The sequence below is a fragment of the Tauraco erythrolophus genome, chromosome 4 (assembly GCF_009769465.1).
Source record: "Tauraco erythrolophus isolate bTauEry1 chromosome 4, bTauEry1.pri, whole genome shotgun sequence".
Lineage (NCBI taxonomy): Eukaryota > Metazoa > Chordata > Aves > Musophagiformes > Musophagidae > Tauraco > Tauraco erythrolophus.
The window spans coordinates 7466626-7735492 of record NC_141468.1 but is presented as its reverse complement, the minus strand read 5'-3'; the positions used below and the strand labels follow the sequence as shown (position 1 = coordinate 7735492).

The 268867-nt window shown below is 44.1% G+C and overlaps 1 protein-coding gene across 1 annotated transcript; it reads right to left on the bottom strand.

Moving 5' to 3' along the window:
* Nucleotides 1–29560: 29560 nt before the first annotated feature.
* CAMK1D (calcium/calmodulin dependent protein kinase ID) lies at nt 29561–261057 on the bottom strand. Its single transcript, XM_086610012.1, has 11 exons — nt 260966–261057; nt 159598–159729; nt 117539–117613; nt 72008–72146; nt 67058–67184; nt 58146–58221; nt 46442–46554; nt 44625–44703; nt 34206–34293; nt 33496–33634; nt 29561–29682 (listed from the first exon to the last, which is right to left on the bottom strand). Exons 1-11 carry the CDS (start codon nt 261055–261057, stop codon nt 29561–29563), a joined length of 1182 nt encoding a protein of 393 aa, XP_086466138.1.
* Between the last annotated feature and the right edge of the window lie 7810 nt (nt 261058–268867).

The following is a 268867-nucleotide window of genomic DNA, read 5'->3' as shown; positions in this document are numbered from 1 at the left end:
TCCATCATCACCCCCAAGCCCTAATCCTCGCTTAAGCTTTACTAAAGTCTACATCCAGTGTCTGAGCAAAGGCTATGCCTGGGAAATAGAGTCAATTTGGATCCTTCTTCGAAATGAAGTATAGGTGTGCCCAGATTGTCTTAAGACTGTTTCTAAATATCCCTAAATATTCTAAATCAAGCATATAATATTTTTTATTTTACCAGGAAGTGCCTCAAGCGTCACAGTAACTCCCTCAGGTGCCTTCAGCATTGCTCATCCAACAGGGTTGGAAACCATGTCATTTTTGTACTGTGTCTAAGACCTAATCCAGCTCGCGCAGCCAGGAGTGGACTTAGCCTGACTGTTAGTGGGTGCTGGATCAGGCCTGGAAGACAATTGCAGATCCTGTTTTCACGCAGGTTTAATTTACAGTGTGGACAACGCTTCAAGATTTGTAATCACTGTTTGAGGTATAATGGAGGTTGCTGGGCAGCCTCACTAAATTACACTTAGATGCTGTAGAGACCACATCAATATAAACAGGGCATTAAAAATTAAGGTAGTTTATATATGTATATATTTTAAAATCTTATAGAAAATATTTTTATTACACATTTGATATAGTCTAATTTCTTAAAATATGAAGTAAATCCCGTTTCTTGGTTATCTCATTCAAAAAAAGTCCCTCATGTCCTTTATTAGACATTTACAAACTGAATTCTGATCAAGCAGCATAGGCATCAGTATCCATGATGTAATGGATGGTGTAATGGATAATGTAATCTGGTCGATAATGTACCAGAGCATGTCTTAGGTCTAGGTACTCAACCAACTCTCCTTCATAAAAGCAGAAAAAGGTAGAAGAAGAGTTTTTGAGTTTTTCTTACTCCAAGCATGAGACCCGAGTGCAGATATGCTTCATGCATTTCGACAGGGCAGCTGGTCCTTGCCCAGCCCCAGGCAACGCCGACAATCTGCCAGGGCTAAGCCTGATGTGTACAAGGTGGACTGATCCAGATGATCTGTAACACAGAGGTGAGGCCCTCAGAAATGACTGTGCAAACCACTGCTCTGCTCCTTACTCTCCACAATTTACCAAATCACTGCATGGTCTCCATGATGTGTCTCAGCACTTGAAAATAGCGGATATCCAGGCTGCAGCCTTGCTGGACCACATTTTACCTACCCCCATGCTAGGAAAAGCCCGTGTCACTTTTCAACCATGAGTTTCAGTCCAAGCTGAACTCAGAAGTTAAGCCTTGTGTTGGCTTCTAGGATGCTGCTGAGTTTAACTACCTTTCAGGTTTACTCCTTTTGAAAATAGAGCTTTTTTCTTTTCTATCTCTCCTCCCCCTTGAAATAATACTGGCATTTCTTAAGATTCTGACTCCTCCACAAGCTCCAGTGGTTTCAAAGACTTTGCCTACGGAATCAGCAAAATGTGAGTTGTTCTGTGCTGTAGTCAGCAGTGCTGTTTTCTGAGAATTACTACAGACCTAAGGCTTCCCTAGAAGCCATCAAGAGATTTTAGCTCCAAAACTTAAATCCATAGCGAAGTAGCTAATTCTGTTTTCTGGTTTGTTTCTGGTTTCTAAACTGCTGTTTAAATAAATTAACTGGTTTTCCTGGTATAGGTATTAAAAGTTTGTGTTTTAATTTTTTCCTAATAAAAATATCCCCTCTGGTATTCACTCACATTTTATAAATGTTTGTATAAAGCTGAAAAAGTAGTTAATATAGCTACACCTTTGCTATTCTTGCAAATTTTCCAAAACAGTGTTGAAAATCTTTTTCTTTTGGCTCTCCTGATGAAAAGATTGGAATTTTCTTCCTATTTCCTCTTTTTTTTTGCTTAAAAAAAAAAAGTAAACCATTTTGTTCTCCATGTCAGTTTTATGAGAATTTTGTTACTCTGCAAAGAAAACAAAACCAACCCCCGCAAATGCAAAATCCAAATGCAACTCAAAATGTCTCCTCTGGGTACAAAACCCAAAAAGATTGTTTCCTTGTGAGTTTTTTTCTTTTCATTCCTGCTTGGTTTTGGATTATTTCCAGAGATAAGGACCAGCAGTCAGATCAGATCACAAGTTAATCCTCTCAACAAGTAACAGGGGATGCCAAGCCCATATAAAAATGCTATTAAATTGTCACCATTGATGGCCTGTCCCTGTTGGTGACAGTATCCAGTGACCAGGGAGGCTGTACGGGCAGGAAACACCAGTGGGAAGAAGAATTTGAGTTACGACCATACAGGTTGGTACATGCCACATAGGGTCTGACACAAGCTCTAATTTTTAGACCCACTCTGGAGTAACTTCAGGGACCAGCTAGCCTGGAAACCCACAAAAGGCCAAAATTTCATGCCATTTTCCAAGTTAGTGCAAAGGGCATGATTAAGTATGTTCCTCCTGAAGAGTTATGTTGGAGAGACTGGAGTGAAGAAATGCAGACAAAGTTGACATAGCTAGATGTGTTGGCAAGGAATGGTATAGAAATCCAAAAAACATCCTGGAAAAAAAAAAAGAAAAAAAAGAGAAAACAGAAGTATTCAAATGAGGAAAGCAATTGGTTAGAAACACCACCAAATACAGCAGCCCTCATGAGAAGTTCAAAGATGCTTTACAAATTAATAACATCTGCTTTTGCAAACATATCAGGAGCTTGAAGGCTGCCAGAATGTCTGCATGGCCAGTGCTAGGGGTTCCCAGAGTGGGCAAAGCCAGAACTGGAGGCAAGGAGGGGCTTTTCGACGTTTGTGCTCACCGTGGAGGAATTTAGGGATGTTCTCGTGGCTGAATCAATTTTCCCTGATGGATCCAGAGAATGACAAGAAGAAATGAAGGAGCAAAATGAATAGTTAACAAATTGCAAGGACAGAGGGCAAAGGGGTATGAACAGTAACAAAGAGTACACTTAGCTGAGTGATGTTGAGTGAGTGGCTGACAACAAAAATAAATTAAATGCAACATAGATAATGTAGATAAAAAGATATTAATGGGGGAAAAGAAAAATAGTCCTATCTTTTCGCATGAAATGAGGTGCTCACTGTATACAACCAGTGGTCAGTTAGTCAATCAATTGGATCAATCTAGTATCATGGTAATAGAGAGGTTACACCATATCATTCTATGAAAACATTGACTCGACACTTAGGTGCAATCAAGAAGGTAGGTGACATGGTAGAAATTGTTAGCAAAGGTCTAGAGACCCTCTTTACATGGCTCAGTATGAGGTATGCCCACCTCTGGGATGTGCTGTGCAGTTATTCCCTGTCTCAAAAATGAGTGTCTAATGTGTAGTGAGAGGCAACAAGGAAAATCCAGAAACTAGGGTAGCCTCATATGACAAGCATCGTATTTTCCAGGACTTTGGGCTAGAGGAGAGGAGAGGAGAGAGGGGAGAATGACAGAGGGAAACAGGAGAGGGAAAGTCTTGGGATTGTACTCTTTTCACCATCACCACCACATGTCTCTGTTGTGCTATTTCAGTCACTGGTTAAACTTTTGCAAGGTTTGTGTGTGTCACTAGAGCTGAAGTGGATACTTCAGATGCTGATCTGCACCCAAAAAGCACCTTTTGTCCTTAGATTTTGCAATAGTATTTTCTGGGTTTTTTGAAAGTGGATGCTTATAGAGCAAAATGCATCCAATAAGCTATATTATTTTCTTTTAAATCTCAACTACTCCTCTGATTTAAACAGCCCTACCTGGGTAGCTCAGGAAGAACCATGTAGTAAAGGAGAATTTATGGAAAGCAGACAACATTAACAGCTTTGTTTGCTCCTTAACACCAAAACCATTGAGAAGAGAATGACTTCCATATGTTTGAACGATAATTTAGGGAAAGAGCCGTATTATTCTGTTTGGGTTTTAGCAGAAGGGTTTTTTGGAACAGAAGAGCACATCAGCATTTCAGAGCTGTATCAGTAAAGCCCATTTCTAATATACAAAACTTCTTGCCAAGCTAGGTAATCTCTCATTAATGAGGCAAAGGAGCCCAAATTCATTTCTAAAAGTAGGAGAAAAAACATAAAGGGAAAACTGTGGAAAGCAGATAAAACTGACAAGGTATGTCATTCTTTCTTATAATAAATCCAAGTAATTGCAAGGAAATTTTATTTTCCTCCCCATTTAACCCCAATTATTTTCATTTAATCACAGAAACGTTGCTATTTTCCTCCAAACCAGACTGCTTTGTGTGTGAAACATCGTTTCCAACATGCATTTGGGTTTAGACATGTTCCTAATCCCCTAAAACAAACACAGTGAGCAGGACAGCATGTCCCAGCATACGTGGCACTGCTGGGAAAGCGTGTTGGCTGCGGTTGCATTGGCTGTGCAGGAAACCAGGCCAAGTCACCCCAACAGGGATTTCCCAAGTGGCATCAGAGCTAATGCCTGGGGAGGCAGACACAACATAGCATCATAGAATCATAGAACGCTTAGGGTTGGAAGAGACCTCAAAGATCATCTAGTTCCAACCCCCCTGCCATGGGCAGGGAAACCCTCCACTACACCAGGTTGCTCAAAGCCTCATCCAACCTGGCCTTGAACACTTCCAGGGATGGGGCATCTACAACTTCTCTGCGCAACCTGTTCCACTGCCTCACCACCCTCAGAGTGAAAAATTGTTTTCTTATATAGAATCTAAATCTACCCTCTTTCAGTTTAAAGCCATTGCCCCTTGTTCTATCACTACATGTCCTTGTAAAAAGTCCCTCTCCAGCTTTCCTGTAGGTCTCCTTTAAGTACTAGAAAGCTGCTATAAGATCACCCCGGAGTCTTCTCTTCTCCAGGCTGAACAGCCTCAACTCTCTCAGCCTGTCTTCATAGCAGAGGTCCTCCAGCCCTCGGATCATCTTCGTGGCCCTCCTCTGGACTCGTTCCAGTAGCTCCATGTCCTTCTTGTGCTGCGGACTCCAGAGCTGAATGCAGTATTCCAGGTGGGGTGTCACAAGAGCTGAGTAGAGGGGCAGAATCCCCTCCCTCGACCTGCTGGCCACACTTCTTTGGATGCAGCCCAGGATATAGTTGACTTTCTGGGCTGCCAGCGCACATTGCCGGCTCATGTTGAGCTTCTCATCCACCAGCACTCCCAAGTCCTTTTCCTCAGGGCTGCTCTCAATCCATTCACTGCTCAGCCTGTACTTGTTCTTGGGATTGCCCTGACCCACATGCAGGACCTTGCACTTGGCCTTGTTGAGCTTCATGAGGTTCTCAGAGGCCCACCTCTCCAGCCTGTCAATGTCCCTCTGGATGGCATCCCTTCCCTCCAGCGTGTTCACAACACCACACAACTTGGTGTCCTCTGCAAACTTGCTGAGGGTACACTCGATCCCACTGTCCATGTCACCAATAAAGATTTAAACAGCACCGGCCCCAGTACCGACCTCTGAGGGACACCACTCGTCACTGGCCTCCAGTTGGACATTGAACCGACAATATCGACATGCCCTTGATACCAGGGTCCGGAGAGGATTTTATCTTGCTTCATTTTGTTGGGAAATAAAATGTGTAGGAGCTCCAGTTCTGCTTGTAATTACCTAGATCTAAGACTAGATGGCAACTGAGTGGAAAGTTTCTTACAAACATGAATCCTTCTGAGTGTCATACAGGTGATTGTCGACTGTATGCTCTGAAAGTCAGATTTATTATCATCCTGTCTGCCTAACACACAGTAGGACAAGTTACCCAGAAATTGGTCACCTCAATGAACACAATGACGTCAAAAGTACCCTATCTCACACGCTAGGGTAGACAAGCCCTGCAAGCAGGAAGAGGAAAGTGGCCAGGGCCAGTGTTTGGAGAACGGGGTCTGCTTCAAATGAACTCACTCCTCTTTTCTGCCAAAGAAGTTCTCCAAGGGTTTTGCAGCCAGCAGCCAGCAGGGTTTCCCTGCCCATGGCAGGGGGGTTGGAACTAGATGATCTTTAAGGTCCCTTCCAACCCTAACCATTCTATGATTCTATGATTCTATGATTCTATGATCTGGACTTCTGTAAGGCCTTTGACATGGTCCCCCCCAACATCCTTCTCTGTAAATTGGAGAAATATGAATCTGGTGGGTGGATTGCTTGGTGGACAAGGAATTGGTTGGACGGTCACATCCAGAGGGTAGTGGTCAACAACTCAATGTCCAGATGGAGACTGGTGACAAGTGGTGTCCCTCAGAGCACCGTACTGGGACCAGTACTGTTTAATATGCTTGTCAATGACATAGGCAGTGGAATCAAGTACACCCTTAGCAAGTTTGCAGACAACACCAAGCTGAGTGGTGCAGTTGACACACCTGAGGGATGGGATGTCATCCAGAGGGACCTGGACAAGCTCAAGAAGTGAACCCATGTGAACCGCATGAGGTTCAACAAGGTCAAGTGCAAGGTCCTGCACATGGGTCAGGGCAACCTCTAGTATCAATACAGGCTGGGAGATGAAGTAACTGAGAGCAGCCCTGCGGAGAAGGACTTGAAGATACTGATGGATGAAAAGCTGGACATGAGCTGGCAATGTGCACTCACAGCCTAGAAAGCCAACAATATCCTGGGCTGCATCATAAGAAGCACGGCCTGCAGGTCAAGAGAAGTGATTCTCCCCCTCTACTCTGCTCTGGTGAGATCCCACCTGGAGTACTGCATCCAGCTCTGCAAGGAAACACTAAGAAAAAGCAATGAGTTTCCAGCCTCTGCTTGTAAGGAGAGCACTGGGAGTGCTGGTGGGGGAGACGATGCAGGTGGCGGCTTACCTGCCCAAGTGCTCGCCATCCATGGCCACAGCAAAGAGATGACATCCCCATGGTTCCTATCACGAAGGATTCCCCAGTTTACCTCCAGCTAGGCAGCCTTGTTATATCAGAAGTGCCAAATCATGGCAGTCCCTGGGAAGGACCTGGGTTCTGTGTGGGAACTGTGTAAAAACTTCCAATAAATAGTCAGAGGCTGTCCAAAGAGCACTTGATGTTGAGCGGAAGAGACCTCCCTGGGCTTTGTTCCAGCCACGAGTACGTTGGTCTCATTCCTTTTGTTCAGCTAGGTGTGTTTCTGTGTGAATAAGCGATCCAAATTTTGACACCTAATGCAGATGACTCTGATCCACCCTCTGCAAGGAGCTACATCCTTCACTGATATTGTGGCATCTCCTCTCGCTGCCCTATTTGGGTAGTTGGTAATTTTAGAAACTGGTGCAGGGGTCTAAAGTTGAGGATCCCTGAATTTTCTTATGCAGACCTGCCATAGGACTGCTGGTTGAATTAAGTGATTTACATGTGTCTTCATGGCTTTGCTTGACTTTGAGTGGAAGGGGATCATACAGAGCCTTGTTTAAAGCATTTTAAGGACTCAACGTAATCAATGGAAAGGTGAAGGGTTTATTGCAGTTGTTCCCGGACTGTGATCTATGGGCTGCACTTTGGCAGCTGGTGGCCCTCCAAAATCATGTAGTTTTGGATTTCCTTTTGACTGCATTCCTTGCAGAAAAGATCCTAAGAGTCTATAAGAGCAACTAGAAATGGAGAAAAGAAGCCAGGCCACTTTGTGTGCTCTGGATGCTGACAGTGATGGATTGAGCTCACCTCTGATCTTCACTATGTTGCCAAGTTGCCACCCAAAAGTGGTGTCTCCAGGTCAGCAGCAAGCTTGCCTAGGTCTCTCCCACCACAGAACTGATCACTTAGAATCATAGAATAATAGTCTGAGGTGGAAGAGACCTTTAAAGGTCATCTAGTCCAACCCCCCTGCAATGAACAGGGACATCTCCAACTAGATCAGGTTGCTCAGAACCCTGTCCAACCTGACCTTGAATGTTTCCAGGGATGAGGCATCTACCACCTCTCTGGACAACTTGTCCCAGTGTTTCACCACCCTCATTAAAAAAAATTTCTTCCTTATATCTAGTCTAAATCTACCCTCTCTTAGTTTAAAACCATTGCCTCTTGTCCTTCTGAAAGGCCCTACTGAAAAGTCTGTCTCCATCTTTCTTACAAGTCCCCTGTAAGTATGGAAAGGCCACAGCAAGGTGTCTTGGAACCTTCTCGTGTCCAGGCTGAACAATCCAAACTCTCTCAGCCTGTCTTCAGAGGAGAGGTGCTCCAGCCCTTGGATCATCTTTGTGACCCTCCTCTGGACCCGCTTCAACAGTTCCATGTCCTTCTTATGTTGGGGGCCCCAGAGCTGAACACAGTGTTGCAGATGGGCTCTTAGGAGAAGAGGGGGGCTCTTAGGAACACAGGGGCAGAGTCGCCTCCCTCGACCTGCTGGCCACGCTTCTCTTAACCTTCACAGCCCAATTTCTTCATCTCTTTCTCACCATCTCTCAGGATAAGAGAGAGTCTGATGAGCAGAGATGTTCCTGGGGGGTTGCTGGTGGTGTAGGAAGGGGACAGAGCGACTCTTGCACCAAACTCCCAGGGCACACAAGGGAAGGGCTGGACCAGCCAAGAAGGAGGAGGAAAGTGCAGAGCAGCAGGTTGTCCCAATCACTTATTTATGTCTCAGATGACATTTCTGTTCTGCTTCCCCTACCCAGAGAAAAGCAGAGAGCCTCCAAGGCAAAAGGGATTTATTTGATCTGTCACGGCAGTAAAATCCAGGCAGACAATGGAGAGGACGAGATGCCTGATCTCCGCTTGCCGTCCGAGGACAAACATGACCACATCACGAAGGGGTGCTGGCTTGAACTGTTCCCATGCATTTCCATGGGAACGGGGCAACTGTTTTGGTTTCTTCTTTTTAATATTTCTTTTATGATTATTTCTGAAATACCCTGCTAGCTGGAGACTTGGCCTCAAGAGATAAGGAAGAGGAAATGTCACAGACTGTTGTCAATAAATTATTTTTCCCGTTTCTTGATGCCAGGAAAAGCAGCTCTTGCTGCAGGAAAACAGATCATGGCTTATGCCCTCTTCAAATCATTTGTTTCAAAGAAGTTAGAAATTGCATTTCGCACCAATAGGTATAGCGAGTTAGTTGGAAGTTGGCAGCAAAGAAAACCGTTTCTGTAGTAAAAGAAAACATCTTTAAACCTGATCTCTCTTCTCTGGTGCATATATAGGTGATTCGGGCTAGTTTTAGGATTACACTCTGTCCTTCTTCACATACACAAAATGAAGGCTTCATTTTGTGCCCCACGAACACAAGATGAAAAGCTAATTCCTGCCTCAAAAAATGGATCTTATAATTGCAGCTGAATCCAGCACTGCTTGCCAGGAGAGCAGGACAGCTGTGATCTTACAGCACTTCCAGTAGCTGTATTTACACCGCTCAGGTCGAAAGTTTCCATGCTGGTGCCGGTCTCTGCCTCAGTGCATGGAAAAATTAGCTTCCAAACTGTCAACCGTCTCTGGGGCTGTCTGCAACTGAAAAATATTTTATTTTTCTCTAAATATTTTTGCTGATTTTTTTACTATCACCATTTTCAGAGCAAAGAGATGGAGTCTGACAAGGACATTTTTATACCAAGTCTGTTATTTCTGTGGAAAATCCACCCCAATTCAGGCAGGTTATAATGAACGGTTAAGAGCTCTTCAGCTGCAGACACTTGTCCAAGTCTTCCTCTTCACCAGCTTCACTGTCCCAGTCTCATGGACCACACTAGTACTGGCCATTGGTGGGATACCCACTATTGTACCACAGCTGGGTAATACAGTGCAATATGATGGTCCAAGTGGTGCCACTTGCTAAAAGTCTCTTCCAGAGAACACTGTCTGTAGTAGCATCCTCATGTCACCAGGGAAGTCCATCCCATGGACACATCCTTGGTTCCTCACCCTATGGGAGAGAAAAAGTAGCACCGATCTGGAATTGCTCCAAGACAGAGAGTCTGGTCAAAAAAACCCAATAGTTTTGGCATCGTTTCCACTAAGATCTAGGGAAACAAGCCTGTTTTCCAAGCCTGGGAGCCTGCAACACCAGGAAAGTCCACCTGGCTAAAAAAATACCTCTTGCTTTCTCGTGTCCCCATGGCACAGGAAAGCATGGCAGTGCCAGTTGCTTTTGCTCATAGCTCTGTTGTTTGAGATGTGCACCTGATAATCCATGTCCCTCCCACAAGTAGGTAACAGTGGCACCAAACATGAGCCATCACACACCAAGTGCTGCAGCCACACTGCACCTACCCTTAAATAGCCCATCACAAAACAGGGCTGTGAGCTGGAGAGTGGCTGAGATGAAATAAATTAATCCATCCCCTCCAGTGAGGAGGGAGCTGCTGGGTGGGGTGGTGGGAGGGTACTTAAAGGTGATGTCAGTGAGGTGGACAAATTGGTAAGAGCAGTTTGGGAGAATCGTCTTTAAATCCCCCATGACAAATGTCTCCAATAAAGCCCTTGAGTCAGATTTGTCAGGACAAGGTCCTGAGCATCGGTCAGACATCACAAGCATACCAAATCCATCTGAGATATAGAATTACATACATCCCTTCCAGCACCTCACCTTCACAAGGCAACAATGATAACGCCTCTCTGTGCTCCGTTGCAATAGCATTTGCCACGTTGATCACTGGGAACGGCACACGCTGAGCTGCTGAGCATACTGAGGGATATGTAGCATATGATTTAATTTATGTGTTTAAGAAAAGGGTGGATGAACTGCTTAAGGATATGGTTTAATGGAGGATTAGGGACGGTTGGACTGGATGATCTCTAAGGTCTTTTCCAACCTAGAAATCTATGAAATCTATGAAATCTATGATATAGTAATCTGAAGTTTCCACTGTTCCTTCAGTCCTCCATTACATTTGATAACTCTCACCCAAGCCCTGCTGTGCAGGCACATCTGGAACAGGAGAGCTGTTTAACAACCCCTGCAGCAGCAACAAGGCTATTTAAGACAAGAAACATGAAATGGTTTCACATTGATTAGAGACTAGGGTCTGGCTATGCGAGCAGACTGTAAACCCTATGCAAAAGGCATAGGGACTTTGATGAAGAGTCTTAGGGGATCAACAGGGACAGGGCAACATTGAATGGTCAATGATGGCACCAGATTGCAGTACAGGGCCTCCCAAAATGGAGAGTCACCTCAGGGGAAGACAAGACCCTGCAGAGACAGTCTGAGATGCTGGGTTAAATCCTGCTGTGTTGCTGCCTCCCAGCACAGCCTTGGTGGGATGATTTCCCAGGCATCACTGCGTGCTTTCATTGAGACCATGTAGAGGGCACAGTTGGCATGGGCAGGCACATGCAGAGGCAGCTGACCTATAGCATGTGGCACCTATAGATACATGCGTGGCAGCTGTTCGTCTGGCATTTGGGCCAAAGGGACATCCCAGATGACTAGGCAGTTCTTTTATTTCAGTGGGTACTCAGGGAAATAAAATGGTAAATAACGAATATTAAATAAAAGTACAATAAATAATAACAATAAAAAGTAAAAGGAATAATAATAAAACACTAGTATAATAATTAGTAAAAAAATTGTTAACAATACCGGTATTAAAAAACAACCATAAGTGTAGAGCCCCCAACACTGCCAACTTGGTGACAGCGTCTGGTTTTAATATATGACCTAAACCACAATTTAGCACACTATTATGCACACATGGATCATGGGAACTTAGAAACCATGGTTCAATACCTTCCTCAGCACTCATCCTTGTCACCAAGCTGTAAACTGCGGCCAAAGCCCCGGCCTGGGAAGGGACCCTCCACCCAGACTTGGACCAAAACACATCCAGGAGTACAAAACCCCCAGGACCAGCTGCGAGGAATGGGGCTTTGAAGCCCAGTGGCACCAACACTGACCAAAGCAGGGAGAAACCTCCACACCAAAGCCTGATTCAGATGCTCATCTTGTGTTTTTATCCAAGAGTAATTTAATGTTAACAAGCAGTGCCTAGGCCCAAGACAGGCAGCATGTACTGAGATGAAAATCCTGAAGCTGCTGGACCTGGAGGATAACATACGCTGATGTGGTTCAACACACATGAACACTTCAGCAGGTCTCTGTACTCAGACTATGCTGGACAAGCATAGACAACAAATATCCAGCCTGTTGAGATACAGCCTGAGGCAGAAGACGTCAGCACCACTAATGAGATGTTTGACATCTGCCTGGAGTCTTCACAGCCTCTGCACAAAGCACGTGAGTGTAAGGAGGAGATAATACACTGATAGTGGCTTGACATGGTCATACTGAACCTCAGGTGTCGGGTGCAGGGGTTGCTCTCCTTGCAGCCATGTGGGCTGTCTGAGGGTATTTGGAGACAGAAACAATTTTCACATATCCCCTTACACTGAATGCGCCTGCCTCACACTTATGCAGGCAGTGGTCCTCCACATCACCAGCAAAGCCTTGCCAGTGTCAAAGTGAACGCTGCCCAGGAAACATCCATGGAACTGACCTTCCTGCCCTGCCAAGTGGCACGGCAGCAGGACCCATGTCTGAGGCTGGAGGGGTCACTCAGCAGGGCTCCCTGGTGTGCAGGTGAAACCCCAGCTGCAGATCATCTTTGCTGCATGACCGACCCCAGGATGCCAGGTGATAGGCAACTGCCCAAGACCTCAGACATCTCTTTCCCAGCTCCATCCTTGCCAGTGTGATCACACAAGTCCTTGCAGCTACATACGACTCACACAACTCTCAGTTTCCTCCCAAACGCAGCTGGTGTGGATGCTGTTTGCTACAAGAGGCCAGCACGTTGTCTCAGCTACAAACTGAGTCATGGAGCAAAACCAAATCCACCCTCTCCTCATTTGTTTCATAGCTCCCAAACCACACTCAGTAAGGCACAAAATCCATCAGACAAAGGCAGCAAATATGAAGCCGTCCTGCAGTGGACAAAAACCTTGCCCGCTTCGTCTTCTGGGCAAAACTAAAACATTACATGTTGTGTTGACTTTGCAAATATAACGTATCTCCTCCTCATCTGGTGGGTATGACCTCGTAGAAGGCTTTTTTGTATCACCTGCAACTGTCCTAACAGGCATATTGTGAATTCAGACAGTCAGTTTGGGACAGCTGATGTCTACTGCGGCATCTAAGGCTGCTTGGCACTGTGTTTAGAGTGGTGGGCAGCACAGGCACAGGCTATTGGGGTGCCAGGTCTGGCCCTGGTCAATGGAGAGAGGTTAGGGCTCTGAGCATCCATGACAGATACTTAGTCCTGTGCACTGACCCAGGGGCTGAACAAACTGGAGAAAGGAAAATGTAATCACACTGTTTTAATTAAAGACAATGGAAACTTTCCAGCCACATTGTTACAGCCCATGTGGAGACAAAAATCCCTGTTCTGCTAAAGGGATGAAATAAAATACATTGTCACGCTGGGGATCAAGCTGATCTGAACTCTCTATTCCTCATCTGTTGTGTGCTTAATCCTCATTTGTTTTTTAATTGACTGCAGATTTTCTCTGGTTTTGCAACTTTATCTTCGAAGTAGATTCTTTGTGTGCTTTATAGAAATAGGCTTCAGGGTGTATGAGCAGGGCTGGTGGGGAGCTTTGTGCTGCTGATAAGTAATGGTATTTTCTCTGCAGCAGGAGCCAGGGTCAAGTGAGACACCATGTATGGTGTTCACTGATGAGTAAGGAGTGGGAGGAAGCAGCATATTTCCAGCTATAAAACAGGGGGCCATTAAACTGTATGAAGTTACAGGCAGCTTTGGCAACAGAGAGCTCATTAGCCCAGTGGGTAGGAAATGCACTGCAGATGCAGCAGCCTTGCTGGAAATCCAGCGAGGAAGAGGTGGTAAAGACCTGTGCAGGCAACGGGCAGTATCCAGTGATGATGGACGGCAGCCATGACAGCCAAAGCTGCTTCTCACAGATGTCATGATGGACAGTAGGGAGAAAAAGATCCTTCTCACAGGTACTGCTGAGTTCTCTGCCTAAGATGTTTGTCTGGGCACCAAGCTGCCAGGAAAGAGAAGGAGAACAAGACAACATTTTTGGGACATGATGAAAGACCTCAAAAAACAGAGATTTGGGCTCCCACAACAGAGGGGATTCTCAGGGTGTGCTCTAGCCACTGGGCTGAAGTTCACTTTTGGTATCTAAGTAGATTTTTAGTTCTCTTAAACGACTTGCGTGCAAAGTCAAAGGAAGTCTGAAAAGTGGGAACTGGAACTCAGGTTTTAGCTTCACATGTTACCATTTTCTTCCACCCATTCCTCTTCTGTGGGGATGTTTGCTGATGTGCTATGTTTTCTCTTTCTGAGGACATGCATTTGGAGGAAGAGCCAAGGGCACTGCAGATTGATTTTCTGAGTTTCACTCAGAGACCATGATACAAGTGGCAATTCAGTAGGATAAGCTCATTCCCTTTTTCACTTTTTATGGATTTCATTAAGAAGCACGAACAGACAAAGATCCCTCTGAGCAATCATATTATCAGCCTAATTTGCTAGACTTTCATTAAAGCAATTAAAGATAGAATGATGCAATGACCCAGTTCAGGACCCAATTAAGACCGAATCAATAAATCAGTAAGTTTAAATCACCACCAGAAGGTCATAGATAATCAAAACAAGCTATGAGGCTGATGCTAAACAGTATTACTGTATTAACATTGCCACAGGAGAGCTTAAAGAATGAAATACTTTCCAGTCGAGGTCCCCAGCTCATCTTACAACAAACTTAGTGGTACAAGTCCCCCAGCCTGCTGAGGAGCATTGCCTGGGTGCACAGCCCAACAGCTCTCCCCAGCCATGCAGTGACTGTATGTAGCCCTGGGCATGGTGTCTTTCAGGCAGGATTGTCCAGATGTCTGCAACCTGTCCATCTGTTCAGCCACATTTGGACATAAATCATCTCCTTGATCTCTCACCAGCTCCTTTGCTCAGATAAGTAAAGCCCCCAGGTGTCCTGCTAACAAATCCTTCTTAATCACAGCTATTGGCTCTTTCTTGAAGGTCTTTGTCTCTCTTCCAGTGGAATTGCTGAACAGTTGGTTCTATCCATAGATTTAATGTGAACCATTGGTAAACTCAAGCATATGGCACCTGCTGCATAATGTCACTTTTCTACCCCAAATGATTCTCTGGCCAGCATGATGGCCGGTTGTCCTTCAGGAAAACATTTAGACTGCTGACCTTATCAACACATATTTGCACAGACACTCATCTTCTCTGTGGGATAGAATCATGGAATCATAGAATCATTTAAAAAATGATTGTTTGGAAAAGATTTTTATGATCATTGAGTCCAACAGTAAAATAAAGTGAGGGAAAAAAGGAGGAATAAAAGAAGGAAAACAGAGGGCGGAAGTTGAAAGGTAAATCTGAGTTCTTCCTTTGTTCCTTGGGATCTTTAACTAACTTGTACATTATCTGGAGTTGTTGGTGAAGGCTTGGTCAATGCTGCAGTCTGTTGCCGTGGGCTAGTGAAACCCATGACCAGAGAGGTTGTGGAGTCTCTATCCTTGGAGATACTCAAAAACCATCTGGACATGGTCCTGGAAACCTGCTCTAGGTGACTCTGCTTGAGTAAGCAGACTGGACTAGATGAAATCCTTACCAACCTCAACCATTCTGTGATTCTGTCTTGAGATCCCTGCAAAGCACATGAGGAATGAGCATGTAAATACTACAAATACTTAGGGACAAAAGAGGAGTTGGAAGACCCTCAACATGGGTCTCCACAGCAATTTACAGTTGACTCAGCAGTGGACTCCGATGTTGATGTATTTGGTGGCAGTGAAGTTAAACATTGTCTTAAGAATTCAGCCCTAGCCTGATCATAGCTGAATTCCCTCTCTAGACATTATGACCAAAAAGTACTTGAAAGCTTGCTCTCTTCCTTCTTTGCACGCTTGAAATACATGATAAAATCCTATCGTTTACGGAAAAGGCATAGTAGCCTAGTCCCAAACCTTCAGTTTATGTCATGTTGTCCCTCTGCTTTGGTCTGGCAGAGACATTATAATAATATAGTGTAATTTAATAATACATTGCATTGTATTGCATTGTATTACATAAATTACAACTCCGATATGTGTCCATCAGGTACTTGTGTTCTATCTGTTGACAACAGGAATCAACTCCCACCGAAGATCAGTATGGCTTCACCACAATTGCAACTTTGGTGGCACAGATTTTCCCTGTCGTAGGTCAAGGATCTGATCCACTTAGATGCTATGCGGAGCTGCGGTGGATCAGAGACCGGGAGGGAAGGTTACATTTCGGGTGCTACTTTGAGCAAATGCAAACTTGAAGTAGCTCTGTTATAAATGCGATATGTGACTCTTCAGTATGGAGGGTACCTGCCCAGCTGGCCTCCAACAAAGTAAGTATTGGTTTGAGATTTATTATGCATTTCTGGTCACTGCAAGACTGCAAGCTGAGGTGGAGATGTGAACACAGCTCTTGCTTCTGCCCTAAAGGAAGAAAATGAAAACCATACAAGAGCCTATATGGAGCCAAAGAAAGCACAAACCTCACGAGTTCAATGGGAACAACAAATTGCTTTTCAGCTCTATTATTATTATTATTAAATTCCCTAAGCAAAACACTTTTATGAAGAAGGTAAATGAACCATTAATTGATCATAACTTTATCAGAATATTGCAAGTATAAAAAGAAAAAAACCAAAGATGAAAAAGAAAAGAAACTTTTGAATTCAGGATAAGTAAACAGTTTGGAAGTCAGGAATTTATCCCGATGTAATCCAGAGAGTCCAAATGCCAAACAATCTGGAAATACTCAGCTCAATACTCGCAGTGCTGATTCAGATGGTCCTTCTTCCCCACCCCCACACTTATAAAAAGTGGTTATCAGGACAGTAATTCAGCATTGTTGAGAGGCCCCACCAAAACAAGGACTCAGATGTGCTGTGCAGGACACATACCCATAGTGATTAAAGTGGACTTTCTCCCTGAGGGACGTCCAGAACTGGAAGGAAGCATAATATGATGGGAACAGCATGTCCGCTTGTCCCTACGGTAGCTTAAAGTGTCCTGGGATTGCTCTGGGTCCATGTTCTCTCCTTGTGGAGTCCCTAAAGGGATCCTCACAAGCCTGATACCTGAAAAGAAAACTGAGTTATCCAAGACTCATTTTGGAGTTTTAGAAACCAGGCATTCTTTATTGCAGCGCTGGGTGCACTGGGGATATCTCCTCCTAGCGTGCACACCCGGCTTCTGGACAGAAAATTAGTTATACTCTGCAATCATGGACATTCATAACATATTTACTTACTCTGAAACAATTGGTTAATTTTCTCTCGCTTCACATGTAAATTACTTCACATGCTCAGTTCTCTTCCTCCACACCTTTCTTTTGGATCTGGGGTGTATTTAGGGTAGGTGGTCCGTGAGTTGGTGGTCGCGATCTCCCCCTGCTGGAATTACCTTTTCCCCCAAGTCACTGCGTGTTCACAGTTCAGAAAAACATGATAACAAAGTTTATGCAGTTTCTGGGATGTTCCCTCCAAGGGCAGACAGTTCTTGAATCTCCTTTTTAATCACTCCTGACAGCTTCAAGGATGATCATCTTCTTAATCATAGAATCATAGAATGGTTTGAGTCGGAAAGGACCTCAAAGATCATCTAGTTCCAACCCCCCTGCGATGAGCAGGGAAACCCTCCACTACACCAGGTTGCCCAAAGCCTCATCCAACCTGGCCGTGAACAATTCCAGGGATGGGGCAGCCACAACTTCTCTGGGCAACCTGTTCCACTGCCTCACCACCCTCAGAGTGAAGAGTTGCTTCCTTATGTCCAATTGAAATCTCTCCTCTTTCAATTTAAATCCATTGCCCCTTGTCCTGTCACTACACGCCCCTGTAAAAAGTCCCTCTCCAGCTTTCCTGTAGGCCCCCTTTAAGTACTGGAAGGCTGCTATAAGATCACCCCGGAGCCTTCTCTTCTCCAGGCTGAACAGACCCAACTCTCTCAGCCTGTCTTCATAGCAGAGGTGCTCCAGCCTTCGGATCATCTTCGTGGCCCTCCTCTGGACTCGTTCCAGCAGCTCCATGTCCTTCTTGTGCTGTGGACTCCAGAGCTGAACACAGTATTCCAGGTGGGGTGTCACAAGAGCTGAGTAGAGGGGCAGAATCCCCTCCCTCGACCTGCTGGACACACTTCTTTTGATGCAGCCCAGGATACAGTTGGCTTTCTGGGCTGCCAGTGCACATTGCCGGCTCACGTTGAGCTTCTCATCCACCAGCACTCCCAAGTCCTTTTCCTCAGGGCTGCTCTCAATCCATTCTCTGTCGAGCCTCTACTTGTGCTTGGGATTGCCCTGACCCACGTGCAGGACCTTGCACTTGGCCTTGTTGAATTTCATGAGGTTCTCACAGGCCCACCTCTCCAGCCTGTCAAGGTCTCTCTGGATGGCATCCCTTCCCTCCAGCGTGTCCACAACACCACACAACTTGGTGTCCTCTGCAAACTTGCTGAGGGTGCACTCGATCCCACTGTCCATGTCTCCAACAAAGATGTTAAATAGCACTGGTCCCAGTACCGACCCCTGAGGAACACCACTTGTCACTGGCCTCGACTTGGGCATTGAACCATTGACCACAACTCTTTGAGTTTGACCATCCAGCCAGTTCCTTATCCACCGAGTGGTCCATCCATCAAAACCATGTCTTTCCAGTTTAGAGACAAGGATGTTGTGTGGAACAGTATCAAATGCTTTGGATAAGTCCAGGTAGATGATGTCAGTTGCTCCTCCCCTATCCATCAATGCCGTAACCTCATCATAGAAGGCCACCAAATTAGTCAGGCAGGATTTGCCCTTAGTGAAGCCATGTTGGCTGTCACCAATCACCTCCTTATTTTCTATGTGCCTTAGCATAGTCACCAGGAGGATCTGCTCCATGATCTTGCCAGGCACAGAGGTGAGACTGACTGGCCTGTAGTTCCCTGCATCTTCTTTTTTTTCCCTTTTTAAAGATAGGTGCTATGTTTCCCCTTTTCCAGTCAGTGGGAACCTCACCAGATTGCCATGACTTCTGAAATATGATGGATAGTGGCTTTGCAACTTCATCTGCCAGCTCCCTCAGGACCTGCAGATGCATCTCGTCTGGTCCCATGGGCTTGTCCACCTTCAGGTTCTTTATATGGTCTTTACCTGTTAGTTTCTTTAGGTATGTGTAAATCACCTACTGCCTACTAAACCCTTCATGAAACTCTTACACAAAACTTTAACCCCTTTATTGCTGATATTTCAGCCTATATCTGAAAATATGGTTTTGTGGATGCAAAGACATTCTAGGAGGTAGGTTTGGTCTTAAGGATGAAATTCAGTGTAGACATGACCAGAGAAAGGATAGGACTGTCTACACTGCGAAACAAGTGCTGTGGCTCAAAGCGCTGTGCAGAACATCTTCTCGTCAGCATCACCTGGCTGTGATGGCCTTGAACCACAGGGGAACTATCCCTGCTCAGTCTGGATGGTCTTCAAAGTTGGGCATCTGCACATGCTCTGCTTCAACAGATAACACTCATGCAAAACTTCTCTTGACTGTGAAAGATGAGCTGTCCATAGCCTAGTGATGCCCACTGGAACTCTGGTTCTGCTGAGGGACAGTGCTGAAGACCAAAGGAGCCAAGAAAAGGACTTGGTACAGCATGAAGAAAAGACTGATGTATGGCAGAAGCTTGACCCTCAGTGCATACCAACATTCAAAAAGCCTTCCAAGTAAGGACTATCCCCTTCCTTCCAGTGCAAACATGGCTGTGGATCTTGGGAAGGTTGCAAGCATAATATTTTCTATAGCCCCCTTCTCGATTTTGTTCTTTTGGCTTCTCTGTACTGACATTTTATCTCATTTGTTTCAAACAGCCAAGAATTTGTTGTTGAACTCACAACAGTGAAGAAAATGTACAAAGATCAAGAAAACAGTGACGTGACATCAAGAACCCATCTTATAGCATCAGGAGTTCAATGGTCCTGTGGTGATCTTCTGTCCTGACTCACTGGGAGCTAGGAAAAGCTTAGTGCACACTGGGTGAACACTAAGCCTACAGAGGAACCTGTGATTTTAAAACCAAGACATGAGAAGAAGGTTTTCCTGGCTAAGGATTTCATTTCATGGTAAAATGTAGGATAGGCCTTCAACTACTGTTAAGTCTGCAGAATTTGAGCCAAACCAGGAGAGCTAACTTACACAGGTGGGAGTGTGGTCCTGAATATGAAGGGATAGTCAGAGTTCAGGCTTGCATCATATGGGAAGACTTTGGAATGTTTCTACAGCATCTGCTGCTACTTCTGACACTGCAAATCCTGTGTCTGTGCCTCAGTGTCACATCCCCCCCTCCAACCCACACCCTGATAGCATTTTGGTACTTGTATGCACTTTTCCAAAGATGTACCTTCCCAAAGATGTACCTTCCCATAGATGTGCTTTTCCAGAGCACAAATGGGAGGTCATCTCATCTCCCTCGGTACAGTCCAGCATCTAACCCTAGTTCTGTGGCCACAGTTTCATACCACAGCTTTGAAATAGTAATCAGATTGGTTCTGGTGGTTGTTTCTTCATTCACAATTATAAAAACTATTTAAATTATTTGCCTTTCTCTTTATAGTACTCTGAGCTGGCCATTGTCACTGCTGCTCATTTCAGCTCTGCTACTCAATCAGATGTCTAAAACCAAGTGGTTTTGACCCCAAGCAGGGGCCCACCTCCCTGTTGGGTGTCCAACAACACTTGTGTGGGTGTAGTGATTTTGCCAGCTATATTTAAAGGGGAAGGAATTCTTGTGTGCCAGTGAGTGAAAGCCAGAAAAGCAGAAATAAAAGTGGGAACAATTAAGAATAAAAAGGGAAAATAAAAAAAAGCAAGTCAACACACACTGGGAACACAGTCTGGAGGAAAACAAAGGCAATGATGGAGCACACACAACAGCCTTTGAAGCCCATTGCTGACTGCAAAAGGACTCAGAAACACTAGTGAGAATCCCATCTCCTGTCATTATTCGCACCAGGACCAGCTGTGTAAGCCACCAGGACCAGCTCAAAGGTGCAACAGTCTCCAACAGCAGCATGTCCCTTACCCAGCCTCACACAGATATTCTCAACCCCCAGGAGACAGCCATGTATGTTGACACTCAGCATCGTTTCCAATACCAGCTTTAGGAAACACTTGAAGGACAAATTATTCTTTTTATCCATTTCCCTATGGAGTAAATTGTGGAGGAAAAAAATCTCACTGTCCTTTGGGACATAAAAGGCTGTTGTTGCATAAAACACAATAGAGCAGTGGAGCAGCCATAGAAATGATTCACTCCCTTTCTTGCACATGGGTGGAGACTGATAAGAACAACATAGGAAGGACATGGAGCTGTTGGAGCAAGTCCAGAGGAGGGCCACGAAGGTGATCCAAAGGCTGGAGCACTTCTCCTATGAAGACAGGCTGAAAGAGTTGGGGTTGCTCAGCCTGGAGAAGAGAAGGCTCCAGGAAGACCTTCTAGCAGCCTTTCAGTACGTAAAGGGGGCCTACAAGAAAGCTGGAGAGGGACTTTTTACAAGGGCGTGTAGTGACAGGACAAGGGGCAATGGCTTTAAACTGAAAGAGGGGAGATTTCAATTGGACATAAGGAAGCAATTCTTCACTCTGAGGGTGGTGAGGCAGTGGAGCAGGTTATCCAGAGAAGTTGTGGCTGCCCCATCCCTGGAATTGTTCAAGGCTGTGTTGGATGAGGCTTTGAGCAACTTGATGTAGGGGTAGGTGTCCCTGCCCATGGCAGGGGGGTTGGAGCTAGATGATCTTTCAGGTCCCTTCCAACCCAAACCATTCTATGATTCTATGATTCAAGCACCCAAAAACATCAGACTTCACATCAGGGTGATTTAATTGGATTTATTGGAGGAAAACAACTAGTCATCCCTTTAAATTGTCATTATGATAGAAATCTCGATATGTATACATGATTGTCAAGGCAGAGAACCACTTGCGATGTAGCCCCATTAACAATTTGCAATATTGCAAACTCATAATGCAGATAAAACTTTTGCAATGCCTTAATACATGCATGGAGTAAATACACATTCTCCCTTCTGTTTGGACATGGATGCTGTTATGAACTTGTATCAATCACAAGACCTGCAATATTAGGCACATTGACATTCCTGGATTAAGATTTAAGCCTTTGTAGAAAACATGCTTGCATTTTCATTAAAAGTCAACCAAGAGATGTTTTGCAGTTGGGGATATTTGGGGAGTCACTAGTCTGGGCAGACTGGGCTTTTTTTCATTGTTTGCTGACCCAAATCAAGTATCTATCTAAAAGGCCCAAACTGACCAAAATGCTGTTTCTCAACTAGAGGCCAATGTACAACAGGATGCTGACATCACATTGACCAGAAACATGAGTCAAACTCTACCTCCCACTGAGCTACAACCTTCCACACTCTTCGCTTTGAGGGTCATGCTACAGCTTCATCTAGTAAGACATAGCATGTGTAATGCCATGCTGGGCTCAGGGGATGCAGATGAGAGATGGAAAAGCTCGGAGCTACCCTGAGCGCTCCTCTAGGAGCTACCACCCGCCAGGAACTCCAGTGTACATCCACCTTCTCATGGAGCCTTGTACCACATGCTGCCTCAGCAGCAATTTGAACGCAGGCTGATTTACAATCATTAAAAATGATGATTTTTATGCTGTCATGTACCACTTTGGCAATGGCACAGCATCCTGGCTGAGCACCAGCCTTGAAGGTGGGCTCAAGACTTCTTGGTGCTTTCAGCCACCATGGACCCACCCCTTGCATAATTTCCAAGGTTGATACTTCCTCCCTATGCCATTGGCATGGTGCTTTCTCTCCAGCCCCACTGCTTGGCATGCTCTTGCCAGGAGCCCAGAGCAACTTCCCAGCCCTTTCAGATAGCCTTGCTTGGAGTATTGGGAACTGGAGCATCTTCCACACTAATGCAGCAACTGTTCAGGAGCTGGGACCATTGCTCTGCTGATACCCACAAGAGGATTGGGCTGGAGGTACCAAAAGTACTGTGTGGCCATCCTGTACCCTGTCCTGCCTTAGAAAGACCAGCACAAATGAAAATGGGTCAATGATTCAGGGAAGAAAAGGCAACGGCATGACTTCCATGTGGAAGAAGTAAAAGCACCACACCAAACTGTTCTGCAGATAAACGGTGGTACTACATGGCAGTTCAAGGATTAAATGCCAGCATGTAGGTGGTGATGCTTTGGAAAGGATGAGATAATTAGCTCAGCTCTCTGCCCTATTTTGTGCAGGCAAATAATCACAGCATCTTGGTCCCCAAAATGCAGTTCATTCTGCAACAGGTGAGAAAGAAAGAAATATCTTGCAGGAAGAGAAGAATACTAAGTATTGAGTGAACCCGTCTTAAGTTTTGACTAAGAAAAAGGAACCAAAGGGAAAAAAAGAAAAAACAAATAGACATACCAACATGCTTCTTGGTAATCCTGAGCATTAGCAACCCAGGGAAGGAATTTTTGATGCAGATCAAATTTTTAAGTATTGTATTAAAAAAGGGACCCTCCCTGACTCCCTGTTTCTAGACGTGTGTACGTGACTGCTGCATAGTTTTAAGCTGCTCTGGATGGTGACTCTTCCTGTACGTGCTGCAGAGCATTCAACAGAAAGACAAAATACATTACCAGGCTTTGCAGTGTGTTATTTACAAAGCATCAGCTTTTGCATTTACTCAAACTTAATGATGGATTTTGAGTTACAGATACATTGAGTCATTTAAAAGCAAAACGTAGAAGTAAACCCCTTGAAGAAAAGGTTGGGTTGAATGTACATAAAGAAAAGGGTTGGGAAATACAGAAAACAGTGAACAGCAGTTTAATACATGCAGTGCAGTATCATGCATTTATTGGACATTTGATGTCATCATTAGTTCAGCAGTGTTGTTTCACAACGCTTGCGAGCATACATGCCCCGATTCCACTCCGGAGTATGGAGAAAATGTAAGAGCTGCTCTTCTGACCTTATCATTTATGAAGGGGAGGAAAAAAATAGCTACCTGGACAGATCAGTGGTATGGCTTGTGGTGGAGAAAGGGTCTTGGAAACCAGAGTCTGGGATAAAGAGCCTTTATCCTCTGTTACAAACACTATTTACACAGCTTTGACCCAACTGCGCAAAGTTGGACCAAAAGATCTGAACCAAATCCTAGTCTCCCACTGGTGGGATCTGTGGTCCCTGGGGCCACCAACACACGCACACACACGCACGTACCTGCACACACATGTGTATAATGGAGACAGGACCACCCTAGCAGACATGATGGGAAGGCAGGTCCCAGCTGCAGGGATGCAGGGAAAAACACAAGGGATTGTGTAAAACTTGCTGCTGGGCAAGAAATCTGGAATTTACCAGGGGAAACTCTCTTCCTGCAATGTTTGTGAGCAGGTTGCCGTTTCCTCACTTAACCATTGCTCACAGTGATCTGCCAACTAATCCACGTTTGGTTTTGTTGCTGTTTTCCTTGGATAATGTGGTCTCCGGGTGCATTTCCGCTTTTTGCTTGGATGAGTGGAATTCTTAACATCAAGTTTCTGGTGCAAATAAGCATGATCATGAGGGCAAAACTCCCTTCCCATGAATAACTTCTGGGATACATTCAAGCCCCAATTCAGATGGATAAATATGCATGGGAGCAAGAACGCAAGTAGTCCCATTAGATGGGAATTTCCATACTCTGAAAGTACGATACTTCTGTACCTCAGCGCTCAGTCTTGAAACTTATTTTGCCAGTAGATGAATCTCCTCACTCTTTGGAAAAAGCAAAAACAAGAGGCATGAACTTGTTGGCAAAATCAAACTGGCGTTTCACAGAATCATGGAATCATAGAATAGTTTGGGTTGGAAGAGACCTTAAAGATCATTTAGCTCCAACCCTTCTGCCATGGGCAGGGACACTTTCCACTAGCCTAGGTTGCTCAAAGACTCATTCAACCTGGCCTTGAACACTTCCAGGGATGGGGTAGCCACGGTTTTTATGCAGTGCTCACCCAGTGCTGCTAGGGGCTGGAGCTGATATCACAAGGAAAAATAATAGCACAGATGCCTATATCTGATCTAGTTAATGCCAATTTCACATCAAAGGACAATATTCTCCCTGCTTACCAATGGCTGAAAGCGATCTGGCTTTCCCTGGGGGCTTGCTTCCCTCAAAATAGGGTCACATTTAAGGAAGGAGCAGCCTCAGGGTCAGCTGCCACTGCATTTCTTGGGCACCCTGGAGGTTCCTGTTATGGTAAACAAAGGGTATGGGGAGAAAAGCCAGAGATCAGGGCCTGTGTTGGCTCTCAGGGCTGGGAAAAGCTTTGGACAAGCCCTGAAGTCCCTCAAGGGTTATAAAAAAAATACTGTCAGTAGTCATGGAAGTATGCAGGACACATGCACAGCAGAAATCCCTATCTAATGCCTACTGCAGAAATACATGGAGATGTCTACCAGTGGACTGACACCCGTTTTTGTGGTTTGATTCACATCAGGAACGAATCTCTGTCATTGCTTGGCTTTATTTCAGCACCACCACCACAACAGACACACAAGGCATACGTAAAATCCGACTGTTTTTTCTGCACCCACTGCTCTAATGGCACCTGTACAAGAGCAACCAGGAAAGAAGAGACATCACCAGCAGAGTAACACAGTCTCAGGAAAGCTTCACTGCCAGGTTTTCCCCGTACTCCTACACCCCCACTAGCTGTGCCGTGGGGCCGATATCCATTTCATGCTGCAGAGGGAGTGATCCAGCAGAAAGTTAGGATGCACTGGGAATGAAGTCACATGCAAAATCAGCAGCGGAAGCCCCTGCCACTGCAATACTGACTTTCAGCTCGCAGAGTTCACGGGCAGCCTGTCCTCACAACTTCTTCTGCGGGCTAAGGGGCCAGTTGGAGGTTTTCTGGATTTGGGGTTTTTTTTTTGGTTTTCCCAGCAAGCTGCTGTTGGCATCAGAGATGGCCTCTGTGACTCTGGAGGTAAAAATCAACAATCAAAGCTGCAAGCAAAGAAAAAGAAGGGGAAGGAGCTGAGGAAAACAAGGTACAAAGCAAAAACACATCGGCACCAGTAAAGTAACGCAGAAAAGGGTAACACACGGGTGAGTCCAGGCTGAAGTCCTCGTGTGAGGAGCAAATCACACACTGTTTAATAGGACAGTCCATTGGGAAAGATCCCAGAGGGATTTTTCTACCTGCTCCCTCATGGCAAGGCCAGTTGGGGATTTGTTTTGAATCTTCTACTTTGGGGCTATTAGCCTTTTCCCCCCATGCACTTTGCATTCACATGTGAGAGTGGCTGAGGAGAGATGGATGGGGCAGGCGAAGGACACACAACATCCTCAGCAAGCGATGTCGGAGTGTTTGCCATACCAGGCTGTGCTGCCAAGGGGCAAATGGCTCCATCCCCCTCCATAAATCTGTCCTGGGTGCCACTATGTCATCCCAGTTAACAGATTTACCCAGATTTAAAGTGAGAAATTTTAATCAAGAGATACTTCAGGACTCAATGACAAGAGGGATCTCTAAGCATGTGGTCAGCACTCAGTCAGGTCTCCAGCTGTGTTTCACTAATATGAAAGAAGAGCTTCCCACCACCCAAAATTGTAGCAGAAAGAAACTATTTTGCTTCTAAGTGCTTCTGTTTCTTGTCTTAAGATCCCAGCAGTTGATAGCAAGCCAAAGAGAATGACGATAAATTACACAACTATGGCAGAATATTACTTGGAGGAAGGAAACCACATCACCCTAATTCCAAGTGTGGAAGGAAAGAACACTTCTCCCAACAAAAAATACAGAAAGCATCCAGCAAAGAGGGGCAGCCAGTGTATGGGACCCTCCCCCAGCTATGGGACAGCATGTCTGCCTTTGCTCCTGTCACTGCTCTTTGTTTTGCAGTTGGAGACTCATTTGTTTTTCTTTTTTTTTTTTCTTTTTCTTCTGCAAGATATGTTTGGATGCTGTATTTTGATTAGTGGCCTCAGCAACTACATCGAGTTCAAGCCAGACCTCAGCTTTCAGAAGAGAAGGCAAAGAGGGAACACTTGAGCCCTAATCTTTGAAACAAATGTACAAAGATAAAAATATTCGTTAACCAAATCCAGCTTTTGTTTACACGTGTGTAAACGTGGGGAACTCCACTGGCTCCAGACTGGAGGACTGCCTGTTTACATCCATGCAACTGGAGCAGAATAGGCTGGTTGAGCTCATGTGGGTTCAAAATACCTTGAATTTCTTAGGATAGGAGTCTCTTCTAAGCTAAAGCTTCCTTACTCAGGCTGCAAAAATGTAGCGGCCTTAGAATAAGTTTAAATTGTATTATACTCATCTTCTGATATCTTTGCAGCAAGACATAAAGAGCTCTGAGGGTAAATGCCAATAAAGCTCTTCCTACTCTTTGCCAATGGGGTGGGAGTACACTGTGGCAGTGGCCTGGGGACAGGGACAGGAGCGTGACTTGCAGCGAGGAGATCCCCTGCCCCTCAGACTGCCCAAATCTCAGTCAGAATTCCTCACCAGGGAAATTATATGGAATTTAGCTACCAAGCCCCAAAAGACTAATATCTGGCATCTTTCCTAAAATGAGAAGTTGAAGTTGAAGCCTTTCTGCGTGAGCATCCATGCCGGCTACAACACAATCGGAGTAACCAGGGGCTCCCAGGGGCTCACTCAGATGTGCCACAGACCTCTGAAAACGGAGAGCAGCTTAGTACAGTGGAGTCTAGACATCTATCAGGTGAAACAGGTTGAAATGAAACCAAAGGAGCAGCCTCTTCAGAGTCAGCACTCACAGCCACCTGCTTTTCCAGCTTTTAGCACTCAAAATATGATAGATGAAATCCTGGCTTTGCTAGTTGAAGCCAACCAACTGAAGCTGAAGCAGAGTTTTGAAGTTTCAATGAAAAATACGTATCTTATGGCTTTTCCCAGCACAGTTACTACTGCCTGATAAAATCAGCCGTGTCTGTGACTGGCTTTCACAATTTCTTGTGTGGGATAAACAGGGCGAGCATGGCAACAGAGCATGCTGTGGGGAATGGCTTGTGCCTCTGGCTCAGGATGGACCAGTCTGGGGTGCAAGAGGCTCACAGCAGCTGGGGAAGGGTGTCTGCCTCTACCACCCACCTTCCTTCTCTCCTCCTCGAAGGAAAATCACAGCTGGGAATGGCATAGAAGTAACCTGGAGCTCTCTGGCAAATCCGGGCAGATTTGCTCTCCTTGTTATTTCAAGCTGCTTGGATGCACGGCTGCACGACGGTTATGGCAGCTGCTCCTAAACAATGCACCAGCACATGGAACCTGGGAAGTGCATGTAGTTAGTAATTAAAAAAAAATGGGAAAATTGAATTTGTTTTTGTGTATGAGCTTCTGAGGAGGTGGGGGGAGGCAGTGCCACCACTGTCCCTGCACGTGCCCGTGCCTTTTGGCAAGGTCTTTCTTCCCCAGCTCAGTGCTCCTCGCCAGCCCTCGGCAAAAACTGAGCATGATGGAGCAATGCTACCCCAGATCCTCCACTTTGCATCCAAGAGCCTGCCAGTGCTTCACAGAGGAACTCAAGCATCACCTCTTTCCACGGGAGGAGAAAACCAGGCACGCAGAGATTAAGGTCCAAACTTTTCTTTTGGTTTCTGACAGTCAGTTTTGGGCACTCTGGGAGGTGCTGAGCATCCGCAACACCAGGCAAAGCCCCAAGGAGCTGCGGGTGCTCAGCACTTCTGGCGCAGTGCCCTTGGGCTGGATGCACCCTTGGCAGAGGCCAGGCTAGGAGGAGGAGGGTGAATTAAATGTCTTGCTCGAGGGCAGCACAGTGAGTCAGTGGCAGAGGATGACTCTTGGCCCAAGGTCTTCCTTTTCTTTCACTTTGCCCGTAACACACAGCAACTTGAAGGAGATTAGAGCTGCAGGATGAGACCATGCTCTGTCATTTTGTTTGCTCAGTTCTGGTGTGGTCGACTCCTGACCTCCACCAGGTACCTGCCTCTCCTCTGAAAGAAGGATGCTGCAGATCCCCAGTGCTACAGGAATGAGGCCAAGGTGAGCTGACTCCCAGTTGGTGGCCATTTAACTCCTGCCATGGCTTTCAAGGAGGAGGAGAGGAGGAAAAGCAGCAGTTTCTTAATCTGAGCACTAACAGCTCTGCTAAAGCCAGGCAGACTTGCAGTCCAATTTGAGGAGTGAGAAATGGCATGCTATCGAAATCCTCCCCTGTTGCAAATTTAACACCAATTCCTACCTACAGAAATAGCCTATCCCCCAGAAAACCAGAAGGAGGGACATTACTGGAAGTACTTTTAAAAAGAAAAAAAAATGCTCAGAAAAGTATCTCTATTTAAATAATCCAGTTGAGATGTTTGTAGTTAATGGAAAAAAATACAACATATACTGTTACCTACACTGAGAAAAGAGTAAATCACTGGGGAGAAGAATGAGTGTTCATTAGTTAGAACATTGCTAGACTCACATATATATATACTTATATATATATATGTATACGTATGTACAGCACCAGAGACTGTTAGATCCGTTCCCCCTGGAGTCACTGCAGTTTGTGATAAATGAAACATTTCAGAATTGCAGTATAAAATATGGCCATAAAAAAATCTTCTTTCTTCTAGTCCTTCGCTGAGCGTGCACTGCCGGGTGGGATTGCGCAGCGGAACCCCGCCAGCCCGGCCGCCTGCCCGCTCCTCGCCGCCCCGGCTCTCACTTGCTCCCTGTGTGCACTGTGGTCACTGTGGTGGGTCTGGGTCTCCGGTCCCCTCCTACCGCAGAAACGCCTGAAGAAGCAGATGAAACAAAACTACAGAGAGTGGATGGAGACATACCTAAAAGGAAAGCCAGAAACACAGTTAGAAATGTTATTTTTGGAGGCGGGAATGTGGGCAAAGCTGAGTTTCTTTCGTAGCATGCTACAGAGCAGAGGGGATTGCAGCTGGAGACGGCACTCCTGCTCTTCCTGCAGGGGTGGTTTGCCTGGGTACCTCCACTGGGCATCTTCTGCCCTCCTGGCCCACGGCCGGCTGCCTACTGCCACCGCCGCCAGTTGTGTATACATGTCGCAATAAATAAATGTCCAGCTTTGGTACATGTTCAGTCAGACTGATTCCATATTTTTAGGGCTGAAGATGAAGAGTTCTGGGATTCAAAAGTCCCTCCAGCGCTGTACTTGCTCAGAATAATTTTCCTCATTGGCATGTTAAAGATGATTAAACTTCTCATCATGGCCATCTAGCTAAAAGAACAGACTGTGCACCTGGACTAAAAAAATTTCCTCAGGCATCCTGCAAAGCTGCTGATAAAAAAGTACAGTCGGTCAGATTCGTTGGTCAGTTCCAGTAAACCTAGAGGGAATGTAAATTTGTGTGACTTGGACATCATTCTAGCAACAGCTTATGTCGCTCCAGGTTTTGCTGGTATGTCTCCAGCACTTCCAACTAATAGACGTAGGTCGACGTAGGTTGACTCAAAATTTACCCTGGCAGTTCCTTTTTAACTAATCAAGAACTTCTGACATATTTTTTTATGAAAAAAAAGGGGGTTTAGCTATATTAAAATGTTTATAGAAAGTGTCCGCTCCCAGTGAACCTCCACCACAGTTTAAAATACCAAACCCTCCAAAGCATAACCCCTGAAAACCCCAAGCAGGCTGGGTTTTGAACGACAGATTCAAGATTTTGCTATTCCAGCACAACGTCAGCAGTTTCTATGGAAAACATTAATGAAGAGAAATAAAATACATCCTTGCCAGAGCTTTCCATGGATGAACTACCCCTCTCCCAGCAGCTGCTGAGACCCCACAGGGGAGATCCTTAGCCTTTGCTGGCACGTGCAGCTCTCCATGAGGTTTGGCAGTCGTGTAGGCACTGATGTGCAAAGGCAGCTCTGGTGCAAGAAAAGCTGCCAAACGGGCACCCGGCACGATCACTTTATTCTGACAAGATGCAAACTCAGAGTGATTAGAAGCACAGTTCACTTTTTCAGCCTGGTGAATAAAGGATGGATGAAACCTATATTAATATATTCTGGGACTGGAGTTTGATACGGGCCCTTGATTACTCAGGATCTTTTTGATGCTTGTTATGATTTTTACCTACTTTTCTGTGCTTCAAGGTGGCATTTCAACCTCAGGGATAACTACGCTGTACCTACGCTCAGTGACATCCCGTTTCCCAGCAGTATCGACATTTGACATCTTGGCTTCATGCTGCAATTTATCTATTACCTTAAAGATACAGAGATCTAGGTGCTGTGATTAATCTAGACAGTCCAATCATGTCTAAACAGACTAAACCAGGCATGGGCTGAGAATCAGGCCAATACACATGAGAAATCCTGACTGGTTCACTTGGACTTTCCTGAATCTAGCCTAACACATCTTTTCTGCTCCGCCCTAATACAGAGAACAGAATTAGGATGCAGCCTGACATAACTTACTCTCAGGCGAAGGCTGTATTTAATTGTCTTCAATGTTGTGAAATTGCTGCATTTGAAACTATTTGGAGAGCTCATTAAATGTCTGTTAATAGCATTAGGTGGTATTATGTTTTGCAATGGTGGCACAGCTGTTTCATGTCACTTGCTGCATGGGATCTTTCTCGTGCAAGACATCTGTCCCCAGAGAGCATCGCTGAGAAAGAAAGAGGCAGGACAGAGACCTCAGAGTTTTTTTTTTTCCCAACAGGAGTGAGAGAGTGTGTCTGATATGTCAGCTCCCTCTTCATGTCACTCCTTGTATTTGGTGCTGGCTCTCGTCACTGGTTCTCTGGGGCTCCGGCATCTCCTAACTCTTTAATTAACTTCTTTGAGGAAGGGAAGCTCTTCTGTATTGTCTGCCAAGCTGGATTTAACCTGGGATGCTTGGAAATCTTAGATACTTTTCTGCCTCATATTTCTGACATGAACAAAAATTCACCTATCTTAACACATCTGGTTTTATCCTTCATATCCTGGCTGACTTCTCCATCACTGCAAATCACGGCCGGATTCTGTGCGGGGACCTGCTGGACTATGTAGCGATTAAACAGACTTTGTTCTCTTCCCACCCTTCTTGTTCACAGATGTTTTTCATCACTATTCAGACTATTCAATGCTATTAATTAACACTATTTGAGATTAATCAAATGGCTGGATGGAGATTAGTCCCCCACTAGTTTAACAGCAAAATATGTCATCAGATGCTCTAAACCTAACTGGGGTCCAGCTTAGCCACACTGCGGCAGGAGCCAAAATAAAGACATGTTTCTTCCCTGAAAAGGGTTTTCTACATCACTGCATTGCCAGTGTAGGGTTGGAATGGCTTTGCTGCTGGTCAGCATCTGGCTTCTTTGCAGGTGCCAGATGTGTGCCAGGAGCACAGTGATGCTTTTTTCGGCAGCAGCAGTAGAATTTGGCTCTGGGCATTGCAAACCGGGCACTGGACCTGAATCCTCATCAGGCCCACGATGCAAAGAGGAGGGGCTCTGCTCTGGCTCAGCCATGGCATAGGCTCAGAAAAACATCTCACGCAGCTCACAGAAGGCAAATCCCACCCCAGCCATGGGGGAAACTGTGCCCACGACAGCAAGAGAAACCACAGTTTTTGTCCAGAGCTGTGAGCACTGCGGCTGGTGGCATGTCCTCATCAAGGAGCAGGGGGTGGCAGGCAGGTAGCACCACCATCCAAAATCCATCTTGAACAGTAGGTGCTTTTGGTTCCAGCATAGTGTGGGGTATCGTCTAGAAACGACTGTTTCAGCCCCCAGTGAAGTAAGCACCAATTTGCAATACCATAAGCTACTCGCATTCTCGTTTGGTGCCGCACCTTAAAATAACCTTCTCTATTTGTAAAGTTCATGTCCCTCCATTTCGTGATACAAAAATCTCTACAGATGGACAGAAGGGAATAAAGGAAATGCTCAGAAGCCAGAGATTAAATAGGCTTCATTGCAAAGGGAGTGTTCCTGTCTTCCAAATGATCCCTTTGCTGCCATGTCTCCTTCCCTGGCATTCAGGGAAAATATATATCCCAAGCATGTGACTCCATCGAGCAGCTTGCAAATCTCAGTTACAGCATATAACAAACAAGGCAGCGGGCCAAGTCCCACCGTGGTGTACAGAGCCTGAGTTCTGCTCAGACAAATGAGGCTCTTCATATAGGATCTTAATTTGGCCCAGGAAGAGGGAAGCTGGGTCAGACTGGCAGGATCAGTCTCCTCCATGGAAAATGGAATGGAAAGCAAGCCAATTTTTACAGAAAAATGTCTTATCATAATACTGGAAACTCAAACACAAACAGTTTGAGTAAACTTTTTCAGCTTTCAACCAACTGCAAAGCTTTTTTTACTGTGGGGATCTGGGTGTTTTTCCCAAGCGAAAGCCCTTTTTCTCCACAAGAAACAGTGTTTTTCTCTCAAAAATGCACTGAGCTAAAAACTCATATTTTTTTAGCACATAAACTTTTCAACTTGAATTGTTACATTTTTGGCCAGCTAAAAACGAAGGCCTTGGTCCCTTTTCGGTCTGTATTTCAACACCTGCTTGCACAAAGCTGAACCTACTGGCAGCGAGGACTGCAGCCTGGGGGTCAAGGAGAAAATGGGAATCCCACGAATTTGCTCGGCCACCATGGCAGGAGCTTTCCCGGGATGTCGGCTACTCACAATCTTTCCGGGTGGCTGCGTCGGGAAGCGGCGCGGCGAGGCTGAGGGTGCTGGACATGCTGGCACTGGCACTGTCCAGGCTGCTGCCCAGGTGTAACCGTCTCATGTGTCGCACGACTGCTGTGGCGTTGAACGCTTGCTGGAGGAAAAAAAAAAAAAACGAGAATGAAAGGAAGAACAAAAAAATTGGAGGTGGAAGAGTTACTTCTGCTCCTCTCCTGGCTGCTCAGGGTTGTCAAAAGTGAATGAGTCCATCATCTTTTAATTTTTTCCTAATTCCTAGTTTCTAAGCTAGAAACAGCAAATCAAACCACAGCATTTCTGCCCTGGTCCTGCCTCCCATCGTTCCTTCTAGCACTCAGCTGGCAGCCCACAAAGAAAGTCATATTTGACACATCCTTCCCTGCACCAACACACAGGGTGTCCTCATTGTTTCATAGCCCGTCGAGATGCTGACCACAACTCCACATATATCCATGGGTGCTTTAGCTATGAGCAGCCCCATCTCTCACACTCATTGTGTTTATATACTTGGTTAGTAGCATCCTCTATAAAAGGCCCTGCAGGCTCATGTAACCTAAGTCTGGACCCACTATTTTGACCAAAATTTTGGGCCACAAAAGCACTAACACACAGAAAGGGTGGTCATATGGCTGCCATGTTAGCAGAGTTACGTGCCGAAGCATCGTCCCTGAGGACGGGTCACTTACTCTCCATTTGCTTTTTGCAAAGTTCTTCCGGATTTGAGCGCTGACCGACTCATGGATGTTTTTGTTGAGTGCTGTATCACCGGCGATCCTGAAATGGATAGACAAGACAAGTTCTAAGAGATCTTTTGCTCTCTTTGAATACTCTTTCTTCTTTTCCTGGCTGGTCCAAGGCGTGATTGCTCCTGCAGTGATGATGATTTCATTCACACGAGGGCTCAAACTTCCCACTGCTGTCTCTGTTGGCAGCAGTGGTGGAAAATCTGGGGCAATAAAAGCAAGCGTAGATAAGGCTTGTAGGTCTGGCAGCTACAAAGAGGTACGACCGTATTTTGTCAGTGCGTGGCTGCTTTCTATCACCATTACAGTCCTAGATGAAAACATTCTACCTTTTTTTTTTTTCCTTTACATCTAAAGATTTAACATCAACAGACTGAGACTACTTTAGCCTCAGCCATGCAGCAGCTTCCAGAGCCACTCCAACCTGTCTGATTTCTGTTTGCACTGGAGATTTTCCTGCCACCCTGCAACGTACATAGTCATTCATCATGATTAATGTGGATTTACAGTAAAGCAGATACACGGATGCTCACTAAAGCAGCATAGGCTGCACAAATAACTTAAGCTGAATAACAATCTAAAAACTTAACTGATCTTGCACAGTTTCTTGAACAAATAAAGACACATTCAAATCCCGAGTAAACACAATTGTTTCAAGGGAATTTTATTGATTCTTCTAACTCCTCAAGCCATGAGATCTGTTGGAAGAGCAGGCACCACACTGAACCAATGTCAGGCCATGTGCTGGGGTGATTAGTGCTATCTGATGTAGGTGAAGCCAGGAAGCAAAGATTGCCTCCTATGTTGCACGTGACATTTTCAGAAATCAGATTTTAGCCACGGTGTAGACACCCAATGCCCATTAGCAACAAAAAATTATAAGAACTTGAAGAATCCATCAGGATCAGAGCCTTCCAGTCTGAGGACCTCCAATAAAATAATCAGAGGGTCTGGTGGACTCAGCGGTCATCTAGTCCTTCCCCCCCCGCCCCCAGCTCTGTCAAAATAATTTTGACAGATATTTGGCTAACCAGTCCTTAAAGATCTCCAAAAGATGGAGACTTCTCAGGCAATCTATTCCAATGCCCCACTATCTCCCAGAAGACATGGAAAATAGTTTATTCCCTTTGTCTTTAAAGTATCCTTTCACATATTTGAAGACTGTTATCATGTCTTCTCTCTGTCTTCTCTTCTCTAGACTAAACAAAATGATTCTTTCAGTATTTCTTCATAACTCATATTTTCTAATCCTCTGATCTAGTGAGCTTCTCTGGACTTTCTCCAGCGAGCCCACATCTTCCTTAGAGGGCGGTACCCAAAGAGTTCACTGTTTTCCAACTAAGGCAGCAGAATGGCAGTATTGCTTTGTGTTTCTTAAAAGACGAAACTCTGCTTACATACCCCAGCCTACTGTTTCCATTTATGTGTCCCATGAATGGGAGACATTCCTTTCATTTTGCACAGGTCGTTCCAAACTGTAACCCTGTTTTTTGAAGGACATGCAACTTTTTCTACCTCTGTGTCCACAGCACATCTAAGAAGTACTCTGTGGCGCCAATCTCCTCCAAATTGCTCATTGCCTTTCTGCTGGCAACATTCACCCAAGATGTGAGAGAAATGAGATGAACTACTTGTTCTGGGGAGGAAAGTGAGAGACTAACTCCCATCTCCCAAGAGTGGAGAGCCACCAATCCCATCCTGTTGCAACTGAGCTAATCTATATTGAGTTATTCAAGAGTATTGGAACCAGCAGGACTGTGGGCAGGAAGGAGCAGGTTCCCACTCAGCGTAGCCTACCTCCAGCTGGGAAGGGCACTTGGCTGACTGTCACTGCCACATAAGCTGTAACTCAAGTAGACAGAAGAACTGGCACCATGAGCAAAGCATGGCTCCCAAATGGCACCTGACAACCTCTCTTGAGTCCCTGTGTCATTGATGGAGAAGGGGAGGTGTTTGACTGAGAAGTGGAAAATCTTCAGATCTTCCTCTGAAGAGGATTCCTTCTGATTACCTCTCTCACTGACAGTGAGGCAAGTTGATCTGGATTTCTGTATTTCCCTAGCACGAAATCATTGTGTGAAGTACCTCCTCCAGCTTTACTACAGCCACACCTACATGGCCCAAACGCCATGACATAGAGTGTCCCTGACTGCCTCCAGGTCACTTCTATGAAGAGATGACCCAGCATCCTGAGAAGACTCTAGTTGCGTTGCCTGCCCACACAGCTCTCTAGCTTAGGTGTACAAGTGCTTGCAGATTTGCACACACTTTCCTTGCACTCATTCAGCCTTTTGGTGCAGGCAGGTCCTACGGTCATTCCAAAATGTCATGAGCACTCTGCTCTGTCCAAGGACACCTCTCGGTGAAGGTTCTCCTTGACATGAGCCAGCTGGGAGCACAGACCTTCGTACTACAAATCTGCAGAAGAAAACTAAAAGCTGAACACTTAATACATGGACAGCTATAAGCCAAAGTATCTGTTCAGTAACTGATCAAAAAGACCAAGCTGTAAAGAGAAAATTTACTTACATGTGCAAAGAACATTTTTCCTCCGAAGTTAATGAAGCATTTTGCTTTATGAACAAGTTTGTTAACAAGCTTTATAAGCACAGATTATGTTTCCCTCTTGTCAATTTTTATTTTGGAAACATGGGCAGACCAAGTTCTTGGGGTATGATACCCTTGCCAACTCTTCCAGAAGGTCTTTCCTGCCAGCCTCCACAAGGACTTGCAAATGCATTTTTGCTATATGAAACTTTTCATTGGGTGTGTAGCTCAAATACAGGCTATATTTTTTGAGTTTAGGGATCATTTTCTGAAATGCCGGTGGTTTCAGTAAGAAACTGCTGGCTCAAATAGTTCACAAACTGTGTTCTACCACCACTAACTCTATGTTCACTCTGCAATTCTGGTAATTGCGGAAAAATAGTCTCTGTATTTGGGTGTTTCCCAATAGGGAGAATAGTAGTTGTTTACTTTACAAGGGGATGGATCCTGTGAAGCCCTCAAATGCTACAGTGATGGGGACCATCCTACATCTAAGGTCTCTTCAGCAGCATTAGCACCTTGCAGATGCTAAAGCAAAACAGCAGTGCTGGGGCTAATTTAGCGCAGCAGGCTCAGTTCAAACACATGCTGGTACGCTGAACGATGTGGTCCAAAACGTAGCCCTGGCTGCCAAAGCCAGGTGTGGGATTGCTCTCCAAGATGCCTCTGAAGACCTATCCTGTTAACGGTGCAATGTTGTAACATGAGGACTCTGCTTTATACTGTTTTTTGCCTTGGAGGATCTTCAAAATTTATACTTATGGCATTATAGTGTTTACTGTATAGGTTTACTTCTAGGAAAACAAAAGAAAAGTTAACATCCATTTGCTGTTGGTGTTTTACTGGAGATGTGGTGGTTTAAGGACACACGCAAGGCAGGTGGAGGTTTAAGGACACACGCAAGACAGGTGCAGGTGAGCAGGTAGATGTTACATCTTTTATATAATCAGCTGTTAGAGTTTGAAAAACGAGATAAGATACCTGAGATGGGTATCATGAGCATCATCACATCTATACTGAATGTATTTAATCACAAACTTTAGTTCCCATGCTGAGAAGATAATGCATGAAATTTAATATAAATACTGTTTTTACAGCATGTTATAATCACCTTTCCCTTACTTTCCAGGCTATAAACCATCTTGCTTTTCCTTTTAGAACAAAAATACCTTAGCACCTTTCTTTCTTCCTCCCTCCCCTGCAAAACATATCCTTCTCCTACAAGAATCAGCTCCATTCTCCCTGAGAAACAGCCATCTTGTGTTTCAGAGATGATCAAACTGATGCATATCTAGTCAAACCCTGAGCAATAGCTCTTGGGTTTGCAGTTAACTTTGAAGTTAACTGTGTCAGCGCTGACGCTTGTTTTTACCAGTTATACCAGTTCGCCCAGTAAAAGATATTACTTCTACCTACCACACACATCTACAAAAAGAAAATTAAACAAATCAGAATAATACATGATCTGTTATCATGCTGAGCATCACCTAGAACCGAGCAAGGGCTGATTAGCCTAACTGGAATGTGGCTTTTCTCTCAGGGTCCCCGTTTTGCAGCATCTGAAAACAGCTACATACTGACAGGGTTTTGGGGAACTTTGTGTTGAAGCTGGTCTGACATCCAGTTGTAAATATGTGTGTCTCAACACACAGAATTGGATACCAAGGGCCACAATCTGACGACTCTCCATCACAAATACTTCCACTGAAGCTAAAAAGGATATTTCTCATGAATAATCATAGCAAATCCGGCCCTGCACGAGAGGAATCTAATCTAATGATCAAATATTGTTTCATAGTATCTAATTTATTGTAGCTCTCTATCCGGGTTCAAAGCTATCACAGCAATTTATCTGGCCATACCACTTCGAAGCTTTGAGAGAAACCTCCAACAAAGACAAAAAAAGTAAATTTCCTTTTGGACAATTCTTCGTTAGCATACTGCAAGCATATGTCTCTCTCATCCTCCCTGCCCACGATGGCAGACAGTCTTTATTCTACTATTATTTTCTGAACCTTCGTACTGAAGGCAGCCGACTCAAACGCTGCGCTGGCCAAACAGTGCTTGGAAATACTCTTGAGTATGATGACAGGAAACACGGAGTTAGCTGTAATGGATAATGCTGAAGGATCATAACTCTTCTATACATACACAAACATATACACATGCATGCATATAAATATACACACACACATACTGTATCAGTGATGATCCAAAATAAATAGAGTGCAGGGACGAACTCGATAAGAGTTTGATTTAATGTTGTAAACATCAGCAGTTCCCTTCAGGGAGCCCTTTTCACACTTCAAACAACGTTGTCTGAGAACTGAGCTCTTTGTAAACCATGTCCTTTCCCTGGGTGGAAAGTATTATCTGGCTCGCGCTCTCTGGCACATAATAAACACTCAGGGTCATGGTCACAATTTGCAGAGGCTCGATCCTTGCCAAAGCTTTGGGACTCGTTGGCGTAGGCGGGGATGGACGCCAGCACGCCCTAAGTGTCCACTCTCCCTCTGCACGAGCACTGGGGGAAGGCGAGGGCCACACTCCTATCCCCAGACACAGGTGTCTAATTTAGGTGCCACAAACTCCTTCTCCCCTATACATTATATACAGGGAGGCAATACATACATTTAATTTAGATGTCCCAAGTTGCCTTCAATGCCATAACTGGCTTCAGCACACAGCTCTAAATCCCTTTTAAGGTCACTTGGGAAACGTGTGACAGAGCCTATAAATTCACGGCATGCTTTCCAGTTCCTGTACTTGCTTCCTAACTGTTGGACCTTCTCTTCATCCTCTGAGGACTGTTTTCCTTCCCTCTGACCCAAGTCTGGAGGCTGAATTCGGGGCTGCAGGACCCAGCTCGACCTGCTGGGGAGCGCAGTGTGATCCTGTGGCTGGAAAAAAACAGGTCCTCGGGTTTCCACCGCTTGCCCTCAATCCCTGCAGCCTGAGCGACTGCCCTAGACAGGATGTGGGTTCTGACATGGCAATATATGTAATAAACTTAATTGCTGTCATTAATATGAGCTAGGGAAACATTAAAGTGTACCAAGCTGCAGCAAAATTACCCCACTCTTATGTTACCTTCATTTTCCATGTCATTTTCAAAAAGTCACAGTGGAACAACTAAGCAGAACATTGCGCCTTTGCAACACACCATAAACAGTGCAAACCTCAGTGAAAGATACACTATAAAATAAATAACTTTTCCAATGGAAAGCATAAGTCACCTGTGTATTAAACTGGAGAAATCTGTATAAATGGACAGATTGTACAGGCTGGGGTGTAATCATTACACCAACAAGTCTTACACATTGTACTGTTTCAGCTACCATACTTCCCTGCAATTATTAGCCTCCTTTTCTGCCAACTCCGAGCTTAACATACCGTCCCCCTGCCAAGGCCATTTGATTATAAATAGCAAAACATCACGTAAATGCAGGCATGTGGGGAGCAGATACAGCACAGAAAAGTGGGCCATTGGGAAGAAGTATTTACTTTTTTTAGGGTCTGATCCTGTACAAACATTTAGTCATGTGAATAGCTGGCTATTCTTGAGCAGCTTCCCGAAATTCAAAGAGATTATTAACCTTAAAGGCACAAATGTAATATCTTGCAAGATCCAGTTCTTGCAAGTCTTGTTTGAAAGCTTTTAATACAACCATGGTAATCAAAACAAGAGGTATATTTTGGAATCAGTTGGTTCTTCACAAATGTTATATATTGAAACAACAAAATCTCATGGCCAAGTAGCCATCTCATACACAGTTAACTATTTTTATCACAATCAGATTATAATGTACGTGTTAAGTATTCATGATTTGATAGATTTCTTCCTAATTTGTGGCTGATCCCAATGATCTGATACTGCAGGAAAAGATTTCACAGAAGGGAGAAAAAGGGAAAGCTGTAATGTCACTACATGGAGTCACCTCTTCGTATGTACTAATTCTTTACCGTTTGCACAGCACGAGTGACTTGGATAGATGTCCTGTGTTCACGTGTGGAGACCTGACTCTCATTGAAGTCAGTGGCAAAACTCCCATTAACCTCAATGGAATCAATATTTCATTTCATGTGAACTATAGGGTTCGAAGATGCTTCTCCAGTTATGTTGCTCTACAGAACCATTCCTGCAGACAAAATAATACCTTTTATGGGATGCCATTAAGGCCTACTTGAAATGTAAACACTCTGCCAGAGCATATCATTTATTGGATGACTTGATGTCTGCTCAGATCATCTCTTCCCACTAAGCCTATAGTCTTACGTGCCTCATTACTTTTGATGGCACACAGCAAAGACAACACTATGTAGACACCATGGATGGTGATGTTGCTAATGTGGATGTGTGCTGCAAAATACATGCTCATGTGAAAAGGTGGTATGGGATGTTCTCATTATAAAAGGCGTGGTACCCTCTCTCCCTTGGCTGAACACTTGCATCCTTATCTCCAACTGCTGCAACACCAAATGCAATCATGAGAGAGAGGAACTCAAGCCTGGACTTGCTGGAAACTTAAATATGTTTAGGCTGAGAGAAGAACACAGCCAAGCATTGAGAGGAAGCACAGATCTCTCCTCCTCCTCCTTCACTGAAAAGACTTTCCTCTACTTCAAAGGGGAGGATGCCATTGCAACAGATATAATGGTTAGAATGAGAAAAGAAGCAGTAAAAACGTCATTATTTCCTGGCATAAGCAATCTGGTTGGAAAATGCTTCTTGAGCAATGGCTTGGCAAAAGTTGATCCTAGCACTAACTCTGAAATAACAGATAATATCCAAGTGAGTAGCCTTGATTATCCAAAAAGCCATTCTAGCAGCATTTATCACAACAGGATCCAAATCCTCCAAAAAAATCACTGCACCACTCTCCAGAGAGGTCCATTACTGCAACGTTTATGTTGTAGGAAGCTTTTCAGAGCAAGGAGGAATGAGAGATCGAGTTTTGCTCAAGAGCTCACTGGGGAGGACAGAGATAGACCTGAAGCCATATCTTTGGAAGCCTCCATGCTCTTCTTTCACTGTACAGCTGTCCTTCTGTAACCCACTGGCATATGTTGTCTCTGTGTCGAAGGGAGGTGGATTTGGGATATGGGTGGAAACATGGTGAGTATTTTAACCCTCCCTACTGTGGTGTCATTTTCATGTCTGACACCTCAAAGGCTGATCCCAAGCCATGCTTTGTATGGCTGGGAGGTAGCCCTGAAAATGAACCACTGCCTTGCAAAGTCAGCCTGGCAGAGGAAGACCCCCTGCCACAGAAATGGGGGAAACCGCTTTTCGGGGGGTTGTTTTTAAATGGAAGATTGGATTCCATAGAAAATATAAAAAATTATGGAGCAGCCTGTGAGTTTCCATTGGCCTCTGGCCATGACACGCAAAAGAAAAAAAAAAGGGGAAAAAAAGGAATGAAAACACTTTTTATCATTTTGTTCCTTTAGGAGGGCCCAGAAGCTCAGAAGCTGTGTGTATTACAAGTGCCACGTTTCTTTGTTGCGCTCCAGCAACCAACACAGATGTAGCGGGGCCAAGAGCTGGATGCTTATGTTTTGTGTATCTTGGATGTAAGGCTTTGGAAAATCTGCCTCTGAGTTATACAAATGGTCACCTCATTCTCTGCTGGGAGTTGCACTCCCATTGTTTATTCTGTATTTCTAACATTGACTTTTGTAACTTGTTTAATTTCCTGAGGATCAGGTCAGTATGATTTAGAATTTTTTACTTTTTTTTCATCTCATGAAAGGTGGATTTAATTTCCCAAATTTCCTTTTTGTCACACAGACAACGCAGTTATTGATGGGACATTGGAAAAAGGGCAGGCTCAGGTCTTGACTTCTCCTCTTCTCTCTTTTGCATTGATGCCAGACACTGATGCAGCTAATAACCATGTGTAAAATGTATCTCATGGTCATTGTCATGGAGGATGAAAAGCATGAACCTTGCTTTTCTCGATGATTTACATTGCCTTCTGCATCCCAAACCTTTCCAAAAGTTTTTAATCGTAAAGGCTGAGCTTCAATCTGATTTTCAGCCTAATTTGTAATCACAGCAAACAACAATCCACAGTCAGATGACAGTACATCATTCTCACTAGGAAGAAATCAGTGCCATTTCAATGTATTTCTATCACTTTTGTAGTCATAACTTACTGAATGCCTTCATGAGTGCCAAATCTTTAATTAACGATAGGGGCAATTAATCAGCCTGTGTATTGGTAAAACTTTATCAGCGAGTAAGCCAGAATGGTAAAAACCTTTGAAAGGATTTACCTTCCATCTAGTCCCAGGACTGAAAGCAGCAATGAGATGAGTCAAACCAGTGAGTACCGGAGAGGAGCACAAATCCCTTGAAGCCAAACTGAAGTATTTGTTCTAGAGCTACAGCTGCGAAGTTTTACTCCGCTTTGAAATTTAACATGATTTTAAGCCAGGTACCAATTTCTGTCCCTTCAGAGTTAGAAAGGTCAAGGAGTGTGTCCAAAACCCATGGCTGCTGAGGAAGCAGAGGTGACCCAAGCCCTGCAGATGAAGCTCCCCAGCCTCAGAGGGATGCAGACTCCATCCTCCCAACAAATGTCTCCAATTCCCAGCAGAAAGCAGCACTACCTTAAAACTCACTGACAACTTCTATGCCCATGTTTTTTTTACCAGGGCTTTTATACTCAACTATACTACTTGAGGCTGATACCTGGGCTCAGATTGCACCACCAGGACGGTTTTGAGGTCCATCGAGCTGCTCAGCTAGTTATGACACCCTGTTGCTTTCCTGAGGGGGCTATGGATGCTCAGGAAAAACTTCTGTTCCCTTGCAAATGCACAGCCTAATGCTCTTATCCAGGCAGTGCTGCAGAAACTGCAAAAGGGAATGGTATTTGTTGTAATTGTGATAGCACAAAAACACAGCCTAATGCACACCTGAGGTAAAAATGTCACGTCATTGACTCCTTTCTGTTGCAGCTATTATAACAACCAAAAGAATATCTCACTTCATATATAACGATCCCTGCCCTAAAAGACTTACATCCAAAGCCTGGTTTTGGGTGCAGCTGGTAGTGTGGGGTGATGCTCAGTCACTCGGGGTTGGTCAAAAGTACCTGAGCCACTCTTGTTTCAGTGACATAGTCCTTGGGTAACGTTGGTGAAGTCATTCACGTGCAAAGGCATTATCTAATTTAAAGCACTTAACAGAGGTGTCAATAACAAATACAGTCGGACCAGGTACTTTTTTACAGTCACTGCGAAGCAATAGCATTGCTATAGGCAATTCAGGCTCAGTTGATCTCTCTCTAGGGTTTCCTGTCTCTTCCAGTCAAGAAGAGAGGGTAAACAATGTGAAACCAGCTCCTTACAGCAGGCAGGAGGTGGGCTATCATCTGTGAAACATGGGTGAGGACCTCCTACTTCATGGAATACTCTTAAGCGCTCTGATACTACTTTGGCAAAGACCTCATGAGCAGGTTGATACCCAGCTTTCTTCACACCTACAGAATTTGACCTTTTGCCCCAAAGTATGGTTTCTGGGTTCAATCATATTGGCATATCCCACTGCTGCACTACACTCAATGTACATAATTCAGCATTTCACTGAATCCTTATACAGATACTCAACAGGTTGGTGCATGAGATTAAAGTCCATCATGGTTTTCCAGGAAAATCTGGAGGACAAAGGTGGGGGTTGTAAGAAAAAGAGCACAGAGTCATTTAGTAGAGGTTAGTATACTACGCGACAGAAAAAACACTTCCACCCATAAGTGTAAAATGATGCGCTCTGTCCTGAGGTTTCACACAGCAGTGACTGTTGCTTACCAAGGGTGCCGTGCTGCTTGCTCACAGGTGTATCTTTTGTTAGGGTCCTTCTCCATCAAATTCCGAATGAAGTCTTTAGCTGTAGAAAAAAGAAAGAATAATTTAGAGCAATAGAGTTGATGCCCAGTCCTGCTGCAGGATGATCAGCCAACAGCATTGAACAGGCTACCAAGTGCCATCTGGCCACAGGACCAGAAAATGGCCCTGGGTCATTTGTCATTTATTAGTATAGACATAAACAAAGTGACTTAGGACTAAATCCAAGCTATTTAGCCTGGCAGATAAAAGCTGAAGGCATCTTCTCCTGCAGGTATATTTAGGAGTGGGGTGGATAATTCAGAGTCAGCAGAGTTCAAGCCTGCCAGCTCCCAGCTCCCTGCCAAGTGTCTCTAATCATCTTAGTGGTCTGAATACGGCCACATCTGTTGGAGATGCTGGTAAACTGAGTGGGAAAGGCAAGGAGGAGGTCAGATGCCACAGCAAGAGAAGCTTCTCATTGCTCGCTCCAAGCAATCACACACACGGGCAGCTGTGAGGACATGTGTATGTACAAAGAAGTTATAGAGGAAAATGGACTCCCTTGGGCATGAGGAAGTGTGTTTTTAATCAACACTATAGTGGAGGGAAGGGAGATTGCCATGTGGCGTGCATCCAGTAGTTTCAGGATAGAGTAGCTGAAGGAGCCACCGCAAAGCCAAATATGGCAGGAAAATCTCTGTGCTGATTTAGGTGATGTACTTTCCCTTCAAAATGCAAAGAGGTCTGCCAGTAGACCTTCATATTTTCTCAGAAATCCCTTATGAGCTTAAAAAATCTTCTCATCACATATAGTTTTAAGCAATCCATCACAATGATATCTGGACCACAGATGTAAGCAGCATGAAATGTTGTTCTATGCAGAGATAACAGGATATATAATCATCTTTAAAATAAAACACTTCTTTTTATATCTCCCTTGCCTTAATCAGTAGCACTCATGAATCAGAAAACTGCATTTCTGTCTAAAAAATTGTTCCTAGAATTGATTTTTTCTCGTGTAAGAAACAGCAGACTTTCCCTCAGGTTGGGCAGAGCAAGGACACCGAGCTAGCGGGACCTCTTGGAGACCACACAGCACATCGGTGGCACACGCAAGGTGTAATTGCGGTCACCTATAGACACTGACACTGGCAGACCACGAGCTGTGCAGGAGCCAGAAGGCTTTAGGCACATTTGCCTGTAAAAGGGTAATATATCTGCCACACTGACTAGAGCTATGGATTAAACGGCTTCTGCACTGGGTGGGGAACTGGGAGAGCACACAGACAGCTATCTGGACCCAACCATGCGGACAGTACTCCCAGTTTCTGTATCTGCTTACCCACCTCATTTGGAAGCCACTAATTTCTTGCGTTTGTCTTTGCTGTATACACTGCAGACTCGCTTCGGATCTGCAGTACAGTTTTAGTAACAGAGCTGAACTTATTATTATTGCCTTCTTATTATTAGTGACACATAAACCACCTGCATTTATTTAGATATGATGAAGTCAAACTGCTTTGTCTTCCTGGGACAGTCTTCTGCTATCTACATCTTCTGTCCCAGCTATGTTTTAGTGCTTTGTGTGCGACTGGATAAATTCGTACTGCATTTGTTCTCCAGCAGAAATAACTTCCTGTAACTATGCGAGCTAATACAAATGCACATTCCCAAGGGTTTTCAGTTAAAAGGAGCTCCACACATGACAAAGGGTGCATTCTCGCCCCCAGAGAAGGTATTCTGCAACAGGTAGGCATGCATGCATGGTTGTTGCAATTAAATGAGCAGTAGCTTCTTACCAGACTCAGAGATGTCATCCCAATATGGAGAGTCAAACTCATACTCTGCCTTAAGGATCTGCTCGAAGAGTTTGGAGTCATTTTCATCATAGAAAGGGGGATACCCACAGAGCCTAATGGAGAAAAAGAAAAGAGATACATGACTGTAGGACCTGTCTCTGCTGAGAAGGTGAGAAAGAGGGAGGGAGAAGGAGAAGCTTTTGTTTAAGACTAAGACTTGCCCCAGTAAGTTTTCATGCAGGTGAGCACTACCATGACAGAACTTTGTTCAGGTACATGTAAACCCACTTCTGGCGATTTGCACCATCCTGGACAAAAAGGAATTCTTCATGGAAACCTGGTGCTGTTGAACCTGCACTGACTTTAGGCAGATATTCTGGCCTCCCTCTGCATGCTTTTGGGTGTTTAGCCAGAGGACTAGTTTTATCACACAGCCACGAGCCTCTCTGTCCTCTCCTGCATATGTTGTAAGAGGAGCTTTCATGGACTACACCACACATCCACACAGCACCAGTTCCTCTCATCCCTCAGCACAACTGTTCCCCATCCAAGAGTGTTCTCCAGACTGGTTTCACTGCTCTGGTTGTCCTTCTGGACTGTTCTCATCCAACACCTTACACAAGTCACTTACACCAGCTTTACTCTCTCACAGATGGCAGAGAGGCACTGCAGCAGCTCTGCAGACAAGTGGGCACAGCAAAGCTCCCTGAGGAAAAGGACTTGGGAGTGTTGGTGGATGAGAAGCTCAACATGAGCCGGCAATGTGCGCTGGCAGCCCAGAAAGCCAACCGTATCCTGGGCTGCATCCAAAGCATCATGGCCAGCAGGTTGAGGGAGGGGATTCTGCTCCTCTGCTCTGCTCTCGTGAGACCCCACCTGGAATACTGTGTTCAGCTCTGGAGTCCCCAACACAAGAAGGACATGGAGCTGCTGGAATGAGTCCAGAGGAGGGCCACGAAGATGATCCGAGGGCTGGAGCACCTCTGCTATGAAGACAGGCTGAGAGAGTTGGGTCTGTTCAGCCTGGAGAAGAGAAGGCTCCGGGGTGATCTTATAGCAGCCTTCCAGTACCTAAAGGGGGCCTACAGGAAAGATGGAGAGGGACTTTTTACAAGGGCACATAGTGATAGGACAAGGGGCAATGTCTTTAAATTGAAAGAGGGTAGATTTTGATTAGATATAAGGAAGAAATTTTTTACAACGAGGGTGGTGAGGCAGTGGAACAGGTCGCCCAGAGAAGTTGTGGCTGCCCCATCCCTGTTAGTGTTCAAGGCCACGTTGGATGAGGCTTTGAGCAACCTGGTGTAGTGGAAGGTGTCCCTGCCCATGGCAGGGGGGTTGGATCTGGATGATCTTTGAGGTCCCTTCCAACCCAAACCATTCTATGATTCTATGATTCTATGAACTGAGGGCACACAAGAGGTGATGACATCTACCCACCCACCTGCACGGCATCAGAACAGGCTTTGAGCACAACTCGTGGTCTCTATATTGTGTAAGAGACCATAGCTCTATAGGAAGGTTTGCTGAACATCTTTAGAGCCACTGGCCACCCACACAGACCTCTTCTTCAGCACAACAGGGAGGAAGAGCTGGTGCAAAACAGGACAAGAAGCCTCACAGAGCTATTAGGTGGAGGGCAGGATGCATCTGCAGGTTGTGCTGGGCTCTGTATCCCTGGGCACAACCAGGGGGACGTCTGGGAGCCACTCCACCTCTGCAGCAGAGCCTGCACAGGCTGCACATGGACCTGCTGTTGTTGTGGAGACACAGGGAGAGCCTCTCCCTTTCTCACTTCTGCAAGTGATTTTGCTGCCCACATCAAATTGTCTACCTTGCCTAAGGCTAACAACAATCCTGTCCTGGTTTTCAGCATTTATAATCAGACTTCTCAGAAAACCTAGCCCCAGGACAAGCAGGACATGGAACATTATTTGCCTAGTTTGAGCTAAGACACTCAGGGCTCACCCTCCCAGTGTTGCAGACAGCAGGACAGCCACTGAGCCAAGGCAGGAATCCTCCAGCCCTGCAGATGCTGGGCATGGGAAAAAAAACACATCTGACATTGTTTTAAGGAAATGCAGCAACAAAACTTGCGTGCCAGAGATCCCTGACATCCAGCCAATGCCGCATGCAGTAGCCTGTCCCTCTCTCTGCAGACACGCTGGCAAAGACACCCCTTCTTCAGGTTTTAATGCCAATGTTGCAGTGTCAGATTTGCCTCTGAGGCTGGTCCGAGGTTTTAGCACATCCATCCTGCTCACAGTTAGACAGGCCTCTCTGCCTCTATTGTCTCTGTAGAAAGATGTCCAATTTTTTTCCTCTTATCTCTAGTCTACGGTGTAAATTTTTGCTTCACATACTTCACCAATATTGAAACGATCTTTTTCCTATGTTTTTCTTAAACTCTGAGTCAATCAACCTCAATAAAGCATTTAATTGGAGGGATACAGCCATTTCAAACAGGCTGAAGATCTAGCTGAAACACTACACTGTAGCAACAGCAGAGCAAGGGGATGGGGGAACTGTAAGAAATGAAATACTCGAGTTATTTATAACCCAAAGCCAGCCAGCTGCCCTGGAGGTTATTTGAACCAACTCAACACTTGAGGGTGAAAGGAGCGATGTTTTGTTAGCTCTGAAGAGCCAGTGTGCTCAATAAATAATTTAAATGCTGAGTGAGATGCTGATCTGCGTCAGATCCATATTGACCTGGAAGAACTCTACTGAAATTTGCGTTGTTATAATGAGTCCACTGTGGTTCAGCTGAATCACAAATATCTCTCTTTATCTTGCAAAGCAGATGAGTCAGGTCTCATCTGTGTCCCGCTGGATGACTGCCGTTATCAAAAGCAAGTAAGATAACCTCATGCCAGATGAGCATTTATGTTCAGAACAGGACCACATATCTACTTAATGGGCACATGTTTGTGTATGGGGCTCGATGCAGCAACTACGTGAAACCCAGTGGCGGAAGTGGTGTATGAGAAGGGCCATGAAAAATGGTGCATTTAAGCAAACGCCAAAAATCTACTATGCACCTGAATAATGAAGGAAAAACATCTGGTAACCTACTGCAGAAACTGGATCCACAACCAGGACCCAGCTCTACAGGTATCTCTGAAGAACATTTATAACTGGCTTTAATGTAATAAACATTGGCGCTCAGGTCCCACAGTCTTGAGGAGGATGCACACAAACTGATTTTCACCTCCCTCCTCTTTTATCACAACCCTCAAGATTTTGGGTGCTTTACCGAGGGGTTTGGAAAGGCTGGAGTTGACTGCACCAGCACTGCAACCATGAGGATGGCCACTGGGATGGAGATGCCCAGGCTGGAGGAAAACGGCTCTTCCAAAGGCGCTTGGAGCCCATCGCTTTGTCCCTCTTCCCTGGGTGACTCAGGAGGCTCCATGTAAGAAGCCCGACAACCCTTCATTAATTTCTTGCCTTCCTCAGCACTTTCCTTAAACAAAACCAAACTGCTCCGATACAGCGTTTTAAGGCGAGCAGACAGTGCTGAGCATGCCGAGGCGCTGGCAGGCTGCTCCGGAGAGAGAAATAACTCTCTTAAAATGTGCACTCTACTAATTACCTTGGCAAAGGTACAAGAGCACAAGTTAGGGCTGATGTGATTTATACACGCTCGAGGCAGCAAAAGGTAGAAGCAAACTGCTGAGCAGCACAGAGTTGGAGGGCTGGGGGAAGCAGAGAGACATGAACCCCAGCAGGAGCCCCAGCCTCTCCAGAGCCTTTCAATCCCTTTCCTACACACATCCAGCTCTTTCCCTGCTCCTCTGCATGACTTGAGCATCTACACGTCTGGGAGGTCACTGCAGCCCATCACAGGGGTGGGTGCTGGGAGAGCTGATGCAAAAGGAGAGAGAGCATCGTGCAGGAGGATACCAGAACTGCTGGGAGCTGGGCACAGGGCAGAAAACAGCCTCTTTTGGCATTGCTTTTCCCTTGCTAGTGAGATCTTGAGAAGTGTTAGTCACTATTACAGGTCATGGGCAGGGACATCCCTCTAAACCAGCTTCCCTGCCTGAGAGGGGGCTGAGTGCAGGGCAAGGGCTGGTCCTGGCTCAGCCAGGGATGAGGATGAACCGCTTGCAAAAGTGGACCCAAGGATGTTCCTCCAGGAGGCAAATCATTGAGGACCCATAAAAGAAAGCATGTGAGAAGAAAGCATGCTCCTAATGTCAGGGGAAGTGGCATGTGGGAGGGCAACACCAGGGCATCCTGGCACAGAGAGCGTGTGGGAGCCAAAATACAGGCTGTCTTACTGTCCTTTCCCTTAAAATTGGAGTTCAGGAAGACACAGAAGTTTTAATGTTACTTACTTTAATGTTTTAACATTACTGGCTTTGCAGTAAGGGATGGGAAAGCCCCAGTAAATTAGGCCAAGATGCAATTTATGGCTGGAGGAAATCTTGCTGGACTTCCAGCAACTGGGCCACCATCCAAAGTCCATAATAAGTTTTTATTTCATTCTTACAGAATCAAAATCCCACCGACTTCGTTTCCATCTGCTGGGACATTTCTATGTGAAAAAAATGACCTCACTATCAGAGGTTCTGCTGCTTTTCTTTAGATATGCAGAAATACAAAAATAACCCCTCTGTCTTCAATGTGAAAAAATCCTGCATTGTCCTGAGGGAGCTTCAGGCAGCTCTTAGTCGTCATAATTTTCTTGCAGTTTCTCCAAATAAAAGCTTCTAAGAATTATTTAGCAACCTTATCACATCAGCAACAGATTTTCCTTTAACCTCCTATTCCCAGTTTTGCCTTAAAAAGAATGGGATGCAGATAAGAAAAACACAGGTGGATGTACGAAAGAAAGATGTCACCAGAAGTAATTTCTAGAAGCCATCAGGAGAGCACAAGAGGAATATCAGGAACATCTTCTCCTCTCCAGACAGAGAAAGAAAACCCTTGCAAGCTCTCATTACATATTGAGGGTGATATCAAAAGCCAAATGGCCCATTTGCATGGTCAGTGTACAACCTGCAACATGAGAGGCAGCAGGGTTAGTTTTATGAACGATTTTATAGCGAGATTAGAGCAAAGAATTCAGTAAGTGCTCAAAGACCTGAGATATATGGTGTGGGAAGTAATCCAAGTGCTATTTATAGGAATAAATACATGTATTTCTTCTTATCTTGGGAACAGACCCTCATACTGGCTGACACTGGTGCCCTCATGAAACTGTGGACAAAGACATGTTGGCGTGGGGAATAAAAAATAAACTAAGAAGCAAGCAACAAGGAGCAATCATTTGCCGTTGTTTTCCCAGTGTTTAACTGTTACTCTGAGCAATCCAACGTGTCCGTGTACATTTTGCCTCCACTAGTTCTCTTTCTAGTACCAAACAAGAAAATTGTTCCCCACTTTCTTGCTTAGGCTTGTCTGTGATGCTCAGCAGGTGAGCAGTCTGACCAGCTTTTCCCAATGCACGGCTCCAGGACAATGGTGGAAACATTCTGGAATAATATACTTTGTACTGTCCCTGGTTAATCATTCCATGCAAACATCATTGACGATTTCATGCACATCTAATTGAAAATCAAAAGCAACTCAGCAGCAAAATAGTACAGGAAAGAGTATGATCCAAGATCTATCTCCAGATAATTGTTATTTATAAATAACGGTAAAAAAACAGTGATTCTCTTGTCCTACCAATGAACAGAATCAGAAGAAAACTCAGAGCAAAATGTGTTCAGCCTAGTGCAGAAGAGACAGGAGGTGTTGAGTATGAATAACCAGGGGCTGAGGCAGCATTCTGTAGCCCTGGGTGCTTTTCCGGCTTTGGAACATGATTTTCTATTTTTTGCATAAATTAACTTAATCTTCACTATGCCAGGTATGCACGCCATCAGTGTTTTAGCTCCTCAAGCTTTTGGAATCCCTCATATGACCCAGACAGGTCCAAAATCCAGCTGCTGGGAATCCAGTGAAGTCTCTCACTCTTCTTATGCTTTAAGTTTTTAAGGTGAGCACATATCAAAACTACCTTGTGAGAAGTAGTAAAGCTGAGCTCAACAGCGAGGCTGTTTCAAATTGAGAAACGTTGCAACTGGAATAACAGGAAATTTCAGGCTGCTAAAATTAGTTTATGTGAATAATGACTTCTCATGCAAAACAGGTTTTGTTAAAATCTCCGCTGGTGCAGCCTCTGCAATCTGGCTGTAATTAACGAGAAACATTAGAGACTGGCACTGCAACAAAGGTATTCTTTCCTAAGGCATTCTTCACCTTGCACATCACAGAAACAAATATTTGTCTAGAGGGTCAGTGCCACAGAAACAGTTTGTTCTTCCAGTGTCATAAACTGAAGGCTCTCCCATGTGAGACTGGGCTTGCATCTGGAGGCACTCAAACCACTCACGGTAATAATAGCTCAAAGCATCTTTAATTCATGCCTGGCTTCTGCATTGGAATCCCCTGAGTTTCCATCTTCTTAAACGACAACAGTCTGTTTGGAGGGGCTGTGAGGATTCGTGGGAGAGGTGGGGAGGTGATGCAGGACGATGTGGTTGGGTTGCCCTATGCATAACCGTGTCTCTGGCTGAGTTGGACATGTGCAAGTAGCTCCAGCTGTGCTGACTGTGGAGCTGGAAATGGCACATCTGGATGGGTGTGGTGATTTATTGGAATTCATAACTCTTGCTCAGGTCAGGATTAACTATCGGCATTGCACCAGGGTGGCTGCGCTGCTGGTGTTTGTGGCATCGTAGCACCACGCTGCACTGTGAACACGTTGGCTCTGCTACCTCTGGTGCTGTGGCACCACTGAGACAGCAAACCCAGATGTTAAACCCATGCCCATCACCAGTGGTATCAGGCACCTCAGTAGGGCTACTTCCTTCCAGCTTAGGGAAGGACTCCTCTTCCTCTCTCTTTACTGTACCCCTGACATCCACTTTCTTACAAGGCCACATCTGCAGTTCCTGGCTGTTTCTGGAAGCAAGGATGAGATCCAGTTCAAGATTAGGATACGTAAGATGTGGGCTGGGTTTCTAAACTCCTATTGTAGTCAACGGAGATGGAGTCAACGGTGACTGGAGAGTGATGCAAATGTACCACAAAGCAAATGAAACCATACTGTGAAGGCAGGGGGCTGAGCATGGAGCAGGATGCAAGCCAGTAGCCTCACCATGGGAATCTGGTGCTATTCAGCACAGTCCATGGTGTCCTGCTTGGCCTCCATCTGCCACTCCAGAAGGAAGGTCTCTGCAGTACGTTACACTTGCCAAATCCATGTGGCTGTCCCCGACACCCCAGCGTGGCACTAAATGTGTATGTTTAGCCAACTGAATGGCACATCCTGGTGAAGTGACTGCCTGCATCAACCAAGGCTGTGTTGAGGTGTCAACACATAGAGCCCAGTGCCACTGGGGAAGCTGTCATAGAATCATAGAATATCTCAAGTTGGAAGTGTCCCAAAAGGATCTTCGAGGCCAACTCCCTGCTCCTCGCAGGACTTCCTTAAACTAAACGATATGACTAAGAGCATTGTCCAGATGCTCCTTGAACTCTGTCAGGCTTGATGCTGTGACCACTTCCCTGGGGAGCCTCTTGCAGTGACTGACCACCCTCTCCATGAAGAACCTTTTCTTAATGTCCAATCTGAACTTCCCCTGGTATAGCTTCATTTAATATCATCATGTCCTATTGCTGGTCACTAAAGAAAGATCAACACCTTCCTCTCCACCACCACCCTTGAGGAAGTTGTAGACTGTGATGAGGTCACCTCTCAGCCTTCTCCAAGCTGAACAAGCCAAGAGACCTCAGCTGCTACTCCTAAGTCTTGCCCTGGAGATCTTTCACCATCTTGATCACCTTTCTCTGGACACATTCTTAATAGTTTGCTATCCTTCTTATATCGAGGCTCCCAAAACTGCACACAGTGCTTGAGGTGGGGCCGCACCAGTATGGTGTAGAGTGGGACAATCACTTCCCTTGACCGGCTAGCAATGCTCTGCTTGATGCAGCCCAGGACACGGTTGGTCCTTTTGTCTGCCAGGATATATTGTTGATTCATGTTCAACTTGCCATCAACCTAAAACCCCAGATCTCTTTCTGCAGCACTGCTTTCCAGCCTCTTGTCCCTCAATTTGCATGTATAACCAGGGTTACACCATCCCAGGTGGAGAATGTGGCACTTGCTCTTGTTAAATTCCATATGGTTGGTGATTGCCCAGCTCTCTAGTCTATCCAGATCTCTCTGTAAGGCCTCTATACCCTCAAGGGAGTCCACAGCTCCTCCTAGTTTAGTATTATCAGCAAACTTAATGTATATTCGATTCCTGCACCCTGTTGAGCGCACAGGACCCCTGTCCCTGGTTGGCAGGTACGCCATGGAGTTATGAGGGGCTGGACCATCCTGCAGCCACAGCTTGAGACCAGGCAGGACACCATAGGTGACTAAAACAGCACTAAGCACCTACATGAGGGTAACCAAAGTGAGCCCTGGACTGCCACTGACTGTAACAGGAGCTGAAGGATGTGGCTCACATGCAGAAATATTCAAGGAGGTGGTTTGATCTCAGACCCAATCCCACCCAAGCAGTAGCAGTCTGGCAAACACATTACCATGCTCCATCTACAACAACGCGTTATTGCCATTCATTTTGACTGTACACAGTACAAATCAAGTCCTTATGACATAAAGCACAGAAACCCTGTAAAGGTTTCCTTGTCCTGCAAACAGGAACTCACAGGGACTCATTTCTACTAAACTGATTTAAGCCTTCAGGGTTGGGGATTCCCCAAACAGCAAATGGGGAATTTAGATTTAAGGAGTGTGTACACCTTGCTTGACAAGCCCAGCACATGCTGACTTGGAAAACAGAGCTGGAAACAACTGAGATGAACCTTGCAGAAATAGCAATATCACTTAGGAAGGGAGAAGGGTTATGGATGGGATCAAAACTTTCCACCTATCGAAGATGTGTTCATAAAATGGGTGTGGAGGACACATTACTTAGCACTGTCTCACCCATCCTCAGGAAGACACATAAAAGCAACAAGTGAAATAACCACAGGTTTGCCAGCAGAAAAGACCTTTGGTGCTGAGACATGGTTGAATGGGACTGAAAACCTGGAGGAAAGCAGAGTAAAGTTTATCTCCAGGCAACCAGGATGCAACAGTTCGCCGCTCCTGTGGGCTTCCAGATGGACACATATTTTCATGGTGGATATTTGACAATATAAACTGAACTTAGGAAGTGGTCAAGCCTGGAAGTGAGGCAGTGTACTGCTGTCTTCTACCTGCATCCTCCTTCCTCCTGGTCTCTGAAGCTAGTACTCAGTAAAGTACTATGCAAGCAACAGAAAAGAGTCTAGCTGATTGCCTGCCATGGCTAGCAAGGACCAAAAATGTCAAAAAAAATAACCCCTAGGCCTTCTCTGCTCAGGTGTGCTTGAGGAAGATGGCAAGTTTGGGTCAGCACCCACCATCCTCATCTAAAACAGCACTAGGGAATGATGAGGGAAGAAGCCTCTGAGGTATTTTGGCATGTCTGCTGTCTTCCTCATTGCTGTAGCACGTCCAGCTGGGCTTTGCCACAAAGTCAGAATCAGCACTGTTGATTTTTGCTTTGTTATACAAAAGTATTTTGCATCCTGCTATTGATGGTTGCTCCAAGATAAATCCATCCCCCTGCAAAGTTTTGTACTCAACAAGTTTTAAAATATTGATGTAGATTGGAAAACCAGTCACAAAGTTGATGTTTTTAGGCAGGACTTTGTTTTAAATAAATAAACATACATGCAAATAAATAAAGCCTTCCCATACTAGCTTAATATAAAAAAGCTATTTTGGGTAGCATATAACATGCTCAAAACTAAATGGAAACGTAAAGAATGCACATCGCACAGAGTGGATAATACAGCAATGAGGTGCGTCCTGGCAAAAATAGTCCTACTACACCATGAAAAAGTTATTCACGTTGACAAGCCATGAAGTGTTTGCATAAGGAGAAAGGGAACAAAGTAGGAATGCTTTAATGCTCTGCCTTGTTGGAGCTGCTTTTCCCTTCAGTCTTGTATAACTGTGACAGTTGTGTAAAGGCAAAAAACAAAAGAAAGGAAAAGCACTGGTAACGCTGGCATGAGAAGACATTTATTTCTGCTGCAGTCAACAGCTCCACAGCAGCTCTGTGCTCTCTTGCACAAAAGGAACAGGCTTGTTGTGCTCTGCGTGGTCACCCTGAGTCAGGCCATGGCAAAAGCCTGACCTCCTCTTGAAGACCCACACGAATAGCTCTTTCTTCAAAGTCTGCTAGGCTGTGCCAATGCAACCTATGCAACTGTTATTTGAATGCCATACATTGACTCACAGACCGGAGCCCTGACCACAGACCACCCCATCAAGACAGGCCCTTAAGCTAGAGGGAAACCTCCTACGGGTTCACACAAGTTCTGCATTTCCTTCTCAATCCAAATATTAGCAGTGATTTCGTATACTGATAAACATAGAGCTGGATTCAGATGATAGTGCTCAAAAATGTTATACATGCCCTTCTCTGGACAGTACTAATGACCCCTGGTACCAGGTTATCCCTGTGACCACAGTGGCCAGGACACCTCTCTGACCCTTCCGAGCGTTGTTTGCTGGTGCAGGAGGTGGCTTACCTACTTCCATGGCTCAAGCCCTGGAGGTGCACCCACATCTAGAGTACTGGCTGCCCGTTTCATGGAGGCATGTCTGGATATAAGGAAAAGCCTTTTCCCCGTAAGGACAATGAAGCAGTGGAACAGGTTGCCTGCAGACCTCATGCAGTCTCCATCTTTGGAGGATTTCAAGACCCAACTGGATAAAGCCCTAGGCAATCTAGTCCGACCTCAAGAGGCTCCCTCCAATCTAAATTATCCTATTAACCCTCTGCAAAGAAGTGCGTCAGGTATTGAATTAGGACAGGCACTAAATCTCCATAAATGTATGAGTTCTGAAATCTATCTACCATGTTGGAGAACACACATGGTTCTGTAGCTTTCTCAAGCAAGCAATCCCCACTCCTTTGAGCAGCACTTAGCCCCATTAGAGGAGCAAACCTCAGCCAAGAGTGCAGAGGCTTAATGGCTCGATAGAAGAGTGACAGAACTGACAAGGCACAGATCAGCTCATCCTCTCCTACGGGACCTGACGGTTGGATGTATTAAGGAAAACTATCCCTCATTTTCATTAAAAATCTTACTACTTTGTATTATGTTTTGAGGAGAATAATTCACTGCAGTACATGAAAAGCTCTTCTCTCCTTATCTCCCTCTGTGTCTTCCCTAGGGAACAAAAAGCTATTACAGTGACACCTTGAGAGAGGTTGCCCTTCAGGATACACTTGTGGGCATGATGCTGTGCTCTGTGGATATGGCCAAATTTGTTTCTTGTCAAAGCTTATCTGAGCAGGGGACATAGTAACTTCACTAACGTCACAATCTGGACAAGTCCATACTATTACACACGGTGTAGTTCGGGTGGGAGCAAGGATTTTGACTTTTGAAGGGTTCTGGTTCATTTCCTACCACCTCTGCCCAAATTTCAGCCTTTATGTAACTGGGAGGTGTCCAGGATCATGTTATCTGGGGTCACAAATGTCAGAGATTAACTTTTTTGGCCCTGACTAAGTGGGTGACTACATAGTGGGAGAGCACGTTGCAGGTCTCAAAGCTGCTTGTGATCAAAAACCCAACAGATACTCACAGGATGTATGCGATGACCCCAATGGACCAGCAATCCACGGCTTTGCTGTAGGGTTTCTGGGCCAGCACTTCAGGAGCTGAAAACAAAAAGCCAAACAAGCATGTGTTACAAGATCAAACATTTGAATGTGGTCAAGAGGTGGGACCCTGAAGCTTGAAGTTCCTGGAGACCTCGTGTTGCCCTTCACATACAGCCCTTGCATTTGCAAATATCCTGACGTTTTCAAAGCTCATATTCTCACAAAGAGGGACAACTCCTAATGTGGAGCAAATTCCCCATTTTCTGACTCCAAGGACAGAAAACAAAACCAAGCACAGAAAAACGCATGAGGCAGAGGGCCATCACCTCCCTGTTTGAGGAACTTTAGGAGTCTTGGAGGAAAACAAGGCCAAGCTTTGCGCCACTGCTGAGATGCTCGTTCATCCTGACAGCTTTGCATGTCCACCGCATCGCATTGCCAAACTGGGGACTTCAAGAGGCAGCTCAGAAAGTGCAGCGTGTCAGGGACGTGATAGGCCGCATCTGCAGGGGAGGAAGGAGACCTGCTGCCAGCACACCTGGCAACAGCTGCCTTCCAAAGCCTGCTGGATGTCACTCAGAGGGAGGCGTTTGTCCTTCTGCCTCTGGGAGCACAGACAGCTCCGATGGAGAAACAAAAAGTAGCAGGAATTGGACACATGCACAAAGGAACTGAGCCTTCTGCCTCTACAGCTTTCAGCCACTGTAGTCTGGATTTTGCTAGAAGTGACAGCCTGGGCATTTATTGAAACTTTTTGTGAGTCTGCTTTCCTGTCTTACACCAGTGAGAGTTAAAAAGGTGCATTTTTTTGTTTGGGAGCCTGGTGTATTATGTTTTCCCTGTGGGGACCTTTCAGTGCAGATGCTTAAACCTAAATTTTAAAAGCCTGTGACTCTAATCTTTTTCATGTAAAGAAGCTTTGGGATTTTTCAAAGCGAAATGTCCACGATAATGCAAGAACTCACTGATTGTGGCATTCCTGAAGCAGACTTGCCACACTGGGTTTTAAAAAACACAGTATTTCCTCTGAACACATTGGAGTTCAAATGCTGCAAAAAAATCATGAAGGGCAAGTCTCAGCAAAAATATTTCTTTGGGGTTACACCTTCCTCTACTAGGAGTCTTACCAACATCAAAGCAGTTAGTTACTTGAAGAATAGTGAAAACAAATTGTGAAGAACATAACTGTATTAAGACTTGAGCCTCACACTTAGTTGCTACATATGCTTTGGTGTACTGGTAAGGGCTCTTCAAAGAGTTATCTTCTTAAGCTAGACAAGTCAACAAAACTAAGGTCAAAAACGCCATCAAGGAAGGGAACAGGAAGCAATAACGAGAAACAAAAAAGGCTTTCTGGTGCTTGGGCATGAGAGCTTATAGAAGGGATTGAAGAGAAGACCATGCACAAGGCAGATGATGGCATCCAGGTTGCGTTTCCACAAGCAGCAGAATTACGGAAAGGGTCAAGTCATGCTGTGGAGACATTGTAAAATGGAAGAAAATCCAACAGAATGTAGGTAAAAATATAGCTGGCAATCAGATTATGAGGACTCTTGAATATTGAGATATGCCCCAATCTGCAGCACAGGGTAAATATAAAAACTGGAACCACTGCACGTATGAAAAATTAAAATGATGGTTCTGTTCATATATTGTTAATCCTAATACACTATTGTAATGTGTGAATATTCCAACACCTACCAGCTATGTGTCAAAGGAGGTTTCTTTCCACTGTACCTAGCATGAACGTGCAGGTAGAAACCTGCACCCCAATTCCTGAGAAGCCCTTGACTCCTTCCAGGACATGGGTACACTCCTGAAGTCTATCAAGATAAAGGTTAAAAAGTTCTTACTACAATAGGGCACAGAGCTGTGGAAATATAAAAGGCATCTACAGTTGGTGCCCAAAATGTAACCCCTTTTCCAGCGCCAGGTTAGGGCTTGTGTTTCTGTGTTTCAGCTTGGTGCTAGTCAGGCGGGGGCAGGGGTGGGGGGGAGCGTGAATTTGAAGACAAACTTGGGATAAAAGAATAAAGCACTGGAGAGCCACCCTATTTGGCCTCCCACTGCCTCCCAGATAACCTGGCAAGTTGGGACAGTCTGGCAAATTTATGTTTCTCTTGCATAAAACAGTTGCTCCTCAAGGTTGCTCAAGACAACCTTCCCAGACAGCCCTTAATCTGTCTCTTTCCTTCCTGATTCAACAAAATTTGACTCCAAGTTTTCCTCTAAAAAGAATCTTTTTTCAAAATGTGCATCAAACAGGGTTTGTGAGACTCAGTTTCCTTTTTTGTTCCATTCCTCACGACTGAACTCTGTGACAAAATATGAGGAAGAAGGGAGTTAATTTTCCCGTGTCATTAGGTGATTAGATGTCTTCCAACTCTCCAGTCTTTCCAATTTCCTAATATTTTATTCGCAAATCTCTTCTACCTTTAACTGTCTGCTCCTGTTTGTATAATTTTCAAGACTAGTAAACATTATACATCTTATATCCCCCAAAGAGATTATTATGCAAACGGCTCCCGAGCACCACGGATCCTAGTGAGCTCCTGACATTGTACAGATATGCCACATTAACATAACAGAAAACAAATCTGAGACAAAGAGATGCGAACTATATAAAGATTCTCCCTCTTAAAACATCAAAGCTGTGCTGGGGCATTTCTCTCTGTTTTAGGGGAGTGAAGAGCACTGACAACAGACAGTTGCTGCTGCAGATGGTGGCTGTGAAGCAGGTAAGAACACCACAGGATCAAGCCCAAAGCAAATGTGATGCTATTACCACCTCTTTGGTAAATTTAATGAAGAAAGGCAGGAGGTTTAAATAAATATTTTAAGGTCAGTGGTTGCTTTAGATTTTTGTTCCAAAGAGCAGACATGCAACAGGAACAGGAGAACATAGCTAAGCATCATCTGTCTCTGATATATGGAAAAGATGGAAATATTTAATGAGCTGAAAAACAAGTCAGAGTTGCTCTCAGAAATGATGGCAGATCAGTGCCAAGAGGCAAAAGCAGGAGATGCAATGAAAAAAATCCAAGAGCTGACAGCATTAAAGGATCAACACAGACGACTGACAAAACAGCAGTTAGGAGAAGAGGAAAGTCAAAGCTCCCATTTCTGGCACTGGGGAAATGCCAGCTGAGCCAGGGCTTCCAGTATCGCACCTCCCCAGGGAATCACTGCAGGCTCAGATGCTACACAACAGTCATCCAGAGACAGGAAAGTCAATGACGTAAACCTGGACTCTTCCTCCACATGTAGGAACTGTGTTTCAGGCCAAATCAGTATTGCTACCAGTAACATGTGGCAGGTAAAATGTTGATTAATGGTCTCAGCACCTCATCCCACCTGCAGGTACATGAAGATGTGCTTCCCAGGCCAGATGATCTGCTCTTTTACAGTTAGGGCTTAGATGATCTGCTCTTTTACAGTTAGGGCTTTCTTTGTTTAGCTACGTTTTGCTTTTAATGAGAAAAAAATTAAAAGGTTTGTTTCAAATGAAGGTTTTAAGAAAAAGTACAGAACAGGATCATTTGGAAATCTATGGCGATGGCACTATGCCATCGCCCTCAGCAAGCACAGCTATGCTAATAAGCTCCCTAAAAATGCAGCTGCTGGATGCCAAAACCAGCAATCCATGTCCTTGCAAAGAGCTCAAGTGATGGGGATTGCTTTGATACTTTAAGCCTGTTGAACAGACTGTGCAAGTCATGAGGGTGCATGTTCTTCATACCAGCCTCATACTTAAAAGCAATTCTCCTTCACTCCCATGACATGGTGCTACTCCCAGCAGATTTTGCTGTCTCACGAGAAATCAGTCCAATGGTATTTTCTGTGGTTTATATGGCTTCCCACAAGCTGCATGCCAGAAGGAATGAGGCATTTGAACAAAGGGTGGCGATTTCAAAGATCCCCATAGGAGTGACAAATCAGCAGGCTGCCGTAAACGTGGGAGGAATAAAAAGATCTAAATAGGGTTAAAACAACCAGGGACCTGCTTACATTGGGCAGGGACACAGCTCAACTGGCCCAGCAAATTGGCCTGGTGCAAGCCAGGACTAGCAGTTCCAGCTGGTAATTATTTTAGTGCCAGTTTCCATCATGAAGGCAGGTACTGCTAGTAAAGAAGAGGAAACATGAACGGGCTGCTCAGGTACAAGATGGCCATGAAATCCGAAAGGGAAGGTAACAGTCAGAGTTCGTAAGGGATACCAAAGGGAGATGGTGCCAGCTCTGTTGCTTAGGTCTTGAAGGTACCACCTCAAGAAGATGGAAAAAGAGGAGCAACTGTGCACTATCGAGAAGATGATTGGATGCACGAAGGGCCAACTCAGCCCCTCACATGAAGCCAAAGAGAGTGCAAGAGCAGTGTGAGCTCCCCTGCTGCCATACAAAGCGTCTTCCTCATGGTGCAAATAGGCTAAGAGGCATATGAAGCAGCTTCACCACAAGGCCAGGGTCCCTCTTCCACTAACCCCTGGGATGAAAACAACTTCTTTCCCTCTTTCACACAGTCCTCCAGTGTTCATCTTGTTCTGGTTGGCCAAGATTTTGCAGTTTGGTAATGTTTCCAAAGAACAGCAGGGTTTCGGTGTGGCTCTTCTTGTCCCCCTGTTGTCCCTATGTCACGTCGCTGAGTCAGATTTAGATAGCCGTCATGGAACATAATGCAGCTACAACCACACACGAGCAAACCCCATTTCAGGATACGGCAATGGAGCTGTGCGATCGCACTGTCACAAGCTTGTGCCTGAGCAAACCCTGGTGAGAGCAGTTCCCATGCTTTATTTTTATTTTATTACTCATGTTACTGCCTAAACAACTCCTGTGGCTGCTTTTTGCTAATAAGGATATTTCAAAGGTTTATCGAATGTTTCCAAACATTTGACTCAAAGGATACGGAATGTCAAAATTCAACATGGAAATCTATTGCTTACTTAAATGCTTTGATCTTGCGCAGGGCTAAGAGAAACACGCGGCTTTGATATGATCTGAAATTGCTACTGGATCTCTAGCAGAGCTGAAAGTTGTGAAATGACCCGTCATAAAAGCACTAAAGAGAATAAAAACAGTGAATGAGGTGGAGTGTACAAGGACCAACCACACATCCAAGGCCCAGTCTATCCCTACAACAGGGAAACACAAGAAAATCTTACTTGAAGTTGGGTTGAACTCAGAGAAAGAGTTTTAAATCTCAGTAGGATTAATATATTAGCCAGCCACAAATATGGTTCATAATTCAGCATTTCTGCAAAAGGAGATCAGATTGCCCGAGACAGGCTTTCCAACATTTTTTCCAAACTTTTCAATGCTCATAAGCATCTTGTGAGTCTAAGTCCCATCTGCAGAAGTAACCAAAGCTTTTGAGAGACCAGCTCTCAAAGAAAGTCAGTCAGTGAGCCTAATTCCCAAACAGCCAAAAAAATCTCTTTAGAGGAATTTGCTGAGTGACTAGAGTAATTTCCTGGTGAGTATACAACACACCTCAAGGACGACTCATTTTCAGGCAGTTTTGAACACCTCTTTCATCAAAATCAAGTTCTTATAAATGGTGTCAAGTTGAACAGCCCAAATCTATGATGCTGAAAATGACAGATCACTAATGGCTTATATAGATCTGGCCCATAATCACACAGATCACTCAGTTTTGAAAACACCACTTCTTCTGCAGTTTAGACGATAGAGGGAGATCCATAGAAGCCAACCCACACACCTAATTCACAATGAAATAAGCTACACAAGCTGCCTTGTCTTATCCAATTTAGGTTTTATCTAAAAGTTGGGCATCTAGTTCCAGACTCCTTCCATCAGAAATAGAGAGAGATAAGGGTGGTAAGCAGCTAAGAAAATGGAAGACCTTTTCATTAGAAGAGGTTATATTATCAGATCTCCTCTTCGGTAAGCAAACATTTAGATTTGCATATCAAAAAAAAAGTGCCTCAACTAAGTCTAATTGGGTTAAATTATTCTAACCATCATCTTTTCACCATAGGACCAAAATATCTGACAAAACTCAGATCTCTGAACTGTAGACAGCAATTTAATCTGTAAGGTAGAGTCTTAAAAAGTAATGCTGTAATGTTCTGCCTGTTACACACATTTCAGATATATTCTAATTGGATAAGTAATACTTCTATTTTCAGAAAGAAAACTGGTATTTATTAAGAAGATTAATTATAATTGCACCCTTACTTATTTGATGAATTGCTGAACCACATAAACAGGAATTTAGTGTCTCCAGTACCACTGTTCTTTGGACCCAAAACTAAGAAAAGTTGAGTTAAAAACAGAAACCCAGAGTTGAAAGTATATCCTGATTAGGGAAATTAGATAGAAATGATGAGGGTCTTGCATAATTGCAAATGCTTGCAAAGGGCAGCAGACCTGAGCTAAGATCAGGTCTGCTACCATGTCAGAAGCTTGTCCAGCACTTTGCAGAGCAAAAAGCATTTCTGGAGGTAAAGAAGTACAAACAGTAGCAGATGTTAATGACTTCTTAAGCGAGCTCTGGTCTGTTTAGCATGTGATAGGTGCCTAAATTTTTTCCAGGAATTAAAACCCAAAGTGGTTAAACTAGCAAAAATAATTAATTCCTGATCATATCTTAGAAAATTAGATGCTCTACAGATCTTTAAAGAAAAGTCCCAGGATTGATGGATCTCTGAGTGTTACTTCAACACTAGGTAAAATGGATGGAAAAAAAACCTCAAAAACATTTGGCAAAGAGGACACTTCATGGGTCAACACTGTGACCCGTGTCTGCCCCAATCCAAATGAGGACACGTATTCATGTCGTGCCGTTAGAAGGAAGGGCTCTTACATTTATTTGAGAGCATCAGGCAGGTGCTGGAGGTTGGAGAGAGACGCTGGAAGGCACGGAAGCTTTTGGGTGTGGACAAATTGCAGACCATGTATGCAGAAGCCATGTCATCGAGTATAACACTCACAGAAGTCCATTTGTGGGCATTGCCACAAAAAAAAATTTTCTGTGCTTGGAAAATGTTGTCTGGGCAACCAATTATTATTTTTTTTTTAAAAGGAAGCACTAAAGAGGAGCCGTCTCCTTTGCAAAGAAAAAATAAAATAAATGTTTAAGGAGATTTTTCTTTGTGAGAGAGGGGAAAAACTCCTGTCAGCACTTCAGCAATAAGCAGCCGTGACCTCTTGAACCATATGAGTAAATCCTGCATTCAGTAAGGTAACAACGGGTCTGGAGGCACTTGTGTGGCTATCAGCACCCAGACCATGAGTAATGAGAGCTCTCAAACATCTCTCAAAGCACTAAAATTCGTGTCACATGCTCTGAGAGCTTCCTCTCCAAAATAGCAAGTTTTCTTATGTAAATGGCTACGCAGAGAGGCCATATGAGATCACTCTGTGCCCAGGCAGAGCTGCACTCCCTCATCTTCATCAGCACTTCAGCAAACGTCATCTGAGCTTCCCTGTGTCTAGCAGATTCACTGTAGTCAGTGCCCATTTCAGAACAAAATAAAACATGTTCATTAAGGACAGAAGAGCTGACAGCAGAAATTATGAAAATTGCTGTCTCAGCTCAATTCCTGCTAGTGCTTTGGAAGCAGATTTGCAGTCTGGTGTGATTACAGGAGACAGCTATTTAGGCTGTACGGAGTGCATCCTGACTCATATGTCTTAAAATAAAAAAAAATGTTAGGCTGAAAGCTTCACAATGGGAAATCAGAGAAATCTGTTCCTTTATCTGATGTTATTAGGATAGAGTGTGCCCGTGCGATGTGAAGATAATCACTGGAAAAAAGGTATTCCTGGGACAAATCTGGATCACTGTGTCATAATTGTACCATCTGTCTGAGTTCTGGTATCATGGTATCATCAGAGCTATGAAAACACACATGAGGTGGCAGCTGCAAAGCAAAAGGTGCCTCTCTCTGATGGCTGGAACACGTCAAGTCTTTCCTACTGGAAAGCTGTGAGGCAAATCTATCCCAGGGGAAGCCACTGTCATATTAGTTTCATGGATTTCAAGGATACTTCAGAGAGAAATTTTACCATCTCAGCTGACTAGCTTGGAATCACAGAATAATAGAATCATAGAATGGTTTGGGTTGGAAGGGACCTTAAGGATCATCGTAGGAAATCACTGTATCGTAGGAGGTGCAGGCTTGCTGGATCTGTCTCATGCATGAAGTGAGACTTTTAAACAGTGTTTGCTTAAGTAGACTCTATCATCACCTGCCACATAATTCTCATAATTCAGTTTCTTTAACTTTTTTTAAAGGATGCTGGTAAACGCACTGCTAATCATAGCCTGGTACAATCACTATTGAATGGACAAAATACCAAAGAATAAATGAGGAGAAACAATTTGATACTGTCCAGGAAGGCTTGGGGATCTAAAGAGGTTTTGCATACTGACGTCTAGGAGTGAGTAACTTCACATGGTTTTAACAGAGGATTACTGAACATGTCTGAATAAACGTAGCTCTTTTTTTACTGTCTTCTATCAGGAGAATCTGGCAAATACTATTCTTTATGATTAAAATAAGATGTTACAGTAGGTAAAGCTTCTTGATTTTATAGGTGCTTATAGAATCGATGCATTGGAGGATGTTTTTCACAGACTCTTAATTTACCTACAGGCAGTGTGTTTGAGAAGACATATTTTGCAAAGAATTAAAATAATTAAAATTAAATCCACACTCCCCAAGCTCATTGCAGTATCAGAATCCAAAGCAGAAGAGCACCCAAGACAGCGCACCAGTAACTTCTGAAATTTCTATTTTTAATGAATATCTTAAAAATCTTGTGTGCACCATGTAGAGGCACTGGAAAATAAGTATTATTTCCTTTTCAGTATGTGTCTGTATTTCAGCTGGGAAGAGTGGACACCGAGGATAATCAAACCTCTTACCAACATAGCCAGGAGTCCCGCAGGCTGTGGACATCACATCTCCTTTACCCTCCATCTTTGACAATCCAAAGTCACTGATCATGATTTTTGACTCTTCATCCTGGCTGTAGTAAAGTAGGTTCTCAGGCTAGAAAGAAGAAAAAGGGCTTTGAATATGTAAGTCCAGTAACAGCATCTGTTGGCTGATGCTTTGCATTTATTACAATCCTTAGTTACATCATATGCTAATATACTTTGGTTCCCCTAAATCCTAAAGAGTTGCTCCTACAATCTATATGGAGATCATCTCCAGACTCCTATATGGAGTCTAATAGAAGGAGATGACACCTTGAATTTTGAGTAACTTTCCTGGGATAACAAACTTCTCCTTTGGCACCCCAGATAAGAACTAAGGCTCATCCCTTACTTGTGAGATGTGTCTGACATACTATCACTTCAAAGTGATAAAACAGAAGGATTCATTTGAAGGCAGGTAAACATAGTAAATCTGGGTAGTGTAACAAAAAAAGAAATTATACAGCATTTTAAAAAAAAGAAAAAGGAAAACAATAGACATTAGAGAATTTTTGTATCTTCTCCACTGGAAATAAACTGTTATGAGAGAGGAAATACCTCTACAGTTAACAGAGTTGCAGCAAGGATGTTTTAGCTAGAGTCGATTAGGGAAAAATGCTACAGCACTAAGCACAGTGACTTGTTCCTGCTGAGAGAAAACAAGTCACTCCACAAAGCCTTGTGACTTTATACTGACATATATATAGGCAGATTGGAGAACCCAACCAAACTCCATCTGCCACAGCACAGTCCTCCATCCATATGCTTTGAATGTGCTACTGCTACACAGCAAAGCTCTCCCCAGGTGCTGTGAGAGCACACTTCTTCCCCTACTTAATGTCTGGGCTTGCCAGCATCTGCTGGCACTCCGACAGCCCGGTGGGAATGGGATGCCCTTGCACCCCCCGGACCTTAGGGTCTTCATCTATAAAAGTGATGGACACTCAATGTTTCAGCATAACCCTGGTGTAGACTTTTTGCCCAGAAGCTGGTGTGAACGCTTGCCCACATGTAACACCTTTTGCCTATCAGCCCACTGTGCGGTCCAGGAAATGGTGAGAAGCAGCCACACAATGTCATCGAACTCCTTGGGAAGCATCCCAGCTTGGATTTGTAAGGAGGAGTGATTGCCCTGCAGCAGCATCAGCCTTCCTTCCTTCATCTTGCAACCTCCCATTCTGGGGAAAGTGGGGATGAAGAAACGCTGAGGGGTGGAATCGTCTCCACCCTACTCTGAGGTTCCCGTTCAGCCGCAAGTTGAGGTTCAAGCTCTTTCTGGCTCCCTGGCCTCAGTGTAAAACCACATAGTGATGACTTTATCCACAGGACATGGTGGCCACGAGAGGATCTACAAACTGTATCCACAGCTGTGAGCCAGCTGGGACTGAGACAAAAGGGAAACAATTCTGTTTGTAAAAACAATCATGAAGTTGTGCCGTTTATGTTTCTTTCTCATGATACCTTGCAAGTCCATTGCTTTAATTGGCCATTAGAATGCTAACACTGTTTTCAGGCACCACATGAGTCAGTTTTATGCCCTTGATGGGAGTTACTCCTAATTTTTACTAGTGCACTTCTGATCTGCTGAGAGGTTGGTAAAGTTGGTATTAAAGGAAAGACAATTATTTCCCAACAATTTCTGCTAACTCACTTCAGGCCCCCACTTATTCGTATTTAGTAAGGCCAAAAATTCCACCCATTTAAAACTTAAACTTGTTTTAAAGCCTTTTAAAAGAACTCTGGTTCTTCAAGGTGGTTAATTCAAAGAGTGTTAACGAGGTGGCTCTGTACCAAGTGGAGCTGCTCAAGCCTTCCAGTCCTTTTGTACATCCTGGACTTCCCTGGACTTCAGCTGCTGCCATCTCCAGTTTTCTGCTGCTGTGTTATTTAGATTAGAGACTTGGAGCACAGATCTGCTTCTCCCAACTACAGCAAGTACTATTTTGGTATCTGAATAACACATAATTACAATAAATAATTGTTATAGATGTTTCAAGGGTTGCATTTTTGTAGAGTGGATTCTTTCCCAGAGTTTCATTTTGAGGATCACAATTCGAAACTTGCACTTATCTTGATATTTTGAGATCATAAAAAGCCTTATTATATCCCTATTTTTGCCATCATGGTATGTTTCTGCTAACAGAAATTCACAGCAGGTGTTCCTCACATACCGTATTTTATGAGTCATTTTAACAACTGATACGGTGCTGACAAAGATTTCCAAACAAAAAGAAAAAGATCTAGTCTTTGCCCCAAAATACCACTGGAGAAGGTTGGTTTGATCTAAATTCAGGATGTCCTTAAGTAAACTCTGAAAGTAATTTGTAGATGAATCCACTTCCCAGTTACCAGGTCTCATGTTTTATTATAGGAACTTTTAAATAAGAGACATCTGTTTTAAAGTGAGAGCTACAGTCTTCCTTTAAATTATAAAGACAGGAATATTAAAAGCCTGTACAATTGAGTATATGAACTAATAGGACTCAGACTTCCTTCCAAAACCTCTGGTTGCAGAAAGAAGCCTGAAGTTATTTCCTACAAATGGAACTGGGGAGAAAGCTGGTCATGTTAGAACACTAAACAACTTTTCTATACTGAAATGCTGTGGAACTCTAATAAATACGAGAATATTTCTATGTACTTCAGCATAAACGCAGGAACTAACAAGAACTGAGGACAACATGTGAAGACTGTAGGGGATGGAAGACTAATCAGTGCCTCCTTACAGAAAACCCATTATCAGGACTAAACTGCAGAACACTGAGGAGGAAATATTATTTGTGAACATCAGTGTATATTTTCTGTCCGTGGATTCAAGGTTTTGCCTTAAAAATGTACCAAATCAATACTTTAAAAAATATATTTCTACTTTCTATTATTCTACTCTGTCTTTTGAAGTGAAGATGGTAGGATGCCCACTTCTGGCAGAGGTGTCCAGGACTGAGGCAAGTCCTTTGTAGCAGTAAGGTGTGGAAAAGCTTGCAATCCTGTGGGAACAGCCCCTGCACAGCAAAACAATTCATGTCTTGAGTCAAAGAGTGGCAGAAGGAAATGACTGTGTTGAGGTTTTCGCAGAACGAGGCCGTGTCTGCCCGTCTTGGGCACTGCTCTGCCTTGGAGAACTGTGGTGCTGGTGGTTACACTAGTAACAGGCTCTGTTTTGGTTTCACTGCGTCACGTCTTGGAATAATTATTTTACCCTGAATAATTATTTTACCCTATGCAGCATTTCACATCAGCACTAATTTTGGAGGAGATAAAAAGCAAATAAATAGTATGTCTCATCACCACAATTTTTCATCCATCTTGAGGCAAAACAGTGAAGTCACATTCTCAGCACTGCAACCTTCACTAAGAGGACTTGCCAAAAAGTGTAAACATGCAGTTTAATATTAGACTGTATTAAAAATACAATTTATTTAAAAATACATTTAATAAAAAATGGTATTTAAGAAGACATTTAAGAGCTTTTGACTCTATTAATGTTCACTAAACCTTTACATAATTTGACCAGCTTTGTTAAATTCTACGATCTTTACATGGGGACAATTCATGGCCATAGCATCAACATCCAAGGCAACCGCTGTTTGGAGCATCCCTCCAAAACACAATGAGAGCTGTTATTTCATTCACTGAATTCTTAATTTCTGGCAGTAAACTTTGGAAGAATTAACTAGCTCAGGAACTGAACCCACAGTTTTCTTTTGTCATTTGTATATTTTTCTAATACCTTCTGTTAATTTAATATTTAAGATACTAAAAATGGGGAGGTTTAGCTGTGTGTTATGAAATTCAAGCCTTTCTGCTAATCTTAACGGTAGTTTAAGATATAGGAATGAAAGAACACAGAAATAATGATTTGTTATGTTTTGTTTTGTTTTGTTTTGTTATGTTTTGTTTTGCTTCTTGTTCCAGAAAAGCTGAGAGTTTTTGATGTAATAACACAGTAGAGCTGAAAGTAAAATTATCTAAAAATCACATTGATACACAATGTTCCTTGGAAGAATCTTTGCTGTGAAAAGTATCTCCAAAAACACTGGTCCAAATAGCAGAATAGGAAACCATTCAAAGTTCCGACACTATTTAGTATTTATTGTTGGAGCAGGTCCAGAGGAGGCCACAAAGACAACCTGAGGGCTGGAGCACCTCTCTTATGAAGACAGGATGAGAGAGTTGGGGTTGTCCAGCCTGGAGAAGAGAAGGCTCCGGAGAGACCTTCTAGCAGCCTTCCAGTACTTGAAGGGGGCCTACAGGAAAGCTGGAGAGGGACTTTTTGCAAGGGCATGTAGTGACAGGACAAGGGGCAATGGCTTTAAACTGAAAGAGGGGAGAGTTAGATTGCATACAAGGAAGAAATTCTTCACTTTGAGGACGGTGAGGCACTGGAATAGGTTGTCCAGAGAAATTGTGACTGCCCCATCCCTGGAAGCATTCAAGGTCAGATTGGATGGGGCTTTGAGCAACTCGGTCTAGGAGGTGTCCTTGCCCATGGCAGGGGGGTTGGAACTACATAGTCTTTATGGTTCCTTCCAACCCAAACTGTTCTATGAGTCTATGGTTACTAATTATTATCAAGTGAAATTAAATATAGCACAGCAAATCTGCAAAATAATTTACAGCAGTAAACACATCCTAGCTGAAATGAATTTCCTGCCTTAATGTAACATTTCAGGCCTTAATGAATGACTTTTCCAAATTGCCATTGTAACAGCATTGATTGCAAAGTCCTCATTAAAACTGATGGCGATGGAAGAATATAGAGCCTTCAGAGCATCCTTCTTATGTAAAAACTTACTGAAACAACCAGGGGAGGCTGGACTTACACGTGTTAGACTCACATAATTGTGCAACCTTCGTTAACACTGCCCGGAGAACTGAATCATATTATGGTCATACCTTGAGGTCCCTGTGCACGATGCCCATTCGGTGCAGGTAGTAGACAGCGTCCAGGACCTGCCGGATCAGAGTGCTGGCATCCTTCTCGGTGTAGAACCCTTTCTCAACAATGCGGTCAAAAAGCTCTCCCCCAGACACTCTGGAAAACACAACGGGACACAGAGGTGTGAGGATATGCTTTGTAACATGCTTTTTACCTTGCTAAAGGATGGCCAAGGCCATGCACTAGCCACAGGCAGTCCAAGAACACGTCCGTCTGGAGCTCTGGAGGCTCTCCCACTGTCCCAACGAGCATTTAGGTTTGGTTTTCTCATAGTCCAAAGACTAGTCATGCTGTAATGGAAAATAAAATCCATCATACATCAGAGAGCAGTCAAAGACTCACTCGAACTTGCAGAGGGAAATTACTACTCCATCTCAGCAAGAGCCAGAGGACCAGGCACTGGTTTCCACAGTCCCATCTTAATGAACTTTATATAGGTGAACTCAGTGTGCCCTTCCCGTTGGTGCTGGCCCACTGAGCCTGTAAGGCTCCCTACTAGTATGATCCCTTGGAGTTGATTTTTTACTGCACCGACTCAGGTTTGGGTTTTATCCTGAAAGAATGGTCCCATTCTCCTTTCCCCATCAGCGAGTGAAACGCATAAGGTAGTGCCATTACCTATAGAGCGTTAGTTTATTAAAGGACTCTGGGTCTCTGGTAGTTTTAAATGCTCTCGGAGGTCCCCCTGTTTACCCACACATGTATATTCATTTATCAGCAGCCACAAACTCTTCAGGCAGAGCACAGCCTCGGCCCGGCGCTGGTAGCAGACAGTTATTGATGAGGGAGAGAAGATTATCGGCGCAATTAATCACCAGATGACACAGATGGGGAAAAGACTCCACAGCTCAAAGAGGAAAGAAAATAAAACCTTGACATTCCAATATTTAATGTCTGCTATATTACACTTTTCCTCTGCCCTGCTAGAAATAACACATTCTGAACCCAATCTTAAATAAAGAATGGACACATTAAAACTCCCTGGAGGAGTATCTGGGGAAACAAAAGAGGAAAGAAATGTCAGAGTAATTGAAATAATAAAACTCTCAGCAAAAAAACGCCTGCAAAAAACTGCCCTACTACGGTAAATAAAAGATTTCCATTTTAACAAGCAAAACCTATTAAAAAAAAATGTATGCGATATGTTTTTTCAGCAAGTTGCACCACTTAGCATATCATAAATAGCACAGTAAAACTTTCTTTAAAAACAAGCCTAATAAAGGGAAAATAATAAATGATTACAGTCATTAAATACATATGGACTGGGAGCTTGCCATTATATGTACACTAGGTAATTCAGCCACAGTCACTCCAAGCAATAATCTCCTTGAATAATGCCATGAAGTCACTTCCTAGGCAAGTTTGGAGCCTGAATGGAAGAGAAGGCTACTGCTAAAAATGAACACATTCAACTCCGAAAATGAAAAGCAACCTTGGAAGGAAAAAAAGTCAACCAGATAATCCTCCTATTAAGTGCTAGGCAAACAAACCAAAAAGCTTGCTAAAATATCATCATTAAACTGAAACTCTGCAGCAAAGGTGAAGTTCACCCAGGGTCTGAAGTCCACCCAGGAGACCCCTGGCTTGCTGTCAGCGTGAGAGGGGCTGGAGCAGCAATGCTGGGATGACAGTAGGGTGAGGAAAATGCCCTGGTACGTGCCAAATTAGAGAGCCCGTGACTCACAGCACAGCCCAGAAGGAGACACGGCAGGTAGAGGCTGCACCAGAAGTGCCATCACACAACAACCTGCTCTGAGACGACATCTCGAACATCGCATAGAAAAACTTGAATTGAAACTGTTTCTTTCCTAGTTTCTCACAATAGGAGTTGTATTTCTCATGTATATACACACACACACACACACACACACACACACATATGTATACATATACACGGTGTTGCTCCAAGCCTCTCTCAGCCCTACACCCTTCGCCCGATCCATCACGTGCCTTGCCAACGGAGAAGGGACACAATCCTACCTTACCGATCACTGAAGGCAGACACAGTTATATTGAATCTGGATCCTATTAGCTGACTGTCTTTTTATGTTTCCCCTGCAGCCCTTTATTTTCCCATGGATTAATTGCGCTGAAAATTGAGCCCACGTAGTAATTAATATGACTGAATACAGCACATGAAAAAACTGTGCGTGCTGTTTTGCGATTCCATGCAGTTACTTTTGTTATATCCAGGAGCTGGACTGCTTTAGTAAATACTGATTTACATCACGTGCTTTCCTGTACAAGGACTCTTCTTCGACATTTGCACAGAATACACTTCCAGAACTTTTTTTTCATTAAAATGACAACATTTGCCTCCACGCCAGATCACCCTCCATCCCCCTTAAGCCTCATTCTTTAATCCGAAGCTTTTCTTAGTCAAATTCAGTCCAGTGGATCTACTGTACCCAGGCTCAATCTGCTTATAATTTTATTTCAACACATGGAAAATATTTGCAACCTCTTAAATGATGCGTTGCAAACCAGAGCTTAATCCTAGGACTCAGAAGGAACACAGCCCCTTGCTTATTCAGAGTGTCAGCAGCAGTCCAGGTACATGCAGAGCTGAGGGACCATGCTCCTATTTATTTGTGTGGTGACTCTGTGTTACAGTACATGGGATTGGCACTATATGTTTGCACTCACCTATAGAGTCTCCCTGCTCTGGGCAAGTGTCATGGCTGGGGTTCACCTCCCAGGGATGCTCTGCAGCTCAGCACCCAATTCTACGGCTACTTTCCATATGGAGCTTATGTCCGCACGGTTTGTCTCCTCCAAAACAGGGTTAACTCAACTGTAATGTCATTGGGAATGCTGCTCCCTGTGAGACGCCCAAGGACTGACAGAAGTCAATGCTGTTCCAGGAGCAAACCAGCAAGGGCAGCTGTGGGAGAGCACTTGAGCTCTAAGCTCATAGTGGAGATGTGGCCTGTTTGTCTAAAGCTGGCCTTGAATCCAACCTCCTCTGACCCACTGAGACGGGACTTGGCATTCTGCTCTGAACGGACCTGAGCACTCACAAAGCGCTGCTGCAATTTGTTTGTTCCAGTCTTTATTACTTTGGGATAATTTATTGGTTTTTAATGGCAGCACCAGCTTTGCCCTCTCTATTACAATTCTGAGCAGTGCACGGGAGGCAGAGTTGAAACTGCAGGTAGTAAGAGTAGAATTAGGTCTTTGTCTTAAAGAAATTTAAGACAAAATTTTCTGACCAGAAAGAGAGGGTAGGAGGAATTTCTTATTAGTGGAAGAGGAGTGCTCCTGTCTTGCAGCTGGCACAGGCTCATGGAGCTGGACACACTGTCCCAAACATCAGCACAAGGAACCTTTTTCCCCTGCTGATTTCAATCTTGGTTCTCTGCGAAGAAAAAGTCAAAGGAGGAGTAGCCAAGTGCAGTTACTTGAAAAGCGTTTAACCCCAGGAACAGCTCAAGTGTCATGCTGTGATCCAGAGTAGCGTTAGCCCTGCCCTGGGACTCAAACCTGGGCAAAAATCAGCAAAGCAGCTGTAGCTGCATCTTTTGCATGGATGCGTGCTGAGACCTCCTGCTAGGTGTGTGTGGCTCCATCCCTTGGTCCTTGCTCAGCCGCTGAACAGCGGCTCTCCTCTGGTTCATCAAGGGATGTGGGAAAAGCCCAGCGCTTGGAGAAGGAGCTAAGCTGGGTGTCCACATCACACATGGACACTGCCAACACGTGCCCTGCCTGGCTCCAGGAATACGGGAATGACTTTCAAAACAATGCCCAGAAGATACATTTAGTTTAAAATGAAAAAAAGTCAAACCCAATCCAACCACAAATATGAATACTTTTCACTTCTACTACATCTTTTCCCTGAAGGTAGGTGCCTTTAGCTCATGTCGCTGACTATCAACACGAGGAAGGCCAGAATAAACAGTTTCAATTTCTCATTGAAGGAAAGAGAGAATCAGCCTTGTCCCAATGAAATAACGAGGACATACAGTAACGTCCTATTCCACAAGCCCCACCCCACTAAGAAAGATACATTGCCATCAAACCCCATTTTGAAGAGGGCTAGTAGGACACATTGACCATATGAAAAAGAGACAATATCTGCATTTCTGATGGGGAGATACAGATTGGACTCTGGTTCCAGGGTTTCCTGAGATAAAACCTCATGGACCTAGAGTTTCATTAAGGAGACTTCATGTGTCGATCGTGCAGATGATGAAAATCTTTCAGAGGATATAGCCTGGTGCTGGATTTTGCAATGAACTCCTATAGTCCTCTGGTCTGGGGTCAACTATAACAAGTTTGTCCAGCTCTAATGAAGATGAAAAAGGAAACAGAGATAGATGTTAAAAACAGAATCGGTGTCTGTTGTTATATTTTAAGTCTTTTTTTTTTCCCTGGCTGGATTTGGGGATTTTGCCTCTTCTTTCTTCCCAGTTTGGTGTTTAAATGTAGATCCAAACCTCCAGCACAGGCTGCCACACTGAATGTCTCTGTTTAGGACAGGTTTCAAAAAACTTTGAAAATGCCAATGGTTTTGTGTACACGGATGAGCTACCTCGTTATTTGGGCTGTGTGTGTACACCGTTGGCTGAACACGCTGCCCAGGCACTAGAAAAGGACCCTGAAAGACCTGGCAATCCTCATTAGAGGCAAAGGAGAGGTCACTCTAAAAGTGTCCTAATGATTATTAAGGCTCTATTCAAGGGTTGGTGTCAGTCCTTGTCACTACACCATTTCTATATTTTTGCAATTTCTAATTTACAGAGGTAACTTGGGAGCCATAAGGAAAAATTTCAGCATTAGTATTACACCTTTACTTCACATTAACCGATTTCGCTGTCAAGTTCATCAGGAAACTGCCCAACTGACAAACAAAAAGCAAACAGCCCCTACTGCAGGGGAGAAGAAAGGATGTGATCGACCTTTTCGGAAATAATCAATTTCCTTGCAGTACCATCAGGAAAGCAGAACGTGCAAAGTTTCAAAGAAGTGCTTTGATGAAAGATGAGCACTGAACAAAAACTCCCTCGTAATTTAAGACCCTAAGCTCATGAACAAAGAGCCAATCTCTCTGGATTCCTGGTGGTTTTGCCAGCAGTGTGAAACCTGCTCCCATGCGTTGCAGGTTGCTCTACCAGCTACCTACCAGACCACCACCACAGCAGGGCTGCCTGGTGGGGGACACCCCTGCATATGTCAGCCTGCAGGCAAAAAAATACATGAATAAAAGAACAAATAAATGCTGCAATTAAAAAGATGTTAAAAAGATGTTAGTCACTGATATTAATGTATTTATGTTACCCTTTCTTTCTCTTGCTGGTACCATCTGTGTGTACAGATAAATCCTCTCATTTATTCACCCCGGCATCCCCCACTGTCATCAAGCGTCGGAACCTTTCTGCTTGTTTTAGGTGCTTAAAAAATAACACCCTTTGAAATATCGCTTTGACTGCATTGCCATTTGGCAAAAAATTGTTGTTTTTCTCTTTTGGAGTACAGGCTGGAATTACTCTGGGTTGTTTACTGCTTGACAGTTTAACTGCTTTTTATCAAAAGTCTTATTGATGAACTCATCAGCGGCGGATTTACACAGAGAATCTCATCAAAGCTATGCAGAGCTTGTAGGCTTTTCCCTCCAGAAGCGTGTGAAGTTCACTTGATGCTTCACTTGAAAGAGGGTAGATTTAGATCAGCTATAAGGAAGAAATTCTTCACTCTGAGGGTGGCGAGGCACTGGAACAGGTTGCCTAGAGAAATTGTGGATGCCCCATCCCTGGAAGTGTTCAAGGCCAGGTTGGATGAGGCTTTGGGCAACCTGGTGTAGTGGAGGGTGTCCCTGCCCATGACAGGGGGGTTGGAACTAGATGATCTTTAAAGTCTCTTCCAGCCCAAACCACTCTATGATTCTATGATTCTATGATTCTATGATTCTATGATTCTATGACTTGCTAACTGTTTAAAACTGCACATTAGGGATGCCTAACGAAAAGAGGGCTGATTTCAGAAATTTGGAGCAGGAGACATCCCAGGCCAATATGAAAAATGTGTAAAATATGAGCATTACTCTATAGCTATGAACAGCTCACTGATCTGAAGTTACGTGTCCACAATTTCCTACAATATAAATCAGAAAAAGCCCATAACTCAGTCCCCAGGGCACGAAGCTGGAAGTGTGAGGTGAGATAAAAAGACCGAAGGGACCGTTCCTGGGAAGTTTTGGCTTTGAGTACTAGTTTTCTCTAATGAAGGAATTCTTATTAATACAAATATTTCCATTAAAAAATTTATTTTGTTTTTAATGGAGGAATTTTCTGTTTGGCTTCAAACTTCCTCTGCATTGTGAAAATGCATGAGAACCAGAGAGCTCACTGTTCGAAAGGAAAGAGAAATTGGCTGCCCTCGTCTCATTGTTCAAACGACGTAACACATAAAAAGAAAGCAAGTAAACAGATTAATAGATTTTAGACCCCGAAAGGAACATTATGATTATCCAGCCTGACCTTTTCCAAATATGAACATGTGATTAAAATTTTCCTTGTGCTAATAATCTGAGGTGTTAATGAGGCAGGGACAGATATTGCTATAGAAATAGTGTACGTCCTACAGAGACTTGCCTTATTCAGTATACATCGCAGAAAAGCACACCGGCTCTCTCATTTGCAGCACATCATAAAACATTCAGCCTGAACGAGGCAAGGACTTTCCTTGTTATTGTAGCTTTAAATCACTCACCTTAAAACCTGATGGTAACATAAATACCTGCTCCAAGGCCACCAAAGAAAGGATGCAGGATCAATTTTTGCTCATTTTTCCAGAATACAGGTGGTAGAGAGGGATGGATGGGTGTTAGCAACCTCTCCTTTGATAGTGCTTTTCAATGCAACGTTGCTGTGGGATTTATTCCGGGAGGCTGATGGTTTCTCAGCTCTTCATCACCACTGCGATGGTGGCTGCACCAGAGAGCTGCCCCTCACCCTGAAGGGTTGTTTTGGAAAAGTTTGGGCAAAAAAGTTATGGTCATGTCTCAGAACCAAACTGAGCAAACTAAACCAGTTTTTTCTCTGCATTAAAAGTTTCAAATGACATTTGTTGAGAAGCTGTAGTGAGGTTGTGCTTTGGAGAACAGACTTCTGTTTCCACTGGGACAAGACCATTAAGTCTCTGGAAAGCTCAGCTCAGGGATGTGATGCAGTTTGGCAGTTTAAATCTTTGGAGAAAACATTTGCCTTCACAGAAACCCTACTGTGGAGCTCTTTTGAGGTCCATGATTTTTTGAGGTTGATGATGTTTTGTTTTATTCAAAATTTCATTCCATATTCAAATATTCACATTGTATGCAAAATTTTCCCTGATTCCATCAGTAGTAAAAAGTGTGACAGCACTAGCAGCAACGAGATGACAAAGGACCTGAGGTTTTTAACTCTCTTGTGACTAAACCTTACTGACTGACAGCTTATCGCAGCCTTTCAAATGCCAGCAGCCCACTTGCCCCCATCTATGCTTGTACCCCCAGGCAGTGGTGCATGGAGAAGACCTAGGACCTGCCAGCTACAGCAACACTCCCCCAGTGCTGCTATCACTATTTATGAGGCACGTATCTCTAGTAAAGCAACCTGCACTGATAACTCCACCATGCAATCAAATCCTAAGGAATATTGTAGCAAACTTTCACATCTCTAGCACTCTGCTGAGATCTACAAACACCAGGATGGGCAGAAGATGGGCACATCCTTTTTCCACTCTTCTGAGCTCTTATAGTTTGATTGGCACCTCCACAGGAGCCAAGAATCACCTAATATTAGCGGCTTGATCACACTCAAGCATGCTCCTTGTAATTTCAAAAAAGACCTATGGACATATATGTTGGCTATTCAGCCAGTTTTTCTTCATGGCTTTTTTATTAAATGAAAAGCCAAAGCATGAAACTCAGCAATGGTGACTTTCACCTGTGCCCATTGTGTCACTCAACAGTTTGATGTCACCACATGTTAATCCATCCATACATTCATTCATTCAATCCATACATACTTTCACTACAGGTTTCACTGTGAAAAAACCCAGCATTTTTAAAAGTGTCACTAAAAATGCATAGTATGCATTAAATAACTCAGAAGTTTAGTTTTAAAGAAGCAATTACTCCATGATTTATTCATTTCCTATGTGAGATGTCAATAAATCAACTCAAGCATAATCACTCCTGCTCATTGTGTGTGTATATATATATATGATTTTGTTGCCTCAACCTTTCTTACTTTGCTTCTAGAAAACAGAAAAGCAGAGCTCTGTACACAAACTGTCCAGTGTCTGAGGGTTGGAACAGTGTATTTCCTGACTGCTGTCATATTCCTCAGGCTCTCCATAAAATAAGCGGTAGTTAAAATCTGGAGGAGATTCCTCACCTGACAGCAATTTAAAAGTAGGTCATGTTTCAGCACTAATAGGTTGGGTTTGTTTTCCTTTTGACTTGTTTTCCAATGGAAACCAACCTCAACGTCCTGCCAGCATGAACTAGGAAGAACAGACCTAAAAATTATGAGAACTGATGTAGCTGAAAACAGATACCTTGAATTACGCAATGTATAGTAAACAATTATGAAATGTAATGTAAGATGAATGCAATACTAAGAATTGTCCTAAATATCAAAAAGGATCACAGAGAAGTATAGTAAAGTCACTTTCAGATGGAGCTTAAATAGCCTAGTTATTCACAGTTTTCTGTAAATAACATTTAATAGAAATTTGCTTTTGTGTGTATATTCCTTTTCAGAGTTTGATTTTCACGCACTTTCTTACAAGAAAGTTTGCAGGCAGACATCGTTGATATTAAGATAACAATGGGTGATACTTGTGTCAGTGCAGAAAGAGCTCTGAAGCTCCTTGTATCACCTGTATCTTACAAAAAGTCTACTTTTTTTTTTTTTTTTTTTCTATAGGATGTACAATATCTACGGACTTTGAATCGTCCCTCTGTCCTGGACAAACACAACCAAGGAAAAATTATTTTGAATCAAAAAAGGAAATGCAGTCAACTGGTCAAGACATCGGAAAAATCACTTGTCTAAGCAGTGGGTAGAAATAATACATCAGGAGCTAAATATTAAAACCAAACAAACCAACCTAACTGTAAATGACATGTATCTTGTTTTATCAAACTGTTATGAACATATATATATATATTTTAGAAGTCATTAATGTACTCTTCAAAATTCAAGAAAGTGTCAAGAAACTTGCAGAAAATTGATAAAGAAAACCACAAAATTCTAGTTGCTTATAAAGAAGCATTCCTTAAGAAATCTGCAAGTAACTAAAGCAAATATAAGGAAAAACCTATTCTATGGTACATGCACAATTTTAGGATATACAATATCTCTAAAAATCACAAAATAAATGTTGGAACTATCAAGGACAGTTTGCTGAAATGTTCTGTGGCCATGTAAAAACAAGCAGAAGGTTTGGGACAAAACTGAGTGTAAAGGGGAAAATTATTTATTCCCATAAACATCCATGGTACACTCACGCCTTCAACATTTTGACAAAGTTCCTCTCACCCCATCTCGCAAATCTACAAATAAGCAGCTGTGTGTGAGCTACCACTCTCATCTCCTTCAGCCAACACAAGGAAGGAGGCATCTCCAGCGTGTGATGCTGCTAAGGGCACGCTTCAGGGTGTGAGGAACAGAAATGTCCATTTCTGTGTTCGTTCAGACAAATCTCACGTTGAGAGCCTTTATGGAAGAGTCCTGAAGATGCTTTGGCCAAAAGCATAGTCAAATTTGGGAAAGTGCGGAGAAGAAAACCCAGCAGACCAGAGAGCTTCTCTATGAAAAGAGAGATCGTATTCACAAAGAAAAGAGACAACAGAGGAGATGCAATAGCACTGTACAAAATCATGAAAGGGATGGACCATGGAAAAGGGAAATATAAGGAATTATTTCACACCACAGATGAGAAATAGAGGACCTGATGGAATTAGCAGGTGGTGGATTTAAGACAAAAGCCTTTGTCATCTGAAGAGCAATCCTGGGACAGATGAATCTTTGGTATGATCCAATAAAACGGCGCTCGTTCTTATGTTTGTGCTCATTAAATTAATTATTGAATTGTTCACTCAACTCTGGTCTGAATGTGCATACCTACATTAATGGAGTCTTTTGATTCACTCACTTAAAATCAAATATGACAGATTCATAGATTTTAAAGCCATTATGATAATCTAATCTGACCCCAGACAAAACAAGGACTGTAAAATTTTTTTCTCGGATCCATAGCTCCTGGCCGGACAAAAGGTTATCATTTAGCAGTGTAGCCAGGCTTGACTTAGAAGATACCAGTAATCCCTTGTCTGCTTTGTCCAGTGGTTAATTACACGCACTGACTAATTACATTGAGGATTTTTCCGATGATAATTTCTAATGTGCTGTGATTGGATCTCTTTCAACAATGACTGCAGACTCTTTAGCTATATTAAAGCAACCTTACTCTTTTCAGGTTTCGCTAATATCATTTTTTCTGCTTCTATCTGATGTTTCTCTCTCTCAAAAAAAGATATTTATTAGCTACTTTCACAGCCTCTGTGAAGAGCTAACTAGAAGCTGAGTGCATATACAGTGATGCTCATTTCCAGTTCTCCATTTGGAAACTTAAATTACCATGTTAAGTGTCTTCACTTACATCTGCATCAATAAGATCTGGCCATTCCTGGACAGCATATGGACCAGTACTAAGTATCTGTATTTCAGTATTGAACCAAATATAATCTAAATAGAATATAGAGTTTCCAATTATTACTCTCTTCTGAACATCTTTCCTTCACTCTATGACATCTCACGATGTTTTTCTCATTGCTGTTCAATCAAGCCATCCCTGTTTTCCACAGAGAAGAGTGAATTTCTCCAATTTTGATCAGTGTAGAGACATCAAACTGAATTCTTACAGTTCGGATGCAGTCTCAGCTAAATAAAACTTATGTGACTGTTTAGAGCAATATTATATCTTTAGCCAGTAAATTCAGTTTCAACTGGAGTTGCAAGAGCACTTGTAATGCCATTGAAAGAACCAGGAGGAAGAGGAATTGAATTTGGAAACCTCAGAATTGTACACAAGTTGATGAATCTCTTGCCCAGTGGTCTCTAAAGAGGGTACAGTGGGCACAGGCCACGATGGGTGAGGACAAGCAGCATACACAGCCAGATCAAAGCTGTTTATGGCAAGCACACTGCTCTAAATCCCACTGCTCCAACCTCACTGCAACCCATGATGCTGAGCACACCTTTCTGTGTCCCACCTGAGACCTTCCTCTCACCTACCCTATTAATTGCAATTTTTCACATTACTCATTCTTTTCCAGCTCCGTGCAGGAAGCCTGAAAGTGGACATGATTCATGATGCTGCTTGCGCTTCGCTGACGGGCCAGGAACAACACTCGTGACCAAAGCTTCATGTTTATTTGCAGATCACCAGCTGCCTTCTCCCATTAGCAGCAGCTAATTTCCAAGCTGCGCCCTTTGCACAGATAAGGCATGGCAGGGACTGGGAGGACCCACTGATTTATTGTGCTTTGGCTGGAGGGTGGGCAGCACAGATATTCTCTCACGGCCTTGAGGGATGATTTATGATGTACAAAAGAGGCATTTTCTTTATATTTTTTTTTTCAAAAAAAGGCATCTGGTCCTAATTCCTGATGTGCTCCAAAAAAAACCCAGAAGTCAGGCATGTGAACCACCAAAGCTCATGTGATTTCTGCTCTTCAGCTACCGTGGGATGAGCTCCTCAAGGAGATGCTGTCCACAGTGTCCCCAAGAGAGATGGGAAGAATGAGGTGCCACATGCAGTCAGTGAAGAAACCAAGCAAAACTGGCCAGCAGAGAGGACAGCCTCCAAAAATGCTGGAAAACCACCAGTGAAACCAGCTGGGCACGGAGAGGGCAGAAAGGATAAATCCTCCCAACACTGTGCTTGCTCAGTCCATGTTGGCTGCCCCACACTAAAACCATGTGCCACAGCCACAGATTTACCAGTTTTATTCTGTGCAATAGCCAAATTTACTGCATTTTGAAAGAAAAAAAACAACCTTCCTGGAGGGAAAGTGTGTGTTGAAAGATATAGTAGGAGCATAGTACACAAAAGAGAAAGTTTCCAGAATGTCCTACATAAAACAAATGTGCTCCAGGGCTTATTTCATTAATTCTTCAATTATTGCCTTAGTAGCTGCTGATTTAGTCCAGGCCATTGAGATATTTCTAATGGAAATCATCAATTCATCACAGAGACAACTTCCAAGAACATACTCACACAGATGAAAATAGACACATGTTCATGCTAATAACGAGGACTCCAGCAAAAGAGGGAAGATTTTATGTATCTGTTATTTTAAAGGTTTATGTGCTTCTGAGTCTTAACAAACCAGTCTGGCCAACTGCCAGGCATTCCGTTTTTTACTGGAACTGTCCCATGGCCTTGGGAAAGATTTTAAATATCCACTTATACATTATTGCTCCAAGGCTGCCATCTATTCTAACACTTTACACAGTTTCCTTGACACAGAAAATGAAAGTCTCCAGCTAATTATTCGTTAATGAACACAAATAGCTCCACAGTAATTTTATTTTCAAGACAGAAGAGCAAATCAATGCCAACAAGCAAACCTCTACGGTTCATGCTCAATATTTGAAGAGTTTGTGTTACCATTGCTGTGTCTATTTCTGTAATTTTTCAGCAGTTGAATTGATGACAAACTGTAAAAGCTGATATTGGAAAAAAGCAAAGCCATAACTGATATAACAAATAATCAAAGTTAGCTGGAAAAATGGAGAAAAGCTCAACCTGATTCTCTCAGATGCAATAATCTATGGGAGCTATGTCCAGCACCCAAAGCCCCACATAGAACAGTTCAAAGACTCTTTTTTATCTCACAGCAAACACCTGGGTCACCTTCCCAAGGCCAGACCATGGGGGCGAGGATGGCAGCGGTGCTGGGGCAGGGCACAGTGACACTCCTGTCCATCCCGCACCACAGCACCATAAAAATCCCCCTCCCTGGAGTGGCACCCCAAAGGCAGCTCCTGGGAAGCACCACCTCAAAGCAGAGTGGGCAAAGAGTAAGGACTTGGTCCTCATATCCCCCAAGCCCCCCAGCCTCCAAAGCTTCCAACAGGACTATCCTGAAGCCTCAAAGAAAACTTGCTGCCTCCCACTAGTTGCCATGCCCTGCACACCGTTCTTCCTTGAGCTCTACCTCCTGGGGACCATAAAGAATATAATTGCCCCATGTTTCACATTTCATACTTAAACTGCCCTATAAAATCCCATTCATGAGCAAGCCTCGAGCAACAGTAAAATACAAGCTGTAAAACTGTGTCAGCTTCAGATTACAGCCACCGAACTGCTCCTCCCAGCTCAGCCTTGCTGCTCCCAGGGAGGCCCCCGGCAGGAGATGACCCCAAGAGCGTGTTTTCTGTCAGACACGCTGGCCACGGATGAGATATCAGCCAGCACACATGGTTTGGGACCTTATCCCACTTTTGGAGGGTGCAAAGGGTCGTGCTCATGGGCGTGATGCTGAGCTGGTCTGAGCTGCCTCTGTAACAGCTCATCACCCCACAGGGAATCCTTGGCACTACCATTTGATTGCTAACTACTTAATTTGGCGTATTACATCTGATAAAATCCTGGGCATTCCTGCTGACAAAATAACATCACCTCATCATTTCATGGATTCAGCTGTGACTTAAAAAAATAAGTTTTTAATCTTCCTTTGACATTTTATAGGGATACTCCTAAGTGCCAACCCTGGCTCCTTAGCATCTGTTGCATATGTTGTAAACACAGTTATGTGAAAATTAAAATCAAAATCTCCTCCTCCATCCCAAACCAAAACTAACGATTAGATCAAATCCAAACAATAATCTAGCAAAAATAGCCCTCTCTGTATTCCTGGGCTGTGTGATTTATACACTGACTAAGAACACCAGGATGTTTAGAAAACAGCTGGATACATTTTTGCTAAGGTGGTAGTCAAAGCACATTGCAAAATCTCATGGGCAAAAACGAAATACAGACTTTGGCTGCAGGGCTCACAAGCCCTGCACGGTGATCCTGAGTGTCCTGAATTTGGTGATAGCATCCGACAAGCAATGGGCGAATACCGAGTGGGACAGACCCAGATGTGCCAGAGGTGTTGCACTGATTATAGCAGTGGAGGATTTCAAGCAAATGGAGTTAACGTGCAGCTTGACAAGGTACAAGCCCACGGCCAGTGCGACCAGCAATCACCCTAAGGTATAGCAGAGCAATTAGCCTGGAGTAGAGACTTGTATTCTGGCATAGACCACACCTATAGGAAACTTATCTATAGTAGCTACTCCAGTCACTGTCCAGTACAGATGAGACCTGAAGATCACGGAGCCTTCCCAACGCACTTAGCTGAGAAGTGCTGCTATTTTAGCTTTTAAAGAGCCTGTGTCTTGCATGCGCATACAACACACGAGCGAGCTTTTGTAGGATCCCTGCTTTTGTTGGTTGCCTCCCAGCATCTTGGAGCCTGCACATTGAATCACAAGTATTAGGGCAAATTCATGCAACTGGTTGTCTGCATGAGAGCAGTTCTGAGATCAAAAACATTGGAAACGGTAGGAAAAATCGGTGTCCTCAGTCCAGGCACTGCCAGGGAGGCACTGGGTCTCCCCAAGCCAATGTGTTCAAATCAGTAAACTGCTATTATGCTGGTCCAACGGAAGAGATGAAAGAAAAGTGCTAAGAGGGTAAATGCCCACAGCTAGATGGTCTGACCATGCTGCTGACCAGGCATTTTTTTGTTGCCTGCATGCCAAACAAGTTCTCACTAACACCAGATATGGCAAAGAAACGAGTATTACTTAAGTAATTACATCTGATACTCACAATATAAATGCTACCACACCACCCCAAAACTCTCCCCAGAACCTCATGCCAGTGGGCAGGGAGGCATGAGACATACGAGATCATCGAACTTCCCTGCAAACATGAAAGCATGGCCATGGCAAGAGCTTCAGGGCAGAGGAGCAATGTTTAACCTTTGCTCTGCCACCGATTTCCTCTGCAACCTTGGTCAAGTCACCAAAGGATGAATCTAAAAAGGGACTTAGGTGTCTTGAGGGGGAATTAGGCATCTATGATCAATGGTTCGGATAATCCAGGTACTGTCACTGCCAACAAGTCAAGATGTGCCACGCAGCCAACTGTGAGCAGCAAAGCTCCCAGGACATGGGATACAAACTCTGCTCCCCAGTCAAACTGAAAGAGAGGAGAGGAGGATTCAAGCCAATAGCTCCAACTCTTGGAAGGTGCCCTAAACCACAAGGTGTTTCCCATACATCCTTCTGAAAGCGTTCCACCTCTCAGAAAATAATTCAAGATTCTCTCAGCGCCGTACCACTTACAGAGCACTGTCACTGCCTTATTGATGCTAATGTCACAGAGCAGTAACGGGATCCGTTAAAACGAATATCAATTGTTCCCTTAGCCTCATCTCTTTAAGAAACATGCTCATCCTCTCCTGCTTTTAGAAGATGGTAATCTTAGCCCATGCCTTCCGTAACTAAGTGAAAAGTCACCAAGCCAAGTTTGGTCTTGCAGAGAGAGAGAGCCCATCCGCCTCTCCGGCAGGAGAACCAGGTGTATGTACGCAGTGGAAGAAGCCATTCACTTTAGTCGTTTGTTACAGACCAGTATGGAAAACAGATTTCATGCTGATGATTTATAAAGTGCTTTTGGACAACCCTTAAATAATGAGTTACGACCAGGTACGAACATCCAAAGCCACTGCTGAAAACGTTCTCCTGCTCTTGCCGTGTTATTTATGCTGCTCCAGTTGCAAGAACGCAGCTCCCTGGTCCAGCTCCTCAGCCCAGCGCCAGGGTTGACCCGTCTCAGCGCCACAGATGTCTGTTTTCTATTTGGTTGTGGTATTCCCTGTGCAATATTAAAATGTCATCAATTCAGTTTAACAGTCCAAGTAAAGGTCTTAGTCAACCATTTAACAGCTAAGGAAAACATATGGCAAATGCATATCAGTCCAGGGACTGCATTAAAAGTTTAAGGGTTCAATTAAGAGGAATCTTGCTGGTGTGTTCTCAGGAGGTTAGGAAAACAGAAATGCCAAATGTTTCCCCCCCTTGCAGCTGTTAAGCACCAGGCTGAAACCCCCTTGTTAAAGTGCTTTTTGTTAAAGTGCTATTCCAGTATGTTAAAAGCACCTCTGTATAGTACCGTTAAAATAAAAAAAAATATTGGGAAAAGGAAGTCGATATTTTTATGGATTTTTTTTTTATATATATAATTGTTGTTGTTGTGCTGCAATGTCCTACCTTAAGCACCCATGTTCAGTGTCATCACCTGAACTCTGAGACTGGTAGTGTCCAGTCCAACCCTCCTGTAAGGCAATGCCTGATACCCCGGTGCTCCCGAGGCTGAAAGCTTAGTCACGAAACCAGCTGAACTTGAATTTCAAAGCTGACCAAAGCCCTGTTTGAGGATGCGAAACCAAGCTGCAGCATTACAATTTTTTCCATGGTTCGGCTTCCTTAAGGACATGGTCACTCAGCAGAAAGAACATGTTAATTAAGTAACACATCCTGCACACAGCAGTGCCTCTGGATTCAAGCAGGTATTAACAATATAATGGACTGACAATACTTTTGTAGAATAATAAACATATCTTAAAATACCTCTGCTTGCAAGAACAGACCTCCCAGGTCCTAAGACTCTAGTACAAGAGACTCTAGGTGTTGGGCCACCAGCTGCGTGATGCTCTGATGTGTCCATCACACGACCACAGTGTGCGTGTCCCATATAGACGATGCAGAAGCCACCACCAACCTGACCTAGCGGTGTGGAAGGGGCAATGGCATCGCAGCTACAATTGGGTTGTCTCTACAATGCAGGACCCCCCTGGCACCCACAGCTGTCTGCAGCACCCCTGGACACCAGGACCTCCCAGCAGCACAAGATCAAGGGGATCAAGTTGAAATGCAATATACAGAGAACGTGCAAAAACGCAACAGCTCCTTGGTGGAACAGTTAGATCACAAGACTGGGCTTGCTCCAGAGACAGACGGCACAACAATAGTCACGATTTTTGCTGCTGTCGTTATTTATAGGCACAAAAATGTAGATCATTTAGAAACTCAGAGCGAGCTGCCAAACTAGATAGGGCAGCTGAACCCATTGCCTAACAGCCAGCCTTGTTTTAGGGTATTCCCTCCTGCAGCAGCAGATGCAAACCCTGCGGGCAGCGGCTCTGGGGCAGGAGGATGCAGCTCTGCTGGCACCTGGTCCACACTGGCACACAAGCCATCAACCTGAGGCAAGATGGCAAATTTTGATATTCAGACTGAACAGAACAGTGAGATCCTGAGGTCTGAATCACTGAAGTCAACAAGCATTTTCTCTTCTTACTACAAATGGGCTTTGAGTTTGGCTCTAAGGTCCTCAAGTAACAGATGAGACATGGGATAAAGACGTGATCCCACAGATACTCGGCAAAGGATCCTGGCTGCAGGGAAAGACAGCTGCAGTCACCTAGAAAAAATACGCACGAGTGATTTCAGCAGGTCCCGATACAGTGAGTTGGGCACCAGAGACTTCCCAGGTGTCCTCTCTGCCGCGCTGCCATCCCCTGTCACTCTGATGGAGGTTTCCTCCTGGCCTCTCCTGGTTTAGGGTACTGATGATGCTCAGTTTACCTCACAACCCTGTTTCTCTACCGTGCTCCACCTCCGCTCACAGCTCACTATTTTAGGAGGTCACCTTGTCCCTCTGCCCTCATCGTCCCACCTGGTAAATACCCACCCCACCTCCACCAGCGCTGGGGGGGTTTGGACCACAAACTGCCCTGCCACTGCTCTCGTAAGGGACACAATACTGAAACTGAGAACTGGGGAGAATCCTTTTTTTTTTTTTCTTATTTTCTGCAATTTGGTGCTACTAAACCCAAACATTAAAAATATTTTTAAACAAAAGTCATACTGAGAACAGATCACAGAGCACAGTGCAAAAACAACCAGTGATTCAGACATTAATGCTTTTTATTAAACAAATAAAGCACTCCAATGAATGCCTCAGAGTCTACAAATTATTCTCACAACTATGCAAAACTACTTTTTGTTTCAGCTTGGAGGCATTGTTTAAATTTTACTCTAGCACTGTTTTCAAGAAAAGTCAATTTATTTCACCCAAGTGGAGATTTAAGACATCAGGGAGCCATCTGGTGGTTTGATTGCCTTCTAATTAAAATTTGTCTCTTGGGCTCTTGACTTCCTCTGGTGCTGAGCTAAATTGGCTGGCCCAGAGCATAAACGCAGAGAAATTAAGCATGGTAAGATGTGTGAAAGTAAAATTTAAGTATAAGAAATTTCAGAGAAGATTTTGCCATTGCTTTGTAAATGTGAGCTGTCCATAAAGCACGAATGACGCCTTTAATCTCTGATTTTTTGTATCTTTTTTACAAGTCTATAAGTAGAACAAAGTTTCACAGAAATCTCCCATGTGACAGAGAAAGAAAAGTAAAGTATTAATTAAGTTTATGTTGCATTTCTATGGAATCAGTGTTTCGTTTCTTAGAAAGCTTCACCGTTTTCCCCCATGACTTGATATATTTTGAAAGAGAAATATACCAGTGGCTTTGGAAATACAGAAAACAAGAATAAAAAAGAAAAGAAAAAAGCAGATACTGAAGTTAAGCATTACTACTGGTTCAGGCACTATTTTCCAGGAGAGAATCAAAGACCCATCATGAGATTCTGGAAGGGTGCCCACTCTCGAAGTGGCTGCAGAAAGGGTGGAGGCCACAGTCTGGCAGCACCTCCTGGAGCAGAAGTCTGAAACGAGCAGAAGCTGCAGCTCCATCTGCTATTGGACCTCACCTTGCTGGTGAGTGTTAAGTGTGCTGGAGTCCAGCTGCCAAACTGAGCTCCTCCAGGGCTCAGCTGAGGAAGAACTTGATAATTTGGCTGCTTCAGTTAGTGCCGAGCTGCTCATTACTGTTCAGAGACTGGAGCAAATAACAACAGGCAATTTAGGAAGCTCTTCCCATCCTTAAGCATAGCAGCAGTTGAGTGAAAGTCTCCACAATGACAGCTTTGGATGTCAACATTTATATTCCAGCTAACTGTCATTCTGAATGCCCAAATCCCTCTTAGTGTAAAATCATAGAATCACAGAATGGTTTGGGTTGGAAGGGACCTCAAAAATCATCTAGTTCCAACCCCCCTGCCATGAGCAGGGACACCTCCCACTACGCCAGGTTGCTCAAAGCCTCATCCAACCTGGCCTTGAACACTTCCAGGGATGGGGCAGCCACAGCTTCTCTGGGCAACCTGTTCCACTGCCTCACCATCACCCTCTGAGTGAAAAATTTCTTCCTCATATCGAAACTGAATCTCCCCTCTTTCAGTTTAAAGCCATTGCCCCTTGCCCTGTCACTACATGCCCTTGTAAAAAGTCCCTCTCCAGCTTTCCCATAGGCCCCCTTTAAGTACTGGAAGGCTGCTAGAAGATCTCCCTGGAGCCTTCTCTTCTCCAGGCTGAACAGCCTCAACTCTCTCAGCCTGTCTTCACAGCAGAGGTGCTCCAGCCCTTGGATCATCTTCGTGGCCCTCCTCTAGACCCGCTCCACCAGCTCCATGTCTTTCTTGTGTTGGGGACTCCAGAGCTGAACACAGTATTCTAGGTGGGGCCTCACAAGAGCAGAGTAGAGGGGCAGAATCACCTCCCTTGACCTGCTGGCCACGCTTCTTGTGATGCAGCCCAGGACATGGCTGGCTTTCTGGGCTGTCAGTGCACATCGCCGGCTCATGTTGAGCTTCTCATCAACCAACACCCCCGAGTCCTTCTCGTCACGGCTGCTCTCAATCCATTCTCTGCCCGGCTTGTATTTGTGCTTGGCATTTGGTCCTTATGTCTCCATCTCTGCATAGATGTGCCTCTGCACGTTTTATTCCTGGCTCTGAACCTCCCAAGCAGAAGTTCAGGCAGGGTCAGATTGGATGCACTTGCTCAGTCCCACCACCGGCATATCGTATCACCGTCACTGCCTGGTCCCCAGTGAGGCTGACATTGGCTGTGGGAGTGCATGAAGATGAACAGCCCCCTAAACATTTTGTTGGGCTATAGTGGACATTTAATTCCACTCTCATGATAAATCCTGATCTGGAACAGGATCATCACTGTTATTACTGGGTTTATCTGATAGAAAAATCCTAGTGTTGGGGTTTTTCAACTGTACCAAGAAAAGTCAATTTTGCAGAGCTTCATTGCACAGGTCTCATCAGTAACTGATGAGTAACTCATCAGTAACTTCTCCTTCTGGACTATGGAGAAGTGTTAACTAAGAGCGGGACAAGGCAATATGACCTCTCCAGGAAGACAAAGTAGCTGTCATTCCCAGAAAAGGTGACAGGAGTTACATCTGAGTCTCAGCAAAGTGATGCTGTGCTGCTCTCTGGAAAGCAGTGAAGCCTGAACCTTGAAATGTCGGGGCTTTCCTAGAGCTCAAAAACTATCATTCACCTGCCTGGGTTTCCCTGAAAAAATATCCAAACCCGTAGGGCCCTGATTTCAGCCTGAATTGGTGCCACCCCTTCCAACAAAAAACGCAGAGGAGGAAAATTACTCAGAAACAAACCAGCAGTTTCTGAAGCTTTGTAACAAGACGCGAACAGATACTGGTTTTGTTTTATCCTTTCGGTTTGATTGCTAAGACTTTCATCCTTCACCCGTTGGTCGGTGCTCCTCCTCCTGCTCCTCAGTCGCTTTTTCTACTTGCTTCCAGTGTTTTCATCATCTGTACTTCTCTGCGATCCCCACAGGAGGAGCCTCAGCACCGCTCTAGCAGGCAGAACTTCAAATCGCCAAAGAGCATTTGCAGTTTCACCCTCTATACACAGCTGTCCTTTCAGTTATTAGCCAGGAAATACTTTTTTTTTTTTTTTTTTTAAAAAAAAACAAAAAAAAAACCCAAAAAAACCCCAAAAAAACTCTGAAAGATCATATTGATCAACCTGGAAAGAGTTTCTAGGGATATTTTCCATAGACTGAGATCTCTTCAGTCAGAGGCACTTGGTGCATCGGGAGCTATAATTTGAGAATGTGATTCTCAATTCCCTGTGTAGGGGACTGTTTATGGGGGGAAAGTTACATCCAAAAGCATTTGCAGGGTCACGAGATGAAACATACCTTTAACAACTTCTCCACCAGCAAACCATAGGAGATTTCTAAAGTGTTGGAGAGTGGCTGGTAAGACAGTTTCATCCTGGAAACAGGTAAAACTAAGTTTTGAAAATTGTGCATTTCTTTTTTGACACCACCACAGGCTGCTTCTATGCCCTAAAGCACACACCCCCTCTGAAATGCTTTCATGTCGCCTTCTGCTGTCTCATCTATGAGCTCCAGGGCTTGTGAGATCTCCAAGGCTATGAGCAATGCATCCATACCACTGCTAATCTCCTGGCACAGAGCATCACAGCATCCCCCACAGCCAGGCTGGGAGCATGGGCAGATCCTTCCCCATCCATGTTCTCAGGTTTTCCAACCTGCAGAGGATGGGATGCATCACCCCACAAATCAGGATCCACTTAGAGCACATACCTGGGCCCAGGATGCTCCCAGGCTCCCAACTTAGATGTGGCCTTTGTGCAAGAAAAATCTCAGTTGGCCTCTAGTTTCCGTTCAGGCACAGAAATACAGTTAAACTCCATTTCTGCAACTAAAATTTGCTGGTATTAACAACAGTTGCTGGAGGAAACTGCTTCTCAGTGCTCTAAGGCTGGTTAATTAGAAATCTATAGATTGACGTTACACAAGAAATAAGAGATCTTTTATTTCTCAGGTGTTTAATTATTAATAAATTAATGAGATGGAAACTGAAGTGCAAGGAAAAATGGTTCTCAGTCTGAAGGAAGTTAATATAAAATCTAAAATGCATTTTCTTCAAGCATATTAACTTTGAGATTGATGTAATAACCTCAAGAGGTTTTTTTACTTTGTCTCTTTTCTTAAGTTTATATCCAGATTTTCACAAAAGCAGTTTCTATATTCAGACTAGATCTGGAAGGAATTTTCTTCTACAGAGTGATTTTTTCCTACTTGGGAAAAGAAAACAGAACAAAGCCATTTATAAAATGTGGTAAGACCTGAAGATAAATCTTACTCAGAAAATTCTTACTCTTCGGAGAAGAATCATCCTGACCCCAGTTTTCCATCACTAAAATACAAGATGTTCTCTGCAAAATTTCAGGAGGAAATTCATTATATGGCCCATTACTGCTCATGCATGACCATACCCAACGCATCTGTGATATTGGCCAGTTTCTGTTCTAATTTTCTTGGCATTAGAGGCAATTTCAAATTGCAGAAACCAGAAGTGGGGAGAAAAACTCCTGCATCATTTTGTCCATCATTCTTTTGACTGTTGCCTCTGAAGTTGCAGGGTCACTCCCCACTTCTCTGTGCTGTTCGGCTTTGAGTGACAGATCTCTTCACACTTCAGTTATTCAGAGGACAACTACAACAATTAGGAAAGTGTGTCCTGATACCCATCGTAAAAATTTCCTTTTCTTTCATGCTTTTCTTGCTTTCACACCATTGCTATCCTCTCTGAGGCAGAAGCCTCAAAACCAGTACTGCCATGGAAACCTCAGCTTCAAATTCATTTGGACAGCTGGCTGTTTCCTAAGGTCTTGCACCTTAGGAATAGGGACCCTTCCCAAATTCTCCTGCTCCTCCTCTGGAGCAACCACTGCTGCTATAACATAAACCCCATCAGGATCTCCTTCTCCTCCTTCTGAGGGTGTATGGAAACCCCGTCACTAGTGCCAAAATCACAAACACCTCTCTTCTCTGCCACTGGGAAATGCTGAGCTGTTTACAGAGCACATGGCACTCTCTCTTAAAATTCAAAGGAATATGTTAAAATTAGCATAACTTAATGTCACAGGAGAAATGAGCTCCAGAGTTTTCTTTGGAATTTCTTGCTGAACAGAAGCTTCTGCAGACGGTATTTGCTTTTCCCTGAAAAAAAATGGATATATCCTTCTCCCCACCTCAGCAAGAGCCTGAATCACAGGTCACTGAGAATAAGGAAAAACTCGCAGTGACTTCAATGGTTTTGAGCAGTGTCCCACACTCACACGTAAGCTACTAACCTAAATGTCCTCCCAGACCACAGTTTATGCTAGTCTGGGTGCTTGCTGATGTTCCTCCTCCAGAACGAGAGAGGTCTACAGAGCTGTACTAGCTGTAGCAGGTTAACAGAGCCGCAGAAACTGATCTCCTGGCTTTTTAAACACCTGTAGTCAGAGTGAGTAATCAGAAAAAGTCTGTCACAGTTTTCCAAGAGCAGCCAATTTCTCTCCCGTAGCAGTCTGCATCCACCAGATACCGTGCATAACATATCCCGTATTAATCACCACTTGGTCAAACCAACCTCTTGAGCTCTTTTAAACTCTTCCCAGGCATTTCTGCCAGCCTCTTAAATCATTCCTGCACTTCTTGTCGCAGATAGTCTCAATATCCTGATGCTTTTTCAAACATTGTGAGTGATGCATGAAACTCTACATTCCCCTGTCAAGCCCTCAAAATAACCACTCTATACTTAGAAAAGGAAACATCTCTCTGTTTCAGCCACCGGGAAATGCTGAGCTGTTTATGGGGCACGTGCTACCACTTTCAAAACTCACAGGAACACGTACTTCTCTGTTGAAGGCACTTGTAGGTTCTGTCTTTTTCAGGGAGGTATCTTCACAAAACTCATAGGGACCCATTTACATCCCAGAACTCTGCTCCTCCACCAAACACATCTCAGATTAGTCAATGTTTCAAAAATTATTATGAAAGATGTAGGGAAGGAACAGAAAGACCCATGTTTCTCTCTGGGAAATCAGCTTGAAATGGATGCTGTAAGAAATATATGCAAATATCCTTTTTTGTGTGTGACAATTTAGTTTAGACCTTAATTGCTTAACTGCATCGCTTTCCAATGGCATAGTAAAATAAATGCCTGCAGAAGCCTAAATGTACAAGTATAAATACCTTTTTAAACATCTTGAAATTTTATGTAGTGAATCAAAGAGAAGCAGAAGGATGCAGTCTTATTTTTAATCATTTTCCTACTACTCAAATTATAAGAAACAATGAAATACATCATAAGAGACATCTTGAGATATTTTGGCATGCTGCTAAACTGAAATTCAATGGCCTGACATGCTATCTCAGATAATTTAACTTTGAAGTCTTTGCTAATTCTTCTCTGGATTATTGCCGAACATAAGTTTGATTTCAAAGCTCACCCTGTTTGGCTTTGCACATCTGAACCGAGAATGACAAAACATTTTAAGTCGCTCCTGAAGAACTTTTTAAAAGTGTTATTGATGAGAACAGCGTTTGTGTGTGCTGGGATGGCCGTGTGAGTGGTGGTGAGCCCACGACACAAAGGCAGAAGGGCAGCAAGGAAGGGAAACTCATTGGATGCCGTGGTGGAGATTACACCATCCTGCTCGTTTGCTCTCAGCAGCTCAAATGCAGTGGCTTGGTCCACCCTGAAGGCTGAGCCTCCCAACGGTCAACCACGCTGACAAACTCACGGTTCCTGGAGGTGTGAGACAGCACACCTGTCCACCACAGCCTTTCAGCATAGTCTTTCTCAGCCTTGTCCACCCTGTAACACCAAGCACAGCCCTTTGGGTTTGTAGCCCTCAGACCCAGGGTCCTGTTGGTTCTCTCTGCCTCATAAACCTGTTTTTGAGTGTGGACTTTCCCGAGAGACCACCCGCATGTCTCACCTTTCCCGCCAGCTCTGACTCAGCCAGCGTAGGACTGCAAGCAGCAAAGAGAGGCAGATCCGTGACAGCTTCCTCCCAACATACTCCCTCCTTCTCTCCCTCACTGCCGAGTAGCTCTTCACACCGCCAGGGAAGCACAGGATGCTGCCTTAGAGCCAACTCCTACCCACCAGCTGCTACGCTTAACTTGGGATCGGCAACGGACTCTCTGCCCTGGTAGGGTAGCAACCAGCCCAGCCTCCAGGACCAGAGACACCAAGACCAGCCCTAAGACCCTCCCTCCCTGGTCCTGAAATTGGCTGGGATGGGAGACATGCTGGTCATCTCAGGAAAGTTGTGGATTTGCTTGAGAATCTGACCATGCAGGTCAATTTCAGGATTTTGGGGTTTCCTTCTGCAGGGAGAGAGATGTAGGACACATCTACAAAAGCCAACTAGATGAAGGCCAGGAAATGAGCTTAAGCACCAAATGCCTGAGGTCCGCGGATCCTCTCCTAGCTCACAACCTGCCTCTGTTTTGGATCACTACAATGAGATCTCTCTCCAACACCTCCCAGCTTCCTACTCTGGTCACCAGGTCCTGCAATTCACATCCTCAGTGTCACGCTATAGAAGTGCTGTTGTGGTGGACTGCAACATGATCCTTCACATCCTGTGAGACACTCTGAACCAAGAAAAGCCAAGCAGCATATTGATCACGTGTGCGAGTCATCATGGCAACATCTGGGCCCTTGGGGAGACCAAGGGCCAAATGCTCTGTGGTACAGATGTACCTGAGATGAAGAGCAGACTGGTCATAAGCAGGGTAGGTGCAAGTCTGTCCTAGACACTTGGCCCAGGGGTCATGAATGAGCCCCTCACTCTCTTTATTTAGCAAACCCAATCCAGCCAGGACTGGAAAGAATTCTTCGCTGTGAACATCAGGTTTGGTCCATTCCTGCCCTTCCTTTAGATATTTTATCTCGGAATTTTGTTTGTCAAAGTATTTTTTATTTCCCTAGCTTATCAGAAACACTCTATCATCCCATGCAATGATGAAATTGTTTCAATTATCGCAGATCTATCCATAGGCAAAACCTAACCTTTCACCTATGGGATTGATCCTATCAAAGTTAGCAGAAAAATTCTAGCTGAATTCAGCAACAGCACGTTGTGCCCCTGGATGTGTGCACGGATGCACTTGGTCTCTGCACTCCACAGGGTTGAGAAAGCCTCAGGGAGTGTCAGAGCTGATACCGACTCTTCATCTGGGCACAGAAAACAGATCAGTGCTGCCCACCTCCATACTCATCCCACTAGTCCTGCTTGTTCTCTGTCTTGCTTCCAGTTCCTCCACACAATTCTGAAGATCCCTTTGGCATTTGGTTTGCACAGTAAAAGGAGGAGGGCATTCCTTATTGAATGTGGAATAAGATTATCTAATGGTCCCAGGTGGCTTGATCATTGTTAATTTTCATCATTCTATTGCATTAAGCAGTCTTGATAGGAGAGGCAAGCAGTTGAGCCCAGAAGCTAAATCTAGTAGAAATCACTGGGTCAAGAGGCTTTCAAGATACAACTGTAACCCCTCCTCAAACTGATGATAAGCACTGGATCATCACAGTCACGGAACAGCCACACAGAACAACCGTTCCCTAGTTTTTGAGGGCAAAATCTGCCGTTATACAGACACATACATGGTGCTTCTTCTGCATTGTACAATGTGTGCAGTAATTTGTGCTAGTCATTTGAGAGATGATCTTCCTAGATGTCCTACAGCCTTTAAACCTTTAAGCTATTAGTATCAGACTGAAGTTATCTACCTAGGGCTTTCAAACAATCTATGCAACTACATATAAGTCATTCACCAAATTGCTTGTAACCCAACTGAGAAGCAGCAGATTTCTGGGGAAATCAAGTGCAGCTCAAAATAGTACTCAAAATAGCCAAAGGTGGAATTCACAATCTTTCAGATCAGTTTTGGGCACAATTGTTAGGTCTGTAGTCTCTGTCCTGTATGTACCCTACAACTCCACCAACATTTGGTACAACCAATGTGTGGTACCATTTCTCAACATCACCTTAACTTATTTTTGTCCAATGACACGACTATAAACAACTTCCCTGCAAAAAACCATACCCAGGGTACTACGAATCTTGATAATCTATGATTAATGAGATTGTGGAAGTGGGTCTTTTTTTCCTGGAGAGTTATATTTTTTACACGTTGCTTTGACTTGCTAATACACACAGTAGAAATAAGTCTATTCACTATGCCTCAGATTTGTGAAGGACTCATTGAAATGGTAAGTGAAATGTTTAGAAAACCGCTGAAAAAAACAAAGCCATCAAAATCTCAGTAAATTAGCATTAGCTAAGTAATTGCAGGAATAACTGAATTAGTCTATTTTCTTGCTGTAGGTAAAGATTAAAAAGTATTCAATTTATAGCAGTTTTCAAGTTGCTCAGGATTATGAGAACAATGCACACTATTTTCAGCTCACCAAGGAGAGTGAATCAAATGCAAGAGCCCAATCTCTCAAAAACAGTCCTTCAGATGATTCATCAGCAGAAGCCTGGCTGGAACGTGCCATGTGGCCTGACACCATCGTGTTGCCTCTCTGTGGGAGCCAAGGCAAAGTCCCCACCGCGCACCTGGACAAGTAATTAAGATACTGGGCTTAAAAGGGAAATCAGGAGGGATTGCACAGACTTGTCATTGAAAAACAGTGATGAACACGCCAAGCCAACAAAGGAAACCTGGTGTTTACTACAGACCACCCGATCAAGAGGAGGATGTTGATGAAGCATCCTTACTTCAACTACAGGATGCACCACGGTTGCAAGCTCTGACCCTGGTGGGGGACTTCAACTACTCTAATATCTGCTGCAAAAGCAGCCAGAAAGCTGTAAGCAGTCCAGAAGACTCTTGGAGTGCGTTGAGGATAATTTTTTAATCCAGATGATGGCCCAACTAGAGGAGAAGTATTACCGTACCTGTTGCCACCAACACAGATGGTCTTCAGAATACTGGATGAAAAGCTCAACATGAGCTGACAATGTGCACTCACAGCCCAGAAAGCCAACCGTATCCTGGGCTGCATCACAAGAAACATGGCCAGCAAGTCGAGGGAGGTGATTCTGCCCCTCTACTCTGATCTCGTGAGACCTCACCTGGAATACTGTGTTCAGCTCTGGAGTCCCCAACACAAGAAGGACATGGAGCTGCTGGAGCGAATCCAGAGGAGGGCCACGAAGATGCTCCAAGAGCTGGAGCACCTCTGCTATGAAGACAGGCTGAGAGAGTTGGAGTTGTTCAGCCTGGAGAAGAGAAGGCTCCAGGGAGATCTTCTAGCAGCCTTCCAGTACCTGAAGGGGGCCTACAAGAAAGTTGGAGAGGGACTTTTTACAAGGGCGTGAAGTGATAAGATAAGGGACAATGGTTTTAAACTGAGAGAGGGTAGATTTAGATTAGATCTGAGAAAGAAATTCTTCACTCTGAGAGTGATGAGGCACTGGACCGGGTTCCTCAGAGAGGTTGTGGCTGCCTAATCCCTGGAAGTGTTCAAGGCCAGGTTGGATGGGACTTCAAGCAACCTGATCTAGGGGAAGGTGTCCCTGCCCATGGCAGGAGATTTGAACTAGACGATCTTTAAAAGGTCACTTCTGACCCAAATCCTTCTGTGATCCTATGATTTATCAGAGAATAAAGTTTTAGAATTTTCAAAAGAAATTCTGAACATATTGCCATAAGTAAAACTTTACAAGCAATTGTGTTTGCTTTCCACCTCTCTGGACCAATGAGTTTCACAAGGCAAAGGTTTCACAGGTTAATTGTACAAGACAGAGCTGCACTGGGATTTAACACTATCTACTGATTAGGAATTCAATACAAAGGAAAGTAGGATATATTTTGTTTTAGGAATTTCTCTGAAAAACATAAATAATGCTGAATTCTCTAAAATGGGTCATTAAGTGAGAAGTAATGCATTGGAGCGAAAATACGTTTTCTGAAAGCAATGCTAATATTCACATTCTAAAGGGCACTTGCATGTTCAGACTGAAAAAAAGGACTATTTTATGCATTCAAAGTCCAAATGGAATAAAATCAGTGTGTGTTCCCTTTGCCTTGCAAATAACTACTCAACAAGACCAAGATCCAGAGGCCATGGATATAATTTACTACCAAGAGGCTACAGATGAAGTAAACAGCAAGTAAAGAAAGTAAATTTTGTGCTAACAGCCATATGGTGTGGTGTATACAAGACTGAGGGTACACAAGAGAGTGTCTTGAAGATGAAGTCAGTTCTCCTGCTGCTAGCTCAGGTTCCTCTCCCACTTCTCCTCGTCCTGCATTTGGGAGAGACCTAATCATTCCTCTCCCACTTCTCCTCGTCCTGCATTTGGGAGAGACCTAATCACTGTGCAGAGGTACTTGTGGCTAAATAAGGGCTGACATCCCCAGGTGGGAACCAGGTCACAGAAGATAACTCTGCAAACTACTTCTAAAATCCTCGTGTTCATGCCAGTGGTGAGACTGTGGAGAGCCTGAAGTTTGAATTAAGTCAGAAAGCTCTGAAAAAAGTGTGCCAGGAGGAAGCTCTTGCCACAGCGATTTGTGCTGCACGGTGATGGACAGCAGTACCAGCGCCAGACCGACAACGCTTAATGGATGAACTGACACGTCCCTCTCTGAAACCTAAAAAGCTAAGCCAGGAGAAATCTTTTAGCTGCTTTGCTTTTCTTTTTTTGAATGGCTTTTTGGTGACAATGTGCATATTTTTTGCAGAAAGGGAGCAGGATTCAGACTAGTTATTTTGAGAAACCCTTTGAAACTAAACTAAACTAACCTTTAAGCAATATCATTGTGCCAAAAGTTGTGCTTTAAACCCCCTGGTGTTTGCACAATGTATTTGTCTGAGGCACTTACATGCCTAAACTGATATTATTGTCTCAAAACTTCGTAGAGTTTAACACATTTGTCCTCACAGCATTCACACGTGGCAGAAAGGGCTGTTATTTGCACTTGCCAAAGGAGAAGCAGAGGCATGGAGGCTGTGCCTGTTCTGTGCCTGAACAGGGAAAGGGCACTGTCCAGAGATGGTCCACGCTGTCAGAGCTGCTGGCACACTCCCTTGGGCCAGTTCACCCTGAGCCAGCCATTCTTCTGGCCAGTGCCTGGACACAGCTCAGTGGATAGCACCTATAGAGACCTTTTTTATTTACTGGTACAGATATAGTAAAAAAGGTCATTCATATCCACCCCCCAGGGTGGGAATAAGAGCCTGAGCACACCCAGACAACTTTCCCAGCAGGGCTGGTGGATTTGAAGCCTTATGTATCAAGTCTAAAGCTCTCATGTCCCTAATAATCTTCCTCCAAAGGCCCATTCTGGTGTTTATTATTGAGGCGAGTAAGTATTTTGAACATAGAGCTGATTATTAGTCATCTTCCTCATTATTGTCCTGGGGCACCCATCACTTTGAGCTCACCCCTTTACCAGTGAACAAGAGAGAGAGATGGAAGAGATCCAGTGTGCCTTTCTTTCTGACCTGGAGGGGACCTGGGCACACTGGAGATTCCCAAATCACCCACTCACCTGGTCCCCATGGAGATCCAGACACATGGCACTCTTGCTGCACAGGTAGAGCAGGAGCCACGGTCCCCAAAGTGGAGGGGGCGATGGAGCCAGCCTGGTGCACCCTGTGCTTTGGCACATCGCTCCTTCATCCCCATATTTGCAATAACCATTTCCACCTACCTGAAGCATAAAGAAACAGATATTAAAATCTGCGATACTGCTGTTCAGATTTTACCAGCCTAGGTTTAAACTGCTGTTTTATAGCTCTCCCTTACCAAGTTTTAATTGATGCCTCGTTTTGTTCCACTCCATCGCTGATAAGATGCACTTGGCTGCATCCATGTCTATGCACAGTCAGTGAAATCCTAACTTTATGTAAGTGGATTTATAACTGTGGATGTTAGACCTCTGCTGCTTTAGATTTCCACACATCTACACCATAAGAAGAAATAAATCTATGAAATGATGACGGCCATCACCCCTCATGCTGTTACGCCGAGCCACCAGGCAGCCTGGATTATGTTCTGTATAGATTTTTGCACAGACGTGGATGGGATGGAGGGATAAAGCCACTGCACAGATATTGAACAGCATGGAGCAGTGGGAAACACCAGAGGGGATCAAGGCATACCTGAATACGTTTTTCAAAACAGTCAATAAGTCCCAGCAAACAAGCGCATTCACTTTTACACATTCCCAGACTGACCACAGTGCTCCTTGGTGGACAATGCCAGAGACTAGATTCCAGCACACTTATTTATTTTAACAATTTACTGCATGAAGAGTAGCATTGGCTTGAGAAAAAAAAAGCAAACCCAATTAATCTTACTCAGAATTAATTAGGAAAGTATTCTCTTTCTGTGGGCAGGGAAATTACACGACAAAATTATCTGAGACCACTATGTAAATCAATGACAGAGTAAGACAAGAACTCAAGATTTTCAGACCTGTGTGCTCTAACCATAAAAACATCCTTGCAAGACTCTGGAGAGCAGCAGCCCCTGTTCCTGGTACACATTGCTGGTAAACAGGTTAGAATATTTTTCCATAGATAAAGAGACCAGTCCCTTACCCACTCTGCACTGCTACGTTTTTTGACTTACAGAAGAACATTGCAATCCCTCTACTAGAACACACTCAGTCTTCCCACCACATCAGAGACAGCCTAATGAGCACCTACCACCGAGATACTATGTCTGCTTCTACTTTTTTCTACCATATGGCTCAGCTTCTGCTTTTCCCTCCTCCTTTTTTGAGCCGTGAGCTGTCTCCTCTGCCACTGTCCCTGCAATTGCAGCAGGAGCCCCTGCTCCAGGGGCTCTGCCGGCAGCACACACAGCGGCGTACCAAAATTTAGAGCCAGTCAATCCTTCCTGACTCATTAATGGCCAACAGGTATTTGCAGTGGTCCTTCATGACTTTAGAGGCACAACGTTATGCCATTTGCCTTGCCAGAGGCTGTCATGCACCAGGAAAAGCAACCCATGCCTGCCTCCTGCCAGCATCCAGGGGGTTGTAACCTACAGATCGGCTTCAGGTGACGGATACCAGACCACGGGACGAGTACCAAGTACAGTCCCCTCTGGCATGTCTCTGGCATGCCATGCTGCTGAAGTTTTGGAGAGTGATACATCCATCTGTGTGACAAGGGACACCTGTAGTGAAACACTTCGTGCAGGAAGAACATCTTGGAGGAAGATAGATGCGAGTGGGGCAGGCTGAGAGCAGACATGAGGTCAGGAAAGCTCAGCCCCACGTGATAACCTATTATATGACCATCACCTGATCACGTTTTACAGCATACTACAAAGAAAAGGATGTTCAGGCCAGAGAGCAGCTCTAGACCTAAATGCACAGACAGCAGCTGCATCCATTATTTTATTTTTCTTTTTCTTTTCTCCTCCTTTTTTTTTTTTCCTGTGCTGTTGTGTGAGCAGTTGCCTTTTTGCACTAACCTTTTGAACACACACAGCTACAAATGCACTAGCAAATTTCTTGAGTTAATTCAGCTCAGGTGGGGGCCAGGATTGAAGGAGACTGTTCAGTAGCACTTCTCTCCAGCTTGCTGAGAACTGCTGCTGGCAGCAGTCCTGCCTGCAGACAGCACTCCTCACTCATGCTCGTTATAAACTAATGTCCCCACACAGCACAGAAATGGTCTTTTCCCAAAAATGTTCCCATATGCTGTTTCTAGGAGTTACTGTGACTGTCCTGAGAGTGGCCACATCTCAATACTGAGGAAAGTGATTCCAATTACAACCACATTAAGCTCCTGGGGGAAGAGGGTGCCAGATAAAATGCCTTTCCCCAGGAAAGTTGCTTTTTAAAATATATTTCATCCTGTGTAAAGTATGACCCAATCTTCAGTGACAGAAATCTTACCTACATTTCCCTTGCCACCCTTCAGATGAGGCAAGACAGCACCAATGTGAAACGAAACATCCACATAGCATATCCAGGTGCAAAATCATCTGGGAAGAGCAGATTTAAAAGCTTCTGGCAGAGAGTTTCCAGTCCCAAGATGTCAGAAACACTGTCTGCAAACAGTCGCGCCCCATGCTTACAGGGAAACAAGTATTAATTGATGGAGAAGACCCTGGGCTGCAGAGAGATAAATATTCCAGCAGATAACAGTGCTGAGCAAAAGATGTAATTTCCCTCTTCATTGCTCAGTATCACTTAATTATGTTTATACTTCTCCTGTCCAGTGGCACTAGGTAACATTTTGCAATAGGGTGACCATGAACTTTAGGTCATGGTATATCTAACACCACTGTCACAACAAGGAGCTTCATAATGATGGCGAGATGGATGCTTGGCTTTCTTTTCTCCCAAAGGAATAACTCCTTTTCTGGAGCTACAAGAGACTCACAGCAGAGTTTTAATAGCAAAACCCCTAAGGCAGAGATAAGTAAGTTGCATGAATTTTATTTTACTAACTGGCTTTTAATATTAAGAATTCCAACCCCAGTTTTTAGTAATGCTGCCTCTTTGTGTGCTTACGTAGGTCTTAAAATCTCAGCTCTTCTTCAGCAGATTTCAAACTGTATCTCTGGTTTCTTTTTCTTTACAATGTATTTTGGGGAGAGGTATCTTCTTTCCCCAGGGACATACAGACATTTATAGGCTCCGTTACGTCTCACCCAAGGATGTCAGTGCTCCTTAGAGTATCGTCAATTAGGGGTGAAGAAAATACAATTACACAGTTGTTAAATGCTACTAACCAATAGAATAATCAAACAGAATAAACACCAAGATCCTTCAAAGCATTTTCAGGACTCTAGTACAGAAAGCCTTTTACAGTGAAGCAGGATCACACAGCCTCAAATGGGAATTTTGTCTTGGAGAAGAAGGGAAAAGATGACGTAAGTATTTGGGTCTCTGAACACACTTTTCCTCCAATTTAAGGGAAAAAATGGCCTTTACAGGCTAAGATGTAATCATGTGGCGTGAATGAGAATAGAATGAGCACATGTTCTATAAATGCATCAAAGAAAGACTTCACCAGCAGCAGTATTTTCTTTTTCTATAAAATGCTTAACAAAGTAAAAGTTTGGCTAGAGCAAACCTGACCACTGTTTCAGAAAAAAGAAAAACACAAAACCCTCCAGATTTATTTTCCATTGCATAATTTTCCAAGGAGAAAGTTTAAAGCAGAAAACTATGGTAAGAAATTCTTCAGTCCTATGAAAATAGTTTCTGTAAGAAGAGGTAATCACAGCATTACAAAAGGAAGTCAAAACAGGATTTCAAACAGTAACCTGTATTTCCATTAAAAATTCTAGGTTTTGCACAATCTTGTTTAGAGTTCTGGCCCTCAGCCCAGCCACAGAAAAGTATATGAATCTCCCTGGCTTCAAAAATATGCCCTTTGTAGAGTTTTTGGGGCAAGTACCAGATGAAACGTAAAGCATGAGATCTTTTCCTTCACTCTGAATATGAATGGGATGCTAATACTTCATCATCACCTTGCTAAATGGGTTCTTCTTCTGGAAGTTGTACACAGAGCCTTCGGATAATACAAAAATATAATTGCAAGTTAGCCCAACACTGACTCTGGAGTTGCTGACAGACTCTCGACCAGAGCAATCCATCTGACTGCACCACCTAGAACAGGTGCTTGGGAAATTGAGCCTATTCTTTTGCCACAAAATCCTTGAAATTTGTCCTCTGATACACACTGACACATAACACTCATGAGCCCACTACTGTTCCCTTTGCCATATACAAACTTCCTCCAGAAGAAAACTCAAGAGGGAAAAGCAACTTTTAGTAATGGTTTCACCATGTAAAAGAACAGTCTTGTGAATGCCAACGATCATTTTGCATCTCGCTTCTACACCGTGTTATTTCACTTCAAAGCTTTCCAGGTTGTGCTGAAAGCCCTTTTCTGCTTAAATGAGTGTAACCATTTAATCAGAATGCCTCCACGTCGTGCCTGAGAGGGATCCTACCATATCACAATGAATTCTCATACTGTGGCATATATGGATTTAACATTTATTATCTGCCTTGCTGCAAAGCCCCTTCCTCTTGAATCAAACACCAGCTATTTAATTGATTTTAGTGCACCACGGCGTAAATTACCAGGTACTGAGAGCTGCAGAACTAAATGTGAAAGACTCATTCAGTGACTATGCGAGCATCAAGTAATCAGCAATGAAACTTCTGGGCAAGGCATGAATGGAAGGAGATGGCTATCCAAAGCCGATAAAATGGAGAGAAAATTGCTAGGGCTCTAAATAGCCAACGGCCTGCTGTTCAGAGAGAAATGCCTCACTCCTGCTCTCGGGGAAGTCGTGATATTATACAGAATTACTGGCAGATATATACTGCTGCCCTGTGAATTGTCTACACCAGACCAAGCTACACAATATGGGCACGTACGGGACCTGTGCCCAGCTGCAACAGGGAGCCCTAATTGGGGAGTTTGGCGAGGGAACTGCTGGTGGGCTGGAGGAAGAAACTCAAGTCAGTGCTGCTAAAACTTATTGCTGTAAAAAAAGAATCAAGATACATACTCTCGCCCTAAGGATTTGGTACTGACCCTTGCTGGGGACCGGACATTACATCAAATAACTCTCAGAAAGTACTTGTTTACTGTACTCAGCAGTATAGGAAAATAATCAGATATTCTTGTGTGATTTATGAGCCCTTCAAATCTTTCTGTAACTTTAAAGAATAATACATTAGAATAAGGTTTATTTGGAATTTTGGCCAAATCTCTTGTTTTCCTTAGTGACAACAGCAGCTTTGCAACAATAGATATCTTAAAGAAAAAATCCATTTTCATCTGCACTGTTCATACTTCTGTAAAAGCAAACAACATTATAATGCTATCGGTTCAACGAAAATGTGGAAATGTTTCTCCATTATCTCTTTATTCCCAAGGCTACAGGGAAAACAAATCACTCTCCATCAGATGTAGCATAGTGCTTTGATTAAAAAAACCCTCAGTGTTGCCTTGCTAACAAGTCCATAATGGGACACTTCAGACTAAGCTAACAATAACAAGTGCAAACTCAGGAGCAAGGATGTTGACAATTGCCTACACCTGTTGAAGGTGACTGCCTCTAAGTGGTTTTGGAAACCATCATGAGAAAGTCTTTTATATTTTCCAAGATGAAAAAGATTCTCATCGTTCCTGTGTTGCTGTAGGAAGGCTGGACTGATGGCCATGGGCTCTAAAATGCCTGCTCCTAGCCACTGCTGAAGCCTTTCCACATAAAACCGTACAAGGAAGTAACAGGGCTGCTGTTGAGTGCTGTTCAGTGTTCAGAAGGGACATGGGGAGTAGGAGCACTGAAGGTACTATCATGGCCAGAAAAAAGCAGAAGAAAAACCAAGGTGGTAAGGGCAGCTAGGACCATCCAAAGACCAATTCCATCACACTTTTGGGATCATACACGATTCACACAATTACAGGTGTCTAAAAGCCATCCTGGAGATTGCTCTGTGGTCTATTAATTTGTTACCAACAAATCTGCCCATGCCCTGATCTCTGCCCCGACGTGAATCATTCTGAGTCTGCTTATAACCTTCCAGCCACCGAAGAAAGGGAGATACTCCTTCGTATTGAACACTCACCAGCGTAATCCAACTGATGTAATAATCTTTTTTCCTCAAAGAATAAAATGTGAAATTGATGCTGGATTAATAGCTACTACCCAGTTCCCAAGGGCACGATGCCAGGGGTCAGTTTATTATGTGGTCAGCAGTTTGCAGAGCTCTAGTGGGAAAGTACTGAAGTACAGTGAGATTAACTCCTTTAGCCTTCTGACAGGGTGACCTGTGTTGTTCAGTCAGTATGCTTTCGAAGATTTTGATAAGGCATGATTTTTTTTAAGGTATCTTTTTTTTGAGCTATGCTGATAAAGCATGCTCTGACTGCATTAAGCACTAGAAACAGGCTAGAATCAAAACCTGTATTGCACATGTCCAAATAATAAGGACGATTTCAGAATCTAACATCCCAGCTCTGCAGTTTGGGCCCACGTCTGCAATATGTCCATGTTGAAGGCTGTGATAGGCCCAGGATTCATTTTCCTGAGCACTTCTTTCACCATCATTATCTGATGCTCCCAGTCGTGTCACACATGCTCAACCCTGTTGCTGCTGTCCCACTGTAATTTCCATGTTCACCAGCTGAATCCACCCCTGGAGAGCTGTGCCTTCTAGAGCACCTTCCTCTCAGTTCAAAAAAACTCTTGTCCATAGAAGCAGCAAAAGGCTTTTTTAAACCACAGTGGCATTTCTTGTTCCACTGCAAACTCCTGAAGGCTGCTTTGCCCGAATCACTGATGCTTCACTCCACAAGTTGTGATGAAATGAAGTCTTGCCTAACTAGAGCCCTTAAGTCTCTGGTCAGCTGTGTCAAAGTCCAAGCAAAGCTCCCTTAGCACCTGCTGGCTCCTTCCTGTCATGACTTCCTGGTGCTATAGTTCTTCAGTAGCATTTGCACCAAGAAAGCACCAAACAAGTGAAAAATTTATCCAATAACCAATTAATATAAAATTCATGTATATTTGCTTGACCAGGAATCGGGAATACGCCTTTCCCTGGCCCATTCATTAAGTGTCCTATCCAATAAATCCCATGAGATCCATCTGCCACATACACCTACCACACGTCTTATTCCTGTGCAGCACGAGGAGGTGCTGGAAGCATGGGATCCAAGGCTTTCTGCATAGACACGATGTATTTTCAAAGAATGCCAGACACTACAGCAGGCTGGCCCTTTAGAGACGCCTCATCTGAGCCATGAGTATTGGAAATAAAGAGCAGAATCTATGGGTGTGCAGCTATCTCCCATCCGTACCACGAACCAAACTGAATCCCCTGATTCGTGGTCATCAGCTCCAGTGTTCTTCATTACTGGTGGTGTTTCTGTTGTTATCATTACTGTTATTACTAATACTGATAATAACACCATCAGCAGAAAAAGGTGACGCTGAGGGGCTTCTTTATGCTTGAACATAAGTATTTTCTGCTGCTAAACAATGCATCTTGCTTTTATCATTCATATAAATCCCATTGTGAATGCAGAGATATTTCCTTCTGTCTTTTGCATAATGCTTTACAGGCACGAGAAAAACGAGTATGGGAATAAATCTCCTCGAAGGAATGCGGGGCGGCAGATCTATGTTTTGCTTTAATTAGCATCCTGATGTGAGAGCGGCTTGGTGTGCGTATCGCTGTTTTGTAACCCAGTGTGTCCTTGATAGACTCCTTAAGGAACCTGGCAAACACGGCACTTCCCTCCATTGTCTGTTGTTTTTCTTGGAGGCTGAATATTTTCATTGAAATGTCACTTGCACAGCCCGTCCACGCTTGGCTGCTCTCGGAGTGCGCTCAGGCCTTGGACTTTGAAAAAACAAAGGGAATTCAGCAATTAATCCTGACAGTGCTTTGCTTGCTTATTTGCAAAACGTTCAGGTGAATAGCAAGCTCACAAGCAGCATAGTTCCAGTAAAAATAAAAACTTCTGCAGATTTTACTGCAGGTGGGTACCTGCCTGTTTGAGCTGCCTCTCAGCTCATTACAGGGTTATAAGGCACTTGCGTGTGGTGGGGGAGAGCTGATAAACACCAGGAATGGGACACTGGGACTCTGAGCCCGCAAACTTCTGGGCAGGGCTCTCCTCTGCGCATGACTTGCACCCGGCAGGAAGGAGCCCCCGTCATCTTGGCTTTTCTGTGATGGAAATCATCTGAAGAGTTCAGCAGAGTTAAGATGCCAAGCTGGAACAACCCCAAGGTCAGGGTTTTAGGCTCAGTTTGAGATGTTTTTTTTTTGCAAAGCTAGGGAGAAGCATTTTGGGGTTGGCCAAACTGGGCTGCTCACCCTAAATGCTTGTTCTCACCGGAGATGTCAAAGCCTCGAAAGACCTCAGGTAGGACAAATGTTCCAGTTTCCTTGGAGAATCAGAAACACCAGCTGACAAGATCCAGGAAAAGCAGCATTCCTGCTGAGAGGATCAGACCCACTCTTCGGGAGCACAGCCCCCAAAGAAGTGTGTCATGGTTTGATGTGGAGGGAGGGGTGGTTCTGGTGGCAGGAGAGGGGTCTTGCTCCCTGCGACCTCCTCGGTTTTGGAACCGGGTTAGGCTTAGTTCTGGCCACCAGATCAGACTGACATCCCCCTCGGGGTTGAGCCAATCAGCGCCTCTGCGAATTGCCCTATTTAAGTCGGGACAAAGGAACCGGAAAAGGTGCTTTGCCCAGGATCGAGCAGAGAAGGGAGGAGGGCACTGCCCCCGCTCCCTGGCTCCCGGCCGGGCAGCTGCCTGCGTCGGGCTGGCGCCGCCCACGGAGAATGGCGGCGGCGGAGCCAGCTGGGGAACTCGGGGGCACCCCATGCCCACTGGGCTGAGTTCACCTGGAGAGGACTGAGATCTGAGAGAAATAGCCGCATCGACAGCAGGTCAGTGACGATGGAGCGGGAGGAGGTGTGCCGGAGCCGAGTTTCCCCTGCGGCTAATGGTGAGATGGCAGGCGGCCCCCCTGCAACCAGGACGGCCTCGGTGGAGCAGAGACCCACTCGCAGCCCGTGGGAAGAAGATGCCTGAGCCTGAGGATGGTCGTGTTGGGACGCACGACAAGGCAGAGAGGCATCTGGAGTCTGCGTGACGACCCACACCGGAGCGAGTGGCTACAGCTCCCTAAGTACCCGAGACTGTGGTAAAGCCCACACCGGAGCAATCTGTGGGGAAGGATTGTTTCCAGTGGGCTGGACTCACGCTGGAGAAGTTTGTGGATTTTTCCTCGTGGGTAGGGGATCCATTGGAGCAGGGGAAAAGGGTGTAAGGACTCCTCCTCCTTTGAGAGAGAAGCAGCAGTAACAGCACGGAATGAACTGACCTGCACTCCCCAGTCCCTGCCCCCTGTGCTGCTGGGGGGAGGAGGTAGAGCCGGGAGGAAAAGGAAAGGGGGGGGGGAAGGTGTCGGTTTTAAAATCTGGTTTTATTTCTTTCTGTCCTCTCGAGTAACCGGTTTTGTTTCCCTTTGTCCTTCTAAGTAATCATTAATAAACTGTTTTGCTTTGAGAAAGCCCAGTCTGTTTTGCCTGGGACCACGGTTGGTGGGTGCTCCCTCTGTTCTTGTCTCAACCCTCAGTCCCTTTGGTTTTTGTTTTTCGTTTTTGGTTTTTTTTTTTCCCTCTCCTCTCTACTGGAGAAGGAGAGACTGTGTGAGTTTTAGTTGCTGGATCAGCCTAAAACCACGACAAAGTGGAAAGCTATACTAGCCTGGCAGTAGGGTTTTCACTTTCTTTAACTGGACCCTGGTATTAATAGGAATTCCTCTGGATTTGGCACTATTCTTGACAGCAAAAAAAAATGCAGAGAAACTCAGAGGTGGGTGCTCAAGTTTGATCATTACTTACCTAGCTACATGCTTTCTAGGGCCTCCTTCTGTAACCTTTCCCCATTTGAACAGTCTCGTTACCTTCAGGAGGAATTAGAGAAATAAGACTTCCAGCAGAGCAGGTTAAAATTGCAACTTGGAAGACTTAGTTATTAGGAAATGCTCTGTATCCATAAGGACGTTAAGCAATGGTTTTGATACCCTGGGGAGCATGAGACTGGAGATTTTTAAGAACAGGTTAGAAAAACATCTGCTAATGCTGATCGAATGGTACAGACAGTATATCCTGCCCTAGGACAGGCAGATAAATTCCATAGGTTTTGGAGGTGCCTTTTAGACCTATTTTTAGCCTGTTTTCCAAAGGCAGTGAGGCAACGGCCCTCCATCCCAGCTTGCCAGCCCTCAGTAACTTCTGACCCATGGGGTGAACTTCAACCAACTTTGACAGAAGAGCAGAGATAGCAAAAACATTAAGTTCCTTCACATTTTAAGCAAATATGGATGAATAAATGAGAACATGGAAATTAATATCTTCGTTAATTTTTAACGTGGCCCTTTATCCTTTCAGAGGGGCAACAGCCCCAGCTCCTGTGGCTGTAACTAACGCAGGGTGCACACAAATCTGCAGGAAACCAAACTTCGCTGCTTCACGCTTCGGTGCAGCTGAACAATACGGATGAAGTCAGAGTGGAGCTTTGGGAATCTGCTCTGACCTGCCCAGGCAGCATGTTCAGAAACCTCATTTGCAAAAGGTCCTGTAACACTCAGAAGGAAAAGACGTGTTTATGTAAATCCATTTTTACGCATGATTTTCCAGCATGCAGGAAATGAATCATCGATATCCATAGGGGCCGATTATGCCAATGAAATATTAATATCTGACAATACCAACCACAATAGGTTGTCAGGATATTTCCCTATACTGAAGAGCTGAAGTATGGCAGGTAGTTTAGAAGACACTGTCGGGTGATTCTTGCCAAGTGGCACCAGTAGCAACCAAAAATCCTGTAACTGCTTATTAAAAAAGTTTACTATTGTATCGAGACATAGTTCAATAAAACTTTTATTTCTGAAAGCACTTTCTTTCTCCCTGTGGAGAGATGGGCCTGTGAGAACCTTGTGAAGTTCAACAAGGCCAAGTGCAAGATGCTGCACGTGGGTCAGGGCAATCCCAAGCACAAGTACAGGCTGGGTGGAGAATGGATTGAGAGCAGCCCTGAGGAAAAGGATTTGGGGGTGCTGCTGGATGAGAAGCTCAACGTGAGCCGGCAATGTGCACTGGCAGCCCAGAAAGCCAACCGCGTCCTGGGCTGTATCACAAGAAGCGTGGCCAGCAGGTTAAGGGAGGTGATTCTGCCTCTCTACTCTGCTCTTGTGAGACCCCACCTGGAACACTGTGTTCAGCTCTGGAGTCCCCAACACAAGAAGGACATGAAGCTACTGGAGCGAATCCAGAGGAGGGCCACGAAGATGATCCGAGGGCTGGAGCATCTCTGCTATGAAAACAGGCTGAGAGAGTTGGGGCTGTTCAGCCTGGAGAAGAGAAGGCTCTGCGGTGAACTTATAGCAGCCTTCCAGTACCTGAAGGGGCCTACAGGAAAGCTGGAGAGGGACTTTTTACAAGGGTGCGTAGTGATAGGACAAGGGGCAATGGATTTAAACTGAAAGAGGGAAGATTTAGATTGGATATAAGGAAGAAATTTTTCACTCAGAGGGTGGTGAGGCAGTGGAACAGGTTGCCCAGAGAAGCTGTGGATGCCCCATCCCTGGAAGTGTTCAAGCCTGTGTTGGATGAGGCTTTGGGCAACCCGGTGTAGTGGAGGGTTTCCCTGCCCATGGCAGTGGGGTTGGAACTAGATGATCTTTGAGGCCCCTTCCAACCCTGACCATTCTGTGATTCTATGATTCTATGTCTTCTACAATATCCTCTGGGGAAACCGGTCTTAAAGCTTCTATAGGAAATTCGAGTTCAGAAAGGAGCAGGTGTTTTCCTGGTTTGAAAGCACATAATCCTAATGGAAATATGACAAAATCTAAATCCTTTACAATTCTTTTCTCTAGTGCCTGCAAAATTTTAGCAGAATCATCATAGGAAAAGCAGAGATTATCCTACATCTGTATTCTGCTTTGCAGCTGCACCGGTAACTCCACCTCATACCAAAGCTGAGCAATACTGCTTGGAGCAAATGATTGCACGGAGTTGTCCACAACCTTGCCAAACTTAGAGTCACTCGGTTGGAACATCCTGTCTTTTGGGAAAATAAATGGATAAAAACTGGCCCAGCCATTTCTAAGGAACAGGTTAATGCTTTGGGACAGCACATGAAATTCTGATGTGTCAAAGTTGGGAATCTCCAAGTGGGACTTCTGGTCTACCTTGCGCTAAGAAGACAGTTTGAACAGTTTTATGATGGTTTGTATATAAAGTACATAAAAACAAGGTGGTGAAACCAAAGCCAGAGATCAGATTTTCCCAGAGATAAATTAAGTGTCAAGTAGACACAGACAGCCATCTCTTCACCTCCCTTCCCACCAACTCCAGCACAGACACTGCCACCTGTGCTTGCCCATATCTTTGACAGAATAAACAAGGAGCAATAATTATCCTTTAGGTTGGCCTGCTAGCAAGAATGGCTTTCAACTAAAAGTAGGCGTACCAGAGGGCAAACAGACACAGAGAGGCTTGGTCCACTTCCAAAAGCCTTCTCCCACAAAGGTGCTGTGAGATGCTCAGGGGCTGTAATGTGGTTTTTCGACAACATTGCAAGGCATGCTCTAAAGGCTCGTGCTGGAAATGCTGTCCATGCAACAGAAAATCTCTCAGGAAACATTAGTTAGTGCCCACTTAGCAAGTAATGAGCCAGGGAGATGGGCATAGGGATTTGAGATTTGTTGTGCCCATGACACTGATCTTTAAGTGGCCCTAATCTTACCACCTCTCTTTTTTTTTTTCTAATCTAAATGCTGCTTCCTGAAAGATGCTTGATCAGAACACCTTCTACTTCATATCAAATCCCAGTCATAAATGTAGGCAACTATTGTCTTGTACAGGAGAGATACACAAAAATGAGAAGCTAAAAAACCCACAAGGAGTCTAATAATAAATAGGGCAGAGATGTAAACAAATAGATACCTCATGCCATGCAATGCTTCGCAGCTATTGTATTGACAAGTTCATGTTACCTTGGAAACAAGAGATTATCCATGCACGCCTTCTCCCAGACAGAAACTGTGAAAGGAGGCACGCAGAACTCATTTTGAGTCTTCCAGACTTTCTGGAGTTGCTGCCCAACTATTGATGCTGATCGATCCCAATCCCAACTATCGATGAAAATTCAGAGGCAGTGCAGAGGTTGCACCATCCTTAATGCAACGTCCGTAGTGATGAGGATGAGTACCTGGCCATCTTGTCCTCTCCACCTTGGGATAACAAAATCCTTTTCCAAGAGAAGGCAAAAAGATTATTCCCTGGAAATGCTCTGTGCAGAGCAGAGGACAACACAGCCTTGTCTGATTTGCAGCAGCAAGGAGGGCTAAGAGAATCGGCTTGGCACAACATCAAATGACTTTAATAAAATAAGCTTAAGCTAACGTGTTGTGCCCCATAGCTGAGGCAGATTAAGAGCACGCACGCACATGAGATTTGTCACATAGACTCTCTGTGTGAGTGGGAGCTTGTTACAGTGCCGTCCCTTGATTGCATTCAAGTGTGTGCCTACATTCAGATAGAACCACGCTGTAGTTTTTGAGGATTTTCCCTGCTTTTTCTTAATAGGGATGATAAAAAGCATCAGTCTCACTGCCTGGCAGATTCAGCTCTTCGTTGGGGCTGGGGAGTGCTCAGAGCTGCCACCCTGAACACTGCGGATGAGTTCCCAGCTGATGACTTCAGCCAGGCATCTCGCCCTGGTGGGCATCAGTGAAGCTGTGTCCCTCTGGAATAGCTAAATGCTTGGCCTGTGGAAAATTAGTTGGCTGGGTTTACAAATACAGCTACAACAGAAAGGATAACTCCCTAGAAAGTGTTGAATTGTGAGCCAGCAGAAATTTATACTAATATATATTCAGTGTCACCTATGATTACAGACCTACATTTCAGATAACCCAATGATGTGGATGTAAGAAATTCAGAAAAGTGAGTTACACTACATTAAACAAGCTAATAATAAGTAGGAGTAATATTGATTGATTTTTTCTAAAGAGATTAAACAAAAATAAGGATTTGTAAATCAACTGGTCACAAAATTGGCACTTCCCATAACCCAGCTGGTTGTTGGAATTTGAACAACACTGACATTCCTACGCAAGTCCTTTTGCATCACTCTGGGATGAAATGTAGGGCTACCAAAACAGACTAAAAATGTATAGGGCACTATTCTTCCCACAATGCCAGCAGAACAACTTCTAACGACATCTCCATGCCTGGATGCTACCAACAGACAAGGAACTGGCATAGTCTTCCAGGGCTTCCCATGGGGCATTTAACCCTAGAGCTGCCTCTATCAGATGCTCCAGGCTTCTCTACGGCATATCTGGCTCTTCACAGCTGTGCTTTATCCCTCTGTCTTGTCTGCTCGGCTCTTGCTTGAGGTGAACTCGTCATTGGAAAAGAGCGATTAAAAATTATAAGAAGACATTTTAACTTCAAATCATGTTTTTTAATTGATTTCAGAAAGAGGAGGAAAAAAAAAAGCTATATGAGCATCACTCCCTCCTCCCTGCCAGGTGGATGTGACAGGAGGACCAGGCCAGCCAGAACTTATCATGTACCTGACAGGATTCTGATCTTCTCGGGTTCAGAGGGAGAAAACAGAGAAGAGGAGGGACTGTGGTGAGAGAGACGTGTCAAGAATAGTATGAACTACCACTGCTGCTGAGACAAGGATGATGCTTTCTTGTATATCCAGCACCCAGGCACATAGGGGCATCTCAGGTCACCCCTCGCTCAGTACAGACCAGGTATCTATTGAGTCACAGAGAACTAAACCGTGGCAACTCCATACATACGGAGACAGTTCTGATACCCTTAACATCTCCTCTTCACTCTAATTTGATTCGGATGAGACCATTCACAGAACACTTTAGTTTCCAATTTCACAACCACCCATCCCATCACACCTGGAGATTCATTTTTAACCATCTGTTGGGGATTTTGCAGACCGCAGCACACAAGACAAATACCTCTCATGTATCCCATCTTTTGGGTTAAAGAACAAAACCAGAACAAGAAGAGTTGGCCATTTTGGCATAAAAACTTCATTAGGTTCAGTACTTACAATTGCATGACCAGGTATAAATGGTTCGGACTCTCATAGATGTCTTCCAGGGCAACAATATTTTCATGCTTGATCCTGAAAAAAAAACAGATAAGATGAAATAGTGATTTTTATTTTTTTAAGTGGCTGCAAAACATAAAGCTAACTTTAATTAGGCAGTACTTGTCAGTGCTTTATTCAACATCATAAAATATGATTTTGACTGAAGTAAACAGTCAGGAGTGCTTCACAGCCCAGAATACTATTATTACTCACAAATTCCTTCACTTCAGAAGGCTGAGGTACTCAATGAATTTTTTGCCTCAGTCTTCACTGGTAAAGCCTCTTGTCTTACCACCCAAGCTGTGGAAAGAACTAGCAGGGACTGTGAGGATGAACCACCGCCCACTGTACTTGAAGACCAGGTTCGAGAACATCTGAGGAACTTGAAGGTGCACAAGTCCATGGGACCTGATGAGATCCATCCGCGGGTCCTGAAGGAACTGGCGGATGAAGTTGCCAAGCCACTGGCTATTGTATTCGAGAAGTCGTGGCGGTCTGGCGAGGTCCCCGATGACTGGAAGAGAGGGAACATAACCCCCATTTTTAAAAAGGGGAACAAGGAGGACCCGGGCAACTACAGACCGGTCAGCCTCACCTCTGTGCCTGGCAAGGTCATGGAGCAGATTCTCCTGGGAACCATGCTAAGGCACATGGAGAGCAAGGAGGTGGTGGGTGACAGCCAACATGGCTTCACCAAAGGCAGATCGTGCCTGACCAACTTGGTGGCCTTTTACGATGGGGTGACAACATCGGTGGACAAGGGTCGACCAACGGATGTCATCTACTTGGACTTGTGCAAAGCTTTTGACACTGTCCCGCACGACATTCTTCTCTCTAAACTAGAGAGTCATGGGTTTGATGGATGGACCACTCGGTGGATAAGGAATTGGCTCAATGGCCGCACTCAGAGAGTAGTGGTCAACGGCTCAATGTCCAAGTGGAGACCGGTCACGAGTGGCGTCCCTCAGGGGTCCGTGTTGGGCCCGGCCCTCTTCAACATCTTTGTCGGTGACGTGGACAGTGGCATGGAGTGCACCCTCAGCAAGTTCGCCGATGACACCAAGCTGTGTGGTGCCGTCGACACGCTGGAAGGGAGGGATGCCATCCAGAGGGACCTCGACAGGCTGGAGAGGTGGGCCCGTACCAACCTCATGAAGTTTAACCAGGCCAAATGCAAGGTCCTACATCTGGGTCGTGGCAATCCCAGGCATAAATACAGACTGGGTGGTGAATGGATCGACAGCAGCCCTGAGGAGAAGGACTTGGGAGTACTGGTGGACGAGAAGCTCAATATGAGCCGGCAATGTGCTCTTGCGGCCCAGAAGGCCAACCGCGTCCTGGGCTGCATCAAGAGGAGCGTGGCCAGCAGGTCGAGGGAGGTGATTCTCCCCCTCTACTCTGCCCTCGTGAGACCTCACTTGGAGTACTGCGTCCAGTTCTGGAGTCCCCAACATAAGAAGGACATGGACCAGTTGGAGAGGGTCCAGAGGAGGGCCACGAAGATGATAAGAGGGCTGGAGCACCTTTCCTATGAGGACAGGCTGAAAGAGTTGGGGCTGTTCAGCCTGGAGAAGAGGAGGCTCCGGGGTGACCTTATAGCGGTCTTCCAGTACCTCAAGGGGGCCTACAGGAAAGATGGGGAGAGGCTGTTCAGGAGGGCCAGTTATGATAGGACAAGGGGTAACGGTTTTAAAATAGAGGGAGGTAGGTTCAGGTTGGATATTAGGAAAAAATTTTTTACCATGAGAGTGGTAGAACACTGGAACAGGTTGCCCAGAGAGGTGGTGGATGCTCCATCCCTGGAGACGTTCAAGGCCAGGTTGGACAAGGCCCTGAGCAACCTGATCTAGTTGGAGATATCCCTGTTCCTTGCAGGGGGGTTGGACTAGATGACCTTTGAAGGTCCCTTCCAGCCCTAACCATTCTATGATTCTATGATTCTATGATTCACTCCTCCCTGAAGCCAAAATGTTTGAGGGATAAGTATCTGGGGCATTAGAGGTTTACAGTTCCCGTGTCAGATGAACGAAGACGGTTGGTTGGAGTTTGAAGCCTCAGGACAGCAGGAAAGCAGGGTGCGAGGGGGTGACGGAGGCGGGGTGTGGGCTGGTGGGGAGAAGGCACTGGTTTGACACCGTGCAGAAGCTGGCATGGTGCAGAAGCTGGCATGGGCAGGCAGCTGCTGTACAACAGCCCCACGCTCCTTCCCACCAAATTCAGCTCCAGTATCACCCTCGCTCTGGATGCCCAAATTTCCCTGCAGCGTTATTAAGCACTGCCTGCTTTCTGTGCAACAACTCCAAGCATCCTCACGGGTTTTCTACACCCTCACCATTCCCACCGATCATTCCCACTAAGCCTCTTGTCAAAATTCTAGCTTTAAAGAGAAAAACCACCTCTGCAAGCATATATCTAATTAACTACTCAGAGCAATGCCTCTCTGGGTTTGCTCCTTAAATGCTTACAAATAATTTCCAAAGGATATATTTAACTTGTGCAAACCCTAAAGAGACTACCAGTACAACTCCAGGGGCAGGATATTAATTACACCAATTGCAGACAATTGATTTAAGAACAAGAGAAAGCTGGCGAAGGCTAAGCAGAGACCACTCATTAAACAACAGATGGACACATTCAGAAAGAAAGTAAAAGTGCACCATCAGCAAACACAAAACTCTCTACATGTTTCAAGGTTCAAGTAGCTTAATTAAGATGCTTACTCATGTGTCAAGACATCATCCTCAAAGGTTCCAAGTGCCCTAATGTCTGCGTGAAGATGCTGAGAGCAGAAGGTCCCCTGCACCGGGCAGGATCTTTCCCGTAAGAATGCAGACTAATCCAATTTCCTCTGAATTCACTGGAAAGATTATGACTGACCTGAATTTCCACCCATAATCAGTCATCAAAAGCTGCATTCGTGTAAGGACCTTCACACACAGGAAATTTAACATCAACAATACATGAGCTCAAATATAATACGCTGCAGGATGTCGGAACAACAAATACATGAGTAGGCTCCTCACTGTAAATAAATATCTGGAAAATCCTGTGATATTTTAGAAATATTTCCAGGTAGATTGCATCACAAATTCAGTTCTTAATATTGACAACAGGAAACCAATACACCACTCACTTGGCTTTGTACAGCACATGTTTGGAAAGCTTTCTTTTGCTGTATGGGTCTAATGCCTTGGTCCCTTAAGGGTTACAGTTAGGGCAGGGGCAGTTTTGACTCGTTGAAGTTAGTCAAAGGTACACTAGGATCCCAAATGACATTTCAAGCAAATAGTCACTTTAATGGGAAATTATTGCATGTATTTATCCATTTTCCTCTATGCACATGTACATTCGTGGGATCATTTGTGTACCTGATACTATCACGATGAAGAAGGCCGTTTCAATACAAATAATCTGCCACAGTGTTACCTGTTTAAAGCCTCCAACTTAGTCTGTGGTATGTTTTTTACCATGCACATATTAATGCTTTGCATTTCTATTTTTGAGAACCTCAGAGGTTCTCCAAACCGACCTAAACCCCTCTGAGACAGCTGCCAACAACACTTCACCGTCACCCACGCGGCTTACAAGTGGGTTACCCACAAAGACCAACAGTCAGGTGGGCAAAGGCCAGAAAAGAGCTCATGAGACACGCAGCATCGCACGCCGAGGGTTGCCACAAGACCCTCTTCCCTCTGATTTGCAAACCAAATGGGCACTGCGCCGTCTGCGCTCTCTGAGGGCAGATAAACTTGCGCAGTTTTAAAGTGAAGGAGGGGAAAGGGTTTAGTCCTACCGCTGCGGAGTCCTCTGAGTTGAGCCAATCTGCCCCTCTTTGAAATCACATGCAGGATATGAGCACGTGGGATTCAGGGAGACAGTGAATATAAAGTGTAATCTGGAAGAAGGCATCAGAAGAAGCTGAATTACCCTCAAAGTACAAAGCGAACAATCCCCCATAGGGATGAGGGTATTTGGAGGAAGATGTCTCTTTGGGAGGTGCTGCCTGAGCACACCAGCCACCCCAACGGCTAGTGGCCACTGCACTCAAGAAGCTTGCAGAGAAGGGAAGGAGGCATTTTTTTTCACTTTGCCTCAGCCTCCCTAAGACCTTAATCATGGCATTACACTGTGCTTAGTATTTCCCAGCGGAGCGCGCATCGCACGCCTGCAGATCACGCAGCTTGACCTGCACAGTGTTTCTCAACTCAGATGGACTCTCGAATGACAAGCTATTTAAAGGAAAATGGAATTCGAAATTTAAAAAAAAAAACAAAAACAAAACGATGGAAATCACTTGGAAAGAAACCTACGGGTTAGATCAAGTTGCAAGTTGTGTTGCTGAAGCCAGAGCAGAGCAGCAGAGGTCACTGCAGCCAGCAGCAGCCACCCCGCACCTCTGCCGTTGCCCGTTCGCTCTACGCGCAGAAATTCATGTGCTCTTTTCTTCACTTCAAAGTATGGGCGAGTGATCGCCTAGAGCCCCGTTACACACTAATTAACCCTTCAAGGCTGAACACCATACATTACAATAACACTCTGGGGTTTGGGAGATAGGGTGTCGTATCGACACGGCATTTTGGTGGTACTGCAAAAGGCCAACAGGGACTGGGACAAGGCTGTCCCACTCCTTTATGAGCAGATCAGCAGCACTGGACACACGGGGAATGACTGAACGGATGCTACTGGCTTGCACGGATGCTCAGGTACAGCAAAAGCCAAGGAAAGCACTGTGCAACAGCAGCTACTTGATGGTCATGGATCAGGAGGGATTTGGGAATTACTTACTTAACTTCTACCCTCTAGAAGCACAGAGTGAACCTCAAAAGTTAGAGGATTCCTTCTGCTGAGCCTCCAAATGCCTCCACACAGCCCCACCAGTGATCTTGCTTAGCAGAAATACTCACCCGACTATCTAAGCTCCTCCAGACCTGCTAGGATTTAGTTTTTTAAAAGGCTGCTGTCATTTTACAAAAGGGGAAGTAGCATGCAGAAAAGCTATTTTTTTCTGTAATCACATGAGAGGAGGGAGCAGAGGGGGCCTAGAAACCAGATCCCCCAACCCCGGAGAATTATCTTAACCAACGGGCCATATTATCCCAATCCCTTCTCCTTGCCATCTCAAAAAGAGGATCTTAACCTGACTTCCTCTCCCCTTTCCCACGCTACAATAGATAAATCTGCCCTGGATTAAAGCAACGCATCAATGTTGTTGTGGTACGTGATGGTGCAACGTTACGGCCTTAGCAGAGGGGACATGAACATGGACTGAGGTGACAGCGGTTCCCATTAATTGTTTCCAAAGAAAGAAAAAAAGCCCTGAAAGTGAACATCAAAACATGGGCTTGGTTAAAGCAAATGACATCTGATTATGTAAATTGCTATGAACAAGGAAACATCCAGTAAGGAAATCTCCCTTACTACTCTCTTAACCTCCCCTTCATCACACTTGCTGTTCTCCCTGATGCTCTCCCTCCTTTCTGGCAAACACCTGGTGCTGCTCACATCTCCCACGCCCTGATGTGTCCCTGTAAATCCTCTCATCTGTGACATGAAGGGCAGGTGCTACCTCTGGCCGCTGCTGCTTTGTTCATTTTCAAGAATATTCTGAGGCTACTAAACAGAAAGAAAATGTCTAAAAATAAAAATACCAATAAAGAGAGGCTAATGCTTTAACCAATTCGCTCAGGACTCTTCACCCTACGAGACCCATGAGATGCTGCAATCCACGGGACAAAGAAGAGGAAAACAAATTTAGAAGAGAGAATCAGGGAAATTTAAGTAAACAAAAAACAAGAAAGAGTGATTAATCCTGGTAAGAAACTATGAAAAGAAAGGGTGGATTCACCATTTTCAGGGAAGCGTTGTTTTGGATGCCATGCTGCAGGCAAACATGAGGCACACGGCTTAATGCAACCATGCAAAACCATCAAGTTTCCTCTCTGGCCTTTCAGGGCTGCAATTCTGCCCGCGTGCTGTTACAAAGTGCCAGTAACACAAACGAGTGGAGGCAATGTCGCACCTGAGCAATATTTTAACACACGAGTAAATTGCCAGCCAAGACTTAAAGGAGAAAACTGAACTGGGCAACCAATTGTCGTGGTTTTTGGACGGAGGGTCGAGACAAGAACCGAGAGGGAGCACCCACCAACCATGGCCCCGGGCAAAACATGACTCAGGCTTTCTTCTTAAAACAAAACAATTTATTAACAGTTACTTAACGAGAGACACAAGGGAATGAAACCGGTTACTTGAGAGGAGAAAGAGAAAACAAGGCCAGATCTTAAAACAACACCTCCCCCCCCCCTATTTCCTTCAGTTCCTGGCTCTACCTCCTCCCCGGCGGCGCAGGGGGACAGGGAATGGGGAGTGCAGGTCAGTTCATCCATGTTGTTCACTGCCGCTCCTTTCTTAAAGGAGGAGGAGTCCTTACACCATTTTTCCCTTGCTTCGGTGGATCCCCTACTCACGAGGAAAAAAAGTCCCCAAACTTTTCCAGCCTGAGTCCTGCCCGCAGGATTGCAATCCTTCCCCATGGATTGCACCAGTTCGGGCTTTACCAGTCTCGGCCTCTTAGGGAGCTGCTGCCACTGGCATCGGCGTGGGCCGTCCCACGGACTCCAGATGCCTCCACGACCTCGTCGTGCATTCCATGCCCATTATTAACAGCAACTCGTCGTGCATCCCCTGCTCCACGACCTCTCCTGGGCTCAGGCATCTCTTCCCCGATGTGGGTTTCTCCACGGGCCACGAGTGGGTCGCTGCTCCGCCGAGTACACCCTGGCTGCAGGGGGGCCGCCTGCCATCTTCACACCGATTGCAAGGGAAAACTTCAGCCCCAGTACCCCTCCTCCTGCTCCATCTTGACTGACCTGGTCGTTGTGGTTGTTTTCTCTTAGATCTTAATCCTCTCTGGGGGAGCTCGGCCCGGCGGGCACCCCGGGAGCGAGGTGCTTCCCGAGCCCCCCAATGTGGCTCCCCCGGCGCCATCTTGAGCACGTGGCGCCGGCCCGGACCCGAGCGGCCACCCGGCCGGGAGCCGGGAGCGAGGGCAGCGCCCTCCTGCCCTCTCCTAGTTCCTGAGCAAAAGCCCCTTTCCCGCCCCTTTGTCTCAACTTAAATAGGGCAATTCGCAGAGGCGCCGATTTGGCTCAACCCCCCGAGGGGGATGGGACTCAGATCTGGTGGCACAGGGAGCAAATCCCCTCTCCTGCCACCAGAACACCCCCCCACACATCAAACTATCACACCAATGACTTCAGGTGATTTTTCTGAGCACGGCAGCTGTGCAAACAAGGGCTGACGGTAGAGCATTTGATCTGCTGCAGAGCCCCAAGCACAGACTGGTCCCCTTTGCTTGCTGTGGAGTCATTGCACAAGAGCGTTGATAGAGAAATCGTCATCTTTCCCTGACTGCTACAGCATTCAGTGCTGCTGAAACACAGAAACCTCTGCCTCTGAACCAGCCGAAACCCATCCCCGATACAAGACCTGGCTTGACCAGGAGTGGCATTTGGCCCTGCATGACAGTTTCTATCACACCAAACTGGGTGTGCTGTGGTGTTGGAGTAGTGATGAGTGTGTGGCGTGGCACTCAAGTGATGCTAAAATCCACCCTCACCATGAGCCAGAACAGAGGCACCATGTCCTGCTCGCTGCCACCAGAAGGGCACAAGTCCTATCAGTCCCAAACTAGTCCTAATGAGCAAAACTCACTTCAATAGCCCTAATGGGCAGAACTCACTTTAACATTCTCAAAAAAAAAAAAAAAAATCAATATATTCCACGAGCTTTGGTTGGAGATTGCTTTTAAGAAGCAAAGGATTAAAATATGGAAGTTGATGTACAGTAAAGGAAACTAAATCCTTTAATGACTGAGCTTTCTGTACTTCTCTGCTGGCTCCTGACCATCCCAGAGGCCAAAGAGCTGAAAGAAAATTGATCGCATATTGCTGCGGATCATTAATTAGAGGTGTAGCACTCTGCATGGATAAAAGTAGAGGACCCAGATTCTGCTGTTGCTTTGGCTGCCGAGCTGCCAGAAGAGCGTGTTAAATACCCCAGCTGCAAAAGGCATGCTATAAACTATGATTGAATCACTTATATTAACATCCATCATATTTAACACTGAAAACTAGGATCAGTTAGAAGAATACCGTACAAAAACCTTGGGCAAACAGGAAAGCCATTTAAGTAGGGCAGGTTCCCTACGCAACGACTCTTTCCGAGTCAGTGTTACATTTGCAAGACATGACATTTAACGCTGCACCTCCATGAACAAGCACGTGTCATGGATAAAATGCCACAAGAAAGCACAAATAATTTTGTGAAAGCCAGAACTAACAAAGCCCGAGTCTGTAAGGATTTGTAGCTTTGAGTAACCAAATGTCTTTGCGAATAAATGTTCCGTTATTTCCACACGTACCCTGCAGAGAGTTTTGCCAGCAGCATGAGGTTACTGGGCTTGATGAATTCACCATTTGTCCAAGGGAAGTGTTTAAATCACAGCTTCTGCTCTGGAGGACACTAGAAACTTACCTCTGCTCAGCTGTCTTATTCGGTTGAAAAAAGTCAGTACTTTCAGCAGATATTAGGATAGTCTCACACATATTCACATGAAGCAATCACATCAGGTTGTTTTCCACATAAAAGAAAACTACCAAAAAAAATCTCCAAGATGCCTCATAATGATGTGAGAATGCTTGGGAGCAAACCAGCCTGCTCCCAAGGGGAAAACATGCCAAGTCTGCTAAGAGAGGAATAGGGTAGGTGAGACGGCAAGGGTTGGTACAGGGAAGGAAACTGAGAGCTGTCCTGGAAACGGCTGGCTGACTGCAGCAGAGCTCTGCCCACTGCTCCTGGTCTGGCAAAACCTTCAAATACTGGTGCTGTCCATGGGACTTGCAGTGCCTTACCTTGATGCAAGGCCTCTTATAATTCAGACCTTTGAAAATCAACTGGGCATGTATGACGTGAGGTACCATGCCTCTAACTCTACCCCCTCCCTTTCTTACCCCGTAGACCCCAAACATCCTCCAGGACGGGCATTTTACAGATGGATATTCCTCATATAGCTTCACTGATATTTGTGTGAGCAGAGTTCAGCATGACACTTCTCCCATCATCCAGGTTTCCCTCCCACGTGGACTTTCAGGTGTGAAAAGAAGAAATGTAAGCTTCAGTTCAAGGTTTGTTTGGGTTTTTTTTTGCACAGTTGGTATTTATCTGGTCTTTCTCATCCATCAGCTCTCTGATGTCTTGTGTCTTGTGAAAGGTGACTTTATAGCAGAAATTTCCCAAACAGGGAACTATATTGTGGGATCATATATCTCAAATTGAAACCTTTTTTCTCTTCCGTAATTTCAGTCCACTCAACAGGAATGCCTTTTATTGTTTGATTTTGTTTTCTTTTACACACAAAAGTGAAGCTCCAACTTCATAGGTTGGAAGATCATAAATTTAAAAATACTCATGCCAACACGGGGATAGTACCTTTGGATTACTATCAACTGAGGATTCAGCAGCCCATGGTAAATAAAAGGATACCAGATTCATATCACCAAGTCAACTACCCTCTCCTGAAATGGACATCTTTGGTGACAGCTTTAGAAGAAAGGTAATAGGTTGAATGGCCATCAAGATTAATTTGTACTGCTTCAAATCCAACGCACTGTTCCTCCCAACCACAGCCAACAAGTCTGTGGTACTGCAGTGGTGACAGCTTCTGCAGTTACAGAAAGGGCTTTGGTCTCTACAATCTTAGATCAGTGGTCTCCCTCTCTCTCACTCACAAACACACACACAAATAATGTGAAAGTTAGCAAAACCTCAACTAGACACAAAGCAGAGATATGAACAAAACCAGCCAGTTGTCAGTTGTTCTTAGCGAAAGTGGCTCTACAGAATCTGCAAAGCCAAAACATCTGCTTTTCTCTCCTACTGCATTTAGATTGCTGTTTTTTTTTTTAAGTTATATCCTTAATTTGCTTCTTGCAAAGAGCTGGAGGAATCACAGAATCATTTAGATTAGAAAGGACCTAATAAGATCATTGAGTCCAACCATTAACCTAACACTGCCAAGTCCACCACTAAATCACGTCCGTAAGCATCACATCTACACATCTGTTAAATACCTCCAGGGATGGTGACTCCACCACTTCCATGGGCAGCCTGTTCCAATGCCTGACAACCCTTTCAGTGAAGAAATTTTTCCTAATATCCAGTCTGAACCTTCACTGGCACAACTTTAGGCCGTTTCCTCTTGTCCCATCACTCATTACTTGGGAGAAGAGACCAACCCCCACCTTGCTACAACCTCCTTTCAGGTAGTTGTAGAGAGCGATAAGGTCTCCCCTCAGCCTCCTTTTCTCCAGATTAAACAACCCCAGTTCCCTCAGCTGCTCCTCACAAGACTTGTGCTCCAGACCCTTCACCAGCTTCGTTGCCCTTCTCTGGACATGCTCCAGCACCTCAATGTCTTTCTTGTAGTGAGGAGTCCAAAACCAAACACAGTATTTGAGGTGCACTCTCACCACTGCCGAGCACAGGGGGACAATCACTTCCCTAGTCTGATACAAGCCAAGGAGATTTACTGGATTCAGTGTTGAATATTCCATCGCATTAAAAATGAAAGAGAATTCATATTTATGAACAGAAAGATAGAAATGGTGCTATGTCTCACTGCCAGAAGGCATTTTTGACCTCATCTTATCTCCTACCACTGCAATACCTTCTGTTTCCACCCATCTCACCTTGCTTGATCTAACAACTGGCCAAGGGAAAACTAATTCCCACTCAAAGCCAGATGGTTCAGTGCCTATATGTTGCTGCCTGGCCTGATTAGCTAAATGTCTCTGGCTGAAAGGCCAACGAGTTGAACTTTGGGGTCACGTATGGTTTCTAAACCACAGACTGTCCTCAACACAGGAAGGAAATTAATATCTTTACTACTACCTTTAAGATCTCTGTGCTTCTGTCAGGTTAATTAGAGAGGATAGGAAACATTATCATACAGTTCTGTCTGCTTTGGAAAACCAGCTAGAAAAGAAAGACCCTGGATGCCCTACAAGACAGGACACAAAGACAATCATGGAGGGATGAATCACTTCACACACCTTCCCTCAGCTGTGACTGAAGAGGAGACTGTGATAAAAAGCCCCACTGTTAGTAGAAAGCAGCAAGTGGCTCAGAGCAGGTGTTCAAAGAAAGGAGCAGCAGCCAAAATTCAGGAGAGACACAGAAGTCCACTGAAAGGCCCACTTCTATTAGCCTTAGAAGATGAAGATGATTTTTAAACTAACATTTTCTTTGCCACTTGACTTATTTCAGGATTTAATACTTCAATTTGGCATGTAATATTCCATATGCAGAGAAATGAGCCAGGATGGGATTCGTCCTGAGCCGGTGTCCTAGCAGGATACTGAGTGATTCTGCTATCAACACATCTGCCTCCTCTGGGGCTTACATGGGGGTGTAACCCACTGCACAGAGGAGAAAGGATGGGGAGTTGTCAGGAGACCTCATGCCTACACAACTTGACCTCTCTCCATTTCATCTTTCAGACCCTACCCATCACCTCTCTGACCTGTTACTGAAAAGTGAAGACCCAGAAATCTTTCCAACAATTTCAATAGCTTTTCTTCCCCAGCACGGCATGTCTTCTATCACGAATGCCAGACTTACATAGCAATTTCATGGTGATAATGTCAATTTGGAGACATTTTGCAGCTGGAAACCTGAGCAGTGTAGTTAAGCAGCTGTAACACTAACTGGTTGTGATGAAACCTACCCACATACGCCTCGCAATTTCTGAGCCATGCTCTACCTCATGTTGTACTCCCTAGCAGTGTAAACCTTCTCTTCATTTCTAACTTCTCCAGATCCTGTGAGCAGAGACTGGTCTGGCACCTTCACTGCCGGGGGCATTTGCAGTCTGTGTGGTGGCATGCCTTCCTGCACCGCTCTGCACAGTAGTGCAACTTGAAGAAAGGGGCACTGTTTGCTCATCTTAAAAAACAGCTTGGTTCCCTCCTGGGAAGGGGAAAAGGATGTACAAACCTCCTCAGGCCCAGAGCATATGTATTTTCCTCCTGGAGGCACTTTCTAGCCATCAGGCATGGCGCAAAGGATGCTGGAGGCAGCATCCCAATCGTTTCTGAAACAATAGCCGATTCCAGCTGTTGTGCTGGGCATGCTGCTGGGTCTATTAAGTATGCAATGAGTGAGCCCACAGGCTCATTGCCTGCCCAGGACACAGGCTGAGATTATGCCCTGTTCTGCCTCGTATCTGGATCACAACAGAGCTCAGACAAAGACTGAACATCTCTGGCACAGTTGCATGGATTTTCACTAGGCACTGGTGGAACTTCATAATCCCACACAAATGTAACAAATGAATCTATCTATCTAATCTATCTATCTATCTAATCTATCTATAAGAAATTCTGATCTAAGTGGTCCTGCTCCGGCAGGGGGATTGGACTAGATGATCCTTTGAGGTCCCTTCCAATCCCTAACATTCTGCGATTCTGTGATTCTGTGAATAAAGGCGCTTTGAGAATAAAAATGAGGGATTCCTGGATTGCACATCTAGAGTTAGGTGTAAACTTTGTGCCCACTTCTTTCAAGCATTTTCATGTGAAGGCTGCTCAATAGCCTTTAAAGAAAAAGAAATTCAATTTATGGGTCATCTATTACAATAACTCGCAGCTCTAGTGGGAAGGCCAGAACTAAATAACCGTTTGAAATGCTTGGATTCCTACAGCAGGACCTGCAGCCCATTTAAGCAACAGGAATATTCCTGTGTCAGTGCCATCTCTGATTTCAAGAGTATCCCTGATTTCCACGAGAAGCAGATCAAGCCATCAGAATGATGGTTTCCAAGCAGTGGTTCCCAATTGGCAGCATTTAAAAAGGCTTGCAAAGCTTGAGCAAAAAAACTCCAGACTGTTTAATTTGAAACACATCAAAACAAATATTAATGATGAATTAATCATTAAAGGTGAAAAAGATAAAAGTAGCGGCTGCAAGGATTTATCTCAGCCAAAAACAGTGAACCATCTTTTTAGTTGTTGGCAGCAGCCTTGTTCTTCCAAGTGTGGAGGAGTGCGGATTTACATGTGCAGCCAGTAATTATAGCTGATTCCCACTCCCTTGCCTGGGAGACGTGAGGAGCTGTGTGTACTTAAAGGTGGTGAGTAGCTCCCGGGCTGAGGTGGGCTGCTCTGAAGGGGTTTCATGCAACAACAGATGGGCAAAAAAGGAGGCTCTGTTCGCAAAACCCTTGAAAAACATTGCCCTAAAGAGGAGGATGACTCTTGGAAGGGTGATCTGGCTGCGGGCAGAGCAACTGCCCTCCTAACTTGCCTCAAAAAATGAGAAGCTCTTCTTAGTTTACAGTGAATGAAAAGTTGAATAACTGGGATAATGCTCTTTTCATAGCCTCCTGGTTCTCAGATGGGTACAGTATGTACATACACATTCAGTTGTATCTGAAACCCGGCAGGAGATACTACACTCCTGGAAAGAAAGTTCTACCATCCATGAAATGCCCATTTGACACAGACACAGGAATGTTGTTGTCTACTATTATCTCCTTCATTGGTTTGAATACGTACTAGTGAAGGGTGAGTGTTATACCACCCACACAGCTGTATAGATAAATTACACAAAAACATGGATAACTGGCTGTTTGGATGAGCACAGGATTGAAAGACGTAACAAAACTAAGTATTTCATTCCACCATACGGGAAATCAATGTAGCTATCACCCAGGAGATGTGACAGAGCTGGGACTCCCAGCTGTGGCTTGTACAGGATCTTCAGCTATCAGGTTGCCCTAGCTATGGGTGAGGTAGACCTGTACTGCTGCTGCTAAGGACAAGTAACAAGTACAAAGGTGGAGACCATTTACGTACTCAGAGGACAGCGATGTAACCAAAAGGACACTTTGCTCACAGCACAAAGCAGAGCTATGCTCTACAGTCATATCCACAGAGGTTTCCGCCTCAAAAATGCATTTTCTCCACAAGAGAAGTGGAAAAGAAAAAGGGCAACCAAGTACAAATGACATCCTGAGCGTAAACTTTCTGCCCCTCAATGAACTTGACGGGTCCTTCACATGCTCAGCTCTGCAGAGTTGGCTACCACGTATTGTTGCTGGGCAGTCTAGAAAATCACAATCCTAGATCAGGTCTTGCCAGCTTAAGTGTGCACATAATAATAAAAGTCTATTACAGTTCCTTGGTGCCATGCTAGAGGCCAACACTGTCAGATTTACCCAGTTGAGTTGTCTCCTACAGTGAGGAATAGCAAACGCTCTCCAAAAGCAGTGGGAGATCTCATGGGTGCAGGGGGTATCAAAATAAAAATAAAATAAAATAAAAAAAATAATAATAATAATGATGACTTTGCTTCTCTCAGCATGTGTGGTTTTGAGTCTTGATCAAATCTTGATGTATTTGTGTCATGAGGATCACTGTGCATCAGCTGTGCTTGCCTGCACCCTGCCCACCTGGCTGGCCCCAGGGCCACCTGCCCAGGGAGTGGTGAAGCCCCGCAGAGCAGGAATGCTGGAGCACAGTGCTCTCGGCACTCCTGGGCAATCCTTAGCTGGCATCTTGGCAGCGGTCTGACTCAAATGCTTGGTCTGCAGGGATGAGCTGCATGACAAACTCAGCAGCAGCAACCTGCCAGAAAAAACTCTCCTTCCCATCAAGCTACTGGGGAGCCAATTTATTTTATTTATTGAGAAAGACAGAAGGACAAGTAAGAGGCTAGGCAGGTTTCCACGTTTCATCATCGCTGTATTAGGACACTCCTACACAGAAGACTGCTCCCCCAGTTGCCTGTGGGAAGTGCCAATAGCCCTCGGGTGAGTCATATACACCCTATACCATAAGAGAGTAAGTGGGAAAGCTCTGCACAGCGGGGGATTGATCTCAGAGGACAACCACACCTCTCTGAGTTCATTAGGAGTTACTGTCCTCAATCACAGTGCAGAAAAAAACTAACTCAAAGACACATTCACTTCTCCTGACACCTGTGTGAAACGATTGAATGTCCTGGAGCCACTCTTCTGCACAGCTGGTAATGACAGAGGAATATATGGCTTCAGTCCTTCGTAACGGAACCTGCCATTTTAAAACTCAATTGAAGGCTACTGATGTTCAAGCTTGTTTTATTTTGAGTCCTCCCAGATACTGGTGACAAAAATACATCTTCTACTTCCACTGCTATTGGGCTTGCTTTGCATGTGGTCTCCAGGAAAGAAGCTGAGGGACGGAAGAGAAAGAAAATTCGCAGCAATGGGCAGAATTAATTATGGCATAATTCAGCCGGGCCAAATATTGAAATCTTTAATCAGGAAAGATCACTGGGGGTCTCATTTGGCTGGATTCAAATCTTGGCAGCATCGTGGCAGAGTCCAAAGTAGACCTGAACTTGACACTCTAAGAGGCAGAAAAGTCACTTAAGCAGAACAATATAATTAGCAGAAATCCTTGCTAATAAGGATGCATTTGGCTTGTCTATAACATCTAATCGGTTTTTAACCAGGTGAGAATAGGTCTGAGAAAGTTAATCTCCCCAGTTTTACAAGGGATATGACAAAGGGAGTCTAATTAAAACTTAAATAGTGTTGAAGTTCATTTATTCTTGCTACTTGTATTACTGTGGTGTACAGGGACCCTATGTATAGGTGTCTATTTTTAGGAGAGAGAAACCTGGATTCACAAATGTCCCCAAAGTGCCTTTGGGGAGGTGACACAGAAGTTTAAACCAGAAGCCAGGTTTATACTTGCAGTCACTTGCCCAGTAAAAAGTGCTTTAATTTACAGTTCCCTCTTTTCCTGTGGCATGGGTAAAATTTTTAAAAACACCCACTTAGTAGTCAAGTATCAGACTTCTGAAGATTATTAGGTACCTTGTGATGCAAGTAACTTCCTACAGTAACTAAGCATCAAAGCACTTCCAAACATCCTCCCGGGTATCTTCAGATAGCTAAATATCTTAAAAATATATCTCCAAATTATTTCTAAAGGTGATATAGGCACTAAAGAGCTGGAAGCCTGGAATCTTTCCATAGTTTTAAATCCGTAACTTCCACTGCAGATGGAATTTATGTTTTTTAAATATGTCACTGCAGCACTGTCCTGCCCCAGAGCATGGATGTTAACAACGCCAACACTTTGGACAGTAACAAGCAGAATATTAATGTCATAAGCAGTAATTAATGTTAAAAGACAACAAATCCTTCACATAAAATAAATGCATGTCTAACTGTAGGATTAGCAGGGCTAAAGAGCAATATTACAATGACATGAGAGTTATTTTTCCATTATTCTAGGTTGCACCGCTGCCCATTGACTTTTTGCCTGTCATGATGAAGCAGAAATGGGAATCACAATAGTTTGAAAATAAAAGCTTATAAATGTATTTCAAATGACAATGCTAGCAGATCTATCCTTTTCAATTTCTTGTTTTTATTCACTCAACTAAGAAATCAGTATGAGAAAATGAGTCGTTTCATGGCATTCAAGAGAACATTTTCTAACCAACTGACTTACAACGTACAGTGCTATAGATTTCTGATATTTTATGTAGCCGTCACACATACAAGTCACACACAATGACTCATTTTTTCCTAAGCAATATGTCTAATTAATTGGAGGTATTTAGGATGAAAGGTAGCTATTAGATGAAGTCTAAAATAAATGGTACTAAATGCAGCCTTTAAGCTGACGGACACAGGGCATTCTGGTAACATTGCCCTCTCCTCTGCTGTGCTAAAAGCTGTGTTGCTCACCACAAATAATACTGAATTAACACATTTAAGCTGTATCTTTCTTAAAGTGCATCTGCCAATAGAGCTTGCCGGGATGATGCTAGAGGACCCCTAATACAACAAATCTTGCTTCACGAGTGGTGCATCGATTTTGTGCTGGGTGGAGCGTGCGTTTGGGAAGAAGGCGTTCTCCAGCCCAGCCTTTGAGGCTACTCAACACTTGGCTTCTCCCATGAAAAAAAAGGAGCTACAAAGCAAGGGATGTAATTTTATAGCACTCACTCATGCCTATTGTATTCTTAATTGCGACAATGCATTTGTTTATGATGCTTCATGAAACAGTCATCAAACCTGCCTCTTTTTTGTCATTACCTCAGCTTTACGTGGCTTAAATAAATTCAATGTCTTGTCACAAGTTGCAAGTATGTTAGCGCTTCATAGATGCTGAGCGCAATAAGTAAAAACTGCTGGGAAAGTGATGAGATTACCATCACAAACTTGAGGTTAGAAGTTCATTTCTTGATGAACACACACATTCTCATGGGTCTTATCATCTGCAGTCTGGTGACCTCTCAAGAGCTGGATTTGGAATAAAATTTACAGAACATCTCAATTCCAAATGCAACACAAATACAGGCACAGATGTTCCTATACAATTTCTAATTTGTGCCTAAACTTAAAACCTAGAATTGCACAGGTCCATATCAATTATGTGTCCTCTCACATTTCACGTTCTCCTGTGCAATGCTCCTTCAAGTTTACCTCCAAATTGCATTGGAGTGGCATCCTGACAGGCATCCTATCCTAGTCTTTTTTGCCCTGTTTTATTGCTATATCAACCTAGTTATACCTCAACTTGTATATTACTGCATTACCATGTCACTCTGTGTTCTGGTGGAATTTTAAAATAACAACATATTTGATGCAAATAATTATTTCCTCCAGTCAGGAGGACATTTGTGTGTTCTCAATAGGACCATAAGAGAGAGGAAGCTACCTGCTGAGTTAATGCTTCAGCTCTGAGTTTTCATTAACCTCCCAACTTCAGCCACTTTTCATTATGAAATCATGACCTTCAAACCAAGCATATGGAAGAAAGTACATTTCTCCCCACTCACATAGCTCTGAAGTGTGACTGGAAACACTGTTCTCACATTTCAAAAAAAATCCATCTTTGAGCGAGGACCAAAAATGAAAGCTTGCAAAGCCAATGGAATTTGTTTAAGAAGTTATGAGCATTTCAAAGGGAGCCGGAGTTAGCATGGAAACATGCTCAGGCTTCCGGCTGGCACAAGCTACCAGCAAACATCATGAAAAATACTTTGGAAATATTTAGGAAAAAAAAAAATCACGAATCCACATTTGGGCTTCGATGTGTGACTCTACACCAACTAACAGGAGCATCAAGAGGCACGAACAAGTAGCCAAGAAACCAGTCAGAAACTTCCAGAGATACCAGACACCAAGGAATGTCTCTCTGTCACCTTATATATCTTTCTGAAAGATAGAACCAAGAGGAACAGTCGGTTGGAATGGGCAGAAGAATGACAGTTCTTACTCCGAGAACACACATTTGTAGATATCTGAAGTTAGATGATAGAATAATCAAACCTTATGTCCTTATTCACACCTGAGCTGGTCCACACCATACTGGTGTGATGCCTCTGAGCTGGTTCTGATGACACCATAGTGTACAAGACAAGGGAGAAGTAGACTCTCCCAGGGGTAGACAGGTTTCAGTGACCTGAAACCAGGTCTATAATAATGGTACAGTCACATAGTCATAATCTCATGTATAAAATCTGCTGAGCAATTAATATTGCACCAGCCATGCATGTGCTTAATTCAGACACAATTCACTGTTATCATTTTGATTAACACAAGACTGTTGGATTACGCTTTACAAACTCCATACCAGATACAGGTGGGGACGGTGAGGCTCTAACGTGTCATTTTGCTTTTCACAGGCATAAATACACTTCTGAGTAGATAATCAGAGTTGTCAAATCTCATAGCACTTAATCACTCAGCATGAATGGTTAAAACACTTAAAATTAATCTCACATTAGTCTAATTGTTACTCAGTGCCTCCTGGTCTGTTTGTACTTTTGGCTTTGTTTTTACATCTTATTTTCTCCACCGGTTTCAGCTGCCTCCTCCCCATCCCTTTACTCTTTGTCAGATGTCCACCTGAAGGTGGAAAGCTCTTTTCTGCTCTGTGGCAGGCTGACACCCATATACAAGTCATCTCTGCGGCTGCTATTTGTGCCAGCCACACCATGGAATGACAGTGGGTCACGTACAGTTTCCAAAGCCTTGTGCTTCCATTTGTGCTGTCAGACCCTGCTCAGGGGAGCAACTGCGAATAAGACAAAGCAAAGAGTCCCGAACATGCACGTTTCAGTTACTGCAATCTCCTCTCTGGCCTTTTTCATTCACTCACACCGTGGCAAAGCACGTTTCCTAGTCCACTTCTATGCACTATCCATTGGCTCTTACGCTATCTATTCTCTGAAACATAACACATTTATCTCCATCTCTAAGGTCCTCCTTAGCCTACCCCCATCTTACCTATCTCACTGAACACTCAGTTCTCACCTCTAACAAGGTAGTGATGCCCATCAAGGTAAGAATCAGATTTTCAAACAAGTGCTTTTATGGTGCCTATCACTGGAAGGTTACTTGAAGATTACTAACCATAAATAACCTCTTTCTCGTTACACTCACTGGAAGCCCACACATTTTGGAGCTGCTTCTTATCTTCAGGGTCACCATCACCACAGCCCTCCGCACAATTCTTCTAGGCTCCTAAAAGCCTGTGTGTCCCTGCCTGTGGCAGGAGGGTTGGACTAGATGATCTTAAAGGTCTCTTCCAAATCAAACTATGCTATGATTCCAATGATCTTCCTGATTCCTCGTGCTCTCATCTGCCTCTATCTGTCTCTCTTACCACATGTTCTCCTGTGGCATAAACTCTTTTTGCATGACATTTGAACAGCTTTTAACTATCAGGAATCTTTCTGCTGCTAAGTCAATGTCTATAAGGCAATAGACATAGCTATGGAGCAGAGCAGGACAAAGATCTCCCTGCTCCAAGTCCCAGTGAGGTGACCACACAATGGTTTGGTCTCCTTCTGACCCTTGAATCCTGCACTTTTTCAGTGCCACCTTCATTAGCAAGAGGTGGAAACACCTAAACCCAGGAGGTTCGTTAGCCTGGTGACAGGCAGCAAAGCCACCCAGGAGATGGGACTTGTGAACTGCCAGCTGTCTCATCACCTGGCGACGTGTCTTCTCCAGCAAGGGAGCACACAACCACAAGCAGTAAGCCTCTCTCAGCTGGATACCCACCTCCAGAAAGGGCTGTTGTGTCTGGCTCCAGGTCGAACAGAGGCAGCTAATGTACTGCCTGGAGACAGGTCTCTGAGCTCCAGAGAGGGACAGGAGCTCAGGCACTGCCTTTACCTACTTCTAGGCAAATCTCCATCCAACCTTTTGACTTTCCGGAGAGCTGCTGTCAGGTTCTCAGCTCTCTCTGTGGATCATTTCTGCAGGCCTTGGACCACATTAAGGCAATCTGCATCCTACTCTGGCTCTCAGGGTTTCCTTTTCCTTCCAAATACCAATGCTACAGTTTGAAGGTGGGATTTGGCCAAAGAGCTCTGCAGATTAACAACATCTATTTCTTTTTTTTTTTTGCTAGAAAAACAGTCCTCTTGGAAGAACACAGATGTCTAATGGTCCAAAGGAACTCAACTTTCAGATGGTTAAAGTAGAAATGGCCCTTGAAAGTGGAAAAATTCAGCAAGGGAGGGATCTTCAGGCCTGGAAATGAACTGAGACCTCTCTCAGCACCCATTGAGAGGGATATGCCAGATGGGAACAGAGTCTAAGCAGAGCAGCCTGAGGATATTGCTGACTCAGCAGACTGCGAGCGCAGCTCCTTTTGAAAACTTCCTCTCCCTTGCAGAAACCCCAAGGAAGGAGGTTGCCTTCTGAAAATAACTGTCAGCTGCTTCCCAGGATGAATCCACCTGCTGCATAAGATGATTCCTAGTCCCAGAGTTTGCACACATAAGTGTCTGCTGAGGACATTAGCTATGAAAAGCACTTCTAAAGGTGGTTAGAAAAAGCCAGAACATGACTCTCTGGCAATCGCTGCTAACCTCTTCCAAGACTGAAACATCTCCTTGCTTTCTTGCCTACCCAGGTCGTCCACAAAAAATATTAAAAAAAAACCTTTCAAACATAGAAATCTAAAATCAGCTACTAAACCTCAAGCAGGTATGTGTATGAACTGTGTTTTACAACCACAAAAGCAAGGTGATTAACATCTCCATTAAGTTTTCCAGAGACCTGGCAATTCCTTATCTAGCTGATCCATTACTCAGACATTGTGGTGATGGTTTGCAGTGTAAAACAAGGGGACAGATGTGTGTACACCCTCTCTGCTCACTGCAGCCCCCTGCCTACACTAATCCTCCATTTCAAACAGGATTTACTTTTCATCATTTTACAAACGGGCTGAGTGGTGTTATGTATGAAGTGTCCATCCATAGCAGTGAGTGGGGCCAACAGCTGAAATCAAGAGGTCATTTTCTTCACTGAGCTTCAAATCATGGTCCAGAACTGATGTAGAAGTGCCTAATGCCCTGTTCCTCAGCATGATCATCCACTCCCAGTTATCCTGAGAAATCTCACCTACAGCCTGATTGTTTTCAGTCAAATACTTGTGAATTTCCAATGCAGAGACCCATGATTTCCATGTGATTGCCCTTGACATGAGGATTGTTACACATTTTACAGTTATCAATTCATTTTTTAAGACTAAGACCTATTTTAAACTTAAATAACTTCCAAGGATTCAGTATGTACACTGTTTGATAAAGAGAATCCCTCCCATGTATAGCGCCAACCCTGATGCCATCTTTTATTCAATGGAAAACCAAGTGATAGCCATCTCTTTAGGAATCCCTGGTTCATGTGAACCTGCTAAGATGGTACAAAAGCTACTTTTAGGCATTTGTACAGAAAATATGCCTTCACTTCTCACAGTTGTGAGTTTCCAGATGATCTGGCTGATCCACTTAAAAAAACCTTCAGCATCCCACTGGCACTGTTTGCAAGCTGCTCATGCTAATAGCTGATTACATCCAGTTAGATTTTAATTTAGAAACAACAACCTTGTTGAAGTAAAAAAAATTAAACAAATGTAAGACTAATGTAACTAGGAAGAGATTTAGAGCCTGATTCTCCAAACAAACAAGTTATGCTATTAGATAATTTAAAAGGAAGATGAGCCAGTGTTTCGTTGCGGTAGCATTTACTATTTGTTTAATTAAAGGTCAGGCAAAATAATAAAAAATCTGCAGTCTCAGTCACTACAAAGGCAGGTTTCAGAGCTGGGAATCTGCTAAATTTTAGAAGAAATAAATTCATGTCAACAACCAGTGCATCTTGCCAAGCACTTCTTTCACCTCACCCTGGGTTGAAGGCTGGTGGCCAAACTCTCTTGCCCCATGACTTTAACGTGCAGACTCTTTGTTTTCTAGGCACCTTCAGACACATGGTACCTCTCAGCCTTTTTTCTGTGGCCACTGATTGCAGGAAGTAATCTCTTTAAACCAGTTCACTATTCATTTCTCAAAAGATGTGTGGTAAGCAACAAGCAAGGCTGAAGCCTGGATCTAAACAACCTTGCAGACCTTCCTCCCAACACCTCTCTCTGATGGAGATTTCTTGACAACACTGCTCCCTAACCAACCTGTCCCTTCTCTCTCTAAAGCCAGGATCTTCAAATCTATAGGAGCCCCTTTGGTTCTTATTTCAGTTTTGAGAAATCTTAGCTGTGCTAATCTATTGACAGCTAAGGAAACCTCTGTTTCTCGATTAAGAGCTCCCTCTGCTCCTTGTTTATTCAAGGTCATTTTCTCCCATAACGCCTTATCTTTGCCATTGTGTCATGGTCTAATTACTTCCCTTCTGAGAACTTAATTTCATTTATCTCCTTGGAGTCAGACAGGACCGTATCAAATATGTAAACTCAGCTGTGCATGATATTCATACAAACAACGGCTACGTCCTTCGACCTGCGTACAATTCTTGCTGTATCACAAGCAAGATCCCCTTAGAAAAGGGAACGTGCCTTTATTAAAGTCACTGTTAATTGCCGTTACAGAAGGTGCTGTGCAAACTCAAGTTATTGCTGGCTGAAGCATGCTACAGTTCACTCTGATGAAACTGAAATATTTTTAGATAAAGAATAAGTAACCGTCTCGGAAGAGGCTGAATGAAGAAGCCTCTGACTGAATTCTAACAGAAGGAAATAGTTTAAACAAGTGTTTGTTTTCTGAAATTTAAGCAGGTTTCTGGTGGTGAGTTGTACTGATCATACAGTGCAGTACAGCTAAAAAAGTCCTTTTTCCCCATCTCTGTTCTTTATATCTCTGTGCTCTTTGCTGAGTATCTGTCTGGGTATTATCTCAAGTGTTGGTACATGTGCCTCGTTCCCGGACACAATGCCATGATGTGTTGTGGCTGCAGTCAGTGGCAAGATTATATGTGTTTTGTTGAAACACAGAACAACAATCAGATGACAGGCACCTTTGATGAAATCTTTGTGCTCTCTCTGTTACTATGGCCTGCAGAGATCCTGTGTGTTGAGATGTTTTCTAACAGGTTGATTTTTCCAGGCACGTTGCTTTCCTCTTGGAGTGCAAGGAAGAGGGTTTTATGATACACAAGATGTACAACAGAAATGACAGAAAAACTTCATACAAATAAAAGGGAAACAACCTCAACCTAGATAACTGGGAGAAAATTTCATTTAATAATGTAACTGATTTTTTATTCAATAATTTCAGACTTTTTTTTAAAAAAGTGAAAGCATAAAGAGCATTTGGGGAATTCTTGAGACAATAAATAATATAATTTTGCAGCCATCATCTCCTACATGCTGTATGGGAAATCTTCTAACTCTGCTAGTCAACACATGGAATGAAAAAGTAAGCTCAAATTGAAGCTGCTGTCATTATTATCCCACATGGAGGAGAGCAGAGAATGATGTTGCCCAGGGCCTGTAACTTACTCAGCATTGCTGCTGGTGGCATGGTAAAGGTAGGGGATGGCAACTTCAGAAGAACACATAGAAGCATTCAGAAAATGCCAACTTGTCTAGTGGTCTGTCACTAAAACTGAATTGGATTAATTTCCTTTTCATTCTGCAGAAATCAAAGCATCCTATTTCAAAATAAATATGTCATCTTTGAGGCCAATTAAATTTTGCAAGCTGTGAGCAGGGCAAGAAGAGAGGATCAAAAGTTGGACTTCATAATGAAAGTTGACTGCAATCTTAATTGCTAAGAGATTTTGGCTTGTCTTGCTTGCTGATTCCTCAAGATACGACTCTTTGATGATTGCCTGCTCTGGATCCCCCTCTGTACCCCATGTGTGGTTGTTAAGAGCCCATTACAACCCTTCCTGCAGAGATGGCTCTTCTAACTTAGGCTATAGCATCTTCTGTCTTTACCCCAGGAGAGCCTTGTTCAGTCCCCAGCTGACATTACGTGCGCTCATCTGTTAAAATATGCATGGGAAAAAGCAAATAATATAAGCAAAAAACATAAAGCAGAGGCCAACTGATGAGAAAAAGACCTTTTTTTTTTTGCAATTTGGACAGACAGATCCTTAAGATAACAATCTTTCCTAGGAAATATCACACCCAAGATATTAATAAATTCGGGGCAAGCAAAGCAGCATGCCAAGTATAAAGACAAGTTGTTACAACTTCAAGACTTTTTTTCACTGCAGTGTCAGTTTGACATGTGTCCCACCCTAGACGATCCTTTGCTATTGCTTCTTCCTATGTGAGATCACCTTTAAAACAGTAATTAGAGGATGTGTTTGTTTAGAGGAACGTAAATGACTGCTTTGCTTTGGGGCCTGCTTAGCATGTCAAGTGAGCCTGGAACCACACATGGCTACCAGAATAAAATCATCAGTGAAAAATAAATAGTCTGTGTACAGTTTCACACAGAATGTAACACTTCCCTCCAATGGGGCTCATGCATCATTTAGTGCTTAACACGTTCCCCAGAAGAGAGAAATATCTCAGACAAGCATCAGCACTTAACCATTTAAGGGTAGGCACCCTACTGCAATGATGTCTTGAGTGAGGTGGGACCATTTCCAGTTCCCAGAAAGGAAACAAAAAGACTTGATCACCACCTTGACTCCCGGTGAGCATATTTGTCTTCCCCGTCTCCGACCAAAGAGTTGCAAAGAAACTGGGTTCACTGCCTAGTTTCATTCTCATCATGGGTCAATCAAACACCCATGTGCTGCATCACACCACAATATTTCAGCCTGTGCCTATCTCCTGCTCTGTAGGGCATCCAAGAACAGGTTTTAGTACTGATCGAGAAAACTCTTACACTAAGTTAAGCTTATGCTATCCCAGGGAGCATCCACTTGCTTACCAGACTCAGTTATTTCAGCAATAGCAGTTGGATGCAACAGGTTTAACAGTTTCAAGGGGAACAGGGAAAAGATATCTCAATGGCTGACCCAACACTCTGGAAGAGGCTGCTGAAGGAGAGCAGGAGGGGACATAGCACGTGTTTGGGGAAAGTAACGTTTTGATTTTCTACAGGAATTATTATTAAAGGATTTCCATCCAGGATGGGCCCTCAAGCACCACCACAATTCAAATGATTTCTACCAATACCCATGTCCTCGTCACCATCAGATCTGCTCAAAGACGTGTCTCTTCATTAATGTTTTTCCCACAGACCTTAAGAAAACACTTCCACCTCTTCACAGGCAGAAAAGGATTTTTTTGTACTTCGTTATTTGCAGTGTTGCAAACACAGTGACAAAATACCATGGTGAGAGACAGCTATGAACCATGATGGTTAAAGATTTTCCTTTGGGGTTGAGAGATGCACACATAAACGGGTTTACAATGCATGTCACATCAATGGCAGCTTGCATGTGACCCTTCTGCTCAAGTCAGTTTTGTGAAGAACCCCATTAACTCCAACCAAAGGAAACAGCAAAAATACTGGAGTTCTTCGTGGGACAACTATGCTTTACACATCCACCCGTACCAAAATAATTTGGCTTAGAGCAGAATTACTAGCGATAGCCCAAATAAGAAAGTGTTAAGGTATCTGTTGGGGAGTGACAGCACTGAAATGGTTTAGCCTTTCCTAAGTCAGAAATACCACATGCATATTACAGAAATCAGAGTGTTGTCTACTCGGTGGAGTATGTCTCCTCAGGGTGTTCTTTTCAAGCAGACCGCACCATGGTAAAGGTCAGCATCATTTACAGACAAATCTATTTTGTAATACATGGTGCACACTGTGCTCTGTATGAGACAACTTCTGTGCAAAACTAGCTTTCTCCAATTGACACAAATCCTTGTGGGCATCTCGCTGCAGAGCAAGGAGAACGGGGAGCACCGGTTCGAGCAGCAGATCGCTGTTCCTGCATCATGCACATAGGGAAAAACGGACCTGGGTTAGCCTGAACCCCAAGTCCTCTGCAGCCCTGAGTGCTTATTGATCCCTGTTTGATTTCGGTTTGACTCAGGCAATAAACGCTGGGGAGGCTCGAGCCCTTGTCCACGCATTTTCAAATATTTTTCTAGCCATGACTGTGGCCAGCATCTGGCCTTGAGTCTCAACCATAGGGATGCACCTCTGATGACATTCGGAAACCACTTCCTCGAGTGCAAGAATGATCTGGCACATAATTTCACTTGGCTTTGTATAGGTTTTAGAGCTTACCTGTAAAATTCCACTATCTATGAAATACTAAAGGCGAATTCGAACAAGCTGCAAGTTTGCAAGGGGGTTCACAGTTCCCATTCACGTTCCTAGCATTTGAGAACACTTGCAGGTTTTTTTCTATTTGAAGTGAGAAGAACAAAAAATGCAGCAGGAATTAACTGTTTGGGAACCTCTTTCAGCATCCAAGTTAGCGAGTCTTTTTTCTTGAATCTTTTCGTCTTGTTTCCATATCTCCTCCATTCCCCTTTTCTTCTGGATTACTCAATCATAAAAGCATCCATGTGGCCACGTGTCATGTTTAAATATATTTTCTATTTACAGTGATGTGTGTGTGCTATGCCTCCTAGAGAAGGGTGGATTACTACAAGTGTAATGATTCCAAGTGAGAAGCATTTTTGCTGTGCTATAGGACAAATAAGTCCTATTGGCAGAGGTATGGAAAAGCTTCTGGTCCCACCATAGCAGACTCTATGCAGCTTCTCCAATCAGCAATATAATTCCTTAACATTATCAAAAGTAAAGAGGAGAAAGCATGGCAAAAACTGTTTACGAAACAGCAAGACCAACTGCTCACAATACTTTGCTTTATTTTTAATATAAGGAAAAGCACAGCACTGCAAAGCAGTTTTTAATTCACTGCTTTCTGCCAGCAATACTTTTGTCTCTCTGTAACAGTGCCAAGTACTGATATTTATATAACTCAGCAATGGTTACGATTTTGCTTCAAAAATGTTATTTCAGTGGGGCTCTGCCACCACTCAACAAACCCTGGGGTGCGTGTGGCTACAGGAGGAGGTTTGGGGAAGATATGCTCTTTTAGGACCCTCAAATTAAAAGTTTAGCCTGGAATAGGCTCAGAAAAATCCTATTTTCTGAGCTTGTTCCTCCATGCTGGAGAAAGGAAACCATGGCCAGGACCAAGAAAACACAAACATTGACACTCTCAGTGACATCAACATCCCTTAACACCATCTTCTGTCACGTAGAGCAGCCACAGCACAGGAACGGGCAAGGACTGGATGAGATTCCTATGAGGTCGATCAAAAATGCTGTAAGCTCAAGTACTTATTAGGGGGAAAAAAAAGTCTATATACAGAGATTTCCTGAAAATCATATCTGATACTAACTCCTTTGCAACTGTACTGCTACTGGAGGCATCAAGCATGGCTCCTCTGTGTTAGTTTTAAACTGCTACAGTTAGCTTCAGCTTTCTCCTACGGTTATTGTTTTTTTAAAAGTTTCTTTTCATTCCTCCATGTTTCGGAGAGGTGGTTTCCACTCTGAGGAGTGCAGACCCTTGGGAATCTGAGGGCTTCACAGGATCTGTAAAGGGTAACTAAAAAAGTAAATCCATCATCTGTGAGTTTCAAATTTAATTGCTGCACAGGAGCTGGGCCTGCCCCTGGAAAAAATTAAAAGTACCTGTCTATTCAAATAGCTGAAAACCACTGTTATAAAGCCATTTCCAGAATAAGCTCTTGGGCTTAATCTCTTTCATTTTCCTAAAAAGAAGAATCAAATTGGCCACAGCAGTCAAGCAGCTGATTCCCCCTCCAAAACTCCTCCTTTTACCTTATTTCCAGATATTTCATGTCCTTGGCAATGGGTCCGTGACATGTCTTGCTCCCATGGCCTTGGTGTGCTCTTAAAATCAGCTCTTCCTACCTTTCAGTTAAATAAACCTCACAGGGTACTTATTTAATTAATGAAGATAAAATCTGGATTATAATCAGGATTTTTAACAAATCAAGCGCTATTTTCAGGATGACCCCACTCTGAAAAATGTTTTTTTTTCTCCCACTACGTCCCATAAATCATTATGTGCCATGAGAACACTTCCAGCTACAGAGTACACATGAGGAATGACCGAAATATTCTCTAAGTGCCAAAGGGTGTCTATAAAGAAGAACCCTACTCAATTCTGCTTATTAAAAACAGATGGATTACACAAAACAAGTACCTATATGAGCAGAAAATGAAAGAAACACCAGATTTTTTAATACATCAAGAAATACACAAGTCAGTAAACAGAAGTTAAACTCAGACAAATGGAAATAATAGAGCGTTTTCTGGAAGGAGTATAGGAAATGTTTCACAGCTCTAGTGAATAAGCAGGAAGCTTGGCTATCTTTCTAACCACTATGCATTAGTAAAATCCAGTTATCAGGATCTACATAGCATGGACAGATGAAATAACACATCCCACTTTATGCAGAAGATCAGACCTGGTGAGTTATATCCTCTTCACAGAATTAAATTCAGTTTAAAGAGAGAGCTTGCATAAACCCAAGGTCTAGTCCAAAATGATCTTGAACTTTTGGGCAGTTTGAGTCTTGTTTTTTTTCTTGAAAAAGGTGTCTTGCTTTTTTACAGGAGAGTCTAAAAGAGGTTCCCAAAATGTTGTAAGACCAAGACCCGCAGCATATTGAGGTGAGTGCTCCCGCTCACATCAAACACGTCTCTCTCGAAAGGATGGGAGAGGCACGATGCAAAGTAGGTTGGCCACCCTCATGCTGAAGATACTCTCTTCAGCTTGCTCCCTGGAGATAAACTGCTCCATTGGGTGAAGAAGACCCAGCATGTCTGACCCAATGCTCCTGAGGTGCGTATGGCCACATGCTGACTAAGCTGAACTTGCTACCGTTATTTTTCAGTTTATCCTTTGTATGCCACAACCCAAACTTTCCTGACATGTAAATTGGATAACAAATGCAATCTATATTAATGAGAGTGTAAGCCTGGTATTTTAAGATGCCCCAGGGTATGTCTTATTTCTAACCTGCTGCCTTCAGGTGAGCAGAAAGCTGAGGCTGATGCTGAGACGGGTCGAAGTCCTAACAAAGGCAAACCCAGCAACCAGGTCCTGAGAGAGGAATGACATTTTCTTGGTTTATAATCCAAGACAGTGAAAGACTGGAAGGACAGTGAAGGACTGACTACATCTGTCCAGTCCCCAAGAGCAAAAGGCAGGCATCTCCTAGATGGATGCTTCAGGCATACTCATGACATAGGAAATTATATAGCTGACAGTATCAAAACTCGTGAGGTCTCCTAATGTCCCCTAAATCCCTGGACAGGGAATTTCAATGGGATCCAGATCCATCTCCTGCGCAGATGCTTTTAAAAATGCCACTCAAATCTACCTGAGATATGGACGTAACAGAGTCAACACAGGATCAGGTCTCTAAAGCTTATAAGATTTCCCTGTGTGTCAATTGATGCAAAGCACAATCCTCTGTGCTCATTGACATACCCTTTCTGTTATTTATTAAATCCTCCACAAATTGTCCTGCTAATATGTTTACCTATATCTGCTACTTTAGGAGCATATACAACACTAATATAAAAAAAAGTCAAATTATATTAAAATAAAGTGGTAGAGGTGTTCCCAGTTTGAATAGTTATTTAACACTCAACTACGGGGAAAGAAAAACAGTGAAAAATTGCCAGAAATGCTGACATCAGTCTTCCATTTCCAGAGCAATTCAGAGTGATTCCAAATATAGTTGATCCTATTAAGAAAACAGCTCTCGGGTAAGAGTGCAAACTATGTCATCATAAGAAAGAAAATCAGAAACATATGCTTCCAATGAAAGAAGGAATTTTAAACAAAGTCAGCAATTCAGAACCCTAATAGTAAATCAGAGTCAAAAGGGGAGAAAATCTCTATGTGCCAACTCCGTCCTTTTGGGGTGAAGCTTGGTGGTGAACTCTGTCCCTGGTCTTTCTGTTTCTAAGAGGAAAACCAACTTAATGCCAGCAGCAAGACCTAGGAGGAGAAAACCCCACTTTATAAGATGCACACCACGTTCCCCATCCTCTCACAGAAGTGGCCTTTTAGGTTCCCTTGTTCCAGCTCTACAGCTACATGGAGGGAGAAGAGGAGACATGGACAGTCCTGGGCAGAATCCCTCTCTGCAGGTGACGTCTAGCCTCAGTCACAGCAGCCTAAATCAGCAATAACACCATAAAATACCCACGGTTCCCATCCATCATCCAGGGACAGCAGAGAGCTATCCCTAGTGGAAAGCCAGGATCTTGCATTGGCTTAGCCGTGGCCGAGTTATGAGGGCATGAAGATGAAGTAACTACATTTGGAAGAGTAAAGACACATATATGGGCTATGGCTGTTTTTTTTTAATATAGTCATTCAGAAGGCACTGGAAACTGGGAAAGGTGGCTGTGCAGCACGTCTCCTATGTGTAAAGCCCTGAGTCCACACTGCACAAGACAAAGCCCTGAAACCCTCATGGGCGACCTCAGCTCAGGCTTTCTTTCCACTTTTGCTTTGGGCTGAGATTCTCAAGGGAGCCTCGAAGAGTCAAATGACCAAGTTCAACGACTTTGAATTTTCCTATTGACCAGAATAGCATTAGATCATGTTACCCATGTCTATTTGTTGACGAGTGCTCGTTTACTCATGCTGATGCCACATGGCTTGGACGCGTGTGTTGCACACCATAAATGGCAAGGACGATGCCTTCAAGACATAGACACTGCGGGACACGCAGCAGCTCCACTCAATGGCAATTTTCTCACGCACCCAAAGAACACAGAAGGAAAAGTTTCAAACTTCACCAGAATTTTCAGCTTCCCTCCCACCAATCCACTTGTAGCAAGTATAAGAGCAGACAGTCATTGCTATTACAGTAACATTTTATCTTTAGAAAGGGAAGAACTGGCATTTCTATATATAAATGCCAACAAAAGTTACATCTTTGTGGATCGTGCCATATCCACGTATTTTTTGTGACTCACATAAGAGAGCATTTAAAAATAATGAAAAAGCCCTTTTCTCTGTGTTTTCAGTTAGAAATCTCCTATTATCCCTTTTAAGAAGAGCAAAGTTGCGAACAGACGCTGCTTTCTGCTCTGATCACCAAGTTTACAGCAGACACGGGAGTGACCAGATTGCTTTGCTCTGGAGAGATGCTTCTTGACAAAACGCATTATGCCAAACACTGCTGTGGCACATGGACTCTTCTGCTTTTGGTGGAGGGGAAAAAAAGTCTCAAAGAGTTGAAAAACAACCTCATGCTGATGCATATTTTTCAAACAAGTATGTCAGCAGGAGTTAACTATCACGCTCGGTGCCCGGTCCACCAAGGTCTGAATCTGTTCCAGTTGCCCGCAGGGAACGGCTGCTTAGCTGAGGCTGTAAAGATATATATGCGTAAGTTCAAAGAGGTCCTGATTTAATTCCTGGTGCGCCAGTCAAGACAGGAGATATCGCAAAGGTATGAAGATATTTGAAGCAGGCTGTTATTCTATTTGGTGGGAACCAAACAGATTACATACAGAAATTCTGGACTAATCTCAGAAGGAGTCAGTGCTGGTGGGTGAAAATATATCCGGCACACTTCACTGCTATGCATATTTTGGTTGGTTTTGATTCAGTATAGAGCTATAATATATATAGAGATTATTTGTCAATGTTTCCTACTAACATATCTTCTCAAAGTTTTTGAACGAACTTTCAAGAAAAAGAAATCAGTTCCACTAAGATATTTTTAAAGTGCCTTCAGAAAAGAGCGAATTGTCGCCAAGAAAGCTTGAATCACCTATGTCTGCTCTCCTGGAAAAAAATTTAATGGGGAAGTAAAGGAGGCAATAACATCTCTGTTTAATGTAATGCTCCATAATTTTAATTTGATAAAATATGTGGCAAAGTAAAAGCTAGCTGTCACATATCCTTAGGGAAATGATTTCATAGTCCACTTACTAATACAAATTGTCATTATTAAAACTAACTCAGAGATTTCTGCATTTACAGAGATTTAAGAACTGGGCAACACAGCCAGCTGTCTCTGATAGCCAGAGACATAGAAACATGGACACAATTAAAGAAAATACTAGACTTTACTTTGAAAACTGATTTGATTAATAGGTTCAAAGTCCTATAGTTGCAGAAGCACAGATCCCTAGTATGGTCACTTTTAATTCAGAATAAACCCAATCTATTCTGATTAAGACAATGCCTTATGAATACAAAGCACAACTAAAAAAATTGAGTTTCTATTATTTTTTTTTTAATCAATGTTTAATTTGGAAAAAAATTGTCAGCATTATTTCCTTGGTCCAACTGAGCACTAGGGTAGCCCACAGACTAAATCAGTGACTTGTACTCCTTTCTTTATTAAAAGACAAAGTCCATACCTACAGATTTATTTTTTTTTTACTTTTTTTTTCTTCAAAACTCCTACTGAGTGCAAACAAAATGTTGTATGAGTAAGCATTACAAGAGTGAAACAATATGTATTACAGATGACAACTGCAGACTTGCTTGGCCATATACCAATTAATTTATGCAGCTGTCAATTCAGGGTATATTGGCTATATTCCAAAGACAGAGGTTGCTGTTAGGTTTAACCTGGCGCAATTGAAAGGGGGATGGAGCGTAAATATTTTCGCATTTTCTTATGGTCAGAGCCATTCTCCCTCTGCCAAACTCTGGTTCAAGATACCTAGAATCATGACCTTAAAGAGACACAAAATGTAACTGTGATTCATCTTCTATAAATGAAAACAAGAGGAAGTTGCCAATGGAGTTGTTTTAATTTCACACTGGGGTCACACATCACAAAAACTTGCCCACCGATAACATTACTGGTCTAATTTCGTACAACGGAGGCCAAAAATACAGCGACTTGTATTCATAAAGCATTTTCGCATGCAGCTAAGAGCAAACACCTGCTTTGGACAAGGACTGCTCGTGAAAACTGTCATTTCTGATAAGATTTCTGTTTCTACCTTCTTGAACTGACATTTTTGGAATACTTGTTTTTCCTCCCTGTACATTCTGATCCACTTAGAAATGCATATTTGATGATTTCCACAGCAAGTGAGATTTGAGCTCAGATGCAGCTGCATACCTTGAGGATGCTTCCAGCTGGCCAGATGAATCCTACCTTGCATTTACTTGTTTTCCTTTATTCAGTGCTTCGTAAATTATAACTCTAATTCACCACTCAGATACTCCAGTGTTTATTAGTTAGTGCCATGGATTTTAATAGTGTGAAAGTAAGATAAAGGAATATCCATTGAGGTGCTTGGACTGTGCATGTAAATAACGTACCTGTCATCAAAACATGGTGATCTTGTGGTTAGAAACTAACTGGTTCCCAACAGCACATCACAGCAGCTTAATACAAAACACTGAATTCCTCCAGTTAGTATTTCAAGATTAAGTATGAGAAGACAGGCAAAAAGCAATACATTGGTAATATTCTGACAAGGACACCTTCACTTTGCTAATGCCATGAGACCTTTAACAGCCTTTTATACTTTTTCCAAATGAAGAAATTACTTTCATGGAAAAAAACATTAGTTTTGTACAAAATATCCCAGATTACCTATGAAGGATCTTGTGAGAAAAAAACAGAAGAGGAAGTATTTTGCCTAACGAAGCCACCCAGGACTACCTCTTCAGCAGCTTTTAGGCACCAACACATCCCTGAATATCTGGGCTGCAAGCACTTGTGAAAATGCTTTCCTTATTACCACTGCACCTCCCAAAAAAACCTGCATCCTGTCAACACTGCGTTGCAGCAGTACTTCAAACAGAGCTGTTGCAATTTTTAACTCCCCACACCTACCCCGGTTTGGGATAGTCTCACAGCCGCGTGTCCTCCCAGTCGAAGACTAACCCACCTTAGCTTCTCTGAGCCCCATAATCCCAAACCGAAGGCATGTGCTTGGAAATTAGGTAACTCTTGGCTTTAAACATGTGGGTGTAACAAAGACAGACCTTATGATTCTAGATATAAAGCTGAGTCATTTATCAAACTGTTAGATCTTATTAAAGAGTCTTTATGCACCTTGACAATTCTTCCCTTTTAGGTAGCAGACAACAGTGCATATAATCAGATACTTGTAGCACTGAAATAGAATCTTAACCATCTTCCTGAGTAATAAATATTGGAAAATAGGGTATATATTCTCATTCTTTAGCTAGGAGCTCTTAAAGGACCCCAGCTTTGTTATTCCAGCTATGCACAGAACGGAGTTCACACAAAAAACACCTCTGGTGCAGGAGCAGACTCCAGCTAAGGCTGAAAAAAACCATTCTGCTAATTTGAAAACATCTTTGAGCAACTATTTCAGAAAGCAGCTGTTTCTTCCATAACACATGGAATTATTTTCCTAGCCAGAGCTCTGAGTGACGATGTACTTCCATCCCCTCTGACCTGCGCCCTCCTGCCAGCACGGACGTTTTTTGAGTCAGGGTATGGGGTGACCTTGAAGAAGAACAGTTACACAAGGCAGATTTGGTAAACCATTGCCACCCAGGAGAGAGGACAGCTGCATTTTCACCCTGCAATTACAGTGAAACAACTTCTCACACTTTAACCTACTTGAAGGAACAGAACCGTCTGCGCGCGCAGCGTGAAGGCAGGGGGAAACACGGAAACGCCACGCACCAGCGCTAAAACTATTACAGAGCACACTGCATGTAAATGAAACTGTGTAAGACCAGAGAAGAGAGAAGATACAAGGGATTTTGTTTGTGTTTGCTATTTCAGAGGGGATTTTTCTCTCTCATTTAATGTATTTTAGGATTTTTAAGATGCCTTGATCTGCTTCCCTACATCTGCTTACATCTAATCTAGCATGAAATACAACCCGGGCAGCCCTGGCTGCAAAGTATTCTCCAGTAAAGTTTCCAGCATCTCAGTGATTACAAACGGTGTCAGTTTTGTTTCAGGTTTCACTTTTTTTTTTTTTTTTTACTTGCATGAGTTCTTTGCAGCAAAATTAGTTGCTTAACAAGAAGTGAACTGCTAGTGCCAAGGCAGAGTGATGCTGTGCCATACCCACATATATAGGGACACATTCATTTTTGCCTGAAACTCGAGAAGGGCAATTCATCCAGTCTGCACCTCCTTGATTCAGGAGATGATCTCATGGTCTAAAGCTGATGTCAGCCTCCAGGCATGCCCAACTGTCCCCCTACTCCGCAGCGTTTTGTAGATCCTGGCTCTTTTCCTTTCCTAACCTGCCTCCCCAGCAGGGACGCCCGCAGTAGCACCCGGCAGGAAGGGTGGCTCCAAGGGCAGGCACCAAGGTCCCACCAGGCCACCGGGGTCAGCCCAGCAGATGCATGGGGACAATTACGAAGTCTATCCATGCAGCATGTCAACAAATACATTCTCGGAAGGGTCCTACTCTTCCACCACTGACATCAGCATCATTAATGGTACCACTGGGTATCACCCCCTAACCAGTAGGCACACTCCCAGACACCCCAAGCCATCCTCGGGTCCCCATGGGGGAGCCAGCTTTCGAGATGCCCTGGATTTGCAGTTGGCAGGGCTTGGAGCACAGCCACGTGGGGAGGGCAGAGTCAGCCTTCTGTCACCCAGCGCAACTGCAACGGCATGAGCAAGCCAGGTTTTAACAAGTAAATCTACATAAAAGCTTTCTCTGAAAGTGATTACTTAATATAACAACCAGCTGTCTCTTCAATTCTTGCTGAGGCAGCCTATCTTCTCGCCATTATTCACAGAGGGGAAAAAAAAAAGAGGGGAAAAAAAAGGGAGCAAGCCTGTTTTGTCTATAGGGTAAGCAAAGCTTCAGAGAAATAATATTACCTGATAGACAGAGACACCAAGTGCTTTTTTATTGTTTCTTTCTCAACCATCCTATTAATTTCTTTACAGGAAAAAGAGCTCTTACTGCTGGGGTGTAAAGAAGCAATTAGTCATTAACTCCTTAAACCCCAATCCCACAGCTTTTTGTACATCAGCTACACAATCTAATTATCATCACTTCTATGTTAGCGCTTATCAACGCAGGATCTGAGTGTCTCCAGTTCACCTGGCCCTGTGCTCCAGCTGCGTGACCTCACACAGAAAAATAATTACCATAGGAGAGCGTTGGCAACAGTAGTTCCTCCGGACTGAGAAACAGAGCATGGGACCATCCAGGCCTGCAAGGGGTGTATTTTTTTGACCCAGAGATAGCTGCAGCTTGACTAGATGGGTCTGTCCCACAAAGTCACTCAGGGACATTCATCTGAATTAATTAAATGCCCGAATTTATGTTAGGGCACATTAAACTTCTGCATGGCCAATTTCATTCAGAATTAATGTAGCCTTTGATTCCGAGATAAATTGCACAGAAGAGTTTAATAAGAGGTAACTAATGGGTTTCAAGACTAAATTTGGATTCATTTTCCTAGAGGCTATCGGGCTAGCCCCGGAGGGATGAGCCCTTACAGAACAAGAATCTGGGACAGAGAGGTTTTAGGGGGAGATTGTCAATGGGCGACTGAAAAGGAGCAAAAAAGGTACAATTTTTTAAATTACTCTTTTAGTCTTCATGTAAATCTTGAGAAGGGGTGATTTTTCCACACCTGTTTTTAAGGGCATCTTCCTTGATGTCAGGAATGGTGCTGCCTCCTGGGATGGAGCAAGGGGCTTTTTTGACTATCATCTGATTTATGGCAGAGCAACAACACCCACATTTTCATCCACTTTAGGAAAACTTTTAATGGCTGGTTTTTGTTTAGTTCTGAGATGGCTACAGCCCTGACCTCCCAGACTTTGCAGGAGGATGCCTCCCCTCCTCTCTGCCTGCTCCTTATTATAGCAGCAGCTCCTGGCTGTAGGCGCAGGCATACAAGGAGCGAGGCAGCCACCTGGGCGTGAATCACTGCCTGAGCACCCAGTCCCCCCATCTTCCTGGGAGACAGGAATGGAAAGCACCGGCAGGATTTTCGCTGACCTGCTAGAAACAATTCAATCATGCTGTTTAACAGGAAAAAGGCTTCGGTTTGCAATTAGGCATGGCTCTGATTTCTAATAAGGAATTTAATGGTGCCTCTCCCAGAGGATCTAGGAGAGTAAAGAGTGAGTGAGAGTAGGAGGTACCTAAATAGTTTAGAAATCATTTTTAAAATCCCTGTTCAGCAGAAACTAGCTAAAGCAGAGTATGATTTGCTAGCTAAACAGTATTAGTTTAACAAGCCACTTATTTGTGCACATTACTGCTATTAAGTAATCAATACACCTGGGTGCAGGGCTACACACAGTTTATTGTTCCTCCTCTTGATTGCTCTGACTCAGCACTGAATCTGTAGGATTGTGCAGGTATTACCCAGGCAGCTAGAAAGTTTCTTGTGATAAATAGCGGTGTAGCCAAGAAAAAAAAAAAAATCAGGCATATTTTTCTCTGACTCTTTCAGTGTTGGGATTTTTCTGTTTAACTAGAACCTCGGACTGGTGCTTCTCTGCAGTCCCACTCTTCATACCACCTACTGCCTTCAGGAACCCGTCTAACAGATGATTCATTTGCAGCGTGTTCACACCTGCACAATTACCATAAGTGGAAGAAATTTCCTCTATTCTGCAGCAAACAATGGAAAGGATTGCATTTACCTTTCTGCTCTGAACCAGAAAACGGTTCCTTTCATAGCAGGTTATGAAACTCCCCACATCTCAGGTCAGGAAAAGTCGAACACACGAAAGCGACCACGTGCTGTCAGTCCCCACAGCCAGTGAGTTAATAGACCTGTGATAGTCCTGTCCTAGAGATCCACTTTTCCTCAAACAGATTCTGAACAATAACACGTTTTCCTTTGCAAAAGAAATAAGAAGCCTAAAAACGATGCAGCCCAGCTTCTCACCTGGTTTTATGATGAGATGTAATATTTTTCCCTGTGTCCAGCTATGGGCAGCCAGCACACAATTAGAAGAAACAGCAATCCTTGTGCACCAGCACATCATCCAGGCACAAATCAAAGATACTAAGAAAACTCTCCTCCTGATGCAGCACCGAACACAGGTGACTTTCACCCTGCTCTGAAACATCCCCTTAAGCCTGAGTTCCATAAATTGAGCTCAACATATTCACTGATTTCACTGGTACAAATAACTGTTTAAAAATAGGCACATGCTTAAACGCTTTGTTGGGCTCAGGCTCCCGGATTAACTGCAGACTTAGTCTCTCCTGGAACTGCACTTGACAGCAAGCTCCTTCCCATTCCGTCCCCACCCATCCGAGTCTTCGGGGAATGTTGCCATGGATTTCCACGGGACACAAAAGAGTCCATATTGGAAGAACCCTGTTAAGGTTGCTAGGCGTAAATATTGACTTAACGGCTCTTCCGCCTTTCTTCTTTTTTAAGAACAGATTTGTTGGCCATGGCTGGAAAAATAAAATGATGGAGTATGCATGATTCACGCTGGCACTCACACAAACATGCAGATCAGTTGGCTGGCAGCTCGCTCCTCTGTTAGCAGAATATCGCTTCTAAAATGTGTCATTTTGTTTTGGCAGCGAGAGCGTCCAAGCCCGCAGACAGAGAGATAAAATCTCCTACCTTCCACGTACTGCACGTGGGGAACACTGACCTTCCCCAACACAGAACGTTTGATTAATACTTCCAACAGCTTTTTCGCTGAGACCCGCGGAAGGACTGACAGGACCCTGCAACCATTTCAATGCTAAAAGCCCATCTCGGAAACCTCCCTCCACGGACCCGCTCTCCTGGGTCTGCTGACACGAGAAAGGACTGCAAAACGAACTGGAGGTAAAACTTCGTATTCAGAAGTCTTTTGAATAAAGGCTGTTTCACAAACAGTAAACATTGAGACAGAAGACACTCAAGGTTACATGGGAAGCCAGGAGCAGAAGTGAGAGGGGACCCAAGGGTTTTGGTCACTGGACTCATGCTTTCACCTCCAGCTTCTGCTTCCTATAGTACTCCATGCACAGACTTCTAATTCTGAATTTAATAAGTGCTATTTAAAATACAACTTCAACACACGACGTCATCCAAACCCTTTTCCATATTGATTCTGCCAGATCTGGATGATTTGGCAGGACAGACAGAGGCAAACCTCCTCCAGGGCAGCCTGAGGGTACAAAGTGTATGTGATACTTGTGTATACCAGTTCTGCACATGGCCAGCACAATCCCTGGCTGTCCCTAAAAAACTGCTTACTACACACAGGGGTGTGAGCAGCTCATCTGAGAGGTGGCAGAGGCTGAAGGGGAGATATTCAGACTCCAGAGCAGACCCCTGTTTGACAGACAGCCAAGTGGACTCAAGAAGAGTTGTATTTGACAGATATCTGTCAGAAAGCAAATACCTCATCAGCAGGAAGACAAAAATCTAATGCTTGAACACAGGAGGAGAAAGTCCAGTGTCAGACAAGACGTCCTTCTCTAAAGGATGGCAAGGAGTTTGCTTGCTTTTCAGCTAGGCAGGGTGTCTCTTAGGACTTTCATCCCTTTGGGGTTTAAGTATCCCTCAAAGGCATAATGCAAAACCAGAAAGAGAGACCAGGGTCAAGACACATGCATATTTATATTTGCTTTGCATCCATCCCCTGTGCCTCTACATCTTCCTCTCAGGGAACAAGGATCAATCCCTCCTGCCAGGCATCCTCTATGCACATCCTCTTCAGAAGTGGCAGTTTGGTGCGCGGCTCATTGAGGCTGTAGCACCTCACAGCCACGCAGGGCAGCCCAGGGCTCTGGCATCCGACCCATTAATTAGACAGCACACAAACTAGTTGTCCCCACTCACTATTAAGCTACCAGAAACAAAAGCAGGATGCTTAAATGTCTTTGGAGCTTAGCAACAGCTGCTCAGGATCCACTCCACCTCTCTCAAATCTATTTTTACTGACAGCTTTGGAAGCAAAAAATTCATTGAACAGAGAAACAGGTTGATGTCCCCTCTCCTCAACTGTAGGCAGATCCAGTTTGTTATTTTCTAAGCATTTCCTTGGTGGCACATACAAACTCAATACTGTCTGCTAGCAAAGATGTCAATTTTCAGAATAAATACAATGACATGAAAAGTTTGTATTAACAACAGCTAAGTAGAAGATATCAGGAGATAAAAAAGGAAGAATCTCTCTTAAGGTCCTAACGTGCATAGGACAAGAGATCAAGTAGACCTAATTGTATGAAATTAAGGAATTTTCCTCCCACTCACTCTCCTGCCCTTGCAGCTGGAATAGCATAGCCCTGGTCCTGCCTCCTGGTTTCTCAGGAAATTGTTTGCAGAGAACAGAAACGTTTCACAACACAGAAGCATGAAATAACCTCAATGATTTCTCTGCTCTACCAGCTTAAGGTCAAGGCTGATGCAAGGCAATCCTTACTGCATGCTGATATTGCTGTTCTTATACCCACACACGAGTATCAAGGGACAAACCCACATAGACAAAGGGCTGTTTCAAGCTGCCGGTTATTGGTCATTATTAGCTGGTTATGGAGATGGCAATGCTTGAGTGTTATGACAGGTTCTCAATAACACTACACAGCAAGTCAACATGCAGCATTTATCCCTGAGTTTGCATTGTACTGACCTGATATGGTCCAGCAATGGGAAGGTAACTGCAACAAACGCTTGTAGCTGTTTGGAGCCTCACTTACGTCCCTCCACCGAAAAGGATCCTCTCTGTCTACTGAGATGGTGGAGTTTGCCCTTTACCTTTCTCCTTTGACTTAGGCTGTCTGAGCACTTAGTTCAGAAGTATCTAGTTAGTTTTAAAGATTCAGGATCAGTTTTGTCACGTGGTGCCCAGGTGAACAGCCATCAGCTTCTACAAGACCAAGAGCTGGGGCAAGAAGTCCCACTAGGGACAACAGTGCAGCAGGAATCAGAGTCCCTTAGTCCAATGTAGGCTTCTATACAATTGTATTACCTTTAATTCAATGTACTACCTTTAACTTGATGAAAAGGTACTGTTAGAAGTTTAAAATAAGTTACATGGATCAATCTTAAAGTGACAAATCTCTTTCCATTTCCTAGAAAGAAAGTCAAGAGTGACGACTTCAGATTCAAGTGCCTCCGGTCAGATGAGATGAATCCCACCTCCAGGGAATAAGATGAGGAAGAGGTAAGGATCAAGCCTCTAATGACTACGTTGAATTCGTAGTAGTGGTGAGCTGACTTTTTCTTATCCATGCATTTCACCCATGGTGAGGAAAAAACACACACCGTGGACAAGCCTGACAAAATAGAAGTTGACCTGCAAAGTCACTTCTAGAAGCAGCGGAGGTATCTCTCCATAATACAGGTTACCACCATCTCCTATAACAATACGTAGCATGCCATAGTTTTAGAGCAATTAGTATATAGACTGTTTCAAGCACTTGGAAATAACAACCCTTATCCTGCTCTCCTCAAAGCCAGTGACCCAACTGTTGACATTATTAGTGGGTAAAGCCTTTTTAAGATATCATAGGCTTTACTCCAGCCTAACTCCACACCTTTCCCACTTTGTAGTCATCTGGCTGTATTAATACAAAAGAAAACCGAGCATTTCTCAAAATTATTTCAGCATCATTTAAACTCAAAGGATCTCATCTGCCTGTGATGGGCTGAACAACTTGTCAATCACACTCGTCAATCACTGTTCCTGCTCCTTAAAAGCAGGAGCCTAATCAAAGGGAAGAAGCAGAAACAAAGGACTGATACTTACTTTCTCAGAACTGCAATTTCATTCTCTATGCTGCTTTCCTTCCCCTTCAGTGCCTTCTTGGGAATGCACTTGACTGCAAAGAGTTTCCCACTTGCTCTCTCTTCAGCCAAAACAACTTCAGAGAATGCACCTCTGAGAGAAGAAAAGAAAAAACCCGGTTTTAAGTGGACTCATGCTTTTTTCTTTGGCAGCTGTTAACTGAAACATAACCATCAAATGTAGTTCTTCTAGTGTCTTTTCATAGGTGCTCTTGTTAACCACAGCAATGGCGTTACAAGCATCTTCCTTTGCCTTTACAAACATATGCAGACATTCATATTCACACAATACGTTAAAGGCTTACCAAATACAACAATTTTAACAAAGAACCATAGTCCAGGAGGTATGAGCAAAGCTTGAAAATCAGAAAGTATCATTTCCACACACGGGGATATGGACTGCTGTCTGACTGCTGATTCGATGGATGATGTACCTTTCCCCTTCCTGAGGTTTTTAGAGGTTTAATTCACATAGCGGCACCAAGTCCCTAGGACTAAATGATGAACCAGTAAAAAGGGTGCTCCTGGTTGCTCAGTGACCACACGAGGTCAGGGCCTCTCCTTTGGTCCTCCCTGGCAGTCCAGAGCATCTCCTCACTGTTGGCTCAACCCTGACTCAGACAGGGACGCGGCGTCAGAATTTCTCTATGTACACAGTTATTCCACCACACAAACTGCCGTGTGTAATCGCTAAAGCCAAAGAATCAGATTAAATTCAGTCCAAACGTCGGCCTTAATAGCAGCCTCCCTACGGTTACCCCAGAGAGGATTACACAAATAAAGAAACTTCATCACAGCAGCCAGTCACTAATTGCCAAGAGTGGGCAGTGCCTCTCCTTCCATAGCAGTGTATTATTTGTTGCACTCTCATCGCTTCCTCCAAAGCATCTGGATCTCACTGGGGAGAAGCCAGGAAAATGTTACAGTCAGTGCTAGATACAATTTTTTTCTGTTCTTCCTGTTATCTGAGCATTTGAGCATCATTCAGACATTGCTGGTCTGGATGGACCTTTGCTTTGGCACTGTGGGGCCTCTCATGTTCCAGTGCTTATTGCTGGTTTAGCAGCAAGGTACTGGGCGAGACAGAACATTGGCTTGATGAGGAACAGCAAATTTTTGCTCCCGTTCACCAAAACCTTCTCCCAAAGCATTGGCTTTGTCCAAGAGACATCAGAGCCAAGGACTTGCCTAAGGAGATCACAACTGAAGGATCCACCAGCTAAAGGACTGTATTTTATTTATACAAAATAAAAAAAGGCAGGACACTTTCATTCATTTTTTTCCTCCCATCAGTAGATTATTCTGCTCTTCTACATAACTCTTTGTGAAAAGATCTTGGGAGCAGGCTGAGCAAACCCAACCACTTTCCAGTCCGTTCTTAAAATGTTAATGTTTGACCACAGCCTCATTTGGCTACCACCAACTTTCTCTGACTTTTATTCCCCCCAACTACTGCTTATCTAGATGTTTGCAGATAAACAGAAGTGTTTCCTTTCCTGGCCAGGCTCTTCCTTTTAAAGTCATGCACTTCCATGACACAACCAAGAGACTGTGACCTCACCAACGGTTCCTGAGTTGCGAAACAACCGGATGAATCATTCAGCCAGTGGATAAGTGGATAAGCAAAAGGAAGAGGCTGCTGCTTTGAAAAGAAAGCGCTTGTTTACCCAAAAACACTTTTGTAGCCAGCAGTGATAGAGAAAAGGCAACGGGAAGTTTAGGAACAGATTAAAAGAGACTTTTGCAAACCCTTACGGCGGATGTTTGACAGCTTGTCTACATGTGGCAGTGATCCTCTGAACCAAGAGCATTTTGCCTAATTTTTGTCAAAAAGGGCAGTGGTCCAGACTCTGACCACCTTTACGCCACTCTAAGTACAGGAATGATTCACAGTTTTCTGCTTTGTGTATAACCTACCATGGCACGTCAGAGCATCATGGGCGCCAATTTAAAGTCCAAACAATTGGTCCTAGTGGCTTGTGCAATACAGAAATCAAGCCACTCAAAGTGTTTTCAAAGACCTAGTCTTTGCTTTCCTATTACCAACAGTCCCAGTCATTTGCTTCACCAAATGGGGTTTTCATCCTGACCCTCATGCTTGGGACAGCCAGACCAGAACTGCAGTAAAATCCTTTTACTGGAAAGCCCTAAGATCTCTCAGTGCTTATCTGCTTCGGTTGCAGACTCAGAAACTCGCAGGACTGCTCCTAGCTGTATGTCCTGAACCCCTTAAGCCCCATCTGCTTAAGCTTTCAGCACTGCACTTCACTCCAGCTATGTCTTGAACAAGCTTTTTGCCTTCAGTTAAATGCCTTTAAAAGCAGGATTCATACCGCTTGTTTACTGGTCACACAGCTCTCCCAATTTTCTTATGATATTATAAAAACACAGAGACCTCCCATCCCAATCTGGATTTCATTGCCATTCTCAGACACCAAAATAAAAGAAATCCCTTTATATCCCTCTATGCAATAAATACAGCTTTGGGAAATGCCTCTATTTCAGCTGGCTTCACTGTTTTGCTGGATTTCTTTCTCCACTTACCAGGACAGCTATAGGGTTCAATGGTTGGAAATAGCCTCTATGAATTTAAATGAATTTTTTTCCAGGAGCTCCGATATACTTATAAAAACCAATTCCATATCTCCTTAACAACCTTTCTCATTAAAGCATGAAATAAGCTGAACCTCAGTTACAGCATTCACTCACACGTCAACCCTGGGCACTGACAGGGTGCTTTTTTACATCAAGTTTTATATGAGGCCATGGCATGAAATTGCTGGTGCTGGGAAGAGCCCCTGGGCAATGAGGAGGGAGCGCTGGAGTGGGTCTGCCGGGAAGGCAGGAGGGAGATGCGAAGTGGTCTGCACTATCCTGTGGATTATATATGCTCCTAAATTCATAGGGCAAGGGTGGAGCGGGGAAGCAACAAGGCAACAGACAAAAGAGAAGTGGAGTGCTGGAAGGAAAGAGAAGGGAGGGAACAGATGCAGATAGAGATCAAAGAGTTAAACACAGACTGAGAGGAACAAACAGCATAAGACAAGAAGAAAGAAATGGTAGCAGGGAGCATCAGCAAGGAAAAGGCAGCAAAGACACTCCTGGAGTCAGGGGAGAGTCAGAAACAATAGTGTAGAGATGGGCAAGCAATTACCATAATTTCAAACACACAGCTGAATCCATCCACCCTTAATGATCCAGTCCAGCCCCCACTAAACTCCTCTTGACTCACACATGAATAGATAAATACCAGAGAGAAAGTCAGAAAGACAAGGCTGCTCGTTTTCTTGCTAACAGCAATATGTCCTACAGCAAATTCTCCGCCTCCTCAAAAAAGTTCCCCAGAACTACCAACCTGGCAGGCTTGCTAAAGATTTTTCCCCAAAGAATGAATGTGCCTTTTAAAATCGAGACATTAACGAAGGAAGCAATTTATGTCTAAGAATTTATTATGATTCTTTATTGAGGGTTAAAAATGAATTGCGTACAAAGTTCTGTAAAAATGTTTGCGATTGGAAAAGGTTGCATTTTACACCATCAAAGTGACAGGACGTGGATTCCAATAGGCCTCATCAAGCAGCGTTACATGATAAAAAGAAAAGAAAAAATATACAGCAGAGAGTGGACAACCAGAACGCTACACATCTGCAGCTCAGACAGCGCTCTGGATTAGCATCCCACTTCTCCCAGGAGGTACCACATGATCTCTATGATGACACGATGTTCCCAAGACCTGCCATTTCCAACCCATATGCCAGTACCTCCGTGGTCACAGCACCGAACCAGGAAGAGGTTCAGAAACCTCTTGGTGAATCTTGTATTTTGAATGATGAGATTTTATCTGAAATTTTGTGCATGGAAAAACACAATTTCTGTGAAGTACATAGGTAAATTGGGATATTTTTTATTCAGTAAAATAATGAGGAAGTTGTTTACTCTGAGAAAATAATTGAGGAGTTTTATTCTCCTTTTCCCCAAAAATATGGTTCAAAAATTATTTTCACACTCTAATACTGATTTTTTTTTTTTTTTAATTGGGAGAAGAGGTTAACTGATTAAAAGTTATGATTTTACACAGGTGCCTGTAATGGCTGAGATGTCCCATCCCCTTCAGCTGGGAAACAGATAATTGCAACCTTCCTGACCTGCCCAGGGACCCAGCCTGTGTCTCTCTGAAGAGGGGTTTCAAACCCCATCAGGAGCTTTCCTTGTCCTGCCTGGAGATTATAGCAAACAAAAAAGCATCACGGTTTTGAGGAAGTAGGACAGTCGTGGAAATGGGTAAACAAGAAACTTCTGCAAAATTAAACCACCTAGTTATCTGCTGAAATATGTGTGTGGCAACTGAACCTATTTTTGAGAGTTTTGACATGTTATCATTCACCCTAGAGAATCAAGTAATTAAGGAGTGGAATAATTTTATGATCTAGATCATTTTTATATGAATTAAGAACAACGTAAGAGGGGAAAAAAAGAGAGGTTAAATGACTTGATGTGTCACATTGAGATAATGGCAAATTCTAGAAGGTGCTTGAGACATTCTGACTCCTCACTCCTTTGCACACATCTGGACCATGCAGCATCCTATGAGATGTCAGTCTTTTATAGTTTTAGTTTGTTTAAATTATTTCTCATCATTAGTTATTTTCTTTAATCTAGATTCAAAAATTAGGATTTCAAGATTATCGTTGGTATACAAATGGCATTCATACCCAAACAGACCAGATTTTCTGTTAGAAAACAATGGCTGCAAGGCTAGGCTATCCTGCAGATCAAAGTAAAATAAAGGCCAAATAACTTTTTCCTTTATCTGTTTGAACTATAATTTAATATGAACGCTTAATTTCTGAAATACAATGAATAACATATACTGTGACAGCAAATCTGTTCTCATGCATCAAAAAAAAATGCTGTCACAAAAATACCAACAAAATGAAGACAGAGAGTTGATGGAGGGACAGAACTTAATTTTTCCATTTGCAGAGACCTCCGTGTTGAGCAGTTTTCCTCTGCATTAGCAGGTGCTCTGTCATACTAAATCAACAGCCATAGTCAGGAAACAGATTTCACATCTTCGGGCTGTGTATAGCTAATGATCTTAATTATGATACAGTTGGCTTTCTGTGTACTTTGCTCCAGCCAAACTATGGGAAAAAACAGTGAACACTCATCATTTGAAAAATATATCATGTCCACAGTGAAGATCACCCTGAGACGAGAGACCGACTGGATCAAAGTGAGACAACCAAATGAAAGAAGGTCCTTTCCATAGCGTGACTTCAGCAGCCACACACCAGTGCTGCTCCTTGACTCCCCAAAGAAATGTGAGTTTGAACTGCACTACAGAGGCAAGTATGTAAGAAAAAAACAAATCTTCTCCAGCATTTTCACAGGTTTTCCCACGGGCCTCAAGGAGTTAACTGTGGGATGAGCAGGAGCTCTGTGTACCTAGCACATACCAGGGAGATTCTGGTCCCGCAAAATATTTTCCTACTAAGCCATTTTTCTGTACAAGTCATGTTCTATTTCTTTTTATTAATTTTCCTACTCATTTTTGTACACACATCCTCGCTCTCCTAAATTCTAAATCCATCCCAACATATACCCAAAGTAAGGCTGGAAATAAAGTTTTTCACTCCAAAGTCATGTCCATGAATGTCCTGAAGTCTGTGTGAAAATGAATTTACAATGAAGTTTTCAATAGCTCAGTGGTGTCTGAATGCAAAGTTAACAACACTAAAGTGCAGAGGGTGTTTCTACCCAGTCAGGAGCAAAGGAGGCAGCTTTTGGGACTTTTACACATGGTACAGAAGTCAAATAGCCTACACATTCCCAAGAGCTGAATATAAATTCATGGGAAAAGAAACACACTTCCTAATCTGGTTGCAGCCATCTATTCTTTAGAGGACAAATGCTTTTTCTAACTCTTTTCATTCATCAAACACACCGTCCCAACCCTGCAGCCCCTTCTATGGCAATGCTTCTTCCGCCTGGGCAAGAGCAGAGCAACCAGGATCGCTGTATTAACACTGGTATTTTTAGCCTCACTACTCATTTAATTTCCACTAAGCCACCCAGCCACAAGTGAAAATGCTGGTTTCTACCTTGGGGCCTGGTGACTGCTGTAACACCAGACACAGCCCTGCCCTGGGCTGTGTCTGACCCTGGCTCCTGTCCCCAGGGCTGATCCTGATCCCCACCCCTCAGTGATGTTGCCCATCCCCACGGAGATGCCTGATGCCCGAGGCTGGGGCTCCTATTACCCATTACAGATGATGAACAGCATTTCCAACTATGCCAAAATGCTGTTGCTATAGCCTGATGGACACTTAGACAACAATGGCAAGAGGAAAAACTACTCTTTGCTGGGTGTTCCTATAGCAAGGAGCTCCTTTCTGGATCATGGACATGTTTCTCTGTGCCATGAACCACTGCCACATGCCAATACCCTCAGCATTTGCCAAGCAGGAAGCTACGTTAAGACTATTGGGGACTCTCAACAAGCAGCTTCTTCCCCACAGTGTAAGAGGAGCCCAGGAATTATTTTCACACTCTAATACTGATTTTTATACCCAGGGATTATATACCATTATATACCATGCCCAGGGATGGCCAGCACAATCCCAGCTCCTGACTTCACCTCCAGCTGAGCTGCTGCTCCCCCTCTAACATAATTTTTGGGAGAGAGGAACCACATCAACACACAGATTTCTGCTGGCACTTGGCCATGACCATAACAGGGACTCCCGACCATATCATACTGCAGATCAAGCTTCTTCTCTCCCCTCCTTATAAACTAGTTTGGGTTGTGTTTTTTTTTCTCTCACTGTTACAGGGTGACTCACTGCAACAGGATGAGCAGCACAAAGCTTTTGTCTTGCGTAGTCACCAAAAGCGTTTGGATTTCTTTCCATTTAACTTCCATTTTTTTGGGTACTATTATCTACAGTTACAACAACAGTTTAGTGTTTTGACAGTTTTTGTCACCAGAGTCAGCTGCAAGAATTTTAATGCCAATTTGAGGCTTATCGTTTCTTCTGTTTTAGCTGCTCAGTGTTTTATATTTTCAGGGAAAAAAAACCCAACAAACACACACCTAGAATTAAGATTGAAAATCCATGGTAACTACTTAAATGAAAGCTACTTAGAGAAGAGGGACTTCTACAAAGTCAGAAAACACCAATGTGGAGTTCCACGTTATAAAGCATGAAATTATGACAATATAGTCAAGGTGGTTTCCTTCACACTCCTGCCTCTTCTCCTAGACCACCTTCACCATGACACAACCACATCCTTAATGGGTAACACTCATTTTCACCCACAGAAAAATAGCTGGAAACCATTTAAACCGTTCTGTAGTTGCAATTAGTTCTTTACTCCAGGATGAATTTCGAGTTCACAGCAGGACATAGTACACACCACCAGCGAACCTGTCACTGAGAAACTCCCTTCCCTTCCTTCCAACACGATATCGTGAGGCATCAACAAAGTGCCGCACTGCTCCTTTGCACCCTGAGCACTTCTTTCTGCCCACCACCACCACCAATGAGCCAGCTCAGCTCCCACTTTAGAAGCCAGCAGGGAAACGCCAAGTTCAAGACCTGCGTTGCAACGCAGGCAGGAGAGCAGAGCTCTGCTGGGATGGCTTCCAGCCATGCAGATGGGAAATCCCACGGTGCTTGGGGCACTCCAACTCATACACCAGCAGGGTGAAGGCACTGAAGCACACAGCCAAGGAGATTTCCAGGCAAGAAAAGCCATTACGTGCAGAGCAAAGCGGGGCGTGCGGGCTCCTAGTGCCATAAAACTTACATTCAAAGATTAATAAACCACATCAAGCACAGAAATGAAGCCAAAAAGAAAAGTTTCTGCAGAGTCTCTTCTTTTTCTGAGATGAACTAATTTGTTTTAGCTGCCTGGTGTATGCTAATTTAATAGGATGCTATGCAGTCTGTTCTGAGACAGTGATGCATGGATGCTAAAAAGGGAAACTGGCCCGGCGCAGATCCCGAGTCATGTTTGTTATTACAGTCGTCTTCTTTCCTGAACTGTTTGCTCCTTTCTGATTAATCCTGACCCCTATTAGAAAGGGAAGTATTGTCTTTAAAGGCCTATTACATTTACATTACATCCTCAGTGGCAATGGCAGTAAAGCTATCCAGAATCAAAAGCAAAATATACAGCTTTTTGTATTGAGCTCTTCCTTCCATTATACACTTCACAAATGAGCTGTTAAGCAGTTTATTTTCTCCACTGATGATCACTTTCTTTCCAAAGTGAATATTTAAGTACCTTTTTTCCACTTTCATCTCAAGACAAAAGGAGCTTATTGTCTCCCAGGGTTTATCTGATGGCAGCATTCTCACAAGGATATAACCTTTCTTCTTCTAATAATGACCTCAAACCTTTCTTGAGGCATAAGTGATCTCCATTTATTTTTTTTTTTGAAGCGTTTGCCTGTTCTGACACTGATATATGCAGGGTCTATTACAACACATCTGATTTCTAGAGATCTTATCTGGCCATATAAAGCAGATTACACCAATTTGAAAAAGCATTTTATTTCTTCTTCCTCCACACAAAAACTTAAGAAAAGATCTGGCACACCATAGCACTCTCTAAGAGGCTGGATCAATCGAGGAACAACTAGATGACATTGCATCTTTGAAAGCAAAGCAAAGATAGTGCAGACACTATAGTTTTTGTTTGCAACAATTCCTATGCTACTTTGAAAGAGAAGGTCTTTAGTTAAGATGAAATTAGCAACTACCTAAAGACCGAATAACTTCACAGCTGTCTCTGAACCATGGGAAACTCCCATTAGCCAGGAGTTTTGCCTAATGGTGCCTGGACCTTCACAAATCTAAGTAGCAAAAGTCTGCACAGCGCTTCATTCTTTTGGGTGGCATTTATAGCTCTACAAAACAAAGTCAAAGTATGTGTTCTGGTGGTTCTCCTCAGTGATCATAATGATGTATTATTTGTATTATAAATTATTGTATTATCTGACCTGTGACTTTCAAACACCTACCCTGTCTATCATGAACTGTATGGCCCACTCTACAGATAAGGGACCTGAGGAACAAGAACTATATGGAATGATTCTTCTTACTTAACTTTAATATTTAGAAAGCTCTGAACTTTGCATAATCTAAGAGTACGTACTCCTTCTGTACTCAGAGAAGCATCTTCAACAGATGATTACATCCCATTCAAAAATATATTGAAGGCAGCACACTATGACTCTGTCGGAATCCTTAAACTCTGTCAACCAAAAATCCCCTGCTCCATTTGCTGCCTGACTTTGGTCAAACAGATCATCTGAGACGCCCAGACATTAGTGCCAAGATGCCCGTCAGGCAGCTGCAATTGAGGTAGATGACTTCCAGCCTTAGGATCTGGTCTTGCTTCAAGAGAAACCAGAGTCTGACCACACAGAATGAAAGTCCTCTGACTACATCTACGGGGGTATTGTTGACATTTAAGCTATTCCCCCATGGCTCCTGTTATGGCCAAGAGATGGCCAATACAGCAGTGCTGGGGTAACTATCTAGCACAGGTCAGACGAATTACAGCCTAAACACATCTCTTGATCTTCACTGAGAGCAAAAGGAGCCTAGGGAGAGAGATGAAGATGTCCACAGTGTGGACACTCTGAAGGCTAAGGCAGACAAATCTCCTCAGCTCATAGCCCTGAGTATGTAGAATAAACACATATTCGAAACAAAAGCAAGATCACAGCATGGTTCCTGTCTGTTCTAAGGACAAATTTAGATTAGTTAATCAAACCACAAAACCAAGGCACATCTCCTAGGATCTGTCTTTTCCAGTTTAATCCTTCAGATCCAATCTATAGCCTCCAGTTAGGAAGCACTCCCCATGAACATGATGAGCAGCCACGGAAAGAGGAGGCCAAAGGGTTCAGAGCCGTCACAAGCACAGCTGAACAATTCCCGTTGTGTAAGAGCCTTTCCGTGCCGCTATGAAACTCTAATTGGCTTGTTCTCATCCTGTTGTTACCCATCCAGCCAGTCCTGCGTATTTGTTTTAAATATTTGAACTAAAAATGATGTGTATTTTGTATCTTCGCCCACTCCAAGCCCTAGCTTAGAATTTTTATTTTTTTTTTTTTTTAAAAGAAAGATAGACAGATCAGTGCAATGGAATACAATTTGTTTCATAGCTCAGAACTGAGCTCTGGTAGGAAAAGCCACTGCAGGATATCCAGAGCTCCGTCTGCAGCCTTACTTCCAACGGCCACCTCTTAAAACACTAGAAGAGTGTTTGCTCTCCTACTCCCCAGCCTCTTCACTCATGTATCCACATGTAGTTTCATGTCTGAGCTGAGGTACATTAAGAAATCTTAGTAAACTGGTTTGCCGAGTAACTGACAAGCTGGAAAACAAACATTTTGGCAAAGATTATTTCAGTGTGACTGTACACAGAAGTTACCAGGCTCTCCACCTCTCTTCTTCAGTTACTCCTGCAGATAACTCACAGATACATCTGCAAAAAGAATTGCCACACACTTTCCACATGTGCAAGCCTCAGTCATTCTCACTCAAATCTCAGTGCAAAAAGTTTTCCTTTCAGCTTCTGTTGATGAGGAATTTCTCCATGGCTTCATGTTTAAAGTGCTGTGTTGAGACTGCTGAGGTTATTCACAAAATAGGTGCAGCACCAGCACAACTTTCCTGCCATAAACTTATTGTCATGAGCCTCCACACCACTCTGAAGGAACATTTTTTGATGTCATGGAGTCATACGGGGATTGGTCAAAAGGAAATTCCCCAGGAGAGGTAAGGAGCCAGAAGCTGCAGCAGCTTCCATCCAAACCATGCCCAGCCTAAGCATTGATGCAGATAAAGCAGGGAGCATATGAGGACTGGCAACAGAGGTCCTCTGGGTTAGTTCCATGCTTTTAACAGCAGAGAAGGCCCGTGGCACATGCAGCAATCCCATCCTCTGAGGACAGGAGCCATCCCTGCCTTCTGCTGCTTTGCTCATATGATGGTAGAAGACAACATCATGAGGGAAGGAGTCCCTCCAGCACGGCAGACCCACACCAAAGTGGCTGAGCCCATTAGAGAATCACAGCAGAGAAAAAGTGCTGATGTTTCCTGCATTTCGTCTGAAAGGAAGACAGACCTTCCCAACCAAAGAGTTGAGTCTGGTCAACGGAAGCCATCAGTCATTGAGACAGTCCATGGAAGCCCATCAGTAGTGAGACAGACATTGATATCTCTGTCATTTCGTCCATAAAAAGGCTTTAGATCCCTAGTTTAATAGCAACCAGTTTAGTCTTCATAGAAAACTGTCCCTAATCTATTTAGGCCAAGTGCAAGGTCCTGCACGTGAGTCGGGGCAATCCCAAGCACAAGTACAGGCTGGGCGGAGAATGGATTGAGAGCAGCCCTGTGGAAAAGGACTTGGGAGTGCTGGTGGATGAGAAGCTCAACATGAGCCGGCAATGTGCGCTGGCAGCCCAGAAAGCAAATCGTATCCTGGGCTGTATCAAAAGGAACGTGGCCAGCAGGTCGAGGGAAGTGATTCTGCCCCCCTACTCTGCTCTTGTGAGACCCCACCTGGAGTATTGTGTTCAGCTCTGGAGTCCCCAACACAAGAAGGACATGGAGCTACTGGAATGAGTCCAGAGGAGGGCCACGAAGATGATCCGAGGGCTGGAGCACCTCTGCTATGAAGACAGGCTGAGAGAGTTGGGGCTGTTCAGCCTGGAGAAGAGAAGGCTCTGGGGTGACCTTATTGCAGCTTTCCAGTACCTAAAGGGAGCCTACAGGAAAGCTGGAGAGGGACTTTTTACAAGGGCGTGTAGTGATAGGAGAAGGGGAAATGGATTTAAACTGAAAGAGGGCAGATTTAGGTTAGATATAAGAAAGAAATTTTTCACTCTGAGAGTGGTGAGGCAGTGGAACAGGTTGCCCAGAGAAGTTGTGGATGCCCCATCCCTGGAAGTGTTCAAGGCCAGGTTGGATGAGGCTTTGGGCAACCTGGTGCAGTGGAGGGTTTCCCTGCCCATGGCAGGGGGGTTGGAACTAGATGATCTTTAAGGTCCCTTCCAACCTAACCATTCTATGATTCTATGATTCTATCATTCTGTGATTCTATGATTCTATTTACCAACCCTGCTCGTAAGGAGATGAAGACTGAACACCTCCAGATCTGCCTAGGCAAGCTGCTGCTACTGAGCTTCACCAGACATTACCAGAACCGTGATAAACTCTGACCACCCTCAACTTCAGCACACAGTACAAACACATGCCAGTGCTGGGCCAGTCGTGCCTCAGACTTCACCTCCCATTCTCCACTGAGCAACAGCACAGAAGGAACCATCTCAGTGCCCCAGCCAGATCACAAACACCAACCAAAGTCAGCTGCTGCATAGGGATGACCTTCTGTGTTGGAAAACTTCAGCAGAAACAATCTGACAGCAACGCAGATTCCCTTTATCTGAAATGTAATCATAGCACATTATAGTCTCATAACACAATGACGAGTTTCCTAGGAGATGACTGCCACGCGCCCTATCTATTTTTAAAAATGAAATTTCTCAGAACTCATTTCCATCTCAGGTTGACATGCTACATACACACACATCGACAATTACCACCACCGTGCTTCTCAGCCTTTGTGTGGGTCTACATAACCCAGCCCTGACCTTGGACATCAGGTCTGAGCAGTACCATAACATGCTCGATGAGCTGGATGGGGCTGGGGAGAGGGGAACACAGCTCTTCAAACCTGACAGCAGTAATTTCTGTGTTGCTTTGGAAGCTGTTGCATAATTGCAAACATGAATAAAAAGGAAAAAGAATATTATCCTCCCAGGTGACATTATCCCCAGAAGACAAAAGTTCTCCAGAAGAATTGCACGATAATACTGCCAGAGTGACAAGGAACAGGAAGAATTGCAGGAATCTCCCTCCCAATGCACTGTAAAGATTATCTGAGAGCCAATTTCCAAAACTACTGCAAGCAACAGGCCACTGGCAGTGAGTTGAGAAGCTAAGCTGAGCCTGGTCCAGCTGGTAAAAGCTGCCACCGGTTGCACATGGTACAGATGTCCTGTGGTCAGTAGGTCAGCCCATGGAAAGGATGGGCTGCAGAGTATTCAAAATGGGTTAAAAGTTGATTAAAGAAAAAAAGCTAGAAAGATTCCAGAAATTTGGTCTCCTGGGGAGCTTCTGTTTATTGTTATTGAAAGGACTCGGAGAGGAGGAAGGGTTGGACACTTAATCCAGATAGCAAGTGCACAAGTTAACCCCTGGAGTCATTTTAGGAATAGATCAAAATGAGACAGTGTCTCTCCCCATCATGATCAGATGGGAAGGTTCACTATGAAGAAACAAGCTTTGTCCTTTAAAACACGACAGGGCAAAAGGATGTATGTGAAACTGTTGAAACAGCAGAAAAAGCATGATACTTCCTTGGGGAAAACAGCTTTGCTTTCTGCTATGAGTAAGAGCCTAGTTTGTTAAGAAACTTTATGTTTTCTTTGAAACAAAGCCCTTTCTCCATTAAAATATTTCCAAGTGAATGAAACTCCAAACGAATGGAGACTTGAGGATCCTGAAATGTAAACTCATACAGTTTGCTTCCTGGTTAAAGGAAGCCATGAAGAAGGCAAAAAAACACTCAACGATGTTAAGCAACAGGGTCTCCCCAGTCCAGAGTCCTTTCTTTAGGACATTAACAGTTATTTAAAGAAAGAAGTGTAAGAAATGGAGCTCATGCAGCATAAGACTTCCCCCCATCCCGTTTACCTCCCTAGCCTCCAACAGTCAGTGATCCAGAAAACAGATCTCTATTCAAGTGACAGTTGCATTGACCCACCATGTCTTAGCTACCTATCCTCTACTAATCTGTATAATTAATTTTCTTCAATCCACTTACACTTTAAATTTCACAGTCTCTTGTAGAATTGAGCTCCATAGAGTACAAATTATATGGGAAAGCAGTTCTTGTTTGTTCCTTTTACGTTTGCTGCTCAATAATCGGTTTCCATAACTCTCTAGTAAAACACATTTTAAACATGTTAAGTAACCAACTGCTTTCCCATGTCACATAATGGGTTTTAATCACAAATACACTGAATGGTTTTTAAACCAGGACTAGAGAGTGGTGCTAGAAATGATCAGCAAAAGGAATTTGGAAGAACTGGATTCCCTTTCACTCTTCATGGCAAGAAACTCTTTATCTATAGTAAGATATACATGAGACAAAGCCAAATTTCTCAGGAAAGGAGGTGTAACCTCTTACACTGTGCTAAATCTTCAGTATCGTGTTCAATTTTGAAAGAACAACTATAAAAACGAAGAAACTTGTTAAGCAAGAAGTGAAAAGGTCCTAGGAGACAGAACCAGGAGAGTTAAAACTTGCAGGAGGCATAAGGACTGTTCAAAAACATTGACGTCTGAAACTCAGAACAAATATATACCCCATGCAAAGAAACTGTAGAAACAGAGAAGTCTGGCAGACCAAGCAGCTGGGCAAGAGAGACTATGAGAAGGAAGATAACATCCTCAAAACCAGAAGTTATGTGTCCAAATGAGGAAACAAAAACGGATTTTAAGTTCTAGTGAGTAAAATAGAAAAACTTCAAAAGGCAGGAAAAAGCATCTGAAGAACAAATTGCACCAGGCAGGAAATTTAATAAAGACTATTTTGCACCTATCAGAAGCCAGAAGCATGCCAGGTTCCTGATGGACAAGGAAGTAACCAAGTGTAGAAGCAGTATGAATAAACCCACATGGCTATAACAAAACAAAAAAAAAGACTTTTTTTGGCATTCGTGCCCACTGCAGAGAGGTTCAGTGAGATTCTTACACTGGAAACCTTCTTTATGAGGTTGGTAGAAAAGGTTATAATCTGGACTGACCCAACCATTCTAGGGGATCCTAGGCGTGAAACTACACAATTTTTAAAAAGGAATTGAAAGGAACAATTCAGGAATGACAGGGAACTCCAGATTAGTAAACTTGACATCAGTAGGTCAGTAAAAACTATAACAAAGAATATCCTTCTGGCAAAAGATAGAATTATTGAACGCCTGGAAGACTATGAGAGGAAAAGCTAATATGGCTTTTGAGAAGGGAATCCAGGCCTCATAAATGTACTGGAGTACTCTGAAGGGTCAACATGCATGAAAATCCTATTGATGTATTTTACTTAGATTTCAACAGGCTACTTCAATGCAAGGTCTCTGAGCAGATGAACCTTTAGGAGAAGCTGCTTGCATGGATAAAGAATTGGTTAAAAGACAGGAAACAGCAAGAAATAAATGGTAAATCCATTTAATATCCAGTGTTAGGGATTACTAAGAAAGCAGTTTGTCACACCCTGAATGCTTCATGCTGTTGAGATCCTTCTCCTTGCCTGCAGGACATGACAGAACCAGAGAGGACAACAGGGATGATCAAAACTGTGAAACAGCCTGGAATTATGAGGAATTACTGAATCAACTGGGACTTTTCAGCCTGGAAGGAACAACTGAGGGGGACAGAACAAAGCTCCGAGTGGAGTAGGGAAGGTGATCACTGTCCCTTCCAACATAAGGATGAGGTGACAGCACATGAGGGTAGCAAGGACCCACTTCAAAACACTTCATCCAGCTTCTTTCTATAGGACACAGTGGATATTAACAACAATTCAGAAAACAACTGGAAAAATACTGGAGATAAAATTCATCTCAGACCATTAGAGACACCATTTATGTCTCAGAAAATGCCTGCACGCATCTCACCGAATGCGAGTGGAGTACTCCCAGTATTATAATAATTACATTATTGTGAAACACTGACCTACACTTTCCTCCCCAGACATCTGGCATTGGCTGCAGGGACGGGGCGCTCGATGAGCTGCAATTTTGGTCTGACCCAGTATGGCTGTTCTTACGGCCGATTAATAAGTGGAGCTAGGCAGCAGCCGACATCAGCTCATGGGAAAAATGGGCATGCAAAATGCATGGAGAGTCAAGCCCATCACTGAGACAAATGGGAACTTCTTTAGGGTTAACCCATGGCAAAAAACAAGGAAAAGCGCGTATAAAATACTGCCTAATTCTAACAAGAGCATTTTCACCTACATAACCCAGTCAGGACATCTAATAGAAAAGATAAGCTCTGACTTCAGAAGAATTAAACCAGCAGAGAATTATCATACAATGTCCAGGGAAAACACAGCTTTGAAAGGTATATCACATACCCATGGAGGAAAAAAAACCCAGCCTTTGTCATCTTCTTGGACTTATCTCTCTGGAATAAATACAATCCCTGTCTTCCTTTATTCTTGCTTTAAGTGAATCATGATGGGCCTTTTATTGCCACTGCAGATAACAGTCATCTCTTCCTTGCGGGATCGGAAGGTAGCTACCACTAATTAAACCAAAGCTCACATCCCTAGACTTAGTTATAACATCTGCAGTGGCACGCAACAATTTTCCTTTGCATCCCTTCAGCTAGAATAGCCCAAACCCTCAAAATTTCTCATGCATTTATCCTTACAACATCCTTACGGGATAAGGCAGTGCCATCACATGTACGAAATACGTGGGAAGTAGGGCAGGGAGGGCATAAATCAGACAAATCCCAGGTTCCCCCAGTCCAACGGTGATTACTGAGCCGGAAGACCGTCTTCACTTGCTGCTGGATCACACTGCAGACACAGCCTGTTTTCACACTAAACCTTCTGCTTTAGTTCTCCCCTCCTCCTCTATCACAGACTGCTGTCCCCGCACACAAATCATCCACAATAAGGGCTAAAGCTTAGTCCTTCCCTGGAAAAGAAACCTGGCATCATTCCCTCCTATCTTGCCATGAAAATTTAAAATTTCAGAAGCGTTTCTTGCTTTCTACATCACATGCTACTAAATCTGCAGTAAACCAGCAGCATTGTCAACCCAACGAGTCTGGCAGTTAAACAAACTTGTTTATTGGACCCCCATGTTTAACAGTGAACCTATTTTCCCAACTTTAGCAGTGCAAATACACTTTGGTTGAGCTGCCATCAGAGCCTTTTTAAGGAAGCACATCTTTTCTCTTTATTGACAAAAGCCCCAGAGCAGCATTTATCATACACGAATGTTAGCAGGTGTTCATATTTAACTTGGTTTTGTGGATTTTTTTTTTAAGCCTGAGATGCATATAGTGATTGAGAATTACTGTTTATTCATTTCTGTGTAATAGGAGAAGCAGCATTTCATCTGTCTCATCCATATTTAATAGCTCCAGGCACAACAACCATGAAAGGTCTATTTTTCTCTCACTAGGGAAAATATTATTATTATTACTACTACCATGACTGCATCTATATTCCGAAATTATTCATCCCCGGCTTTCTATATTATTTCTGTGTTATCTGTGGGCCAGGTCCTTTACTGGTACTTACCTGAGTTACTGTGCTGATGGAGCTCTACCGATTTATGGTACGCTGAGTCACATCAGCTAAGGACAGAGTCAATTCAAATCTTCTTGGCAACATAAACCAGATTGAATTTTGTTGCCCTGAGGAAGGACAGTGACACTTAGAAAGCTACCAATTTGCTGCTGTTACCAAGAAAGTGGTTTAGGGAGGTATGTGCTGCCTTTTGGACATCTACTCCTGTCCTCCAGGACCAGCTCCACCCGGTTCATTTTCATGCTTCCCAGTCTTGACATGTGCACAGGGTAAATGGTGGGGCCAGGGATGGTCTCTGGCTGCTGCTCCATATGTCACCTATGCCTAAAGACCACCCCTGCTCCCAAAATGGCATGTAAAGATGAAGAAAGGCACCTAATTTCCTCCCAGCATAGCAGGGCAGCTCAAGGTCTGTTCTGACGGCTCAAGCAAAGCCCAGGCTATGCACCACCCTGTGAATCTCAACTCCAAAATGGGGTGCAAACCCAATAAACTAGAGGCATTCCTCCACGCATCAACCAGTAAATCACAACAGCGTGAACTAATAAATGGTCCAGAGTGCCATTTTTCTAGTTAAGCAGAAAACAGAGGAGGTATAGTCATGCAAGCGGTTTTTTCCCAGTGATAAGGGAGAACCTCAGTGAGCTGTAAGGAAACCTCTCCTTCCTCACCGGAGCGTGGACAGCCTCCAGCACACCTAACAAATGTGTAATGACAACTCCAACCTAAGAAGCAGTTAAGATGTTTTTTTTTTCAGGTATTTGTTCCTGGGAAAAAAGGTTCCCTGATAGCATGCCATTAAAATGTTAATCATAAAACTGCCAAGGGCCACTTTCCCCAGGAGGTCACTTGTTCAAATGCTGCCAGGGTCAGCAGTCCCTGGCACATTACCACGAGGCAGTATTTACCCAGTGAGAAACAAATTTGATAGATTCGACCCAGTCACGTGCTGCAAAACCCACGAGCACGGACTGAGACTGGTCCCTTGCAGCTGCAGTGCTGCCAGGGAGCTGCGAACACCCAGGTGGCTTCACACAGGAGGTTTGCCTTTCCCAGGGCAGGGCTGACCAGCACTGGTAGCACAAGGGACAGACCTGGAGCAGTCACCAGCAGAAAGCTTTACACCCCCAGAGTTGCCTGTTTAGTCTTAACTCCAATTCAGGAGGGGGGAAAATAACACTCAAAATCCCCTGCAAGTTTTTTTCAGCCTCGTATGCCTAAAGAATCTAAAAAATCCCGTGTCAAACACATTCAGGGGCTGAAGGGCATGATGACAGCAACAGTGATGCAGAGGATATATAGAGACACACATCTTTTTCTCCTGTTACTTGTAATTTGGAGATAGAACAAGATTGGGGGAGGAACACACGTTATCCCCTTTCCTCTGCATGTGTAGTTCTCATTAGGGCCAATTAGGATGATAATCACAACTGAAAGGAGGCTACAAGCCAATCTGTGTGATAAAAGCAGAAGTAAACACAACTCTGGTGAGCTTAGGGAGCATATGGTTTCCCCTGTCAAGTTCTCCAAGCTCAGACCTGACTCAATTCAATCTGGAAAGCTCAGCCCTTTGCGACGTTATCTGGGAAAGCATCCTATCTGGGAGGGAACAAGGTGGTAGTGTGGGTCTCCAAGGACCCACAAACCTGTCCTCTCCAAGAGCTTGCCCAAGTAATAGGTCTCAGCATGCAGGAGGAGAGAAATTAATTGCTCTTTCCAGTGTTTTCTCTGTACCTAGTGTAAGGCATCTAAGATTTCTAGATTAAGAATTGATAACGTTGCTCGAGGTGAAGCCAAAGAGACAAATCTCATCCAAGTTCAGTGAAACAAGGCCCTGAGCTCAGGTCTCTAATGCCTTTTTTATCCTTCCTCACCAGAGCAAACTGGCGAGTGCAACCCTAATGGGCTCTGTAACGCACATCTGCGTTACTTTTGCCATCGCTGTCTCTAATCTGCAATGTCTTCCCCATCCCAGCTGCATCCCAGGTGACTCCATGCAATTACATTTCTAATTGTACCACAATGGTGCTCTCTCTGGGATGGTACACCGCTGTTTAATTTATAAATGTCAATTTGGAAGCACAATACAATGAAAAATTACCCACATCAGACACAGAGCAGTTCCCACTTATGCATAGGTAAGAAGGCAACAAAAATAATTAAGTACTTAACAAAGAGAGAGGATGAGGGAATGCAGGCAACCCTTTAATGCAATCCTTCCAAATTTTACACATGCTTGATTTTGAGCTGTTTAAATGGAAGAGGACAGGTAGCTGAGTGGCAGGTTTAATATCGGACATGACATTGCACAGTCTGTGCCTGTTTGGGAACCTATTTAATATTTAAATCTCAATTAACTAGTAGGACTGACTTGACATTTAAAAATCTAAACAAAACACTTCAAGTGTAGCTCTTTAAAAAGCATCTGTAAAAGCACCTTCTTATTCCATGAACCTGCTCATTCTTTGCATCCTGAATAACATCTCCGGGGTGGGGGGAAAAATAAAAATCAAGGGTTGTTGACTTTTACCCCATTCTCTTTGCATGGCCAGTCCAACTAAGCAAGAGTGGGCTGAATTCTGTCCCTTTTGTATATCATCAGCAGAGCAACTGCAGAGATACCCAGGCTAGTTCTGAACTAGAAAAACATTGTTTTGCAGGAGGAAAACCCAGTTCATACCGAGCTCTGAATTGCCAAAGCTGCTGCTTACAAACTGCCTTGTCCTTTTATACGGCGAATCCCAAGTGATATAAAAAACAAGAAGAGGGCAGACACCCAGAGCACCGGTCAGGGAAATGGGGAAGAAGGAGCTGCGTGGAGCATCCTTGGTTCAGGCAATAGACGCAAATGAACAAGACTCATGCCCATCAGCCATCCTGATCTGCTGCAGGCAAACTCACAGCACTGGTTGGAGCTGCAGCTGGATCAGGGAATCGGATTTTCCTGGGCTTCTCCTGTATCAACCCTGCAGGTAATATAGGGAAGAATGTCAAGAGTGTTGCTCACCAGCCTGGGCTGCGGCACCAAGGACGCTGTTGCATCCTCCGCAGTCAGGAGGAAATGGCCTGCCTCTTGTAGGCAGGATAGGTACCTTGAGTTGATTAGTAATTAGTTCATTATCTCAACTCAGTCCAGCTGGGTAAGAATGATTGGTGCCATAATTCCCCCTTTTTGTTTTACCATTTTTGTTTTCACAAAGGCTTTATGGGTGAGCAGAGACCCAGCCCATTCATCCAACTCCAGCACGCTTCCCTCCCGCGAATACCACGTCGGGGCTTGCAGCTTTGCCTTTTTCTCCAAAGGACTCTCGCTCGAGCTCCCGGCTCCAGCTCTTTTGGCTCAGGCTCTCGGCTCGGCGAGGGAGTCGGGGCTTCCCAGGGTCTCGGATGTATCACATCGGGGTCACCAGTTGTTGCTCACCAGCCTAGGCTGCAGCACCAAGGACACTGTTGCATCCTCCACGGCCAGGAGGAAATGGCCTGACTCTTGTAGGCAGGGTCGGTACCTTGAGTTGATTAGTAATTAATTCATTATCTCAACTCAGTCCAGCTGGGTAAGAATGATTGGTGCCATAAAGAGGACCAAGGAAAAGTGCCAGACACAAGGCACATAGCTTTAGGCACCAATATTTTCTCTGTGGCCCCAACATTATGGATATTACTGCAGTGTGGATGTCCTTTCACTTCCACCTGGCCAGGCCAGCGCACCCGACGCTGCCTTGCACAGACCCACCCATGTTTCAGCAGGACCTTCAAAGCTGCAGACCAGAGATGAACACAAGAGTCTCTGCTCCAAGTCAGCATTAATAAACCTCATGTTTAAACTTTCCTACTGTCTAATTCTCAATTCCAGCAGACCAAATATGCTGGTGGCTGACGATCCAGCCCTGCGTGCCTAGTGCAGGGCTCCTGATGGCACACCACAGGCCAGGCGACCACGGCCAGGCTTGGAACCAGCCCCATGAGATGTCACCCCTTGTCAACCGCAAAAATCTCAGCCTGCATTTCTAATAGTTTTAGAGCACAAACACAATCATCAAAAAATGATTGCTCCACAGATTTCAAGCTCTTCTTTTTTTGAGTTTATCTCTAAACGCTACACACAGTGAGTAACTCTGCAAGGAGTTTGCCCTCTTGCCTGTACACCCAAAAATGCTATTGGAGACCACCTCAACACACACTTGCTCTGCAAGGGGAACACATAACCACTTACACACACTCAGCCAGAGAAGTCACATGAAGCAGAGCAAGGGAGATAAAGCAGGTTATCATGTCTTCCCTTTTGTCTGTCTACCATGGAAATTACAGACTCACTCAACACTGTCTGTGCATAAGAGGAGAAGACCCAACATGCTGGGTCAGACCAAAGGGCAGAATAGCAAAATGCTTCCTGACTTGCAACAAACATTTGTGTAAAAAGCACAAGAAAGAGAGAAAAGACAGAGAGGTCCTTCACCTGATTCCTTCTCCTGACCTCCCATGATCAGCATTTCAGGGGCTTCCTGGGTGCAATTGCACGTAGGCAAGACCCTTTCTCATACACACAACGTGACAGCCACTTCCATCTCCTGACAGCTCTCAGCCAAGCAACCCACTGTGGCTCTGCAGAGAAAAGCTGTACAAGCAAGTGCCTCAGCTGGTGCCAGCTGCATGCCATTGATGTCAATGGCTTTCATCTGCTTCATACCAGCTGATGATCTCCCTCTTCTCCTTGTCTGTCCTCTCACCAGATTTTCTGATGCCCAATATGTAAGACATCAATTGAGAAGGTGGATCTAGTCCAGTAAGCAGTGTCATGCCAGTGACATTGGTTCATGTCCTTTCTCTTAGAGGAGGGTGTTAGAGCGTTGCCATAGGGCTGCAACAGAGTACCCTGGCCCTGGGAAACCTTTGTGTTACCTCTCGTTACTTAAATATTGGCTTATCCCTTCAAGATGGGACTTTCTATCCTTTGAAACCCCTTGGGCTGTTCTAATCCCTGCTAATGTAATGCTTTGCATTACGCCAGGGGAAAGAAGGTGGGACACGCTACAGCCCTTCTTCCCCAGGAGCACACTGCCAACACTGCTCTTGACACTGTGTTTCTTCATCCTGCTTTAAAGGAAGCACCTTCTATTATTCCCAGAAAAAGCCAAGCTCATTATACACCTCTGATAGCATCAGTGTGCTCTATTCCAGCCACCTTTTCTAATAAATCACTGTCATCAGTAAAGGAAAAATCTGAACTCATTCGGAGACATTTCTCCAAATTTCTGCGTCCATTGGTTTATTACTCTAGAGGAATTTAGCCTCCTTGTGCCTCCTGCCCATGTTGTCATGTCCTGTGTACAAAGCATGCGAGGCCCTTGCTCAGAACAAAATGCTGATGGCATCTCTAACTGGCAGGAGGACTTCAGCAGCGACATCACTTGCACAGCGAACCATTGCCTTGGCTGAGTCTATCGTTTCAAGTCCTTCCAGGTTTTGTTTGTGTGCAAGCAATGCTAATGTGCTCACTGGAAAGCGTGTCCTCCACCGCAGACTGAGCCAGAGAAACGAGTTCTCTGTCACATAAAAGCAGTTTTCTCATTTATGTCACCTTATGATCAGGGAAGCCAGTCGCATTCCCCAGCTCTGATGTGTAGCGTCAGCAGGAGAGATATTAAATATTTAGAACGGGAAGCTCCAGCATTAACCAAAAATAATTCCATGTAGGCAGGTCTTAGAAGATCAGCCAATATCTGACAGCCCTCTAAACCTGCCCTGGAGCGGGACGTAACAGCAAAAGAGTTTTCACCAAATCAAAGATTCAGGGCAAAGTTCCTACTTTTGTCGGCTGCTGGGGAGCCGAGTTCAAGTTCCCACACTGATCCATGCTGGGCGAGAAGAGAGAAGCAGCTTCTTATATTTTCAACCCTCCTTCTGTGAGTGATTAGAGATGGGCCCAGGAGACACAGATTTGCTGCTGAAAACCTCCCCTTTGATCAGTTTAGTGAATTGTGAGGGTCTGTGGTTAAAAACTCACAGTCCAGCACAGCCCAATTAGACATAATCCTAAAATATACCGTTTGCATGAAGACATGAGCTTTTTTTCAGTGCCTGAAAGGAGAAAAGGGGGAGTTTTGGTACCATTGCTTACCCTGTCATATTTCATACCAACAACTGTGATCACGTGCTGCTTTTCTTTCCCTTATTTTCTGCAGAAAGAATGCTGTTAGAATAGGAAAAAAAACGAGTAGAACATTGGTCAAATGAAGTTTGGTGCCTGTGTTTCCCACAGGAAAATTTGCCAAAGGAAAATTAAAGTGAATCCAAGAGGCAAATACAACGCTCTACACAATGAATTTTTTTCCAGCTACTTTCAAGGCATAATTTCCTCATGCAAAAGGAGAAGGAGAGATAATACGTCTCTCTCTGCTCCATAGGTCTGTCGCTAAGGAATGTTTCAGAAAGTTTACTCATTTTCAGGCTCTCTTCCCTGCTCTTTCGTTCTCCCTTTTATTACCTGTGGTGAGGCTGCAGTGCCACTCACTCATCGCAGAGCTGCAAAGTTGACTCACGACAGCTCCTTTTTTCTGCTCACAGATCTCATTGAATTATTGAAAAGGGCACTGTCAAGTTGGAAAGAATATATTTTCAAAAATAAAATAAATTTTCTTTCCTAAGTTCCAAATGGCACCTTGAACTATATATTTAAGGAAAAAAAAAATGAAAGGATTTGTAAGAGACTCATATTCTTATTATTAATAATGCCCTTGGTTTTCTTTTTGCATATTTCAGTCCAGACAACCTAAGTTCACCATCAATTTCATCAATCTCTAGACAACTTCACTCTCTGCTTTCCCCGTACTCACAGTAGCGATATTGCCAAGTTTCATAAGTTTGTCCTCAGTCTTTGGGTATTTGTGGGCTTTTTATGTAAATTCTGAGCTTGTAAAGGCATGAGTAATGGTGTGGCTCAGCTTTCATTTTTATTTTGTTTTTTCTTTTGTATCTGTTAGCCTTCAGGGTTACAGGGAACAGTTTGTGTGGCTCAAGTACACCCTAAAGGCTTGAAACCAAGAACCCAACTGAAATTTTTACATCATCTCGCTATTTTTAGGGAGATTTTTGTGATTCTGGGAAGACTGGACGATGATTTTTTTAACTCTGAGACTTGACTTTTCTACAGTGAATTCAATTCAGCATCTGAATTTTAAGTTGCAGCTCCTTATAATCAACATCTAAGTGAAAAATGTCCACGGCTCAAGATCTGTCTCCTTGTCCTTCCCTGTTCACATGGCGGGGCCCAACATCTCACTGGTTCAAGGAAAGCCACCGGTCAGAGCAGTGGAGGCAAAGCTGATGAGATCCCTCTACCCCTCTATCCCTGCTGACCACAGCCTCAGTTTGAGTGTCCCCATTACCAGAGCACGTAGACTCTACGGCGTTATTAAAAATTAGGCAAAATCAAGTATCATACGTACAGCCATAATTTCTCGGCAATTGTACCGATAGATGTGGATGCCCCATCCCTGGAGGTGTTCAAGGCCAGGTTGGATGAGGCTTTGGGCAACCTGGTGTAGTGGAGGATTTCCCTGCCCATGGCAGGGGGGTTGGAACTAGATGATCTTTGAGGTCCCTTCCAACCCTAACCATTCTATGATTCTATGATTATAAAATAAGCAAAACCACAGTGCTGGTATCCAATCCATAACCAATATTTGAAAAGTGTGATGAAATTCAGGGACTACAGAAGAAGCTGGGAGTTTGCCACCAACTCTTAACCCATTGGTGACAACAGTAAGAAAGATGGTGGACATTAGCAGAGAGAGATTCCTAAAAGCTAACATCAATTTGTCAGAACCCTTTATATAAAACTCTTCTAAAAAAGTGTGTAGTTAAAAGACAGAACCTGAGCTGAATTGAAACAAACCAAAAAAGAACCAAACCAACCAGTCCAGCCACACTTATTTCTGTGTTAGAATTTCTGCTGGAACCTTGTTATAAAATCCAGAAGTGCATCACCTCTCCAACAAAGACTTTTCTCATAAGACACCCAGAATAAAAAAAAATAAGTAGTTCAATCAACCTACCTCTAGGGTATATTTATACAAAGGTTTTTATTTGCCTTTCAACTTGACATATTGTTTTCAATACCTAACTGAAAGGTAAAGATATTAAATATACATTGCCATTTATTCTGGAAGAGCTCCATGGTGCACCTTGAGCAGTGCCCGTGACTACTTCTTGTGCCAAACCTGATCCTGGCTGTGTAAGAAGGGCTAGAATTTCAAGCACACAGGACAGGAATTAATTTCTTCATTTCTCCTGCAAAACTGATGCAGCAGAGAACATTCAAAGCAGAAAAAAAGAAATCCTTTGTCCAGGCTCAGTTTACCCTGATTTGGGAAACTTTGGGCTAGACTGTCTCTTTCAGTCTTTATGTGAATTGGGAGTATGTGAGATATATGAAGGTGATTTCAGACAGAAAAGAAATAAAAACTGCACTATTTTCCAGCCCATGTGGGTTGAGGGCTGTGCTTCCCTCAGTAGCAGTACATGTCTCATGTTTTGGGGAGTGTTCAGAAATGGAAAAAACCTTTAAAGATCTTGTTTTACCTATGAATAGTAGGAGCTTCAGAGAAAATAAAAATATTTTCTTAAAAATTTGAATTTCAAATTTAGACAAAAAGTTGATTGAAAACTCACTGAAATAATCAGTGAAAACCTGATGCTGGCTTTACCATGTTCACCTCTGCAAGGAGCAGACACAGCTCCACCAAGGCTCTTCCACAAAGCTCAGCACAGGTTATGACACGACAACGCACCTTCAGCGTGGATTAATCACGATATGATCATACTTAGAGGGCTCAACCAAAACCAGAGTTCAAGGACTCAGACCTCACACAAATGCACAGTCCCTCCATGAGATGTTTAAGACCTCAACAGTATGGTAAAAAGGGCGAAGGTACACAATGAGTTTATTTCTCCTGAGAGGTGGTTCACGGAGCAAACTCCAGATGTGATTGTTACTGAATTAAGGCAATTAATCCCTGGAATGAACGCTGGGCTTGGGAGATGTTCGCCTCTCTAAATCAGGAGGTAGCAGCCTTCCAGAAGGACTCCAGAATACATATCTATCCTCCTAGCTGTACGGACTAGACTGGCATGGACAAAATCGTCTTCTCCTTAAATGTAGTAAATAAAGACTGCACTGAAATCAGGGACAAAATATCTATTGAATTTGGAGGATCAAGATTTTCACCCAGTTCATATGTCTTGTTAATATACATGTTAATATGCACTTGGCCCGCTTGAGCCCACCACTGGTTGCAATTAGATGCTCCTAATCCAGACTTTGGCACAACAAAAATTGTATGATTCGTAAAAAAAATGCTCTCTTGAGAATGAATATCCGTCTCTTCTTGTGCCATCTCTCTACATAACCCTCCACAGTCTGTTGCCAGCTCTCATTACGTCTGGTCCTCTCATTTTAATTGCAGGCACTGTACGATAAGGACCTTCAATTTGATTTTTCTGTAGTGCAGAACGTGCAGTAAAGTTGCTCACAAATGATAGAGAAAAACACGCAAACATTAAGCTTTTGAAAAATGAGTAGGCATCCAAAAGAAAATGATTCTTTAGAGAATGACTGGCTACTGACTGGATAAATCCTGTCACTGTTCAAGATAATAAAACAAATCTCTTGACAGGTGTTAGGCAATTTTTAGCAAAGTTACAAGGGCGTCACTATAACTAATGTTATTAAAAGCTTTGATTAGTTATGAGAACAAGCTCACAGTTCTGAATCAAAGCTGCTAACTGAAGCTGGTGGGATAATTGGTGTTCACAACTAGAAAAAAGCCTTTAATTCCAAGAAAACTCTATAAAAGGAAGAGGGCACATACGCTGACTTTTTACATGCTCTCTGGTCCATCTCAAACTGTGACCCCATCTGAGCAGAGCAAGCTCCTCGTTGTATGCTCAGCCTGCAAAGAGATGGCCCGAGTGCTGCTCATCCAGGTGACGGCAGCTGGTGTGAGTGTGGTCCCGCCTCATTGTGCTCGGGGGATAAATCACATCTGCTTTAATGCATTTACTCTGGAGAAGAATGAGCCATGTTTTCCAGGTGCTATGGCAGCAGGAATAACGTAGCACATAATAGCAGAAAACAATATCAATAAAGAAATACGTATGAAATAGGCACTGCTTGAACCACTGGCAGCGCAGAGGACTTTGCACAGTATTTAGACGAGGCTGATTCTCTTTGCTGTGTTTTTGAGTGAACATTATTTCCTTCTTTTCTTTACCCTTGCTCAGTTCCTGACCCATCCTTCCTTGCCGCAGAGCTTACACCTTGGAAGCAAACAAAGTAAATCCATATGGAAGAGGGATTTAATGCTGGCTTGTATTCTCAAAAATACGAGTCCTCCTGCGGAGCTGGCAATCGCTTACAGACCCACAACCGAGTGCGCAGCCACTGCGACCCTTCCCTCTGCCTGCACCGTTCAGGAGGGCAAGCCCCGGGATGCTGGTTAAGACTTTGCACAGCATCATCCAGCAACAGTTCTGCGTACCCTTACTAGCCCACCAGCCATTCGCAGCTGTAGAAACATGACTTTTTCCCACAGTGATGTTTATCTGAAAGATGAACACACGGCAGAGAGGCAGAGGAAAACCTGATTCTGGGATTCACTCAACGAACACAATTAGCTCCCAGTCAAACTACCTGACAGCCCTCAGTTTTGTGCTCTTTTGAAGGGGCTGTGATCAAGTTTGAGCATCATCATTAGAAGCTCAACATGAGCCGGCAATGTGCGCTGGCAGCCCAGAAAGCCAGCCGTATCCTGGGCTGTATCAAAAGAAGCGTGGCCAGCAGGTCAAGGGAGGTGATTCTGCCCCCCTACTCAGCTCTCGTGAGACCCCACCTGGAATACTGTGTTCAGCTCTGGAGTCCCCAACACAAGAAGGACATGGAGCTGCTGGAGCGAGTCCAGAGGAGGGCCACGAAGATGATCCGAGGGCTGGAACACCTCTGCTGTGAAGACAGGCTGAGAGAGTTGGGGCTGTTCAGCCTGGAGAAGAGAAGGCTCCGGGGTGATCTTATTGCAGCCTTCCAGTACTTAAAGGGGGCTACAGGAAAGCTGGGGAGGGACTTTTTACAAGGGCGTGTAGTGACAGGACAAGGGGCAATGGATTCAAACTGAAAGAGGGGAGATTTAGATTAGATATAAGGAAGAAATTTTTTACATTGAGGGTGGTGAGGCACTGGAACAGGTTGCCCAGAGAAGTTGTGGATGCCCCATCCCTGGAGGTGTTCAAGGCCAGGTTGGATGAGGCTTTGGGCAACCTGGTGTAGTGGAGGATTTCTCTGCCCATGGCAGGGGGTTTGGAACTAGATGATCTTTAAAGTCTCTTCCAACCCAAACTATTCTATGATTCTATGATTCTATGATTCTATGATTCTATGATTCTATGATTTAGGTCTGTTTGCCTCACTCTGGATGGATGTGGAGAGCTGTAATATTTGTTTCAGAAAAAATCATAAACCGATTGTTTCAGAGGCGTCTTTTACTCTGCAGAACTCCATCTGAAGCTCACTGAGAGGTACAAGCCCATATGCTAGTAGCTATGCATTGAAGTCTAAACTGCTGGATCAATTAGCCATACAACCATATAGCTGAGGGATGAATTTGGCCCCAGTTAATTTTATAAGCCATTTTTAGCTAAACAAGTTCCACTAAACCTCAAGCAAGGAGCGTTCAACCAAAGGCAAATTCACATCAGCGTACTTGCTTATCCTTGATTACATTATTCCCTTCTTTCTGTAAAGACGCATTACTCTCAGATACAGGTGGATAAACGTGGTGATGTAATATTAAGTTGTACTGAGTAACATAATGGGTTACTTCTCAGTAAATGGGAAAAGATTAGGAGAATCACATTGGTTTGTTCAGTTGGCAGATGGAAACTACTGCTTCCTTTTACATCTCAAAAAAATTACAGCAGCTAGCACAGCTTCCTAAACCCATTTGCCTTGATTCAAATAGACAGATTAAATAATTAACCAGAATTAGAAATAACATCAAATATGAACAGAATAAGGAACTACAGGTGCTCTCTGCAGGCCACATCTGCTCTGATTTTAGGATGCCCATGACATCCAAAAGGCATATCTATATGTGAGAGTGCACACGGTGTATCTTGAGATATGTTCTCATATACAATAAGAAAAAAAAGCGAGTGACTGTAAGCGACAGGCTGAAGAAGAGAGACAGGCAAACTCTCCATGTCTGCAAGGCTTCTGCAATATGGTGATGCACACGTGCTAAAGAAATAGGATTTCAGAAATTAAATTGCTGTATCCTCTGGCTGACTGGACCAAATGTAAAAAGTAACCGGTAAATAAGCAAGCAATACATATGCAAAGCCCAAAGCGAACAGACAAGGAACTGAAATTATCAACTCTGCTGTTTTGTGTACATCTCATTTAATGAACAGTTATTTAAAGAAGAGATAGCTGTATTTGACTTTTTCCATCCTAGTGAAAAATCATATGGATTATTTCTCCAGAATAACAAAAGCCCATCCTTCATATAAAACATACCCTAAGGTCCAGAATTCACCTGTATAGAGGTGATTAGGAAGGAAGAAATACGAGCATGAACACATTTGCAAGGGACAGAATGAAGGAAGAAGAAAGGAGCTGCAGGCAGGAAAACACAGATGGGGCAAACACACCCAGAAAGGGGGACTCAGTCTCGGGAGCACTATCCAGGTGAATGAACAGGGTATAAACCAGAAAGCCAGAAAGAAAAATCACAAAATGGATAAATGAATATAAAGACCATGAAGATGGTCTATACAGCTGGACATCAGATATCCTCCTTGAATTAATCCCACGTTAAAGTAAGATATGTCTCTCAGGGCATGTCTGATCCAACACATTATTTGTTTATTTTGTGCCTATTGATGAATGACCATGTCAAAATTTTTATTTTGCTTCTGGATATGTCTAGCTTCAGCATCACAAGAAATTGTCTGGGAGACGTGTCTGATAGACCGAAGAATCCTGTATTATTCCTTGCATACCTCTGAAAAACTCTCAGCAAGCCCTCCAGGTCTAGTCTTCGGTTAGACAAAGAGCTCAACTAACTTTTAAAGCATATTTTCCAATTATTTATTGGAATAATTTTCAGTGTACCCATTTAGGTCTTGTATGCCAGACTGTCCAAACAGGGCACAGAGGCACAAGTAACATCATCCTCCCATCCCTACTTTTACTTCTCCCTGCCTTAAGACTGACAAGGTCTCAGGACCAGACCAAGCACTCAGACAAGGTCTACGAGCCCTTAACAGCACTGGCAAGAGGCAGCAACAGCTTCCTGCTGCCCCATATTGAATTTCAAACATCTTTTGGCAGCTGTAAAAATCAGTTTTCTCTGCCTACTTAATCCTTAGTCTCTTTGCAGAGACCTCCTACAGAGATGGCAACTTGTCCCGGAGATAGTAGCTTTGCCTTGTGGACATTCCCATCCTGAAACAAATTTGGTTAACAACTGTGACGTGGTGAGGACTTCTCTAGTCACACAATACTAAAGGTAAATTGATGTTCTACAACAAGACATCCAAGGAGGCCAGTAATTTAGAAGATTTCAAAGCCATATATTGAAGGCAAAGGGAAAACAATCTATCTAGGTACTTGGCCAAGCTGAAGACCAATTTATGCACTTTACTTCCAGTATTACACACTATTAAAATTGAAAAAAAAGCTGCTAGAAGCAGCCAGATTTGGAAAAAAAAATGATTCTGTTGTTCTCTCATCCTGTGTACAGAACCAGTGCAATCAAACTATCAATTGAAAGTCCAGAAAAACTCTAAAGCCATCACTATAATAAGATGATTTCGACAGGTCACTCAAGTAATGGCTCATCAAATCAGCAGAATAAAGAAATATTTGCACAGGACATTTACTTTCCAAAAAACAATTTTCTAAAGGACAGTGAGAGCAATACTCCTAACAAGAAAGATTTCTTGTGTCAAAATCCACGGAAGTCTAATTTCAGAAGCCAGACTTCTCTTAATGTAACTTGAAATGTCAGAAATTGTGGATGTTGCTTGGCCACAAGAGCAGAAAGACATTTTGCAAATTTATTATTTTTTTGCAAATGTGTGTGCATACACATATATATCAATATATGCATATATACGGTGGGGCTAGTGTTTGGAAAATTCAGTCATATTCACATCTCCTCCATTTGGTTACAATAAAAAATTTGACACATCTTATTTCACAGAGGAGTTGTAACTACCTAGATTTGTCAACATCAGTTTAATAAGAGAAAATCACATGCGAATCACAAAAGGATAAACCTAAAGGCTGTCGTCAAACAGAATCACTCTTCACCAATTTGACAATTTACTTGATACCAACAGCTGGTGAGGGATGGTAGCATGGTTCATATCTTGGTACCTCTTCTCTTCCAAACCCTAGAAAAGAGCCCATTTCATGCTCATCCTATGCAGACACCAGAGCGGATACAGAGGAAAAGCACAACCTCTCTCACCCTTGCCTTAGTTCTTCCATCTGTAAAATGGGACACCCAATGAAGATTATCTCATCTGGAGTCAAGTAGAAATGGAAACTATTATTACCCTTCACTCACTTCAAGCACTTTCTCCTTCTTGTCACTCATCTTTATCATTTTTTCTGATTTTGGAGGGAGTGCTTTCATTAAAGGGCTGATTATAGGATAATTTGAAACAAGTATATTAATTTCACATTATGTCTAACTGCATTAGCTTCAGATGTGTCCCCTAAGTATGATTTACTGTTTGAAAGATGTATAAAACTCTTTTGTATCGTCTCCTTTCATAAGACCCAATCTCAGAGACCTTTTTATTTTTCTTAGTGCTTAGTCCTCTGTCAATTTTCTTCCTCTTGGAGATACTGAATTTCTAGGAACTCTCCCTGGGAATCTTTGAAGCTAACCATAAAATGGCATTAAATCAATAAAACACTAAATAAAACCATAATTGATAGTAACTTTGATTTTCTCCCTTGTTTTTTTCTCCTTATATCTTAACACACTTTGCAAAAGAAGTCAAATATTATTCTGTTTAACTGATGGAAAAACAGAGGAACAGACAGACCAAACATCCTATATGAGTACTAGAGCCAACACTAAACCCAAAATACTATAGGGACAGTGAGCCCCATGAGGAGGGAAGGTAGGTTCATGCCTGAGATGCTGAGGCTGCACAATAAAAATAATAACAGATATCAATTTCACCTTTTTAGCCTCTAGCTTTCTCAGCACATTATTTCTTTAAGCAATTCAATAACTTCTAATAGGTGACAGACTCTTCAAACCATTAAAATTACGTAACTTTCAAACCTGTCACATCGAAGTATTGTTCTGCCCACTACCCCATTACTTTTAGTAACTACTTCCAAACCAAATGCCTGTGTGGGAGCAATCAAAGAGCCACTTCAGTTAAACGACTCTTCCAATACACTCCTTCAGAAAGATTAAGTCAGCAACACCTATTGGGTGACCCTTTTTTAATCATGAATTTGTGAGATGCTGGCTGGATTTATCCCATGGAAGCCACATGCCCATGAAGTCTTCTCATAGTCCTTGTTCAGAGAAATTCACAGATAATATTCAGAACATATGAGATCTCAATCCTTTCCAACAAAAGGGTGAACGGAGAAAATATTCACAACATGGCACAGAAATACCAGATCTCAATGTCATCAAGCAGAACAAGATTTCTCTACACTTTGTGTAGATGGTACGGATCACAAAGTGGCTTTAATAACCAGGGATGCCGCCAGCATCCACAAAAAGCAACATGACCATCGAACAAGTACGAGGGAGACGCTGACAGCTCCAAGAGGAACAGCTCTATTTCACAGCCCTTATCTCACCGTCATTAATTTTGAAGCAAGCTGTCGTTCCCTGTGACACTTCCGCACAACTCCCAGCCCAGAGAATGCAACCTCAGGAGTCTACCAGAGAAAAATGTAAAATAAGCTCTCCCGGGTCAAATTCCTCATGACACGTGGTTTGATTATACGGGAAAGATGCCCCGGTCTGCCTGTCTTGAGGTGTTTTAGCTGTTCGACCAATTTCCATTGCTGGGTAGATGCTGCCAAATCAACATAAACCCAGATTTGACCATTTTATTCAAAACTAGCAGACAGACTAACAGCAAAGCAAACCATACTCACAGAGCTCCCTCCAACTCTGCCATAACACTAATTTCCACACTGGATTCTGCAGCAGTCTGCTTTTGGAAGTAATTTGAGTTAGCCTGTATAATGCCGTCTACTGAAAAATCTGGAAGGAAAGTCTCAAGTCTCTCTGCAAGCCTTAGACCACGTTCACCATGTCACTAACACTGTTTTTTTCCAATTTGCAACAACTTTCTGATGAGCTGAGTGGGTACATCAGACTGTTCAGGGCCATGACTTCTGTGAATCATCTGTTGAGTATGAAAATGAGCTTTTACCTGTTATGTTATTAATTTCACTTCCTTCCTCTCTCTCTATCGGGCATGTTGTGACCCCTGGCAGTGATCAGAGCCTGTTTCAGGAGTTCCAGAATGTCTTAAGGATAGTAAAGGTCAGGTTTTATTTTTTATTTTTTTCTCTTTGTTTGGATGATGTAAGAAAAACTGTTTCAAAGCATATGATACTGAAAGTTGGTGGAGGAAAGATAAAAACAGGAAGAAAGATAACAGCACAACGCTGAGCACTCACATGCTACATGAGATATGCACAAAGCCCTGTGCCACCACAGCCCCAGCCACTCATTCTCCCAAATAAGGCCCCATTAAAGACCTGAGTGCCCAAAACTGGAATCACCCAATGCTACCAATTTCCTCAGAAAACTCAGGTGGTCAATTTAATCCCGGTCTTCCTTTCACACACATGGACAAACAGAAGCACAGATCAGGAGAAACCCTCTCAATCAGTTAGTATTAGTGACTGAAGAATATACCAATGTTTCTCTTATTACCAGTGATACAAACATGATGAAAACATGAAGAATGGCTGCAGAAGCTGAGGCAAAGTTGTCTCCTTTTCCTTCCTTTTCTACCAAGCAGTAGCTTGTATGGGACTGAATACGGTTTACGAGGAGTTATGCAACGATCTAGAGCCTGAAAAAAAGTGAAGACCTGTTTTAAAAGCAGCACCTGCAGGTACACGGTCTGTGTATCAGTAAGCATGTCTTGGCCATGGAGAAGCAAGAGAACCCAATGTTAACCTGGCAGCTGACGACTCTTCATTTTCTACAATCCTACACAGCAAACTAGTGCAAGTATGAACATCCAGCTTCCTTAACTCGTTATCTTAAACAGATTGTGCTCTGTCAGAATTAGCAAAGCACTCAGGGCTGCACGCAGCCAAGCCCCCAGAAATACCAAGCAAACGAGATACAAGGGATATATGGGGCAATGCCTTCTCTTCTGCAGATAAATGAGTACAGAAGAAAAAAAATGATACTTTACACTCTCCTTCTCCTGTGTCCTTTAGACAGCCATGGACCACAGAGCAGAATTCAGATTTTATATACATCCTCCTGTAAATAAATGAGAAGCCAAAGTGTTCTTATGCAATATCCATAGCATGAAATAGCTTTCCTGGCCAACTTTCAGGCCTTATCAGTTTGGCAGGACCGTTTGATATACTTGGGACATGTGTTCTAGCTGAAGTATGCCATGGGACGCTGATACTTCACTCTGTCCCAATGTGTAAAATATTCTCCCTACCTCTGACACTCCACCAGTGACATCCTCTCGATGACAGATATTTGTCCAGTTGCCCTGGTTAAAAAAGTCCCATCTTCCAACACTTCTCTCTGGTAAACTCACTGGGAACACTAAATGATCGAAATCTATATTGTTCACTCAGGAAAAAAAATGCCACCAAAAATAAACATGTAAACTTCTGTTAGATAATAATAAATTTGGAAAATGGCATGGTAAGAGACTGGCCAGGAGATTTGAGACCCACAACTGAGTTCTGATTCACTCATGTTTTGCTGAGTGATTCCAGACCTTCTGGGTGTTTCCCCATCTGCAGAATATGCATAAATGAACAGTTTCCTTTGCAAACCCCTTGGAGACCAGGGAATGAAAAGAATTGGAGAAGAGCTGTGCTATTATTCCTTTTGCACTGAACTTCCCTGTTTTGCTTGATCTGAAGTATCTTTCATTCACAAGTCATTATGGGATACGACTTGGAGGGGAGCACTGTCTGAGCCTGTCTGCAGGATATAACCCAAAGGCACAATAACAGATATCAGCTTGTAAAAGAAAAAGTAGGTTCTGAGGGGATATAAGTACAACAGAGAGATGTACTTCATTAACAAAAAATACAGTGATATACCCTTGACTTGTAGCTGAGAAAGTGTGCTGGAAATTATCACAATATAACCTGGAAGGTTATATTCAGTGTGGACCTTTTTTTCCTCCCTTTTAAATTATGAATCACCATGCAGTGCCTCTTCTTATTGGGAACTGGTGGATGCTCAGTGTTCAGGAAAAACTGACTTACAGTTTTAAATCACCACATTGGGAAGTGAAGGATGTTCTTGTGATTGGAAGACTTAACTTAGGAGATCCGGCTCCAGATCCCATTGGATTACAGGTTGCTGGTGGACCTTGGCAATTTACCTTCAGTCTGGCACTGAAACTCCTTGGGACACAGCTTCTCCTTTCACAGGTATTTACAGCACTGGGCTTTCTTTTCATGTGCTTCTCCATGCACTACCTTAATTTGAGTTAAATTTGCAAGCAATACACACAGACCTATGTGAGCACTAATATTCTTGAAGAAAAATATCTGTCTATCTCTCTGCTATGTTTCCATCATGTACATCAAAATGCCCAGCGCAAATTTCTCTATTTCCGTTGTTCCTGGAAAGATGAAGAGTTAATAGTAAAATACTGAACAATATGATTCACATCCCTGTTATTAAAAATAATTAAATATAGGGCTAGCCAAGAAGGGAAATGAGTGCAACTATGAAATTAATCAGCGACGCTTCTGAAGTAAATGGATAAGTTATTGCAGAGCAGCACTAAAACAGGCTTAAGAATACCTTCCACAAACCCTTGTGTGAAAAAATGGATACCTCTTGATAACGTTTTTAATTTTTCAATTATATCTAGAGAAGAAAAACACACCAGACTTTTAACAAACTTTTCTGAGAAAAATCCATATTAGTTTTCATTTCAAACAAAAACCCACCTAAAAACGAAGCGTTAGGAAAACATTCACTGTTCTCACTACCAAGCAGTTAAAAGAGTTTTCCCTTGTAAAGGGCTTATGCCATGGGGACAAAATTATCCTTAATATAACCCCAATAAAATCGCTAGATTCATGGATAAATTTGTCTTCACCTTCCTACATTGCCTCTGCTTGCCAAAGAATCTGGTTTCCCTAAAGGCTGCTGAACAGATTCTCCCCTGGGACTGCCTTATTTTTACTTGACACAGTGACAATGCCCACTTTTCCCTCTCTGTACAACACTTCTCCTCGCGTGGCCCAACACGCTGTCTGCCATCGCTCATCCCCCAGCAGCCTCCCTACATCATTTTCTACCTGGGATGCTACACCGAGGCCGATGAGAAACTGAACTCTGCAGAAACACATAGTGCTAAATTCTTCCCCTTGTACAAACCCAAGTAACTAGATTTCCCAAAAGGAACCATGCTGGGACATGGGCACAGGCTCCTCTCCTTGACCCCGGAGTGGTGGCTGCTATGAGAGTCCCATCAGCACCGCATGGCACGCAAAACGAGCACCTACTTTGTTGCACATGGCCGTGCAGGTTTGATACGGCTGCGGTTCTTAGACACCAGCTTGCAGCAGACGCTACTTTGGTGACACCCACCTCTGCAGAAGTGTCAGTTCAAGGGGGATCGAAAGCTCAAATCAGAGAAATGACAGAGCACAGGGCTCCTGAGCGCAGAGCCGCTTCTTGTTATCACACAGTCCAAATGCAGCAATTCCAGCCATCCCTGGGCTTGCTGCACCCATGCAAAGGAGATGAGATTTGCTATTAAAAACTTAGATCTCTGGGACCACCTCTGGCCACTTACCACAAAAACTTGTGACTAGGGCAGTCCAGGGGTCTGCTTCCTTCTTGAAAGACACATCTCAGGGCTGATAATCCGCACATTCGGGGATCTCGAATCTGCCTGCCATGACAAAGCACTCACTGTGGTTTTAGTGGTGTTTTTAGCTCCCATGGGTTTTCTCCTTTAAAGGCATCATTTCCCATCACTGCAATATCTCAACCCTGAAACAAAATTACAATAACCCTCATAAAAAGGCCCATGCGTGGGCTGGTTTCTTCAATCGTCCTCCTGAGGAAGGAAGTTCAGCTGCAGCCAAAAGCACGGTCCCCAGCAAAACCCACTGAGCCGCGCAGTGAAAACATACAGGCTAACTCCAGAGCTGCATCCAGCAAAGGATGTGACGGTCAAAAGGAAAGTTTTTCCATGGGCTCCACACGAGACAGCTATTCAGACCCAATGCAGACAAGGGGAAATGGCTTTAAGCTGAAAGAGGGGAGATTTAGATTAGATATAAGGAAGAAATTTTTCACTCAGAGGGTGGTGAGGCACCGGAACAGGTTGCCCAGAGTTGTAGATGCCCCATCCCTGGAAGTGTTCAAGGCCAGGTTGGATGAGGCTTTGGGCAACCTGGTGTAGTGGAGGATTTCCCTGCCCATGGCAGGGGGTTGGAACTAGATGATCTTTGAGGTCCCTTCCATCCCTAGCCATTCTATGATTCTATGATTCATGATTTTATGATTCAGGTAAGCCAAAGGGGAACTGAGTCTTGTTTCGAGGCTATTAGTGCAAAAGGAGGCACGTCTGCAGCACTGTAGCTGGGTAAATACAGGCTGTGCCAGGAGCGAGGTTATGGGAGGGCTTGCGAACCCAGTGATCCGACCTGGTCTGACCCACCTACAGCACAAGTGGGACCAAGCCAGGCACTATAAAGGCATTTCAGGAGCATCCAAACCAGCCCTGATCCCATCATGGTGACAGAAGTGTGGCCTGCAAGGAGATCTTGCAATGGCTCTGATGATGGGTGTCTAGCAGCCAGATACTGCAGATCCATACCTGCCTGACTGCTCCTTGCAGAAAGCACAAGCCTGTCCCCAAAGGTACTGGAAGCAATCAAACAGGCTCAAAATGTGTCAGCAGCTGAATCAAAGGACACTCCACTGAACTCCATTAGCCAAATGCAGACTTAATAGGCACAACTGGAGTTTACTACTGAAAAGTTTAGGTCTCAAGCCAAATATTTTTCCAGGTCCCAACTACTGGGGGTTGATCCAAAACCTCCAAATGCACTTGAAAATATGGGACTTTCACAGAACAGCCCAAATCGGGAACCAGAGCATAAGGCACTCTTAGGTCCCAGTCAGATCTGAGCTGTCTCAGCCAGGAACAGCCACGCTCCCGGAGCCCAGGCGCTCCTCATTGCAAGGCCAGTGAAATAAAACATACAGGACAAGAAAAGGAAGGCAATCTGGTGTGGAAGTACACTCCAACAGCCAACATTGTCTTGTGTTTTCCAATATCAGATTGTATATATACAGACATGGATTTATAGACTTGTATAATAGCATGCTGTCTTTCAAATACTCATTATCAGTATGAAATGTATATATGAAAGATAATCTAAGCCATTTCAAATAAAAAACAGTCGATGACTAAGTAGCAGAGTAGCAGAGATCCAAGACGCAAAATCTAATCTCGTTACCACCTGAAATACCATCTGAACCTACATTTCCTGGCAAAAGCTTTGTCACCTTGGCATGCTTAGAGGAGCCAAAACCAAGTCCCCTGGCCTGTGCATATAAACCTGTGGGATTCACGTAAGAGGTGGCCTCAAGATAAGTGTTATGAGGGCCTGCAGACCATTGGAAATACTTATATGAAGTACAGGTTCAGATGAAGCAGGCAGCCCAGAGAGGTTGGGTAGTCTCAAGCCTTTAAGACCCACTGCATCAAGCCCTGAGCAACCTGGTCTGATCTCAGAATTGACCCTCATGTGAGCAAGAAGTTGGATGAGAGATCTCCTGAGGTCCTTTCCCACCTGTTTTACTAATGATACTAATACAGAGGTTGGGATTCAGTTCTCAAGTGCAGATAACTGAAGTTGGGCATCTAGTCTATACCATGTAAAAAGAGATACTCCAACCTATTTTGAGGAAGGACAGAGGAATTAACCAGGAGGAGGTATCTCTCTCTGCCCATTGACCACATAAACACAACCTCCTTAGACTTGGACAACTAACAGAGATAGAGTCACAGAATCATAGAATAGTTTGAGTTGGAAGGGACCTCAAAGATCATCTAGTTCCAACCCCCCTGCCATGGGCAGGGACGCCTTCCACTACATCAGGTTGCTCAAAGCCTTGTCCAACTTGGTCTTGAACACTTCCAGGGATGGGACATCTTCAACTTCTCTGGGCAACCTGTTCCAGTATTTCAGGTTAGAGACGTTTAGAGATGTCTACAGCTGGGGAGTGAATGCCATCAACCCACTCACACCACCAGTGGAAGACCAATATTCAATTTCCCCAGCCTGAGGGATTCATACTCACACCTCTCTGGGGAGCTTCCTAACCACCATGAAGGCAGTGCTACGGCAGCAGAACTCTTCATCTCTCTCCCCAAAACTCATGCTGAGCATTGGAGATGGAGCCCACCTTGCAACTCAGGAGGAATCGATGCTGGTCCTGGTCCCTGATCTGCAGAGTATCTTTTTTGTTTGGTTTGACTTGAACCCAGTGACTATCTCATGCAAAATACATAAACAGATTTCTTCTCACTGCATTATACTTGGCTCATTATTTATGGGTGGACTTTGCCTTTCCTGACATCAATAACTGCCATTCACATGAGCAGCTCCTTTGAAGGAAGGATTTACATGAGAATCAGCCTAGCAGGGCTGGGAGCCCAAATCACCTGTCTGCCAGCCCAAGGGCAGTCTCTGAGCAGGTGTTTCATGAAGTGCCACAAGTGCTACAAAAAGAAATGGATAATTATAACATGTGGCATCTCCTGAGACACAGGGTGGTGGAGAGGAGGCTTGGACACTTGGCTTCTCCATTTGTTTTCGCTATTCAGTGACTTTGCAACTTAGCATTCATTTATGCATCTTCTGTCTATTTAGACTACAAACTCCTTGGGGTGGGGACTGTCTCTTAGTATGAAGCTGAAGAAAGAAATAAAGATAAATAAAGCTGGATTCCAGGATGAAAAATAAAAACAAAGCAAACAATATCCTCAGCAAGGCTCTGCTCAGCTGCTGCTGACTGAAAGCATCACAAGATGAGCTGGCAAGATAAAAACCCAAGTTTTACTCTTTAAAGTCCCACATTTCTGTGTCAACAGTATTTTCTAAACAACTGACACAACCGATTCCCCACTGAAACATAACAACTGCAAGCTGAAAATCATCTGCCCATGCAAATGCCATGGATCTTTTCTTCTCCCTTCCCTCCCCCTTCTCTGTCCAAATATTTGTTCATCAGACTTCAGCACCGAAAGCTGGAAGCGTGCCATGCTGCCCTTCTAATATTTTAGAGTACTGCATTTATTTACCATTATATTCTCCCAGTAAAAAATATGCTGCTTCGATAAATCTTCCTCCAGTGAAATTTTATGTATTCTGACTAGCTGTTTACTGCAGAATTTTTGTAATAAATTATTCTCACTTGCAGCCTGACCTTTGTCATTTTCATAATACAAAAAAAAATTAAAATGTATACTCCTTCTGCAGAAGTACCTTCACAATCTGCTCACCTTTCCTTTCCTCTGTGCTTTGCAGCAAACAGATGTCAGTGAGGACAGCTGCTATACAAGCTCCCCAGTACACTGACCTACCATCTTGAATGATGACACCTGAGCCTCGGGTCTGAGGGCAATCTTTTATACTTCTTTACAGAAAACATGCTGCTTCTGGACTGAACGCCAACAAGATATTTACACTGCAAACCTCAATCTAGAAATGTCTCCTGATCTACCATTAGGTCTGTATTAAAGCTTCTGGCTCACCAAAGGGTGTAACTCTCAGGATATTTAAGATGATTTTTATAGTCCACCAGCCACTGAGGCTCTATGTACCACCACATGTAACCCATGTAGACTGGGAGACACAAAGCAACCCATTTCCTATCATTTCCAGATAGAAATGGGCAGAGGAGAAGAGGAGAAGAGGGAAGGACAGAGAGCTGGGAGCTCTAGCAGTGAAGATATCTGCATTTTGCGGTCTGAAGATTAAGTATACTGATAGTATGTGCACATGTCCCTAGATTTGCACATAGAGTCCATTTTTCCAAGCATTCATCCAGGCACCGGTAAATATTGCACTTGCACCAACAAAACCTATGGGTGGGCAAAGGGAAGGTAACCACGAGGGCTTGTTTGCCTCAGCCTCAGTAATTCAGCTGTGTCTTTTGGCAAACTGAAGGAGGAGACATGATTGTAAAACTGTCCTGTGCAGCTAAGTTTTCAAAACTATAATGATTTATTTAACCGTAAAATAAATAACTAATACTTTCTATAACTGTGTGATAATTTATTTGTGCACCCCTCAGAAAAAGCATTTTATTTTTGCCGGCTGGTTGGAGTTGGGAAATGAAACGTGTTTACTGACCACTGGGCTTTCAGTCAGACCTACTGAAATTACAAAGCAGATCAAGACACTTTTGCAGTCTTGGTGTGCCTCCATGAAAAATGCTTTTTCTTCATTGCAAAGCTTAAGAAAATTAGAAGTGTTTGTGTTAAAACTATGCAAAGTGGTGACTGCAACAATTTTGTATCCTCTTTTTAATGTCTTACCTTCAAAGTTTCCCTTGTTTCTGTCTCAAATAACACCCAACTTGCTTTAAAAAATAAAATGGAAACATATCTTTCTAGTACAACTTATTTTCTTCACTTTCAGTGTCCAGTTTTTCTTCTTGGACCTTCCTACATGGAAGCTGTCTCTGCCTCTAAAGAAATGCATTGTTAATTGACTCTCTTTGTCCTTAAAATCTTGCCTTGGTAGTAAGAAGAGCCAAACCCTGATATGTTATGACAACTGACCAGGATAAAACTTATTGCTGAGCTATATGGTCTGTATAGAGAATGTGTTCCCTGCCCAAGAAGAGACAAAAGGCTGAAGCATGGCTCAGATCATGCCACTGACACAAATGTTCTCATTTTGGCTCTTCTAGAGCTCTTTCCTATGGGTCTTAAAGCTTTTTGTAACAAAAAGATGAGTTTTAGATGTAATAGGTGGTAACAGGAGGCTTAGAAGAGTGAAGTGACTTAATAGAGGACATTTAAGATAATTCTGGGAACAGCATTCAGGGTTTACTAATGCCACCTTAGATCATACTGCCTTCCAAAAGCACAGTGATCCCCTTAAAAACAAAATAATAAGCTTAATCATTAGGTTGTTCCACATTTGTTATTTCAGATAAAGGAAAGGGCATTTCTCATGGAAATCTTTGGCTTAATTTGTTACACGGATCTCCTATGTCATGTTTTCTTTGGCAAACGATCAGTGAGCTCATTAATTTCTATATCTAACCGAGTTTCCGTTTCAAAGCACTATAAAACAGAAACAACCAGATGCTCATGCCAAAAAGTAAACATTAAAGAGAATGATAATATAAATGGTCCCTTTTAAAATTGATTCAGATACAACAGATCACAAAAGGCCATCTTAAAACCAAATGCTCTTAAAATAAAAGTTGAAGATCTCCTTGCCCTCTGCTTCAGGTAAGTATTTAAGCTAATGAGGGCTAGGAAATCAATGAGTGGATATCGAATTGCTATTTAGCCAGGCTTCAGACAGATTCTGGTAAACAAACACAAGCCTAAAAATAAACGTGTAGAGGGGATTTTTTTCAGGAAACTACACATTTATAAGCGAGAGGGGCAGGAAAGGGGTGGAAAGAGATATTGTGCACGTAACTCACATGAAAGAGATCACACTTCAGACTTTTTCATCTATTGGAAAATCAGCTATGCTCAGATTAGTATCCAGTTTAATAACTGAGACATATACTTGTGCATGCTGAATCTATGGGCTACATGCCATGCCTTTGGCTCACATCTACACACTCATCTACAGACGGTATTTAGGACACTATAAAGGGGAACTCAATTCTCAAGAAAAGCCAACATGGGTACAACTTACTGCAAGACAAAAGTTCTAAATATCACTAATGCTTCTTGCTCTGAGACCTTCTTAAAGTTTCCTTTCGCTTTATTTTACATAACTGGTGGTTCCACTGAGGGATTCTGGTGTTTCAGAGGAACCTGCATATATGCTATTACAGGAGAATATCTAGATTTTGTAATACCACCTACCATCACTATTCTCAGTTTTGCAAAATTTTTCACTAAGCTGAGGGTTTAGTCACGCCAGAATTGTGCCACACATTCATAACTTCACTAGTGTCGTAGTAAAGTGCAATTCTCCTGGGTTTGTGACCATATATCTCCAACAGAGCAAAAGAGCTGCTGTTGGTGTTTCCAGATATCATCACGGGTGATGCTCATCCATGCACTTTTGATACATACAAAGATATAGACCAGAATTTATCTCACGATCCCTCTAGCAAACAGCAGTAACCTTCTTCTCCTCCAGACTGCAGGTATGTAGGAGGTTTACTGCTCCCAGCCCTGCTTCTTTGCCCAGCTTTGTATGCATCTCAATGGCAGCATGATGTCGTTGCCAAAAAGAGCTAAGCCAAAGCATGAAGCATTCCACTTCATTTGAAAGAGATGAGATCTGATAACTCACAGGAATAAATTCCATGCTTTTAATTTACAGCCTGGGAAAATCCTATATGAGATGGTCATGACTCTAGAAGAGATTTTTTGCAGCAGACATGGCATGAACGGGATGGTGCACTCAATGGGGAGCCAGTGCAAAGGGCAGAAGCAGAGGTAAAATGTTCACAGGTTCACGTTGCTAAGTAGGAAACCTGCTGGTCAGTATTGCTAGTGTAGATGTAATTAGGTCCTTATTCAGTGAAAATCATGCAAAAAGGTGCCCTAAAGCTGCTAAATGACTTTTCACTGTGAATTTTGCCAGAGGCTCCCAAATTGCAGCCACAGTTTACAGCAAAGAGTACCAAGGTTTGTACCAAGGTTTGTACCAAGCTTTCCACGTCTGACAGTATTGAGTGCATGTGACTCTTAGTTCACCACATGCACAACCAAGTACACAGCCATAAACTACACACATCTGTCCTGGCACCGCTGCCAGGGAACAGCAAAGAACCATCAGACTATTTTTTTTCAGCAGCCGAAGGGGAGCTGCACTAGGAGTGGCCCCAGTTCCCACACCAGCCTTTCAGAGGTAGGGGTAACAGAGCCTCTTCTGTGCCCATCATCTTCTCCTCCAGACAGGATTAATATCTTCCTATGCTTTGTTTGATGGCAGAGATCAGCTTCTGTCTCCAAACTCCTTGACTGCTGCCAGACTTGCAGCTCTGGTCTTTAATAAACTACTATTCTGCAGGCAATTTCAGAGAATCAGATAGAGAACAAAGAGGCTACCGAAACAACAATAAAAATGCAGATGGAGAAAACATTATAATGAATAATATTAGATTGGCCTTAAATTCAGAATTGTTGTCTCCTCAGCCTGTGAAAAGTCCATTACCATGTGCTTCTTTCTGAGATGTGAGGCGTGCAGTGTAATCCTTTCCCTGACAAAATAAACAAAGCGATAGACTTCAGAAAGCATCTGCTTTAAATCCAAGCATTTCTACAAAGTGTATTTTCTTGAAAATTGAAAAAGAGTATTCTTATGCTTTTAAGATATCTATATCCTGCTACAGCCAAGCTACATAGGCTTTTAAGTACCAGCAGTGGATAAAGCTTTCTTTCAAATAAAAAGGGTGAAGCAGATATTTATTTTGCTCATCTGTGAGAAGGGCAGGTTATTACACCATGCAGAGCAATGTAACTTTTACAAGGAGACGGAAGTCGACTAATTTAGAAGTTCCTCAACTGTCCTTCTAGTTACCACACAGATGGATACTGGAAATGCAAGAAAGCAAAGTTTTTCTTCCAGCTTTGCTTTTTCACAGAACTATAGGTAATTTAATTGCATGACCCCAAATATGCCCTTCATTGCACCGTTTCCCAAAATGTATCAGAGGAGTTGTGAGAGAGAACCAGGATAAACCACCAACAAACACAAAACTAACTTACACCTTGGCTGACAGTCCCGTGCAAGTCATAGAATCATAGAATCATAGAATGGTTAGGGCTGGAAGGGACCTTCAAAGGTCATCTAGTCCAACCCCCTTGCAAGGAACAGGGATATCTCCAACTAGATCAGGTTGCTCAGGGCCTCGTCCAACCTGGCCTTGAACATCTCCAGGTATGGTGCATCCACCACCTCTCTGGACAACCTGTTCCAGTGTTCTACAACTCTCATGGTAAAAAATTTTTTCCTAATATCCAATCTGAATCTACCTCCCTCTATTTTAAAACCATTACCCCTGTCCTATCACAACAGGCCCTCCTGAACAGCCTCTCCCCATCTTTCTTGTAGGCCGCCTTGAGGTACTGGAAGACCGCTATAAGGTCACCCATCCCTACAGCTGGAGCGTTTACCCAGGGCAGAGTGTGGAACTGCTCATATGGGCACTGCCAGAAACCCTGATCTGGTACAGAAGTGGCTGCATTCTCCCAAAGGGCGATGGTGAAACATCGGCCAGGCACACTATTGCTTAAAAAAAAGTGGCAAGAACACTAAGTGAAAGGGATTAAAGAGAAAGAAAAAAGATAACAGGCTAAATTGTTTGCAGGACCCAAGTTGAGTTTTATTGCCTGATTTGTTTTGGCAGCTGCACGTCCCAGGGATGTCTATTTAGGGGTAGATTTTACTTAAATCTTCCGCAATGTTGTGCGTAGAAGAAACAGGAACAAAAACATGTCTCATGAACACGTACTTATTTAGAAACCCAGAGGAAGTGAGCCACTTGTGCAGCTCCCAAGCTCGTGTTTGATTTTGATCTCAAGATTGAACTCATAATTTCAACTGAAGAAACACAACAAACACAATTTCACTTTTTTTTTTTTTTCCAAGAAAGCAGTAAAAATAAATGGCAAAGCTATGAAATATTGAAAATGTAAGCAAAGAGATTTTAGTCTGGAAGGAGATAGCTACTGGGGAAAGCCACACTGAAAGGGCTATATCCCAACCTTATCCCTCCACATCCCCGTGCCTGATGAGCAATGCTGGGGAAACACTCTCCATTGGGTGCACAGCAGCCACTGCTGTTTACTGGTGGCACCCAGCTCCCGTTGTGGGGACATCATCCATCCTTGGCTTCCTCACTGGGACCACGAGGGGTGGTGCCATGCCTAGGTGGGTGATACCGTCCAATGATAAGGGCACCAAGGCCACGTAGGAAACATTTTTAGATATGCTCTGAAGTTGCCATCCCTTCCAAATTGATGTGCTTCAAGACCTGTAGTTACAAGGGTCAAGAACAGCTGAAGCATGCTTCTCTCCAGCCAATCCGGACCCCATGAAAAGGTCCACCAACCTGCCATGGCCATGCTCTTGCATTTCAGTTATACTCCTGGTCTTCCCAGGAACTTCTTTTAAACTAAAAGAGAGTAGATTCAGACTAGATATAAGTAAGACATTTTTTACAATGTGTGGTAAAATACTGGAACGGGTTGCCCAGTTGATGTCCCATCCCTGGAAACATTCAAGATCAGATTGGATGGGGCTATGAGCAACCTGATCTAACTGAAGATGTCTCTGCTTATTGCAGGGGGATAGGACTAGATAATCTTTGAAAGTTTCTTCCAACTCAAACCATTCTATGATTCCCCTCCACGCTGTCTATTTATATTTCTGGTCCCTCATCAGACTGACCCTAAAGTCTTCCCTTCTTTGGGGACACCAACCCCAACAGCTACCAGGCTATGATGAGTCACCAAACCAGTAACGACCTCCACAAACTTGAAAACATCATAGCCAGTGACTTAAGTCCACATCTTTCAATTAGTTATGAACATGAGCAGCCTTGTTGCACTCAGTGGAAGTGCTTCTGGGCAGAAAATGGCTTCTCCAAGCTTGACGCACCCAGACACAGGATGCTGAGTTTGCACTCCCAGTGATGGCTTTGAAGTTCAAAGCAGCAGCAAGGCAGAGGGAGTCTGAGCCATACATTGTTTGCTTCATATACTCTGACGTAGAATTGTGTAATGCCATTAAGTTGTGTAATTATGAAGCCCAACCACGCATTTTTGCGGTTGAAGTGAAAGTATGCTTAATGGTGTAATTATATCTAAGAAGGACATCCCATGACTAATTACATCCACAGGGCAGCAAGCAGCAAAAAGCTTTGTAGCATAATATTGGGAATGAATTATGTGTCTGGTAGTTTTCCTCCTTACTCAAAGCATAGCAGTATAAAATACTACTGGCAGATCCCACATCTCCCTGTGCCTTCCACAGTGCCAGGATTATCATCACCAACAAGCCCACAAATAGCAGAACCTTCTGAATAACAGCTGAGGCCAACTCACCTTCATGCTGCTCAGGAATGATCCCATTTCACTCCAAGTGAGTAGGGATATGGCCCTGTTGGGGTGTGAAGACTGTGGTCACCCATCGTGGCGACACACAAGAAAGTTTATGGATGACTCATGAGGTCTCCTACCTTCACGCCACTCTGACTCAGGGCAGATGGGGATTTGGCCTCCGCCTACCCAGAAGCCATCCCCTCCAGTCCCATTGGTGAAACACTGGAAAACACAGAACTACCTAAAACATTGGTCTGAAGCCAAAGAAGTGTTAAAGCATTCCTCAAATCCATTTGTCTTACTGTCTGAGACGGAGTTTATTACCAGAGTGCTGCAGCACCCTGAGATTTATGGGCGATAGGCTCACTCCATCCTAAACAGAGGGAGAATGATTAACACCACCTTATTCCCTGATCCTACTCCCCTCTGCTTTTGGCTCTTTCTCCTCCACTTTCCTTCTTTATCCTCCTATTATAGCAATAGCAAAGTACAACCAGCATTCGTCTTTTTTTCCAGACAGCCTTTAAAAGAGCAAAAAGCCTCTCTGCGATGGACACTTGCTGTCCCCAGCTCCAGCCCCAGGCTCCGACCTGCTGCAGCATTAAACTGAAGTCTGCTGGATTATATCGAGAAATGCATTTCACTTTGCTAGCATGAGTCCAGCAAAGTTCATAAAATTGGGAATCTTTAATGCATAGTGCTAGACCTTTGCTAGCCAGCCCCACATCTCACCCAAATTGCTTTTACAAGCTCCATTTAACATCCACAGCCTCCTCTCCTCTCAGTGCTATGCAGCTCGAATAACCCCCCTGCCCTTTCATTTTGGGAAGGATACTGAACTGCTCAGAAAAGGCTCTTGTGCTTTGGGATGACTTGGTACATTCTCAGCTGAGCTGTCTGAAGAACAAGTGGGCCTGGTAAGTTGAGGAAAGCATCTCAAAGAAATTAGGGTTAGGTGAAAACCAAGAGCTTCTTGACTGATGACTTCAGATTAGGGTTGTTTTGCCAAGCAGCATTTTTACTAGCAAGTAGCTGAATATTGGTGGGGTTTTTTTTCCTCTCAATAGGAGCAATGGGTGCACCTCTTCAGGGCTCCAGAGAATTAGCTGGGAAAAGTGAAAAAATTCCCCTGGGGATAAGAAGAAATCTGTCCAAGGTCAGGACGCTCTCCTCCTTCCTGGGCTGGAGCTTCATTATGCTGATGCCAGGCCAGGCAGCCATCACAAGCACAGGATCGCCCAGGTGGGAGGACAGGACACATACACTTTGGGTGAGTAGACAAGACTGGGTTTGAGATTCAAAAGTGAGAGGCAAAAAATACAGGTGCAGTGGAAAGGGAGGAAAAATTTCAAAACATTTTTTTCCCCCATTTTCCCTGCTGATCTCAATCATAAGTAAATGCACGACCTTCATCTAAAGGTACATTTCTTTCCAATCCTAAATAAATTTTCCGAGGTTTAACTGTTTGGGGCCCACAATGTTTTGAGATTTTTAAATAAAGGACGTTTCAAAACTCCAGAAAGAAAGCATCGTGGTAAATATTTTTTTTATTTTTGAAAACACTATCTGCACATCTTTTCACACCAGCTGTGAAGTAATGAGAGGAGATAATAAATGTAGACATAAAGCTAGTAGACAAGAACATACATGCTGAATATTTTGGAGCACTCAGCTGAGGATGAGTGGATGGTTAAGCACCCACACGAACTGATCGCATTTCCAAAACATGAAAATTCCACTTGTGGATATTGATTTGGTTCACTCCATTCCCTAGCACTTAGCTGCCTTTGAAGATTTTTAAGAGCTTGTCCAGAAAACACCTGCTTACTTCAGCGCCATTTTAACCACAGATTATTTCTTTAGTCTGAGAGCAAATTGGCAACACACTGACTCCAAATAAATGTTCCAGGCTTCTCCGAGAGCCTCCCCCATTTTGCCTCTGGTATTGCTTTCCCAGGAATGTACTAACAAGCTCATAGCAGGGCTCAGAAGAAGGGATTTCCAGCAACGAGGAAACTTCCACCTTTGGTATAGGAAACTCTGAACTTACTAAAAAAAAATAGCATAAATTTAGCTCATGTCTCACCTCCATGCCAAGCTCCGAGGTCTCTGTTTGCACCGAGCTACATCCATAAGAGGCAGAAGCCTGGGGTGGGCTGCAATGGGCAGGAGTGTTGGGTTAGCAGCTGACAGCTCCTGGCAGGCTTGGTGGCGGGGGCTGGAAAGCCTGTGTGGCTCTGCTGATGGGGTGTCTATAAAATGCTGTGACAATAAGCAGCATGCTTGTGTGCAGGGTGGTGGTTGGAGGCCAGCTTGAGGGCTAGGGCTTGAGGAGCAGTGATCAAAACAAGCCAGAAAATGCAGCATCCTTCCGCTACGTGAAATTTCCAAGGAAGGAAGAAACACCATGTCTGGGCTTGTTGAATAGTCAGTAAATAGTCCTGTGGCCCCACAGGAGTCAGTATCCCCCTCAGCTCACAGTGGGGCTTCTCCACCTCTTCCCAGCCCATCCAGTCTCCAACTAGGAAGTCCTGTCCTATAGTAAATATGGTGCCGTGTTTCGAGTCGCTCATTCCTCACCCCATCCGTGGCTCCCACCTGCCTCTGAGACACCCACAACCTACCCTAACCCAGCCAGCACCATCCACATCATGAGCCCAGCCCCACAACATAAGGTGGAAAACCAACAAGAGATAAAACTTTATTCACCTCCTAGGTTTTGAATCTTCAGTGGGATTTGTTACTGATCACAGGGCAATTTTGATTGGGAGGAACCCCTGGAGGTCTCTAGTGTACTCCAACACGCAAAGCACTTCCAACTAGATCATGTAGCTCAGGGCCATGTCCAGCCAAACTTTGAACATTTCCAAGGTGGAGATCCCCCAGATACTCCAGCCAACCTCCTCCAGCATTTGATCACATTCATGGTAAAAAAGTTTTTCCTATATCTAACTGGAATTTTCCATGTCACAGCCTGTGCCTGTTGCTTCTAGTCTGGTCACCACACACCTCTGAGCAGAGTCAAGCCCCATCTTCTCTACACGCTCCCATTAGGTGCTTATAGACAGCAATAAGTTCTTCCCTGAGTCATCTCTTCACCAGGCTGAACAAACACTGTCTTCTCAACTGCTCCTGGTGCACCATGTGCTCCAGCCCCACACCAGCTTAGTGGTCTCTGAGTTAGTCAATGGTTTAGGGGCACATGGACATCTGGAGACCCCCAAACTGGTGTTTTCCATGTGGCAATCCTAGGGCACAGATGTACATCCAGGAGCGAGGGACTTACTCTCTGAGGAGCTACAGCTGAGCTGCAGGAACCAGCTGCGTGAGCTCACTTCTCCTCCCAAAATGGGAAGTGAAACCAGCCAGATAAATCCTGAAACCACCATTCAGCTGACAACGGCGAGTTGCTAAACTATGGTAACACGGGCACTTCTGGTCACAAGCCAGAAGCTGCACCATTTTTTTTTCTCCTAAACCAAACACAGCACCAGACCTCTTAAACAAAGATCCATCTGGGCAAAACTTCCCTCAAAAGCCTTTTTTTTTCTTTCCTGTAACCTTTGATTTATCAGCTATGGAAGCGAATTATGTTTCTGTCCCTTCTCCAGGGTCTGTGGTTGGGTGGCAAATGTTGGAAGCACCAAGAAAGAGTGACTGTGCGCCAGGCAAGTGTAGAAATACAGTCATATGAAAAACTTGCTCTGCTCAGGAAGGAAGGCTTTAGAGAGAGCAACCTGTGGCTACGGAGCCTTCTTCACTCACTGAAATTCAGCACAGCTGCAGCATCTCTTTAAAGCCTTTTAGGCTTTCAATGAAAGTTCACGCAGCACATTAGGGATGTCAGGACTCCCTATATTGAGACATGATGAAAGTTGATGGTGCTGCTCTCCAGAAACTAATGTGTCTTCATTTGCAGCACAAATGATAAAGGGATGCCATTATTTGGAATGAATTTTTTTTAAGAGCAGAATTAGCACCAAGCAATTATTTAGAGATATCAGTTGTTTTAATACAGCAAGCGTGACAGAGTGGTTGTTTTTCATTTAAGGAGAAAGAAGGGTGAGACAACTGTGCTATGCATCATGTAATTACAGCAGCAGGGCTAGGCCTTTTCTGTTGATGAAAAGCTCCACAGTAATTCCAAAATGTGCTCAGTTGGCTTTTATTTATTACTGGCATCAGTGCAGTCTTTCTTAACGATTAGGAAAAAAATGTGAGAATAATTCACAACATTCACTTACTCTTTTATGTGTGACCATTAATGTGTCTGAGCACTGATTTCTTTTTTTCTTCCCTCCATTTTTATAAATAAGCATATCTAAACACGCTGAATGGAGGCATTGCGAACACTAGGGGAGTACCTGCCTTGAAAGTTATACCAGGTTAATAGAAGTTCTTTTCTTAGTCTTGGAAGCATTTAGAAAACAAAAGATAATATTCATGCTAGGAATAAATTTCACTTGATCTTGCCGCATTCAGACATATGACTCAGGTCCTTGACTTTGAGACCATGTATAACAATCACTGCAGGCCTAAACCTAGGACTTCTTGCATGTGCAAAGGCAGGAGGAATAGGTATTTTATTTTTCATTTTGCTGTTATTTTCTTTGGCTAATTGTTTGGACAGGCTTCTTTGTGCTGGCTATTAACATTGTTTCCTTGCTAAAGGCATTCCACCCAGCCCAGATCTGCTCTAAAGCTACTATAAATGGATTTAATTCGGACTGTGATATTGAGCCCTGCGTAATAAGCCAAATATTTTAGTGGACAGAAGTTTTAGAAACCTCAGAGGGTTTAGTTCAATGGCATATTGGCTCTCAGAGCAAGGTTGGCTTAAAAACTTGCTATTCTCAAGCACTTGTTTCTATCCCCTTGCTCCCTCTTCCACGCTGCTCCAACAATGGTGTAAACTGCTATTGCTCACTGCTACAAGGATTTGGCTCTTTTTCAGGAGGTAGTGTTTGCAGTGTTAATTCTGCCTCGTGTCAGCCAGGAAAGTGGTCATCAAATACATGTTTGCTGATTTCTCTGTGCATCCTGTGTCATCTGTATAATTGATCTTTTGTTTCTCTTTGCCTGGGATTCCTTTGGTTTGATTCTTGTTTCAGTTTTGCATCGTTTCCTAAGAAAGAACAACTGGATGCTATTTATTTCCCTCCTGTAATTTTCAGTCTGTTGGAAATGACTGACACCGGGCTAATCCAGTGCTAAATTCCTATTTAAAAATCTAAGAATATTCTGAGCCAGATTAAATTTTACTTTTCTAAACCCATGCCGGGTTGTAAAAGTCCCATCTCCACTTTGCCTATGTAGTGGTTTTAGGCTGATCCAGCAACTAAAACTCACACAGTCGCTCCTTCTCCAGTAAGGCGGAGAGGAGAAAAATATAATAAAGGGACTGAGAGTTGAGACAAGAACAGAGGGAGCACCCACCAACCACAGTCCCGGGCAAAACAGACTGGGATTTCTTAAAAGCAAAACAATTTATTAACTGTTACTTAAAAGGACAAAGGAAAACAAAACCGGTTACTTGAGAGGATAAAAAGAAACAAACCCAGATCTTAAAACCGACACCTTCCTTCCCCCCCCCCCCCCCCCCCCTCCTTTTTCTTTTCCTCCCGGTTCTACCTCCTCCCCCCAGCAGCACAGGGGGCAGGGACTGGGGGGTGCAGGTCAGTTCATTCTGTGCTGTTACTGCTGCTTCTTTCTTAAAGGAGGAGGAGTCCTTACACCCTTTTCCCCTGCTCCAGTGGATCCTCTACTCACGAGGAAAAATCCACAAACTTCTCCAGTATGAGTCCAGCCCACAGGGTGCAATCCTTCCCCACAGATTGCCCCAGTGTGGGCTTTACCACAGTCTCGGATTCTTAGGGTGTTGTAGCCACTCGCTCCGGCGTGGGTCGTCACGCAGACTCCAGATGCCGCTCTGCCGTGTCGTGCATCCCAACACGACCATCCTCAGGCTCAGGCATCTCCTCTCCACGGTCTGTGAGTGGGTCTCTGCTCCACTGAGGCCGTCCTGGTTGCAGGGGGGTCGCCTGCCATCTCACCACCAGCTGCGGGGGAAACTCAGCTCCAGCACACCTCCTCCTGCTCCATCCTCACTGACCTGCTGTCGATGTGGCTGTTTCTCTCAGATCTCAGTCCTCTCCAGGTGAACTCAGCCCAGTGGGCACCCCGGGAGTGGGGTGCCCCTGAGTTCCCCAGCTGGCTCCGCCGCCGCCATCCTCAGTGGGCGGTGCCGGCCCGACGCAGGCAGCCGCCCGGCCGGGAGCCAGGGAGCGGGGGCAGTGCCCTCCTCCCTTCTCTGCTCGCTCCTGGGCAAAGCACTTTTCCGGTTCCTTTGTCCCGACTTAAATAGGGCAATTCGAAGAGGCGCTGATTGGCTCAACCCCAAGGGGGATGGGAGTCCGATCTGGTGGCCAGAACCAAGTCTAACCCGGTTCCAAAACCAGGGAGGTCACAGGGAGCAAAGCCCCCCTCTCCTGCCACTAGAACCCCCACCCTCCCCCACATCAAACCATGACAGCCTATTATAAACCTACCGAGTTTCACTATACTCTCCTTTTTACAAGATATGTCACGACCAAGTCCTATATAATTAATAAACCTTGATTCACAGTTAACAAAGAATAAGAGTACACAGATTTATAGGTGGCTGGGTGTATGCTCCACTAGTTCTGGCTTTGGCAATTGGTTTGCTTCTGCAAGCTGCAATCCCTGTGATACTGTCACAGTTCATAAATACAAGAGGCGAGACTCCTTGTTGACCCACGCATTGTGATATGCCGTCAGTGCTCCGTGCCATTTTTTCTCCCCATTACTTTGATGTATATTTCTCATTATTTCATGAGTAACACAAAAATTAAACTGAATCTGAGGCAGCAGCGAAATCAATCTTCTCCAGAGAATCATTCCAGTTAAAAAATTCAATAAATCTTTAATCCATTCAGACACTGTATCAAAAAATTGTAGCAAGAATGCACTTAAAGAGAAGGCGGAAAAAATATATTCCAAATGGCCAACATCTATGCTGCAATAATATTCTTCTTAATACATTCAGACAAGTGTTTTTAGGAAGACAGATGATGTCTAAATGTTCTTTCTTGATAATTTCTTGTGTGCTTTCAATTTGCTGGAGATAATTAGTCATTGTAACAGGAGCATTCAGGCTTTTAAACATACATTTTTTCACTAAAAAATAATTCAGTCAGGCTGGTAATGTGATAACCCTTCTCTGATTAATTAAATTTTCAGCGTGAGGTATTCTATAAAAGTACATCCAGAGAGACAGTGTAACACCAAACAGCCTTGGAGCTAATGCTGGGTCTCTGCAGATTGAAATGCTCTTCTTGAGGCTATCACACTTTGTGATTCTTGAGCTAAAATTTTCAACTTTGTGTAATGAGAAATTCAGCCCTTCATACCCACACAAATGCCAGTTATCGAAGCACCTCGCTCCAGGAACAGAGGTTTGATAATCCAAACCCATTTTAAAGAGCCAGGAGAAGAGAAGCTTGAGTGTCCATGGAATTAAGTGGTAGTTAAGCAGTGGTCTTAAAAACAACGGTCGTGCCCTCAAGATGATGAATCCTGGACGAGTTGACCCAATGGCAGCTGCAAGACACATCTGCTGTGTGCAAAGCTATGTCTTACCTCGATCTCTGAGCTCACACTATATTCAACAGAGAAAAAGACACCTATCTGACCCATCTCAGCTACCCCTGTTAGGGTGGAAAACCCCACCCATGAGGGACCTGCTGCCTCTGACCTTCCCTGAAGGGAACCCAAGACGACTACTTCTCACAGAGGTGTCTACTCATGCTTGGGAAGATGAACCTCACCGTAAGTCTCTGCAGGTTCCCAGACCATCACAGTGTGCCAGAGCTAACAGAAAACTGTCCAGTTAGGCAGCTGTAACATCCCCTTTTGCAGCCTCACACCCCCCAGAGCGGGAATCAGTTATTTGTACAAGTAGGTTGCATTTACACTGCGGTCCCCTATCCTTCCCAAGTGGGATGCAATGGGTTTAGGGGAAAAGAGCAATATCCAGAAACACACTTGTTGCTTTAGATCCCTAAATATCCACTGTCACATAACCTCAGTGTTTCTGTGCACGTCTTCCTGGCTGCCACCGGCCCGGTGACAAAGCATCCCAAAGGATACAGGGATGCGCTTTTATTGCTGTTTCTCAGAGGGAACTGAGGCTGACGGGCTGTGCCTGTGTCAGTAAGACTGAGGAGTACCAGTGGCATGAAGCAGCAGTGGCAGAGGCTGGGGACCATTCCCAAGGTGCAGTCTGGATGACCATTTTTCCATCTTTTGCCGCATTTGCAGTATCGTTCATGGAAACTTTGCAGCTATAGAGAGACCCTTATCTTTCCTGACAAAGCTAGCACTTTTTTAAAAGCTCGTCTAGTGTAATATGCGGGTATTTTCTCTCTTTTCACCTTGACAGCTGCAAACTATCGCCCTCATTTCTGTTCCATTTATCGCACTGGGAACTCTTAGATTAAGTAACTCTTATCTAAGAGTGGGAAATTAGTCATCATAAACACGTGGGCCCTGTGAAGAACTCCAACTTTCAAACAGCAAAATAGCTTTTGCTGCAGTGCTAACACCATGACGAACTCCACATCCACAACTCCTGACGAGATTGTTATTTTTTGTAGGGTAAAAAGCTTTCAATCAGCAAATAAGAGGTTTTCCCAGACAAAAAAAAAAAAAAAAAGAAAAAAAAAGAAAGAAAAAAGAGTTCCTGTTTATAAAGCCTGAAGAATTATTTTCGTCTTTCAAGATATCTAGGAGGTACATGAAAAAATCATTCACAGAACAAACATCTACCCTGATTTTTGATCAGCATTGTATTATCATGTGCATAGTCCTATCAGTTTCAGCAAGCGCATGGCAGAGTACTCAGCATCAGGGACCTGAATTCACAGATTATCTGGTGCTGCATCAGGGCCCAGAGCATTTGGAAGCCAAATTGGCTACACACCTTCCTAACCTCAGCATTCAAGGCACAAACCTGTTTTCTAGCTGGAATCGTGAGCTCCTGATAAAAGACTTTGCGAGTACCATCAGCACGTTTCACAGATATTAATCCATTCAAGCTTGCAATACTGCTGTGAGATAAGTGATGTTGTGATCCCCATTTTATTGGCATGGAAATCGAGGCGATGAGCAGTCATACTTTTTGGACACAGGAATGCGAGGAATCATTACGAGAAACAGCGATAAAGCTAACATCTTCTAGCACCCAACCCATGCCTTCAGTCTTAATAAAGTCTGTCCCCTTTAAACGATGCAGCCAAAAGAAAGAAGATGAGTTTCGTTCTGATAACCCTCCTGCCTCTTTCACACCCTGAAGCCACAGAACCACAACTTGATTTTGTACCCACACAACACGCAAAACTCCTGATTGCTCAGCTCTCGGCACTTATGTGCCAACACTGAAGAGCATCTCCTGCCATCTGGAACTGGCATGTTATTGTTATTAATCATCTATATATGCCACTGGTTCGCAGGAACTACCTGAAGTATTTTATCTGTATGAAGCATCACACTGCAAATACCCTATCTTCTCTGTGGCTGACCATCTCCTCTGCCTATACTTACACTCTAGTTTTTTCCATTGAAAATCAGATTATACCTCTCATTCCCCTATTCATTAAAAGTATGTGGCAGAGAGACAGCAGTTTCTTGCTTCTGCAAACAAATGCTTCAATTAGAGAGTCTGCGCAAAAAAGACCAGGTTGTGAAACAGCAAGGAGGGATGGCATGGCAAAGTAATCCCCTGCTGAGATCATGTCTTACGGCCCTTATCCCCGCTCAGAAAACAGGATATGGCAACACTGTTTGAAGGTCTTGGATGTTTAGCTCAAATAGTAAGGAACTACATAGGCTTATCTTTGAATTGCTACTACAAATCCCTGGAGTCGACCAATCCTTATCCCCAAACCTCAGCCACATCACTGCTGAGAAAAAACACCTACATGCTTTGAGGCTAAAGACCAAATTTTGACCACTTTCACTCAGGTGAGCTACTGGATGACCCGTCCTGCAGGAGACCCGAGGGAGGTCTGAGCCAGGGCCAGTGTGGGATCCAGCCATGGTACACAGAGGTATCCCAAACTAGTTTGCTCCAGATGCAATTTAACTACATCACCTTGGGTAGGTGCCACACCTTGCAAACCCTCCTAGGGGCTGTTAGCAAACCAGTCTAGGGTGCTGGTGAGACTGGTGGCCCTGTGACACTCAAGTTTGCAGCATGAACAAGCCCTTAAAGCCTAGGAATTATCAGGGCTCAAAGTGATGGTTTTACAATCAAGACCCTACTCTCTTTGTATCCCCACAAATACTGATGTTGACTCTACAGCACCAGAGCCACTGGGGGCATCAGCATTCCCAAAAGTGTGAAACCCTCAACAAGGGGAAAATCTCTGCAGACAAGAAATGTTCTTGGTCAGCCTGCAAAGCAAACCCTGCATCTGCAGCACAGAGTTACAGCACAAGGATTTGGTCCTCTTTCAGTATGGTTATGTTATGCCAAGAGGGATGTTTGCTGACAGAAAGCAGCTCGTGGCAACTCAGAATAAAAGGAGGGATCCTGGTGTGTGTGCCCCAGTGAAGAGATGTGCATAATGAAGAGCCTCTTGTCCTCGGGCTTTGGTGGGTTTGTGGTTGACTCCTTCCTGTGTTATACACAAATGGAATAGCTAATGGCCTTGGGAGAACATTGAGGTCTTCCCCAGGCACTCAGCTGACCTTGTTCAAGGCATAAGCACTCTGGTTTGTACAGTTGCAGAGCACCTCCAACAACAGAGCAAAACATCAGCTGAGCCTACAGTCCTGCCAATAATTAACAGCCATGATCTGAGTCCATTATATCATATTCTCTTATTTACTGTAAATGGATAACTGCAAAAGTGGAGAGCAGCTTCAGAGCTGAGGTTGCACGGAGGCTTTCCACTTAAAGCAAGGGCTCAGCCTCTTGGTTGTTTGGTAATTTTATAATAAAACTCAAGAGATTTCGTGGTTCCACTGTTAGCTGGAAATGAACGTGAGGCAGGAAATGAGGAAAGGCTTTGCTCCCACAGTCGATTTCTCTGAATTTTGCATGAGTGAAGCAAGAACAATTGGTCCAGAATTTATAACGCTGTGCTGTGTTTATGTGGCGGGGTTTTGACAGCAGGGGAGGGGCTGCAGAGACAGCCCCTGTAAGGAGATGTGAAAAGCTCCCTGGGCTCCAGAAGTGGTCAAACTGGCCTCTGCCCAGGTCAGATCCCTCTCTGCTCCAGCCAGGGCCGAGCCAGTCAGCGCCTCTGTGAATGCCATATTTAAGAAGGGGACAAAGGAACCTGAGCCAGGCGGGACCTGCAGTGAAGAAAGGGGGAGAGGGGAGAGATGGGGTCTGGTCTCCCCCAGCCTCCCATGCTGGGCCACCACCACTTGACCGGAGATGGTCGTGGCAGCACGCTTGGAGAGCTCCAAAGCTCCCCGCTCCCAGGGCACCTGCTAGGCGGAGTTCGTCCTACCAGGAACCCTACAGTGGAGCAGAGATGCCTGTGCCTAAAGGAGGTCGTAGAGGACTGTCTCCGTGGGAAGGACCCCCATGCTGCTGGAGACTGGTGGTGAAGCAGAGACGCATCTGCAGTCTGTGGGAAGGGACTCCACACCAAAGCGGGTGGCTGTGCCCTAAAAAGCTATGACTCCACAGGAAAAGCCTGCGCTGGAGCAACCTGATGGGTAAGGATTACATCCTGCAGGAAGGAAGCATGTTGGAGAAGTTTGTGGAGGACTGTCTTCCGTAAGGAGGGCCCCCACATTGGAGCAATAGAAGAGTGTAAGGCGTCCTCTCCCTTAAGAAAAGAGCAGAAGAAACAGCATGTGATGAACTGACCTGCACCTCCCCATTCCCCATCCCCCTGTGCCACTGCGGGAGGAGGCAGACCAGGAAGAAGGGAGGGGTGGGGGGAAGGTGTTTTTAAGATCTAGCTTTGTTTCCTGTTATCCCCTCTGAAGTAACTGTTAATAAATTAAATTGATTTGTCCGCAAGCCGAGTCCGTTTTGCCCATGCCATGGTTGGTGGATGATCCCTCCCTGTTTTTATCTCAACCCTCAGGCCTTTTGTTATCATTTCTCTCCTCTCCACCCCACCGAGGGGGAAGAGTGAGCAAGTGGCTGCGTGGTAGCTGAGCTGCCAGCTGGGCTGAAACACGATAAAGGCCATCACGAAAGACTGTCTGCACTGTACTACAGGCACTGAGCCTGTCCGCAGGGCACAGGAGAGAGAACCAGCCCCATTTTGCCCACAGACACCTGCCGCTGCTAGCCTGGAAAGCAAGGTCCTGTGCTGCTCTGCTGCATGGCTGTCAGTGGTGAAGCATCTTCCATAGGGCCTTCCACTAACAGCTCTGGTGGTGAGTTTTTTGCGGGATTGATGTCCAACGTGCTACGAGCACAGCTGTGACCTCCAAATCGTAGCACAAAGGCCATCAACTCGGGATGGCTGCTGTCCCCTGTCAGCCCAGGGCACGCCACAACGATTCGGGAGACAAAAGGTTCGATACCCCAACCCCGGGCTCCCTTCAACTCGGCCCTTTGTCCCATGGTTGTATCGATAAAACAAACGATCCGTGCTTCAGTGAGTCGGCACTAATGCGCTACGCAAAGAAGCAGCTTGAAGCTCAAAGAGCGAAATTTGCAGCTAAGGACACTAATGACTCAGCCTGGTTACTCTGAAAGCAGCTTTTGTGGGTGGTAAGAAATGGATGCAGGCACCGTAGAGCCTCGCAATGATGAAAAATAACCCAATGCATTCCAAGTGTTTGTGCTTAATATGGAGAAGAACAGAATTTTTACATATTTTTCCCACATTTCTGCAAAACTCAGTTATTACAGAGCCATACTGTGAGGACAACGGAGGTTTATATTCTTTTGTTACAGGAATTAATTTTCTTTTTAAAAGTTGCGTCGAGTCAAATGGGGAGCAACTTGTAAAAGCAGCCTATAAGGTTGGATTTGCCACTTTTTGTGTATTCTGAAAAAACTAAACACTGAAATTCTACTGGACATTCACAATATGCTTTATAGAGACAGTTCCTGACCTGAGGAATTTGCAGAGCAAATAAATGCAAACACAGCAAAACAAATGAGACAAGAGAAGATCAGATGACTATTGGAAGATTAATGGGAGCGAGATGGAGGACTACTGCTAGTAGGAAGCAGCTGTATGGGAGGAAGGTAGAGCTGAGTCCTGGAGGCTGGAGGCAGGACAAGCAGATTTCAGCAAAAATATTGGAACCACAGCAGAAGAAATATGTGTTTTTCTGAAAGACACTTTTCACTCTATGCCTCTTCCCCCCAGCATGTGCTCAGAATGAACCAGACTTGTCCGTGGACATAGAATGATAGAATGCTTAGGGTCGGAAGGGACCTTAAAGATTATCTAGTTCCAACCCCCCTGCTACGGGCAGGGACACCCTCCACTAGACCAGGTTGAGGATCTTCTCCTTCCTCCTAGCACTTGTGCATCAGCATCCTGCAATGGTTGAGAGGGGCTGCACCAGCCCTGCACAAAGCTCCAGGATTTCAGTTTACCTAGGATCTGTTGTCAGGCAAAAGAACCCCTCGGTCTGCTTGTGGGCTACGGCACCAAACAACCTGGAACATCCCTCCTGTGCAGCCTGGAGCCGTCTTGGGCATCCTGGATGGGTCCTGCAGAGCAACCCTTTAGCCACTGTAGCCCCTCAAAGGTGGCAACCATGGCCTCTATGGAAAGCTTGCCCAAGGAAGATCACAGAGCAAGGCCTCATTTTGTGATCCTTGGCTGTAAATTTACACTCTCCAAAGATGTTCAAATCCCACTGTAAATATAAAGGAAAGAGAGCTGAAAATTGCCAGCTGCTGAATGATTGCAGCCTGAAGACTCCTCCATGTATAAAAGAGGAAAAACATTGTTCATTGCAAGCTTATGGATTTCACCAAATCGGACATGAGCTTTGGGGCCAGGCAATTTCATGTTTCACAGACAAGCACTCAGAAGCCCAGGAAGAAAATGACTCCTGTGCAGAAAAAATCCTCCACAAATACCTATTCAGTCAGTGCTGGGAGGTCTGTATGGGCTCAGTGCACTGATGTGTTTAACTGCTACAGTGAAGCAAGAGCTGGCTCCTGCTGCCTACTGGCAAAAAACTTTCCCTGGTATCCACTTGTTCTGCCAGAGCTCGGCACAGAGGTTTCCATTTCCACTCCCTGGGGACATGAGGGTGAGATGGGGCATTCAGCCAGGCCAAAGCGGGGAGCTGGCACGCACAGTCTCTGCCCTGCAGACAGATTATTTTCTTTTCCAACATATCTATAAAATCTGTTATGTGGGGACTTGTTTTTTATTTTTCATTTTTGCTATTGCCTTTTGTATTAAAAATAGACCTTTTGATGGCATTACAGCACTCATTAGAGGAGGTTGTTAACAGCTTCATCTCAGGTATGACAAGGTTTAACAAAGGCTTGGTGTCCCCAACACCCCTGCGCAGGAGCCTGCACAGGTGGACACATCTTGATGTTCTAATTCAGCTCTTGTCCATCTGGTAGCTACCACCCATTTAACTGCAGCCTGCTCCCATTCAGTGGGAATTTTGCCTTTTCCTTTGATAGGAAACACCACCAGGCTACCAGTTTGGGTCTTCACATCCCATGAAGCAGCAACTGAGATATTTCAATGAAATAACCACCCTGTGGGAGGTTCATGCCTTAGAAGGAAGGAGGAGACGCAGCCCTGGGATACAAGGCTTGCTATCCCACACCACCCTTGTGACAGTGGTACAGCCAGGGAGCCCTGGGCAATTATTTGAGGTCTAATTGCAAACTCATCCCATTACAGATGGCTGAGCAGCCCACACTCAACTCACGAGGTGTCATCTTGTTCTTATGCTGTGCTGGGTATGAACAGCAGGAAAAGCAGGCACAGTTTTGGAGATTTGAACTTGGACAGGTAGATTTAAACTGAGTAAAATTAACTTTGGACTGTAGATTGGGGATGAACGAGCCCTCCCTGGCACACTGCAAGACCTAAGAGTTCCCCCTGGGAAAGCATTAGGATCTCCTTCACTTGAGTGAATTTTGAGAGTTTTGGACAAAGCAATGGAGGGTATTTTGCAGGGAACAATCCTGTGGGTGGAAGGGATGATCTCACAGGTCTTTTCCATCTGTGATTTCCAGGATTTTTCTGCCTCTGACATACAAACCCAAAATAGCAACATTAGTCCAGGTCAAGATAACACTAAAAGCATGTGTTTAGTTTTACATCTGGCCAGGAGTAGATGTGCTATATAGAGGTTTATGAGTCATTCCCAGAAGCTATATACTGCCCTCAGAATAAGACCGGGATGAGGGCTTTCCATTGGACTGATGGGAACCCAGAGCGAGCAACACAGTGACCATAGGTATAAATATCAGCACAGAGACTGCACAGGCAGGAAAACTCCTTTACAAAATGAGGGCTTAGCAAAACTTTCATGCTGCCATGCTATCCCTTGATAACTGCCCCGACAGCGTCTGGCAGTTTTGGGAAAGCACAGGTATGTGCATGGGCTTGAGCCCCAACCTCATAGACCTGAGCGTGCCACTGGCCTGATTCCTGCGTCTGACACCGGAGCCTTCGAAACACTCATGTTACAAATAACCTCATAAGCGAAGTCATGGGAAACGTGTGCACATATAACCTTATCTATATCAGCTTAATCATCTCTCCTCCCCAGCTAAGCTCATTTCCCAGCCCCTAGTTAAGAGCACACCCACGGCCCCTATGAGAGCATGGCTGAGGAAAGGTGACTTGTTGGAGCACAGCACCCTGACCACATGTGCAATACATGGCTTTACTTTGCAGCACTTCACGTTGATTTACCCAAGAAATGGGGAATGATTGAGTTTTCCCATCTTGAAACGAGGGAAGTGACGCTTGTCTTTATCATGCACTGAAACTTAATGAAGGCACATCTCCAAAGCACTCAAGAAATCACTGCAGCACATCACATAAAGGCAGTATCCGGAGTGCCGTGCCCCAGTGGATTGTGCATCACAGGTCATTAACTAATCCCCTCCGTACGTACAAATAACTCTTATTATTATGAAAGGAGTTACAGACACATCAAGGGAAAACCAGACCCCTCAGGGATCTGATGTCTCACCGCAATCTTGTGGCTAATACAAACGGCAAACGTTAGAGGGGACTGAGGCAGATCAAACACACTCAGCCTTGGAGTGCAGCCACCGAGAAAGCCAGGGAGAGCTCCGTGAGTTTTCTTAGACGTCGTGCAAATGCTGCCTTGAACATACACAAATGAAAAGAATGTTTATTGAAATCATTAATCCACGTAAAACATGATAAAAATCCACTTTCGCCATCTGCTTTCAGTTGGTGTGTTTATTATCAGGGGATTTGAGGCAGCGCCAGCACTACCCACTCCTGTGATTCCTGGTCCTTTTCCGAACACCCTGGCTCCCAGAGCCAGGCATCCCGCAAGGCTTTCTGAGAGGGATGGGGAGAAGTGGGATGAGGTGCTGCTTTCATTTCTTTTCTGTTTTTCAAATAAGCTTCTGACCTCCACTGTGAAGAAAAAATTTAAAGTATGGAAATCTAAGTTCCATAACCTAGAAAGTTTATTTGAATATTAAAAACTTTGATTTTTTTTTTTTTTTACATCTTGCAGTTTTGAAGGCATGAGTCTGGATATTGAGGATTGCCATAAAGAATGCACTGAGGCCTGGAAAAAACTTTCATTATTTTTCTTTTTCTCTTGTTTTTTTTTTTTTTTGGGGGGGTGGGGGAAGTTGATAGAGAGGACCCTAAACAGCAAAATCTTTCTCCATGGTCCAAAGTGTTTTGCTCTAGGTTTTTTGGCTGGATCCTAAGCTCGACAGGGCTCACAGCTGAGTTCTGCTTGTAGTCCATCCTTTATCGTTACATTTAAACATGATCTCACCCACTATGGGCAGTGGTGGACTCACCACTTTAGAGATATGGGGCTCATTTTCCTATCAGCTGTTTTGTGTTTCAATAGCCCACATATCCGATATTGCATTTCCACCTAACGCTGACTCACTGGTTGACTTGTTTGCAGCCCCAGAAGCTCAGGACTAAACCCTCCCTGCTCCCTAATGCCCCGATGCAAGAGAAGCCAGCACTGCCAGCACCTATGGCAGATGATGAGAAGACCTAACAAGACCCAACACTGGTGGGGCAGCTTTGCCTTGGGCTGCCAGTCATTGGCAGCCGGCAGACTTTACGTGCCACTGCAGCTCCTGCCTTTGAGTCATCCCTGTGCTTTACATACCGCGTACAGGCTGATGTAAATTTATGTAACTGCACACCCGTTGGGTTTAGTCACTCTCTCATCACGGCGTACCCACACACACAACACAAAGCCTTCCACATGATCCAGAAAATCAACGTGGCTCGGGAAGTCAGGGCTGGGACCTAGCTTGCCCCATGCCAGGCACGAGGGCAGCACATGGATTATTTTTGCTGGGGATGAGAGGGTTAAGCTCAGAAACAAGCTGACTCGAAAGCATTCCCCAGATTGTTTTGAGGATTGAGAGAAGAACAAGTATTCTTTAGAAAAGGGCATTTTGTCTCACTGTTTGCTAAATGACCTCTGCAAGAGATCTTAATCTGGTTTTTAATAGGTTTGGCAAAGAAATATCACCTGTGGGGCCAAGGCTAAGTTGGAGAAGGAATTAAAACCCACCTCATACGGACAGGTAGAGAAGTCTCTGGAGATTCTCCTGCCTTTAGAGATACCGCAGTCTTTTCATTTATGAAATACATCCATCCTCAGGGACTTAAGCTTATCAACCATCGTTCAGGTGAAGGTCTGCCAGACCTGTGGTTGCGATTCACCAAGGGAAACACTCAGCAAAGCCAAATACTGAGTGATGGAGACTCCAGGACTTTTCTGTGTTCCTATCTCCCACTGCAAGCTCTGGGGCTGGGGAGACACCAGCCTCAGCTCTGCTGAGCAAAGTTCAGGTCTGGTATGGCACAACTGGGTTGCACAAAACAGCACGTTTGAGTTTCTTTTTCTAAAAAAGGGCAGAAAAGATTTTTTTCCCAAGATCCTATGTAACACTTCCTCCACTGAATGCACATTTCAAGCTGCTGGCTTAGTGTAAATCTGCTCAGCTCTACAGGGAATGGGAGCCCTATGCTGGCTGGCACCAGCCTCTTCTGTCTTGGGGAAATCAAGTTTGGGTAATTATAATTTGCCTAATTAAACTCTCCTTGTTCTTCCATTGGAAGATGAAGGTTTTCATCTCTTGCCACAACCTAGTGACAAGGAGGGCAGTGCTAAACATCTGCCTCCAGCATGCTGGGCTGAATTCCTGTGCTGGACAAAGCGGGTCTTGTACATACATCCGATTCAATTCTAGATCCCGTGTCTCATCCACATTTCCAATTCGGTGTAGCTACATGCAGTTCCTCTGTAGTCTTAAGAGATCACCAATTAATTAAACAGTCCCCCTACTCTACCCCTGCTCACTGCACGTGGGCCAGAGGTACTGTTTCATTTTACATTCTGGGCACCAAGGCGTAAGGAAACTGAGATTTGCTGTATTCCTCACAGGACCCTTGCTGGTGCTCCCAGCTCAGGTGAAATCTTCAGTCCCACGAGGCCTTTTCTCAGTGTGTCCAGCTGAATTCTTGGGAGAGCCATTACCAACGTCTGAGTCAGCCAAAACCCAGGCCTGAGAAGTAATGACAGAACCGTCCCCAAAAGGAAAGTTAGACGAGTAAGGAGCATCCACAGTAGAAGGTTCTATATAAACAGAGACTGTGACACATTGCTTTCTGGAGAGTGACAATCCTTCTCCATGGTTAGGACGTGGTTAGAAGACGGGGTTTGCACCGTTTACCGCACTCCCTGCTTTTCAGGCAGAGCCTGCAGCTCTCTGCAGAGCCATGGTGGGATGTCCTCTGCAGACCTGGGGGGCTTTGCATGGGAACAGCTCCTGGGATGAGTAGAGCACCCCATCCCCATGGTAAAAAGCAAACAGGCCTCCCCCTTCCTACCAGAGCTGAACATGCATCCTAGATTTGATGCACGCTGCGCTCTTCAAACTCATTTGTATGGCTGTTTCCCGAAATAGTGCCACCATGATGTATTCTTGAGAGCAGGGCCCTGGTGTTATTTCCACTGTGGGACAAGAAGTGCCCACCCCAGGGATCACCCACCTGCGGACACACAGACGCTACAGGGGGAAAAGCTACAATGGAGCATCGCTGCCCTGCGGTGTGTGAAGACAGGTCCAAGCATGGCCATGCAGGAGCCATCAGCAGCAGACAAGGAATCCCCTCTGCCCCCGTGGGAGCCGTATTTTTCTGTATGTTTCTCAGGGCAACTCAGAAAAGCATACAAAAAATGAAGGTCTTCATGCGAGAAGAAGAGATGCCAGAGCAAACCAGGGCCTCATCGGGTCACAGTTGCGGAGTCTGCTTATGTGACAATCTGATCCCAAGGTAAAGCAGAAAGAAATGCCACGCTTGCGTGACTCACTTGTTTATTATAAGCAAGCTGACTCTTACAGGAGGGCTTCCACCAAAAACCAGACAGCTGACAAAGGTCTACAGGCAGCCAGACACCACAGACTTGGTGCTCGGGGTCAGAAACACCACGCAGGTTACAGGGAGTCAGGAGGCCTCCCGCCCCCTCAACAAAGCTGAGGGCATCAAATTCGGATTCCTACTGCCTCTAAGGATACCTCCAACCTCAGCACCTCTACCCTCGCAGGGAGTAAGGGTTACCAGTACAAATGGCTGCAAATGGAGGGGAGAAAAGTAAAAACAACAGGGAAAGCCAAGGGAAAATGATGAGTTTCCTGGAGGCTTTCCACCCCCATCTGCTTGGCCTGGTGGCCTCCAGGTTCTCTGATTGAACACAGAGACAGTCAAGTGGGAAATGAGATTCCTCTCACCCAAAAAGACACGTCAGAACATTGTAATGCTGATGAAAACACACCAATACCCACATCTACTCTTTCTCTCTTCCACTTGTTGGCCAAAGACCTCCAAGCAGACCCTAGTGCCACACGAGCAATGACCAGGAGTGTTGCTATTCTCCTGCTCTACATGATGAGCAATCACCGAGGTCATCCACCACCTCCACAGCCACAAAGCAAAGAGGTCTCTTCCATAGTTTGATCTTGGTCATCCTGAAATACCATCCCTGCTCTAGCCACTGTGGACAACTTTTCATAATGTTGGTCTCCTTCTGCTTCCCAGTGTGGTTGCTAAGCTGCACCAGAGCCCACAATCCCCTCCTTGCTGTTCGCTATTAGCACACTCTATTAAGAGCTTTCTCATCAGGAAATTGCTTTCCTATCAGTATTAAAATTAGTTTTGGGGTAGGCGGATTTCTAATGGCTTCAGCATTAGGCAGGATTCATATGTTTGCTTTTCAGATTTGACTGAACATCAAAATAGTTTGGTTTAGGAGCCTCTAGAGCACCCATTCAGCATGGTACCAAAATCTTGATTTATTAAGGCATCAGCTAATCCCCCTTTACTACACAACCGCATATATGGTATGTGTGCACTATACTCTAGTGTGGGGGTGAATGGACTTCAATGCACACCATGCTGCCTTCTACAAATGCAGCAGAATTACCCCTGTAATACATATCTCACCATTCTCCTGGTCAGCCTCACACCAGGGCTCTGTGACTCCCTCCCCATGAACTTCCTTCTCACTCTACCCTTTCCACACCCTATCTCCACCATAGCTGGGGCCCATTTACCTCCACACTATCCTGGATGCTCTGTCCTTTTTGTATTCATAAATAGGGCTCCTTTCACAGCCTTCCTCCTCCATGCTCATTTCCTTTCTGTCCTTTAGGGAAATAAGGGCAGCAATATATTAATTTGCATGGCACCGTTGTGTAAAGTAAAGCTGATGAGAAGGCAAATTATGCTGCAAGATATCAACAGCTGCCATCATCTAGTAGTTTGATTTTTAGATAAAGACTGGCTGCTGACCGGTAACAGATTACAGAAGCTCCATGTATATCCCCATTTACTCCTTTTCATTGTTTTCCTTTACAGACAGCAGATTTCAGCATACTTAAAAGATGTCCTTGGCTTGGAAGAGAGCTTCATAAGCTTGACAAAGCTTCATAGAGCTTCAGAAGTTATCAGAGCAGAAGAAAGCACAGAGACTCAGAAATGCCATTGAGGTGAGGGTTTCATGTTAGGAATACAAAAAAATGTCATATTGGGTGAGATCAGTGGTTCATCCAGCCCGGGAGTGTCCCCAGAAGAGACGTTTTTCAGGAAGAACAGGTGAGCCCGGTCTCTACCTGCAGTCTCTTCCACTCACTCTTCCTAGTATCATAGGCCTGTTGTCAATGAATTGGTCTAATTCTCTGTTGAACCTGCTGATATCAGAAGGTTCACCAACTCCTGGGGCAACATACTCCAGAGGCTCACTACCTGCCAAGTATAAAAAATACCTTCTTTCAGTTGGAACATTTTCTTTCCTTTCTTACTTTCAGCTGGATACTTTCTTTTCAGTTAGATTAAAACCGCTGGATATCAGCCCAACCACCTGCTAGTTTCAAGCATAACCCACACCCACCCTCTCCTCTCCCTGCTGAAGTCCCAGCTCATGCAATGTCCTCATAAGGAGGTGTTCCATCCCTTCCATCATTTTAGCTGCTCTTCTCTGGATCTCCTCTGCCTCCATCCTGAACTGCACACAGCATTGTCCTGGCATGGGTGCACCAAACCTTTCTATAGCACCAACACGACACTCCACATCTTGTTCTCAGCACCCTCCCTGACCACGCACGGGGGTTTGTTTGATTTTTTGGATGTCACTGCACACAGAGCCGGGGAATGCAAACGACTGCCAACTGTGACTCCAAGATCTCTCCTCCAAGATGTAATTTCCAATTCTTGAGTTCAACATCATGAAGGCATGGTTTAAATTTCCTTTGATGGATTACCTTACCTTTAACTACCCTGAAGCTTGTGTGCCACCTTTTTGATATTCAGTCATTTTTATGAGGTCTTTCTGGAGTTCCTCACTATCCACATGGCACCTGACTACCCAAAAGAGCTTGGCTTCATCCATAAACCAAATTTTCTGTATATATTTGACCTGCCATATCTTACAGCCTTTCCCACTCTCTTCATTTGAACAAGCTTTCCATTTCTCAGATGCCAACCATCTCCTGCGATATGCTGTTTAATTTTCCTACTGAGTCTGCAGGGGATTTGAGGAACAACTTTGTTTTCCTTTCGAATTGCAGCACACATTTTATCTTAGCTTCTAATACACTATTATTAATAGCCTCCAGGCTGCATGCAGGTTTCTTGCTTTTTTGAACTGCTCCTTTTAAAGTCTCCCTCATATTTACTTTGTCCCTCTCTTGAAGCCAAATATCCACATATGGGATTTATGTGCCTTGCTTTTTCCTGCTGCAATGTTAAATCTAATTGTATTGCACTCGCTACCAGTGAGCTCTCCTGCTAACGCCTCTTGGACCAGGTCCTGCACACCACTTCAGGCCAAATCCAGAATAGCATCTTCTCTTGCAGGATCTAGGATTAATTGTTCTGGGAAGCAATTATTTACTCCATCCAAAACTTTCTCGCTACATCTCGTCCCGATGAGCCATTGACCCCATCTATGTATGGACAGTTGAGATCTCCTGCTATTAATACCTGTCCTAAATTTGCTGCTTCTTTAATCCCACTTGATATTTCCTGGTTTGGAGGAGGGGGTGGGGGTCAGTAGTACAACCCTAGTACTACACTTCTTATTAGTCAGAATTTCCACCCACAAGGATACTACTGTGCTTCTCTCTTCCCGTAACACTTCTATGCTGCTGCACTTTGCATTATCCTTCACTTGCACTGTCACTCCTCCTCCTATACATCCTACTCTGGCACTCCTATAAAGCTGGTAACTTGGCAACACTGCATCCCTCTAATTATCTGCTTTCCACCAGGTCCCTGGGGTACCTGCTATGCCATGGATGTCACTTGACACCCAGCCCTCTAGTTCTCCTAACTTATTTTTTCAGGCTTCCAGCGCAGGGGTACAAGCACTTGTACACTTTGTCTTCACTCCAGCACCTAATATTGTGCACATCACTCAACTGCTTTTGCAGGCAGCCTGATTTGCCTTTCCCATTTACTCTAGATTTGCTCTGTGCAGCCCTTCTGGACCTTCCGAACGTGTGCTGAGAATCAACCACATCCAATTCACAGGTTGCACCTGTGCTTCTCTGCACCTTCTTCCAGCTCTCAGTTTGAACACTCCTCTATGACCCTTTTATTCTTCAGTGCCAGCAGTCTTGCTCTGAATCTTAAACCTGTTGACAAACATACAGTCCATCTACAGGTTCTTCCTGTCCCCAGAAGTTCTCCAGTTCCTGAAGACCCAAAGCCTACCTCTGAGTGTCTGTGCCATCTCGTCCAAGCACTGAGACTGCAGATCTTTGCCCACCTCTTCAGCCTCACCTGTGGCATTGGCAGTATCTTAGAGAGTGCTACCATGGAGATCCTGGACTTCATTTTCCCACATAGCAATCTGAATTTATCCTGTAGAACATCCCTCTCATGTTCCCTCATGTCCCCGCGACCAGCACAGACTATCTGCTCTTCCCCTGCATCAAGCAGGAAATCACCCAAACACCCATGATATCTACCTTTGTGCCCCACAGGTATGTCCTCATGGCAATCTTCTCAGATGTAACAAATCCAGCTCCTTCTACATCTGATAGCTACATCGGCCACTGCCACCACTTACTTCTTCCAACCTCGGGAGATCCCCGCTGCCATCGGAGCATTGTTGATACAAGAAGACACTCACATGGAGCGGAGATGACACCCAAGAGGTGAGATCCCTCCGCACCAGCTCTTGTGAAGGCTCCTGCAGCAAGGTAAAATGCCATACCAATTTCCCCTTTTTACCTCTCTGCCACTGTAATTACAACTCTCTGGGTTTCTCACACAGATATTTCTTCTATTATATTTTTTCAACGCTTTATCAATCATTATGGTTAGATACAGGACTAAAATCCCAAGGCTTAGATCTGGATTCACATCTAGACCCAACAGAAGAAGGATACCATCTAATTTAAAGCTGGTTCTGGACTGATATTCAAATTTCTCCAAAGGCAAGGCAGATTGGAAACCGTTATTGCTACTTGAGCTACTTGTCCAAGAAGGAAGACAATTTAGAGTGGGTATATTATTCTACTTTTTCTGGATATCTACAGCTGCCAAATGCAGTATGAGGCAGTAGCTCTGTACTGCATTTTTACAAATTCTGTATCAGCTCAACTTTTATTTTTACTGTCTTTACAGAAGGAGAGAAAAAATAGACCTCATATGACAGAAGTTAGCTACATGATTTGTACTACTAGAAGACATCCTACAACTTGAACAGACTACACAGAATACACAGAATAGTTGAACCATAAGTGGAGCCACTTAATCTGGGTATCGGAGCCAGGGAGCAGAGAGCTGGCTTTGCTATAGCTTTATAAAATTGTAAAATACAGCATAGTTCTGGACCACAGGCTGAGTATCTGCTTGCTGAGTTGGATGGTAAGGGAAGCTCGTCAATGCTCTCCCAGTTTCAACCCATAAGCACAACTGGAAGTCTCTCCTTGAATATCTGGTCTTTGCAACCAAATTAAGCAGTGTTAAGCAGGCAGCAGGACCATAAGTTACTATGGCAATGGAGACTGAAAACAGAGACTCTAGGTAAGGCTCTGCTTACCCATGACAATTTTGTGCAGTATCTGCCAGGTGTCTGAGTTCCTCCTAACACAAAGGAAACCTCTCTGACAGGTACCCATGACTTCTTCATTAAAAAAAACAAACAAACAAACAAACAAAAAACCAAAACAACGAGAATCAGAATTATCCATTCAGAAAGTCCAGCACATTTAAAGGCAAGTGAGTTACAGCATCCCCCAGCCCTTCCCAAGATGCTCTCCCAAACAGCATGTTGTGATGGTTAATGGAAAAGGAAAACCTGACTGAAGGGAAAACATCCAAAAGTCTGGGCATCATTGATAGACCCTTTAAAAGCAATGCAGTAACACAGGAGATAGAAGACTTACATCATCCAAACTGTCAGCACCTCTCCTCCTCACAATATTTTTGTCACCTGTCATATAATCCATAGAGACTCAAACCCCCACAGAACAAGACATGCTTGATTCTCTCCTAACAGAGTCCCTGGATACCAGAGGAGCAACTTTTTTTAATTCAGCCCAACAATTGGCTCTACAAAACATGTGTGAGGAGGTAACGGAACACTCTATCCAGCTGTGCAAAGTAGTCCACATTTCATGAAGTGCACCTGCAACTAAAATCTCTACAGCAGTCCCAACAATATGAGAGATAGAGGCTCAGATAAAGGATCTTGAAGTGCTCTGGGGAGAAAAACAACCACCTGACTACATAAGTCGCCAGCAAGTGACAGACCTCAACAGACAAGTCATTAACGTCCCCAGTGACTGTCTCTGCCTATTAGTATAAGCTGCATTAGGGGGAACAGAGCTGTAGGGAAGTCACAGAGATTAACTAAAAATAGTCAAAGAGAGAGGCACCAAGGAACCGTCTTGTTCTAAACTCTTTATGCAACTTAAGATAAAACCGACCCAGATGACCAGGCGACCCGTGCGTGAAGTAATTCGGCAGCTCCCCATCACTAGGGAGGATGAGCTCTGCTGCTGGTAAACACACCATAACTTTCCCATGCCACCAGGGTCCAGCCACAGTCTGGAGGGGTTCAGCTGGGGGAAGGGCTCTTGTCTCGTTCCAGCCCAACATACACAAGAGAAAATCTGTTTATTTAGCAAATCATTCACTGGTTTCAGTGGGGAGGGAAGTTAAAGCATTATTTGTGATTGTCTAAAACCACTTGCTTTTAATTCACTGTCTAATCCTCAGGAGGCAGTAAACCAGACATTTTTTTACATAGAAATAAAAGAGGCCATTCAATTACATTTGGGCTTGTTGAAAACAAATTGGAACAGTACGAAAGAGGAGACACTGCCAAATAAAGGAAATCTTTTCCAAGTGCAAGGCTACCAGTTAAACGCAGCTCAGGGAGCAGCCAAGGCCCACTCTTACAGGTGCCTCCCCTTGCTCTCCATGTGCCGTGCACCCAAAAAGCACATAGAATCATAGAATCATAGAATGGTTAGGGCTGGAAGGGACCTTCGAAGGTCATCTAGTCCAACCCCCCTGCAAGGAACAGGGATATCTCCAACTAGATCAGGTTGCTCAGGGCCTTGTCCAACCTGGCCTTGAACGTCTCCAACATCTGTGTTGTACGTGTACGCATGGATTACAATATGTTCAACGCGTATAAACACATTGTATTTGCAGTAAGAGAGGGAGACCACGTTCAAGTCAAGAACACTGATCAGCTAAAAGCATCTGCTGGATTAAAACTCATCAGATCAAATACAAAGCGTGAGCTAATTAAATATACATCCAACTTGATAGTACTGTATGATACCACTGGGCATTCATACAGATAATAAGACTAAGTAGAGTTATGGCTAATGATTAAACATCTTTTAAATGCATATTAAAGGTCATATTCAAGGCTTAAGCCAGTCTTTGAAGCATAAGAAATCAAAAAGGACCTGCAGTAAGATGTGGGGTGAAGGGATAATATCCCACACATCTGCTTGCTATGCCTCCCTCCACAGCATTTGGTGGAGGAAACCACTGCCAGGAACAAAAGGAGAGACAATGCTGCTGAGACTGCACTGGCAATGAAATGAATACATAAATAGCAACAGAAATCATTAGGAAATTATGTGCATGGTCAGGTCCTCACCTTTCCCTCCTCTCACTTGCTCATGCATACATATTCCACTTCCTTCCTACTACAGCTACAAGCAAAGCTTTGCACTTCATCACATCTTTAAACCTCTTTAATCTGTGTTTGAAAAGGGAAATTTAGGAGGATGGCACCAGGGAGAAAATCTTCCTTGCCAAAGACCGCAGCTACTGCTCTTCTGAAAGCCCAAACTTCTCCCTCCGCTGCTGGAGTTGGAACATGTCACCATGAGCCTGTGGTCACGCGCTGTCTTTCTGCATAGGAACGACAGCTTTGCCCCTTCCTTCTCGTTTGGTCTTTATCATCCTGGATAGACTAAGCATGTGTCTCATCAAGAAGCGCTTGACAATGCAGCGTATCTTATCAACTCAGCGTGCATAGCTCAGGATGGCAAAAGAGTGTGTGAAAGCAAGAAGAAGAATTGAGAATAAAGCCCTAGACTATTTCTACACGTGGCTGGGTCCATAGCAGGGATGGCTCCCTTCTAGCAATCCTGGAAAATGAGAAACCCGGACCTGTAACCGTGGGTTTGGGTAGCTCAAAACTTGAAATCGCCCTATGATGGGTTTGCTTCTGCCCATTTCCCTAGCTCAGTTTGCCAATGCAGCACTATAGCGGCTTCGGGGCAAATTCTGCTCTCACACTATTGTAAAAATTATAAGAATAAACTTCATTAAAGTCAATAAACCGCAGTGAGATTAGATGTTTGTGTTTTGGAAACCAGCCGACGTTATGCCTCTGCAACCGAGAGCAGAATTTGTCCCTCATGCAGCAGCAAGCCCAGTGGTGCACAGCTCACAGCGCTTCTCAGAAGAGTTTCCCAGCCACCTCCAAACTGAAAACCCCATTATCAGCTCCTTGGCCATCTCTAGCCAACCTGAAACACAGACACGCTCTGGCAAGAGGAGCAGTTGAGACCCCAACGTGCACCCCGAGTAGCATGCACAGGTTTTTAGGCTCACAAAACCCCTGCTGAATCAAATGGGAGATTAAAATTCCTTAGGATCCATGCAGGTCTGGCACTTAAAAAGTGCCAGAGTGAACCCCCTTAGCTCATATTTTGCATTGCTGATAAAAAGGACTTTCCACTAAGATTTACAGATAGTTATATTAATTTGAATTATTCTCTCAACATGAAGCTCTTGTATTGACATTTTTGTCTGCATCCCACAAAAATAGGAAAATATTACATGGATAAATTGCATTCTTAACACGTGGCTTCCAAAACACGCTAAATCTCTAGAATTGAGCTCAGATTACATGGGCTATGATGAAGTTTTCAGATAAACACAGCCACGTGCTTTAATCAGCACAAGGAAAGAAAACACAATGATGTCATGGTCCCAGCTCCAGTTCCTACATTCCCCCATGTCTCCTCCATCTCTGCCCCAGATTAGCCCACCCTCCATTTATTGTAGTAGAAAACTACAGGCAGCAGACAGCTCTTAGTCACGCAAGAAGTCCTTTTTCTACTGTGAACTTTTGCACTTTTATCTTTAGCTCTCGCAAGCCTCAGGCTGACTCCCGGGCACTTTTCCTTCCCAGGGAGAGGTTTACATGGGGGTATCCCCAGGAGTACCCCAGTGCAGCCAGTGGCACTGCCAACCTCTACAAGGAAGGATTAACCATCGCACCGGGGTCTTGGTGCTCGGGGGAAGAGCCATGTGCCAGGTTGGGGGATGCCTGTGCAAAGCTTGGGTGTCCTGGGTGAAGGAAACTTCACTGGATGGGGAACAAGGTAGCACCCTAAGGTCCTTTGTGCCTCTTTGCTTCATTTCCCACCAAAAAGCTGGTCTTGCCCAGCCTTGAAAAGGGAACTGAGAATGCAACCCTGACTGACAACTCCTTAATGCTTCCTCCCAGGCTGTAACGGAGGAGTCACATGGAGAATGGCACAGAGTGATGGGTGCTGAACAGGAACAGAGGGTACCAGCACTGCCGTGAAAGGAGATGGTCAGCTATAAGCTGCAGTCTGGATTTCAAACCTATCTGTGTGTAGCACCTCTAGTTACAGACAGGACAGTAAGTTCATTCCTTTATGTCTGACCACATCAATATGAAAACACCTGGTAATGCTCTGGGACATTTACACTAGCTGAGGGTGGAATGAACCATGGAGGGCAGGGACCCATTCCACTATGCTCCCATGTGCTGCAGGAGATCAACAGGCCATGCAGGGAAAACCAGTATTCACCAACTTCTTGGAGATCTTCTGTAGCACATCCGTATTCCCGCTGCTGCAGATAACTTCTGCTGTCTACCCATAGCGCAGGAGGACAGAGGTGGGGGCACCTCTCAGCCAGCACATGGATGAACGCGTCTTTCAGACTCAAACTCCACCTGAAAAGCTTAAGCAGGGGAGCACAGCTTGGAAAAGCATATCTGCCCAGAGAACCTGTGGCTGCCCCATCCCTGGAAGTGTTCAAGGCCAGGTTGGATGAAGCTTTGGGCGACCTGGTGTAGTGGAGGGTGTCCCTGCCCATGGCAGGGGGGTTGGAACTAGATGATTTTGAGATCCCTTCCAACCCAAACCATTCTGTGATTCTGTGATCTCTGAATAACTCAGGCTGAAAGAGCAGGGCAGAAGATTAGCTAAAGACATGGGTGAAGGCCAGACTCTGATTCCCTCAATTAAATGGCCAAGAGGAACCGGGAGAGTTGGCCAACACGTCTGGCCAATACGTCTGGCCAATATGCGTTATTAATGGCCACATGTGCATCTGTAGGAGGGATTACAGGTGGTTATAGCCAGCTGCTGCTAGCACAATGTTGACATAATTTCTGCCTGGCTATTTCATTGTTCAAAAGATCTGCTAATCATCTATCAACCCTTTGCAAGTTACCTGGAAATGGAAACTTAACACAAATTGCAATCAAATTTTCATAGCAAGCAGCTCTCCTGCAGAATCTCTGCTTGCAGTGAACAACAGCAGACAGCACCTGCCCAGGATTTTTTACAGTGTATTTCAAAGCAGTTTTGAAAAGAAGAATATCCTGCTCTTTATCCTCAGCTATCAGACAGAAAAAATGAAATTCAAAGCAGTTGCAGGGTAAAAAAATCAATGAATATTACATTGTTTAGACTACACGGTTTTGAAGCTATATCAGAATTAGTTTCAGTTTGGGAAAAAAATACCACTTTTTAAAGAAAAAAATCTCCCTTTTCAAAGCAACATTGTCGTTTTGCAGCACTCAAAAAGGTTTAAAAAAATATTTAACAAATCAGGTGAAACATTTCACTTCAAAACTAATTTTTACCCAGAAAAAAACTTAACAAAAATATCCACCCTGCCCAAATTCATTGATCACTGCTCCAGTTTTAGATTTTTTCCCCTCTGACCTTCTCCACAGAAATCCTCTTTTCTGTCTGAAAATTTAGTCTAAGTGCAAGAAGAGAGGGGCTGGCAATTTGTGCAAGACTTTTGGGTCATCCAAAATCTCAGACGTCCTGGTCAGTATGAACTCCACACACGCAGCTCACGTGCATCCATAAAACAAAAAAAGTCAATGTACAATTCCATCCAGCACTTGAAACCCCGGCTCCAGACAACTGTAGTAAATCCATCACATCCCAGGTGCAGAGGATATTCTCGGCACAGCAGACAGTGCATGCACAAACATCCCAAATGGAAATAGCAGCGCTTTAACTCGTTATACATGGTCTGTTTTGGGCCTTCCAGGGAGAAGATGGAAGGGTTCTGAGCTGTAGCCATCACTCTTCGCTTACTGAGTTGTAAAGCAAACTTTTATTTCCATTATTGCATCTTCATTTGCAGGACATGTCACACTAGGATCATCAAAAATGAAGGGAGAGTCTCTACTACAGCCTCTTAATTCATACCCAATACACTGGAGTTTTTTGAATAAAGATTTGAAAGTGAAAATCATCTGAATCCACCTAATTTCTCTTTTTCCCAGCAGGCTACTGAAAAAAACATGCAAAGGGGAACTTTTTTTTTTGAGGAAAAGATTATTTAAACTGAGCCTACAACCAGATCCAGATGAACCAGATCTGACTTCTCAGCACAGGCACCGGAGCTAAGTTGTCCCGGGGTCAGGCCGTCACAGCTGCTGCCAGCACCACGGCCGGCGCACGAAGCCGCCTTCTCCCCGAGGAGATAATTTGATCCCCACTGTTGCCGCTCAGGTTAAAACCCAAAACCTCAGAAAACCAGCATGTTCCTGGCTCTCACTCGGCTGGGCGAGGTGATGGCCCTCCCAAGGGGAGACGCACAGCAAGTCACCGCGGAAGCGCTGGCCCTGGACCCATGATAGCTCAGCACACCTGTGCAGGAAAGAAATCCGAAATATGGCAAGAGTAAGCACTGATGGATGGTGGAAATTACTCAGCCAATAGTCTTTTAAAGACTGCCATGCAGGAGACACCCGTAGATCCCATCGTCTTGCCATGTCGCTCACTAACTTCAGGAGACTCAGGAGAAGGCTGGATTTCGTAGCCTCTAAGGCTGTCACGTCTGCAAAAACAGTCCGTCTCTTCACGTCTGCCTCGTTAAACGTGACAGAGGCTTCAGCAGCTTCACTTCACCAACTGCCTCTTCTTTGGACTTAATCATCTCAAATTCCCCAGGGTCTGCAGTCTGACGCTTGCACTATGCAAGTTTCCCAGACTTAAAGGAAATTTTCCTATTTGGACAGGGAGCAGAAGGTATGGAAAGCGCTCAGCAGCTACTGCTGAATCTGGAAAATAACTTTATTTCTTTGTTTCAGCTGCAACTGCTTAAAAGACGCACGTGTTTGAGATGTCTATGCTCTCCAGCCCCACATTATGGGAATTAAACCTTCCCAAGAAATGCCTCGAGGGCGGCTGAGCCTGGGCTACGGAGAGAAGGACCCATGGATCCACCACCTCTGCTACAGGGTTCAAACACTCTGTTTTGGCAGAGCTTTTCCTCTAGTCTTTCAGAAAGATTTTTTTTTGCTTGTTTAAAGAGCAGGCTGTGCTGCAAAGCGAGGAGTTTGTGCTCGGCCGGCGCACGGTGCATCTACGCGGCGTTTCGCAGACGGACGGAGATCTTTCAGCTGTGCTCCCCGCCAGCTGGACATCGGCCAGCCCTGAACTGGAAACCATCTAGCAATGTGGTCAGAGCTCGCACAGCCCTGGAAATGAGGATGCTGATCAGTGCTTCTCACTTTTCTGCAATCCAAGAATGATCAAACATATTTTTTCCTTTTCTTCCTTTTTTTTTTCCTTTTCTTCCTTTTTTTTTCCTTTTTTTCTCCTTTTTTTTACCTTTTTTTCTTTTTTCTTTTTTTTTTCAAGCCACAAAACCATTTTTTGCAGTGATTTTCCTTTAAAGCCACCCAAGAAGCAACTTCAACTCAGCCCATCCAGCTATGACTCATACTCCCGCCTCTCTCCTAACCCCCTCCCTTTTTATTTGGCTAGAGTTGGGGGTTTTGGGGTTTGTTTTTCCAATTCTTGTGTGTTCTCACCCTCTGGCCCCCAGCCGTCCCCAAACCCCAGGCAGTATAATTCCAGTGCAGCAAGGCTTCACATGCAGGAGAGAGACAACAGCAACACAACTTCAAAGCCAGTGGGGCACCAGGCAACCAAAACCAGCCATCACTCCTGCACTTGACCATCCTCTGGCTGCAAAGGGAAGGAGATCTTGCCAGCTGGAAATGTTCATATAAAACGGGACTGAAGAACATCCTGCTGCAGAGCTGGAGTTTCCATTTCCCACCCACTCCCACCTCCACCAACCCTCTTCTGCCAAAACCCACATTTCCCTGAAGAAACACCCAGTTGAAGCCATGGTTAGCTGGCTGCGTCTCCGCTCTTGCTGATTTTACCATGTGAAGGAAGAAAACAAGCTCCTCCATCAACCACTAAACCAGGAGCAAAAAATTCCTGCTTTTCTGCATAATGACCCAGAAGTAATTTCAACCAGATTGGCCATGTTGACGTGAAATCGCAGGATCCAAATCGCCTTTCAGTGTAAATATCAACTGAGATAAAGAGTAGGCATGTGCTTTAAAAGCTTATAATCAGTATGCACACACACACAAAAACCTCACGACTGCAAAGACGATGACAGCTATTTTCAAGCGAAGGTAGAGTTAATGTTTAATTTAGTGTGGATGCTGCTTTTGCAGGGCAGAAATGGTGGGTCACACGATTTCCCCACTGGCTTACAAACCCAGTATGACATCCTCACAAGGTTTTTCAGGAAAACAGCCCAAGTGGTACGAGTGGGGATGCATGTGGTTTTACTTTTTCTTTGCAAAAGCTTATTTGTAAATGACCAATGTTGAAGGAATGTCTTATTTGTGCCAAATCCAGGGAGAGGGGACGGTGCTACTGCCACCCTTGGAGGACTGAAAAAGGTCATCTTAAGTTTCCAGAGATAATTGGAAATCTTGCAAGTGAAGCAAAAAAAAAGCAAAGAGAATAAAATTAGACCCAACCAAAATAATTTTGACTTTTGCCAGCATTATTTAATGGAAGATTTTACATTTAGTAAAAGGACTGATAAAGAAGCAGCTGCTATACCCATCCCATCCCTGGGACCAAATCCTGCACAAGCTAAACTACCATGAATTTAATTGCCTAACAATAGTCTCAACAATGTGCTGAAAGATCAGAAACATGAAATACAACCAGTTTTTTGACAGGTGAATACAGACAAATCACATATCTGCATTTTCAAGCTGGCTGTTGATCGAGGTGGCTCAGTTTGAGACACTTTTGGTCTAATTTCAGATGAATTAATCATCTGCAACTGAGCACCAGAGCTATAAAATGTTTACTCTCACCTGTAAGACCAGGAACTGGCAGGAAAAAAATGTTATGGCAGTGTTTACATTACGAACAGCGTTCACTCAGCTCAGTCCTCAAACCAGTAGATCTGCTCCCCCACCCTGATGCAACAACTCTTGGTCTATGTCAATCTTGGACTAGTTTCAGATGAGGAGGTGCTTCCACCAGCCTCCTCAGTCATGCAGGACTCTGCTCTTCATTCTTCTCAGGACTCAGATGTTGGTGTCCAGGGATGCTACTGAGCTGCCTGTAGGTATACTATACCTCTATGCCATTTAATGCCATTTAAGACCCTGTCTGCTACTCCACTCAACTTCCAGCTCCCACAGGGTGCCTGTCTCCAGCACATCCAGCATCATGTGGCTGTTTCAGGTATCCTGGGACATCCCAAATGACACTGAATGCCTCAATTTAGGCAAATGCACCCAACCCTTGTAGGTGCAGTGAATCCCACCCAGCCTCTTTATTGCCATTAAAAAAAAAACACAAAAACAAAACAAACAAACAACAACAAAAAACCCAAACCAAAACCAGTTATTCCTGGGAAACAGCAGATTTGTCTGAAAAAGCAGCACTTTTGACAATCTCTGCAGATCCTGCAATACACAAGGTGAGGAGATAATGTGTCCTGTCTTGTATTTCCTAAAGATTTCGAAAGATCACCAAGTTTTATACAAACTCATCATCCTCAGATAAGAACAAACCCAAATTACATGCAAGAAGTTGTTTTTGTCCAAGTCTCAATTTATTGCCTTGGGTTATTCTTTCTGCTACAGTCCTCTTCCCAGAAAAGCTTAAAGCTATCCAAAACCAAAAACCAACATATTTCCCTTGCCTGTTATGGAGGAAAGTTATTTTTCTGAGCACTCAGAGTTTATTTTATTTTTGAAGGATTGCTTGATTTAATAGGAACCTATTAATATATTGAGTTTTCTTACTGCATTTTAAAGGGCATTTCATGAAGGATGGTGTTCCCTTATTGCAGTTTTTATGGAATCAAGAAAAATATTTATGGTGCATTAACAGCATGCTAAGCTAAATAGTTTTTTCCCTCCCACCCTGCCAAGATACTTCTGTTGTGATGTTTTACAAAATGGCTTAACAGGGCTCTGATTCATGCTCATTGTGTCTCAGTGCTGGTGGGCGCATGACATCAAGGGCCAGGTGTCCCCATCAGATGTGAGGCTGCCCCATTCAGGAAAACCATTGGCAATACGTGTTGGCATCAGTGTCCTAGCAGGACCAAGGTCTGACCCACAGTTATCATCCTACTCAGCTGCAGTGCCTGGAGAGGTCTCCCACTCAAAACCATGGGCTTTTACAGCTGCTGCGATGAACTCTGGGTGGGATTGCAAACCTGGTCCTTTGCATTATGTAGAAATGTACAAAAATACAGAGCACAACCACTCAGAAGGACTGTGGTCACCTTTCAGCAGACCATATCTACCAGAAAAGCAATTAAGTACTTAATATTTTGGCTCCTGCTTAAGTCCCTTTGACTTCACACCTCTAATAGGACTTCAGCGTGTGCTTGGGGATAAGCGCACAGGGCAGGATGCACAGGCAAATCAATCACACACTAAACAGGGTGAAGCTTAATAAATGTTTCAGTGAACTGTGATTTTCCTTAAATCACTAAGGAAAAATCACTTCAGGAAAATCTCTATGCTCGTGTAAAAGCGCAGTCATCGTATGCTTTGCTAGTGGAACAGTGGAAGTGTCTTGTAAGAAGCAAAAAGCTGTGCTAATAAAATCTGAATGGAAAGATCCAAATATTGGGACTCTAATTCAGGAAGACGTCAGTGGTTTCCTAAATCGCACCTCGTGCAACACATTATTTGAGAATATCCACGTGGTTTCTTGAGCACGGCCACTCTCCTGCCCACAGCCCGGCTGAGCATCCTTTTCCCCCAGGGCTCCTTGCTTATAGCAGCCATAGGTTGAAGAGTGAGACCTGCAGCTATGCAGCTCCCCTGCGAGCTTACGAGAAATTTGACAGGACATCCATCAGCTAGCACTGTGCTTCAAAGTGGAAAAAGACTGAGTGTTTTACCTTCCAACTATATAACTTTGCATAATAAAACTGTTTAGACTTGGAGATTTTTCTGATGAATGCCAAATGCTCTACAGCAGCAGCCTTCACCAGTAGATGTAAATCATGCAGCTTAAACGAAAGCCTGCTTTCCAATTTATGCACTAACTTTACTTTTTTTCCGAGTTATCAGAGAAAAAAACTGAATGCACTCTGCCTACAAAAAGGCTTTTTAAAACAGTAACTTACGCTGCAGTGATTGGAAACACAACTCTATTCCTGCTGTATCTCAGAGGTATCATACTTTTTTCCCCTGGAAGACATGGAAATTAAGACATTCCTCCAATTGTTTTAATTGTTTTTTGAAAGTGTTTCAAAAAGCTTATTGCTTCAGGGTCACCGTGGCTACTCGCCACACTGACCTCAGTTAACGAACTGATTTTCAACTGATTTTCTAACATTGTTAGACATTAAAAATATAATTAACTAATACATCACTAATGTTACAGATGCATCTTTGAGGGAAGACCACGTTGTTTTATCACGAGAGGGCTCTTCAGGGCAGTACAAATCCTTATCCACTGCTCTGCAAATCCCATTCTTTTGACAGCCTAATGTTAAAACTGCTATTATTTTCTGACTCCCACTTATAACCTGGATTGCACAGGAGGGGAAAACTGCCATGCAGCTTTACAGTTCCTTCCAGTTGTCTCCCTAATATTCATCAACACTGGAAAATCCATCTGCGGGCTGGAGTCGAGAGCTCAGAGACAGTCCTGGAAGGTCTTTCTGCCCTGCTGGGATTCCCAGCACACTGAAAGATAACAACAGTTTCAGAAAACAAAATGCATTTCAGTTGGGTTTACTCTCTTGTCCCATTTCTGGTGTTTTCGAGGCAGAGCAGTTCACCTCTTTTTGGAGTCACTGGCATTTTTAGTAAAAGGAGCAGGTTCTTGCAGAAGCGTGTCCCACACAAAGCATCATCTGCAAAACATCAGCATTGTGGCGGAGTTCCCAGCACACTCACACATCTAACAGACAGCAGGGGAGATTCTTACCATATTACCATAAAAAAGACAACACCTTACATAGTGCATTTTGAACATCTCACAGAGCAAGCTTTAATTAGTTAGGTCTCAAAGTGAGTTACGAAGTAGGTCGGTGACTGTTTGACAGATGGGGAAAGCAGGGCAGCGAGGTGCTGCAAATTTTCCAAGGTCAAAAAGCCCAGTGGCACAGTCAGAAGTGAAACCCAAGTCTCCTAAATCATTAGCTAGTGTTCTTCCACCCAATTAATGCCTCTACCACTAGCCCACATCATCTTCAAAGCTCATGACTTTTCAAAGTCTGACTCCTGACCTTTGACCAGCTGCAGGTACCAGTATGGCAATACCAATACTGGGGTACCAATACTGGGAGAACAGCAACAGCAAGGATGCTGGGCCAAAGAAATCAGTTGGCAAAGTAAAAGGAGAACTTGTGCTTTTGCAATAACCCTCATGTGAGCTCTAATATACATGCACGGCCAGGAAGGCTCCATGTATTTAAGTTTCCTACTGAATCCTGCCCATATGTACTACCACAAAGACAACTCCAGCTCAAGGACAATCCAGCCCTGCTGGGACACCAGGTATTTCAGACTGGTGACCCACTTCTATTAAAACACAAAGTGCACCCATCTCCATGTCTCAAATGATATTTGGAAGACTTTCATCATCCTGCATGATCCCACTTCTCCTCCCTGCTGCTGCTGCACCTCAAAATTGGTTTAACGCTGTCTCATTGACACCAAAGGCCAACTCAAGCTATTTTTATTGGGAGTGGAGTTAGGTCACTACGGATAAATCCCGACCTAGATACTCTTTGATGCTTGCCTGCACTCGTCATGACCAGAGACTGTACCGGGAAATGGAATTTCTATTGCGCCTCACAGTTCAGACATGGGCACGGCAACTGCAATAAAATCTACCATAAATGCTGATGCTATCTAATAAAAAGCACTGAGCTGAGGATGGAGAGCTAAACCAAACATGACAGTGGCCTCCACAAAAAAGAGGATTTTGTTCTGGACTCTCGGGAGACAGCACACATTTTCCTACTTGCATCCTCCGCAGATGTCTCACCCAGTGTCTGTCCAGTATTGCTTTTGCCACCAAAAGCTTCCTATCAGAACACACTTGGCGATGTTAAAAGCTGACAAGAAGCCCATCAACCTTACAGATACAGTAAGTGATGTTCAAAGATCACTTATCTTGACTGTTTGTTAGACAGAGTTTCATGTCAAGACTTCAGGCAGATGTAAAAGTTTATTCCACAACCCTCCATGATCGAGGGCAGTCAAATATAAACCCAAAGGCTGCTTTTTTTCCAATCTGGGAGCTCTGATAAATTTGCAGACATGCCAACAATAAATTGAGAGTGATCAACATGGACACAGAGCTCAATTCTTGCCTGAAATATGCCTTTTGGAATGACCTGTATTAATCTAGATATTAAATTATGTATATATAAGGTTGGCCAATGTTCAAACTCTGCTCTCATTTATTTCAGAAAAAAAAATCTACGTAATATCTTGCTGAAACTCTGCAATTTGTCCTTATGGACTATGATACACACAAGTATTCAGCAAGAGCCACAGCAGAAACAGATGCCAACAGATGGTATTATCCTGAACAAAATCAATTAAGGACATTTACAATATGTCAAAAGTGCAGCTACAAAAACAAAGTGTAGACCTGTACATCTGTTTCATAATGAAGCCATGAGTATCTGACAGTTAGCCAACAAACCACAAGATAAAGGCTGCAGCAACACCAACAACAGTTAAGGAAATACTATACGTATTCAGATTCTTCAACAGCCACCAGAAAACACAAGATGTTGAGCAGAAACTGAGTAGCCAGATACTGGAAGTCCGTATGTCATGCATAAATGTAGCAAAAATATAAGCATACGAGTTTTCGGTATCACAGATTTTGTAAGGACAGTGATTTGCTCAGAAATTTTAGTAACTGGAGTCATATGGCAACAATAAGTTAAGAAATACTGTTCTCCTCCATGACACAATCCTTTGGTATATTTAAAAGGCTTCTGGGAACCCTGTCACCTTGCCTGAAATAAAAAAGAAAGTGCTCACGATTCCCTAAATGCTGTTTACAATATCTGCTGAAAACCCAGGGACATACATTAGAGGCATAATGAGATATGCAGCCAGGTACATTGATGGCATCTTGTAGACTATATAAAACACAAATGAGAATAAATATAAAACACTGAGGGCATCCCACGGTTATTTGTACAGGGATTTTTTTGAACAAAAATCTTATATTCTTGAGTTCCCCACGGAGAAGATGAGAGGTGTAAACATTTCACGGGGGGAAAAAAGTAATCTTTTCTGTGCCACAAGTTCATTACACCATGCTGCCCAAGCACATTCAAAGGATGGGGATTCATTTATGGAAGAAAGCGTAAGACCAGTGAACTCCTGCTGAAGACGACATTTAGTGTCCACCGCGACGGTCCCTGTAACTTGTGGTTATCGGTGGTTTGCTGCAGATACTCGTTGCTACAAATGGAGACGGGATCATCCCAGTCACAGTCCATTGCAACACGATGAAAGGTCTGGCATTAAAATAGACGATCGTGTTACCTCCACGTACAACGCTTGTTATTCAGCTCCTAGAGAACTCATACCAAGTTTCTCCTATGTTTGCTGCCAAGTGAATAAAATATTCAGAAAAATTTACATTATGCATTAATAAGGGCTGAGGGCCAGGCTTCCTTAAAGACCCTGGAAAAATACAGCCTTAACACTAAGTGGAAAACATACTTAACTCTGTATATCGGAGCTATGCATCATTCATTTTTACCACGGCCCAGACGACAGTCTCATTAGGCCAGAGATGGATAAATGACAAATGATCAGGTGAATAATGTCACTGTGGGCCATGTAGGACTTCACCCAAGCAGTGCCACTGAAAACAGACGACTAGGTAGGGACTGTAAGGATAAAAACCATAAGGCTTTAAGAATGACATTCCTGGGAAAAAAAGCGCTGCGTATTTATATTTAATCTGCTTTGTAAATTGATTTTGTCATGTTACCTTGTCAAACCATTGAACAAACTGAATAATTGCTTAAGCAGCATTGATAGAGATGTGACAGATTATTCGAGCGTTGTGATTCTTTGTTCTCATATATCTCATTAAGAAATGATGATTGGTTCCATTTACAGCTCTTAAGTTGAATTCAGCAAGTACTGACACATGAATTCAACCTGGCATCTACCAATTTTTTATTGTTCTCAGTCAGAGATTGTTCCTGGTGAAGTGGCTCTTGCAAACCATTTCAGTGTAGTGGCTGATGATTTTTTAACGACGCAATATGGAAGGAAAAAAAAAACAAAAACCAAAACCAAAACTGGCTTCCCTGCTGATTTATAGCGTCTACGGAATGAAAAGAAATAAAACTTCTTGTACTTTGTAACAATCTCCCCTTCCCCCAACTCCTTTTCGGAGGACTATTTTTAACCTGTATCGTTTCATTAAATAAATTCACGGCACATCCCTGCAAACAACTGGGCTGGCAGAAGATGCGAACTTCTGCCGTGGGACGTGCTCAGCCCCCTTCTCTTCTGTCCTGGAATTGCAACCTGTTCCTCCACAGCCTTGTAACTTTATATTGACGTTTGAAACCTGAGCGTAAGGAGCACAAAATGCTGCTGTTCCAGCGTGCTGCTGAATAGTACAGCTTTTCTTGACTCCCAAAGGAAAACCTCTAAGCTGTGCACATCAAAGGCAGAATTTTACAGTCACTTCGCGCTGCTACAAATGATTTAAGAGAAAATCAGAACAGAAACAGGCCTGGTGTGCTTTTGTGTGCTGTCCTCTGATCTATTCAGAGTGCCAAGCCAACACACAAGGAGAAATCTAGGAAGACATTTTACAGGCACCTTCCAACACCAAAACTGTGGGGTTTTTTTTTAGTGTTTTTACTACCAATCTCCCTATCTTCCACATTTCGCCTTAAAGTAGCAGAATATCTAAGCCACTGTTACGTCCCTAGGGGTATCGCTCGAATAATGGCAGAAAAGGGAATTGATTGCAGAAACTAAGGTACCCACCACCACAATGACATGAGCAGGGTGGGTTTTTGATCAACTCGACTTTACAGGTCATAACTGCACAGCAGCAGACAGCAACAAGAAGTTGCCATCACCCTGAAGGTGGTGGTGCCAACCAGAGTTAAATGTGGTCATTGAAGAGACTACAACCACCCCATCTGCGGAGGGGAATCCCTCACAGGCTCTCCGAGACAGACCTCCTAACATCAAGCATAGTATTAGTTAATTCACCCTTCACTTGCTGCCATCAATTTTGCACCCAAAAAGCTCTAACAGACTCCATCTGCTCCACACTGCCTTCATTTACCTGGGAGAAGGGTGCTTTATCTAAACACATAAAGCCCTTAACTGACTCAAAGGAAGATGCTTTGCTGTGTTCCAGCTGTGCTTCCCAGCTGTGCGCCCCTGCAGGATGTGAGTACAGCACTGCAACCAACTGAGGGCTTTGTGCAGGATTTAGACAGGAGATGGAAAGTGGTGATTCAGCATAGCAGAGGTAACATTGAGATGGAGAAGAGAGGAGAAGGAAGGACCATCAAGCTCTTACTTCTTATTTGAGTGGGTTCACCCACATTAGCTAACTGAATGAGGGGTCAACACACAGTTCCTGCTTAAATTTTAGGCAAAGTGAACACTTTCCTTCCAATATTTAAAAGGACCTACCAGAAGTGTCTCAGAAATGGAGTTAGAGGATCGTTGGGCACTTGGGGAATCACAGAGCCAAAACTGCCTCTGAGAGCTTTCCATGGTCTCTGGTCACAAACCGAGCAAGGCCAAACACCATGTATATCAGCAGCTGTGATGCCCTTTCAAACTCATCTCTGCTAAAGATGACAGGTTGGGCAAAAGCCACTATCCCTCTTTCATTGCTAAAAGCAACTGACTGGTGAACAAGAGCAGAAACACAGAGCCCTTGTTTGGACCCAAGCCTTATCTCAGTAGATGGACAGACACAACAGGGCATCAGAAAAACATCTGTCAAGAAGTCACCGCATGGACAAAGGCATTTAGAAATCAGCTAAAGCCAGTTTGCATCCAAGGACAAATACTGCCTCATCTCCGCAGATATCCTGGTACTGCATTTTGGAATAGGCCCTTTGCTAGGGTTAATGAAACTTAGGTGATGTAAGCAAGCGTGAGTCTCCTGACTTCGCCTAAACATAACTCAAATAAGATGAGAAATTCAAACTACAGAATAAATTAACAATGTTCACAATATTCTCAAGCAGTTTTTACCAAATGGCACGGGTCATTCTCTACACATTTATAAATGAAGCCAAACAACATGCTCTGTGGCAAGAAACTAGCACTATATATCACTATACCTCACCATATATCACTATATATCACTATATAAATTCTATTTTTAATGTTTGCATTTATATACACACTATATATATATGCACATACACTATACCTATTTATATGTATGTAAAGAGCTCCTACACCTTCATCACAACCACACGGCAATGCAAGATAAAGATGTCACAGCACCACACCATCTCCAGAGCAAACACTGTCACTGAAGCTACTGGTGATTTTAGTGGTCCTTGACTGACCATGACTAAGCATTGTCTGGTGCAGTACACGAGCCATCCTGCCCGAAGGACCCATGTCTATCAATTTTTGTAGTAGTATATCTCATGAACAAGCAGGGGGACCTAGCTGTCTCTAGAGTCGATTGAGCTAAAAGCACCCCATTTAGATGAGTCCTTCTTGGCATTTACCTGTAGCTGAATCCCATTGCTCTGCTTTGTGCCAAACCTCTCCCTTTTGGCTTTCCCCCAGTGCAGTTCCACTGGCCTGCAGAACGAGCCTGCTCTCAGCTTTAGTACTTGTTACGTTCTCTTTCAGCGGTGTCGGAAGAGCACACGTTTGATTTTTGGACACAAATCATCTCAGCTGTCACTCAGGAATCCTGGAATCATTTTATTTTCTTTCCATTAAAAATATAAGATTTCTTGAGAGAAACTCATTCAATGGACTTGCCTACGAAGCTCTGTGAGATTTTTTTTCAGGGTCTCTCTCTTAAGAGCATAGGATTTATGTCCATGACATAAATTACATGGCTACGGCCAGGAAAATTAGTCAGTAAAATTATTCCAGATACCTTAGTGTATCCAAGAGCAGAAGCCTCCCTGCAGCCTGCAGTACATGTATGTCCTGTGTCTATGTGCTTTTAAGAACCCTATTTTTTTCAGCTCATTTCTTGGTACATTCTCCCTCAACACCTAAATATATAGGATCCTGCTTCCTAAAAAGCATAAGTCATAAGTCAAATCTGTGACATGAGGCATTTCCCTTCTTTCTAAGCTATTCCTCTTGTGCCCCATTGCCTGGTCATTCAGCCATCGGGAGTCACACCATTATTCTGCTCCATAGATGTTTTTTAACTAAGCATCTTCTCATGGTGCAACAAGCAACCTGGCTAACAAGCCACATGTTATTTGCCTCCCTCTTCTCTCCCTAAAGAAGGGCACACACGTGCAGTAGCCTTCTTGTAAAGGGTTCTCCGTTGGTTTGTGGTTTTATGTTGGTTTTTTTTTTACGTTTGGAAGCATTTTATGTTGGGAAGGAGAGCTTGTTTGCTTTGCAATATTCAGGTTGCTATGTAACTATGCTAGAGAAGGTGTCTCAAAACACCGTGGCTTGAACTCAGAGAAGGAGGTGGGGTTTTTATGATGATTGGCAGCAGCCCATGGAGAATCTCAACAGTGTCAAATTTTCCCCTCAAAAAATGTGGCATCTCTTGAGCAAATTAATTACACGCCTATGGCAAGAAATCCCATTAACGCAGAGGCGTGAGGCTGACGATGATCCCCGAGCTTTAGATAGTCTTCAGGATATCTCAGGCCCCAGCTACAAAACGTCCTGAAGTAAAAGACAAAGCCTTCAAATTTGCTCAGGTCCTCTGCAAGGAAACAGGGTAAGGAGCACAAACAATTCTAATGTGTTCATAGTACCTTCTGCTGTTGACGGCGCACACCAAGCACTCTACTGTGCCTGAAATTTCCAAAATGCTGCAGGCTTCATGGCTGGGCATCTTGTACTGATTTACCTATGCTGAGAGGCAGGACAAGAGAAGAGTGAGCAGTGGGAGGAAATCTCCAAGCCAACTCAATATAACAGCGAAGGATTATTCAGGGATGCTCCGGCAGTCTCTCTCGGCTACGGTTGAATTTGATTAGCAACCTGTGCCTTCCCCGGAGGAGTTTTCCACGTGGTTGCAAATCCTCTAAGTGCTCTCCTCCTCCCTAACCCAGCTCCCTTCTATGTTGTTCAGGTTTTTCTATGTCATTTTGGTTTTTCCACAGTTTTTCATGCAGTAGTTTCCCTCATTTCAGCCCTCACCCATCACACGGTGGGATGGCAGGGTCACAGCTAATGAGTTTGGTTGGAAAGTTGAAGCCTGGTTGAAGCCTGGTCCCTTGAATTATTTAAGCTGGGATGGGAGGATGGAATCCTGCTGGGAGCGATTCTACATTGCCCCAGGGACCGCCTGGTCTGCTCCAGCTCTTTATAGCTCTGGGAAGACCTCAATTCCTCTGAGCACCTGTGAAACAACACAGGAATAAAGCGCCTGCGCTGTTACCAACAGCATACAGACAGTGCTTTGCATCTTCAAACCTTCACTAGTAAAAACTAACTATATGTGATGACCCTGGGCAAATCACATATAAATAAATACGTTTTGAAGACATCGGTGCTGACACAGTACCCGCTATTAAAAGAAGCAGGATGGTCTCCTGCATAAGGCTGGAGTTAAGATTCAGGCTCAGCTCTGGGTTTACAAGTGACACACTTTCTCGTCTTTAACAAAACAATGTTAGCATTTTTGTCTTATTTATTTAGATTATAAGTTCTTCTGGGTACAAACAGTCTTTTGCTCCAGTGTTTGTAATATCCCTAGCTCAACAGTGCCCGATCTCATGTGAGGCCAATAAAAGGCATAGTAATAAAAAACCCAGATATTTTAGACCCTTTGTATTTCCCTTGCTAGTGTCCAACCCTCAAACACACACCAGCTTTTCAGCCTTTGCAAATCTTAAGCACGAGCTGCTATGCTGTTTTATTTTGTACTACCCTCAAAACCCCATCCATTTCTGTGACCAGTAACGTAGCTGGTCGGAAAAGAGCGGCCATGTTTCTCAAGAGCACATGCCATCAGGTTGGCAGGCAGGTTTAAAACACCCTGCCCAGCTAAAACACACCAACATCACAGAATGACTCTGCAGCACTGGGTGGTACTGTCTTAAGGGAGATACCTGCCACACCTGAAGAAACCTTCCTTTGGAGCTCCTAGGAAGACCTGCAAACCTTCACACTCCATCTCTGATGAACAAGGTGGTATTATTCTCCTTACTCTCCAAACTGCCACAGCAGCCTTCACCAAAACAAACATGGAGGTTAAAGGCTCCCAGACCTTAGACTTTCCACGGGTCCTGAGCTCGCTCCTCTCCCATCAGCCACAGATGATATTTCTAGGTTCTCTGTACTCTGACAACCGAGCATCGGGTGTAATTTCCAAATGTTGGGTGCTCAGGCTTGAAGGAATATACCTTCAAGTCCTCAACCTAAATTAAGAAGATCCTTAAGAGCAGGACGAGAAGGAACCATGGTGAGCAGAAAGAGTGCAAAGGCAGAGTCTAAAGGAGAGATGCCATGGTGCTGCACCCTGTTGCTGCTGATGGTAAATGCTTGTGTTGGTTTGCAGTTAGAAGCACCTCCCTTTCATTCCTCCTGGAAACGGTAAATAGGCTGAAACTGTTTAGTTTATCTCCAACTGGGAATATAAGAAAATCGAAACAAATATCAAAATAAATCCTCAGTACATCTAAGCCAGCATGTTTTCTCTCATGCGTTTCTTCCCCTTTTGACTCTTGAAAAAGGTATTTTAAGAACTATCTTCATGGTTATGTAGCCCACTTGTCCAAAACTGTTGATGTTTTGAATGTGACATATGGTATTGCCCAGGAAAAGAGCAAGCAAAATCAGTGATCTATTGTTACAGAGGATCTCCAGCCCTGTGCTCAGCTGTTCTACATACAGATCAGATCCAAAAGAGAGCTTCCCAGCAGCTTTTTCTTAGCACATCCAGTGTCAAAATAAAAAAATAATAAAAAAAAGCTTTCTAATTTAGCAAAAAAAGATCTACTAAAGAGTATTATTTTAATTTAACGTCATACAATCTGTTTGGTGAGTAATTCTGGCATAAAACTCAATACACAGCTTTCAACATGAAAACATCAGTGAAGGGCCTTGAAAAGTTTATTAACAATCTGTTATTTATAGTTTTCTTTCTAAAAAATGATTGACAAAACATTCAGAGGAAAATTATAGGAACCGCCAAGTCAGATAACAAAAAAACATATCAGTGTTAAGATTTGATAGAAAGGTTTTAAGGAACAGTATGATTTTTAGAAAAGAGAAATATTCTGATTGCTAAGCTGTTTGTCATTCAAGAATAGCCCAATCGCACACATATGTTTGCAAATTATTGTTATTATTGTTAATTATTATTTACAGAAAAGCACTGAAATGCAAGGTGGTTTGAATCCCAACAAAAATGACAGATTGTTGCCCCAAGGAACTTTTTATCCCTCCTTTCACTCATTACCTGTTTACTAACAGTACCCGTTTAGTTCCAACTTGTTTTCATGGTATCTGAAATGACTCGAAAATTAAGTCTTATTAAGTAATCATGAATATAAAACGTGAATGACTGGTTAAGTGAAAACTATTACTGGCAATAAATTCAGAATCCTATTACGAATGCTTGTTATTGTCAAGCAAGCCAGAACAACACAACTTTATTCAATACTGAGTGTATCCTTGAATGCTTGAAAGGATTAAATAACTCCAACCAATATCCTGCATGTAGTCAGGAGAACTGTGTGCGAAGGGCAACAAAAATAATTGAGGTCACCAAGGTAGAGAGGAAAAAGAAACAAAAAGGAAGGAAAAAAATCATAGAGAGATATTTCAGCTCCTATGTGAAAGCAGATGGAGGGTGAAGGAAGCAGACAGGCTGCTCCAGATGGCAGGAGCGGCGGCGAAGAAGGCTCTCACACCCACTGTGTTGTGGCTGTGATGGGAAGAATAGACTTTTGGTTAAAGCAGTACTACAGGACTCCAAAGAGTTGGGTTCAGCTCCATCCACTGCCTCTCCACCAGGTATTCAGACTCTCTGGGTTTTGCTTGTTGCAAGCTTTAGGGTGTCAGCTACCTCTGCGGTAATATTTTTATGCATGCTTTGCCCTCAGCTCACATCTACACAAAGAACAGTTGTCAGAATTGGTTATATTGAGGTCCTGAGTAGTAATATTGAGTTTTGGCCTAGGCATGGATCACATTTTCCTAATCCCTACGCAAAAAATAGGGGAAAAAAGCCCAAATACCCTATTCCAACCCTACCCAAACATCTTAGTGTCACCTTGCTAGTCAAGCACACTTCTTGGTTGCACAAGCATGCAGGTGAGCAGGTATCCTCTGGCAGCAGGGAGCTCAGATGTACAGAGATGTACTTGAAAGAGAAAAGCCATGGAAAAAGAGACAAGGCAGGGCAAAAGGAGGCAAGGCAGCAAAACTAGTAGAAAATAAGGCTCATGAAGGCAGCATGAACACATACGTGAGTTGACAATACAGCAAACTGAGTGTTTCCAGAATTATGAATTTACCTGACAGCCTTTGATTATTGAGCGTTTTGGAATCTTATTTTTAGACAATGAAAGAAAATTGACCTTTATGCTACACTGTTGCCCCAAACATACACTGTCCATAACACACCCATGAACTATGCTTGGAGAGCTCTCAAAAATCCCTTCTCACCAATGGCTGTAGATTATTTTCCCCAATCTTCTCCGTCAGCCTTTACATCCATTGGCCATCTTGCTTTTCTTCCCATTTCAATTCCAGCTGAATGCTCAAACCTGTTATTTTCTGTAACTGTTCAAGGTAGACCAACAATCTACGTTACAAGATACTACAATTCACATTGCAAATAGTAGGAACTCATTATTTTTAAGCCTCCAAGAACACACTGGCTAGTAAACTATGCCACACGATAGCAAACAGGATGACAGTTTAAAACAAAGGTGTCACCTTAAAGGAGTCCTAACAGTATTTTTCTGCTTGCCCTATACAGAGTGCACAAACTAAAACATCTGAGTTGTTTCACAGCGTTAGATTAAACTTTAATACCTGGACCTCAGCTTTCACTCCTTCTCCCACCGATGCTAGAGAGGTGCTGTAGGTACCATGCACCTCGTGGCACAAATTATCCCTAATCCTACATGGTTTCGAAGGTAAGATTCCCAGAGTTACAGATCTTAAGGTCAGAAATGACCATGAAACGTCTGCCTCTGTAAACACGGACAAGATGCTCTTTCCTGGTGACTCCTGTATGAAGCCTGAGAGCTTTCGGATGACAAAAGGATATATCCCATTAAATCATCACAGAGGAGATGGGAACCACTTGCCTTCATAGTTTGCCCCAGTGGTTCATCAGCTTTCCCCGTCTTAACTTCAGCCCTTTGGGACACTGTATTTTCTCCCCTGAAGATATTTTTTAACATGAAATGTTTCTTTAATGTAATTTAAAATAAAGGAAAATACTGAACGGATAAAAAGATGAAAGTCTAACAGAGCCACTGCTGCCTCACTGGGGTGTCGTAAGAGAGAGGCAGAAATTGCTGGTTATGTCAGCAGAAACATGAAAATCAGACAAGTTCTTCAATCTTCACAGGGGGTATGGAGCCAGAGGAAGCACAAATATCAACATGTTTCTTTATGTCTTGAGAATTTCCAAAATCAGAAGGGAAAAACAATTGACTAACTGGCATGATGCCTCAAGTTAAACAGCTAAACAGTGAAGATTTGTTGTGTTGAAACCAATTCAAGTGCTTTTGGCACCCAGTTGATGATAAGGGAAGATCTTTGATGAGAGACAAATAGATCTTGAGCCTACTGGTACCTCCCAGCACCTCCTCCCTACATGGCAACTCAAACGCATGGGACACCTCCACCAGGACCTGTCCTTACCACCAGTGTTTTCTTGCTGGTGAAAGTCGAGGCTGACTACCTGGCCTGAGGCACATCACCTCCCTTAGCCTTGTCCCCCATGAAGGTCTGAGCAACCAAGAACAGATGAGAGTATGAGGCAGGTCTGCTCATGAAAACCTGAGTGTCAGTGTGAGACCGTGTGCAGGGGAAGATACCATGAAGGACATGAGAGGACAAAAACCACATGAGATAGCACGTAAACGTTTGTGACAATGAGAGAGAGAGAGAGAGAGAGTAGATGTGAGAGGAGGACGTGGAGTGACTTCATCTCACAGCATGAACAGGCACATATAGGTGCACAGAAGAGTCATGAAGAGTGTCAGGAGTCCATCAAATGATCTAAGAGTACGGAAGAGACACAGGACACAGAAGAATCAAAAATAATGGTAGACCCCCTGAGGAAACAGAACGGCCTGTAAGTTTTCTCTGTACTGTATTTTAGGAAAGTACTGGACACACCATTGAAGCATTTTTGTCTTCCCACCCAGCTCTTACTATGTTATGGCTATATCCATGCAACTCCCTGTGTTATCATTACTAAGCTTTAAGGAATCTACCGCATCATTTTTAAGGACAGCACCAATATTTCCATAGTTACTAAGCTTGAGCCTTTCTAAATATTACAACTTCAACGTAACTCTAATGTCAATAAGGCTCAATGACAGATACCTTAGAAACACGGAGCTGATTCGATGAGGCAGACCGAATGATCGGAGGTTTTCCTCTTTGGCTGACGGATGACATGGTGTATTTTATTACTTCTTGGAATGTCAAAATCTGAGTGTTAGAATCCCTTAGACATAATATCATTTAAATATGGAAAAAAAAATAGATATTTCAATGATCACTCATCTTCTTATCAGATTCTTGCTACTGTGAAACTCCACATCTGTCAAGGGCTGGGGCAGAAATCCCCCTATCCAGGCAGGTCTGAGCATTGGGTAGAGCTATAATAGGCAAATTTATGAAAATTTAAAATGATAAGCAGTTAGTCAGACCCTCTTCTTTCCTCAAGTCTGCCTGTCTTGACTTGGAAGAGACTCCAAATTGCATTAGCTGAGGATCTGGCCTGCTGCTACAATTTTATTTTATCCTTGATATACTTGGTGTATTTCTTCCTAGCGACTTTTTCAGTATCTGTAATTTCACTTTCAATGGCTCAGCAGTGAACAGGTCCAGTTTCAAGAAGAGGAGCCCACTGAACCTGCACGTATAGAGCATGGTTCACTGTCATGTTACTGCAGTCCTACATGGACTGGCATCACCAAACTGAAGCAGCCCAAGAAAGGATCAGGACCATTATATATTTATATATATATATGATATTTGTATTTTCTTAATTTATATTACTGAAATATTTTGTTGACACTCTGGTACCCAAGAGGTTGCAGCCACAAACTGAGATTGCACATGCTTAAGGACTGCGTAAATACAGAACAGGGTAAACAGGTTTGGGTAACGTCTGAGCGAGCCACTGCATTGCTCCTAAACTTCTTTAGGAAAACACTGTTGCCCAACAGCACTGAGAAGCAAACAACACAGACCTCAGTCACCAAAGGAAACAATTGTTTGGGCTGAAAAGGCTGCTTTCTTACATCTGGAGGTGACGTCCAATTCAAGGTGCCTATTTCAGTATCAATGTGGATGGACATGATTTACAGGGACATATAAATAATTAATTCCAGCTCTGAAAGAGAGAGCTGGGTACTCATTAGAGGTTCCTTGAAGCCCAAATGATATAATGATTAACTGAGTTAGGATCTTTTTAATAATTCCAGCAATTTCAACTCTCCCATGTTAAAGATCTGCTGAAAAGCTTTTACTCAAATGAAAGACTCATTTCAGAGAACAAATCATTAATAGAGTACACACATAGATTTAACATTCACAAATCAATGCACTTGAAATAAAATATATTTTTAAAGTTTCTTTTTTACTTTCTTCCCTGATTTGGGGGTTTAGTGCTTTACTTTCTCTAGCTGATTTTACCACAGGCAGTTAAGACAGCTGCATGAAAAAGGGCTGCTTTCTGTTAAAAGTTCTTTTTTAGCACTTTGTCATCCTGAAATGGAAGGTGGCAGAGAAATGCAAAATACAGCTACTACACTAATCCAGTGCATCTCATCTGACACACCAAGTTTTTCACTTCAAGTCCATTCATGCTAGAGAAAAATCTATCAGATGGTGAGATCAACCAATGGATATCTAACACGGCTCAGCATTACAGTGCAGGAGGGATCAAGGCAGATTTTATCCCGACTCCTAAATAATGCCAGAGGAAAACATTTTGGTCCAGATGCTTTAAAGGTATTTAGACTTTTGCTTAATTCCTATGTAAGTACTTTCCTATCAATAACTGAGCATGTGTCTCATCACTTGGACTCCTGCATGCTGTATATCTGCTGCTCGAGTCAGTGACCAAACCTTCAGTGCCTTCAGTGGGAAGGGAACAAGTACTTTAATGATTTGCACACTGATGGTCTAAATCTTTGAGAAGTTTCACACCCTGATAAGTCACACCAGCGCTGGTAGGAACCGCAGGTGCTATGCTGGTGGGCGGCCAAGGACAGAACCAAAACTCAGATAAACATCTTCTAATTATCAGCCTGCTCTCCGAAACTAAAGAATGCACAACCAGAAGGCAACCCATGTGTAGGCTGTTAAATGCACATACACTCATAATTAATATGCCTAGGTCTGGAAAAAAAAAGAACAGCTCTATTTTCTTCATACAGGCCCAGGTTTTTAATCCAGTTATTTTCATTTTCTAAACTTTCTAGATTGACTGTTCAGTCAAGTCTGAAAACTTTACAGCCTCCACTCTCATCAGAAGGGACTTCCTAACGAAACCATGAGGCTCAGACAATGGTTAATAGTTTGAGACACTAATTGGCCATATTTAATGAATTTAATTTGCAACATCCATCCTAATATGCATAACTATTAACTCTGACCAACTTTACCCTCCTTGGGACCTACACCAGCTCCCATTAACTTCACTGGGACACAGATCAAGGCCACAACATTAATTCGTTCTGGACCTCTTCGGCGGCACAAATTAAACCTCTCAGATGGCTTCATACATAACCACCAGGAAGATGACAGAGAGCTGTATAACAGAAACCACAGCAAACTGTCCTGCTGCTCTAACAAATCTCTTTGCATTAAGACTTTCTTCCTCGACACCCCTTCGCTCAGGAAGGGAACCGCACGCCTAACATGACAAGAAGGGACGCGTCTCTCCTGGCATGAAATTCTGACGGCAAAAACTCCATGAAGGTGACGAGAATACACCATAACACTTAGCTCTGATGCTGCACTTTGCTTCTTCAAAGACCTGGACAGACATTAATTTGATTTGCTAAGTCAGTGTTTTTCTGAAGGCTACGCTATCTGCCCATTACCACTGAGGTGCGTGACCCACCTCCATGTTAAATGACCAGCCTGACTCTTACGTGCAGTTTGTTCCTGGGAAATCAGTGAGCCCATGAACCAGAAATACTCTGTTTATAGAGAGCCCTCCCTTGGAAGCAGAAAGAAACTGAAATATTACAGTCGAAACTTGTTCAACCGTGTTTTGGAAGTGGCACGCATAGTTATGAAAAGCACTACAGGGGATTAACGATGCTTCGTTTTGGGACATGCTTGAAGTTGCAATTAAAGCAGGGGGGTCACAGCAATGAAGAGTACTCCCAACACAACTGAACTTTAATGACGACGTATATACATACAGCAGCCCATATGCTGACTTCCTTCAGCACTCCCGGCTCTCTATCTCTACAATATCCTATACGAGAAAATTTGTTTTAACAAAAATAAAACTCCCCACTCAGCCAAAAAAGCATCAGCCTGCACCCCGCTCCCTTGCACCATCTGCGCATGTTTATTCTCAGCCTGCTGGAAAAAAAAAAAAAACAACACACAACTCTAACGTTTTACTAATCTTTATGCCCCGTCACTATAAATAACAGAAATAAACCCCAACAACAGTTAAGCGTCGTAGCTAAAACACATCCAATCCACTCCGATTATTTCTGCTTGTCTGTCCACGAATAGCTGCAGCCATCGGCTTTGGGAAAGCGTGCAAGTCAGCCCGCATTTATTTACAGTTGCACTATCAAGAAAAAGCCTTTCCCCATCTCCTCATTCTATGAATATTTCAAAACACATTATTTTTCTCCCTTTTTCTCTCTTTTTTTTTTTTTTTTTTTTTTCTTTGAGGGGCGGAGGGGGTGTTAGCTCAGCTCCTGCCCCACAGTGAGATTTTTCTCCGTGTTTCCAGATCGCCCCGACTTCTCGCTCGGATGGACGAGCGGGGTGCGGAGCGGCACCGATGGGTGCACACGCCAAAATACACACACGCACACACACGCACACACACACACGCACCCACCCGCGGGGCGACCCGCGCATCCCCACGGGGAACGGACAGCGCCCGCCGCCCCCCCCCCCCCGCCCCGCAGCCTCTCCCCGGCACCTACGTCCCCAGCGTCTCCTTGAACTCGAAGATCTTCTTGATGTCCTCTGCTTGCTTCTTCCAGGAGCCGCCACCGTCGCCGTTTTCCCGGGCCATGGCCGCGGCGCTCAGCCCCGCGCAGCCCCGCGGATGCCGCCCGGGCGGCTCCGAGAGCCGGTGTGCGGCTTTTGCTTTCTCTTCTGCCGCGGTGGCAGCGGCTGCCGCTGCTGCTGTTTCTTCTTCTTCTTCTTCCTCCTCCTCCTTCTTCTCCCCTTCCTCCTCCTCCTCACACTTCCTGCCCGCCGCCGCTTTTATTTCCTCCGCGCTCCGGCGAGCTCCGCGAGTATCACTTTTCCTGGGCTATTTCCTCCCAACTTTCTCTGCCCCCCCCCTTCCCCTCCTCCCCCCTCCTCCGCGGAGTCACTCGCGGGGCTGCCCCGTCCCTCCCTCCTTCCGCGCTCCGCGCAGCGGCTGCGCTTCTTGGGGTCACTTTGGTCCCCGATAGACCCACCCCGCGAAAAAGTCCCTTTTTTGTCGGTTTTCCTTTTTTTTTTTTTTTTTTTCGGAGGGAGGTCACTGTTTCTCTTCCCACCTCCTCCCTGCGTGCGGGGCGTGCGGGGCCCCGTGAGATGCTCAACCGCCCGGGCGCGGTGCGGTGCGGAGCGGTGCGGAGCGGTGCGGAGCGGTGCGGCCCCGCCGGCACCGCGGGAGCGGCGGCTGTGCGCGGTTGTTATGGCAATGGGAGGAGGAGGAGGAGGAGGAAGAGGAGGAGGAAGAGGGAGGAGGAAGAGGGAGGAGGAGGAGGAGGCAGCCCCGCCGCTGCTCTGCTGCCTGGCGCTGCCCCTCCTGACTGAATGACTGGAGATAATTCGCATTGCACCAAAACCGCGCACGTCAAACGGGAGGGGAGGGAAAGCGAAGAGGGGGAAGGAAAAAAAAAAAAAGAAAAGCAGTTTAAAAAAAAATAATAATAAAAAGCCACTCCACACCATGAGGCTGCTTTGCCGGGCGCTGCGTGCGGGGATGCGCGGGAATCCTCGAGGGTGGCGGTGCCCACCTGCCCCGCGCAAACACACACACAAACACACACACCCCCCTGGGATGCAAAAACTCACCCCTTGGCAAGGACTACCCTCACCCAGCACAGCCCTCGGTGCACCCAGCGAAGCAAGGGGCACACAAACACAAAGGTCACCCCCTTAAGCAGCACCAAGCCCAGAGGCAGGTGGATGGGCACTGCGCAGCTTTGGTGAGAGGCCCAAGCCCCAGCATGGTGCCCATCCCACGGGCACAGCGGGCTGAGCCGGGCACGGCACCAGCCTGGCACACACACGCGTGGCCTCGCTGAGATTATTGCTAAAAGCGTTTTTTTGTCGGCGACACTGAGACCTCTAGCGTCGTCACATCGGGCACCGTCTGAGCTGTGATGTGGGAGAGAGGCAGGATTCAGCAGAGACATCAAAGAAAATTATAGCCTAGACTAACTGAGATACATTTATAGTTAATATCTCTGGGCTTCAGTTGCAGAATATGCAAAGACACTAAAAAAGTGCAATTCTTTTGGAACATCCAAGTTAGGCAACTAAATCAGAGGCCTCGCTGCCGGCAGGTACGGGCACTCCTGTGCCTTGGGTGCAGCTCCACACCTGATCATCAAATCATGTACCCAAAAATAAACTAATACAAGCAGCTAAATAATATTTACTTAAAACCAGATGTTATTGTATGCACATAACTGTTTAACATGAATTGTGGTTTTTAGCTGATGATTCCTTAAAATTCTACTTTCGAAGCTGATTTTCCAGATTTCTCCTAATTTATGAGCAGAATTTACGAGGTATCAGCCTGTGAGGCTTTCCCTGGGTCTGGGCTGAGCTGTGCCTCCCAGCACAAAGGGAATTTGGCCGAGGTGGGAGTTTATAGAATCATAGAATCGTAGAACAGTTTGGGTTGGAAGGTACCTCAAAGATCATCTAGTTCTAACTCCCCTGCCATGGGCAGGGAAATCCTCCATGGGTTACGAGGTGTGGGAAGGTGTAAACTTGGAAAACATGGTTTAGAGATGTTTAGAGGTTTAAACATGGTTTAGAGGTGTGGGAAGGTGTAAACTTGGAAAACTTTGCACAGTGCTACCCTCTGCCAGACAGAGCCACTCGCCTTACTCTGTGCCAGCTCCTGCAATTTATTACTGCACTCTCTCCTTCTGTGCCTTGGTGGCCATCCCGCCATGTGGGCAGCCAGAAAAGCCTGGGATTTCCTACGATAGGTGCTTACGTGCTGTCACGTGTGCACTTTGAATAGCTTTCCTTCTGCTCCAGACTTATTCCTATCCTCTCACTACCCTCAGGATTTCCTTCGTTGCGTGATCCTCACAACTTGCTTCATGACAGTGTCACCAGGAGTCTCCAAGTAGGTTCTCCATGCCACTGCATACCTGGGAAAGGAAAGATGTGCTTGACCTAAAAAAATGCAGCTGTCACCCAAACCCAAGTTTCCCTTCAAGCCGCACCACTGTGATATCTTCTCTTTTTCACATGTAAGTCTCTTGGCATCAGAAACGCCACACTGGAATTTGGGTTTGCTGAATGGGGCTACTGAACGCAATCTCCTGTCTTTGGCAGAAGATTGAGAAAGTTTGAGGCCAGAAAGGGCAACTGTGCTTGTCTGCCTTGACCTCCAGCACGACAAAAGCCAAAGAGCTTCATCCAACCAGAAGTCAAGCGCCATAACTTATCCTGGAGCTACGACATAATGAAACCATCCGCCACAATTATTTATGAAGTCACGTTGGTCCCTACAGCATCACGTTAAAATCTCACTGCACAAACGACATCACCCACTTTTCCATTCCTGCTTTTGACTGGCAAAAATTTTACTCGCCAGTAAAACGAGTAAACGCATAAAAACTGCATAAGGCAAAGGTACATGTCAGCCTGTAAATCTAAGTTCTCTTTTCCTTATTTAACCTGCACCTTTAGCATCACATAGATGTGCGCTTTTTTTAATGATAAAATAACTCATATTTGAAGTAACTGGTAATATAGAAATCTCTGGGGCCATTTCAGTTTTAATGAGAATTGCATGAGATGCTCCTATTAGGCAGGGACCACTGGCACAGTAGACCGTAATGGCCCCTTCAGAGTCATTACAATCTGTCATGTCAGGCTGAATTTAGGGAGTCTGTGATCTTGCTTGACTGACAAGCTCCCACAGAACTACTGTAACCATCTGAAGAACAGATATTTTTTTAAAAAATAAAAATCTTATGTGAAAAGTTCTCTCTGGAGTGGCTGCGTACAGCAGGGCATGCTGCAGCTACATGGCTCTGTATGTGGCTGTATTGAATGTTTAATTACATACCACTGGATTACAAGAACATTAACAGAGTGGTAAAATGAACCATGTAGAAATGCCAGAATTTACGACTGCCAATGAAACATCAATTCGGGCCTTTTTTTGTGGCTGCACAGTGGCAATCACTCATTATCTGGGCATGCTCCGCAGCTCTGCAAAGGGTTCGTGTCAGAAAATGGCTAATGAGCAGACGTGGCTGATGCGCCATTTGAAATGGCTACACATGCTGCACGTGCACCCAATCACTCCATGCAACAAAAACCCAAACCCTTGTATTGGAGATGTATAAGTTCCAAATTTTTTATAAAGCCTCTTATGGAAATTTAGAGGAGAAATTAAAAATCAACTTCTATGTGAGATATTTTCTTTCAGAATGAAGTGGTCTGATTTTTGGAGTAACATTTAAAACTATGTTTTTACCACTTTGGCCCTTCCAAATGATGTTGGGGTTGTCTACGTATGGTACGGCTGCGCTTGGCCACACTCTCTGCTGGCCCTTAATATCAGCACTATGCAAACTACTTTATTATGAGCATAAATAAAGGAGTCACGTCTGCTTTCCAAGCTCTTTCACTTCTAACCTGGTTTTCTTCTACTTAAATACTGTAATATCGGATCTCTGTCCCAACGTTGTTTCTGAGTCATACAATATAATCTTCCTTTTCAATTACAAATCAGCACTATTGACGCTTTTCTGCAATAACGGCAGAAACGCGCCTGTTGCTCAGCTGCCCGTGCCCGAGCCCGACAGACGAGCACCCGCACGTCCGTGTCCGTGCTTAGGGTTAAAACTCCACGTGCAAGCTGTAGTTTGCAAGGCAGCAGCCTCCAGGATCTGAGCCAGAGCAGCTTCGATGTAAAGCAAACAACACTCAAGAACACAGCTGTTCTCTGCTGCCTTTACTACCATGTAGCAACCTCAGATAGTGGCTTTTCTGATTGCAACAGAAAAAAAATTGGGCCAAGTTTACTGAGAAAGTTGATTATCATGAAGTTCAACAAGGCCAAGCACAAGGTCCTGCACGTGGTTCAGGGCAATCCCAAGCACAAGTACAGACTGGGTGGAGAACGGATTGAGAGCAGCCCTGAGGAAAAGGACTTGGGAGTGCTGGTGGATGAGAAGCTCAACATGAGCCGGCAATGTGCGCTGGCAGCCCAGAAAGCCAACTGTGTCCTGGGCTGCATCCAAAGCAGCACGGCCAGCAGGTCAAGGGAAGTGATTCTGCCCCTCTACTCTGCTCTCGTGAGATTCCATCTGGAGCACCTCTCCTATGAAGACAGGCTGAGAGAGTTGGGGCTGTTTAGCGTGGAGAAGAGAAGGCTCCAGGGTGATCTTATTGCAGCCTTCCAGTACCTAAAGGGACCTACAGGAAAGCTGGAGAGGGACTTTTTACAGTGACGTGTAGTGATAGGACAAGGGGCAATGGACAAACTGAAGGACAAACTGAAAGAGGGGAGATTTAGATTAGATCTGAGGAAAAAATTCTTCATTCTGAGGGTGGTGAGGCACTGGAACAGGTTGCCCAGAGAAGTTGTGGATGCCCCATCCCTGGAAGTGTTCAAGGCCAGGTTGGATGAGGCTTTGGGCAACCTGATCTAGTGGAAGGTGTTCCTGCCCATGGCAGAGCAGTTGGAAGTAGATGATTTCTAAAAGATCTCTTCCAACCCAAACCATTCTATGATTCTATGATTACTGTTTTCACACACGTAGGCACATACACACTCCAGCTACAGTACAGTAGGAGCAAGGTTATTTGGTACTGATCTGCTCCCATGGATGCTGATAGCAATGCTGCCATGAGAAAGTGTAGACCTCAGCAAGCAATTCAAATCAAAATGACGTCTCGGATGCTTCATAGCCTCTAGGACAAGCCTAAGATGAAACAAAATCCTGGAGAAAGGCATCTTCAAATTTGGCAGCATAGAATCATAGAATCATAGAATCATAGAATCATAGAATCATAGAATGGTTAGGGCTGGAAGGGACCTTCAAAGGTCATCTAGTCCAACCCCCCTGCAACAAACAGGGATATCTCCAACTAGATCAGGTTGCTCAGGGCCTCGTCCAACCTGGCCTTGAACGTCTCCAGGGATGGAGCATCCACCACCTCTCTGGGCAACCTGTTCCAGTGTTCTACAACTCTCATGGTAAAAAATTTTTTCCTAATATCCAATCTGAATCTACCTCCCTCTATTTTAAAACCATTACCCCTTGTCCTATCACAACTGGCCCTCCTGAACAGCCTCTCCCCATCTTTCTTGTAGGCCCCCTTGAGGTACTGGAAGACTGCTATAAGGTCACCCCGGAGCCTCCTCTTCTCCAGGCTGAACAGCCCCAACTCTTTCAGCCTGTCCTCATAGGAAAGGTGCTCCAGCCCTCTTATCATCTTCGTGGCCCTCCTCTGGACCCTCTCCAACTGGTCTTTGTCCTTCTTATGTTGGGGACTCCAGAACTGGACGCAGTACTCCAGGTGAGGTCTTACGAGGGCAGAGTAGAGGGGGAGAATCACCTCCCTCGACCTGCTGGCCACGCTCCTCTTGATGCAGCCCAGGACGCGGTTGGCCTTCTGGGCCGCAAGAGCACATTGCCGGCTCATATTGAGCTTCTCGTCCACCAGTACTCCCAAGTCCTTCTCCTCAGGGCTGCTCTCAATCCATTCACCACCCAGTCTGTATTTGTGCCTGGGATTGCCACGACCCAGATGTAGGACCTTGCATTTGGCCTGGTTGAACTTCATGAGGTTGACACGGGCCCACCTCTCCAGCCTGTCGAGGTCCCTCTGGATGGCATCCCTCCCTTCCAGCGTGTCAACGGCACCACACAGCTTGGTGTCATCAGCGAACTTGCTGAGGGTGCACTCCATGCCACTGTCCATGTCACTGACAAAGATGTTGAAGAGGGCCGGGCCCAACACGGACCCCTGAGGGACGCCACTCGTGACCGGATGGGTTACAATCTTAATTTTATTAGATGCCAGGTCTGACTAGTATGACAAACATTTCACCAAACACAGCATTTCTTGGCATTTTCAAAGGTGGGAATGTGGTAGCTCCAGTCTTTGACCCAAGGTGACCCATCTGGAAATTTGGAGGAAATCCTCTTGAGTATTACACTGAGTCATGAGAAAATTAACTTATGACAAGAATTGCTTACTTAAAAAAGAGAGACAAAATTGCTTACTTTAAATGAGAAACTTAAATCCTTATTTAAATGATTTTTTTTTTTTTTTAAAAAAAAAAAGGTTCACCACAGTTTGAAAGATGCACTTCGATAAGCAACTACAGGTATTGTTTTTTCACCACTGGTGAAACTAGTGCTTATGGTTGGGTTTTAATGTTTTTCAGGTTAGTTTTGACACCACAAGTTCAGTACTAAATATTACAAAGTCAGCTCTGAGGATGTCCACAACAGCAGGATGAGTCTGCTGCAGCTGATGCCAACAACAATGCTCCTTTGAGCTAGTCAAAGATTTGTCAGTGACTTCAGGGGACTTTGACTTGGTCTGTAAATCCAGAGGACATACATGAAGAGAAAAAAATCCACCCCAAATAAGAGGTTTCTGAGGGTCTTAGACACACGTTAGTTTGTTTTCTTTTTAGGGTTAATTATGTCAACGTCCTTACACCACCCTTAAGCACGTTAAAGCCGTAGATCAGTTTAAGCTCTTTAAGATGACCTAAGGTCCTTGCTCACCTAAGGTAGCTGAAACACTGTCCAAAAACATACAAAAGCAAGGGAGAGAAGATGATAGATGGTTGCTGCCTGCACTGCTCCTCTCATGGAGAGGAGGGAGTTTAAATTGCCGTAGGGTTTTTAACCATGTCTGTAAAGTGGAATAAGCAGGGGCTGATACAGACATGAATCCTCAGCCTGCAATTAGTCGCCTGAAGACCATCTGGTGCTTGGTTAAGCCCCCAGGTGCTTATATTACTCATGAGGTTCATAGATTCCAGCCAACCTCTTTAAGTTATGACTTTTCTTCGCTGGTTTTATTCTCATCTGGAGAAACCTAGGAAGTGAAAGGACCAAAGTCTTGACAACATTACTCAGAGGCCACTTGTTTCACTGTGGAAAAATTGGGATCTAAGAGAACAATAACCAGGCTGAACACATCACTTAGAGTCTGCCGTGCAATGTGTGCGTTGCAATAAATCTTTAAACTCAGGGTCATAAATGATGGTCATAAAAAAGTGTAGAGGGGAAGAAAACTGTCACTGACAAAGCAGAACAGAGAGGAGTAACACGGTGGTGAAGATGGATGTGAGCAACGGGAGAGCTGACATGAGCTGGGCAGGAGAGCAACGAATAGACGACAGATGGGCAGGACAGAGGGATGAGGGACAGGACATGCTCCCAACGGCAAAAATTAAGGAAACCAAAACCATACACTCCACTTGGTTCCTGTTGTTGAGCTCTGGAGCTTCATATCTTGTTGCTTCCCTGCTGCCAAGCACCCAGTGTGAAATCACTGCCAAAACGTGTCTTGTAACTTTAGACATGGCCAACACAAACCCTACTCATACCTCTCCTCTCTCACTCCCTGAGCTGTGGAGGTGGAAGTCTGGGCTTGGG

Coding starts and splice junctions, on each gene's coding strand:
- CAMK1D (XM_086610012.1), bottom strand. CDS start 261,057: ATGGCCCGGGAAAACGGCGACGGTGGCGGCTCCTGGAAGAAGCAAGCA. Junction 67,185..72,007: donor TCGTGCACAGGGACCTCAAG/GTATGACCATAA, acceptor TCTTCTTTCTAG/CCTGAGAACCTACTTTACTA. Junction 33,635..34,205: donor TTGCAAAAAGCAAATGGAGA/GTAAGTGACCCG, acceptor TTTTTCCTCCAG/CAAGCGTTCAACGCCACAGC.